Raw genomic sequence first — 288,358 nt, forward strand, 5'->3', positions numbered from 1 at the left:
TCAGTTCAGTTCAGTTGCTTAGTTGTGTCTGACTCTTTGCGACCCCATTAACCACAGCACGCAAGGCGTCCATCACCAACTCTGGGAGTATACTCAAACTCATGTCCATTGAGTCGGTGATGCCATCCAACCATCTCATCCTCTGTCGTCCCCTTCTCCTCCTGCCCTCAATCTTTCAAATGAGTCAGCTGTTAGCATCAGGTGACCAAAGTATTGGAGTTTCAGCTTCAACATCAGTCCTTCCAGTGAACATCCAGGACTGATCTCCTTTAGGGTGGACTGGCTGGATCTCCTTGTAATCCAAGAGACCCTCAAGAATATTCTCCAACACCACAGTTCAAAAACATCAATTTTTTTTAATTTAAATTTATTTATTTTAATTGGAGGCTAATTACTTTATAATATTGTATTGGTCTTGCCATACATCAACATGAATCCACCAAGGGCATACACGTGTTCTTCTGTGCTCCGCTTTCTTTACAGTCCAACTCTCACATCCATACATGACTACTGGAGAAACCATAGCCTTGACTAGACAAACCTTTGTTGACAAAGTAATGTCTCTGCTTTTTAATATGCTGTCTAGGTTGGTCATAACTTTCCTTCCAAGGGGTAAGTGCCTTTTAATTTCATGTCTGCAATCACCGTCTGCAGTGATTTTGGAGACCCCCAAAATAAAGTCAGCTACTGTTTCCACTGTTTCCCCATCGATTTGCCATGAAGTAATGGGACCAGATGCCATGATCTTAGTTTTCTGAATGTTGACCTTTAAGCCAACTTTTCCACTCTCTTTTACTTTCATCAAGAGGCTATTTAGTTCTTTACTTTCTGCCATAAGGGTGGTGTCATCTACATATCTGAGGTTATTGATATTTCTCCCAACAATCTTGATTCCAGCCTGTGTTTCATCCAGCCCAACATTTCTCATGATGTACTCCACATATAAGTTAAATAAGCAGGGTGACAATATACAGCCTTAGTAAAATGAATTCTAAATCAGAGTTACTATATTATAAATGATAAAACCTAGGTTGGTCATTGGAGAAGGCAATGGCACCCCACTCCAGTACTCTTGCCTGGAAAATCCCATGGACAGAGGAGCCTGGTAGGCTCCAGTCCATGGGGTCGCTAAGAGTCGGGCACGACTGAGCGACTCCACTTTTACTTTTCACTTCCATGCATTGGAGAAGGAAATGACAACCCACTCCAGTATTCCTGCCTGGAGAATCCCAGGGACTGGGGAGCCTAGTTGGCTGCCGTCTACGGGGTCGCACAGAGTCAGACACGACTGAAGCGACTTAGCAGCAGCAGCAGCAGGGTGGTCATATGTCATGATTTATGATTGTATAACATCTTATTTTGGGCTTCCCTGGTGGCTCAGATGGTAAAGAATCCGCCTGCAATGCAGGAGACCTCGGTTCAATCCCTGGGTTGGGAAGATTCCTTGGAGGAGGGCATGGCAACCCACTCCAGTATTCTTGCCTAGAGAATCCCCACAGACAGAGGAGACTGTCAGGCTACAGTGCATGGGGTTGCGAACAGTCAGACATGACTGAATGACTAAGCATAGCACAGCAGCACAGCATCTTATTTAAGTTCAATGAGCGAGGTTTATTTCATTAACATGATTTAGTATTATATCCCAAATGACTTAAAGAGATTTGTTCTAACCTGAGTATAATGAAGAATGTCATGCAAAGCAACTAGAAATGCAATGCAAACGTTATTAGCTGAAAACTTAAATTATGTATAAGAAAAAGTTATTGTATTAGTCATGTTAAAAAACACTGAAAAATTTGCATCAAGCCTCAATGATTTGGAAATATGTTTACTATGAGACATTCACCAGTTTAAAAAATTAGCTTCACAATTTGTAAATTACCAAAGAAAAAGAGAAAATTTTCTATCAAGAAAGACCAGATTTAAGAAAATGTATTTTAAGAATTTTCATAATAACTTCCTGTTTACTGAGCAATTATGATGTGCCAGGCATTGTGCTACACGATATATTTTCTTTAATCCTCACATTCATCTTATGAAGTTTGATTTGTTATCCCAAGTTTCAAAGAGATAGAGTCAAAGATTAATAATATAAGCATGTTAAGTATCTTTTATAACAGAATCTGAATTTTCAAAGATTATCAAAATTGAATGGGAATATGAGGTCATTTAATCCAACCTTTCATCCACTGCAGACGTTCTAGTTTCTTACTGCCCTGTGCCTTTAATTCATAAGGTCTATCCTTACACCATAAAACCACCTACCATTACACAAAAATAGGCTGCAAGCAGCCTCTTGTTGCTTAGCTGTATCTGTGCCAGACTACTTGCTCTGAATCACCTCGTATTCTGCTTCCTGTTCTGTTCTTGATTATCCTGACAGGATTAGCTTTCAATTCACTGACCTCCATGTGCACTTCAGATAACATGCCTCAAAAGCTTGTCCTCTGTCTCCACACTTGACCATATTTTAAACTCTCTCTAGGGTCCGCACTCTGTTGGATCTTACCTAACTTCCAGGACATTATATCTCATATTAGGCACTTCAGAGTGGCACCTCCATTTGAAAGTCTTTTCTTATTTCTGGCTAAAATTTGCCTTCCTACAATGCTTGCCTTTTGATTTCAGCAAGTTATGAAATTGCTTTTAACAATACAATGCAACTTTTCTACCAACTTCCACCTTTATTCTTTTCTACATCCGAAGTAAAGTGATGTAAGGGAAACATTAGCATTAAACACTAGGATGACCACCTTGTCCTGGTTTTGTAACTGGAAGTTCCCCTTTTCATGATCCTCCTCGATCCTGGGAAAACTAGGATGATTGATCATCCTATGATATATTTTAAACTCCAGTGTTCCTGTGCTATACAATAGTACAATAGCTTTCAAAAACCACCATTTGATGAGCACACTGTAAGTAAATCAATTCTCTCTCTCACCCACACACAAAATTCTTCAAATGTAGAAAGAGTGAAAAGACACATGTACCCCAATGTTCACTGCAGGACTATTTACAAGAGACAGGACATGGAAGCAACCTAAATGTTGATCAACAGATGAATGGATACTGAAGGTATGGTATGTGTGTGTGTATATATATATATATAGATAGATATAGATATAGATATAACAGAATATTACTCAGCTACAAAAAAAATAAAATAATGTCATTTGCCACAAAATGGATTCAAATAGAGATTGTCATACTGAGTGAAATAAGTCAGATACAGAAAGAAAAATGTTGCTTATATGCACAATCTAAAGAAGGGGTCAAATGAACTTGCTTACAAAACAGAAGTAGAGTCACGGATGTAGAAAACAAACTTACGGTTACCCGGGGTTAAAGTGAAAGTGAAAGTGAAACTGAAGTTGCTCAGTCATGTCCAACTCTTTGTGACCCCATGGACTGTAGCCTACCAGGCTCCTCTGTCCATGGGATTTTCCAGGCAAGAGTATTGGAGTGGGGTGCCATTGCCTTCTCCAACCCGGGGGGTAAATGTCGGGTTAAATTGGGATTGACACACACACACTATTATATATAAAATAGATAACTAATAAGAACCTATTGTATAGCACAGGGAACTCAACTCAATATTCTGCAATGACCTATATTAGAAAAGAATTAAAGAAAAAGAGTGGATGTATGTATAAATGATTCACTTTGCTGTATGCTGGAAATGAACACAACATTGTAAATCAACTATTCTTCAATAACAATTTAAAAGAGTGCAAAAGTCATGACTGTACTTGGCCTAGAATTGTAAATATCACAGTCTAGGCATTATATTGGAGAAGGCAATGGCACCCCACTCCAGTACTCTTGCCTGGAAAATCCCATGGATGGAGGAGCCTGGTAGGCTGCAGTTCATGGGGTCACTAAGAGTCGGACACAACTGAGCGACTTCACTTTCACTTTTCACTTTCATGCATTGGAGAAGGAAATGGCAACCCACTCCAGTGTTCTTGCCTGGAGAATCCCAGGGCCGGGGGAGCCTGGTGGGCTGCTGTCTATGGGGTCACACAGAGTCGGACACAATTGAAGCGATGTAGCAGCAGGCATTATATGCCTTCCCTACTCTCCAGATAAGAGGAATAGGTTGAAATAAGTCAAGAGGACTTCAGATTTATATAATTTATTATTAATAACCAGGGATGGACCCTCTCTAGAAATTTGGTTTGAAAGTGAAAGGATTCTAACTTGTGACTCTGATTTAATCCACAATCTTTTCCTAGTTTCTGTTTCTTTTTTAATCCAGGAAATTAACAGCATAACTAGGCTGAGGTTTTCATAACTAAATTACCTATTCCAGTATTCCAAATGTCATGGTTTAATTGGTTACTCAGGATACTTAAGCATGGGTTGGGGAATGTCACAAAGATATGAAGCATAGTTCAAAGCTATTTAACCCTTGTAGAATAGAGACAATTGAAGGTTAGCCCAAGGATATGTTTGTTTAAAAAAAAAAAAAAAAGGGTGTATTTAAAAAAAACAACAACAAAAGAAAAATTGAATTCGTTGTCAATCTTTGAAAGCCAAGGAGAGATGTTCAGAATAATTTGAGCACAGGAGCTATTCCATGAACATGCACAGCACAATTTAAAAATGCTCAATAAAAGAAAGCAATATTCCTGGCTTTTCATGAAAAATCAAATGTGGTCACACTGGGCTTTCAGTACTATAGGCAGTGGTTTGAAAATGTTATATTGCATCAGAATCCCCTAAGACCACAGACTGTTGTCCCACAACCTGTTCCAGTACCAGATTCACTCAGTGGATCAGGAAGCAGGGTTTGAAATTTTGCATTTCTAACAAGTTTTCTAATCGTCCTAGAGCAAGGATGACACTTGGAGAACTCTTAGAACACCTGGCTGGATTATAGTCTTAGCTGTTGCTCCCTCCACCACCCTCACGTGAGATGGGGTCTTCCAGTTCACCACAGTCTCCATCTGGCTTGCTTCACTCATTTGTATTGTCAGCCCAATCTCATAAACAAGTGAGGTTTTGACTCTTTGATTATCTAAATAAGTGTGAATATTTTTCTTATAAACCCAAACTTAGACAATTAAAAGGGATAGAGGTGACCAAAAGAATAGAGAGGAATGAGAAAAGGAAGCAAGTAAGTTGGACTAAAGCTAAATTTCTGGCAGTTTTCCTTTTGTATTGCATTCCTTCATTAGCTGGATACTTCAGTGGAAAAAGATGCTATGGACCAGTGACTAAACAAGCCTAGCTGGACAATGAGAATCACCTGTTAAAAACTGCCATCCTAAAGCAACTAAATCAGAATCTTAGTAGTAAAACCCAGGCAAGCACCTTGAGTGATTTTGCTATGTATAATATGAAAACCACTACCCTAAACCCAGAGAAGACTCTTGAGAGCCCCTTGGACCACAAAGGGATCCAACCAGTCAATCCTAAAGGAAATCAACCCTGAACATTCATTGGAAGGACTGACACTGAAGCCTCCATACTTTGACCACCTGATGCTAAGAGCTGACTCATTGGAAAAGACCCTGAAGCTGCGAAAGATGGAAAGCCAAAGGAAAAGAGGGTGGCAGAGGATGAGATGGTTACATAGCATCACCAACTCAATGGACACAAATCTGAGCAAATTCAGGGAGGTAGTGGAGGACAGAGGAGCCTAGTGTGCTGTCATCTATGGGGTTGCAAATAGTCAGACCCCACTTAGCAACTGAAAAACAACTAGTGACTGAAAAAGAGCAACACAACCTCTGAACTCCAGGTAAATAACTATGTGCACTGGACAAAACAGCTTTTATCTCAGTCTTTCTGCTCTGGGCTTATCAAAATACTGTTTCCAAATATAAGTCACAAAGCCCTGTAGAGACAATACTCTGAGCACAGGAGATGCTCCATAAACACTCATAGCATGGAGTAAGGGTGCTCAGTAAATGTTTGCTAAAAAAAATTGAATGCTGGAGAACAATCACCAATGTTCTGAAGTTATGCAATCACTCTAAATTGTAAAACAGGTGCAGTTAACTTAAAAGAGATAAGTATGCCACTAGGAAGCTGCACTTAACGAGCTTTGCCTAATGCTTTGAAAATCAAGACATGTCACCAATTAGCTCATATTACATTTCAGCTTTTGCAACTTGGAAAAGGTCCATTACAGCCTTAAGCTTTGTCTACATGCTGCCAAGCATCTGGATAAACAGTGCTAGGCTCAGTTAATCATTTAGGTAATAATAAGCCCTTCCATTTTGATAGTTCTTCAAGGTCTTTAAAGCATTACCACAATTACAGTTTCATTTGAGTGTCACCGCAACTGGGGATCATTTAAAATAGCTTAGTGGTAAAGCTCAGGCTATAGAGTCAAACAGATTTGGACTCAAATCTCCGTTCCTGCATTTACTAGTTACATGGCTTTTGGCAAGCTATTTAACCTGAGACTTAATGTGTTTGACTAAACAAGAGAATAATAATAGTTAACCGTCTCATCAGACTGTTGTGATGATTAAGTGATTATGCAGGTCAAGTACTGAGCATAAAGCCCAGAACACAGTAAAAGCTCATAGCTGTTAGCTACCTTTATTGTAAATATTATTGCTAATATTAATTCAGAAATTGTATTAGGGTTCTCCAGAGAAACAGAACAGATAGACAGATGGGTAGATCTATATTGATATATATAAGAGGATATTTATTATAGGAATTGGCTCACATGGTTGTGGAGGGCAAGAAGTCCCACAATCTGCCATCTGCAAGCAAAGGAAAGCTGGCAGTATAATTCAGTCTGAGTCCAAAGAGTCTGAGAACCAGAAGCTCCGATATCTGAAGGCAGGAAATATGGAAGTCTTAGCTCAAAAACAGTGGGAATTCACTCTCCAGTTGCCTTTTTGTTCTATTTGGGTTCTCGACAGATTGGATAATGCCCATTCACATTAGTGAGGGTGGATCTCTTTACTTGGTCTACTGTTTCAAATGCTAATTTCTTCTAGAAACATCCACACTGCCCATCCCTTAGTGCATTGAGCTGACACATGAAACTATCACAGATACTATTTATCCCACAGTACAATGTTCATGTGCTTAATTGTGTCTTTCACTTTACTGTGTGGGCAAACCATGGAGAGGGGGATTTTATTACATTGTTGTCTGAACCACAAAGGGGCATATATCAGAAGGTCAAGAATTAGTCAAGAAATTGTTGACAACAGTAGTGTGTAAGATGATTCTTAGTACCACAACACAAAGAATGAAGGAAAATGTGTAGGCAACCCTCTCCCCCTTTCTGAGAAGTTTTGACTTTCCTACAGTGACAAATAGTTTTAGCATAATAAGGATGACTGCTAAACACCTACCCTGATAGGAAATAGAATTATTATTCCTATTTACCATAGGAGGAAAGTAAACCTAATAGAATTCAACTTACATAAGATCACACTGATAGAAAATGGTCAAAGTAGGAATCAAAGCCATATCTATAGGCTGCCAAAACCCATGCTCCTTCCACCATATCACATGGCTTTTCTTTGACCTTGGGATGTCATCCACCACACTTCATGTGGAGTCAGCTATGTCAGCTCCTAGTGGGAAGACACTGCCCACTTGTCCTCACCCTTATGAGGGAAGATAAACATGGCCCACTCACTCATAAGCTCATGATATAATAAATAATCAAGAGTTGGCATGCTGTTTCAGATATATTGTGATACATTTGCCTATAGTTGTATGGTTTTATGATCAGCTAGAAAACGTTTCCATTCTTTGGGGATGCACTAGGGAACAGTGTCAGAGTGGGAGGTCCTGAGGAAGAGAGAGTGAGATACTTTTCCCCCAGCTATCTTTCACAGGAACTGGAAGCCATTCTAGGAATCTAATACAGCCCCCCATTTTTGAAGGTGGAAACACTGTTATATTAATAACAGGTGAGGTCTCATTCATTCATTCTTCCTGCTTCCCTCCTAAGTCCTTACCTAAACCTGAAATGGTGTATATGGGTGAACTTCCTCACCTTTAGGTGGCCTAAATTTCAAGCACTGAGTAGGCTTAAAAAGGCAATCTTCTAAGTAGTAGGTTTCTGTATCAAGTGGGCATCTGAAGGAGCTATACAAATGTACCTGAACCAATAAATTACTAAAGCTTTCATTACAGACCAAAATGCTCCCCTCCCCCAAATCAAGACATAAAAGGCTAAATACTAGATTACTTGTTTATAGATCTAATGCCTTATGATCTCAGGTGGAGTTGATATAATAATAGTAATAAAGTGCTCAATAAATGTTATGTGCTTAAATCATCTTGAATTTAAACTCCAAATGCCCCCCCAATTTCTGTCTGTGGAAAGATTGTCTTCCATGAAATCAGACCCTGGTATCAAAAAGGTTGAGGACCACTGCCCTAGTTTGTTTGATTAATACAGGTAAACTTACCTATGTGGACTTATATGACACTTTAGTTCTCTGTCACTAAAACAAACATAGCATTAATTTACCTTTAGGTAAATTTACATTTAGGACAAACTACAGTTAATCATAAAAGACATCTAATGACATTTCAGAACAATTACATCTTGCCATAGAAGACCATATTAAACAATACAAGACTATTAAACAATAGCATGTGCTAGAAATAATTGAAAAAGGAAAGTGTGTGATGCACTGGATATGTTTCATTCCATATTCAGCTGGAAACTTGCAAAGAAGAAATGAATCAACAATTCATCAACTTCTGAAACAACTTTTCCTCTGTTTGCTGGGCAGAGTCATCATTTAAGCTGATCATTTTGTTTTTTTCCTAAAGGGATTTTTCATTGAATGAGATTTGGGGATGTGTTCTTAGAGATAAGTCAAACATCATAAAATAGTTATTATTTTCATATGTGGAATTTGCTTTCAGGTGCACCTGTAATGTGCTGATTGTCTCACCCAGGAATGCCCATATGTTATTATATGTTTTCCCTCTCCTTACCCCTTAATATTCCCTGGAGTTCCTGGCTATGGGAATCAGTCAAGGAACTTCTCAACAGGTTTATCTTTGCTGATCTTCTCCATTGGACATTTCTGAAGACCTCCAACTAGAATCCAGTGTCCCTTCTTGTAATGCCATACAAAACAAGTGAAAGTTTTGGATGTCAGCTCTGGAAAATTCTCTTTCTTTTTAGTATTTCAACTGTCACCTGTTCTTGATGCATGTCAAACATTCAAAGAATTTTCATTTGCTAGTTGACTTTATTTTCCAATACTTGAACTTCTTTTTCATTTTCAAACTTAATGGGATAAATAGCAAATTTAGGAGGCCATTTCAAATGATTTATTCATACACAACTCTTCCAAAAAGTTAAAAATAAAATTCCTACCTATGCCAAAGTAAACACAGAAATAGAGCTTCTTTTCAAATGCAAAGATGGTTTCTTTTAGAAATACACAGGAGCATTCTAAAAACATAAGTTTTATTAATAATTGCCTGGTCTATGATATAAAGATGACATTCAGAATAACCAGGAGGCAATGTAGATATAAACTGAGCTAGAGCGGACCTCATCCCTCTCAGTCCCCTATCCTATCCAACTCACTGGCAAAGCCTGTTGACTTCGTGTCCTAAACTAGGGGTCCCCAACCATCAGGATCTAATACCTGATGATATGCAGTGCAGCTAATGTAATAATAATAGACATAAAGTGCACAATAAATATAACGTGCTTGAATCACCCCCAAACCAACCCCCCACCCAAATCCTGGTTGGTTGAAAAACTGTCTTCCACGAAATCAGCCCTGGTGCCAAAAATGTTGTAGTCTCAATATTCCAGTCTCAATATTCAATTCTCCAGTCTCAATGCTTCTCTGCATTTCCACTGCCATGTGATCTGAGTTACCATCATATCCTGCTTGGTTGCACGTGTGTTCAGTCACAACATCGTGTCCCATCCTTTGTGACCCCATGGACTGCAGCCCGCCAGGCATCCAGGCAAGAACAATGGAGTGGGTTGTCATTTCCTTCTCCAGGGAATCTTCCCGACCCAGGGATCCAACCTATGTCTCCTATGTCTCCTGCATTTTGGCAGGTGAGTTCTTGCCCATTAGTGCCACCTGGGAAGCCCCTTATCTGCTGCTTGCTGCTGCTGCTGCTACTGCTACTAAGTCGCTTCAGCCGTGTCTGACTCTGTGCGACCCCATAGACAGCAGCCCACCAGGCTCCCCCGTCCCTGGGATTCTCCAGGCAAGAACACTGGAGTGGGTCGCCATTTCCTTCTCCAATGCATGAAAGTGAAAAGTGAAAGTGAAGTCGCTCAGCCGTGCCTGACTCTTAGCGACCCCGTGGACTGGAGCCTACCAGGCCCCTCTGTCCATGGGATTTTCCAGGCAAGAGTACTGGAGTGGGGTGCCATTGCCTTTAGGTGGCTACAAAAGCTTTGTGACTGGATTTTTTATTTACTTTTTTCTCCTGTGGTAAACTAAATGATGCCTCTCTCACACCCCTCCCTACCACACACACAGGAAGATGTCTACAAAATAATTCCTGGAACCTGTGTAGGGGTTGCTTTACCTGGTAACAGGGAGTTTGCAGATGTGATTAATTTTAGAATGTTGTCATGGGGAGACTGTCCTGGAATACAGTTGGCTCCAAAATAATCACAAGGGTCACAAGGGATGGCAGAGAGGAGAGAAGAGGCTACATTGCTAGCTTTGAAAATGGAGGAAGGAGCCATGAGGCAAGGAAGGTAGTAGCCTCTGGGAACTGTAAAAGGCACCAGCTTCCAGAGGACTTCTGTCCTAGAACCCTCAGAAGGAATACTTCTGCTTCATTTTATCTCAGAGAACTGATTTTGTATTTTTCACTTGTGGTACTTGCTAAGTCACTTCAGTCATGTCCAACTCTTTGTGATCCTATGGACTGTAGCCTGCCAGGTTCCTCTATCCGTGGGATTCTCCAGGCAAGAATACTGGAGTGGGTTGTCAGGCACTTCTACAGGGGATCTTCCTGGCCCAGGGATCGAACCTGCATCTTCTGTGTCTCCTGCATTGGCAGGTGGTGTCTTTGCCCCTAGCACCACCTGGGAAGCCCCATATCTGAGGTTACTGATGATTCTTCCGGCAATTTTGATGCCAGCTTGTGCTTCATGCATCTCATATGTATTCATCATACATCTCATGATGTACTCTGCATGTAAGTTAAATAAGCAGGGTGACAGTATATAGCGTTGACATGCACCTTTCCCGATTTAGAACCAGTCTGTTGTTCCATGTCCAATTCTAACTGTTGTTTCTTGACCTGCATACAGATTTCTCAAGAGGCAGGTCAGGTGGTCTGGTATTCCCATCTCTTCAAGAATTTTCCACAGTTTGTTGTAATCCACACAATCAAAGGCTTTGGCATAATCAAAAAAGCAGAAGTAGATGTTTTTCTGGAACTCTCTTGCCTTTTCGATGATCCAGCAGATGTTGGCAATTTGATCTCTGGCTCCTCCGCCTTTTCTAAATCCAGGTTGAACATCTGGAAGTTCTCTGTTCATGTACTGTTGAAGCCTGGCTTGGAGAATTTTGAGCATTACTTTGCTAGTGTGTGAGATGAGTGGAATTGTGCAGTAGTTTGAGCTTTCTTTGGCATTGCCTTTCTTTGGGATCAGAATAAAAACTGACATTTTTCAGTCCTATGGCCGCTGCTGAGTTTTCCAAATTTGCTGGCATATTGAGTGCAGCACTTTCACAGCATCATCTTTTAGGACTTGAAATAGCTCAAGTGGAATTCCATGACCTCCACTAACTTTGTTCAAAGTGATGCTTCCTAATGTCCACTTGACTTTGCATTCCAGGAAGTCTGGCTCTAGATGAGTAATCACACCATCGTGGTTATCTGGGTCGTGAAGATCTGTTTTGTATAGTCTCTGTGTATTTTTGCCACCTCTTCTTAATATCATCTGCTTCTGTTAGGTCCATACCATTTCTGTCCTTTATCGAGCTCATCTTTGCATGAAATGTTCCCTTGGTATCTCTAGTTTTCTTGAAGAGATCTCTAGTCTTTCCCATTCTGTTGTTTTCCTCTATTTCTTTGCACTGATTACTGAGAAAGGCTTTCTTATCTCTCCTTGCTATTCTTTGGAACTCTGCATTCAGATGGGTATATCTTTCCTTTATCTTTGGTGGCTCAGAGGATAAAGCGTCTGCCTGCAATGCAGGAGACCCCGGTTTGATCCCTGGGTTGGGAAGCTCCCCTGGAGAAGGAAATGGCAACTCACTCCAGTATTCTTGCCTGGAGAATCTAATGGACAGAGAAGCCTGGCGGGCTACAGTCTACAGGGTCGCAAAGAGTTGGACACGACTGAGTGACTTCACTTCACTTCACTTCACTTCATCTTTCCTTTTCTCCTTTGCCTTTTGTTTCTCTTATTTTCATAGCTATTTGTAAGGCCTCCTCAGACAACCATTTTGCCTTTTTGCATTTCTTTTTCTTGGGGATGGTCATGATTACTGCCTCCTGTACAATGTCAGGAACCTCCGTCCATAGTTCTTCAGGCACTCTATCAGATCTAATCCCTTGAATCTATACTTAATATACTTAAGGCTTGACAGTTAAGTCATAATGGATGTATACAAATCTTTCCTTCACAATACTGCCTTTTTTCAAAAGTCTTACTGTTAATTTGGGGGCTTCCCTAGTAGCCCAGCCAGCATCTGCCTGCAATGCAGGAGACCGTGGTTCAATCCCTGGGTCAGGAAGATCCCCTGGAGAAGAAAATGGCAACCCACTTCCTTATCCTTGCCTGGAGAATTCCATGGACAGAGGAGCCTGGTGGACTACAGTCCATGAGACCGAAAAGAGTCAGAAATGATGGAGCAACTAGCACACAACGTTAATTCAGTATCATACAGTTTCCTAGTGCTTGCATAGCAAGTACTCCAAAGAATAGCAAGGAGAGATATCTTACTTCCAGATATAAGGGAACAGGGAACATAGCTATCAATTTGCAAGGATTACTTTTTAAAATTGCTCTTGTGTGACAAGCTTATGAGTCATGATGTTTGTGCTAGAATTTATTATAGACTCTCATATCATGATCCATCATCATTTTAACTTGGCTTGCTTTCAAGGGTTTTCAATAGCACTAGCAATTTCTTGTTTTTCTTTCTGGCTGCTTAAATATCCTACCCTTTAGAATGTTGATTTGCATTATGGAAAACTTGAACCCCCCCTTCATTAAAGTTGTCCACTGCAATACCAGTTCTGAGCTAGCCATCAATAATAAGGGCCCCAGTTGAATCTGAAAATCAGGCTTTGAAGTTTCTACATTAGCAATCTCTTTGAAATGTTGGATGGTGTTCACATATCACCATTGATTCAACTGTTTTCATAGTTGAATTTGTTGTTTCAGACACCATTCCAATCAAGCCATCTGGCTCTTTTGGCCATTAGGAAGACCAAATCAAATCAACTATTCAATCTCTTGGCAATCGACCCATAAAATGGTCAATATAATCAATCCTGTCAAGCTAGGCTCAACCTAGCAGCATTTTTAGCAGGAGAAAGCTGCTAAAACACTACACTTGCAGGGAATGCAGATTGCCTTGCTCTCCCTGTCAGCTAGTGTGGAATAATGTTTTACTGCTCCTATGGTAAAGGCATCTTTAATAACTACTGATAGCTCAGTACTTATGTTGGTTGAGTTTCAGGTTTTAAAATATTAAAGTTCACAAAATACCTATGCTAATCATAAGTCAGTTAATTTATATGTGTGTCTGTACACACATATATATATATGTACACACACATACAGAGAATCACTGGTTGCCTTTGGCCATCCATAAAACTTAGTGTGGATTCCTTCACGTGACCGGAATCTTAAAAGTTAAATAGCCGAGAAATGAATGAGGAGATAGGAATCACACTGAATTTCCATAAAGGCAGTTATTGAACTACTGAACACAAAAGAAAAACAACAGTTTCTTGAAAATTAATTATTTGGGCATATGTATATGTGAGGCCATCAAGAAATGAAGAACTTTGAGAAAGTATCAGTATTTTTAAAGGTACAAATCAAACATAAATGTTGACTGAGATATTCCTAAGAAATAAATTGAACTGTTTTCTCAAGCTAGAAACCATAATTCTTTGTAATTTTATTTACAAGTTGATTTCAGTAAGCAACATTTATAATATTTCCAAATGAGATTGGCAGACAATAATCATGATGTTTCCATCCTGTGCTTTTATATATTAGGAGCTGTACATGGTCTTAATGTCTGTCACTATTTGTGGGGAGCCAGGCTAGCTATATTATTTCCATATAAATTTGGAGTACCCTATTTTACATCTTAAAATTGGGTCATTGGAGCCAGAAAATTCACACCAAATTGCAGTTTCTGGACACACAGGCAGAGTTGTCAAAATATTCTCATCAGCTGAGTAAATTTTTGCTCAGAGCAAAAACAACAGACTGGAAAACACAAGTACCCTGTAAGCTATCAATTAGCCCACACATGAGAATAACCCCGTATCAAATATTAATAGAAATTATTTCTATGACATAAAACACACACACATGCATAAAGAGCTACACATTTGATGCCATTCAATTGAAATAAACAGGTTTTTGGGGTTTTTTTTTTTTTTTTTTTTTTTTGAGAATGTCTCTTTGGCAGAAATCCTTGTCTCTGATTAGAAAATGGAAGGTATTATGATCATTTACTTTCAGTTACAGGAACAAATTTCACTGTGCCCAATGCCAAAATAGCAACAAAAATCAAAAGTCACATGATAGCCTTTGATAATGGAACCTAGAGAGAAATCTAGGGCTGAAGAAAACAGTAGAAACCTAACATCCTTATCCATCTCAAGGGGTTGAGATATTGGGCTGAAATCAGAAAGTATGGGCACCTTATGGTTTCTCCAGTATGAAGATTGTTTCCAGAAAGGATTTTGGAAGAGGATTTTTAAAGAGAGTTCCACCAGCCTCTTGCAAAGAAGAGTTTACATGAATGAGATCATAGAGAAGATGAATTATAAATTACTTAGGTAAAAAGCAATGAGGTCCTGGATTAGGGTTTGTTATAGTGACAGCTATGTCTGAATGATTTTGTGATAAAGGAAGATTCTACATGATTGAAAAGTATGGTCATGCCCCTCCCTTTACAATTCAGCCAAGTACTTGTGTTCTTTATCTGCTATTTTTAAAAAATCTTATTGGAGTATAGTTGCTTTACAATGTTGTGTTATTTTCTGCTGTACAGCAAAGTGAATCAGTTATATGTATACACATATCCCGTCTTTTTTAGATATCCTTCCCATTTCTGTCCCCACAGAACACTGAGTTCCTGAGCTATACAGTCAGTTCTCATTAGTTATCTATTTTATATACAGTAGTGTTTATATGTCAATCTCCTAATTCAACCCACCCCCTCTTTCCCCCTTGGTATTTATATGTTTGTTCTTTACATAGAGAGACATGCTCTATTAATTATTCTTTTTCTCTCTTGTAACTTTAATCACTTCCTAATTATTGGGTCTTTCTTGTCTGCCTACAATTAACCACAGATCTTTATGGCTTAAAAATATTAATAATAATAAAAACAGAACAAAACAACTTCATTCAACCTTGAATCCTGCTCACCTATCAGATTATCATTCTCCATCCCCCTGCTACTAAACCCTTGAGAAAGTACTCTATAATTTGTCTTCCTCCCTTCAGCTAATTTCAATAATTAAAACTACATTTAATGAGCATCTACCATGTACCAGACTTTATTTTCTTGGGCTCCATAATCACTGAAGATGGTGACTGCAGCCATGAAATTAAAAGACTCTTCCTTTTTGGAAGAAATGCTATGACAAGCCTAGACAGCATATTAAAAAGCACAGACGTTACTTTGCTGACAAAGATCCATCTAGTCAAAGCTATGGATTTTCCTCTAGTCATGTATGGATGTGAGAGTTGGACCATAAAGAAAGCTGAGCACCAAAGAATTGATTTTTTTGAGCTGTGGTGTTGGAGAAGACTTGAGATCCCTTGGACTGCAAAGATATCAAACCAGTCCATCCAAAAGGAAATCAGTCCTGAATAATCATTGGAATGACCGATGCTGAAGTTGAAGCTCCAATACTCTGGCCACCTAATGGGAAGGGCTGACTCATTTGAAAAGACCCTGATGCTGGGAAAGACTGAAGACAGGAGGAGAAATGGATGACAGAGGATGAGATGGTTGGATGGCATCACCAACTCGATGGACATAAACGAGCAAATTCTGCGAGTTGGTGATGGACAGGGAGGCCTGGCATGCTGCAGTCCCTGGGGTCGTAAAGAGTCAGACACAACTGAGTGACTGAACTGAACCATGTACCAAGTGATAATTCTAGAGGCTTAGAACAAGAAGACAAATACTTAATCCTAACTCTCAAGAAGTATGCAGCTAGTAGGGGGAAAAAGATAGAAACAAATACCGGTATTTGAACTCTTGTTACATAAACATAGAAACCAAACATTTTAGGACACATTTTTTGAGTTAAGATAGATATTCTCCTCATCTGACACTTACTACTCATGACTCAACAGTCAGGAACCAAGTATATTCAGATCACATGATGTTCTTTCTTATCTAAACTGCCACAATCCAAACTTGGGAACCAAACAGACTTGGATAATGAGGGACGCAGTTTTATAATATGATATGATACTTCAAATAGTAGATATGTGCAAGAAACATAAATAGAACAACTTCTGCCACAAAACCAACACTAATTTCATGTTTGACAACTCTACGGCTAAAGCTTTTAAAACTTTTATTAAATGTATATATAAAAATAAATAAAATAAAAACAAAAAAAGTTAAAACTTTCGGTGACCCCCTCATTCCTGATACTCTTCTTCACTGGCCTCCAGGACATAATTTGTTTAATAAATTTCTCTTTGCAGCTCCTACTTTCTCAGCACCTTTCAGTAGTGTCACCCCCCTCATACCATAGAGATACCCTATGTCTATGCTGTTCAAAACGTGGTCTGTGTCAAACAACATCAACATCATCTCAGAGTTTACTAGAAATGCAGAATCAGGAATTCCCATAGAGGTCCAGTGGTTAGGATCCCGTGCTTTCACTGTCGAGGGCCCAGGTTCAATCCCTGGCTGGGGAACTAAAATCCCACAAGCCATGTATCACGGCCAAAAAATAAACAAATAAATGCAAAATCTCAGGTCCTTCCAGACTAACTGAATCAGAATCTCTAACTTAATAAGATACCTAGGTGATTCATACACACATTAAATCTCAAAAAATGCAGTAAAGCATTTGGCAAAGCCCAATACCCATTCCTAATAAAAACTTTCAGCAAATTAGGGTTATAATGGAACGTCCTCAACCTGAGGAAACTACAGATTTACAGCTTTCATATTTAAGGATATGAGACTGAATGCCTTCCCCTGAAGATAGGGGAAAAGGCAAGAATATTTATTCTCACCACTCCTATTCAACATTGTTCTGGAGGCAATAGTCACTATAAAAACCAAGAAAAAGAATTAAATGCCCCACAGATTGAAAAGCAAACAAAACTCTGTATCTGTATATGACATGATTCTCTACATAGAAAACCTCAAGGAAACTATGAAAAAGCTGATAGAACTAGTGAGTTTAGGACGATCTCAGGATATAAAGTTAATGTGCAAAAATAAATTGTATTTCCATATATTAACAATGTACAATTGGAAGTTGAAATAAAATGTACCATATATGGTAGCAATAAAAAACATACAATATCCTGATATGTGCAAGATCTATAGGTGGAACAAAAAACATCCTGAAAAATATTATTGAAAAATGTCAAAGAAGATCTAAATAAATGTGATCCACACAGTCAAAGGCTTTGGCATACTCAATAAAGCATAAGTAGATGTTTTTCTGGAATTCTCTTGCTTTTTCTATGATCCAATGGATGTTGGCAATTTGATCTCTGGTCCCTCTGCCTTTATAAATCCAGCTTGAACATCTGGAAGTTCTCAGTTCATGTACTGTTGAAGCGTGGCTTGGAGAATTTTGAACATTACTTTGCTAGCATGTGACATGAGTGCAATTGTGCGGTAGTTTGAATATTCTTTGGCATTGCCTTTCTTTGGGATCAGAATGAAAACTGACCTTTTCCCATCCTGTGGCCACTGCTGAGTTTTCCAAATTTCCTGGCATTCTGAGTGTAGCACTTTCACAGCATTTTGCTTCCTAAGGCCCACTTGACTTCACATTCCAGGATGCCTGGCTCTAGGTGAGTGATCACACCATCATGGTTATCTGGGTCATGAAGATCTCTTTTTTTTAGTTCTTCTGAGTATTTTTGCCACCTCTTCTTAATAATATCTTCTGCTTCTGTTAGCTCCATACCATTTCTGTCCTTTATTGTGCCCATATTTGCATGAAATGTTCCCTTGGTATCTCTAATTTTCTTGAAGAGAGCTCTAGTCATTCCCATTCTATTGTTTTCCTCTATTTCTTTGCATTGATCACTGAGGAAGGCTTTCTTAGCTCTCCTTGCTATTTTTTGGAACTCTGCATTCAAATGGATATATCTTTCTTTTTCTCCTTTGCCTTCGCTTCTCTTCTTTTTGCATGCCTCCTTAGACAACCATTTTGCCCATTTTTACATTTCTTTTTTCTAGGGATGGCCTTGATCACTGCCTCCTATGCAATGTCATGAACCTCCATCCATAGTTCTTCAGGCACTCTATCAGAACTAATCCCTTGAATTTATTTGTCACTTCCACTGTATAATTGTAAGGGATTTGATTTAGGTCATACCTGAATAGTCTAGTGGTTTTCCCTACTTTCTTCAATTTAAGTCTGAATTTGGCAATGAAAGTGAAGTGAAAGTGAAGTCACTCAGTCGTGTCCAACTCTTTGCGACCCCATGAACTGTAGCCCACCAGGCTCCTCCCTCCATAGGATTCTCCAAGCAAAAGTACTGGAGTGGGTTGCCATTTCCTTCTCCAGGGGATCTTCGTGACCCAGGGATCAAACCCAGGTATCATGCATTCCAGGCAGACACTTTAACCTCTGAGCCACCAGGGAAGCCCTGGTGGCAATAAGGCAACTCAATTAATAATGAGCAAAATATTTAAATAGAAAATTCACCCAACATATACAGATGGCAAATCAAGACATGGAAAGAGTTCATATTTAAGCATGGAAAGTACAAATTAAAGCCACATTTAGATATCAGTACACAGTATGTAGAATGCTATATTTTAAAACTGAACTGATATTACCAAGTACCAGCAGGAATGTAAAACAACCAGAATATTCATATCGTGATGGTAGGTAGAGCCACTTTGGAAAACGGTTTCGTAGTTTCTTATGAACTTAAACATAAACGTACCAGACAATACAACCATACAATTACCAAACTAAAATTAAAAATCATATTTATGCAAAAGTGATATACTATGAAGTGGAAACAGCCCAAACTGGTAGATGGAGATACAAACTGTGATGTATTCCTAAAACAGAATATTGGTTGGAAATAAAAAAGGAATGAACTACTGATACACTCAGCAGCATGGATGAATCTCAAATGTGTTACAGTATAAAGGATTTTTACACTGACTCTTTTTATGTACAGTATGACTCATTTTTTATGACAATATAGAAATGGCAAAACTATAAACACCTAACAGATTAGTGGTTGTCAGGGTCTGGAGATAGGGGCAAGGTCTGATTACAAACGAAAAAGGAGGGGTTATGAGGTGACTGAATTGTACACAAAAATAGGTGACTCTCACTGTATGAAATTTACACCTTTAAAGACAAGAGAGTCTTCTCTTGTGTTGTTGGAAGAAGGTGTTTGCTATGACCAGTGCGTTCTCTTGGCAAAACTCTATTAGCCGTTGCCTTGCTTCATTCTGCACTCCAAGGCCAAATTTGCCTGTTACTCCAGGTGTTTCTTGACTTCCTCCTTTTGCATTCCAGTCCCCTATGCAGATGACACCACCCATATGGCAGAAAGTGAAGAGGAACTAAAAAGCCTCTTAATGAAAGTAAAAGAGGAAAGTGAAAAAGTTGGCTTAAGGCTCAACATTCAGAAAATGAAGATCATAGCATCTGGTCCCATCACTTCATGGCAAATAGATGGGGAAACAGTGGAAACAGTGTTAGACATTATTTTTGGGGGCTCCAAAATCACTGCAGATAGTGACTGCAGCCATGAAATTAAAAGATGCTCACTCCTTGGAAGGAAAGTTATACCAACCTAGACAGCATATTAAAAAGCAGAGACATTACTTTGCCAACAAAGGTCCGTCTAGTCAAGGCTATGGTTTTTCCAGTGGTCATGTATGGATGTGAGAGTTGGACTGTGAAGAAAGCTGAGCACCGAAGAATTGATGCTTTTGAACTGTGGTGTTGGAGAAGACTCTTGAGAGTCCCTTGGACTGCAAGGAGATCCAACCAGGCCTGGGTGTTCATTGGAAGGACTGATGCTGAAGCTGAAACTCCAATACTTTGGCCACCTCATGCGAATAGTTGACTCATTGGAAAAGACACTGATGCTGGGAGGGATTGGAAGCAGAAGGAGAAGGGGATGACAGACGATGAGATGGCTGGATGGCATCACCAACTCGATGGACATGAGTTTGGGTAAACTTCGGGAGATGGTGATGTACAGGGAGGCCTGACATGCTGCAGTTCATGGGGTCACAAAGAGTGGGACACGACTGAGTGACTGAACTGAACTGAACTGAAAGACAAGAGAAAATATGTAATTCAGATATCCTTGTCTCTGTGAAACCTTTTCTCATTTTCAGTGTCAATTAAATTTGTCCTTTTCATGCAACTTCATCATAGCATGTATCACCTTTGTATTGATATTAGTTATGTAGACATTCTTATTCTACATGTGACTATGGGCTCCTTCATGAGCACAGCTGATCTTTCTACAGAGTAGGTGCTGTAGAAATATTGTAAGTGAAGAACAGAAGACTTCACATGTTTGTAAGCCTGATTCAGTGAGATAATGATGCCATCACAAAGACAAGAAACAGAGAAAGGAAGGCAAGAGTTAGGTAGACAGAGCAGGAAATGGCATGATGGACACAACCCACTGCATTTTCCTCACCGCATGACATGCCACAAACCTTCAGACTAAGTGAAAATTAGAGCCTATGGAATCAATACTGGGATTACCACATATAGAGAAGAACTAAGAGAGCAGGCAAGGCTGAGACAAGTAGCATAAGCAACTAAAATCAGCAATAAAGAATATATCAGAACCAAGAAGACAATGACCAAATTCAAAATCCAAAAGCCACAAAACGGGGTTTTGGCCAAGGAAGACAATAAAGCAGTATCCTTGAATAGCTTGATGCAAAGAGAGTAATCTAGAGTCTAAAGCACAAAACTTAATGAGAACAGCAACTACATTTGCATAGCATTTTCTATTTTTCAGACTGCTTTTCCAGTCATTATCTTGTTTGGACCTTGTAGGTTTTTAATTAGCAAAATTATTTACATATTATACATATTTATCATCCTTTCCCACCACCAAATAAAGCAATAACATTTCCACAGACATTTATGATTCATTTCTTATTAGCTCAACACTCAAATTTTCATATAGATAGATAGATTGATCAGGGGTCCCCAACCCCCAGGTCACTGACCGGTAGTGATCTGTGGCCTGTTAGGAACTGGGCCATACACAAGGTGAGGGGCAGGTGAAACCAAAATCACCCCCCACACACCGTGGAAAAATGGTCTCCCAGAAAACCAGTCCCTGGTGCCAAAAAGTTTGGGAATGTTGATAGAGATTGTATACTATATGCTATATATTATATACTATTACATATTATAAACTTTATTGATATACATTAGTGTCAGATGTACCACATAATGAATCCATATTTGTATATATTGCAAAATGACCACCACACTAAGACAAGTTAATATCCATCACTACCGTGTGTGCTTAGGCACTCAGTCCTGTCTGTCTCTTTGTGACCCCAGGGACTATAGCCAGCCAGGCTCCTCTGTCCATGGGGATTCTCCAGGCAAGTACACCAGAGTGGGTTGTCATGCTCTCCTCCAGGGGATCTTCCCAACCCAGGGATGAAACCAAGGTCTCCCGCATTGCAAACAGATTCTTTACCATCTGAGCCACCAGGGAAGCCCAAATTTACTGGATACTGTGTGTGCTTAGATGTCTACAATAGTTATAATTTTTGTTTTCTTGTTACAAGAACATTTATTTAAAATTGAAGTTTAGTTGCTATACAATATTATATGTTAGTTGTACAACACAGTGAATCACAACTTTTAAAATATATATTCCATTTATAGTTATTATAAAATATTGGCTCTACTCCTCGTGTTGTACAATATATCGTTGTAGCTTATTTTTTTTCCCAAATACCTTGTAACTTGTACACTTCCACTGCTATGTTGCTTCTCCCTTCTCTCCTCTCCCCACTACTAAACACTAGTTTGTTCTCTGTATTTGTCAGTGTTTCCTTTTTGTTATATTCACTAGTTTGTTGTTTTACTTAAATCCCCAATATAAGTGATATCATGCAGTATTTTCTTTTTCTGAATTATTTCAGTTAGCATAATGCCCTCCAAGTTGATCCATATTGCTGCGAATGGGAAAATTTTTATGAGCACAGTTAAGATCTAGTCTCTTAGTAACTTTCAAGTATACAATACAGTGAACTAAGTATCTCTTACAGTGTCTCTTAACTAAGAGCCTCTTGATGAAGGTAAAAGAGGAGAGTGCAAAAGCTAGCTTAAAACCCAACATTCAAAAAACTAAGATCGTGACAGCTGATCCCATAACTTCATGGCAAATACATGGGGGAAAAGTGGAAATAGTGACAGACTTAATTTTCTTGGGTTCCAAAATCACTGCAGATGGTGACTGCAGCCATGAAATTAAAAGATGATTGCTCCTTGGAAGAAAAGCTATGACAAATCTAAACAGTGTATTAAAAAGCAGAGACATCACTTTGTAGACAAAGGTACATCTAGTCAAAGCTATGGTCTTGCAAGTAGTCATATATGGATGTGAGAGTTAGACCTTAAAGAAGGCTGAGCACCAAAGAATGGATGTTTTCAAACTGTGGTGCTGGAGAAGACTTCAGAGAGTCCCTTGGACAGCAATGAGATCAAGCCAGTCAATCCTAAAGGAAATCAGTCCTGAATATTCATCAGAAGGACTGATGCTGAAGCTGAAACTCCAACACTTTGACTGCCTGATGTGAAGAGCAGACTCATTGGAAAAGACCCTGATGCTGGGAAAGATTGAAGGCAGGAGGAGAAGGGGATGACAGAGGACGAGATGGTTGGATGGCATCACTGATTTAATGGACATGAGTTTGAGCAAACTCCAGGAAATGGTAAAGGACAGGTAAGCTTGGTGAGCTGCAGTCCATAGGATTGCAGAGAGTCAGACATGACTGAGCGACTGAACTACAACAATCCTTACTATAGTAATCATCTGTGCATCACATCCCCAGGACTTAATTAGTTTATAACTGGAAGTTTGTGCCTTTTGACCATCTTCATCCATTTTGTCCATCCCTCAACCACAGAGAATTTCTATCTCCTAAATCATGATGCTAGATCTTTCCTCTTATCTGCTTTCCTCTAATAGGACCTAATGAAATTTTCTGGAGATATAGCAGTTCTTCTATTGCCACCCCAAGTCCATAATCCAACTAATTAAAAAAGACATCTCCAAATATGAAGAGCTAAGGTATCACTTTGTTCTATTATCTTGTCTTGAGCAGATAGGGTATCTCTTCTGAAATTCTGCATTAATTTTAAACTGTTATTTATTATATAGAACAACACATTATAGTTTTATCCTGATACTTTTAATTCCTGTAACCACTTAAAGATATTTAATTTTTTTCTCTTCAATGAGTTTATCAGTTTTCATTTCACAAGTAGTGTCTTTTGATTTATTATTACCCTTTGTTTCTCACTTGCCCTAAATCCTGTCTTTAGTGTTCATTCTGCAACAGTCCTCTTAGTTTTTCCTTTTGAGCAGAGAAAAAGCTTCTCATTAATCATTTATGCTATTCTCTTTCAGTGCTATGATGATAGTCAATGACATGCTACAACATGAATGAACCTTGAAAACCTTATAATAAGAAAGTGAGAGAAGCCAATAACAAAAGACCTCATACTATATGATTCCATTTATATGAAATATCCAGACTGGGCAAGTTCAAAGAGATAAAAAAAATAGATGAGTAATTGCCTACACCTGAGAATGGGAAAATGAGGATTGTCGCTAATGGAGTTTCTTTGGGGGGAACTATTTATGAGAGTGGTGATAGAACTCTAAATTTACTACAAAAAATCATTGAATTTTATATTTAAAATGGATGAAGTCTGGTATGTAAATTACATCCCAAGGAAGCTTTTTTTTTTTTTTTTTTTTAAAGACAGCCAAGGACTTCCCTGGTGGTCAGGTCGGTAGGCCTTCACTCTCCCAATGCAGGGGCCCAGGTTCAATCCCTGGTCAGAGAACTAGATCCCACATGCCTCAACTAAAGAGATCCCATTGCTGCAACTAAGACAAGGTGAGACCGAATAAATAAAAAAGGCAGCCAATGACAACTGTGGTATAAAAACAACCTGCAAAGAGTCACATCATATCAGAGTATCCTTCTGTGACACAAATCTGACTTCTTCCTAACCCTTCCCTATCCGTCTAAAAGGCCTCCATCATTAAATCTGCTCAGGATATCAGTGGGAAATATATATTACTAAAATATAAGAAAATTGGCACCACAAAAGGAATAGTCTTGCCCCATATTCTAATCATTTCAAATCTTCCATGACTGCCCAGGTACTGACCACCAATCTGCCTAACTCTCCACATACTGTCAACACTGTTTTCTTTGCTACTTCTCCAGTTTTTCTTGCAATAAGCTGCAAATTTTCAGTAATGTTTCCTCTTATGTGAATAACCTACTGTGATACCAACATTGGCGGGAAGATGGGACCCACCCTGTCACTTGCCAGCTGTAACATTTAGTTTGTAAGTGGAAAAAAGTTTAACATGTTTAACATGTTTCAAATGGGACCTAATCAAATGTACAAGCTTCTGCACAGCAAAGGAAACCATAAACAAAATGAAAAGACAATCTACAGCCTAGAAGAAAATATTTGTAAATGATGTGACCAACAAGGGATTAATTTCCAAAATATACAAACAGCTCATACAACTCAAAAACAAAAGAACAAGCAACCCAATCAAAAAATCAGTATAAGACCTAAATAGATATTTCTCCAAAGAAGACATAAAAATGGCCAACAGGCATATGAAAATATGTTTAATATTGCTAATTATTAGACAACTGCCAATCAAATTACAATGATGTATCACCTCACATGGGTCAGAATGGCCATCATTAAAAAGTATACCAATAACAAATGCTGGAGAGGGTATGCAGAAAAGGGAACCCTCTTTTTCTGTTGGTGTAAATGTAAGCTGTTGCAGCCACTATGGAAAACAGTATGGAGGTTACTTACAAAAGTAGAATTGGTATATGATCCAGAAATCCCACAGTCCAGTTCAGTTCAGTTCAGTTCTCTCACACAGTCGTGTCCAACCCTTTGCAACCCCATGGACTGCAGCACACCAGGAGTCCCTGTCCATCACCAACTCCCAGAGTTTACTCAAACCCATGTCCATCGAGTCAGTGATGCCATCCAACCATCTCATCCTCTGTTGTCCCCTTCTCTTCCTGCCTTCAATCTTTCCCAGCATCAGGGTCTGTTCCAATGAGTTAGCTCTTTGCATCAGGTGGCCAAAGTATTGGAGTTTCAGCTTCAACATCAATCATTCCAATGAATATTCAGGACTGATTTCCTTTAGGATGGACTGGTTGGATCTCCTTGCAGTCCAAGGGACACTCAAGAGTCTTCTCCAACACTACAGTTCAAAAACATCAACTCTTTGGCGCTCAGCTTTCTTTATAGTCCAGCTCTCACATCCATACATGACCACTGGAAAAATCATAGCCTTGACTAGATAGACCTTTGTTAGCAAAGTTATATCTCTGCTTTTTAATATGCTGTCTAGGTTGGCCATAGCTTTTCTTCCAAGAAGCATGCGTCTTTGTATTTCATGGCTGCACTCACCATCTACAGTGATTTTGGAGCCCAATAAAATAAAGTCTGACACTGTTTCCACTGTTTCTCCATCTATTTGCCATTAAGTGATGGGACCAGATGCCATGATCTTCTTTTTCTGAATGTTGAACTTTAAGCCAACTTTTTCACTCTCCTCTTTCACTTTCATCAAGAGGCTCTTTAGTTCTTCTTCACTTGCTGCCATAAGGGTTGTGTCATCTACATATCTGAGGTTATTGATGTTTCTCCCGGCAATCTTGATTCCAGCATGTGATTCATCCAGCCCAGCATTTCTCATGACATACTCTGCATATAAGTTAAAAAGCACAGTGACATACAGCCTTGATGTACTCCTTTTCCTATTTAGAACCAGAAATCCCACACCTGGCCATATATCCAGAGGAAACTCTAATTCAAAAAGATACATGCGCCTCTATGTTCAGAGCATACTGTCAACAATAGCCAAGACACGGAAGCAATGAAAAAGTGCATCGACAAATAAATGGATAAAGATGGGGTATATACATGCAATGGGATATTACAGAGCCATTAAAAAGGATAAAACAATGCCTTTTTCAGCAATATGGATGGACCTAGATATGATCATACTATGTAAAGTCAGAAAGAGAAAGGCAAATGCTATATGATATCACTTATACGTGGAATCTAAATGATGACACAAATGAACTTATTTACAAAACAGAGAACAGACTCACAAAGAACAGATCTGTGGTTGCCAAAAGGTAGGGAAGGAGTAGGAGTTTGGAGTTAGCAGATGCAAACTATTATATATAGAATGGATAAACAACAAGGTCTTACTGTATAGCACAGAAATATCCTGTAATAAATCACAGGATTTCAATTACAGGATATTCAATATCCTGTAATAAACCACAATGGAAAAGAATATAAAAAAGAATGTGTTTGTGTGTGTGTGTGTGTGTGTGTGTGTGTGTGTGTGTATAAACTGAATTACTGTGCTGTTCAACAAAAATTTACACAATACTGTAAATCAGCTTTACTTCAATTTTAAAAAGTTTTACATGTTTCAGATCATAAATGTGATGCTATGTACTGTAAAACATTGAGGGGGGAAAAAGAAAAAAAAACCGTACACACATAGAAAAAGAATATCCATTGTCCAGTTATAATTAGCTGACATTTTATAATTATATCCTCCTAGACAGATAGGTATGGAGGAGGCAATGGCAACCCACTCCAGTACTCTTGCCTGGCAAATCCCATGGACAGAGGAGCCTGGTAGGCTGCAGTCCATGGGGTCCTGAAGAGTCGGACAGGACTGAGCGACTTCACTTTCACTTTTCACTTTCATGCATTGGAGAAAGAAATGGCAACCCACTCCAGTGTTCTTGCCTGGAGAATCCCAGGGACGGGAGAGCCTGGTGGGCTGCCATCTCTGGGGTCGCACAGAGTCTGACATGATTGAAGCAACTTAGCAGCAGCAGACAGATAGGTAAAGATGAAATGTTTACTATACATAAAGTTCTATAACCTGAATCTCTTTTCATATAAGTGAATACAGTCATATAAAATTTATTTATTAGAATTATTTAAATTGGTTTTCAAGTTTGCTAAATATGAACAACAGTGAAATGAGCATCCTTATACATAGATATCTGCCTGTTTTCCTAATAAATTTCTAGAAGTAGAATTGCTGAATGAAGGGCTAGCCATTTTTCAACTGAGGTTGAGTTTCACAAATTTCCTCCTAAAAATGTATTACCAATTTATGTTGCTCTCAGCAGTGGACTAGAATACCCATTTCCTTTAAAATCTCTCCAACACTATCAATTTTTCCATCACCATGAATCTCAAAGAGTTTAAGAAGGTATAAAAAATTGTTTACATTGCATTTATCTAATTACAATTGAAGCTGATTTTGTATTGTCATTTAAAATTTGTATTTCTACTTTTGTATAATTTTATACTGAGGTGTTCAATTTTTGGAGATGATTTCTAAATGATTTGGTTCGATATGTATGCTACGGAGCTAGAGGCCACTGTGGCATTGGTGGACCTATTTGTGGCTGGTTACTTATGTGGAACACTTTCTGGCCAGGAGTCTTTGCCTCTAGTATTTGTCATTCTGCCATTTAGTTACCTCTCTGATTTTCTGTAGATATTACCATAATTCTGCTTTTTCCACACTTATGTAAGTTGCTAAACCTAACTCTCTAAAGTTTGAAAGCCATACTCTTGTGATTTCTGAAACTACATGCAATATAATATAATGGGAGGTAGTACAAAGTCATCATTAATAATATGCACACTGAAATTAGATCTGGAATAGAAACCCAGTTGTGCAACTTACTTGTCCAAAAAAGCTGATTTTGCTAAATATCCATATTTATAAAATTGAATGAGTGATAATAATCCCCTGAGAGTGTTATTTTGGCAGTTGAATGGGATGGTAGATGTTATACACTGTACAGTGACTGCCAAAAAATATTTGCTACTGAGGACTTATTTAGTATTACTATTATGAAAGAGATGGACAGAAGAAAATAACTAGATTCTTTGGAATTGGAACTTTTTTTTGCACATACATTAGCAATGAGTAACTAGGCAGAAATCCATCTGAATTCTAACATGTACAGAAGTGTCAAATGAACCTAGAAAGCACCACACAAAATGAAGCTAAACACAAACCAAATATATGTAATGTTACCTAAGTCTACCTTTTATTCCAAGTGTCAAATGGCTTCACAATGCTATTAACCAAATCCAAAGTCTAAAACACTGATCATTAATCATATCAAGCTGAATCATATCAAGCAATTAATCAACGGTGGGTGCTGGGAGCTGTCAGAGTAAAGTACTAACTCTACTAAGAAACAGCCTGGCACACAGAACCGTCAAGCTCACAGCCTTCTGTTTCCTCCAAAGGGCTGTTGAAGCCTAGGGCCCTAGACGTGAGCCATCCATCCCAAACTTTCTACCAGGTTGCTGGAATTTAGGAGAAACTCTTTACCCAAGATGTGGACAAAGAAGCAGGAAGACAGATGCCTTGAATAAACACAGCTTCAGAGTTTCCATCTCTCAATTCAAGGACCTATTATTTTCAGATCTCATTTTCAGTTTTATCTTCCTCATAGCCCTCTTGGCATTTGCAGAATAAACAGAATAAAAACAGGCAGGCAATTTGCCAGTCTTCATTCTCCAAGATGGACAGAGTGCCAAGAGGCGCATTCAGGGAAATGGAGGGGGAACCCTCCCCCCAAGTCAGCTTCTGGCATGCCTTTAGCACTACCAATACTGCAATTACCTCAACATTACAGCATTCATCCTGGGATGCCTAGTATTGCTCAGCTGCAAGCAGTCTCTCCAGGATGAGAGCAAATGTTGGATGAGGATCGTGTATTTTGGCAAATATTTATGTTGCAGAGGTAACATAGAAGCTTCCATAGCAACCCAGCTGGTTATGAGAAATAATGAAACAGTCTAGCCTTATGGAAAGCTCCAGGTTGTCACTATGCATAGAAGCCAAAAGTCATACACATGGTGTGGTTCAATCTGGGATTACAAACCACGTCTCTTGACTTTTTCTACTATACCACCCACTATTTCATGCGATGGCAACCCCTAAGTGTTTTATGGACTTCCCACATGGCACTGGTGGTAAAGAACCTGCCTGCCAATGCAGAAGACAGAAGAGATATGGGTTTGACCCCCGGGTCGGGAGATGCCCTGAAGGAAGGCATGACAACTCACTTCAGTATTCTTGCTGGGAGAATCCCATGGAGACAGGAGCCTGGCAGGCTACAGTACCTAGGGTCGCAAACAGTTGGACATGACTGAAGTGACTGAGCATGCCCACAGGCACGAAGTGTTTTATATTAAAGATGTGTACTCTGAAAAGGGCATGGATATTGCTGTTGTTAGCTACTTCCTTCTAAGCCTGCAGAGAGCATGAGAATATCTATTTACCACTTCTGGTCAAGGATGGTGTCCTCCCATAGCAAGAAGGGTGGGGTTAAAATTTGCTCAGCTTTCTAAATATGCCCTTCTAAATCTCAGCTCTTTTAGACTGTGGGTAGGAGGCACTAGGTGAGAACTGAATTCCTCGTAGGTTGTAAAACTTTGGATGCATTCATCCGGTTATTTAAGTTTTAAACACTAAGTGAACTAAAAACATAAGCTAGGGTGAGGGAAGTTCCAAGGTCAAGAAGAACACTGACATGGCAGGTACAAGTTTTCACCAGTCTTCAGTTCAGTTCAGTTCAGTTACTCAGTCATGTCAGACTCTTTGCGACCCCATGAATCGCAGCACGCCAGGCCTCCCTGTCCATCACCAACTCCCGGAGTTTACCCAAACTCATGTCCATCAAGTCGGTGATGCCATCCAGCCCTCCCATCCTCTGTCATCCCCTTCTCCTCCTGCCCAATCTCTCCCAGCTTCAGGGTCTTTTCCAATGAGTCAACTCTTTGCATGTGGTGGCCAAAGTATTGGAGTTTCAGCTTCAGCATCAGTCCTTCCAATGAACACCCAGGACTGATCTTTAGGATGGACTGGTTGGATCTCCTTGCAGTCCAAGGGACTCTCAAGAGTCTTCTCCAACACCACAGTTCAAAAGCATCAATTCTTCTGCACTCGGCTTTCTTCACAGTCCAACTTTCACATCCATACATGACCACCAGAAAAACCATAGCCTTGACTAGATGGACCTTTGTTGGCAAAGTAACGTCTCTGCTTTTGAATATGCTACCTAGGTTGGTCATAACTTTCCTTCCAAAGAGTAAACATCTTTTAATTTCATGGCTGCAGTCACCATCTGTGGTGATTTTGGAGCCCCAATAAATAAAGTCTAACACTGTTTCCCCCTCTATTTCCCATGAAGTGATGGGACCAGATGCCATGATCTTCATTTTCTGAATGTTGAGCTTTAAGCCAACTTTTTCACTCTCCTCTTTCACTTTCATCAATTTATCTCACTGTATTTCATACTGATAATGGGGTTTTCAAGGCAAGAATATGGAAGTGGTTTGCCATTCCTTTCTCCAGTGGACCATGTTTTGTTAGAATTCCCCACCATGACCCATCTTCTTGGGTGGCCCTACAAGGCAAAGAGGAACTAACGAACCTCTAAATGAAGGTGAAAGAGGAGAGTGAAAAAGCTGGCTTAAAACTCAACATTCAAAGACTAAGATCATGGCATCTGGTCCCACCACTTCATGGCAAATAGATGAGGAAACAACTGAAACAGTGTCAGACTTTATTTTTTGGGCTCCAAAATCACTGCAGATGCTGACTGCAGCCATGAAATTAAAAGATGCTTGCACTTTGGAAGAAAAGCTATGACCAAGCTAGATAGCATATTCAAAAGCAGAGACGCTACTTTGCCAACAAAGGTCTGTCTAGTCAAAACTATGGTTTTTCCAAGTAGTCATGTATGGATGTAAGAGTTGGACTATAAAGAAAGCCAAGTGCAGAAGAATTGATGCTTTTGAACTGTGGTGTTGGAGAAGACTCTTGAGAGTCCCTTGGGCTGCAAGGAGATCCAACCAGTCCATCCTAAAGGATATCAGTCCTGAATATTTATTGGAAGGACTGATGCTGAAAATGAAGCTCTAATACTTTGGCCACCTAATGCGAAGAGCTGACTCATTGGAAAATACCCTGAAGCTGGGAAAGATTGAAGGTGGGAGGAGAAAGGGATGACAGAGGATGAGATGGTTGGATGGCATCACCGAATTGATGGACATAAGTTTGAGAAAATTCCAGGAGATGGTGAAGGGCAGGGAAACCTGGCAAGCTGCAGTCCATGAGGTTGCAAAGAGTCGGACGTGACTGAGTGATTGAACAACAACAGTCTGACTGTGTTAATTATCCATTGCTGTGTAACAAATATTCCCAAATTGGCCAACTTAAAACACAAGGCATTTATTGTCTCACATCATTAGCAAAGATTAGCAATCTAAGAGTGGCTTAGTAAACTGGGTGACTTCAGAAAATAAAAATGTATTCTGGAAACCAGAAGACTGAAATCAAGATTTAAGCAGGGTCCCACTCCCTTCAAGGACTCTGGAAGAGAATGCTTCCTTGCCTTTCCAGCTCTGGTGGCTGCAGGAGTTGGTGGTTTGTGGCCACATCACTCTAATTTCTGCCCTACCCCCACGTGGCCCTCTGTGTGTGTGTGTGTATAATCTCTCTATGCCTTTCTTTTATAAGGACAGTTGTGACAGCATTTAGAGCTAACTGGATAATCCAGAGTACTCTCCTCCTGTCGAGAGCTTTAATTACATCTGCAATAAAACTTTACCATAGAAGGTAACATTCACAGGTTCCAAGGGTTAGGATGGGGACATATCTTGGGAGCCATCAAGAGCCTATCACACGACCTCCTAAGATTGCCAAAAGGATTAACTAAGTTAAATCAGATAAAATGTTTGGATTATGCCTAGAATATAGAACATATTTTTTAAAGGAAAAAAGTGGTAGAGAATCAATGGGGGATGGAAAGAACTGTGAGTAATACCCTGCCCCAGATATTTTCAGGGGATCTTTGAACCTTCTCAAATTATATATAAACCATGTGCATGTGTCTTGGTGTGTTTTGTTGGGAGGAGAGTTTCTAATGCTTCCATTCATTCTCAAATTGAGTTGTAACCATCAAGAAAAAAACAGCAAACACCCCTTCCAATTCTCATCCTGTCACTCTTGAACTAAGCCAGAATCAGCACAGGTTTTTTCTCTCCAGTTGTTTCACAATGCACATGTTTCAACTGAACCTGAATCACAAAATTATGAAATTTAATGAGACCATAGATGTCATCTATACAAGATCTCTGCTGGCTCCTGCCTTTCACAACTGGAGTCATTATTTCCCCTCCTCACCCACACACAGAGCCCATGTCTAATTGTTAGGAAGGGTCTTTACCTTAGGAAGGAAAATGTTAAGGTATATCAGACCAAATTTTATTGTACATCAAACCATCCTGGCTTTATATTCACCCATAATGTTCTATTTTTATGTATTTACCAGTTTTATTGAAGTATGATTTATATAACATTTATATAACCCATCAGCCATCACCTTTTATCTCAGTTCTATTAACTAGATTTCTGCCTGTTACTTGCTCCCTGATTATTTTTACTTTTTCCTTTTACTTGCTCCATGGACTCTGCTTTGTTCTCTGCACCTGAGTCCCAGTCTTATAATGTTGTTGGAACCAAAGTCTCTTGAGGTTTCCCTAATCTCCCTCCAATGGACTGGAGTCCTATTCCTTTTCCTTTTCCAGTGTTATCAAGGAAAGCGCCAATTTTTAGACCCCTACTATATTTTAGTCACTACTTAGTGGTGCTTTATATACGTTCCCTTACTTAATTCTCACAGCCTTTTGAATACATACTATGTCATTTTTCATATGGGGAAACAGGCTTAAAGAAGTGAAATAATTGGACAAATGAATTTACCTACAAAACAGAAACAGACTAACAGACATAGAGAGCAGACTTGTGGTTACCAAGGGTGGGGTAGGGATTGGGAGGAGGGAAGATTTGGGAGTGTAAGGTTAACACAGGATAGATCAACAACAAGTTCCTACTGTATAGCACAGGAATTTTGCTATCTTGTGACAAACCATAATGGAAAATAATATGAAAAAGAATATATGAATGTATGTATGTATAACTGAATCAGTTTGCTGTACAGCAGAAATTAACACATTGTAACCCACTCCAGTATTCTTCCTGGAAAAATCCCACAGACAGAGGAACCTGGCAGGCTATAGTCCATGGAGTCACAAAGAGTTGGACATGACTGAAGTGACTGAGCACTCACACACAAACAAATCAACTAGATTTCAATGAAGTATAAAAAAAGAAAGAAAAAGTGAAATAATTCACCCAAGACCATCTAGCTACTACATGACAGAGTTTTTAGGGGAAGCACACTGATTGAAACCTTCCACCCTGGCCAGGAACCATAGTAATTATTTGCATAAGTTATTTTATGACAGGAAGTCCCGTTAAGGAACTAATAAGCCTCCACCAACCGGAAGAGTTCAGGAAAGGTCAAAAGGAGACACCACATGTCCGACCACCTCCCAGAATCCTTCTCTCTGACATCCATTTGGCTGAACTAGGTGTGCACCACCAGGAAGGACTCTGAGTCAGAATGATTGGCTAAAGACAACCCGGAAACTAATCCCATCACCCTAAAACTAGAGACTGCCAGCCATGTGGCAGAGAAGTTCTCCTGGGTTCCCTTACCCTCCTGTTCTCTGTCCGGGCTCCCTTTCCCAATAAAATCTCTTGCTTTGTCAGCACATGTGTCTCCTTGGGCAATTCATTTTCAAGTGTTAGACAAGAGCCCAGTTTTGGGCCCTGGAAGGGGTTCCCTTTCCTACAACAGAGTCACAAATGTAACACAGAGATAACTGTTGCAAAGTCTGTTTTTCTCACTGCTCTTCATTCTCCAGATCAAATATCTACTTAGATCTTAATATTATCTGATCTTTTATTCCATTTTCCACCTGGAGAATGTTTCTATCTTTAATTCCTGTTTCCACATTTTATTCCATTTTCTGGATACAAGCTACTCTGTTTTCTATCTAGAAAGCTCATATTCTTTTTTTTTTTCTTTTTTCACCATCATCTCTTTCAATCCTTCCCCTCCACCCATGCCAGTTTCTTGAGTCAGTCAAAACATTGTTAGTTCTTCTTCCTCTCTGTCCCTCAGGTCCATTCCTGGCTGTTCATTGTCACTGTCACACTCTTGTTTAGACTCTGCCATCCCTCAATTACTGTTACCTTTCTCACTGATCTATCTTCAGTCTTGCTTCCCTTCACTCCCATTCATTCTCCAACCAGCATCATAGATTCATCATGCTATCCCCCTATTTAAAACCTTCAGTGGTTTCCCACTGCATGCAGAATCCAGTCCAAACTCTAACACATGAAAAGTTCCTCTATGATCTGGTCCCTGCCTGCCTCACCAGACCCATCTTCTGCCACCATGTACTTCATCATTGCCCTAGCTAAGTTTTAACCACTCCCAACTACTGGTTAACCTTAGGCCACAATCTGTCATAACTGTAGGACTTTGTGCAAGTTGTCTCTCATTGTGATGCTCTGCCTTTCTTATTCACATCCTGAAATTCTTATCATCTTCAAAAATCCAGTTCAAAAGCTAATAGTCAATGTGAACCCTTCAACTTCCCTAAGAACAATATTTCCCCTTTGGGGGCCTCCCATTGTGCCTTTTTGTATGCCTCCATCACACTACTTACTGCACCATAACTAATGTCATGTCTCTCTTCCTCACTAGATTACAAATTTATTATTGGCAAACACTCCCTTATTGACTTTCTGTCCCCAGTATTTGGCACAGTGATAAGCAAACATTAGGTGCTCAATAGGTGCCTATTGAATGGAGGAATAAGTTAGCTTTACCAGTGGTAAGCAAAATAATGCAGTCCCCAAGATGTCCATTTCCTAATCCCTAGAATCTGTGAATGTTATTTTACATGGCAAAAGGGGGGATTTGGTTTGTAGATAAAATGAAGTCTATTAATCAGCTGACTTTAAAAAATATTATCATCCTGGTGGGCCCAATGTAACCATAAAGGTCCTTATAGGTGGAAGGAAGAGGCAGATGCAATCAGAGGGAGATGACTAAGAAAGAGGACCAAAGAGAAGGCAGCATGAAAACTCAGCCAAGTGTTGATGGCTTTAAAGGAAGACATGAGCCAAGGAAAGTGGGTGGCCTCTAGAAGCTGGAAAAAAAGCAAGGAAATAGATTCTCCCCTAGAGCCTCCAAAAGTGAATACAACCCTGTATATACCTTGATTTATATACAGTGAAACCTGTGTCAGAATTCTGACCTATGGAAGTATAAGATAATCAATGTATATAAAAAAATACATAAAACACATAATTTTGTGTTACTTTAAGCCATACATTTGTGGTGATTGGTCATAGGAGCCATTAAAAATTCATACAATGCCCAAAGTAAATGTTGTTATCATACGGGAGTACTAACATTGTGATTGTTCTCTTAACTTCAGGTCTAAGCTTTCATGTCCACTAGGATCACCTGAATATCCCCAAAATGCAGATTCCAGGACTCCCAACCTCCGACAATCTGATTGAATTGGCCTGCTGGGTTTAAATTGAATTGAAACCTTCATTCTGACAGATCTACAGGTAATTATCATGCACGGATTATGGGGACTACTTTTTTGAGAAACACAAATATAGTGAATGTTCATAGGTTTTGGAGTTTAAAGGGACCTTGATGCAACCTATGTACTAGTTGTACACACGACCCCCACCCCTCTCATATACCACACTGCTTTTGTTAGGGGAAGCACACTGATTGAAACTGCCCACCCTGGCCAGGCACCATAGTAACCATTTGCATGAGTTGTTTTACAACAGGAGGTCCTGGTAAGGAACAGGGAACTAATAAGGCTCCACCAACCAGAAGAGTTCGGGAAAGATCAAAAGGAGACACCACCTGTCTGAACACCTCCTAGAATCCTTCTCTCTGGCATCCATCTTGGCTGATCAAGGTGTGCACTACCAGGAAGGACTCTGTCAGAATGATTAGCTAAGGACAACCCGGAAACTAATCCCATCACCATAAAACCCGAGACTGCAAGCCATGTGACAGAGCAGTTCTCCTGGGTTCCCTTACCCTACTGCTCTCCACCCGGGTGCCCTTTCCCAATAAAATCTCTTGCTCTGTCAGGACATGTGTCTCCTCAGACAATTCATTTCCAACTGTTAGGCAAGAGCCCAGTTTTGGGCCCTGGAATGGGTCCCCTTTCCTGCAACAAATGGTGACTCTGGTGGGGCTCTTCTTTGCTGAGACTGACATCCTGACCACTTGGGGTACTCAGGGGCCAGCTTGCCTGCCAATGGACCAGACCCAGTGGCTGTAACTGGGACCCTTTTGTCCCTGGTCTCCTTCTGATGTGGACAACTGGCCAGAGTGCCCCAACCGGTAAAGAACAAGAGACTTTATTGACCTCTCTGCCCTTACCTCTCTCTTTCCTCTCCTTAACCATTCCTATCCTTCCCTATTTTTCTAGTCCCCTGTCCTGGATGCAGGAATCTGGTCGAAGGGCCTCAGCCTGAGCTGAGGATTGGAGACTGATCACCTCCTCTTGGCAGAGAACTTGAATTCTAATTCTGGTCTGGTCTGATTTCTGGTAGGGCCGAGTTCCAGTCCTCTCTTCTCTGGAGGCCCAGGGTCAAGTCCCATAACACCTGGGTATCTGCAGGTAGCAGGAGACGTCTGTAAGGCCACCCCTTTTGCCTCCCTCTCCCGCCTCCTCCCCCTTCTTCTTTCAACCTGACTTCCTTTCCTCCCTTTGAAATCTTTGAAGACCTGAGATATTTTCCTTTACTCTGTTAGTACTTAGATCTGCAGTTCTGTGTCTCTATAGGAGGTTTTCTGAGAGATTGTATTCTTGTATTTAAGGGAGTGTCTGATGAGAACTGCCAGGTTTATATGTGTGTATTTTAACTCTGTGTTCTGTGTTGTGATTTTTGATGGCCATTTTGCTTTGTTTGGCCACATTTTGGTTTAGACCTGCCGCCATTTTGTTAGAACTTGATTTTCTTTCCCTGTGCCTTCAGACCAGGGCTCTCAGGAACACTTATCTAGACCATCTCTAACTCCTGAGACTGAGGGAAATGGGGGGAAAGCCTTTAAAAATTTTATTTATTTCAACTGTTTTTTAATAAACTAGTAAATTTTATATTGTAATATCTAATTCATGACTAAACTTAGAAAATGAAGCTAGATCTTGCACTGTGTCTGTCTAAATATGTCTTGGTATGTCTTTGTCTCTGGGTAATATTTTTGAGGTTAATTTGTAAATGAGCTCTATTTAATTGGCTTAAAGAAAGGTAAGTGCTTACTAAACAAATAATTCTAAATTAAACAACTGGAAAATATTCAGTATTAAATACTTGATATTAATGTTTGTTGACCTATCTAATATAGACATGTCTTAGAGTAATTAACATTAAGTAGAATATTTTCATTGTACCTAGGTTTAATATAAGTTAAATATTATATCTGTTACAAGTTTGTCAACAAGAAAATTACCTCAAGTGAAGAAACTTCTAAAAAACTGTAAATGAGATATGAGCTTTTACATAAGCTCTATTAATTATTCTTTAGAAATATCTGTCTAAAATAGTCTCTCCAGATTGGCGTAACTTGAATTTCTAAGGGTTGTGCTAAGTCTGCTAAGTGTTGGAAGTCTATTGAATAGTTAGATCATTTCCAAATAAAATAAGATTTTGAAACATTTACTACTAAACACTAATTTCCTTTTACAGACAAACTAAAGAGATTTGGGACTATAAATGAATAATGTTTGGTGCCATCCTAAAATGTTGTAAGAAAGCAAGGGTTTTAGAAATTATCACTGGTATTTATACTCACCTATCTATAAAATGCTAATATAAAAGTTAGTTCTTGGTTGTTAAAGAAAAGTAGGAAGTGTGTTTTCAGTAAAAAAAAAAAAAGTATAAAAAAATACTAAAAAGAGTTATGCATGATCAACATTTTCTAAAATTGGATTACAATTAGTTAGATAAATGGATTTTGTTAGGAATGACACAGCCATAAGAAAACTAGTTAGAGCCAACTAGGTCCAAGATGGCAGAGCTGACTTTCACTAGACCTTGAGCCTTGGTATTTATGCCCATTGTGACATATCAACAAGCTAAATGATACACCCATCAACATTGACTAAATCTGACCAAATGTTCTAAATGCTTTTAATTGATCTTTTAGATAAAACTTCTTAAATCGAATTCTTTTGAAGTTCCTTTGACCTCTAGCTAACTTTGAGGTGCTTCAGAAGGCCCCTGAAAGATCCCAAAGAGAGATATTAAACTGTGTTTACTTGGTTGGTTAAATTACATGAAAAAGATTATCAAATGAGTAATAAATCCACTCATGTTATAATGTATGATAAAATTACTAATACAGATATCCTAGAAATTATATGGAGTTTTTAACATTTTGATATGTCCTGGTATTCTAATGAAAAACCTGATGACCTCACAAAAGTTAACAAAGGACTGAATGAACCAGCAAATATGCTTATAACTTTTATGGTTTCTATCTGAAAAATTACAGGTTTGAATTTTGTGTTTTCCGGGAGTAGGGAAAACCTTCCTCTCAAACTAATTATGAAAATAATTTGGTAAAATTATATGTTATAAACAAAACAATTATACTTTCTATCAGACTCCCCCAGAAATTTGAAACTCTTAGGTTTCCAGTAAGTTTATCAAATGAGCTAAGAAGGTTATCTCACTAACAGGTACAAAAATCTCAAGGAATTTTTGAGACCTTAAAAAGGGAAGAATTCACCTAGATTTGTTAGGCAAAATCTGTGATAAGCCTTTGGTGTGAGTTTCCCAGCCCTGTTTTATTTTAAAAGTTCAGTCTGAGATTCTATAAATGTTTCAGCAAAATAAAAAGTCTATGATTGATCAATTATGGTTATATAAATCACTAGACTAAAATTAGTGAGAACAGACCTATTTTGCAAACAAGATAGCCTTAATTTGGTTATATTTGATAAAAATGAGGGTAATTTTAGGGAGAAAAAGATGTTTCAAAAAATGTTAAGTCCCAGTTTGTTAATGGAGGTCTACCAATGGAGGTAGTAAGACTCATTTCTTGGATAGTTTTTTGCCGTTATGTGATATTAATGTAAAATTTAATTGAATTCTTAAACATCCTAAGTTTGTTTCTGAAGCTTATCTCAGTAATCTATTTTTGGATAAAGATCAGATGCCTCATGACCTGCAACCAGGACTGGAAAAAGACATAATTTAAGGGACTGTCTCCAACCTGGCTGGAAGGACTTTTTTATCAGGAGAAACTACACTATACCAGGATGAGAAGACAACAACATCAGAGGTAGATAGTTGATCAAGATGCTGGGCCTGATTCATATGATCATTTATAATGTTTTCTTGACTTCTTAGACCTTTGCATATAAATCAAATGCTTTTCTATCATAGGCCTGATCCTATGCTAGTTTTAGAAATCAATCCAATTGTTGGGCTTGTGGCCAATTACCTGTGTCTAGTTCTGGGTTACCTTGGTAAATTTCTCTACTACAACACTGTAATTGGTTGGCCCTGAGAAAATTTACTTTAAAAAAAAATTAGTCATATTCAGGTCACTGTGATATCATTAGATGGAATCCCCTCACCAGGCCAATTAATAATGCCTGCTCTTACTCTGGCCATAAATTTGAGCTTTTTTCTATTACTCAAGCTCAATCAGAGCAACAAGAAAAGTTTCAACAAAGGAGGAAAAAATCTCCCACAATTATGGGATGGATTTATATAGATAACACCAGGCTACGGTAATTTAGGTTTAAAGTGTCCTCTGTGTTGGAAACAATTAAATCATACTAAGGATATTGTCACCCTGCTTATTTAACTTATATGCAGAGTACATCATGAGAAACGCTGGGCTGGAAGACGCACAAGCTGGAATCAAGATTGCTGGGAGAAATATCAATCACCTCAGATATGCAGATGACACCACCCTTATGGCAGAAAGTGAAGAGGAACTAAAAAGCCTCTTGATGAAAGTGAAAGAGGAGAGTTAAAAAGTTGGCTTAAAGCCCAACATTCAGAAAACTAAGATCATGGTATCTGGACCCATCACTTCATGGCAAATAGATGGGGAAAAAGTGGAAACAGTGTCAGACTTTATTTTGGGGGGCTGATGGTGACTGCAGCCATGAAATTAAAAGACGCTTACTCCTTGGAAGGAAAGTTATCAACAACCTAGATAGCACATTGAAAAGCAGAGACATTACTTTGCCAACAAAGGTCCGTCTAGTCAAGGCTATGGTTTTTCCAGTCGTCATGTATGGATGTGAAAGTTGGACTGTGAAGAAAGCTGAGTGCCAAAGAATTGATGCTTTTGAACTGTGGTGCTGGAGAAGACTCTTGAGAGTCCCTTGGACTGCAAGGAGATCCAACCAGTCCATCCTAAAGGAGATCAGTCCTGGGTGTTCTTTGGAAGGACTGATGCTAAAGCTGAAACTCCAATACGTTGGCCACCTCATGCGAAGAGTTGACTCATTGGAAAAGACTCTGATGCTGGGAGGGATTGGGGGCAGGAGGAGAAGGGGACAGCAGAGGATGAGATGGCTGGATGGCATCACCGACTTGATGGACATGAGTTTGGGTGAACTCCGGGAGTTGGTGATGGACAGGGAGGCCTGGCGTGCTGCAATTCATGGGGCTGCAAAGAGTCGGACACGACTGAACTGAACTGAACTGAAGGATAATCAGTCTAGTAACACTAGAAAACTGGGCTATGTGCCTTATAGATGGTGGTGCCAATATATAATTTCCCTGGAAGATAAAGATTCTACAGAGTAGACTAAGTCAGATGACTTGAGATATACTGGGCTACATCTAATGGAAGCTCTTAAGTCTTACTTGTGACTTTACTAATACTGCTGGCTATGTTATTTGTATTTCACCTGTTTTACAAAACTGCTGTTTCTTACACTGCCAAATGTGTGTCTGAGGCCTCTAATAGAATAATATATAGCTCTATATGAGATCAATGATGGAAACAGTGTAACTCTAGATATGGGAAGAAGCAACAAGAGGGAATATTTTCCTGGACCAAGAGGCTAGTAAGACAGGTGGTCCAGAGAATTTTGGATACTGTTTTATGGCCTAGTCCAGTAACAGCACATTGAGTGACCTGTCAACAAAATCTTTGCCAAACCTGAGAATGGACATTCTCAACACCATGGGATAAAATGGTCATGAAATGCCCCCCTCAAAAGCATGGTCAAGTTTATGAGCAAAAAGGGGCTCTGCCAACTGAAGACTGACACTTTTCATCTACATCTACAAAGATTAAATCATGGCCACTGCAACTGCTGACTTTCAACGCCCCAGAAAGGAGTTCACAGTGAAAATCAGGAATGAGGCACTCTGTGCTCTGGGGAAAACTGAGAGAACAGGCCTTCAGATAGTTAGATCTTTTCCGGAGAAGATTTTATGAGTTTCAATTCTTGCATCTTCTCATACCTAGAGAAACACTGACATCATTAATGGTGACATCTGCTTTGGCTATTGAGGAAAATTTTACAATTAAAAGTCAAAATAAAGTAGCTATGGTTCAGACATCCTGGGAAATAACTGGTGATACTATGGGTGTAATTTCAGATTAGACGTTGTATTGCTAAACACTTGACTTTTCTGAGTCATGTCAGGTTTAGATGCCATCATTCTCAAAACAATGTCTGCTGGAAGCTAATAACTATAACCTTACTTTTTATAAAACTAGGCAACTGGCTACCTGGCTACAAGTCTCCCCGAAGTGCCAGATCCAGACTGGGTTTCAGGCCTATTCTAAAAAAAAAGAAAGATTTATTTTGTCTATTAAAATTCCAGTTATCCCTCCTCCAGCTACTTCTAATTGGGTCTGTTACAACAAAATGGCAGACCAAGTGAAAGTGAAGTTGCTCAGTCGTGTCTGATTCTTTGCGACCCCACGGACTGACTGTAGCTTACCAGGCTCCTCCATCCATGGGATTTTCCAGGCAAGAATACTGGAGTGGGTTGCCATTTCCTTCTCCAGGGGATCTTCCCAACCCAGGGATTGAACCCAGATCTCCCACATTGTAGGCAGACGCTTTACCGTCTGAGCAGCCAGGGAAGTCCAAGAAGACCAAGGGATTGAAATTTTAATCATACAAGGCTCAGATCTAGGACTTGGAACTCAGGAATACTTCCAATTCGTGTCTGTTCTCCAAGCTGAGGCAGTCCTATGCCCCATTTTGACAGGAAATTATCACAGTCATAGTTGCCCTGTTCCCTAAATTAAAACTGAGCAGGACTCTGTGGGGCTCTGGAGTACAGATCTGTTATGTGTTCTCCATTTCTTATCTGTAGGATATAGGCTTCATTCAGCCTTCTTGACCTTCCCTGAGTTCCAAAGGGTGGGTTCAAACAATTGCTAATCAGGGAAGGGAGGGGATATAGAAACAGAGGAGAAACAATCAAATGGTGGTACAGCCTTAAGACAGGGCCCTGGTTCCTACTCAAAAAAATATGCATAACAATGTCTTTGAGTTCTACAGAACTGGAGCCCCCACCCAGGTGGAGGATGGTAACTTCAGACTAAACACAAGATTCCTGGAGCACAGCTCTGTTGCTTCACCACCAACCAATCAAAAAAAAAAAAAAAACAACTCACAAACCCTGCAGCCCTCACTCCAAATATTGCCTCCTGTTTCTGGGGACCAATGATGACTATCCTATTAGGTCTCTTGTTTGGCCCCTGTCTATTTCATCTCTGAGAGGAGCCAACAGTTTCAAACTAAATTGCTGTTATTACAAGGGTAAATGCTGGTTTCAGGCAAAAAAATACCTTGACTTAAATCAGATAGAGAGAGACTTCTGCTCTGCTAGGCAGGCCTACAATGATGCACAGCAGGAAGAAGTTACAGAAGAAAGAGACCTCTGCCCCAATTCCAAAGAAGTATCTTGAGTACGATGTCTCTCAGGGGGGAGTTGTTAGGGGAAGCACACTGATTGAAACCACCCACCCTGGCCAGGTACCATAGTAACCATTTGCATGAGTTATTCTGTTGTAGGAAAGGGGACCCCTTCCAGGGCCCGAAACTGGGCTCTTGTATAACATTTGGAAAGGAATTGTCCAAGGAGACACATGTGCTGACAAAGCAAGAGATTTTACTGGAAAAAGGCACCCGGGTGGAGAGCCTTATTAGTTCCCTGTTCCGTACCAGGACCTCCTGTTGTAAAACGACTCATGCAACTGGTGACTGTGGTGCCTGGCCAGGGTGGGCAGTTTCAGTGCTTCCCCTAACAGTTTTACCACAGGAGGTCCTGGTAAGGAACAGGGAACTAATAAGCCTCCACCAACCAGAAGAGTTTGGGAAAGGTCAAAAGGAGACACCACCTGTCCGACCACCTCCCAGAATCCTTCTCTCTGGCATCCATCTTGGCTGAACAAGGCGTGCACCACCAGGAAGGACTCTGAGTCAGAATGATTGGCTAAAGACAACCCAGAAACTAATCCCATCACCATAAAACCCGAGACTGCCAGCCATGTGACAGAGCAGTTCTCCTGGGTTCCCTTACCCTACTGCTCTCCGCCCAGGTGCCTTTTCCCAATAAAATCTCTTGCTTTGTCAGCACATGTGTCTCCTCAGACAATTCATTTCCAAGTGTTAGACAAGAGCCCATTTCGGGCTGTGGAAGGGGTACCCTTCCTGCAATGCTGTCTCTCTGCCTATAGCTTCCCTCATCCTTACTACTATCAACCTCATTCTTAATAATCCAAATCCCAAATCTACATGCTCAGACAGGTTCTTCTGTCCCTGACTATGAAAACTCTGTGACTGTTGTAACCTTCACTTTATCCTCTCCACCATTCCCCTCCTCTCATGCTTACTGTGCATATACAACTGACCAGTGACCATTCATTTTAATCTCATTTTTCTCCCAGTATCCTAAAGGTTAAGTCTTTTCCTAAATGTGGTTGCTGTGTGTATGGTTGGCATTCCTTGTTCTGACCAATCAAACGTCCAGTTTAAATGCTGAATATTGGTTTCACAAGCTTGTCTGTGTGTGTGTTCAGTCACTCAGTCACGTCCGACTCTTTGCGACCCCATGGACTATAGTCCACCAGGCTCCTCTGCCCATGGAATTTTCCAGGCAAGAATACTGGAGTGGGTTGCCATTCCCTTCTCTAGGAAATCTTTTGACCCAGGGTGGGAACCCAAGTCTCTTGCATCTCCTGCACTAGTGGAATCTCTGAAGCCCTTCACAAGCTTACTATTCATGAATGAATGTGTTTCCATGGCAGTTGTGCGTCAAACCTTTGACTAGGTTTCCTATCAACATATCCTGCTGGCCTTTAGGAATGTAACAGAATCAAAGAGGTAATTAAAAACAAAGGTTCCTACTTAGAATCTCAGAAAGTCTGATTCACAGTAAGCCTGAGGTAGGGTTTAAGAATTTACATTTGAAATAAGCAGCCAAGGTGATGGTGATGAAGGTGGTCCATAGACCTGCCTTTGAGAAACACTGCTCTGGGGAGAATGAATTAACTTTCATGAGACTAACATTTTAGTCCTTATATTAATTTAGTGATGGAGATACTGCAGCCTTTGTGTGCATCCTGAAATTTTTTTGCTCAACACACTTCCCTTCCTGAGCGCTGATTTAAATTTACTCATTATACAAGGAACTCATATTATTTCATTGTGAAGCCTGTCTGTCTCTAGACTTTAAATACCATTATAAGATCTCCGTTGTTAAATGTCACAAAGACACTTTTTCTTGGAATACAAGGTTTAATGAAGGGTAAAATATCACTTTTAGAAATACATGATGCTTCTGAGGCTATTGAGTGAATAAACCCAGGATGAAATTCTAGTACAGATAGGTCTAAAAGATATTTTCTAATGTAAAACATAGGCAAACCACCGAGCCTACCTTCTATTAGCGTTGCCTCTACGGAGAAGAGTGGTATAATAGGATTACAGTATAACTAGGGCAATACTGTGTGTTTATAAAATTCCATTTAGCAGATTTTAGCATAAGCAGTGTCTCCTGATTTACTCAGTCTGAACATTTGCCATTTTCAACACTTTGTATCTTGACTGATTGCCCATTCTGCCTCTTCCTCCATTGTTATGGAGCCATCTAACAGAGGGAAATAGCATTAGCCTGCAAAACAAATTACTCCTTGAAAAGGTCAAAGGAACACAATTTTCATTCTTTTTCAAAAGAAGAGATGGAAATTTTAAATTGCAGAGCCCTCAATCCCACCTCTACAAAGAACAAATGCTGCTCTAAAAGTTGGTCTTTGACGCCCATCAAAGCCCATTAAAACACATCAGACTGTGCTTATTCAGTCAAATCCTTTCAGTATATAAATTACTCTCAGGGGCTTTCTGAGGTGCAGTAACTCTTTAGGCCCTGGGAGGTGAGTAAGTGCATCACAGTCACAATTTACTAATCGACCCTGTGGCCTAAATGCATTAATGCACCCAGGGGACAGGCTGGCTCAATAGTCTAGTCATCTATTCCTAAAGGCCTAAAAGAAAAAGGATGTCATTATGGTGACACCATCCTTTCACTACGAATCTTAAGCCTGCCATATTACATTGAAAATGTTCTAATTCTCAAAATGAAACTTATTAGGGCTAAGATACACATGCTTTTTCCAGCTCATGCTCTCACCTCCATTAGTATAAAAGGAAGTCTCCAACGATGAAACCATAATCAATTCAAACCTTCTCAACAGTTAATAATTCATCCTAAGGAAATATATTAGGGAAATAATTAGGATGATTTAAAAATTAAAATATTGGGTTGGCTAATAAGTTCATTCGGATTTTTCCATATGCTGAAATGGGAAAACTGAATGAAGTTTATGGCCAATCAAATAATAGTGGAATAGAAGGGTAAATTTTAGGGTGGTCCTGAATCTTACAAGACCTTAGAAATCTGCTACAGTGTAAAGCCTTTCTGCAGTGACCCAGAGAAAGTTAAAGTTATTGGGGACATAGGGATTGGAGACAAGAAGAGATACACAGGTAAAAATCTGCCCCAGATCTTTATAAAAAAGCATGGCCATCTTAATTCACATATACCACTGAACTGACTTTAACTTATTGCAAAATATCTACAGCAAAGCAAAAGCTGGGAAGCAAAGGAACACTCAAGTACAGTACTTATGACTAACCTAATGCAACTCCTAGTTCTTAAAATGTTGGCTTATCTTTTTCCCACCTACAGGCTGTCTCAAGCCCTTTTCAAACTTTATGGTCCCATGATACCATTTTTTTTTCTCAGCTACTATTTTGAGTACAGGCATTAATTTTACATTTATTTATTTAGACTCCTACGTTGTTCTTAAAAGAAGTTAAAGCAGGACAGGTATTAATTACCTATTTTAAATCTTTCTAAGTTACCTTGAGCATAAAGGACTTGAAGAGAATAGTGTTCTCTTAACCCTCTGAGCTTTTCCCTTCTTCTCTAGGGCTCCATACTACTAAGACTTGCCTTTAAATTCTTTCTTCAGCAGCCCTGAACCATAGAGTATATAAGACTGTTCTTCTATAATACTTTTTTCTTCCTTTCCCCTCAGTTTTCACTGTGTTTTTTAATCACTCAGACATCATCCAGTATTTAAAGGTATTATTCACAAAGAATTTCAAACAATGTCCCTAAAAATACTTGAAGACTATTCATGTTGATGATTTTCACATAACCTTATCTTTTCACTTTTATGTACAGGCACAATTGTGTACATTTCCTCTATGGTGAGGAAACAAACTGGCAAACATAAAATGAAATTTATTACAGTCAATCACAAGTAAGATCAAATATACCTTATAAGCTACAACATGGTCAACACCTTTGTATCCTTTACACACGGTGTTAATAGTTAAAAGAATCCAGGAGATTATTAACAGCATACATTTGAATGTTATTTTGCAATTCATAAGCCCTTTCACACCTGGGGGCCAAATTGAAGCAATGAAGGATTAAAGCTCAGAAAAGAAAATTGATTTGTCAAAGATCACAAAGCTGGTAAGTATCAGAATATCTAATTTTCACCTGGCATTTAATAATCTGTGAATAAACAGATTAGATGAGTATAGACTAGAGTCCATGAGAACATCATAACCAAGAGCCTAGCATGGTGCCATTGTAAGTTTTTAATGACTACTAACTGAATCAGCCCCAACTCATTTTGAGGATACTCAGTATAACAAAAAGCAGTTCGTGAAGCTTAAATTCCTTGCCAGAAATATAGCCCCAACTCTTGAGTACAGTAGACTGAGAGAGTTCTTTTGGCATACAGTTGCCATGGCTCATGTTGGGAAGGAAAACATTTTCTTCTACCCTTCTAAGTGCTTCTTGTCAGTCTAAGAATTAAATTGGCATGAGACATAATAACAGGAGAAAATCACAAAAAGTTTAACAACATGTATACTTACTTGGGAGAGACCCAGGAGAAATGAGAAACTCCCCAAAATGGCTAAACCATTTCTGGCTAAAGACCAAAGAAGATGTTAAAGGTTGGAGTTTTGGACTTGAAAGGTGAGGAAAACGACTGACATGGAGATGGAAAAGCAAATGTTTCCTAAACAAATGTTTGACGGGCCAGGCAGAGACAATGGGACACAGAGAGGAATTTGAACACACTAAATTTGCCAGGCTCCTCCCTCTCCATGGCACCTAGTTCATACTATAGTTATCAATGGTCATGCCTTTTCGTGGAACAGGTCCTCCATCTGCATTCTTTTAGGCAGTTTGGGGTAAGGTCAAAGGTTCATCCTGAGTCTTTTGGGCCTTGATTGTTTCCAGCTCAAAATAATCCAAATACCGAGAAGATATTTTGGGGTGGTAAGTTTTGCTCCCGAGCACTCATAGGCCCTGTCTAGCATGACAATTGGGCTTCTCTGGTGGTTCAGAGTTGGACACAACTAAGCGACTTAGCTTGCATGCACAGTTGGTTCCAATTAGTAACTGGTTCTAAGGTCACAGGCAACCATATATGGCTTGGACACAGGGAAGGCCAAACACTTGTGGCTTATTTGAAACTCTGCCCACTAGGGAAAACCCAAATTGGATGATGATTATCTAACTAGATTATGTATAATTTCTGGCAGATATAAACTTAGGGACACACAGAGCTCAGGTTGTAGACCAAAGAGTTGTATCAAGCCTCAAACCACACTAACATATGTGCTTAGCCGCTCAGTCAAGTCTGACTCTTTGTGACTGAATGGACTGCAGCCCACCAGGCTCCTCAGTCCATGGGATTTCCCAGGCAAGAATACTAGAGTAGGTTCCCATGCCCTCCTCCATGGAATCTTCCCAACCTAGCGATTGAACCTGTGTTTCTTACATTGCAGGTGGAGTCTTTACCTGCTGAGACATCACAGAAGCCACAAAGTGACTATACCTTCCAACAAAGAGCATCTGGCCACAGACCCTTAATAATGAAAGTAAAATGAGTATATTCTCTTGTGTTCACTCTTAAAGAGTCAAAATAAAATACTCAGGTTCTTATTTCTCCTTATATTACACTGAAAAAGTGATTTGAATCAAATGACTCATATCACTCTGAAAACTGTGTCTGTTGGCATGGATGGGTATAAGCACTGTCAGGGAGAGAACCCTCATCCTGGTTTTTTTTTGGTGTTCAGTAATGGGGAGGGCTGTGAATGAAACTCACAAATGATAGATTAGTAAGCAGATAAAAAGATTTAATTACTGATGTATGCTTGTTAAACTCCCAAAGAAATGTGACTCAACAGGCAGTAAAAATGGGGTCAGATATAACATATGTAAAGGGGTATGAGGAAGGGGAGATAGGGAGAACTTCTGGGAAAACAAAAGACTTTCAGGAAAAATAAATGGACCCTTAGGAGAATAGATGGGAATATGATAGTTTTACAATGATGTCTGTTCAGGTGATTCCTTATCCAGGTGCTGATGTGTGTTGACTGCTCTTTAGTGACTAGGAGTCAATGATTTTGGTGGTGCAACTCACAGGGAGGGTGATTTCTGACAACTGAATTCTTTGTGGAGGCTTAGCTTTCAGGAAGATAAAGGGAGTCTAGAAAAAGCCTCCTCCTGCAGCTGCTGATTCTCAAATGTCTTCAGCTCAAAATGATGCTTTTTCCACCAGGGCATATTCTAGACCCCTTCGGTGCAGAAGCATTGGCCTAATGGCACTGCACACTCCCTTATTAATTAAGGCGATTTTTGAAATGTTTTCTTCTCCAATAAACCTTTCTGGCAATCATTTCTTCAATTGGATTCATTAATAGTAATTAGTAGCTGGTCAAATATATTTGATGAGAAAATAACATCTTTACTGTCTTGGACACATGAATGTCTACTTACCATGTCATTAAAAGTATCCTAATATACACTGCTCAGTCATGTCAGACTCCTTGCCACCCCATGGACCCTAGCCCGCCAGGTTCCTCTGCCGATTGAATTTTCCAGGAAATAATACTAGAGGGAGGTGACATTTCCTCCTCCATGGGATCTCCCTGACCCAGGGATTGAACTCCAAGGACTTCCCTTGTAGCTCAGTTGGTAAAGAATCTGCCTACAATGCAGGAGACCCAGGTTCAATTCCTGGGTTGGGAAGATCCCCTGAAGAAGGAAATGGCAACCCACTCCAGTATTCTTGCCTGGAGAATCCCATGGACTGTAGCCTGACAGGCTCCTCTGTCCATGGGATCGCAAGAGTCAGACACGACTTAGTGACTAAACCACCACCTCCTACCTGCTGCTAAATCGCTTCAGTTGTGTCCGACTCTGTGCCACCCCATGGACTGCAGCCCACCAGGCTTCTCCATCCATGGAATTCTCCAGGCAAGAACACTGGAGTGGGTTGCCATTTCCTTCTCCAATGCATGAAAGTGGAAAGTGAAAGTGAAGTTGCTCAGTTGTGTCTGACTCTTAGCGACCTGATGTACTGCAGCCTACCAGGCTCCTCCATCCATGGGATTTTCCAGGCAACAGTACTGGAGTGGGGTGCCATTGCCTTCTCCCACCTCCTACCTAGGAAGCCCCATATTACACAGAGTTCCTCCAAATACCCAAAAGTCTAGCACCATATTACACAGAGTTCCTCCAAATACCCAAAAGTCTAGCATCACAAGTTTCAATGGGATAATCTATCACTGGGTGATAGATTGTAACGCGAATGTGCTTTTTGAAAGGAGGGTAAAAGATCAAGGAGGATAAAAGGCTATTTGTTTGACCAATGGCCTGTGTAGGATTTAAATGGAAACATTCAAATGCACATGCATTGCAGGGATAAGGGAAAGATGTTTATGGAGGAAATATGAGAATTCCTAACGGTTCTTTCTACCATGGCTTTATTTTGTGTGTGTGTGTGTGTGTGTGTGTGTGTGTTTGCTTAATTTTTTTTTAATTTTATTTTATTTTTAAACTTTACATAATTGTATTAGTTAAGATAGATATAGATATAGATTTCTGAATTCACAATGAAAGTAAAATAGCAATATAGAGTTCAGTTTTCAAATAACTGCTTGATAAAAAAACTAATCAGAGTGTGCCTGTGGTAACAGGAAAAAAAAACAATTACTAAGTTTCTTTGTGGTAGCAGAACAACGACCATTCCCAAGAGATCCATGTCCAAATAACTAGACCTTGTGTGTGTTACCTGATACAGCAAAAGGGACATGGAAGATGTGATTAATTTAAGGATCTGGAGATGGGGAGATTATCCTGAATTTTCAGAGTGAGTCCAAGGTCAGCACAGGACTACCTGTGAGAGAGTCAGAGAAAGGGGTGTGACCACAGCAGAGGTCTGTGATATGATTGCTAGAAAAGTGCTATGAGCCAAGGAATGCTGGAAGCCTCTAGAAGCTGGAAAAAGCAAGGCATAAATTCTCCCCTACTCCACCAGTAGGAAAGCAGCCCTACCTACACTTTGATTTTAGCCCAGTGAGACACATGGCTCTCCTACACATGGCTCTTCTACAAATGTAAAATAATAAATTTGCATTGTCTTAAGCTAATCAGCATGTGGCAGTTTGTTACAGCAGCAATAGGAAACTAATATAGTATTATTTATCATTTTATTTATACTTTCATTTCCTTAAATCACAGCAACTGAGTTTAGTCCCTGGAAATACATAAAAGAATGGGATATTCTGATATTCTTACAATGAAAAATACCAGTTTTATTCATTAATGTTCTCTGTAAGACTTCAGTCAAATGATAATTAATTAAAGAAAAAAAAAAACACAGCTTATTCATTTGATGTGTAACAAAGAACAAAAGTGTAATCCAATAATTGTTGTTCTTCCCTGCTGCACCCAAAGGTATAAATTTGTTAAGACCAGAGTAAGAAATGAACTTGCAAGAATTCCAATCTGAACCACAGAAAAAACATCCAAAAGTCCGCCAGAGGATGAGGCACTGCCCATAGGTGATAATATGGGAGGAAGCTATAGGAAGACAAGGATGTAGACCCTGATATTTCACAATAAGATCTGCTTCTGCATCTGAGCTGGTGATGACCATCTAGGCCAGCGTAAAAAGGAAGAGCCTCATTTACCTCAGTCCCTGATTAGAATGACTGGATTCCATCAAAGCCTGCCACTCAGTAGTTTTGCCCTGCTCCTTGCCCTGATCATAATCTAATTTCTGATACAAGGATCTGCAAATACAAAAGGTCCTTCCACAGCGTACTTTCACTAAATTCAGTGGGTACCCACAAACAGTTTAAACATAGCGTGTTCCCACCATGTATTTATTGATTTAGAATGTGTGTCCCTTTACAACCCAGTCTATACCCCAAGCCATTGATTCCTAATTTCCACTCTTCATTGATTTAGTAAAACTATTTTTCCATAGTCTGGACAATCAGAAATAGTTTGGGTTAAATATTAAATACCCTGGAATTTTACAGAAATATTAAGATGGCTTGTAAGTGCTGCCAAAGCTCATAGCAGCTGCACCTAGCAAGTGGAAATGCTAGAATTCAAATCAGGTCTGCTTGATTCCAAAGCTCACCTCTAAAACACTATCATATATCGTCTTTCACTGAGAATGAACCAAGCAACTTCTAAGTCTACCATCAACAGAGAATCATCCAATTCCTGTACCCACATGCTGTGGCCAGGATATCCCCACCATAGCTATCTCCCAATAAACCATAGAACTTGACCCTCAATAAACCTAACCTTGACCCTCTACTCACTTCCTATATCATCTTAGTTAATATGATAAACTTTCACATGCTGAATAGTTAATGTGACCAGATTTCATTTTATCAGAGTTGATATTCATAAACCAAAGAGATGATGAAAGTGAGAATTTCAGGACCTAAGCAAGTATACATTTTAGTGATGCCCTTCCATTTCCCAAAAGGAATCTGAAAATGATGCTGCCTACATATAGGAAAAGTTGTGTTCATAAAATACTTGAATCAATATCCTAGAAATGAAAGAGAGCTTTTTGAGCACTGTCTGCTGCATACTAAAAACTAAAGATTGATGGCTGTTTGTTTCATAAAAACTCACTGGCCCCAAAGAAGGCTAAGTGCCTAAGCCAATGCACACTTATAATGCTAAAGAGGAATGATAATTCTCATCCTTGTTCTGCTGAGATAACATGTGCAGTCAGTCAGTTCATTTGCTCAGTTGTGTCCGACTCTTTGCAACCACATGGACTGCAGCACGCCAGGCTCCTCTGTCCATCACTAACTCCCAGAGCTTACTCAAACTCACGTCCATCTAACCATCTCATCCTCTATCGTCCCCTTCTCCCCCTGCCTTCAGTCTTTCTCAGCATCAGGGTCTTTTCCAATGAGTCAGCTCTTCGCATCAGGTGGACAAAGTATCGGAGTTTTGAATAATATGTTCAGTTCAGTTCAGTCGCTCAGTTGTGTCCAACTCTTTGCAACCCCATGGACTGCAGCATGCCAGGCCTCCCTGTCCATCACCAACTTCCGGAGTTCACTGAGACTCACGTCCATCGAGTCAGTGATGCCATCCAGCCATCTCATCCTCTGTCGTCCCCTTCTCCTCCTGCCCCCAATCCCTCCCAGCATCAGAGTCTTTTCCAATGAGTCAACTCTTTGCATGAGGTGGCCAAAGTACCAGAGTTTCAGCTTTAGCATAATTTCTTTCAATGAACATTCAGGACTGATCTCCTTTAGAATGGACTAGTTGGATCTCCTTACAGTCCAAGGGACTCTCAAGACTATTATCCAACACCACAGTTCAAAAGCATCAATTCTTCAGTGCTCAGCTTTCTTCACAGTCTAATTCTCACATCCATACATGACTACTGGAAAAACCATAACCTTCACTAAACGGAACTTTGTTGGCAAAGTAATGTCTCTGCTTTCTAATATGCTGTCTAGTTTGATCATAACTTTTCTTCCAAGGAGTAAGCGTCTTTTTATTTCATGGCTGTAGTCACCATCTGCAGTGATTTTGGAGCCCCCCAAAATAATATGTTAGTGGCCAATAAAAACTGGGAGAACTATAGGGTACTGAAGGTTGATGGGCCCCAAGAAAATTATGTGCTTGCAGAATCTGATTTTTCTATAACAATATTTATTCTCTTTTAGAATAAAAGCTGAAAAGAAACCATAGCCATATTCATTAGAAAGGCAAATTTGTAATAAAATGAGGATACAGGTACCATAGGGGGGTGGCATTCACCTGCTTTACTATCTTTTCTGCATGTTATATTTTCCTCCTGGCACAACAGTTTTGCAATGAAAGCAGTTGATTGGAAACACCCTCTTCCAACAACATGAGACAACCCTACATATGGACATCACCAGATGGTCCATACAGAAATCCAACTGATAATCTTCTTGCAGTCAAAGATGGAGAAGCTCTATGCATTCAGCAAAAACAAGACCGGGAGCTGACTGGGACCCAGATCATGAACTCCTTATTACAAAATTCAGAGTTAAAGAAAGCAGGGAAAACCACTAGACCATTCAGGTATGACCTAAATCAAATCCCTTATAATCAAAAAGTGGAAGTGACAAATAGATTCAAGGAATTAGATATGACAAAGAGAGTGCCTGAAGAACAATGACCAAGGTTCATGACATTGCACAGGAGGCAGTGATCAAGACCATCCCCAAGAAAAAGAAATGCAAAAAGGCAAAATGGTTGTCTGAGGAGGCCGTACAAATAGCGATGAAAAGAAGACAAGCGAAAGGCAATGGAGAAAAGGAAAGTTATACCCATTTGAATGCAGAGTTCCAAAAAAATAGCAAGGAGAGATAAAAAACTCTTCCTCAGTGATCAATGAAAGAAATAGAGGAAAACAATAGAATGGGAAAGACTAGAGATCTCTTCAAGAAAATTAGAGATACCAAGTGAACATTTCAGCAAAGATGGGCACAATAAAGGACAGAAATGGTATGGACTTAGAAGCAGAAGAGAATAAAAAGAGGTGGTAAGAATGCACAGAAGAACTGTACAAAAAAGATTTTCATGACCTAGATAACCATGATGGTGTGATCACTCACCTAGAGCCAGACATACTGGAATGTGAAGTCAGGTGGGCCTTAGGAAGCATAACTAAGAACAAAGCTAGTGGAGGTGATGGAATTCCAGTTGAGCTATTTCAAATCCTGAAAGATGCTGCTGTGAATGTACTGCACTCAATATGCCAGCAAATGTGGAAAACTCAGCAGTGGCCACAGGACTGGTAAAGGTCAGTTTTCATTCCAATCCCAAAGAAAGGCAATGCCAAAGAATGCTCAAACTACTGCACAACTGCACTCATCTCACACGCTAACAAAGTAATGCTCACAATTCTCCAAGTGAGGTTTCAAGAGTATGTGAACCAAGAAATTCCAGATGGTCAAGCTGGATTTAGAAAAGGTAGAAGAACCAGAGATCAAATTGTCAACATCCATTGGATCATCAGAAAAACAAGAGAGTTCCAGAAAAACATCTGTGTCTGCTTTATTGACTACACCAAAGCCTTTGACTATGTGGGTCACAACAAACTGTGGAAAATTCTTGAAGAGATGGGAATACCAGACCACCTGACCTGCCGCCTGAGAAATCTGTATGCAGGTCAAGAAGCAACAGTTAGAACAGGACATGGAACAACAGACTGGCTCCAAATTGGGAAAGAAGTATGTCAAGGCTGTATATTGCCACCCTGCTTATTTAACTTATGCAGAGTACATCATGCGAAATGCCAGGCTGGATGAAGCACAAGCTAAAATCAAGATTACCGGGAGAAATATCAATAACCTCAGATATGCAGATAACACCACCCTTATGGAAGAAAGCGAAGAGGAACTGAAGAGCCTCTTGATGAAAGTGAAAGAGGAAAGTGAAAAAGCTGGCTTAAAAGTCAACATTCAAAAAACTAAGATCTTGGCATCCTGTCACATCACTTCATGGCAAATAAATGGGGAAACAATGGAAACAGTGACAGAGTTTATTTTCTTGGGCTCCAAAATCACTGCAGATGGTGACTGCAGCCATGAAATTAAAAGATGCTTGCTCCTAGACAGCATATTAAAAAGTAACCTAGACAGCATATTAAAAAGCAGAGACATTACATTGCCAACAAAAGCCCGTATAGTCAAAGCTATGGTTTTTCCAGTAGTCATGGATGGATGTGCGAGTTGGACTATAAAGAAAACTGAGCGCTGAAGAATTGATGCTTTTGAACTGTGGTGTTGGAAAAGACTCTTGAGAGTTCCTTGGACTGAAAGGAGATCTAATCAGTCCATCCTAAAGGAAATTAGTCCTGAATATTCATTGGAAGGACTGATATTGAAGTTGAAGCTCCAATTTTTGGATACCTGATGCAAAGTACTGACTCATTTGAAAGATCCTGATGCTGGGAAAATTTGAAGACAGGAGCAGAAGGGGATAACTAAGGATGACATGGTCAGATGGTATCACCAACCTGATGGACATGAGTTTGAGCAGGCTCTGAGAGTTGGTGATGGACAGGGAAGCCTGGCGTGCTACAGTCCATGGGGTCACAAAGAGTCAGACACGACTGAGTGACTGAACTGAAGAAATGGATGACATGAAAAAAAATGTTCAACATAGCAAATAAATAGAGAAATGCAAATCAAAACTAAAATGAGGTTATTACCTCACTTGTGTAGAATGGCCATCAGCAAAATGTCTAGAAATAATAAATGTCAGAGAAGGTGTGGAGAAAAGAGAACCCTCTTACACTGTTGATGGGAATGTATATTCGTACATTGGTACTATGGAGAACAGTATGGAGGTTCCCTAAAAATCTAAAAATAGAGCTGCCATATAACCCAGCAATGCCACTCCTGGGCATATATGCAGATAAAACCATAATTTGAAAAGATATATGCACCCTAATGCTCATAGCAGCACTATTTGCAACAGCCAAGAAATGGAGGCAACCTAAATGTCCATTAATAGAGAAATGGATTAAAAAACTACTCAGTAATAAAAAGAATGAAATAATAACACATCATGAACATGGATGGACCTAGAGATTATCATACTGTGAAATAAGCCAGAGAAATACACTTATAAGTGATACCACTTATATGTGGAATCTAAAAATAAAAGATACAAAATAACTTCTTCACAAAACAAAAATATCCCACAGACATAGAAAATAAACATAATATACCAGAGAGGAAAGGGAAGGGAGGGATTAATTAAGAGGTTGGGATTAGCAGATGCACACTACCTTATATAAAATAGATATCCAACAAGGACCTCTTGTATAGCACAGGGAACTATAATCAATATTTTGCAATAACCAACAAGGGAAAATAATCTGAAAAAGAATATATAATAATATATGTATGTAACTATATTACTGTAAATCTAAAACTAACACAACATTATAAATCAGCTATACTACAACTACTACTAAGTCGCTTCAGTCGTGTCTGACTCTGTGCGACCCCATAGATGGCAGCCCACCAGGCTCCCCCATCCCTGCAATTCTCCAGGCAAGAGCACTGGAGTGGGTTGCCATTTCCTTCTCTAATACATGAAAGTGAAAAGTGAAAGGGAAGTCGCTCAGCCGTGTCTGACTCTTAGTGACCCCATGGACTGCACCTTACCAGGCTCTTCCGTCCATGGGATTTTCCAGGCAAGAGTACTGGAGTGGGGTTCCATTGCCTTCAATTAGGAAAAAAAATAAATAGATAAGAACTGAGGGCTTGGGAGTCAAGCCTAGATTCACATACCAGTTCTGCTATGTAAAATCCGTGAGTCTTTGGAAAACATGACTTCTCTCAACCTCAAAAGTTTTGCTATGAAAATTAAATAATACAACAGACTAACTGGCATATGACAATTCTCAAGAAATTTTTGTTGTTTCAATAAAAAAAAAAAAACACAAATCTTCCAGAATTAGAAATTATGCAGCGATTTTAGAAACCAATCCAAACTGAAGAGCTTCTCTTTCACTTCAAATATAGAGAAATAAATGATAAAATATATCAAAACTTTATTGTTTATATTTTTTATGCATAAAATATATCAAAGTTTTATGTATTATATACTTCTGCTTATGACAGAGGACTGGTCCTCCTGCTGCTAAAAACTCCAGAAAACTGGACAAAAAATGTGAAACACCTATTTTCATACATGGGACAATAAACAGTACAGATTTGAATCTTTGAGAAGGAAAAATAAGGTGGGTTCAAGAAACATGTATATAGGTCCCATGATGTCTTTAGCTGGCCAAGAATTTGTTTATACATAGGGTGACACTCTGTGAGGCCAGGGAAAAAAATCAACCAGAGGGAGATGTAAGCTGAACAATTCCAAGCTCACACATGATTAGAAAACATTCTAGCTCTCATCAGCTAGCAGGGGTCAGTCAACACTTTCATTAAAGAGCTAGATGGTAAATATTTTAGGCTTTGTGGGTCACATATGATGTCTGTAACATAATCTTTTGTGTTTTTTTTTTTAACTATGCCTTGGCAAATTTAAATATAAGTCTTAGCTCCCAAACTATTCAAAAACAGTCCATAAGCTGGACTTGACCCACAGGTTATAGTTTGCTGAGCTCTGAGCTAAATTGTAGAGACCTCTTTGAGCACCAGGAGGATTCAATAGAGACCCAAGAAGCCCACACCTTGGTAACAGTACTAAACTTGATATAGAAAAAGGAATAGTCTGTCGACTCATGCTAGCAAAGCTTAAACACAAACTTTAAATGAATCAAGAACACGAAAATGATTATACCATATGAAGAAAAGAGAGTATTAGTAACATCTTAGATATATTAGCAGAGTAGTTTCTCAACATTAATGATAATTTTATGTCAATAAATTCAATCAAATGAAATGGACAAATTCCATGAATGATACCAATTATGAAAAGTGACACAAAAATAAATAGAAAATCTGAATAACTTCATAACTACTAAAGAAATTCAATTCATAATTGAAAACCTCCACGTAAACTTCAAGTCCCAACCACTTGTCTAGTAGGATCTATGAAATATTTAAAAAACAAATAATACCAACCTTATACAAATACTTTCAGAGTATAGAAGAAGGAACACCTTCCAACCCATTCTATGAGAACCATATTATCCTTGTATCAGAATTAGATTAAATATTACAAAAAGGTAATCTATTTACCAATACCCATTATAAACATAGAAGAGTCTTTAATAAAATATCAGAAAATCGAATCCATCAATATATAAAAAGGATAACATATCATGACTAAGTGAGTCTTATCTCAAGATTGAAAGGCTAGTTCAATGTTTGTAAATGGATCAATAAAAATCACTATATGAACAAACTAAAGAAGAAAAACCACATGATCATGTTAATAGATGCAGAAATTCAACACCCATTCATGATGAAAATTCTCATTAAAAGAACATCTACACAAAACCTACAGCTAACATCACACTTAATATTGAAAGATTGAATGCTTTCCCCCAAGGTCAGAATATAAGGCTGTCTATCCTTATACTTCAGTTCAACATTGTATCTCATGGCCTAGGAAGGCAATAAGACCAAAATAAAAAAAAAGAAAAGAAAATGTAATATATTTTGGAAAGTATCAGTTATTCTTCCAACAGCATGAATGAGCTTTGTCTGTTTTGTACAATTAATTTTTGTGTATTGAGCTTAAAGTCTGTGATGTCACTAAACTCCATTATTAGTTCTAGTACTTTTGGTAGATTCTTTAGAGTTTTCTAAAAGACTGTTTTAATTTTTACATTCCAATATTATTGCTTACTTTATAAAAGATACAAAAATAAACAAAACTCATCTATGCCATTAACCTTAGCAAACACTCAGTGAATGTTAGTTAATATTTTATTTGACTTATAAGTATTTAAAATTAAATTAAAAATATGAGAGTTACTTAACTTTATAGTATATATACACCTTATGGTAATGAATTCCCAAACTCCTGAAACACAAAGTTCAAGATGACTCTAAAAGTCATCTGTCAGGGCTTTTATAAAGGAGATTTTTCTGGGGGTAAAAAGTTATTTTACCCTTTTTAGGTGATTTCTATGATTAAATTAATTCACACAGAGCTATAAGTGTTGTTCTCTAAGTGATTGTTTTTAATATTTTATTGGGATATAATTTACACTTGGTCAAATGTATTAATCTTAAAGTTCAATCATCTTTGATAAATGCATAAAATGGTATAACTAACACATCTATCAAAATGTAGAATATTGCCATCATCCTCGAAAGTTCCATGATGCTCCATCCCAATTGCTTCTCCCCCAAAAGACAACCATTGATCTGTTATCACCACAGATTAGTTTTTCTTATTTTAGAACTTCATATAAATGAAACTGTATAGTATGCTGTTTTCTGTGCCTGACATCTATTATTCAGCATAATGCTAATATTTTTATTTTTATCTTATGGTTGTAAGAACTCTTAAAATGAGATTTACCCTCTTAAATTGTTATGTGTACAATACAGTACTGTTAACTATAGGGCACAATATTTGTACAGGAGATCTCTAGACCTTATTCATCTTGCTTAACTGAAATCTTATACCTGTTCAATGGCAACTCTCTGTTTTCCCCTCCCCTAATCCTTGGCAACCACCATTCTACTCTCAGTTTCCCAGTTCAACTACTATATACCTCACATAAGTCAAATAATGCAGTATTTGTCCTTCTTTGACCACCATAATGTCCTCCAGATTCATTCATGTTGTTGCATATTACAGAATCTCCTTCTGTTTTAAGGCTAAATAATATTCCATTGTGTGTATACACCCTTTTTTCTTTATCCATTCATCCAGTGGATACTTAGGTTGTTTCTGCCGTGTGGGAATTGTGAATAATGCTGCAATGAACATGGATATGTTAACATCTCTTAGCAATCCTCATTTCAATGTTGGTCACATAGTAGTTTTAATCTTTTGAGGAATTTATATACTGTTTTCCATAGCAATTACAAAATTTTGCTTTCCCACCAACAGTCTGGAGAGGGCGTTTCAGAACTGAATGTACCATAGGCAGTAGGTCCAAGTAATCAAGGAAAGATAGGCCTTTGTAGCCTCTCACATGATAGTCAAGCAATAATCATAGGGTGTTAGCTTTATTTCCTTTCTTCTAGTCATTCAGAACCACTAGATCATCCCACATGCTTCAGATAGAAAGTCAATTCTGGAGCCATTGCTTCATAGGTGACAGAAAGTAGAAATACAATCTAGTTTGGTCTCTAGAGACCTTATAAAAGAGAAAAAACTCCAGATATAAACAGGAGTTTGCAAAGAAACATCAGGATTTTTAGAAATGTGGACAACCTCTAAGAACTAAAAGAAAATCCCCAAAGCAGGGGAGGAAGGGCTAGGTATTGGTGAGTTAAAGGTCAATGTAGTGGGGCAAGAGGGAGAAGAAAGGATCTCAGGAGACAAAAAAGAAATGAGGATTGCATTGCAAAGGGCTACTGTGACGAGCATTTTTCTGTTGTCATGGGGTCGCTGAGGGTCGGACACGACTGAGCGACTTCACTTTCACTTTTCACTTTCATGCATTGGAGAAGGAAAGGGCAACCCACTCCAGTGTTCTTGCCTGGAGAATCCCAGGGACGGGGGAGCCTGGTGGGCTGCCGTCTATGGGGTCACACAGAGTCAGACACGACTGAAGTGACTTAGCAGCAGCAGGATGTTCATGGGAACATTCTGTCCAGACTTAACCTTAGCAAACACATGATAACCATACGCAAGGGTAAGCTAGCAGACATTCTCTTTAGTATCTCTTAAAACCTTGCTTTCCACAACCAACAACACCTCACCCAGTGACTACCAAGTGTGATGTTTGTCTGGCCAGCTGACTACAAACGTGGACCACATCTTTCAGTTCAGTTCAGTTCAGTTCAGTCGCTCAGTTGTGTCCGACTCTTTGAGACCCCATGAATTGCAGCACGCAAGGCCTCCCTGTCCATCACCAACTCCCGGACCACATCTTTAGCAGTGCCCCAAAATAAAAGAAATCCCAGAGAAGGGGACTGAAACTGTGGTGGTATCGAAGCAAAGTTCTTACACATGTACCTATGAGTCGAGGGGAACCAGATCCCTCTAATGAGCCAGGACCTTGGTTAAATTCTTCTACCCTTCAATCCCCTCTCCCATGAAAACAACAGAGAACCATCTGGTCAACCAACCAAAGTCAATGAAAAGCAAGGGTTTTGCTTTTTCTTTTTCAAACTACTGGGATCTAAAGGCATCCTGGTTATATATCATGCCATTCCCAAGGCAAAACTCATATCTATTTTGATTGGAGGTTAAGGACTATATAAATATGAAACATGGATATAAGTTCCCTATCTTTTTAGGACTGTTATTTTACAATAGTGGGAGGCAATATGGTATAAGGCAAGAATATAAGCTTTACAGCAGACCCAGGTACTACTCCTAGCTCCAGTATCTATTATATATACTTGTCATTGGACAATACAAGTCCAATGACAAGTCCAAGGCTCTGTGGGCCTTGGTTTCCTCATCTGTAACTGAAGCTAATACTATTTTCCTTGCAGGGTATAGTAAAAGTTTGAGACAATAATCTGACACTTGGTACTAAAACCAGTTATTACAATGCTGGGCACATAGAAGACATTTAGTAATTGGAATTATTAATAAAAAATCTTTCTGCCAAAGTGCCACCATTAAAAATTCAGTACTTTGGGTTAATGAGCTACTCACTTAAACAGAGTCATTCCTAGCCAAAGTTGTAAAATATGTAATTTTCTTTTAGTACCTACATTTAGACTACCCTTTTATGCCCTTCTGTCTTTAAATTGGTATTTGGTTAGAGAGAGAGAGAAAGAGAGATCAGAGAATGTGTGGGAGAAAATGGAACATGAAAAATTCCCATTTCTAGTTTAGATTTGTGACTTTGGAAGCCAGGTGATAGATGTGACATATTTAAGAACTTATTTTTCCAGAAAATGGAGCCAGACCAGGCATACAATATAAATTTCCCTGATGTTGTGAATGAGTTAGTGCATTATCATTTAAGGACTACTCTTCAAATATGACTAAAAATATATATGTATGTGTCTTTCCCCCAACTTCATGTATTCCTGATTACCTTAATCATTCATTACTTTCTCAAAAATTACAATGTAAAAATGAGAAATGGCTTTTAGTTAAGAAAATTTGCAAAAGAGAACATAATAATGCAGAACAGCTGCAGCCATGAATTTTATGAAGGCTTTGTTGAAAATAACATTAAATGGTAAAATCACTTCACAGATTAATGCTGCAGCAGTTTAGGCTATGCAGAAAATTCATCATTCTTGCCTATCTATGATGAGAACAACATGGAACGACTTACATTGATTTTTGACTAGATAGAAAAAAGACCTCATCTTCCTCATCATCATCATCCCCTTTTCAAGGACCTAGTATTTGAAGGGTGACATGGAAGAAGCTGTGGGGGAAAAAAAGACAAAGGTACAAACATTCAGAAGACTCAAATTAGGAAACAGGCTGTAGAAACAAATATGAAAGAACCAAATCAGGATCAGGGTTGACTGGTAAACATCCTGGGCTCCAGATCCCTTCTCTATACCTTCAACCTACTTACACAGTAAACACAAATTTAAGGCTTTTCAGACCAAATTTTGCAAAATGATGGCCATAAGCCAAATAAGGCCTAGGAACAGATTTGTTACACTGAACATATTATTATTTACTTTTCAAATTGGTTGTTCCTGTTTTTATATTTTTAGGTTTCTCTTTATGATTCAGACTTTCTGCTCCTCTTGCAATATCAAAAGATCTGGCAACACTAGATCCCTTTTCCACATTACAACAATTAGCTGTTGCTAAATAGTAGAAGCCCTCTTTAGACAGGACACAGGACTTCTATTGTTTCACAGGCCTCCCCATGTCTTTGGGTTCCCCACAACCAGCTTGCTTTACTCCCTCAGTTTCTGTAGGCACTTGAGTTTGTGACCCATGGTCTAGCCACACTCTCAGACTCAGCATGAAATCTCACTCCAGTCTAATTGTGATGTAAATTTCAATGACATTTCTCTTGCCACTTTCCTGATCTCAATAACCCTCCATCACTGGCAACTCCTGACTTTTGACTTTCTGCTCCTACTCCCATTCCAACAATACTTCTTATTGAAAACTATATTCCCAAAGAATTAACTCTCACACCTTATTTAAAATCTCTTAATGTCTGTACCTTTACCCATGGCCCCTGAATTTAGTGTAATCAACAGCAATGAAAGGAGATGTGGTTGGCTGCTTAAATGGAAAAACTATATATGTATAATGCATGTATAATCTGACACAGCAAGTTTATAAGCCTCTGAACCAAGCAAAGATTTCAGCAAAACTACTACCTCCATTCAAAATACATAAAGATAGACAGCAATGAAACCCCCATTGAAGTAATTGATTTGGGCAAGGACCCTGAAGGAAAATGAAAACTATTAGGTGATAGATAGGTTGATGGGTAACTCCAAATCTACATAGTTTCAAACGATCACCCACATGGATTACTCCTAGATTAAAAGGGGGTAAAGGTTAACTTTTCACCAGAGCAAGCTGGCAGTCATCCTATTAACCCAGGCATCCCATTAACCCAGGGATCCTTTCACTAATACAGAGTCAACCACACATTATACAATTTTCAGTGTGATACAATCTGCAACACACAACCTCATCAATGAAACAATCTGATGGAAAATCTTTGCCCTCAGTCCAATAAGGTTTAGTTCTAAATTCCAGTTTTCAGAACTATAAGGATTAGAGGAATAAGCTCCAAGAAAATGCGCATGCACGCGCGCACACACACACACACACACACAGGTAAATTCAAACGATAAAGAACAATATCTCCAATTTCTTCAATTATCAAAATTACATAAAGAAGAGGGAGAAAATATACATATCTGAAGAGAAAGAGATTGATTTAATTTTCATTAAAAACATGGGCAGGAAATTCATCAAAGAAATTTTCAGTATAAAGCAAACAATGGTTTGATCATTCACAGAAAGAGAAATGGTTGGCATAACACCTGGGTACAGCAAAACCTTTGAGTACAGATATAGGTGACCACTAGCCCAGAATGGCTGAACTTCTACCCATCTTATTCCACTTTGTTCTACTTGAACCATGGAACCCATTAGATATTAAGCCTAAGTCTTTCAGGCTTTTGGATCCTATCCTTTCCTTCACAAAATTCTTGATTGTCAGGTATTAGCTAATCATTTCCCGCCTAGTTTTGCTTTAGCTCCTTGTTGTGTGTCCTGACAGTGCCCTGCTCTTTTATCATTGGACATAATGTACTACATTGCTTATCTGTCTCTTTCTCTGGCGGGAGAGATTCTACAGAACAAGGCTAGTTATTTCCCAAGTGTCCCGTCCAGTGTCTGGCACAGTACAGGCATTCAGTAAATATGGCATACCTGTGACTAGAAATTGAATTATTTCTGGGTCCTCTCCTGAGATTGGGAGCCTACTCCTTAATGCCTTCTAATAACCAAGGCCTGGTTATCTAAAAAGATAAGATTTCATTCCCCAGCAGCCTGTAAGTTTGTCTGAACATCGCCTCCCAGTGGAATGTTATCACTCTGCTCTGTTCATCTGTCAATGCAGCCCAGTAACTTAATTTTCTAAAATGTCAAACTCAATGTCAGTATTCTTTCTGGTTCTATCAAAATGCTGAGATTTGCTGTGGGAATTTTTAAATACCTGAGATACGATAGGTTGAATGGCATTTTAGTGACACCTTAGCCCTCAAAGTCCATTATCTGAATGGTAGTTAAGCTTAGTGTGAAAGACTTATCCAATTGAGTTGTTTCTATTGAATGTGATACAGGGATTCATTTATTCTCATTGTCACTCTCCCCTAATTGTCAGCACTTTCCTCCTGCAAAATCCCAAAGAGGCTATCAAATGGAAGTCAAGTTTAAATTTTGAGTGTCTTACTATTTCTGGTCCTGTCGACATCTCTTTCACATGATGGAAAAGTCTGCAAGTATTTAGCCCCTCAAATAGAAGGCAGAAGGCAGCACCTCCACATAAATCCAAAGCAGAATACATTTAATAATAAGGCTGCCTTGGTAGGGTTGAATACAGAAATATTGCTAGACTTAAGGACCAGTTATCTTCACATCTACCATTCACCAGCCTGCGTTACAGCATCAGGATATTGCTAACATTTTTGCAAGCACCATCAGCATGTTTCATGCAGTGAATAAATGAGATCCCATAAAGATCCACACATCTCCTGAAATCTCTAGGAAGCAATCTAGGACTCATACCAGAGGCTAATAAAAGGTAATAAGCAGTTTTATAAAGTTTAAAAAACAAGAATATTTGGACCAGTTTGTCCAGAATAGGCAAAAAAAAAAAAAAAAAACTTAAAAGAGTCTAATACAGCCTCAGACTTACACAGAGAAAGTACATTCTATTTGCCTCACTGCTGACTTTCGTTAATTGTCAATGGGGCTTGCTGCCAAAGTTGTAGTCAGCCCCTTCCAGCCTTTTTGATTATCTGCCATTCTCAGCTTCAAATGCAGCACCCAACACAAATAGTTGATGCTGTGATCTGCCAAACCAGTCCTTTCTTTGACTCTTTATTAACATACCCCAATATCATATTCATTTAAGGTCCTCAAAGAGTACTTACCATGCTACCTCTCTCCAATTTTCTTCATAGCAATTGTCACTACATCTCTATTTCCCATTAGAATGTAATCTCTATGGCTACAGAGTTCACCACTCTATAGTCCCAGTTACTGCAACAATACCAGGTATATAGTGTTCAATAAATATTTGTTGACCAAATGAATCATCATAGTAGCCCATAATTATGGAAATTTACCTTGCCATGCACTGCTAAGCACTTTCAATATTTTACAGCTAATTAATCTTCATAAATATTATTATGAAGGAGGTGCTACAGTTATTCCTGTTTATAGATGAAGAAACTTAGGATCAGAAGACTGAATTTTTCTACAGATCAGATCAGATCAGATCAGTCACTCAGTCGTATCCGACTCTTTGTGACCCCATGAATCACAGCATGCCAGGCCTCCCTGTCCATCACAAACACCCGGAGTTCACTGAGACTCATGTCCATCGAGTCAGTGATGCCATCCATCCATCTCATCCTCTGTCGTCCCCTTCTCCTCCTGCCCCCAATCCCTCCCAGCATCAGGGTCTTTTCCAATGAGTCAACTCTTCGCATGAGGTGGCCAAACTACTGAAGTTTCAGCTTTAGCATCATTCCTTCCAAAGAAATCCCAGGGCTGATCTCCTTCAGAATGGACTGGTTGGATCTCCTTGCAGTCCAAGGGACTCTCAAGAGTCTTCTCCAACACCACAGTTTAAAAGCATCAATTCTTCGGCGCTCAGCCTTCTTCACAGTCCAACTCTCACATCCATACATGACCGCAGGAAAAACCATAGCCTTGACTAGACGAACCTTTGTTGGCAAAGTAATGTCTCTGCTTTTGAACATGCTATCTAGGTTGGTCATAACTTTCCTTCCAAGGAGTAAGCATCTTTTAATTTCATGGCTGCAGTCACCATCTGTAGTGATTTTGGAGCCCAGAAAAATAAAGTCTGACACTGTTTCCACTGTTTCCCCATCTATTTCCCATGAAGTGATGGGACCAGATGCCATGATCTTCATTTTCTGAATGTTGAGCTTCAAGCCAACTTGTTCACTCTCCTCTTTCACTTTCATCAAGAGGCTTTTTAGTTCCTCTTCACTTTCTGCCATAAGGGTGGTATCATCTGCATATCTGAGGTTATTGATATTTCTCCCAGCAATCTTGATCCCAGCTTGTGTTTCTTCCAGTCCAGCCTTTCTCATGATGTACTCTGCATATAAGTTAAATAAGCAGGGTGACAATATACAGCCTTGACGTACTCCTTTTCCTATTTGGAACCAGTGTGTCGTTCCATATGCAGTTCTACCTGTTGCTTCCTGACCTGCATGCACATTTCTCAAGAGGCAGATCAGGTGGTCTGGTATTCCCATCTCTTTCAGAATTTTCCACAGTTTATTGTGATCCACACAGTCAAAGGCTTTGGCATAGTCAATAAAGCAGAAATAGATGTTTTTCTGGAACTCTCTTGCTTTTTCCATGATCCAGCGGATATTGGCAATTTGATCTCTGGTTCCTCTGCCTTTTCTAAAACCAGCTTGAACATCAGGAAGTTCACGGTTCATGTATTGCTGAAGCCTGGCTTGGAGAATTTTGAGCATTACTTTACTAGTGTGTGAGATGAGTGCAATTGTGTGGTAGTCTGAGCATTCTTTGGCATTGCCTTTCTTTGGGATTGGAATGAAAACTGACCTTTTCCAGTCCTGTGGCCACTGCTGAGTTTTCCAAATTTGCTGGCATATTGAGTGCAGCACTTTCACAACATCATCTTTCAGGATTTGGAATAGCTCAACTGGAATTCCATCACCTCCACTAGCTTTGTTCATAGTGATGCTTTCTAAGGCCCACTTGACTTCACATTCCAGGATGTCTGGCTCTAGCTCAGTGATCACACCATTGTGATTATCTGGGTCATGAAGATCTTTTTTGTACAGTTCTTCTGTGTGTTCTTGCCATCTCTTCTTAATATCTTCTGCTTCTGTTAGGTCCATACCATTTCTGTCCTTTATCGAGCTCATCTTTGCATGAAATGTTCCTTTGGTATCTCTGATTTTCTTGAAGAGATCCCTAGTCTTTCCCGTTCTGTTGTTTTCCTCTATTTCTTTGCATTGATCGCTGAAGAAGGCTTCCTTATCTCTTCTTGCTATTCTTTGGGACTCTGCATTCAGACGTTTATATCTTTCCTTTTCTCCTTTGCTTTTCACTTCTCTTCTTTTCACAGCTATTTGTAAGGCCTCCCCAGACAGCCATTTTGCTTCTATGCATTTCTTTTCTATGGGAATGATCTTGATCCCTGTCTCTTGTACAATGTCACGAACCTCCATCCACAGTTCATCAGGCACTCTATCTATCAGATCTAGGCCCTTAAATCTATTTCTCACTTCCACTCTATAATCATAAGGGATTTGATTTAGGTCATACCTGAATGGTCTAGTGGTTTTCCCTACTTTCTTCAATTTAAGTCTGAATTTGGCAATAAGGAGTTCATGGTCTGAGCCACAGTCAGCTCCTGGTCTTGTTTTTGCTGACTGTATAGAGCTTCTCCATCTTTGGCTGCAAAGAATATAATCAATCTGATTTTGGTGTTGACCATCTGGTGATGTCCATGTGTAGAGTCTTCTCTTGTGTTGTTGGAAGAGGGTGTTTGTTATGACCAGTGCATTTTCTTGGCATAACTCTATCAGTCTTTGCCCTGCTTCATTCCCTATTCCAAAGCCAAATTTGCTGTTACTCCAGGTGTTTCTTGACTTCCTACTTTTACATTCCATTCCCCTATAATGAAAAGGACATCTTTTTTGGGTGTTAGTTCTAAAAGGTCTTGTAGATCTTCATAGAACCATTCAATTTCAGTTTCTTCAGCATTACTGGTTGGGGCACAGACTTGGGTTACTGTGATATTGAATGGTTTGCCTTGGAAACGAACTGAGATCATTCTGTCGTTTTTGAGATTGCATCCAAGTACTGCATTTCAGACTCTTTTGTTGACCATGATGGCCACTCCATTTCTTCTGAGGGATTCCTGCCTGCAGTAGTAGATATAATGGTCATCTGAGTTAAATTCACCCATTCCAGTCCATTTCAGTTTGCTGATTCCTAGAATGTCGACATTCACTCTTGCCATCTCTTGTTTGACCACTTCCAATTTGCCTTGATTCATGGACCTGACATTCCAGGTTTTCTTAGGACATGTGATTATTATTACTATATCAGTATTCCATAAGGAACAGTAAAGGAGTAAGGTGTATTTAAGAATTTAACAAGTCCTGGGTGCCTATGGAGACTAAGATCTAACATTTACGGAAAATTTTCTATGGGCCAAATCATATTATACTTTACATCTCTTTAAATCTCACAACAACCCTATGTGGTTGGTGCTGTTATAATTCCAATTTTGTAGATTAGGAAACCGAGACATAGCAACTTCCCTAGGTCTCACAGTAAGCAAGTGACAGAGCTTAAATTCAAACTTGGTTAGTCTGGTTCCTGAGACAAATCCTTTGAAGATGGCTATGAGTCGAGAGACTACAGTGGGGTAGACAGAAAGAAGAAAGGAAATAATATTTTATAAAATGCTAGGGATTTTTCCATTGATTTTTAAAATATTAGAGACTGAAACATATTTTACATAATCCTCCAAGAAAGAGACTATGTTCCATGGTTGGCCAAAAAGTTCATTTGGGTTTTTCCATTAAATGTTACGGAAAAACCCAAATGAACTTTCTGCCCAACCCAGTATTATCTTCAGTTTATGGATGAGACAAGGGCTTAGAGAATTTTCTACCCCATGGTCACACAGCTCATTTACAATTCTATCCCATTTCCCCTAGTCCTACACTGCCTGGTGGATAGGTTGGCTTAGGGAGAGAAACAGGATAGAAGTGTGTAGAGAAACAGAGTAACCAGCTTAGGGAAAGTCTAACCTGAGAAGAGCAGACTACAGGAATCAGACCGAGAAAAAAAAAAAAAAAAAACAAGAAAAGACCAAGATTTATTTCCACAATTATAGAGAAGGATTTTGAGGTATTAGTCAAAATCAGTTTCTAACTGGGTCTCCTACCAACTTTTGAAGTCACTTCAGTTCTCCAAGCCTCAGTTTCCCAACCTATAAAATGGGTATTCTAATACCACCTTCCTCAGAAGGTCATTGGGGGAGATCACCTGATATGCAATATGTGCTCATTAAATGCCAGGGACTATCGGCAGTGGAAAACCAGTGGACAGACAAATGCTTAGTTCCATTACATTCACTCACTACTCACTTCTGGCCTGATGTCTGCTTTTCACGTAGTATTCGCACCAGAGATCAGAAACATAATTCTTAAGAATCCTTTATCCCTAACTGCTGAAATCTGGAACATTGTGAATTTAAGTAGTGACTGGATTATCATATCATTATCTAACATGTTTTTGAGTAAGGGCTGACCCTTTCAAGCTTGTCTATAAATTTATTGGGCATGTGTAAGATGGCCTAAGGTTGCAAATAACAACCAGCATTCAGGCCCCAGCATCTGTGGGATTCACACTGGCCCTTTTCTACTCTGAATAAAGGCTCCCTAAAAGACAGCTTCCCACTAGGCCCAGTTGACCCATGAACCATATCTGTTCTTTTCCAAAATACCCATAAATTAGTCTCCTATTTACTTTGTCTTTTCTAGGCAATTTTCCAGTATCATTTGCCAGTTCTGTGTTTCCAATCTTATTTCTGTCCCACCCTTGGTGCATCTGTCCACAGATTACTAGACCACAGGCTTTCTAGCCTCTAAAAATGGTGAATTTGTCCTTAGCTTCTTGAAGAAGTGAAAGCTGTATGCTAGGAAGTGTCTTGAATTATCTCCCTTTCCCACAAGATGGGATTCTCAATCCCCATTTTAGAGAAGAAAACTAAGGCTAAAAGAGGGTAAAGTAACTCTCTCAAAACTACATAACCATTTAATGGTTGCTATGGTCTGAATATTTGTCTTCCCCCAACTTCATATTTTAACACCTAACACCCACTGTGATGGTCTTTGGAGGTGGGACATTTGGGAGGTGATTAGGTCCTGAGGGTGGAGCCCTCATGAATAGGATTAGTGTTCTTATAAGCGAGCTCACATGCCCATTTATCCATGTGAGGACAAGATGAGAAGACAGGAGTCTACTGACTCAGGCAATAACCAGACAGTAAACTAGCCAGCCCCTTGATCTTGATTCCCCAATCTCTAGAACTGTGAAAAATGAATTTCTCTTGTTTATAAGCTATCCAGTCTATGGCATTTTTGTTGTTGTTGTTTAGTTGCCCAGTCGTGTCCAACTCTGTGACCCCATGGACTGCAGCATGCCAGGCCTCCCTGTCCTTCACCATCTCCCAAAGTTTGCACAAGTTCATGCCATCCAACCATCTCATCCTCTGCTGTCCCCTTCTGCTTCTGCCCCTGATCTTTCCCAATATCAGGGACTTTCCCAATGAGTCGTCTGTGAGCATCACATGACCAAAATACTGGAGCTTCAGCTTCAGCATCAGTCCTTCCAGTGAATACTCAGGGTTCATCTCCCTTAAGATTGACTGGTTTTACAGTGAGGTACCATCTCACGCTGGTCAGAATGGCTGCCATCCAAAAGTCTACAAGCAATAAATGCTGGAGAGGGTGTGGAGAAAAGGGAACCCTCTTACACTGTTGGTGGGAATGCAAACTAGTACAGCCACTATGGAGAACAGTGTGGAGATTCCTTAAAAAACTGGAAATAGAACTGCCATATGACCCAGCAATCCCACTGCTGGGCATACACACTGAGGAAACCAGAATTGAAAGAGACACATGTACCCCAGAGTTCATTGCAGCACTGTTTACAATAGCTAGGACATGGAAGCAAGCTAGATGTCCATTGGCTGATGAATGGATAAGAAAGCTGTGGTACATATACACAATGGAATATTACTCAGCTATAAAAAAGAATGCATTTGAGGCAGTTCTAATGAGGTGGATGAAACTGGAGCTTATTATACAGAGTGAAGTAAGCCAGAAAGAAAAACACCAATACAGTATATTAACATATATAAATATATGTAATTTAATTTAGAAAGATGATAACGATGACCCCATGTGCAAGACAGCAAAAGAGACATAGAAATAAAGAACAGACTTTTGGACTCCGTGGGAGAAGGTGAGGATGGGATGATTTGAGAAAATAGCATTGAAACATATATGTATTACCATATGTGAAACAGATAGTCCAAGTTTGATGCATGAAACAGGGCACTCAAAGCTGGTGCACTGGGATGACCCAGAGGGATGGGATGGGGAGGGAGGTGGGGGGGTGGTTTGGGAAGGGGGAGGACACACATACACCTATGGCTGATTTATGTCAATGTATGGCAAAAAACCACCACAATACTGTAAAATAATTAGCCTGCAATTAAAATAAATTAATTAATTTTTTAAAAAAAGATTGGTTTGATCTCCTTGCTATCCAAGGGACTTTCATGAGTTTTCTCCAGCACCATAATTTGAAGGCATCAATTTTTTGGCATTTTTCTTAGAACAGCCCTAAAGGACTAAGACAGATGGCAAAGCTGAAATCTTGTGGAAACCATCAGACTCCATGATCCAAGTCTTATCTAAAGTCCTTTTTATCACTTTGATAAAAGGTGATAGCTTTTAGGATAGCCTGTATATTGGCTTAAACGATTAATTTCTGCTTGTATGGATGTGAGGCATAGTGCATGCACCTGAGGTCATAGTGAAAACACTTTTTTGCTGGAGAAATGACAGTGATAATACTTATCTGTGATAGGATAGAATGCACTTCATCACCCTTTGCCTCTATCAAGCAAATACTACTCCTTCTTAGGAAAATATATTAGTACTTTCCCTTCTTCCTTTATCTAATGAACTTCTACCCTAAAGTGGCAGGCAATATAATGCCTCCTCGACAAAGATATCCTAACCCCCAGAATCTATGAATGCCACCTTACATAACACTGTTCAGATGTGAGTCCCCTCTTGAGATGAGACAATTCTCCAGGATTTTCCAATACAGTCCAGTGGAACCATATGGGTCATTATAAGGAAGACAAAATAGTTAGAACCAGACTGAGAGATTTGAAGATGCTCTGCAGCTGCTGATTTCTAAGATGGAGGAAGAGGGGACTTCCATGGCTGTCAAGTGGCTCTGTGCTCCCAATGCAGGAGGGCCCAGGTTTGATCCCAGGTCAGGGAACTAGATCCCATGTGATGCAACTAAGAGTTTGCATGCCATAACTAAAGATTCCATGTGCTACAATGAAGATTAAATATCCCACATGCTGCAACTACGACCTGCTGCAGCCAAATAAATACTAAAAAAAAAGAATAGATGGAAGAGGACCATGGGCCTAAGAATACAAGTAGTTCTAGAAGCTGGGAAAAGCAAGGGAATGATCATCTCCTAGAGGTTCCAAAAGGACTGCAGTCAAGTCAACATGTTGATTTTAGACCAGTGAGACATATATCGGCCTTCTGACCTTCATAAGTGTAGGATAATAAATTTGTGTTATTTTGAGGCACTATGATTGCACAATATTGTGCATTTGTTACAACAGCAATAGGAAGCTAACATGCTAACTTTTAGGGCTTAGTTCACCTATCACCTCCTCCTAATAGGCTTCTCTATCTCCCAAGGCAGATGTAGGGATCAGTGTTTCCATTGCCTAGAGTATGTCTCTATTTCCATGACATCACAAAGAAACTGAATTCCAGTCCATTTTCATCCTCTCCTCTATTGTAGGTGTCTATTACTGCATGAAGTGAAGAAGAGAAGTTCAGGTCATTTCCACACTTCTGCTACAAATGACCTCTGGGAAATAACCTGCAATCTATGGGAGACCAACACTGACCTTTCAGCAACTGAATATATTTTTCCCTGCCTTTTTGGAGGTTCTGTGGTGTAGGCAGCTTGCCTACCTAGTCAAGAAACAGTCACCAACCTGACCCAAATCATATTTCCAGCCTCATCTTTTCACTTCCTATTCCAGACTGCTTCAATCAGGATCAGGCAGGGAAAGAGAACCCACACCAGCCAGCTCCATGGAGAGAATTTAATACAGAAAACAAGAGACAACTGTCTGAGAAGAGCAGAGACAGCAATGGGGGAAAGAAGAAGCAACCTACAGCTTAGAAACTGCAAGAAGCTGCTCCCACCCTTAGGGCTTACCAACAAAGGCAGGATGTAATATTACTAGGCCTGGGAACCACGAGCCAGGAACACCAGGGAGTTGCTGGAACCTTGGAGGAAGAGCCACTCAACAGAAGTTAGGACACTGGAGCTTCCAAATAAGACCTGGAGCCATAGCGAAGGCACTGCCAACAGAAAGAAACCCAAATAAAAGCAGAGGAAAAGAGTAGATACCATGGCTTCTCCCATTCTCCTGCATGTCAATCTCTGACTAGGGTCTAATGCAACGAGAAGCCATTTGATGAGGAGACACAGGAAATCTAATTTGTCCTGGTCAAAATCGTCACAGAGCAAGGACAAAGGATGACTCTAAAAGCAAAACATGGCTTCTTATTGTTTCCCAGATGTACTATCATATGTTTTTCTTATTCCACTCATTTGAATTGCCTCCCCCTTCTCTTATCTCAAATATTATCTCCTCTGTGAAGCCTTATTTAACTCTCACAGACTTCTGAACTCTAATATCTCTGCAGAACACGCTACTCATTTGGTAATGAACCTAACCCATATTGAGAAGTGGCATTGTTAGCCATCCTAGCTTATGAGTACTGCATGACTACTAAGCTCTCTGTAAGCTCTTTGTGGGGCAGGATATCTAAACATCCACATCTCCCATGGACATCCAGCACATGGCAGGTTTTTGATAGGCTGCCCAAAGCCTAATTTGAACAGCAGAATGGTAATCCTTAGAAGTTTGAGATTGCCTGTGACTTTCAGGGATAATAGTCAAATATTTAGCAACCAGTATTAGCGTAGACATCACTTTGCTGACAAACGTTCGGGTAATCAAAGTTATGGGTTTTCCAGGAGTCATATACAAATGTGTGAGTTGGACTATAAAGGAGGTTGAGCACTGAAGAATTGATACTTTCAAATTGTAGTAATGGAGAAGACTCTTTAGAGTCCCTTGGACAGCAAGGAGATCAAACCAGTCCATCCTAAAGGAACTCAACCCTGAATATTCATTGGAAGGACTGATGCTGAAGCTGCAACTCCAACACTTTGGCCACCTGATGCGAAGAGCTGACTCATTTGAAAAGACCCTGATGCTGGGAAAGATTGAGGGCAGGAGAAGAAGGGGACAACAGAGGATGAGATGGTTGGATGGCATCATCAACTCAATGGACATGAGTCTGAGCAAAGTCCGGGAGACAGTGAAGGACAGCGAAGTCTGGCGTGTTGCAGTTCATGAGGTCAAAAAGAGTCAGACACAACTTAGCAACTGAACAACAACAACATGGCATGGGCACTATGCAGTAAGAATGCACACCACCCTCAAAGAACACAACAGACCCCAGTTATAAACATCTATACACCTGTACTGGGGCACACCTGCTGAACATCTGGCTGGAAGCAGAATCTATAGCCAAGAGAAAAGCCCAAAATAGATCATAAAATAGCATGTTCAGTAAAAGCATGTAGTAAGACATAATATGTATATATACACACACATTATATTGTGTGTATTGAATTATAGTCTAGTCTTTGTTTTATACATCTAATACATTATATATTAATATAAATTCTTCATGATCATCTATATTTTCATATATACATATGTATATGCATGAAAATCAGAGTGTAATGCAATGGTTACCTCTGGGTACCCATTAAGGGTGAGCATTATTTTTCTCTTGTTTTGCATATTTACATCATCTAATTTTTCTACAACACGCAAGTATCACTTATGGGATAAAAAAGATTATAAACTAAATGAACTTCTTATAACGTTTCATTAATCTCTAGCAGGTGGCTGATGAATGAAAGGAAGAAAGAGGGATGAGGGTTATAATACATGCTCTAATAATACATTTTAAAATACCCAATCACGTGGAGAGGTTTTACACTCTATGCACGTTCTCTAGCCTTTAGAGAATCTGAAAAATTAAATTTCATCCAAAAGCATTATCCTTTTGGAAAGCAAACAAGTCAAGATAACATAGGCTTATCTTAAGGCATGGCTTACAATTTGCTTGGAGATCAGTATTTCATACAATGTTGAGATTGATTCAGAAAATCATCACTCTTTCTCTCCATGAAACCTGCCTGCCACCCCCAATGACACTCCCAATGTAGTCTTTGGAATCCACTCACTGTCAAAGCTGTAAACAGCCTGTGATTTGATCCTCAGGTCAACTATGATTGTCAACTCCTCCATGATCAGGCCAAGCTGAGAGTTCATGGCCAGTATTTGGATTCACAGCAGGGAAACACAGAGGCCAGGCAGACAGACCTATCAGAGATGTGGTAACACAACCTATTTCTGGCCTGACCCCTCAAGTAAGGAGAGCTGCCAGTTGTGGGTGTTGCAAACTAAACCTCAGTGTTTCCAACATAACATTGTTCAGTTCAGTTCAGTCACTCAGTTGTGTCCAACTCTTTTCAACCCCATGAATCACAGCACACCAGGCCTCCCTGTCCATCACCAACTCCCAAAGTTCACTCAAACTCATGTCCATCAAGTCAGTGATGCCATCCAGCCATCTCATCCTTGTTGGTGATCTCCAAATAATTCTGATTGATTTTCTTTACTGAGATTCTTTATTGCTATTTTTGTTCTGTAATTACTTCTCAAAATCTCCTGTCATGGTGACGCCTCCAGTTCTCTCATTCTCATCTCAGGCTATTACCAAGATAGCAACAAACCCCGTGTTTTTCCAATTTTGGTGGCTTTCCATTAACTTTCACTTTGACTTAGACCTCAAAACTAGGTCAGCTCAAATCTGACCAATTTCTTCTTTTCCAACAATTAACATCACCTATTAATAAGCCTTGTATTTTTAAAAAAGGTTTAGCAAAATGTCAAACACATCCCTCCTCTATAAAGATAAGAGCTATATTTAGCTAGCTCTAATTAAAAATAGCTAAAATGCTAATTGGTATGGGAGGAGGGGGAAATCTGTTCAATTCATATCTCCTTTCAAATTTTTGACATTTGAGTTTCTTTAGAGCTGTTTATGGTTTGAATTAACACTGTTCCATTTAATTTGAAATACAGCAAGCATCTAAATCGTGTTATTGATTTTTTTAAAACACTTCCAGTTCCCCAGTTGCACATGCATTAAATTCTGGGCCTGTAAAAGGGGTTTTGTGACTCTCATCCTTAGTTAAAAATATCCAAACCAGAGAATTGCTCCTAGGTGAATTCTCTCCTGAGAGTCAGGCTGAATGCTCCCTATAGAAAGGGATATGAGGCTATCAATGAGTTTGATACACAGTCATTGCCATTTAACAAAAACTAGAAAGCAAAAACTCAAAATCTGAACCAATCTGAGACCTGAGGCCCCTTTGCAGCATATAAAGAACAGAACAGAGATCTGCATGTTCACAAGCCAATGTCACAGCATCTATTTGTCCTGTGTTCCTTTTGAACATTTCCCCATGATTAAAAAACACAAAAACAAAAACCACTCTCCATGAAAGAGAACTCACTCAATATTAAAGAGGTGAAGGGAATAAGTTGTTGTGTCTGGCCCTCCTTGGGATGGGTGTTGAGACTCCAGGAAGTAAAATTCCTAGGGAGAACTGATACTTCTAATTCTTGAAGCAAAGGTATCCCTGGTGTGGGGGTGATAGGAGGTGAGCCACTGAACTTCACCTGATACAATAACCTTATCACCCAACTCCATAAAAGACAGAAAGCAGCAGGAGCCAGTGGCTGGATTCAAGACTTTCCAGCCTGCAAACATAAATGCTACTCAGTGTGTATGCCTATGCATGCATGTGTATGTGTGTGAGAGAGAGAGTATACATTAATGTGAGGTGTGTATGTGTTTGTGCTTGTGAAGCCCTGTGGCCCAGGCTGTGTGGATGTGTAGGTCAAAGGGAGTTTTCAAAGCCAAGAATAGAAATATATTCTATATATCATTCTCTTTGGCCTTTTTCTGTCATAAGAACATCTTCTCTATTTTTTGTGTATTAGCCGCATTCTTGACATTACACCTTGTATAGGGAGAGATACCAAAAGGCACACTAAAGCAGAACAGGAAATGTCAAGCAGCTATCATAAGGTGATACAGATTGACTTTTTTGTCAGAAAAGCCACATTTTTTTCACCTGCTATGCTTTGGTAACCTCTCCCTACATACAGTATAATGTCAAGAATGCAACTAAAAACACTCAAAAAGTAGAGAAGGTGTTCTTATGACAGATAATGGCCAAGCAGCCAAGAACCTGCAACAAGAAGGTAGGAAAATGGGCCTTCCAGAACCTCCTTCTATGTTAGCTGTCCCTCAAAGACTAACTGGCATCTGTAACTTAGAATGACTTTCCCTTCCATTTCTTACTTAATATTTCCCCCCTAATTGCACATTAGTAAACTGAGAGGATCTTAAAGACAGGAATTTGAGGGGCAGTTGGGGGGTCAACAGCTGAAAGGGATAAAGAGAAATAAACCTCCAGTTATAAGATAAATAAACCATGGGTATATATTGTATAGCATAAGGAATATGGTCAATAATATTGTAATAATTTTGCATGGAGAGGATGGTTACTAGACTTATCATGCTAATCATTTCATAATGTACGGAAATGTCAAATCATTGTGCAGTATACCTAAACTAACATAATATTGTAGGTCAACTATATTTCAATAAAAGACTGAAATTGTCGTATTGATCTCTCTGTTCCCAATACTAACATAGTAGCTGACATGAAAGTTGGACTCTATATTTACTGAACTACATCAAATTTTTCAATCTCAGAGGCAGGTTTAGGTTTCCCTTGCTCTTCCAAAGCAAGATTGTCCCTTTAATTCAGTTATATATACTCAAACTTATTCATGGTAGAACTCAGTACAGAAGTCCTTAGCAGATTATAAGATTATCTTTCCAAAAACCACCTTGCCAAACACCCTAACAATGTCATTTCTCTCCTTAAAAGTTAAAAATACATATAACTAAATAATGCATAAAACAGTTAAATTCATATCATGCATGAATTGACTGTATTAATATTTTCTGGATGGCTGTTATGTGCTTGGCATTGTGTCTGTTCTGAGGAAATATAAAGATAAATGAGACACAGTCTCTCTGTCATTTGGGAATTTATCCTGTAAGACAGATAAAGCAGAACCAAATTAGCCTGGTACAGGTTGTGTGTGATAAGTGCCAGAGGAGTGTTTGTTAAAAGGTACCCATTCAGAGGAAGATGGCACATCTCTTCCCTTTGGTTTAGTCACCAAAAGCTTCCCAAAGAAGGGGACATCCAAGCTGGACCTTATATGACGTGTGGGATTTGCATAGGAAAAGAAGAACTTTGACATTCCAAGTAGAAGACACAAGGTGATAACAGTCACAAAATTCAGAATTTCTAACAATCCCATCTAGGGCTTCATCATATATGTTTTCTAAAGAGGAAAAAACGTCTTGTGAATATCACATGGACAGTCTGTCACCTTCTGGATTACCACACCAAATGCTATGCTTTCCAAGTCAGACAGAGAGGAAGTAGGTTCCCTTCTAGGGTGGTATAAATCTAGTGAGCCAAATACAAGTTGGGTTGTTCTTGGATCCACATGAGCCTTTCCTTTTGAATAACATGTCATTGTCTATTTAATAGACAGCTGCATTTTAAAGAGAATGGGATGCAATGAGAGGGAGCAAAAGTGAATTTTCAGCAGTTCCTTAACAATGATATATTTCTACCAAGATTCAAAGTTCACCAAAAAAAACAGAAAGAAAGAAAATTCCAAGAGAAACCTATCCATAGAAAGTTTTCTCATTGTGAACAGAATTTTGTCTACAGGATGCCAAGCATCTAAAACAAACAAAACCTTTCAGCAAGAATGCTGCCTATGTGGTATTTAACTTGCAGAACAATCCAGAGATACCTGGATATTGGGACAAAATTCTGTTTTGCCAGCATAAAACAGAAATCAGCATTGTGTAGGCACAGCCTCACTCTACTTACTGGGAAACCAAATCACTGAGCAGGCTCCCCATCAAAACACCAGGCACTTTGGCTCCAGTCGCTGATGCCTCACTGATCTTGAAGAGGAAATAAGTGCTACAGTACTAAGAGATTGGATTTTTATGATAGCGATTCACCTAATTTGCCCTCAATTTGGTACTAGTCATCCTGCTACGACAATTTAAAGGCACCATTCCCTCTTAACCGATCCATTTAAAGAGGATTCATATCTTGTCTGGAAATTGGATAGCAAGTGCACAATGGTCCTAACTTTCCATTAGACTCCTTTACATAGTGTAGTTAAGGCTAAAAATATTTAAAGTGGATTAAGAATAGAACAAAGAAATGAAGTGCAACTGTGACTGTGACAGGGTATGAATATTAATGACGATTTTTTCCTCATTCCTTTTCTCATATTGTACCATCCTCTCTGCCTTTTGTTTCAAGATTTTACTTATACTGCAGAGCTGAATACCAGCGCTTGCTGCTCTGTGATATGATATATACATAGAGATACAATTAATCTGTAGTCTAGTACCTGTCTGACAGATAAGGTGGTAAAACCATGATATTATGACTCCCCACTGCCTAAGGGATAAAGTCTGATCTCAGTCTGACACATAAGGCCCTCCATAGGCTGGCCCGATCAGCTGTTTCAAAATTGTCTCTCACTATCCCTTTACCCCTTTACAAAATTGTATCTAACTACCCCTTTAGGGCTTCCCTGGTGGCTCAATGGTAAAGAATCAGCCTGCACTGCAGAAGCCACAGGAGATGCACGTTCAATCCCTAGGTTGGGAAGATCCCCTAGAGGAGGGCAAGGAAACCACTCTAGTATTCTTGTCTAGAGAATCCCCAAGGACAGAGGAGCCTGTGGGCTACAGTCCATAGGGTGACCAAGAGTCGACACGACTGAGCAACTTAGCATGCTGATGCTAGTTGTGAAGAACCTGCTTGCCAATGCAGGGGATTTAAGAGACAAAGGTTCGATCCGTGGGTCAGGAAGTTCCCCTCGAGGAGGAAAGGGCAACCCACTCTAGTACTCTTGCCTGGAGAATCCCCAAAGACAAAGGAGCCTAGTAGGCTATAGTCCATGGGGTCGCAAAGAGTCAGAAATGACTGAAGCAACTTAGCATGTAGCACACACCCCTTTAAATGGGCTTCCCTAGTGGCTCAGCACTAAAGAATCCACCTGCAATGCAGCAGCCACAGGAGACATGGGTTTGATCCCTGGGTTGGGAAGATCCCCTGGAAGAGGGCATGGCAACCCCCTCCCATATTCTTCCCTGGAGAATGTCATGGAGAGAGGAGCCTGGTAGACCGCAGTCCATAGGGTAGCATAGAGTCAGTCGGACTGAAGCGACTTAGCACGAATGCACCCCTTTACACAAATCTTCTGTTAGAGCCAATGCAGTCTCTTCACTGGCCCCTGAAGTCTTCCTGTGCATATTTACTTATACTGGGTTCATTATTTTAATTCTCATATTTTCCAACTTCTACCCATTCCTCAACTCTCAGCACAAAATTTCCTTTAAATGTTTAATTTAAAACTTTGTTATTGAATTAGAATTTTTACAATGTTGCATGTATGTGTGTGTGTGTGTGTGTGTGTGTATATATATATATATATATTCATATTCTTTTCCATTACAGGTTATTATAAGATATTGAATACAGTTCCCAGTGCTATACAGTAGGTCCTTGTTGCATATCTATTTTTTATACAATAGTGTGTATCTGATAATCCCAAACTCCTAATTTAATCCTCCCACCACCACCACCCCCTTCCCCTTTGGTAAACTTAAGTTTATTTGCTATATCTGTGAGGCCATTTCTATTTTGTAAATAAGTTCATCTGTATTATGTTTTTAGATAACACATATAAATGATATATATTTTCTTTCTCTGGCTTACTTCAATTAGTATAATGATCTCAGGTCCATCCATGTTGCTGCAAATGGCATTAATTCATTATTTTTATAGCTGAGTAATATTCCATTGTGTATATACTATATCTTTTTATCCATTCATCTTTCAATGGACATTTTGGTTTCACCACAAATTTTTCATCTACAGAGCTTCTACCAGCCACTCCAAGCCACAACAATGCCTCCTTCTCCAAACTATACCTGCTTTATGACATACAGTCTTATTTAAGTAACATGTATATCTCCAACTATAAACTCCTTCTGGATAAGGAAGATGTGTTTATTTTGCAGCCTCTTGCAGCTTTTAATAATGTAGCACAGAGCTGGATTAAATAAATCATTAATAATATAAATTAATGAATAGATGAATGGATATAATGAACAGGTCTATGTGGCACTCTATGCTTTCTGCTGTTTCATTTCTATTGAATACCTCTAATACTTTTGTGCTCTAAAACATAAACTTTATTTAAAAATACACCAACATATAGACTTACAGCAAAGCTTAAAACATTCCAGATGCCTGGATCTCAGTCCTGTGATTCCTATGGAATAAATCCAGTGGGTTTCAGAGGATTTTGTGCTCATCAATGCTTGGGAGAACATGAAAAACAGTCTTTCTTTCAATAATAATAAAGGTCTGAGGCTGGAAATTGTTCAGTCAGAAAGCCTCTATGGTACTTCAGGTGCTGAAGAAAAATAAAGCAATGAGGAAGTAAGATACTTGCTTCAAGAAAGGTTCAGTAAAAGCATATAAACTCAGAAAGAGGGAACTTCCCCAGTGTTCCAGTGGCTAGGACTCCATGCTCCCAATGCTGGGGCCCAGGTTCGATCCATGGTCAGGGAATAGATTCCTCATACCATGACTAAGTAAAACTTCACATACCGCAACTAAAGATCTCGCATACAAAAACTAAAAAAAAAAAAAGATCTCATGTGCTGCAACTAAGACCTGGTGCAGCCAAATAAATGCTTTATTTAAAAAAATAAACTCACCAAGAACCATAAGCTCTCAGAGGATGTATCTCTCAAATATGCCACTGACACATAGTCTACATGCCGCATAATATTTATTACCCAGCTTTGCTCCCCAGAAAAAAAATAGAAATTTCATCAAAACTTTAAATGTCAACAAGGTGAAAAATTATTCACATTTATGATAAAGAATCACTTCTCTTTCCTTAAAAAACAATCTTAGAACTCACCTTCCCCAGTTGATCTGTTCCAGGTCCCCTCCTTATCTCTCACCCACCCAGCTCAGAGGAAGAAATGTCCCTTCTCTTACTCAAGGGGACACTTCCATGTGAGTTTTCAGGATGCTCACTCTCCTGTCTCTTGGCCTAATTCTGTTTCCAATCAAATAGTTGGGGCCTTTGCTATTTGGCCCTGAGCTGTTACTAAGCTTCAGATACGTCACTTGTGTTTATATGTGTAATTTTCCTATTTCTATCATATTTCAAATATGACTTTTTGGACTCTCTAACTATTAGAAGATCTTTAAGGCCAAGGACTCCTGGTACAACCAAGAGAAGACTAAGGACCTAGCAATCAGTATCCAGCACTCGCATAAACATACAGAGCTCAAGCACTGTTACTGCCTAAAGTAATCTCAACGATTGGCAATCTGCTATACAGCACAGAGAACTCTACTCAGTGCTCTAGTGTGACCTAAATGGGAAGGAAATCCAAAAAAGAATGGACATATGTATACATATAGCTGACTCATATTGCTGTATAGTAGAAACTAATACAACATCATAAAGCAACTACACTCTAATAAAAGTTAATTTAAAAATTTTTAAAATGAAAGTAGTCTCAGTGGATGTTCCTTGAAAACACGCAACTGGCATATATTCTACATGTAGCATAGCATCTATAACCCATGTACACTGTAGGAACTTCATAGAATTGGAGAATGATTTTCAGCTCTGCTACTTACTAGCTGAGTGACCCTGGATAAGTTTTTTATTAGCCTCTCTGTTTCCTACCCAGGAAACAGAAATAATAAGACAGTTCTTTTTTGGATTTTAGAAGATGTGTGTTAAATGCTTGAGGCACAATGAAACTCACTAAATGCTAATACCTTCTCTCTTTCCCTAGTCCCATGCTGGGAAGAACAGAGTTTCCCAGCTTTGCTTCCTTCTTCCCTCCATGGGAGGAGGGGAGGACATAGGGAGTAAGGACAAGGGACAGGGACCTGGACCATTCTTCTCAAACATCAATGGTCAATTCTTGTCTCTCTTTTCTGCATATCTTTTTGCTTTCTATGGAACTGCTTAACTCCATCCATCTTCTTGTTATATCTTCTCCCAGTTTCTAAGAGACACAGGTAATAACCTATAGCTGAAAAAATTCATTGGCCAACTGGTTTACGACCTGGAGGGATGACAAACCAAAGCTATCTTTACACACTTCTGAAGTTCAGTGGGAAAGACAGCTTTCCTGGAAACCACATTTGAAACATGGAATGGTTTTTCCCACAGAAGCACAGCTTTATATGATCATTAACATCTATACTATTATTAATACAGCACAATCCTTCATATTATGGGTTATATAGGCTTTTATAGGCTAACCTGGGAACCTAATTACCATGGAGACCATTGTTTGCTGTGGGAAAAATGCATTCCACATTCCAAACAGCTGACTCACAAACAAAATTTTGTAACACAAGCCACAGGAGTTACAAACTTTCTGTGTTTGTTTGTTTGTTTTTTTAACCACTCCAATATCAAGCATAGAGAGAGGGACTCCAAACTACTGACTATTTACAGAAACTGGATAACTTCAAAAAATCACTTACAGTTCCCTCACTTCCCATCAAGATGGAGGAACAGAAGGACTTGCACACATCTTCTCCTGCAAGAACACCAAAATCGCAATTAGCTGCTAAACAACCATCGAAAGAGAATGTTGGATTCCACCAGAAAACAATACCCCATGTCCAAGAGCAAAGGAGAAGTGCAACAAGATGATAGGAGGGGTGCAATCGTGGTGAAAATCAAATCTCAGACCTGCAGAGAGGCTTGGAGAGTGCAACAAACCCTTGTGTGCACCAGGACTGAGGGAAAGGAACAGTGACCCCCACAAGACACTGAGCCAGACCTGCCTTTGAGTGTTTCCTACAGAGGCACGGGTAAGCAGTGACCTGCCATGAGGACAGGGACTCTGGCTTCAGCAGACGTGAGAGGCGTGGCATATGGCATAAGTCCTCTTGGAGGAGGTTGCCATTAGCTCCATCATAGAGCCCCCGAGCAGACAAACCACAAACTGGAGAACAATTAAAACCAAAGAAGTTCTCCCACTGTTGCAAAAATTTTAGGGCCCACATCAGATTTCCCAAGCTGGGGATCCGGCAAAAGGACTGAGAACCCCCAGGGAAGCAGACTCTTGGAGGGTGCAACAAAACCTCATGTGCACCAGGACCCAGAAGAAAAGAGCAGTGACCCCACAAGAGACTGAACCAGACATGCTTGTGAGTGTCTGGAAGTCTCCAGCAGAGGTATGTATTGACACTGGCCTGAAGCGGGTCAGGGACACTGAATACAACAGTCCTGGGAGCCACAGTGTGCAGGCATAAGTCCTTTTAAAGGAGGTCATTACTGCCATTTCCCCTACCACCGATTGTCCTGAGGCCAAACTACAGGGAGGGAACACAGCCTCACCCATCAGCAGAAAACCGGATTAAAGATTTACTGAGCAGGGACTCTTGAGAGTCCCTTGGATTGCAAGGAGATCAAACCAGTTCATCCTAAAGGAAATCAGTCCTGAATATTCAGTAGAAGGACTGATGCTGAAGCTGAAAGTCCAGTACTTTGGCCACCTGGTGCGAAAAACTGACTCAATGGAAAAGACCCTGATGCTGGGAAAGATTGAAGGCAGGAGGAGAAGGGAATGACAGAGGATGCAATGGTTGGATGGCATCACTGACTCAATGGACATGAGTTTGAGCAAGCTCCGAGAGTTGGTGATGGACAGGGAAACCTGGCATGCTGCAGTCCATGGGTCGCAAAGAGTCAGAAATGACTGAGTGACTGAATTGAACTGAGCATGGCCCTGCCCATCTGAGCAAGACAGAGTTTTACCCACAGCCAGTCCCTACCACTAGGCAGTTTCCACAAGCCTCTTATCTATCAGCAGGCAGACAAAATAAAAATCACAATGACAGAAAACTAACCGAACTGATAACATGGATCACAATCTTGTATAACTCAATGAAACTTTTTTTAATTTATTTAATTGGAGGCTAATTACTTTACAATATTGTATTGGTTTTGCCATACATCAACATGAATCTGCCACGGGTGTACACATGTTCCCCATCCTGAACCCCTCCTCCCACCTCCCTCCCCGTATCACCCCTTGCCAGTCCAGGTTTGATGCAGGATACAGGATGCTTGGGGACGGTGCACTGGTATGACTCAATGAAACTTTTGAACCATCCTAAACCAGTCCATCCTAAAGGAGATCAGTCCTGGGTGTTCATTGGATGGACTGATGTTGAAGCTGAAACTCCAATACTTTGGCCACCTGATGTGAAGAGCTGACTCACTGGAAAAGACCCTGATGCTGGGAAAGATTGAGGCCAGGAGGAGAAGGGGATGACAGAGGATGAGATGGTTGGATGGCATCATCAACTCGATGGACATGGGTTTCGGTGGACTCTGGGAGTTGGTGACGGACAGGGAGGCCTGGCGTGCTGCCGTTCATGGGGTCGCAAAGAGTCAGACATGACTGAGCGACTGAACTGAACTGAACTGAACTGATGTCGGACCAACCAAGATGGATGGGTCATGGTGGAGAGTTCTGACAAAATGTGATCCACTGGAGAAGGGAATGGCAAAACCCTTCAGTATTCTTGCCTTGAGAAATCTGTGAACAGTATGAAAAGCCAAAAAGATATGACAATGAAAGATGAACTCCCAGGGTCATTAGGTGCCCAGTATGCTACTGGATAAGAACAGAGAAACAGCTCCAGAAGGAATAAAAAGGCTGAGCCAAAGCAGAAACAATGCCCAGTTGTGGATGTGTCTGGTGGTAAAAGTAAAGTCCATTCCGTAAAGAACAATATTGCATAGGAACCTGGAATGTTAGGTCCATGAGTAAAGATATATTTGATGTGGTCAAACAGGATATGGCAAGACTGAACATCAATATTTTAGAGATCAGTGAACTAAAATAGACCAGAATAGGTGAATTTAATTCAGATGACCATTAAATCTACTTCTGTGGACAAGAAATCCTTAGAAGAAATGGAGTAGCCCTCATAGTTAACAAAAGATTCCAAAATGCAGTACTTGGGTGCAATCTCAAAAATGAGAGAATGATCTCTGTTTCCAAGGCAAAGCATTCATTATCACAGTAATTCAACTCTATGCCCCAACCACTAATGCTGAAGAAGCTGAAGTTGAACAGTTCTTTGATGACCTACAAGACCTTCTAGAACTAACACCAAAAAAAGATGACCTTTTCATCATAGGGGACTGGAATGCAAAAGGAGGAAGTCAAGAGATACCTGGAATAACAGGCAAATTTGGCCTTGGAGTATAAAATGAAGCAGGGCAAAGAGTTTCGCCAAGACAATGTACCGTTCATAGCAAACACCCTCTTCCAACAACACAAGAGTCGATTGTACACGTGGACATCACCAGATTGTCAACACCAAAATCAGACTGATTATATTCTTTGCAGTTGAAGATAGAGAAATCTATACAGTTGGCAAAAAAAAAAAAAAAGACTGGGAGCTGACTGTGGCTCAGATTATGAACTCCTTATTGCCAAAATCAGACTTAAATTGAAAAAAGTAGGGAAAACCACTAGATCATTAAAGTATGACCTAAATCAAATCCCTTACGATAATACACTGAAAGTGACCAATAGATTCAAGGGATTAGGTCTGATGGACAGAATGCCTGAAGTACTCTGGGCAGAGGTTTGTGACACTGTACAGGAGGCAGTGATCAAAAACATCCCCAAGAAAAACAAACGCAAAAAGGCAAAATGGCTGTCCAAGGAGGCCTTACAAATAGCTGAGAAAAGACAAGAAGTGAAAGGCAAAGGAGTTTTCTCCTTAATACCCATCTGAATGCAGAGTTCCAAAGAATAGCAAGGAGAGTTAAGAAAGACTTCCTCAGTAACCAATGCAAAGAAATAGAGGAAAACAATAGATGGGAAAGACTAGGGATCTCTTCAAGAAAATTAGAGATACCAAGGGAACATTTCATGCGAAGATGGGCACAATAAAGGAAAGAAACAGCATGAACCTAACAGAAGCAGAAGATATCAAGAAGAGGTAGCAAGAATACACAAAAGAACTATTCAAAAAAGATCTTAATGACCCAGATAACCATGATAGTGTGATCAATCAACTAGAGTCAGACATCTTGGAGTGTGAAGTCAAAGTGGGCCTTAGGAACCATCACTAGGGACAAAGCTAGTGAAGGAGAAGGAATTCCAGTTGAGCTATTTCAAATCCTAAAAGATGATGCTGTGAAAGTGCTGCATTCAATATGCTAGCAAATTTGGAAAACTCAGCAGTGGCCACAGGACTGGAAAAGGTCCGTTTTCATTCCAGTCCCAAAAAAGGCAGTGCCAAAGAATGCTCAAACTAGCGCACAATTGCACTCATCTCACATGCTAGTAAATGCTCAAAATTCTCCAAGCCAGGCTTCAACAGTACGTGAACCGAGAACTTGCAGATGTTCAAGCTAGATTTAGAAAAGGCAGAGGAACCAGAGATCATATTGCCAACATCCACTGGATCATCAAAAAAGCAAGAGAGTTCCAGAAAAACATTTACTTTTGCTTCATTGACTATGCTAAAGCTTTTGACTGTGTGGATCACAGCAAATTGTGGAAAATTCTTCAAGAGATGGGAATACCAGACCACCTGATCTGTCTCCTGTGAAACCTGTATGCCTGTATGTAGATAAAGAAGCAACTGTTAGAACCAGACATAGAACAATGGACTTGTTCAAAATTGGGAAAGGAGTATGTCAAGGTTGTATATTGTCACTCTGCTTATTTAATTTATATGCAGAGTACATCATGCGAAATGCTGGGCTGGATAAAGCACAAGCTGGAATCAGGACTGCTGGGAGAAATATCAATAACCTCAGATATGCAGATGACACTACCCTTATGGTAAAAAGTGAAGAGGAACTAAAGCGCCTCTTGACGAAGATGAAAGAGGAAAGTGAAAAAGCTAGCTTAAAACTCAAGATTCAAAAAACTAAGATTATGGCACCCGGTCCCATCACTTCATGACAAATAGATGGAGAAAAATGGAAACAGTGACTGCAGATGGTGACTGCAGACATGAAATTAAAAGATGCTTGCTCCTTGGAAGAAAAGCTATGAGAAATCTAGACAGAGTATTAAAAAGGAATGACATTAGTTTGCTGACAAAGGTCCATATAGTCAAAACTATGATTTTTCCAGTAGTCATGTATGGATGTGAGAGTTGGACCTTAAAGAAGGCTGAGCATTGAACAACTGATGCTTCTGCACTGTGGTGTTAGACAGGACTCTTGAGAGTCTCTTGGACTGCAAGGAGATCCAACCAGTCCATCCTAAAGGAAATCAATACTGAACATTCATTAGAAGGACTGATGCTGAAGCTGAAGCTCCAATACTTCAGCCATCTGATGCAAAAAGCTGACTCATTGGAAAAGACCCTTATGCTTGGAAAGACTGAAGGCAGGAGGAGAAGGGCACGACAGAGGACACGATGGCTGGATGGCATTACTGACTCAACGGACATGAGTTTGAGCAACCTCTAGGAAACAGTGAAGGACAGAATAGCCTGGTGTGCTGCAGTCCATGGGATCACAAAGAGTTGGGCACAACTGAGTGACTGAACAACAACAACACAGGTCCCTCTACACATTTGTCTTACAGCAAGTCTTCGAGCTATACTTTCTGCCTAGAGTACTCCACCTCTTTCACTTCAACTGACTTTCTCTTCCAAGTTTACCTCGGTCTTCAATTGCTTCTCAAAACTCTGACCATGTCTCCTCAACCCCCATGGGGCTGTATACTCTTCCCTATCCCCAGGAGCCCCATATTCAGGTGCTCCATGAACACCTATGACAATGCATTGTCCCTGCCCAGCTACCTGTTTGCTTGTTTCTCTCTTCCATTTGAGGATGGGGACTTTTATCTTTGTGACCCCAATGTGTATGTAGGACAGTACCTGACCCGCAGTAGGTAGTCACAGAGAATTTGCTAGATAATTAAATAGTCAGAAACTACACATGCAATAGAGAACAGACAGGTAGTTGTTATTACAGATCAGAGGGGTAGGGCCCCTGAGAAGAGTCCATGCCTGGGCTGAGAAGCAAGTGAGCACATGTGGTAACATGGCATAGATGCTACATTTGTCACAGATTCTGAATGACAGATTATATATTATCAGAATGGCTAGGGACCTATGAGATTAATCTTAGCCTCATCTCATTTTCCAAAGGCAGACATGGAGCCCCAAACAAGAGCTAAGACATTTCATTCACCCAGACTATACATCCAAGAACTCATCTAACAGCTCCCGTTTTAATAGCCAGACAGGGTAACATAACCATTGCACTCAAGGGGAACCCCCAAATTGTTCCTCTGAACATGCTACCTATCTTCTAGGGTCAGTGATACTTGGACATCAGGGCCAACTCAAGTTATAATATCTAAAGAAAAATAAAATCTCTCAAATATGGAAAGAGTATTCATAAACCATCCAGCTGAAACTGTTCCCATGCAACAATAAAAATATCCTGACTTTACTCCCAACAACCACTCCCTATACTAATACTTGCATGCATGCTACATTAAATTTCCCAGGATTTCTGGCAGAGGTATTCTATATTTACATTGATAATATTCTATAAATATTCTATGCCTCTGTTGATAATATTTAATGTGCAGTTTTTAAAGCATGAATGTGGTTTCAATAAATGGCACCAGACTAGACTGTTTGAATAAAAAAACAGTTGGAACATGTATTGGTATACAGAGACACTGGTAGAAATTTCCAACAGCAAAAATGATCCCTCCTACTGGTCATTTTTTCCCCCATCAAAACAGTGTTTGAAAGTTTTCAATGGGGCTTTTCTAGTTAAAATTGTCAGTGAGTACTTGCAAAAGTCATTCAACACAGGCATCAGTTTCCTTTTCCATCTCTGTGTTTTTACATGTTTCATGAATAGTACATGATAGAGTAAATATATCTATGGACTAGGAGTCAGGAGAATCACTTCAAAATGCTGAGCAGCTGGGTTATCCTGGGAAAATCACTTCCCCTCTATGAACATCAGTTTCCCCATCTGTACAATGAGCAGATGATGAAAAGAGATCAGTGTTCCCTCACAAGCAGGCTTTAATATTTTTATATGTATTCTGGGTACAATTCCATTTGTCAAAAAAATGTTAGTGCCTGAAAAATGTTCACAAATTACTAAACTAGAACTCTCCATTTTTGTTTTCTCTTTGACATCCATGACTCTTTAAAAATAATAATTTTATTTATTTTTGCCTGTGCTGTGTGTTTGTTGCCGCCCATGTGTCCTTTTTCTCATAGCAGCAAGTTGTGGTTACTCTCCAATTGCTATGCATGGGCTTCTCATTGCAGTGGCATCTCGTGTTGTGGTACCTGTGCTCAGTAGTTGTGGCTCCCGAGCTCTATGGAGCCCAGGTTCAGTAGTTGTGGCACATGGGCTCAACTGCTCCTCAGCATGTGGGAATCTTCCCAGACCAGGGATTGAACCCACGCTTTCAGTGTGGGCAGGTAGATTCTTTACCACTGAGCCACCAGAGAAGTCCAACTATCCATGACTTTTAATTGACTAAGTTAGTACTAGGATATGGAGAAGGCAGTGGCACTCCAGCACTCTTGCCTGGAAAATCCCATGGACGGAGGAGCCTGGTGGGCCGCAGCCCATGGGGTTGGTAAGAGTCGGACAAGACTCAGCCACTTCACTTTCACTTTTCACTTTCATGCATTGGAGAAGGAAATGGAAACCCACTCCAGTGTTCTCGCCTGGAGAATCCCAGGGATGGGGGAGCCTGGTGGGCTTCCGTCTATGGGGTCACACAGAGTTGGACATGACTGAAGCGATTTAGCAGCAGCAGCAGGAGATAAGGGATGCAACAGGTTCAAACTGGAGACTATTCCCCAAGATCGCCTGTGCAACTAGAAATTACTTTCTGAAAGTGAAACAAAGTAATGGATACAGCAGGCCACCTACAAAAGTTCTTTCCTTTCCAAGAGATGGTGTGCAAATGTGCTGCTGATGAGTTTCCAATGTCATCTCAGTTTCCATCCAGACTAAACTATGATTAATGTAAGCTAGGCTGTGACAAGCATGTCATAACAGCGGGGGTGGGAGAGTGTTTGCATGGATTTAGGGAGAGCCAAAGTGTGAGAAAACGTCAATGTGCTCTGTCCAGGAGAATCAGTTCTCTGATTCTAAAAACAAATACCAGTTCTCTGGAGAGGACTATTTCTGTAGTGGAGAAGGACAGTCTGTCACAGCACCATAGCTGGAGGGAAATGTCTCCTGAGAACATCAGATGCCTTTGTTCTAACTCTATATTCACAAAGTCATATTCTGACATACCATTTCATCTCTAGAGTTAACTTGCCAACCAGGAGGGTGTGCCCTGTGCAAAGAATTGACACCTGATATACTGCTGGATATAATTCTTATCATAAACTAAGAAAAAGCATATCTGAAAAATGACAGTTGTCTAATTTTGGATTAGTGTGGGGAAATTGTTAACAATGACTGTATATTCTGAAAAACCAAGACACAAACTCAGGATCTGGAGTAGCCTCACCAGGATGGGCATTTATCCATGAAGCCTAGCCTGAAGTGGTCAGTTTCTCACTAGCATTATTCTATTTCTAGACAGAAACTTCAATATAGCAGATTTCCTACTTCTCAGGGCCTAGCACTAATGACACAAAGGATATTTTTCAATCCAGACTCATTAACCTCATAGTATTTTTGCTCTGTTTTAGGGCCATGGTTTCAGTCAACCTGGCCTGCCAGGGAGTTCAAAGTTTATGAAGCTTTAATAAGTAACTATTATGTAAAAGGCAACAGCTACAGGGGAAACTAGATGGAAAAAATAAACAAAAACAAAAATGGTACCTAGATTACTGAAAACCTACAAAGAAACACTACTGGAGATAAAACAGATTTGTGACTTTTATTTCAAACTCCCAAGAATAGCATATGTGAGATTGCATGATATAACTAACCCCTGTCAACCTCTCTGACTTCAATTCCATCCATCCATCTCCTGAAGACATCCCCTACCCTCTAGTCATATAATGTATTGGCAAGTCACTGTATATGTCCATGCTTTTACATCTGTAATTTCTTCTACCTAGAGTATCCAGCTCAATTGGAACTTTCTGATTCATCTTGAAGGGGAATACAATATACCTCTGCAAAATAAACGTCTTTGGCTTAAGGATTACTAGTTTTAAGAAACAGCTGCTGCTGCTGCTGAGTCACTTCAGTCGTGTCCGACTCTGTGCGACCCCATAGATGGCAGCCCACCAGGATGCCCCGTCCCTGGGATTCTCCAGGCAAGAACACTGGAGTGGGTTGCCATTTCCTTCTCCAATGCATGAAAGTGAAAAGTGAAAGTGAAATCGCTCAGTCATGTCCAACCCTCAGCGACCCCATGGACTGCAGCCTTCCAGGCTCCTCCATCCATGGGATTTTCCAGGCAACAGTACTGGAGTGGGGTGCCATTGCCTTCTCCGTAAGAAACAGCAGGCATTATTATATAAAAACAGATTTAAAAGGACCAGTTGTATAGTGCAGGGAACTATAACAACTTGTATAACCTATAATGGAAAAGAATGTGGAAAAAATATATATATACACACACACATATATGTATGTGTATATGCACAATGGAAGCAATTTGCCATATACCTGAAACTAACAGGATATTGTAAATCCAGTATACTTCCATTTAAAAAAAAAAGAAAAGAAAAAAATAGTAGACAGAAAAAGTTCTGAAAACTTAGTAGGAGGTGCTAGTTTGTAAGAGACATTTATATTTATAAAGGAAAAATCTCCACTTGTCAAGGTGTCTTCCTCTTCTTAGGGCTTTCCTGGTGACTCAGTGGTAAAGAATCCCCCTGCCAAGTAGGAAATGTAAGGGACATGGGTTCAATCCCTGGATCAGGAAGATACCCTGGAGAAGGAAATGGTAACCCATTCCAGTATCCTTGCCTGGAGAATCCCATCGACAGAGTCTGGTGGACTACTGTCCATGGAGTCACAAAAAGTAGGACACGACTTAGTGACCAAACAACAACTCCCTCTCCTTAGCAGGAAAAGGATGAATAAATCTAGCAACTCTAATCTATGGAGAGCATATATGCTAAGTCACTTCAGTCATGTCTAACTCTGAACAATTCTATGGACTGTAGCCCACCAGGCTCCCCTGTCCATGGGATTCTAGAGCCAAGTGGAGTGGATTGCCATGCCCTCCTCCAGGGAATCTTCCTGACTCAGGGATGAGTCTCTTTTGTCTCCTGCATTGGCAGGCAGGATTCTTCACCACAAGCACCTCCTTAAATTGCATTATAACGGTCAAACTCTCCTTTGCTAAGCTTTTCCTGTTAACTTCAGTAAATAACATCTTTGTCATTAGCAGGATATGGTATTTAAGATGGCGCTTGGTATTTCTCCCATTAATCTGTCATATATTACAGGGTAGTTCTCAGCCAAGAACCTAGAAGGGTAGAGGGAAAATGATTTTTCCTTCCTACAAGCTCATGCATAATCTTATTCCTTAAGCCTCCAATGGGAAAGAGTGACCTCCCATGTATCTCCATAGAACCCTATTTAGTATGCTTATCTAAGCTCTTATGTTCAGTTCAGTTCAGTTCAGTCACTCAGTCGTGTCCGACTCTTTGCGACCCCATGAATTGCAGCATGCCAGGCTTCCCTGTCCATCACCAACTCCTGGAGTTTACCCAGACTCACATCCATTGAGTCAGTGATGCCATCCAGCCATCTCATCCTCTGTCGTCCCCTTCTCCTCCTGTCCCCAATCCCTCCCAGCATCAGAGTCTTTTCCAATGAGTCAACTCTTTGCAAGAGGTGGCCAAAGTACTGGAGTTTCAGCTTTAGCATCATTCCTTCCAAAGAAATCCCAGGGCTGATCTCCTTCAGACTGGTTGGATCTCCTTGCAGTCCAAGGGACTCTCAAGAGTCTTCTCCAACACCACAGTTCAAAAGCATCAATTCTTCGGTGCTCAGCCTTCTTCACAGTCCAACTCTCACATCCATACATGACCACTGGAAAAACCATAGCCTTGACTAGACGGACCTTTGTTGACAAAGTAACATCTCTGCTTTTGAATATGCTATCTAGGTTGGTCATAACTTTCCTTCCAAGGAGTAAGCGTCTTTTAATTTCATGGCTGCAGTCACCATCTGCAGTGATTTTGGAGCCCAAAAAAATAAAGTCTGACACTGTTTCCACTGTTTCCCCATCTATTTGCCATGAAGTGATGGGACCAGATGCCATGATTTTCGTTTTCTGAATGTTGAGCTTTAAGCCAACTTTTTCACTCTCCACTTTCACTTTCATCAAGAGGCTTTTGAGTTCCTCTTCACTTTCTGCCATAAGGGTGGTGTCATCTGCATATCTGAGGTTATTGATATTTCTCCCAGCAATCTTGATTCCAGCTTTTGCTTCTTCCAGCCCAGTGTTTCTCATGATGTACTCTGCATAGAAGTTAAATAAGCAGGGTGACAATATACAGCCTTGACGTACCCCTTTTCCTATTTGGAACCAGTGTGTCGTTCCATGTCCAGTTCTAACTGTTGCTTCCTGACCTGCATACAGATTTCTCAAGAGGCAGGTCAGGTGGTCTGGTATTCCCATCTCTTTCAGAATTTTCCACAGTTTATTGTGATCCACACAGTCAAAGGCTTTGGCATAGTCAATAAAACAGAAATAGATGTTTTTCTGGAACTCTCTTGCTTTTTCCATGATCCAGCAGATGTTGGCAATTTGATCTCTGGTTCCTCTCATGTTACTGCATTGTAATTACTGATTTCCTTCTCTATATCCTCTCTTACACTATCAGTTCCTTGGGGGATGTTGTGGCACATTATTCATTTCTGTATCTCCAGTTTCCTAATAAACAATCACCATTTATTAATAAATGTTCACTAAATAAATGACCAAGTGCCTGTCTAGGAAAGAGTACAGAACAACAGTGAGAGGATCCAGTCATTGGGAGCCATGGACTTGAGTTATAAACAGTTTGCTTTATATAGTCCCACACTGAACTTTCCAATGTGGTTTCTCCATGTCTCAAGCCCTCTTTCCAGCAGCTTTGCCGTACTAAAGCCAAACACTGGAGATTTTCATTGTTGGTCAATTTTGTTAATGAAATTCAAAATAAATCATTCTACTGAGAGCAGATTGAGCTCAATAACCAGAGGCTGAGTTAAAATAAGAGAAAATCAACACCAAAATGGTCTAGGAAAAGGTCATAATGTCTTTCCATTCCTCCAAGAGTTCTTTGTGAATTGGATCCCACATTCATCTTTTCATCTGGGTATTTAAAATAATGTCATACTAAGTAATAAATGCCAGATGAGCTGAAAAATATCTGGTTAAGAGGACAGCATTTCTTCCACAGCCAAAAAAAAAGGCTATTCAAACCTTACCACATAAATGTGGCTTTCAAATCCTTAGAGACCTGAAGCATCATCTCACTTTCTGGGGAGGATGGAGAGTATCTCTCTCCTTGTTCCTCCTCCAACTTTTAACAAATATGCCTCCTCCGCTCAGTGATATTCCACTTCAGCGTGTCCTTACAAAAAGAGGCAGTAAGAATGAAGACATAGGGGGAAATCTATCAGTAATAGCTACATAGTTATTGCTTCAAATGGACATTTTTAAGCTAACTTGTATCATCTGTCCTATGACAAAGTTGAAAAGTTCCTCCTTTTCCTGAACATGGTTGCTCTTCCCTCCAACTCATTTTTCTCTCTTCTCTCTCCCCCTTTATTTTCTATTCCCTTCCTGTTAATTAAATCTGGAGCTATCACTTTACAATGCCCTTACATATTCTCTGATTTGGCTTCAGGTAGAATTACTGAATTGATTTTTGGTGTCATATTAGTTTGTTTACTACACTGATATCAGTTTTCAGGTACAAAATTCCATGGCATTATAGATACATGCTGGTTGTTACACTTCAAAGTCTGAGATATATGTTTTGCCTATGATGTAGATTATTCATTATTTTCTGGATTTTTTTCCAATAAAATAAGCTTTTTTTTTTTTTTTTTTTTACAATATTGTATTGGTTTTGCCATACATCAACATGAATCTGCCACGGGTGTACACGTGTTCCCCATCCTGAACCCCCCTCCCACCTCCCTCCCCATCCCATCCCTCTGGGTCATCCCAGTGTACCAGCCCTGAGCACCCTGTATCCTGCATCGAGTCTGGACTGGCAATTTGTTTCTTATATGATATTATACATGTTTCATGCCATTCTCCCAAATCATCCTACCCTCTCCCTCTCCCACAGAGTCCAAAAGACTGTTCTATACATCTGTGTCTCTTTTGCTGTCTCACATACAGGGTTGTTGTTACCATCTTTCTAAATTCCATATATATGCGTTAGTATACTGTATTGGTGTTTTTTTTTTTTTGGCCTTACTTCACTCTGTATAATAGGCTCCAGTTTCATCCACCTCATTAGAACTGATTCAAGTGTATTCTTTTTAATGGCTGAGTAATATTCCATTGTGTATATGTACCACTGCTTTCTTATCCATTCATCTGCTGATGGACATCTAGGTTGCTTCCATGTCCCGGCTATTATAAACAGTGCTGCGATGAACATTGGGGTACACGCGTCTCTTTCAATTCTGGTTTCCTCGGTGTGTATGCCCAGCAGTGAGATTGCTGGGTTGTATGGCAGTTCTATTTCCAGTTTCTTAAGGAATCTCCACACTGTTCTCCATAGTGGCTGTACTAGTTTGCGTTCCCACCAACAGTGTAAGAGGGTTCCCTTTTCTCCGCACCCTCTCCAGCATTTATTGCTTGTAGACTTTTGGATCGCAGCCATTCTGACTGGCGTGAAATGGTACCTCATTGTGGTTTTGATTTGCATTTCTCTGATAATGAGTGATGTTGAGCATCTTTTCGTGTGTTTGTTAGCCATCTGTATGTCTTCTTTGGAGAAATGTCTATTTAGCTCTTTGGCCCATTTTTTGATTGGGTCATTTATTTTTCTGGAATTGAGCTGCAGGAGTTGCTTCACAAGCAACTGACAAACAACTAATCTCAAAAATATTTGCTGGATTTTTAAGGAGAATAACTTAAAATGATTGATGGATGAATACACTGGGTCCTCTCATAGCCCTAGTGGGATTTTCTAAACAAAGCAGTAAGAGCATTCTAATATTAGAAAGTGTGTCTAAATTATAGAGCAAAAGAATATAGACTGTTCAATTAGGTACTGGAGGAGAATTAGGAGACCGAGGGTCAAATAAGCCATTTAACTCCGTCCATAATGAACTCAAGCCTCCCTTAGAATTGTTTGGCTGAGTTTATGTGTTCCTGGAGAAGGCAATGGCACCCCACTCCAGTACTCTTGCCTGGAAAATCCATGGACAGAGGAGCCTGATAGGCTGCAGTCCATGGGGTTGCTAAAAGTCAGACATGACTGAGTGACTTCACTTTCACTTTTTACTTTCATGCATTGGAGAAGGAAATGGCAACCCACTCCAGTGTTCTTGCCTGGAGAATCCCAGGGACAGGGAAGCCTGGTGGGCTGCCATCTATGGGGTTGCACAGAGTCAGACATGACTGAAGTGACTTAGCAGCAGTAGCAGCAGCATGTGTTCCAGGAAAGGGGACCACTTCCAGGGCTGAAAGTGGGCTCTTGTCTAATATAGAAATGAATTATCCAAGGAGACCCATTTTGCTGACAAAGCAAGAGATTTTATTGGGAAGGGGCACCCCGTTGGAGAGCAGTTGAGTAAGGGGAAACCAGGAGGACTGCTCTGCCATGTGGCTCACAGTCTCAGGTTTTATGGTGATGGGATTAGTTTCCAGGTTGTCTTTGGCCAATCACTCTGACTCAGAGTCCTTCCTGGAGGCAGACGCATTGCTCAACTGAGATGGATGCCAGCGAGAAGGATTATGGGAGGTGGTTGGACACACAGTGTCACCTTTTGACCTTTCCCAAACTCTTCTGGTTGGTGGTGGCTTATTAGTTCCATGTTCTTTACTAGGACCTCCTGTCATAAAACAACCTATGCAAATGGGTACTATAGTGCCGGGCCAGGGTGGGCAGCTTCAGTCAGTGTGCTTACCCTAACATATGCACCAGGAACATCTCTGTAAGAAGAGCATTTACTTCACTTGGTTATCACAGATTTGTCTCCTTAATGACAAGTCCCTTTACCTTTTCATTCATCTAAGCAACCTTGTGCCTGTACGGGAACAGAATTTTCCACCCCAAAATATGTTGTTACTGAATCAAACTTGGGTCTGCTCACTCACAGGCAATAAAGTAAATCTACTAACATGGGTTGTGGTGAAATAAAGTGCAGGAATTATTGCAAGGCATCAAGCAAGGAGTCCAGGGCAACTAGTGCTTAAAACACAGTAACTCTCTTATGGGTTTCAGGAAAGCATTTTTAAAGGTCAAGTGAGGGGTAGGGCACAGGGTAAATTATCACTTCTTGCACAATTCTTCAATTGGTTGATGGTGAGGTAACAGAGCAGTGTCACAGGGATGAATATTATCATTCCTTAGGCACCAGAAGGTCTGGGTTCTATGTGCTCATGATCATTAAGTACTTAACTTATTCCATTTGATGGGGATGTTAACATCTGTAAAACAACTCCAGAAACACTCCTCAGATATTGTTATCTAGGTATTTCAGGGTGTGTGAAAGTCGCTCTGCTGCTGCTGCTGCTAAGTCACTTCAGTTGTGTCCGACTCTATGTGACCCCATAGACAGCAGCCCACCAGGCTCTGCCTTCCCTGGGATTCTCCAGGCAAGAACACTGAAGTGGGTTGCCATTTCCTTCTTCAATGCATGAAAGTGAAAAGTGAAAGTGAAGTCGCTCAGTCATGCCCGACTCTTAGCGATCCCATGGACTGCAGCCTACCAGGCTCCTCCGTCCATGGGATTTTCCAGGCAAGACTACTGGAGTGGGGTACCATTACCTTCTCCAGAAAGTCGCTCAGTCATATCCAATTCTTTGTGACTCCATGGACTGTAGCCTGCCAGGCTCCTCTGTCAGTGGAATTCTCCAGGCCAAAATACTAGAGTGGGTAGCCATTCCCTTCTCCAAGGGATCTTCCAAACCCAGGGATAGGACCCAGGTTTCCCCTACTGCAGGAAGATTCTTTATGTTCTGAGCCACCAGGTTATTTCAGACAGGAGCTAAAATAAAGGATATTGGGGGATGCAGTGGCCATATTCGAACACACAAAGCCCCCTGGGGTCCTGCTTGGGTACAATGTCTCTGGCAAATTAACTATTTTAAGCTAACTATTTTCTGAGATACAGCAGACAAGGGAAAAACTCTAAAAATCAAGTGTCACCCTTTTTAAAAGAACATTTACATTTGTAAGGGATATTTCCTTTCTAAGGGATGTTTCCCTGGTGGTAAGAAACAAGAAGGAAGACCAAATCTCTAGAAACTCTTATAAACTGAGAAGGCAACTACTTAAAACTGCAGTAACAACCTTACCCTTATTTACTGTGCGGTTTCTTGTCCCCCCACATAACTGACTTTCCTCACCCTCAATATCCTCTTTTGTCTTTACCTGAAGATGGTATTTAAGGTGAGGACTTCAGTCATTTTGGAGAGTTACTCACTTTTCCCTGGTCTCTCCCATATACAGATTTTATTTTAAATTAATTTCATCCGTTAATCTGTTTTATTTCAATTTAATTCTTAGACCAGCCAGAAGAACCTAGAAAAGTAGAGAAAAATTTCTTCTTCCCTGAAATCTGAAATGCCCCTATTGTAACTTCCCAAGTTAGACATGAAAACATGTACTCCAATTCTTTTGGAAAAAACATTTATCATTGTTAATTAATAAACTGGTTTTTAAACATTTCTCTGTACTTTGGGGGAGGGGAATATAAATTTCACTTTCCAGGGCAAAGTTAACTGGGGATGACCGCCAGCTAGTCAACCCCCAGAACTAAAACCAGATAGAAATAGGGACCAAAACTTTCAATATCCCCATTATTTATGTCATAATGTACAAGCTTCCTGGGCTTCCCAGGTGGCACTAGTAGTAAAGAACCTGCCTGCCAACGCAGGAGATATGAGACAGGGTTCAATCCTTGGGTAGGAAAGATCCCCTCAAGGAGGGCTGACAATCTACTCTAGTATTCTTGCCTAGAGAATTCCATAGACAGAGGAGCCTGGCAGGCTATGATCCATAACGTCACAAAGAGTCAGAAGCTACTGAAGTGACTTAGCATGCATGCATGTACAAGTTCCTTAGCACAGCATTCTATATCCTTCACAATCTAGCTTCAGCCCTTCTGAAGTTTTAACTTCTGCATCTGCCATCCATTCCACTACACTTCAGCAAGTCTACCTTCTACGCATTTGACCATGTCCCACTCCCATCACACCCTCTACTCCTATTGTGCCTAGTGAACCCAAGTTCAGTTCAGTTCAGTCGCTCAGTGTGTTCATGGACTGCAGCACGCCAGGCCACTCTATCACCAACTTCCGGGGTTCACTCACACTCGTGTCCATTGAGTCAGTGATGGCATCCAACCAACTCATCCTCTGTCAATCCCTTCCCCTCCCACCTTCAATCTTTCCCAGCATTAGGGTATTTTCAAATCGGTCATTTCTTTGCATCAGGTGGCCAAAGTACTAGAGCCAAGGCCCAGTGCAAATATCTACTGTTCCATAATGTTTACTCCTAGCTCCTTGGGCAGGACTGGTCTTTCTTGAGCATTACCTTGCTATCATGAGTGCAATTGTACTGTAGTTTGAATATTCCTTGGCATTGCCTTTCTTTGGGATTGGAATGAAAACTGACCTTTTCCAGTTCTGTGGCCACTATTGAGTTTTCCAAATTTCCTGACTTACTGAGTGCAGTATCATCTTTTAGGAATTTAAATAGTTCAGCTGGAATTCCATCACCTCCATTAGGTTTGTACCTAGTAATGCTTCCAAAAGCCCACTTGACTTCACAATCTAGGATGTCTGGCTCTAGGTTACCCAGGTCATTCAGACCTTTTTTGTACAGTTCTTATGTGTATTCTTGCCACCTCTTCTTAATATCTTCTGCTTCTGTTAGGTCCTTATTATTTATGTCCTTTATTGTGCTCAGCTTTGAATGAAATATTCCCTTAATATCTCCAATTTTCTTGAAGTGATCTCTACTATTTCCTATTCTATTGTTATCCTCTATTGCTTTGCATTGTTCACTTAAAGAAGGCGTTCTTGTCTCTCATTGCTATTCTCTACAACTCTGCATTCAGTGGGGTATACGTTCCCTTTCTTACTTTGCCTTGGCTTTTCTTCTTCCCTAAGCTATTTTTAAAGCATCCTCAGACAACCACTTTGCCTTCTTGCATTTCTTTTTCATTGGGATGGCTTTGGTCACAGCCTCCTGTACAATGTTATGATCTTTCATCCATAATTATTCAGGCAATCTCTCTACCAGATCTAATGCATTATGAATTATGTGATGAATCTATTCATCATGTCAACTGTATAATCATAAGGGATTTCATTTGGGCCATATCTAAATGGCCTAGTAGTTTTCCCTACTTTTTTCAATTTAAGCCTGAATTTTAAAAAATTATTTAAAAAAAGTGATCATAGTAATATATTGATCAGACTTTAAAAGAATGGTCCAATCATGCATAAGTAGAGCCCTACTACTAACCATAAGAGAAAACATGGAAAATCAAAGTAATTCAACAGATTTTATTGTGTACCTACTATGTGCAAGGAAATTTTTGAGTAGTGGTGATTCAACAGAGAAGACAATTTCCCCATGTTTATGTAGTATATATTTCAGTGGGAAGAGAAAGACAATAACAAATTTTAAAAAAAATTAACAGCATCTGACTGGAGGTAGCAAGTGAAAGTGAAAATAAAATTCACTCAGTTGTGTCCACCTCTTTGCAATCCCATGTACGATACTGCTGCTGCTGCTAAGTCACTTCAGTCGTGTCCGACTCTGTGCGACCCCATAGACGGCAGCCCATCAAGCTCCTCCATCCCTGGGATTCTCCAGGCAAGAACACTGGAGTGGGTTGCCATTTCCTTCTCCAATGCATAAGAGTGAAAAGTGAAAGTGAAGTCGCTCAGTCGTGTCTGACTCTTCGCGATCCCATGGACTGCAGCCTACCAGGCTCCTCTGTCCATGGGATTTTCCAGGCAAGAGTACTGGAGTGGGGTGCCATTGCCTTCTCCGCATGGACGATACAGTCCATGGAATTCTCCAGGCCAAAATACTGGAGTGGGTAGCCTTTCCTTTCTCCAGGGGATCTTCCCAACCCAGGGATCGAGCCCAGTTCTCTTGCATTGCAGGCAGGTTCCTTACCAGCTGAGCCACAAGGGAAGGCTGACTGAAGGTAGTAAGTGCCATGAAAAATAGTAAGACAGGATAATTATTATGATAATTTCAATAATGCAAGGAGAAAACTTATCATTATGTGACAGTTTCAAACCTAAATATTTTTTTTTTAGATCTATTCCCTAAGACTTTGGATTATGCAGGCTACTTAATATGGAATTACAAATTGATGTTCTTAGCATTATCAACAGTTGATGGTTAGCCACACAACCACTGAGGCTAATGCCATTATCAAGCCCTATAAAAAATGGAAAGACATCAAGAAAGGAAAGGATGGAAGGAAGCAGAAAGGGAATACAGTGTTCTAAATGTGCATTTTTCCAAATATTAACTTGTCCTTAAAGTCCCTGTTATGGGGCTACTATATAAGCAAATCACCTTATAATAAAATCCACTGAGCACTCGAGTACCTAAATCCAGATGGACCTAGCTTACACTGGCTTCTATAGAAGAGATAAATATTATAGCAGGATTCCAGTTGTTTTAGTCTTCTCTGCTTCCAAGCCTCCTCACTACAGGTGTCTTCCATTTCCTCCCTTATCACAAACCATCTCCCCTCAGGCAGTAGCAATTATATTTGTTTGAAATTCTCACTTCTTAAGAACTAAGGCAGATTTGCTTTAAAGCAGATGCCAAAGTGCTAAAACATTGTTATTCTGTGGTATTTTGGAAAATGAAATAGTGCAGTTTTATCTTTTAATAAAGAAATTTGCACTGTTATTACAGGCTTAGCAATAGCCCTCAAATCTTCACAAAGACATTCAGCAAACAAAGGATGTGTATATATGTTTTGAGGAGGCCAGAGTCAAACTTCCAGGTTGATTGTTTCTAAATAAATATTCTGATATTAAAACCAGACTTTCATATCTTAAGAAAAAAAGACATTTACTGCAGGAAAGCGACAATTTGGTTACCCAAGGATATTTTTCTTTTTAAAAATCACTGTGCATTTTCAAATAACAGAGAAACACTCATTTTTAAAATTACTTAAGAATATGGTTAGTAACGTTTGCACCACCTATTTACTTATGTTCTTGCAAAGTTTTATTTCTCCAAAATGAGAAATAGGGTCCTATCTCTATGTCCACTCTCTTTAAAGTGGAAAAAAATGGGATGACCTCCATCACACTTTTTGAAATTCATATCCTCATTTGCACTTCAGTGACTTGGGGCTAACCCCTCAGGGATGGAATCAGCATGAAATTATTAAAACGGTAAGTATTTTGCAATTATTCATTTGTTCAAGCATTTCTTCTACCTTCCTGTATTCATTTAGAAACAAATTTAACACAACTACTGCATATTCACTTCAGAAAAATTACACACACAGCATAAGCACAATAATAGCAAACGTAAAACATATGCAACTATAGCACCCAATAATAAACACTACAGTTGGCTCTCAGTATCTGGGGTTCCAGAGTACATGGGGTACAAAGGCCAACTGTACTATGCCATTTTACACCAGGAATTTGAGCATCCGTGGGGTGGGGGGTGAGGAGCCTGGAACAAATCCCCAGTGGATACCCAAAGAATGACTGTACGGTTGACCCTTGAACAACACAGATTTGAACTGTGCAGATCCATTTATACATGTATTTTTTGCAATAAATACACACATAATCCAGGGTTGGTTGAATCTATGGATGCTGAATCACTGGTACGAAGGGCCAACTATGGGATTTTAGCATCCAAGGATTTTGTTATCCACAGCAAGTCCTGGAACCAATACTCTCACAGTTCAGTTCAGTCGCTCAGTTGTGTCCAACTCCTTGTGACCCTATGAACCGCAGCACACCAGACCTCCCTGTCCATCACCAACTCTTGTAGTCCACCCAAACCCATGTCCATTTAGTCAGTGATGCCATCCAACCATCTGTCGTCCCCTTCTCCTCCTGCCCTCAATCTTTCCCAGCATCAGGGTCTTTTTCAATGAGTCAGCTCTTCGTGTCAGGGGGCCAAAGTACTGGAGTTTCAGCTTCAACATCAGTCCTTCCAATGAATACCCAGGACTGAGCTCCTTTAGGATGGACTGGTTGGATCTCCTTGCAGTCCAAGGGACTCTCAAGAGTCTTGTCCAACACCACAGTTCAAAAGCATCAATTCTTCATCACTCAGCTTTCTTTATAGTCCAACTCTCACATCCATACATGACTACTGGAAAAACCATAGCCTTGACTAGACAGACCTTTGTTGACAAAGTAATGTCTCTGCTTTTCAATATGCTGTCTAGGTTGGTCATAACTTTCCTTCCAAGGAGTAAGAATGTTGAGCTTTAAGCCAACTTTTTCACTCTCCTCTCACTTTCATCAAGAGGCTCTTTAGTTCTTCACTTTCTGCCATAAGGGTGGTGTCATCTGCATATCTGAGGTTATTGATATTTCTCCCAGCAATCTTGATAATACTACTATATTAAGATTTTGGTTTATGGTCATTCAACATGTATATATACATGTGCTTGCATGCTAAGTCGCTGCAATCATGTCCAACTCTTTGCAACCCTATGGACTGTAGCCCATCAGGCTCATCTGTCCATGGGATTCTCCAGGCAAGTATAATGGAGTGGGTTGCCATGCCTTCCTCCAGGGGATCTGCCTGAACCAGGGATCTCCTGCATTAGCAGGTGGGTTTTTTTTACCTCTAGCGCCACCTGTGAAACCTATAAACATACACACAGATATAGATGTGTATAAATCTATAAATCATATAAATCTATGTGTATATAGATGTGTATAAAAGATGTACAATAAAAGTGGAATTGGAAATTATTTTCCTCGCTTAAGTCTATAGAGAACATCTATCTATCTTAATAAATGCGGTTCTACACCTTTGTTTTTAATAGCGGCAAATGTATTTCATTGTATACATCTTACATAGTTTACATAACTACTTTACATAATTTGTATAACTACTTTCATTTTATTACATATTTAAGTTGTTTAAAGTCTTTTCCCATAATATTCAACCCAGCTATGAACATCCTTGCAGCTAAATTATAGCAATTAGCTATATTCAAAAAAAAAATGCTACAAGTGAAGGCTAAAAGGGCACGAAAATGCTTAAGACTTTCAAACATATTGTCTACTGCATGTCAGGCACTGTGTTAAGCTCTGAAAATCACGAAACCAAACAAAACACCAACATTGCCTCCAAAGAACTTACAATCTAGTGGAGAATTCAGACGTGTACACAAGGGATAAAGACACAAGGCATGCTGCCATAAGAGCTGTAACAGAAGAAAAATACAGTGATGTGAGAGAGCTGTACTGCATAAGAACTTTTCCTCAGTTTAGCTCCTCAGTATTGGCAGGGGAGCAATTTCAGAACCTGTACCAAACTCCACAGACACTCAAGTCAAATCAGCCCCCGGTATCTACTGTTCCCTATCCAAAGATTCAACCAATTGAGGATTGTGTGTACTGAAAAAAATATGCATATAACACGCCCCCCCCCCCCCCCAGTCCAAACCCATGCTCATTGTAAAACAAATGTTGGACATTATTTTTGCTTTTCACCTTCTTTCCTAGAAGCAAAAATCCTCTTTAGATTCCTTTCAGTTAGAGAAAACAAAGGCAGGTCTTTCATAAAAATGAAGTGGCATAAACCAAACTTTCAGAAAGTGGGAGAAACCTTCATTTTCATAAGAAAGAACTGAAAAGTACACAGACTTGAAAAGCAAATGCACTCTACCAAATTAGATACAACACAAATGAAGGGCTAGAGAGACCAGGAAACCTAGCTGCATTCCTGACAGGGAAAACCAATGAATTTTCAACTGGCCTGGTCTGCTCCCGAGGAGAGGGTAAGTGACAGAGTCCCTAAAAGAAAGCTTCACTGTTCCTAAACTCTGATCTATACATACCCTAATCACCATTTATCAATTCAACACAGAGAGGAACCAAAGGATTTAGGGCCACAACAAGGTCCTACTATCAGGGAACTATATCAATATCCTATCATAAAACATAATGAAAAATATATATATACACAACTGAATCACTTTGCTGTACAGCAGACACTAACACTAACATTATTTTCAGTTTTATAATAATTATAATAAATTTAAAAATAAAAAGTATCTAAAGCCAAATATAATAGTGTCTCTAAAGATTACAACATTCTTTCTTCCACCCTACCTTAGGTTTATGTAAGAGCAGTCACAACTACCAAACAGTACTACATGCCAGGATTTTTCCCATATTACCTCATTTAATTCTCCACATTCCCTGTAACATCATTCCAACATTTAGTTCAGTCGCTCAGTCATGTCCGACTCATTGTGACCCCACGGACAGGAGCACACCAGGCTTCCTTGTCAATTCAAAAACTAAACTCAGAGACGTTAAGACACTTTGTTGCACAGGGTAGGACTGCAAGGTTTTCCCATGTTTTAGGAACAGAACCAATTTGATGTTCTAGTTTACTAAATTTCTGGAACAATTTCTCATTTCAGGAAGCAGCCTAAAGATCATCTGAGAAAGCATACCTCTATCAATTGCCTTAATTATTCATCATAAAGAACATGAGAGCAAATTAGACTTTTCCTCTTTGGGATTGAAATTTTTGGTAACACTTGAATACAAAAATCAGATGACTCTTCCATATAGAATATACAAATGCATATTCTAAGTCCACTAGTGTTTCCAGAAAGGTATTTTGTTCAGCTCTCTGGGTTAGAGTGTTTACACACACACGGTGAAATAAAGAACTGAAAATTATTAATATCAACCCAGTCAAAATTATTCTTTCTTGCCTCAGTTTTTGCAGAGTTCATATAAACTGCTTCAGGGCCTGAATAACCCAGATGTTATCTCAATTTTCATAGTGCACGGAGATACAGACAATGATAGATCATTAACTGCACGCCTAAAAGGCCACCAGGTTAATGGTACATTAATGCTTCTTGCCCTTTGTCTGCACTGAAAACAGTATATATGCTCTATAACTTTTATGCAGTTTTAAATAAAACTAGGTCACCTTTACAGCCATTTTTTTGTCTTCCTGATTAGTAACATCTTTTTGTTCTGCTTCCTTTTTAAAAATTTGTCAGTGATTCATTTTATTTACAATAAAATCCTCTTACATAAGACTTTTTTTTTTCCTCCAGCTGAACTGCACTGTGAGTGAAAAGTCATTAGACACAGATTTTCCATTTCTGTTTCAAGAGGGAGTAAACACTTCAAGTCTCCCATTTTCCTTTACTGAAACATGAGTGTATAGGGCCATTATGAGTATGTGGGTACCATTCTACATTTTGCACTTCTAACATTCAGAAAGCTTTTAATACCTATTGCTGCCTTGCAGAGTCTTACATATTTACATTTTAAAAATTCAGATGGAAGGAACCACCCCCTTGGCTATTATATCCTGTGAATCAGCACCAACCTGTGCAAATGGCAAGGTTGTTTGCGAAATGAAAGAATTAAATTGACCTGACATCTTGGGCAAATGGCACTGGATATCCAATTAGCTGGGATAGAGGAGCTTGATGATCTCAACCACTGAGTAACTCCTATATAAAATAATGGCCTGTATAGTATTGTTACCTTAATTTTTCAATAGGGTTGGAGAGAAGGAAAAGAAATTAAGAAGTTTTGGTTACAGATGGAGCACAGGCAATTTATGTTTTGCACACTGGTATGAGACCAGAGTATAAATGTAGAAGAGTTGGTAACATTAAATGAATTAGAAACACTGAGCAAGAAAAAGGTAAAATGAAGATTTTAAACAGCCACCCAGAGGTACCCAGGGTATCTTTAATACATTTATTCATTTATGTGAGGGGGAAAAGAATCCCTGTAGACCAATGGTTTACACAAGATAGGATATTTCAGTCTCTATTCCTCCTGATAACACAGATTAAATGAATTGATTCTTTTGACAAATCAAACATAACATTCAGTGAACAGAGAAAGAGAAATGATCAAAAAAGGATAAAAACCCAAAGGAACTTCCAGATACCTAGAGGCAGAAAAGAAAAAACTTGAGGTGTTAAAAGCAGAGCAAAGAGGTTGCATGAGCAACAGAGGCAGTGATATCCACAAGAGGAAGGAGAATAAAGGCAGAGTAAACAGAAAGCAGGGTAGATATGCCACCAAACTCAAGGCCCATCCCCTCCTATACAGCCTTACAAAGCTAAAGAATTTAGCAAGCGACATGGCAGTACATAAAGACAAACAGAGGAGGAAGCACAAACAAGAAGCCAAGAGATCTTTTGTGGCTTCTTGTACATCATAGATGGAGCTCAAGGACATTATGCTATGTGCAAACAGAAAAAGACAAATACCATATGATCTCTTCTATGTGGAATGTAAACAACAACAAAAACACTCTGAATTCAGCCAGCTAGAGAACATACTGGTGGTTGCCTGAGGGGAGGCGATGTGATGGGCAAAATGGGTGAATGGAGTCAACAGGTACAAACTTCCAGTTACAAAATGGGTAAGTCCTAGGGATGGGATGTATAGCAGGGTGACTACAGTCATAATACTGTATGGCATATTTGAAAGTTGCTAACCGAGTAGATTGTAAAAGTTCTCATCACAAGAGAAAAAAAAAAAAAAACATCATTCTTAAGTATTAACTACATCCAAGATGGTGTGGAAAATAGGGTGGGGGATATTGGGATGAATGCAAAGAATCCCTGTCCTTTACTCTGGTGGGAAAGTTGTTTCTGAAATTCTTGTTCTCATTTTAGAGGAAATTAATTCACTCTTTCATCTTTAGAATGATGTTAGCTGTGTAGATGCTCTTTATCAGGTTGAGGAAGTTCTTTTCTATACCTAATTTGCTTATAGTTTGTTAGGAATGGATGTTCTGGTGGTGGTTTAGTTGCTAAGTTGTGTCCGACTCTGCAACCCCATGGACTGTAGCCCACCAGGCTCCTCTGTCCATGGGATTCTCCAGGCAAGAATACTGGAGTGGGTTGCCATTTCCTTATCCAGGGGATCTTCCTTATCCAGGAATTGAACCGGGTATCCTGCATTGCAGGCAGATTCTTTACTAACTGAGCCATCAGGGAAACACATTCTGTCAAATGTTTTTTTATGCATACATTGATATGCTCATATGTTTTTTTCTTTTTTAATCTGCTGATGTGTAAAATTGCATTGATTGATTCTCAAATACTAAAGCAACCCTGAATTCCCGGTATAAGTGCCATCTGGTCATGATACGCTACTGTTTTTACATAAAATAGTCACTAGGTATCCACAAGGGATTGATTCCAGGACTCCCAGGGATACCAAAATCCAGAGATGCTCAAGTTCCTTGTAGTCAGTTCTCTGTATATGAAGGTTCCACATTGGCAGAGTTAACCAACTGCAAGTCGAAAACTATTATAAGATTTGATTTGCTTAACATTTTGCTTAGAAATTTTGCATCTACGATCATGAAAGATATAGATTCATAGTATTCTTTGTTGGGGAGGGGGGATAATGTCTTGTCTACTTTTGAAATAATAACAATGCTGACTTCAGATAGAAATTTGGAAAGTATTAACTCTCCTTTAATTTTCTGGAAGAGTTTGTATACACTTGATATTATCTCTTGTACAAATATCCTACAAAATCCATGGTGGAGCCATCTGAATCTGGAAAATTTTATAAGAACAAATTCAATTTTTTAAAACTAGATACATGGCTACTTGGGTGGTCAATTTTGTCTCATATGAGTTTAGTAATTTGTATTTTTTACAATTTGTCCATTTCATCTAAGTCATGAGTTTTACTGGCATAAAGTTGTTATGTTAACATTATCTTACAAATTAAAACTTTTTAAAAATTTTTCATCCCATTCAAAATTCTAATTTCTTTTTCATTTATTCTTTCACCCATGGGTTATTCAGAAGAGTGTAATTTTATTTCCAAATAGTCAGAATTTTCCAGAGATTATTGTGTTATTGAATTCCACTTTGATTCCACTGCGGTAAGTTTAAATATCTTCCACATGACATGAATCCTATTAAATTTTTTGAAAATAATTTTATAGCCCAGAATATGTTCCACCTTGATGTTCTATATGCACTTGAATGTAAATTCTGCTGTTGTTAGGTAGAATATTCTATAAATGTCAATTAGGTTAAGTTCATTGATAATATTGTTCAAGTTGACTAAGTGCTATTGATTTTATATTTAACTTGCTCTATTAATTACTGAGTGAGGGGTATTGAAATCTCCAACCATAATTATGGATTTGTCTGTTTATCTTTGCAGTTCTATCAGTTTTTGTTTACATAATTTGAAGCTCTATTATTAGGTACATCAAAATTTAGGATTTCTATGTCTTCTTGAAGAATTGACCCCATTGTCATTATGAAATGATCTTCCATATTCCTGGTAACGATCTTTGCTTTGAAATCTACTTTGTCTGAAATTAATAGGTGGTGCTAGTGGAAAAGAGCCCACCTGCCAATGCAGGACACATAAGAGATGTGGGTTCAATCCCTGGGTCAGGAAGATCCCTTGGAGGAGGACATGGCAACCCAATCCAGTATTCATGCCTGGTGAATCCATTCCTTCTGAATGGACAGAGGAGCCTGGAGGTCTACAGTCCATAGGGTTGCAAAGAGTCAGACAAGAATAAAACAACTTAGCATAAACTCAGCTAGTGATAATCATCTTATAGGCAAAATGCTTTTTGCCAGCGAGGTATTTTTTTTATGTCATTTATATATAAAACCCGATTTGTGTCTTTATCAAGTATATTTCTTATAGGCAGTTCATACTTGTGTCTTGCATTTCCCAATCAGACAATATTTGTCTTTTAATTGGAGTGCTTAAAACATCTCTATTTCATGTGATAATGTGGTATCACTAGGTGTAAATATACTATCTTGCTATTCATTCTCTATTGTCAATCTATTCTTTGTCCTCTAGTGGATTCCTTGAATATTTTTAATGATTCATTTAACCATTTTGGGGGGCTCAGTAGATATAACTCTTTGTTATTTTAATGATTGATTTAGGGTTTGTAGCACCTTTAAAGATGGCACAATATACTGTCAAGTAATAGCACTTTGTATATAAGAACATTACCCTCCATTCCTTTGTATTGATTCTTCATTTTTCATTCCTTTGTATTGATACAGATTTCCATCTGATATCACTTTCTTTCTGCTTTAAGTAATTTCTTGAATATTACTTATAGTAATAGTATGTGTGGATAATTTCTTTGAGCTTCTGTATATCTGAAAAAGTCATTATTTTACCTTAACTTTTGAAAGGTATTTCACTGGATATAGAGGTGTAAGTTGTATTTTTTTCTTTTTTTTTTCCTATTAGTACTTTTAAAGATATTTTTCTCCTATCTTCTTGCTTTCACAGTTTCTGGTGAAAAATCTGCCATCCTCATTTTTGTCTCTTTGTACATATTGTGACTTTCTCTGCTTTCTGATTCTCTCTATATCATTGATTTTAAGCAATTTGATTCTGATATGCATTGGTTTTGCTTCCTTCACATTCATTGTGGCTGAGATTCATTGAACTTCCTAGACCTGGGGGCTCACAGCTTTCATCAGATTTGAAACATTTTTGGCTATTATTTCTTCAAAGGTTTTTTCAGTGTCCCCTTTTCTCTGCTCATTCAGAAACTCAAATTATGTCCATATTGGGCTGCTTGACATGATAAGATAACTTACTGATACTCTGTTCTTTTTTTATTTTATTCTCTTCTCTCACGGTGTTTCATTTTGGATACTTGGTTTTGCTGTGTCTTCGCACTTACCAGCAGATTGTTCTGAAAAGTTGGATATCTGCCAGTAATCTCCTCCAGTGTATTTTTAATCAGACATGGTAGTTCTCATCTCCAGAAATTCAATTTAGCTTGATGTTTTCATCTTCTGTCTGTAAGTTTTTTAATGTATGGAATACAGTCATAATTGTTTTAATTTATTTGCTACTAATATGGATATCTGTGTCAATTTTGGTTCAGTTTTGATTGATCGATTTAATCATTTTGAATTGAATTTTCCAATGTCTTTGTATAGCTGGTAATTTTTTATTGGATGCCAGGTATTGTGATTTTTTTTCCTTGTTGGTGCTTGATATTTCTGTATGTCTATAAATCGTCTTGAGCTTTGCTCTGGGGTGAAGTTACCTGAAAACCATTTGATCCTTTTGGGTCTTCCTGTTAAGATTTGTTAGGTGGGGTTAGAACAGTGTTCAGTTTAGAAATAATTATTTCCACTGCTCCACTGAAATACTCATTTTTACTTTACCCAGTGCCTTATAAATCTTGGGGTTTTTCCATCCTAGTCAGTAGGAACAGGTGCTATTCCTAGCTCGGTGTGACTGCCAAGCGGTAATAACTTTAGTTCTTTCAGCAGTTTCCTTTCCCCAGCCTTAGGTAATTTCTTCATACACAAGTACTGATCTAAATTCATCTGAATACTAAAAAAGGACCCTCTATGCCATCTCTAGAGCTCTCTTTTTTTAAATTTTTACTTATTTTAGCTACTTATTTGGCTGTACTGGGTCTTAGCGGCGGCATAGGGGTCTACTTCCCTGATCAGGGTGGGAGCGGAGTCTAAGCCACTGGACCACCGGGGAAGTCGCTAGAATTCTCTTTATGTCTAGCTCTTTCTTTTCTAGTACACTGTCTTGTAAACTTTAGCTGCCTTACTCTCCTTGGACTCCAAGGGAGTTATATCTCTTCAACACAGAGAGTCCACTGGGCCCTGTAATGTGACCTGGAAGCTCTCTCCAGGCAGGAATGTAGGGTGATCATAGGGTTTGGAGATTACTGCCTTTGTTATCTGACATCCAGTGTCTAGCAAACCACAATTTCATTTATTTTGCCCATTGTTTTGCTCCTTGAAGTAGGAGGATGGCACCTGTTTCTCCATCATGTCCAGAAGCAGAAGTGCTTACCCCCTTTAAAAAAATTTAAGAACACATTCCTGGAGATATGGTACTTACTGAGAAGAGTAACAATTACTTAGTCATGATTTAAAACTTAAGACGCTGATGCTGCCCACATAAGGTGCCAGAAGAAGCCTGTGAAACAATGGAAGGAGGTAGCCATTGCTGCTTGCTATGGCGATCATTTATAGGAGCTGACAAAATTGCCCTGTTTCTGTGCTTCTGTGTGTAGGTCATTTAACTATGATACTGTTCACTATTTGGAAGATCCTTTTGTTCTGGGTCTGAAATAGACCTAGTCCAGATGGAGAGGCCTCATCAAGGATAACCATCACACCCTGCATGTGTATAGGTTTAGACAGCATTTATATATTATTAAAGAACATTCATACTCATTTACATCCCATTTAATCTTGATGTGTCTATAAGGAATTGGAAGATTAGGTATCTTCAGACTCATTCACAGAGAGGTTAAACGATCTGCCTGGTCACATCATTAGCTGGACTGAGAATAATAACTAGCACTCAAGTCACACAACTCTCTGTCCAGGACTCTGTCCCCATATGCTATGGCTTATGAATGGCCTGGAAAGATAAGATTGGTATATCTGGGCTATGTCCGCCAATGAAACAGGGAGGTAGACAAAGCAGACACCAGGAGAGCCACGGTGGCAGCCATACTATAGAAGGGTAAGGCAGCCATCCCCTGATAATGTATTTTAATACAATGCAAAACTTCAGGCCCCAGCTGGAGGTGAAAGCTTGTTTTCCTCCCTCTTAGCCATCATGCATTATTCATGTGAAGTGACCTCACTGACATGTCACAGGCAGATTATGATGACAGAAGCTCCTTTAGTGCTGGCATATAGAAGGCCTGTTTTCCTGTGGCTCAAACTTGGTCTACTTCCCCTGCTTTATATGCTGCAACCGGGACTGTCACTAGTCCACAGTAATGAGCTAAAATGAATGTTTAATCACTGCAGTTAACCCTCACAGTTATCCCTCCTTTTCAGCAAAGCCCTTATGTACTCAGCCTCATCTTCTATCTTCACAAAAAGATCCATTTAACTCCTTGATCCCAAAGGTCTCATTCCTCACTGCCCTCCCCATGAGGCTCTGCCAGCTGACCCATTGAGGATCTGGAGATGTCCACTGGCTGTCTGACTGACAGTTTCTGCATCGATGCCCCTACCTGGCTGACCTGAGTTGAGTACTCCTGGAAAAGAACCAATAGAAAGTCTGATGGGATTAATTTAGAACTGATCCTTGTCATTAAAAAAAAAAATTCCTTTCTGTCCCACTTCTCTATTTCTCTTACTTCAAAGAGGATTATGCAATAAAAAGGTCTAAACATCTTTATAACATCCCAAAAATGCCCAGCTGCCAAAGAAATCTAAATATGGGGAAAAAAAAAAAAACTTAAGAGGAAGTAAGAAATGATTGACAGACACAGGTTCTAAAATGAGACTATCATTAAAGAAAAAAAACATAGTGGGGGATTGTCCTGAGAAGAATTTAATATTAATAACCATCCAAGGTTACCAAGTGTATGGAATAAAAGATGTTCGAAAAAGCAACTTCACAGAACCCTATGCCAGTTACTAGTTCTTTGAAGAATGATCTCTGAATGCTTTCAGTGGAGTGCCAAGTCTGAAAATATGTACAAATGACTCACCCATAGATTTGTTTTTTTAATATGCCCTGACCTAGAAAATACTGTAAAGCAAGACGGTATCATTTGCTTTTTGCAAAGACAAGGAGAAAAGGATTTTTAAATAACTGCATACTACCTAAAACTTTCTGCAGCAATAAGTTTGTTGTATAATGAGCACAGCAGGTAGGCAACTTTTACTCAAGGGATTCTCTTGCAGGTTTCTAAGACATGAGAATAAAAAACTAGGTTACAACGATGAGGTTTCACAGCTCATCTCTCATGCTCGTTCTTCACCTTGACTTCCATGCCTATAACTGCATAACTCTATTGTTGGGCTCTTTCTTCTATCTGAACTGACATCCAGGCAAAAGCAGGAGTATGTGGGGACTTCCCTGGTGGTCCAGTGTTTAAGAATCCATCTTCCAATGCAGGACACACAGGTTCAATTCCTAGTCGGGGAACTAAGATGCCACATGCCTGGGGAAACTAAACCCTCAGGCTGCAACTACTGAACTCAGGTGCTCTAGAGCCCATACTCTGCAACTAGAGAAGCCTCCATGTGCCGCAACTAGAGAAAAGTCCACGCACCACAATGATCCGGCACAGCTGCTCCTCTGCCCACCCCCAAAAAGATGTATGTTAGAATCACATGTGGAATCTTTAAGAACTAAGGTTGCAGGGTGCTGCCTCACCTCTAGTATTCAACATACTGAGAAAGGGTCTCAGATATGTTTTCTACAGCAATATATGAGTGTGCATGTAGTTCTTAGCATCACTGTTAAGAACTTTTAGATTAAGGGATAGTTGAAGAAATTAGGTCATTAATTTTATAATAGCTTCCTATGGCTGCCTAAAAGATGATGCTGTGAAAGTGCTGCACTCAATATGCCAGCAAATTTGGAAAACTCAGCAGTGGCCACAGGACTAGAAAAGGTCAGTTTTCATTCCAATCCCAAAGAAAGGCAATGCCAAAGAATGCTCAGACTACCGCACAATTGTACTCATCTCACACGCTAGTAAAGTAATGCTCAAAATTCTCCAAGCCAGGCTTCAGCAATATGTGAACCGTGAACTTCCAGATGTTCAAGCTGGTTTTAGAAAAGGGAGGAACCAAAGACCAAATTGCCAATATCCGCTGGATCATCAAAAAAGCAAGAGAGTTCCAGAAAAACCTCTATTTCTGCTTTATTGACTATGCCAAAGTCTTTGACTGTGTGGATCACAATAAACTGTGGAAAATTCTGAAAGAGATGGGAATCCCAGACCACCTGACCTACCTCTTGAGAAATTTGTATGCAGGTCAGGAAGCAACAGTTAGAACTGGATATGGAACAATAGACTGGTTCCAAATAGGAAAAGGAGCACGTCAAGGCTGTATATTGTCACCCTGGTTATTTAACTTCTATGCAGAGTACATCATGAGAAACGCTGGGCTGGAAGAAGCACAAGCTGGAATCAAGATTGCCGGGAGAAATATCAATAACCTCAGATATGCAGATGACACCACCCTTATGGCAGAAAGTGAAGAGGAACTAAAAAGCCTCTTGATGAAAGTGAAAGAGGAGAGTGAAAAAGTTGGCTTAAAGCTCAACATTCAGAAAATGAAGATCATGGCATCTGGTCCCATCACTTCATGGGAAATAGATGGGGAAACAGTGGAAACAGTGTCAGACTTTATTTTGGGGGGCCCCAAAATCACTGCAGATGGTGACTGCAGCCATGAAATTAAAAGACGCTTATTCCTTGGAAGAAAAGTTGTGACCAACCTAGATAGCATATTCAAAAGCAGAGACATTACTTTGCCAACAAAGGTTCGTCTAGTCAAGGCTATGGTTTTTCCTGTGGTCATGTATGGCTATGAGAGTTGGACTGTGAAGAAAGCTGAGTGCTGAAGAATTGATGCTTTTGAAATGTGGTGTTGGAGAAGACTCTTGAGAGTCCCTTGGACTGCAAGTAGATCCAACCAGTCTATTCTGAAGGAGATCAGCCCTGGGATTTCTTTGGAAGGAAGGATGCTAAAGCTGAAACTCCAGTAGTTTGGCCACCTCATGCGAAGAGTCGACTCATTGGAAAAGACTCTGATGCTGGGAGGGACTGGGGACAGGAGAAGGGGACGACAGAGGATGAGATGGCTGGATGGCATCACTGACTCGATGGACATGAGTTTGAGTAAACTCTGGGATGGACAGGGAGGACTGGTGTGCTGCAGTCCATGGCATCGAAATGAATCAGACACGACTGAGTGACCGAACTGAATGGTTGGTCAAGTCTTTCTCGTGATGCCGTCTCTGATTCTGCCTCTCCTGTTTACCTCTCCCCCCATTTAATGACCCTTGTAAGTGCACTGAGTCCACTTAGCTATTCAAAATAATCTCTTCAAGGTCATCTGATTATCAGCCTTAAGTCCACATGCAACCTTAATCCAGCTATTACCATATAACATAAAATACTTAAAGTCTTGAGAAATTACATCATGACAAAACTTAAGGATACTATTATTCTCTCGATCTATTTCAAAAACTTCACTTTGTAGATAAGGCAAAAGAGACACAAATAAGCATAAAAAGGGATCCAGTTAATGGTATTAACACCCTGAAACTTATCCTTCTCTTCTTTTCAGCCTGAAATCTCAAATCCAGATTCTGTTAATCTGGTACCCATGAATCTAAACCAATGAACACTGTCCCCCTCCTTAATTCAGAGCAACTTTGGCATTCTCACACAACACCTCCACCAGCTATTCCACAGGCACCTGCAGATGTTCCAGTTAGGCTGCCCTTTCCAGCAGTCAATTAAAGGGAACTAGAATGTAATAGGTGGTTTACAGTAAGCCACTCCCAAAGTTTCAGTGGGATTTAAAGTAAATCCCATTTGCCCTCTGCCTAAAGATGCATGCTATGCTTTCTGAGAATATGGACTCTGGCAGAGGTCATCAACATCCCACAGGAAGAACTCCACTCTTACACCTGTATCTCAAACTTTCAGCATGAATACAAATTGGAACTCTAGAATTCACACAATTTCAACTTCGATACCATTAAAATTGTATCCATCTCCTTGATTTCTCACTTCAGTTTTCTTAGTCATTCTTTTTAGCTTAGCCTTCCTTTGAGCTGCCATGTCTCCTGCAGGCCAGTATACTGCCTTGTCCAAATCAATGCTCACTGGATACTTGTTAAGTGAAACAATGAATGGTCAAATGGGTGACTGGATGGGCTATTGAAATGGCCTTATATTCCATTCCTTTCAGCGCCAGTCTCCCTTGAAACATATCCTTCACACTTCTGCCAGAGCAATCCTGTTAAACCAAATATCTAGGTGAGTCCTTTCCCGGCTTCCAGTAGTCTACAGAACAAAGTCCACATTTCTCAGCTTGGCATTCAAAGCCATCCAAAGAGAGCCCCTAACACACTCTCTAGCTTTGTCTGCTCCTGCACTAGCTCTCCTCAAATGCTCTCACCCCAAGATCTCCATTCCACAGCCACAGACAGCTCTTGTCCTCCAGTTCCTGATGGCAACCTGCTCCTCCTGTCTTGCTGCTTCATGCTCACGTTTTGTACAACTTGGAACGCATATCTGTCCCTTCCACCCTCCATGACCTAAGCTTCAAACACTGGACCTATTTCCTCCAGGATCTCCTCCCAAAGAACTCTGCCAAACTCTAGTCCATCCTGCAGGTCTTACTCATTTTGTATTCTCCACAGGACACTGCACTCAAAATACAGACTAACAGAAATTCACTAAATGTTGAGTTTATAATATTTACAATGTTGATGGCTCCTGAATCCTAAAAAGGTTTTTTCTTTGCCTTACATTGCACTGAGAGAAAATAATATTTAGTATCTGTTAGAGAGGATTTTTCTCCCCCAAAGAAGAAATCTTTCCAGTCAACTATGAGTTAACCAGAAAAACCAATTAACCAGAAGATCCATTCCTTGCTCTCAATTATACACACCAATGGAGGGGAGCAGTGAGGCAGATGATCTAAAACAGTACATAATCAAAAACTCTGCCCATTGGCTTGCAGGCTCTCCTCATACATCCTCCCCCTTTCTCTGTCCACTGCACTACACACCCTGGCCTCTGGCAGACTCATTATCCTGATCCTGCTTGGCTCAAGCTACACAAAAATGAGGCTGAATTCTCTGCACACACATTCATTTACCTTACTTGTACTGGCTACCTCCTATCTGCCAGCTGCTCAGTGACGCCCTGGATGGAAGAAGAGGGATAGAGGCAAACCGTACAGAGTCCCTGCCTAGAAATAATTCTTAATTTTTAAATAAAAGGAGTTTGTAATCTAGCTGATACTGAATCTTTTTCAGTCTCAATACACCAAGGGATCTGACCATCCTCATCAATTGCAATGTCATACAAAACCACAGAGACAGGAAATAGCATGATGTACTAAGGGAAACCTGGGTTCAATCCTTGAGTTGGGAAGATCCCCTGGAGAAGGGAAAGGCTACTCACTCCAGTATTCTGACCTGGAGAATTCCACGGACAGTATAGTCCATGGTGTCGCAAAGAGTCAGACACGACTGAGTGACTTTCACTTTCACTAAGGGAAAGTCAAGAGCACAAAGTCTAACTTGCTCTGTAATATGGATACTGTACTGAGGGGATGTTGAATGTGAAATGCCCTGGGGTGAGAGTTCAGCAATAGAAAAAACAAGACTGAAAGGCTGGCTGAGGCCAGCTTTGTTAAGAGCCAAATAAGTCAACCGAACACATTTGGACTTGATCCTAGAGGCAATAGTGAACTGGCCAAGGAAATGACAGAACAACGGCAGCGTTGACTTCAGAGTCATGGGAAGGATCTAGCAGCCACAGGTTAATCCCTTGAACCAGAAAATAAACAATGTCCAGAGAGAAAAACTAAAGCTGAGCACTTCAAGGTACAAACTCCTATTTAGGATAACTTTTTCAGAACAAATATGTCTAAGGATTTAGACATGACATCTTTACTAACTGCACAGCAAATAAGAGCCTAACACAGTGCCTTTCATAGGATAGGCATTCAGTAAGTGAACACTGAATCCAATAGAATGAGAGATGAGGCTTGGTAAGAAAGAAAATATATCAAACTGTCACACCTATGAAAGGGCCACTGAGGGACTTTATCACCCTTGTGCTTACCAGAAGTAAGATGAAATCTTATACTCAGGAATTTGAAAGAAAATGATGTTCAAAATCCTCTGCTTAAACTTCGAAGTGGTTCCCTGCCTGAATCAGGATTAAACCCAACTCAACTATCTAGGGGTAAAAAGCTTTCCATGATTTGGTCCGCATCCTACTTTCCCTGCGTACTCTCCTAATATTCTCTAACACAAAGCCTCTACTATAGCTATATGGTCCCTCAAACACCCACTAAAGAGGTATTGATCCTTGGGACTTCCCTGGTGGTTCAGTGGTTAAGTCTCTGAACTCCCAGTGCAGGCAGCCCAGGTTTGATTCCTGGTCAGGGAACAAAACTACCACAGGACACAACCAAGAGTTTACATGCCACCATAAAAGATCCTGCATGCCACAACTAAGACCTGAGCAGCAAAATAAAGAAATAAACAAGAACAAAAAAAGTAAATCCTAGTTCAACTATAGACATGCAGTATAAGTTGGGTAGTCTTGATGTTTTTCCTCCCAGGAGTGTTGTGTGGTTTCCTATGAGAACTAAAGTGGTCTTTTAAAATAAAATAAAATTAAAAAAAAAAAAAAAAGTGAAAGTGAAGTCGCTCAGTCGTGTCAGACCCTAAGCGACCCCATGGACTGCAGCCCACCAGGCTTCTCAAAAAAAATAATAATAATAAATAAATAAATAAATAAAGTGGTCTTTTAAAATGCAAACTGAGAATCACAGTGTCTAGTGTGGTAGCCTTCAGAACTAAGACAACACTTGGATCCATTCTTATATAAACAACTTGGCTTCTCCAGTCCTAATGAATGGTGAATGTTTCAGTGCCAGAGACGGAGCTTGCATTCCTCTTTAAATACCACAGGACAGAATTTAAAATGTGGGCTGCCCTTGGTACACCTGCTACAGCCTGCATACACGATCAAACTCAATTGTACTGATTATGTGCATGCTTGCTTATCCCTTGGAAGACAACCATGAAGAAGGATGCTGGGTTGGAAATAAGTTTGCAGTTATTTTAATGATTTGGAAGGTCTCCATTAATTTGAAATATTCCAAGTAATGGTTTGAGGTTATATTTATGGTCTTTCAACATACCCATGACAACAAGTCAACTATTCACTCTCTAAGTTAATTTTAAGATGGCTAATAACACTTTTTCAATTGAGCACCTACTATGTGCCAAATGCTTTTATCTTACATAGGTCTTTTTCTGAGCATATAATGATCTGTTATGTGTTAGCAACTGAAATTTTAATTATCTGCTTATATTCGTTCAGTGAATCAATTTTTCCTTCTATTTAAAAAGGAGTAACATTTTATCAAATCATAGAATTGAGCTGGAAGAACAATCATATCTATCTACTTCTATCTCTATTGCTATCACACTAGTAGTCCTATAACCTTTCATGTAAAATATTGTAACAGTCTCCCTTGGGTTCTCTTCAGCTTCCACTCTTGCCCCCTCCAATCTATTGTATACCAAAGAGCAAGAGTCCTTGTCTTCAAATGTAACTTAATTTCCTTTTGAAAGCCATCCAGTGTCTTCATATGTTTGTTGTTCAGTTGCTAAATCTTGCCTGATTCCTTTTAACCCCATGAACTGCTGCACACCAGGCTTCTCTGTCCATCACTATCTCCCTGAGTTTGCTCAAACTCATATCCATTGAGTCAGTGATGCCATCCAACCATCTCATCCTCTGTCGCCCCCTTCTCCTCCTTCTTTCAATCTGACCCAGCAACAGGGTCTTCAGCATCAATCCTTCCAATGGATATTCAGGGTTGATTTCCTTTAGAATTGACTGGTTTGATCTCCTTGCTATTCAAGGACATCAATTTGCCAACAAAGGTCTTCCCACTACATTTTTATATATTTCAAAGTTGCTGAGAGTAGACCTTCAGTGTTCTTATCACACACACACAAAAAACATAGAGGTCTAAATTAACCCTAGTGTGGTACTCATTTTGCAATATATACAAGTATGAAATCATCACATTGTACACATTAAAATTACACAATGTTATACGTTAATCATATCTATATAAAGCTGGGGTCGCAAAGAGTTGGACACAACTGAGCGATTGAACTGAACTGAAAGCTGAAATAAACCAAAACCTAACTCCCAAACTCCTTACAATGCCTATGAAGCTCTGCATGAATGTCTATAAAGCCTAGGATTTCTGTGCTCAAATGTTAGAGAGTCAGGGCTCAGTTGGTTGCAGAGCAGACTAGGACCTGGAATGCAGAGGCAGCTCACAGTCAGGTAGCAGTGCCAGTTTTAGACACTCAGTCATGTCTCTAACTCTTCATGACTCCATGTACTGTAGCCCGCCAGGCTTCCCTCTCTGTGGAATTCTCCAAGCAAGGACACTGGAGTGGGTAGCCATTCCCTTCTCCAGGGGATCTTCCCAACCTAGGGATCAAACCCAGGTGCATCACAGGCAGATTCTTTACTGTTTACGCCACCCCAGAAGCCCCACAGTAAGGTAGTTGATCTGCAAAAGTCCCAGTAAGAGATCTTGGAAAGGGCTGTCACAAGCAAATGTCTGCATTGATCATTGCTAAAAGGATGTATGATCTCTAGAGACACAGGAATCAATGAAAAATATTTGAAATACAAGATCAGCTTGTATTTGGGATTTTCAGACATACTCCATATAGTTAAATGCCTCTACTTGCGCACGGGATCCCATTTTTACCTATTCAAGAATGTACCCTCTTTTTCAACTTCAGTTTCTCCTCACTGGATTATCTTTATCTGCATATAAACATGACCTGATATTTCCCACTTAAAATCTTTAAGCTTTCACCCTCTTATACATGTGTTCACTTGCCCTGATCCGTTTCTCAACAGCATTTCTTCAAAGAGTTGTATATCTTTCTGTCTCAGCTCCTTCACTTCCCATTCTCTCAACCCACTCCATTCAGGCTTCTCTCCACATTGCACCACTAACACCTCTATGATCAAAGTTATCAATGATGTTCTTGCAGTGAAAAACAATGGCCACTTTTGTTCTCTTCTTATGTGATTTCTCAGCAGCATTTGGCACAGTTGACCACTCCCTTCTCTTTAAAACACTTTTTGTACATTCTTTTCTTGATACTATGGCCTTGAACATTCTCCTACTGGTTGCTTCTACTCAGTCTCTAATACTAAATCCTCCTCTGCCAGACCTCTTTTTTTTCTTCTTAGTCGTTTTCTTTTATTAAAGTTTTTTGGGTTTTTTTTTTTTTTTTCCTAATGTTGACCATTTTAATGTCTTTACTGAATTTGTTACAATATTGTTTCTGTTTTATGTTTCTTTGGCCACGAGGAACATGAGAACTTAGCTCCCAACCAGGGATCAGATATGCACCCCCTGCATTGGAAGGTGAAGTCTCAACCACTGGACCACCAGAGAAGTCAGCTAGACCTCTCTTAATGATACAAAGTCCCAGGGGTGAGACAGAGGAACCATTCTCTAATTGATCTGCATTCCTTCTAGGTAATCTTACCAATGGATTTAAATGTAACAAAGATACCTGACTACAGCATTGGCAAATGAGACAGGCTTCTCACTCTTAAAAAGTCAAAAAAAAAACAAAAAACAAAAACCAGCAACAACAACCTCTTCCTTTCTCTCTCAATACTCTTCCACATTTCAGAAAGCAGTTTTACCAAATTTATACAATGGCCAATCCAAAATCTAGGGCTCATCCTTGATCCATTCTTTCCTTCATCACCTCCTAGCATCCAGCCCATGAACAAGTCCTGTTGATTTGACTTCTCTGACCTCATTCATATGACTCTACTATAGTTCAATCCATTCTGCCTCATTCAACACAACCCTCTTTCCATCTTCATAAACATCAACTTGTGATTGTCTTAGAACCTTTGCACCACTTGTTCTCTTTTTAAGGAATGTTCTTCCTTCTGATTTTCTCATTCCTGTCTCTTTCGTATCATTCAGTTCTAAGCCTAAAAGTCAGCTCCTGAGAAAAATAGAGTAAACACCAACCAATCAAAAATAGGCTTCCTCCACTCTCCCACTGCTGTTTTTATTTTGTTGCATATCATTTACTAGTATCTGATATTCTTTTATATATATATAAAAATAATTCACACACACACACATATATATATGCACACACACTTATATACATACACACAATGTGAAGAACTGACTCATTAGAAAAGACCCTGATGCTGGGAGGGATTGGAGGCAGGAGGAGAAGGGGATGACAGAGGATGAGATGGTTGGATAGCATCACTGACTCAATGGACATGAGTTTGAGCAAGCTCCGGGAGTTAGTGATGGACAGGGAAGCCTGGCATGCTGCATTCCATCGGGTTGCAAAGAGTGGGACATAATTGAGGGACTGAACTTAACTGATACATATGGATATATATATATATCTTATACATTATTTAGTAATCTATACATATGTATAAGAAAAATATCTATCTATCTATATATATATATATATATGTTCGGAGAAGGCAATGGCACCCCACTCCAGTACTCTTGCCTGGAAAATCCCATGGACAGAGGAGCCTGGTAGGCTGCAGTCCATGGGGTCGCTAAGAGTCAGACACGACTGAGCGACTTCACTTTCACTTTTCACTTTCATGCATTGGAGAAGGAAATGGCAACCCACTCCAGTGTTCTTGCCTGGAGAATCCCAGGGATGGCGGAGCCTAGTGGGCTGCCGTCTATGGGGTCACACAGAGTCGGACACAACTGAAGTGACTTAGCATAGCATAACATAGCATATATATATGTTAATGATAATATATATATATATGTGTGTGTATATATATATATATATATATATATATATATATATATATTCCTAGTGCTTTTAATAGTGCCTAGCCTGTAATAGCACTCAAAAATTGTTGAATGTATAAACATATAAAATTTGTAGGCCAAGGAATCTTTATAGAAGCAAGGTTTGATGGAACAAAATAGGGAAGAATCAATTGAAAACACGGTGCAAAAGTTGGGACAAATAGAAGAAAGGGGCCTAAATCAATGCACCATCTCAACACAGTGTTAGGAATTATAGAAAAGGACTGTAAGAACTTTCTTTCTTTAGAATGTCCACTCTGCATTTCTCCATGATTAAGAGCACAAGCTTTAAAGTGAAGTGGGCCTGTGGACTTGTCTTTGAGGTCAACAAGCATGGAAGTATGTGTGGGCAGAAAAGACTGTCTCATTTCCTAGCCAGTCTTTGAGAGACAGAAGACTCCCGAGAGATCACTGGTGGTGAGAGCTACCAAGAGACAAAGAAAACAGATAATCTGCCTGTGTGCTGAGACATTCAAAAAAAAAAGACAAAACCAGAAGGATTCAAAGGTCTCAAGATGTGAGCTGTGGCCTTGGGAGGAATTCTGACATGAAGCTAGAAGAATGGGACAGCTGGTTGAGGTAAACAGAAGGTCAGCAGGAGGAATATCCAGAAATAGGAAGCCACTGATTAGTCTGGCAGATAGACAGGACACAGCCCTAGCTATCCAGGAACTTCTTGTCTGGTAACAATTAGCAGAAAGGAAACCCAGTGGGCTCAAGCCTGGGGCAGAACTCCAATCTCAAGGAGGGCTAGAGAAAGAACAGGGCTGGACTCTAGGCCTGAGAGATTCAAGGCCAGGTGTCTACCACGGAAACCCGGTTCTAAGGGCTGAGGTCCAAGAACAGTTCTCTGTCACAAGAACAAAAGAGAATCTAAATTGTTCAGCTGAGAGACAAGGTCAAATCCTGAGCAAATATATAGCGCCTTTGACAACAAGCTAGTGCCCTAAGGCACCTCAAAATCCCACTATCTCAGACAGGACTGGCCCCTGAGTTGAAAGCTAGGCTGAATTTGCAGGTGATTAAAAATGCCCTCAGTTGTGAGGACCAAAGAGCTCTGGGGACAGAGCCCAGCAGGCCATTCCTGAATGTGATGCAAGACAACTCTGTGGCCAAGGCTTTCTTGGATGATTTAAACAGCCCAACAGGAATGTGAGTTTCATTAGTAGTGGAAGGCGCCTAATTATCTTGGTGAGAGGCCACCAGGAATCAGACCTTAATTACTCCCAACCACCTGCTCTTCCAGAAGTCCAGCCAAAACTGGAGCTTCTCCTTGGATTCTCTTGATTGCCCCGCTGCTTCTGGGAAGCCAAGAGCCAATAGCAGACATCAACAGAAGATGAACTGCCTCCAGAGTAGGTAGGACATACGTCTCTAAAGGTTTAGAGGTATGAACTCTGAAATGCTGCTTTCTTAGCCATGCTTCTAAGTAAGCATTTGTGATAATAAATGACAGGCTTTCTCCACACATTAACATTTGTGGGGTACGGAAATATGTACAGCCAAGAAATAAGAATTTAACAGAGTTTTGTGTTCTTTCAGCTTGGAGGTGGCATGTAGAAGCTTGCTAAGCCAATTTCATTCCCCCTACCTTCTATCAGTAAGTGCATTCATTCTTAGAGAAAGGAGGGATCATGACTATTTAGCATTAGAGATGTTTGATAAAGATAATGAAGTTTAGCCAAGCAATAGAAACCTTAGATGCTGAATACGTTGTAGTCAACCTGCCACTTTGCTTCATAAGTAGACATTGAAGGCTTCACATGACTATTATGTAAAGGTGGCCCCTAATTCAAAGGGCCTTGTTCTGCCAGGTTGCTCAGATTATGGAAATACAAAAATTCTTACTAGCTGCTCCATGCTTTCCTGCATTAAAGGTAATAAAAAGGCCTAAAGAAGTGTCTAAATACCTCCAAAGGGAAAACACATTCTGCCCATCCGGTTCGAGTTTGATATAAGTTATCTACATTTGGATTGGTCAGAAATCTCACAAGTAGTTGGAATTCAATGTCTCCAATAACCTGATTATGCCTTATATCATATGCTACCTTCAAACGTCAGCTCAAGCCTGACTTTCTCTGGGAAGCCTTCCCTGATCACATCTAGGTAGACTGAGGCCAGCCTTCCTGAACTGTAATGGCACACCATGCTCAATAAGAGCAATTATCACCCACAAATGGATTCCTTTGCTAATCTCTATGTTATCTAACTAGATCCTGAGCTGTTTAAGGGCAAGGGGCCATTTTTACTCATCTATGAATCACCAGAATCTATCATGGTATGTGGCACATAGAGGTGACCCATAAATGTTACTTGAATGCTGAATGAAATGTTACAGAACCACAAGTTTAACCTAATTTGTTTGGCTCAAACATCTCCCAGCCATTCATCTTTGCACATATGGCATTGAAGTGGTGCTGCTCTAAATTAATAAAGTTCTTTATTGATCTCCTGTTCTGTGCCTCATAGTGTAGTGGAGCATAAAAGACATGGAATCAGTCATCCAAGGATTAACAGTCTTACTGGGGAGAGAATAGGGACAATTCTGAAACAGCCTGTTGGCATTTGTTCTTAAATTGGGTTCAAAGATGGATGAGAGGATAGAGGTTCAAGTAGCAATGAGGAGGGAGGACTGGAGTACAGCCTTGAAAAAGTACTTTGGCAACAATAAACAATGGATAACAGGCTGAAGGCAAAGTACAAGCCAAGGAAGGCCAAAAAATGGGAACTGATGTAGCATGTGGTGTTAGCCAATGGGGATATGATGTTGACAGGGTGTAGAAGGGCAGTGAAAGTTTCAGAGTAATGCAGGGAAATGGATAAAGGACACGGAAAGATGATGACACAGAGGAAATCAAAAAACAGCATGGTTGCCAGAGGAAAAACTGAGGGTAGTGATCCAAGAGGAATATATTCTGTATGTCAACAAACTCTGATAGATTCCACAAAAGAATGACTTTTCTTTCTCTTCGCAGGGCTCTGCATGAGAAGTATTCACCAATGCCCTTTCATCAGTTAGGCTTCTTTTGCAAGGCATAACAGTAAAGTCAGGCCCAAGGTACAGAGGGATTGAAATGTTTCAGTGCTCTAGCGGAGAAAGAGGAGGAAGTCACTATCACTAGCTCTCAAAAAACTCCCTGTGCCAAGATCAGAACACTTGAAATCACAGGATACCAGGGACACTTATCTAGTTTACCACTCTATTACCAGAACATAGCCAGTGACAAACACAAACTAATCAGTCCATGAGGTCACTGACTGAAAGAAACAGCATCATAGAATTTGGCATGGTCGATCGTGCCAAATAAATCTTAGCCATACTTATGTATTAAAATAGCCAGTGTACTGATTTATTATACCTATAGTCAAACAAATGCTATATATAGTCAGTAAAGGCAGGATGACATAGTCTCTGATAGAGCTCACTCACTGGAAAAGACCCTGATGCTGGGAAAGACTGAGGGCAGGAGGAGAAGAGGGCAACAGAGGATGAGATGGTTAGTTGGAATCATCAACTCAATGGACATGAGTTTGAGCAAACTCTGGGAGATGGTGAAGGACAGGGAAGCCTGGTGAGCTGCAGTCCATGGGGTCACAAAGAGTTGCACACCTGACTTAGCCACTGAACAAGATGCTGCTTGATCACACAGTAGTTGTAATTTTTTAAAGAATCTTCCATACAGTTTTCCATAATTGCAATATCAGTTTACAATCACATGAACAGGGTGCCATGATTCCCTTTTCTCCTCACCCTTGCCAACACTTATTACCTCTCCTCTTTTTAGTAATAGCCATTCGCTTCCAAGGTGGCGCTAGTGGTAAAGAATCCGCCTGCCAATGCAGGAGACACAAGAGACATGGGTTTGATCCCTGCGTTGGGAAGATCTACTGGATGTAGGAAATGGCCACCCAATCCAGTATTCTTGCCTGGAATATTCCATGGACAGGAGAGCCTGATGGGGTACAGTCCATGGGTTTGCAAAGGGTCGGACAAGACTGAGCACACAGGCACACACATACACTCACACTTATACTAGAGGTATACATAATATTAATCTTTTGTTTGTTTTTCTCCTGTTAAGCTGTCTTTTTATTACAAGGGGTGCTCAGGCAAGAACTAAATCTGAACAGTTGCCTGTGGGGCCCTCCCGGTTACAAATCCTTTCCTCTGCCCTGCTTTCTGCTTGTAGGAAGTAGGATTCATTCAGCATCAGAGTCCTTTCCTGAGTTCTTAAGAGCAGATTCAAACAGTTGCTCATCAGGGAAGGGAGGAATGCAAAAAAGAAAGATGAGTAGTCAGGAAACAATAGTGCACCAGAGGGTAAGGTCCTGGTTTCTCAAGGGCCACTGATGTATGTTCAAGGCCATGTGTAAAACAGATAACTAGTGGAGACCTACTGTACAACAGAGACAGCTCAACTCCAAGCAGAGAGGGGATGGTCCAAGAGAGAGGGGATACATGTATACATAAAGCTGATTCACTACATTGCACAGCAGAAACTAACACAACATTGTAAAGCAACTATACCCCAATTTTTAAATATATGTATCTTTAGGTTCTTCTACAGGAAGTAAGGATCCCAACCAGGTGGAAAATGGTAACTTCAGGCTGCTGCTGCTAAGTCACTTCAGTCGTGTCCAACTCTGTGAGACCCCATAGACGGCAGCCCACCAGGCTCCCCCGTCCCTGGGATTCTCCAGGCAAGAACACTGGAGTGGGTTTCCATTTCCTTCTCCAATGCATGAAAGTGAAAAGCGAAAGTGAAGCTGCTCAGTCGTGTCCGACTCTTAGTGACCCCATGGACTGCAGCCTACCAGGCTCCCCCGTCCATGGGATTTTCCAGGCAAGAATACTGGAGTGGGGTGCCATTGCCTTCTCCAACTTCAGGCTAATCACAAGATTTCTGGGACACTGCTGTGTTACCCCATTAGAAGAAAGCCACCCACCCTACAGTCCTCACCTCAAATTTTGCCTATAAAAAACTCCTCCCAGAAAACCATCAGAGATTCTGGGTTTCCTTGAACACAGTCCACTCTATCACCTTCCTTGGCCCTGCAATAAACCTTTCTCAGCACCAGGATTCCCAGTATTTGTGTTTGTTTGGCTTCAGTGTGCCTTGGGTACATGCACTTGTGTTTGGTAACAGAACCAAGGAGGGTAGAGGAACATGTATTTCTCCTCTTATGCTATTCAGATATGACAAATGCTATAGAACTTGTACATTATATTCTGTAAAAGAATTTCACTATTCCTGGTGCCACAATTCTGTGAACATGCCAGAAAGTAACAGCAGAATAGTCAATAGCTCTCTTTCAGTTATCAAAGGGCTCAAACAAAACCCAATAGAAAAATCTGAAAAACCCCTCTTTATCTTGATGAGTATGTAAATATTCATGATAACCTTTGATGATGGAACTATATTTGAATAAAAAAAACACTACATATTTTAATCAAGTCAGCCATCCCTTGCAACAGCAGTAATCTTCCCTTTCAGAGGTTCCTGAGTGGATGATGGGATGTTTTCTGATGTATCAGTGATTGGCTATTTACTTGTATGGTTAAAATTCATCTCTTCCTTTCATCACTTTGAAGGGACACTGATTTCAATAAAAACCTCTAAATGAGAACAAGAAATGTAAATCCACAAAGCCAAACTGAATAGAGGAAGGCAAAGAAAGTTCAAGGAGAAGTCAAGAGAGGAAATGGGACAGAGATTTTAACTGCAATGATTGTCTGCCAGCTCAATGTGCAGAGAACGAGCCTAATCTAAGGGCTCCTAACCACTCCATTGAAGGGTGAGAGAAGGGCAGGGAAATATTTTCTGCAAGCTGGTCTAGTAATGGGCCCAGAGCCACACAAGATCATCACCCCCCCTGTGCCACAACCACCTCTACTCCTACCACCCTTCCCAAAACACAAACTCTGCTATGGGAGGAAGCAGAGGAGAAATGAGCTTTTTTTAAATAAAGTCTTTCCATAGGGACAAGGAAGAGTCTTTTGATCCAGGCAGAATCCTTTGTCCCTTGCTTGATGTTTTTTCCTGACTTTTCCATGTGGATGGCAGAAAACTTAAGAATATGTAGTCCCTTTAAGCCCCATTTCAATCTCTAATACTTTTGTTTTCCATTTTAAGATTCTTTACCTTAACTCTTTAAGGTAAAACCAGCAACTCTTTACCTCAATTTTTAAAATAAAAATGGATGTCCTGAGTTTTGCATTCCTTTCTATTTTGAAGAAAACAAAAGGCATGTTTCTCTTATCACCCTCTCAAGAATCTATTTTCTCTTATGACATCTTCCTAAAGTCATTTGCACTTTGCAATCATGTTGTGTATGATTTTTTTTTAGCCTGAGAGATAGTTGGTCTATTTCGCTCTGGATTACTTTTATAAAGTAATGTGATCCAATAAGCAATTATTTTAATGATCCTATTACAGGGAGATCCCATATTTTACTAAAATTAATATCAGCATATGCCTGAAAACTCTTAATGACTTTGGAAAGATCTGTTGCAACCTGAAATCTGTACAAACACTATAAAATACCCTGGGTAAACTTAAATTGAGAGGATCAAACTCTGAATAATTTATGTGTATTCTTAACCATCATCCTTTCTCAATATTACAGCCTTGAATTAATAGTGTGTCATTTTCCCCAAGGACCCAAAGGAATCCACAGGCAAAAGACATTCATCTTCTTACTACCCCTGTGGGTAAGGAAGGCACAAGAATGATTATCCCCATTTTACAGGAAATGAGGGAATAGGATGTAAATTATATGCTAAAAATAAAGTTGGAGGCAGAGATCTAAGGCTTAGTCAAAGCAAAATAGACAAAATGTTCAAGAGACAAATAACCCAAACATATCTGTGACTCTGAAGTTAATTTGGAGACACTATGAGTCAGTAACCTATCAGATTTTATATGTACCATCCAGGCTAATATCAGAAAATGTCAATGGTTTTAACACAGAATTCTGCATAGACCCATGTACAAAGTATAAAATAAGCAAGTGATTCTTCAGCCAAAGTGTTAGGGAAAAAACTGGCTAAAACCACCCACTGTTTTTGTGGCTAGGCATCACAATAGCCATTTGCAGGAGTTATCTTACAATAGGAGGTTTTGGTAAGGAATGCAGAACTAACAAACTATCACAACCAGAAGAATTCAGGACAGGTCAAAAGGAGAGAGGAGAGTCCAGTCCATATGTCCTACTGACCTCCCAGAATCTTCCTCACTGGAATTCATCTTGGCTGAGCAATTCATGCACCACCAGGAAGGACCATGAGTCAGAATGATTGGCCAGAGACAACCCAGAAACTAATTCTATAACCAGAAAACCCAAGACTGTGAGCCACGTGGCACAGCAGTTCTCCTGGGTTCCCTTACCCTGCTGCTCTCCACCAGGGTGCCCCTTCACAATAAAGTCTCTTGCTTCATCAGCATGTGTGTCTCCTCGTACAATTCAGTGCCACGTATTAGACAAGACTGGAGAAGGAAATGGCGACCCACTCCGGTACTCTTGCCTGGAAAATCCCATGGACAGAGAATCCTGGTGCAGGCTATAGTCCACGGGGTCACAAAGAGTCGGACACAACTGAGCGACTTCACTTTCACTTTCATTAGACAAGAGCCCACGCTTAGGTCCTGGAATGGGTATTCCTTCCTGCAACAAAAGTTGAAGCATTAGTGCTTGAGAAGATTAGCTTCAAAGGATAGTGTTCCTATAGACATAAGGGATATGACAGCAACTATTCAGGCTATCTAAAAAGCAGCAAGTGGACAAAGGATTTGTCTGAAAAAAGGGCAACAAAGATTCTATCTAGAAGTGAGAAGTAATAGGGCCCTGAAGGCAACATCTCTGGAGCGTTGTTTTTAATCATGCCAGTAATTAGCCAAGGACAAAGAGTCCAAAGATAACAGTCTGATGATGGAACAATTAATTACATTAAGCAATCATACTACAGAGCTGGGTATAATGTAAAGAAGTCAAACATTACTATTCTGAACCATTTTCCTTTTAATGAGAACTTTTGAAAAAGATACCCTCAGAGAGCACAGCATAGTATTAGGCCGGGAGTAGGCCCCCCAGACTGGAAAATCCCATGGACAGAGGAGCCTGGAGGGCTGCAGTCCATGGGGTCACTGAGGATAGGACACGACTGAGCGACTTCAGTTTCGCTTTTCACTTTCATGCATTTTAGAAGGAAATGGCAACCCACTCCAGTGTTCTTGCCTGGAAAATCCCAGGGATGGGGGAGCCTGGTGGGCTGCCATCTATGGGGTCTCACAGAGTCGGACATGACTGAAGTGACTTAGCAGCAGCAGCAGCAGGCCCCCCAGAACATTCCTATTGAGTTGACCACCTGAATTTACTGAAAGGTTATCTATCGAGTAGGAATCATGGTAACAAACAGATCTGGAAGGAGAGAGAAGCATTAGTTAAGTCAGCCACTTTACCAAAGTTTTCCCTCACTCCTTTCAGGTCATGATGATCTTCATTTGCTGTGCGGGTGGGTGGTGCTATAAGGATAATGTCAAAACTGAGCAGGATTCTGTGGGGCTCCTGGGAACAGAAGACTTCCTGTCCCCCATTTCTTGGGAATAAACCTCATCCTCCATGACTTTCCCTTAGTTCCTAAGGGCAGGTACAAACGGTGCTAATGCAGGGAAGGGAGGAAAGGCAGAGACAAAGGAGGAGCAGCCAAGAAACCAAGGTACAGCCTTGGAGCAGGGTCCTGGTTCTTCCTTAAGAAATATACACAACAATATCTTTAAATTCTTTAAGAAGTCAACCTTCTTCATAGCAGAGGAAGACCATCTGAGGCTAAAGGAACTAGAGAGGCTCATCAAAAGATTATCAGAGACCATATTAAAACAGTGCAGGGTCACATCCTAATTTTATCAGCAATCCCACCCTTGAACTACTGCTATAAAATTCCTCCCCCAGTGCTTCTGGGGTGGGGACAAACACTTTTTGAGGGCAGGAGCATGTTGTGGCTCCCTTTGCCTGGCAAAGCAATAAAGCTATTTATGCTTTCCTACTTCACTCAAAACTCGGCCTCTGAGATTTGATTCGGCACCAGTGCACAGAGGCCGTGTTCTCAGCATCAATGTCGGCATATATAGTTACAATCAAAAACAAGCAGTATATGCAATTTGTCTTTGAAATTTATCAGCTTATTTATCTTGGGAAAACTGCTACAATTTTCAGGGCCCGCATGTTCTCATTTATAAAGATAGGTATAGTTATTGTATCTACACAAAGGATGCTGTAAGGATGAAATGGGATGAAGCATATCATCACTTAATAAATATTTGCTATTATCATTATGTCAGGCGAGTGTATGCTCCTCGGTTCTGTCTTGTCACAACAAAGATTTGGAATGACGGACATTAAAGCCCTCGGCGTGTCACAGCTCTCGGGTCTTGGACAGACCGTGTTATAGCTCTTAGACAAATCAGTGTTACAGCTCTAATTTATTTAGAAAATAGCAAGAGAATCCATCCTCAAGGCGTGAGGGCATGCCGACCCAAAGAGGCGAAGAGAAGAGAGTAGGGCAGTGCGCCAGCACGCAGGAGACAGAGAGACAGCGCGCACTTTGGCTCCTCTTTTTATATGTGTTTTTTTCCCTCCCCCTGGGCCTGCCCTATGTAAATTGGGCTAGCCAGGAGTGCTGTTTGTTCTACCTGAGGTCCTCGGACCTTCCTTTGTTCTATTTTCACGGGCTTTCCCTTCCTTGTCGTTTAGCCACCGCCATTTTGGACTCCTGTTTCCTATTCTAACTACCTAACAATTATAACACAATTTTCCCTGGTCTTATGATTCCTTATGATTCTTAGTGGAGGGATGCATTTTTAGTACATGCCTACCTAAGGGTTACCTCAGTTAGAAAGTCTTGTCTCAGTCTGAACTACCAAAAAAAACAGAAGTTAAACCATGCCTGACTTAGGACAGGACTTACCTCTGTGTTTCAACAGCTGCGTCTTGATCTGAATTCCTGACTGCCTTCACCTCAGAGGTGCAATTCTTCTCTACCCCATACCCATATGCCTGGATTCCAGACTTGTAGATTTTTTTCTGACCACATATAACCCTCAACTCTTCCTTGCCATGGTTTCATGATTTCCAAGTTTTGGAAATTCTAGCTATCACTAACATAGGAAAGTTTCTGATAGCCCAATCCAAAAACAAATTATTATTTCAAGTTGCCAATCCACTTATTCCTATTATAATCCTGAGTCTAGGCAACCTTGTCTCTCTGAGTTATGATACTGAATGGAATGTTCTGTTCTCCTTAAAAGAGGAGTTGGTAGCAGCAATGGGGATCATCACTACTAAAATTCTGACGGTGCCAGTCTAGTCCAGTAATGGCATCAAATGAGCAAATAACATATGTGGCTGCACTAAGCCATCTTTGTGCAACTCCACAGCTGTCCATATTCAATAACCCACTTGATACCTGTAAGAAAGCTTGGAAATACTTCTACCGCCAAAACAGACCTTAAAGCTAAATAAAGATCATGCTAGATAGAAGATTTTCAGCATTGGAAATTATAGTCTCAGGTGTGGAAACCAACACTAAATGCAAGCCCACACTAAAACTCAATGTCCTGATAACCAGTTTATATATCATGAATAATAGATAAATATGGGGGTTGGGGGGGGAGCGGTACCAGGAAGTATCATGATGCTGTGGCAGTTTATGAGAAGAAAATCAGGCCAGAGTTTACAACCCGAGAGAAAAATGAATCTTTCAAAAGTCTGCACCTGATGCTTTTCCACAAGATGACTAGGAAATGGAACTCAAAATGACCTCTCATCTTAGGGATATTATCTCCTGATCTTCCTAGGTTTCTGCCGAATCAGTTTCTGGAGAACATGAGTTTTCTAAACACTTAAATGAGCAAAGATAGAAATGCATAATAGACCCTTCAGAGCAGAGACAGGAAGAGTCTTCACATGAAAAGCTTCTATGGCATGTGTAAATTAAAACGGCAAAAAAAAGACATGATAGAGAGGAAGAAACCACTCCCTGCACAGGGACTGTAAGGAAGATTCATGCATAAATACACAGTTTTGAACCATGTCTGCATTTTTTTCTTTGATGTGAATTTCTCCCTGAATGGATAATCTTTAAAAAGAATCACTGATGAGTTTACATATTAAAAATATACTTTGATATTTCAGACACAATCCATATTTTATACATATTGTTTTCCTTCACCAAGTTGATGTTTCAAATGCTAGTCAAGGAAAGAGTTCAATGAGGAAACCCAAGCAGGGAACAGAAAGCTACTCTCCTCTATGCTGTGATGAAGAACACATCTCTGATCATTTTAGTGTGTGTTTTGAGGGGTATCAGAAAAGAAATGGCAACAACCCTACTCAGGATATCTCCAGTATTTGCCCTCACCTAAATATTTCATAATGCAAGGTTCATGACCCATACTGCTCCTCCTCTAGTAGTCATAACTATAATTGTTTGTTCATTGTATATCTCCCCTACTAAACTCCATGAAGATGGAGATCATGTCTGTTAAGCCAAGTAATATTTATCTATGAACTGCATTGGCTTCAGGCACTATTAAAAATCAAATACTCCCACCAATATTTGGTATTTACACATTGACAAAACTGAGACAACCTACAGTACTATTATTCTCACTGAAGTAAGATCACATATCTACTGACAGGCAGTTAGGAAGAAAAAGGGTTGCGTGGAGGCAAGATAGGACTTATTAATACTACACAAGTGAGTCAGGAAGCTGATACCATGATGGGGAGATAGAAGGACCTGAAAGAAAAATCACCATTTTGGTGAGCTAACTATGGCCAGGCATAGAACTTACTTCAGGTGCTTCAAATTCTGCCTCCCTAAGAGTCTGTGTTACCTCAGTGACTGGCCTAGTCTTCATGTAAGAGTTCTCCTGCTACTCTGTCACCAGATATTGCACTTGCTATCTTATGTGCCACACTCTGGAAGCTTTACAACCACAGTTAGCTCAAAAATCACATCTGTGTGAAAATTAGTCATCTTATATTCCCTTCTATCTAGACTGGGTATTTGTTCCATGTTTTTTCTCTTAACTCTCTCCCCATGGGTGAACTTTCTCCCAATGAGTTGATTTATACTTATCAGAAATGCATTAAAAATCACAGCATCACAGAGAAGAAAACTAGAATGTAATGATGCTGCTTTCCATTAACCTGTAACTAGGGGCTGTTTTAGTAAATGCCTATATACACTGTCTGTGTGACTATGAATTCATTTGCCAGTTGTGTGTCTGTATATGTGTGTGTATGGGTGTGTGTGTGTTCTCCTACCAATGCTGAAAATATGACAGAGAGTCTCATATATGTGGGTGTTTGCAGGGAACGTGGAGGAGTGGAAGGAACATAGCAGAATTCCCAGGAGGGCCTTCTCAAACTGCATGCTCCCTGGGAGATTCTATCATTTTCTTCACACCAACCCCCAACCCCCCTGAGTTTAAAATAACTGCAGGGTAATAAGTAATGTTACTGATGGATGTCAATTTCATAGTATGGAGGCAGAAAACAAATTGAGAGCCACTAAATTGAGCTCAAGAGTAACAACCAAATGCTTCCCAATCCTGTCCCACTAGTTTTACACATCCATTTCATTAGGAATCTCACTGGAAATAGCATTATCAAGTCTATTTAAAACTATTTTTCCCAGGAAAAAAACAATTAGCTGAAACTCACATTTTCTATAAATTATATATAGGTTAACTGTTCCTGACTCTTTCCTAAATTGAGTCCACTCTCTTCTGCCCCAAAGTGAAGCCCCCATCACTTCCTGAATTAGTCTTCTAACTGGTCTCATTGACTTTAGTCTCATCCCTCTCCAAAGAGGATTACTTTTATAAACTATAAGCCTAATCAGTTACTTCCTCTTCACAATTCTTGTAATATTTCTGCCCCCACCACCCACTTTTTCACTTGGCAAGCTCCTGTTCATCCTTTCAACACTTGTTCATATGTCCCATCCTCTGTGACAATCTACCTGACTTCCCCAGGTAGTTTCCCTTCCCTCTTCTCCATTAATTCCACATCTTATGCATACTTCTATTGCTTCACAACTACACTGTAATATTTGATTTGCATATCTTACTGTCTCCTCTATGACTCTTTGAATTCCTTGAGGCCACAGTTCATGTGTCTCTTTCTATCTTGAGCTCCAAGCACAAAGGCAGACATATAGGAACTCAAGGGAAATATTGGGTGAACTAAACAAAGCATGAAAGAAAATACACTTAATATTTCAAATCACAAGACAGCCACCATTTAATTTAATGGAATCACAGACCTTCAAAAGTTCAGAATAACTACTATCACTGAGACAAGTCTCCGCATCCTTTCAGTGCTTCCTTTGCAGTAGCTCTTAAAACCTTTCCAAGCCCTGAGCAGTTCCCCTAAATGACTTCTATCCCAGTACACTTGACTAATAATGCAACAGACTTCTACAGATCTTCCAAATTTTGTAATTTCCTCCCTTCAATCAGCTACTCTTCCATATTATCAAATCTGATTTCTTGAAACCCTACAATTCCCCTTTAAATGCAGTGGTTCCTCATTCTCTACATGATAAAGTAAAACTTCTTAGCCAGGTATTAAAGCTCCAGCCAATACTTCCTAACTCATATCTCCTAGATAGGAACCTTCCATTCAAAGCCCGGCTCAAAAGGGAGGAAAAGTTAATGGAGTAGATGGTACAAGTATTGACTATACATACAGTAAAAACATCTATATGACAAAAAAAGTATCTGACTCATATTAAAAAAAAAAACAGACTGAAAAATGCATATTAACACATACAACAGAAAAGAGGAGAATTTTCTTGGTACACAAAGAGCTCATAAAAACGAATAACTTGATAGAATAACTCTTTGCAACCCCATGGACTGTACCTGCCTGGTTCCTCTGTCCATGGGATTCTCCAAGCAAGAATACTGGAGCAGATAGCCCTTCCCTTCTCCAGGGTAACTTACTGAACAAGGAATTGAATCTGGTCTCCTGCACTGCAGATTCTTTACCATCTGAGCCACCAGGGAAGTCCAGCCTGTCTAATATATGAAAAATAATATTGTTTTAACTTGTCTTTATCTAGGAATGAGGTAGCATATGGGCTTCCCCAGTGGCTCAGATGGTAAAGAATGTGCCTGCAATGTGGGAGACCCAGGTTCAATTCCTTGTTCCAGAAGATCCCCTGGAGAAGAGAAGGGCTACCCACTCCAGTATTCTTGCCTGGAGAATCCAATGGACAGAGGAACCTGGCAGGCTACAATCGAGGGGGTTGTAGAAAGGAGGACAGGACTGAGCGAATAACACAATACATCAGATTAGCAAAAAGTAAAAATTAGAATACCATGTGTTGGGAAGTAAGTGGATAAAAGGTAACTTGCATAAACTGTTGGTGGGAATATAAATGGTTATAATCAATGTGCAAGTAAATTTGACACTACCAAAATTAAAATCACATGTACTTCTGGACTTCATAATTACATTTCAAGGGATTCTTTTCTACAAAAAACCCCCACATAAATGCACAAAAATAAATGTACAAGCATGTTTTAGCAGCACTTCTTGTAATAATAAGAAACTCTCCCAAAATCTAAATTTCCATCAATATCAATGAAGGAATAGTTCAATAAATTATCATACAGAAATACAGTGTAATTATAAAGAGCTGTAAAAAATTATTTATTCACTTATTTACATAAAATATATCTAAAATTTTTTAAATAAACTTACAAAATATTATGCATAGTAAACCTGTAAAAACTGTACATTCAAATACATATTAAATATGTAAGGATACATGGCTATCCTACTCATTTTTAACAATGTATTGTTATCTTATAACTAAAAAAGTTAACCTTGTTCATTTTTCAAGGTCTCCCTTCTCAAAAAGATCTTGGAGCTCAATCTCAGACTACTGTTGTGACTACCCTATGACTGAGTCTCCCTAGAGTTTTAACTCTTGAGTTGTCTGCATTGAGCTTCCAGAAATTTATCAATTATTTGCTATCCTGACAGTGGTTACCATGGTGGTTTCTGCCTGTGAGTTTCTATTTTAATCAATTGCAACTCTACAATTTCCAGTGCACCCGTTTGCCTTATAACCTCCTGTTCCCTCTCTTATGAAGAGATTAATATAGGAGTTTGGGATCCAAAAGTGACTGACAATTCCAAGTCCTAAATTAACTCTACCCTGAAAGGTTTCCTGCCTCCTCATTTATTCTAGGCACATAGCCCAGTCATTGTGTGAATCCCTCCAGTAAGCCTGAAGTCTTCTTGCTTTTACTGTTTCCATTAGATTAATTACCCAGAGTCATATCATCTTAATCAGTGCATCCTGAATTCTTCAGTTCAGTTCAGTTGCTCAGTCGTGTCCAACTCTTTGCAACCCCATGGACTGCAGCAAAGCCAAGCTTCCCTGTCTATCACCAACTCCTGGAGCCTGCTCAAACTCAAAAGTATCGAGAAGGTGATGCCATCCAACAATCTCATAATCATCCCCTTCGCCTCCCACCTTCAACCTTTCCCAGCATCAGGGTCTTTTCAAATGAGTGAGTTTTTTGCATTAGGTGGCCAGTGTATTGAAGCTGCTGCTTCAGCAACAGCCCTTGCAATGAATATACAGGACTGATTTCCTTTAGATGGACTGGTTGGATCTCCTTTCAGTTCAAGGGACCCTCAAGAGTCTTGTCCAACATCACATTTCAAAAGCATCAATTCTTCAGCGCTCAGCTTTCTTTATAGTCCAACTCTCACATACATCCATGACTACTGGAAAAACCATAGCTTTGGCTAGTCAGACCTTTGTTGGAAAAGTAATGTCTCTGCTTTTTAATATGCTGTCTAGGTTGGTCATAGCTTCAACTTGTTGAAGCCTGGCATGGAGAATTTTGAGCATTATTTTGCTAGCCTGTGAGATGAGTGCAATTGTGCAGTAGTTTGAACATTCTTTCGCACTGCCTTTCTTTGGGATTGGAATGAAAACTGACCTTTTCCAGTCCTGTGGTGACTGCTGAGTTTTCCAAATTTGCTGTCATATTAAGTGTAGAACTTTAGCAGCAGCATCTTTTAGAATTTGAAATAGCTCAACTGGAATTCCATCACCTCCACTAGCTTTGTTCATAGCGATACTTCCTAAGGCCCACTTGACTTTGCATTCCAGGATATCTGGCTCTAGGAGGCTAATCACACCATCGTGGTTATCTGAGTATGGAGATCTTTTTTGTATAGTTCTTCTGTGTATTCTTGCCATCTCATCTTAATATCTTCTGCTTCTGTTAGGTCCATACTATTTATGTTCTTTATTGTGTCCACATTTGCATGAAATATTCCCTTGGTATCTCAAATTTTCTTGAAGCGAACTCTAGTCTTTCCCATTCTATTGCTTTCCTCTATTTCTTTGCATTGATCACTAAGGAAGGCTTTCTTATCTCTCTGAGTTATTCTCTGGAACTCTGCATTCAAACGGGTATATCATTCTACTCATGTTATACTTTTCTCTTATTTCCACAGCCCCAGGACTTTGAACAGCCCTGTTCCTTCTACTCACCTCTTGGTCTTCATTTCCCATTATTGATTTCAGTTCAGTTCAGTACAGTCACTCAGTCGTGTCTGACTTCTTGTGACCCCATAAATCACAGCATGCCAGGCCTCCCTGTCCATCACCAACTCCTGGAGTTCACTCAAACTCATGCCCACCGAGTCAGTGATGCCATCCAGCCATCTCATCCTCTGTCATCCCCTTCTCCTCCTGCCCCCAATCCCTCCCAGCATCAGGGTCTTTTCCAATGAGTCAACTCTTCGCATGAGGTGGCCAAAGTACTGGAGTTTCAGCTTTAGCATCAGTCCTTCCAAAGAAAACCCAGGACTGATCTCCTTTAGAATGGACTGGTTGGATCTCCTTGAAGTCCAAGGGACTCTCAAGAGTCTTCTCCAACACCACAGTTTGAAAGCATCAATTCTTTGGCGCTCAGCTTTCTTCACAGTCCAACTCTCACATCCATACATGACCACAGGAAAAACCATAGCCTTGACTAGACGGACGTTTGTTGACAAAGTAATATCTCTGCTTTTCAATATACTATCTAGGTTGGTCATAACTTTCCTTGAAAGGACTGTCTTTTCATTTCATGGCTGCAATCACCATCTGCAGTGATTTTGGAGCCCCCCAAAATATGAAGTCTGACACTGTTTCCACTGTTTCCCCATCTATTTTCCATGAAGTGATGGGACCAGATGCCATGATCTTCATTTTCTGAATGTTGAGCTTTAAGCCAACTTTTTCACTCTCCTCTTTCACTTTCATCAAGAGGCTTTTTAGTTCCTCTTCACTTTCTGCCATAAGGGTGGTGTCATCTGCATATCTGAGGTTATTGATATTTCTCCCAGCAATCTTGATTCCAGCTTGTGCTTCTTCCAGACCAGCGTTTCTCATGATGTACTCTGCATAGAAATTAAATAAGCAGGGTGACAATATACAGCCTTGATGTACTCCTTTTCCTATTTGGAACCAGTCTGTTGTTCCATGTTCAGTTCTAACTGTTGCTTCCTGACCTGCATGCACATTTCTCAAGAGGCAGATCAGGTGTTCTGGTATTCCCATCTCTTTCAGAATTTTTCACAGTTTATTATGATCCACACAGTCAAAGGATTTGGCATAGTCAATAAAGAAGAAATAGATGTTTTTCTGGAACTCTCTTGCTTGTTCCATGATCCAGCAGATGTTGACAATTTGATCTCTAGCTCCTCTGCCTTTTCTAAAACCAGCTTGAACATCTGCAAGTTCACGGTTCACGTATTGCTGAAGCCTGGCTTGGAGAATTTTGAGCATTACTTTACTAGCATGTGAGATGAGAGCAATTGTGCAGTAATTTGAGCATTCTTTGGCATTGCCTTTCTTTGGGATTGGAATGAAAACTGACCTTTTCCAGTCCTGTGGCCACTGCTGAGTTTTCCAAATTTGCTGACATATTGAGTGCAGCACTTTCACAGCATCATCTTTCAGGATTTCAAATAGCTCAACTGGAATTCCATCACCTCCACTAGCTTTGTTCGTAGTGATGCTTTCTAAGGCCCACTTGACTTCACATTCCAGGATGTCTGGCTCTAGGTGAGTGATCACACTATCATCGTTATCTGGGTCATGAAGATCTTTTTTGTACTGTTCTTCTATGTATTCTTGCCACCTCTTCTTAATATCTTCTGCTTCTGTTAGGTCCATAACATTTCTGTCCTTTATCAAGCCCATCTTTGCATGAAATGTTCCCTTGGTATCTCTAGTTTTCTTGAAAAGATCTCTAGTCTTTCCCATTCTGTTGTTTTCCTCTATTTATTTGCATTGATCACTGAGGAAGGCTTTCTTATCTCCTCCTTGCTATTCTTTGGAACTCTGCATTCAGATGCTTATATCTTTCCTTTTCTCCTTTGCTTTTTGCTTCTCTTCTTTTCACAGCTATTTGTAAGGCCTCCTCAGACAGCCATTTTGCTTTTTAGCATTTCTTTTCCATGGGGATGATCTTGATCCCTGTCTCCTGTACAATGTCACAAATCTCCATCCATAGTTTATCAGGCACTGTGTCTATCAGATCTAGTCCTATACAGTCAGCAAAAAGAGGACTAGGAGCTGACTTTGGCTCAGATCATGAACTCCTTATTGCCAAATTCAGACTTAAATTGAAGAAAGTGGGGAAAACCACTAGACCATTCAGGTATGACCTAAATCAAATCCCTTTTGATTATTTGATTTAGTGTTCTGCATTTCTGAACCACAATCTCCAAACAGATAAACTTCCTGAACAATAAGACCATTTGTAATGTTTACAATTCAATAATATTAGCAACTATAGTAATATATGCCAGGTTCTCTGCAAGGTGTTTAACCTGCGTTATCACAGTAACTTCTCACAACAATTCTATCACCTAACTACTGTTATAATTTGTATTTCATAGCTGATGAAATTTAGGCACAGAGACTTCAGTAAGTAACTTGCCCAATGCCACATAGCTGTGAAGTGACAGAGTCAAGGCTTGTATCCAAGTCTGTTGACCTGAAAACCCATGTTCTTAAACACTATTCATTCTTTTTTTCAGTAAATTACTCAGATCCTCATTTTAGCTATCTTATATGTAGCTTTCATGACTGAAATTTCAGAGACTGACTTTGTTTTTGGACTAGAATGGGCTTCCCTGGTGGCTCAGCTGGTAAAGAATCCACCTGCAATGTGGGAGACCTGGACCTGATCCCTGGTTTGGGAAGATCCCCTGGAGAAGGGAAAGGCTACCCACTCCAGTATTCTGGCCTGGAGAATTCCATGGACTGTATAGTCCATGGGGTCACAAAGAATCTGAGACGACTGAGTGACTTTCATTTAGTGGATGAGAATATAATTTTTAAATCCCTTAAAATATTTTGAAGACAATGTATAACACAATAATTCTATTCTTAGGTATAAAGCAAAGAAAAAAATGAGTTTATAGGCCCACAAAAAGACTTTTACATGCATGTCATAGAAGACAAATGCACAGTAGTGAAAAACAACAGATCACACAAATGTCAATCAACATGTGAGTTGATAGAGAAGTGTTTTATCCAATGAAATGCTACTCAGCAAAAAAAAAAAGAAAAGTACCTATTCATGAAGTAATGTGGATGTACCTCAGGAACATTATGGTGAGTCAAAGAAGCCAGACACAAACAGCTATTAATACACAGTGTATGGTTCTGTTTATAGAAAGTTCTGGTAAAGACAAAAATGACCAATAGTAACACAAAGCAAATGAGTGGTCGTCTCCATCTCAGGTCAAGGACATTGCCTAGAAAGGGGGACTTTAGGTGATAATAACAGTGTTAGCTATCCTGATCTGGATGGTAGTTACAGGACAGTATATATTTGATCATATTCACTAAGCTATAAACTTAAAATTATAACTCAAAATAATGTTAAAATCCACGGACAACAGGAGTATAAGCACCCTGACCCTATGCACATAAGACTAGGGAGTCAACTATGTTAAGCACAAACAGGTTTAAAACTACATCTTTAAAATATGTAAACATATTCTCATGTCTGCACATATATATCTTCTATATATCTACCTAGTCTGCAGCCACTGAAATCATGAGAGTGGTTTCCCTAGGATAAAGCAGTGATTCTCTCTTTTTTTTTTTTTAAGTATTTTTACTATTCTTATTTCTTAGCCAAGCAGCACATGGGATCTTAGTTCCCTGACCAGGGATCAAATCCATGCCCACTACAATGGAAGCCAGAATCTCAACCACTGGACCACCATGTAACTGAGGGCTATTTGAATCCATGGGGGACCTTAAGCAATCTGTGGATATATTTTCTATCATCACAACTGAGGAATTGCTACTAGCATCTAGTGGGTAGAAGTAGGGATGCTTCTAAGTAACCTACAATGCAAACAAGAAGCCCCCTACAGTAAGGAATTATCTGGCCTAAATTGTCGATGGTGCTGAGGTTCAAGACTCAGGGCCACAGTATTGCTACAGCAACAGGAATTTATATCTAAGTATAACAGGAGGGAAAGGGGCAGGGCACAACTTTTGAAAGAACAACATAGCACAAGGACACAACATAAACCAATTAGAAGCAAATCAGACCAAGATGACAGACAAGACTAGACCTTGATCCTCAATCAGCAAGTGAAATGACACATCCAGAGGTGCAATGACAGTTCCAGTTCAGTTCAGTCGCTCAGTCAAGTGCAACACTTTGCAATCCCATGGACTGCGGCACGCCAGGCCTCCCTGTCCATCACCAACTCCCAGCGCTTACTCAAACTCATGTCCATCGAGTCAGGGATGCCATCCAACCATCTTATCTTCTGTCGTCCCATCTCCTCCCACCTTCAATCTTTCCCAGCATCAGGGTCTTTTCCAATGAGTCAGTTCTTCACATCAGGTGGCCAAAGTATTGGAGGTTCAGGTTCAGTATCAATCCTTCCAATGAATAGTCACAACTAATTTCCTTTAGGATGGACTGGTTGGATCTCCCTGCAGTCCATGGGACTCTCGAGGGTCTTCTCCAACACCACAGTTCAAAAGCAGCAAGGCATTGTCAAAAGATCAAGTAGTGGGTCGTGGCCCAAATCCTGGAAATCTCCGTCTCTTCCCAAAAATAGTTGGAATAATCCTCCCACTCATTAGCATATGAAATTATTGAGCCTATAAAAACTAACCTTGCCACATTTCCAGGCAGCACTTGCCCTCTCTGATGGCCCATACTCTGTCTATGGAATGTGCTTCTCTCTGAATCTGAATAAATTCACTTCTTACCTACCACTTTGTCTCTCACTGAAATCTTTCTGCAATAAGACATAAAGAACCTGAGCTTCATTAGGTCCTGAAACCAGGTATATTGGGTTTTGGCTGGGCTTCAGTCACAGTCATATGGGTTCAAGTCCCAAGCAAGGCTGTGGCTGGTTTTCAGCCCCAAGCAGGGTTTTAGCTTGGTTCAAGTCCCACCTACATGGGTTTGAGTCCCAAACTGGGGTTTGGCTGGGTTCGAGTCCCAGCACATGGGTTCAAGTCCCAATCTGAGGTAAATGATTTCATAAGGATGAAATTAAGGAGCAAAGTACATGAACAAATAAACCAGTGGTCTGTTAAACTCAACTATTTCAGCTAGTTCTCTCTTTGGTAAACAGTGAACTGTATTTGAAAGAATGGGCAGAGGATAACTAAATTATGACCAGGGCGGAAAGTACGGGTGATATTGAAGTACATTCCAATCCTGGAGCCTGGGATGGAGGTGGATATCATACAGGGCATGCACAAGGCAGCTCAAGGGCACCAAGAGGTAGGGTTGCGACACCCAAAAGGACAAAGACTTCAAAAGCCAAAGTTCAGCCCACTTAACCATTTTGCCTCAGGCTATCCATGCAAAGTGAACACAATGGCTCTTCTTCATCTCAATTTGATTCAAGTAAAATAAGTCAGAGATAGGGGACTTATCTTTTGCCATAAGCTGGGAATTTTCTTCTCTTTTAAAAATAAATATCTGATTGCAAGAAGTCAAGCTGCAGAGAGGGAAGTCACATTAATCGAAGACAAAAGAAGACGTTGCCCTAGCAACCAAAAGTACTTACCAGATTTCATCAAACTCATTGTACACTATTTCATGTTCTTTTATTCGATCACTTTTTTTTTAAAACATAGAAAGGCTTGAAACAGACTGATAAATAATTGCCCAAATAGGCCTAACGCTCCGTAATATCCCATCATGAAATTTATTTCAGCACCACCAAGGACATAATTCTGAATTGTAAATGCAAAACAGCATAATAGCCTCCTTCTCCACTTCCTTCCATTAAAAAGGTCTACAGTGTAAAGCAACAAAGGAGCTCTCATACAGTACAAAAGAGATTTCTCTCACCAACCAGAGTTACACACTCTACTAAGCATGTAAAAAGCATTTCTCAAATCATTCCTTTTGAAAAGTAGCAAGACTATCTGAAGAACCAAGCATGTCACTAGCTAATCCCCTCAGCTGTTACAGATGGGGTACACCCAAGGAGGATGGAAATATATTAATGATTTTTAAAAGGAAGTGATTTTTCATCTCATTCAAATGTTTCTACTTTTGTTACAGTGTCAGGGGTTGAAAAACAAATAGACAAACTCAACACAGTACAGTAAAAAAAAAAGTACACAGGTGTGGAAGAAAACAGGATAGTTCTGGTTCACTAGCTGTATGATCCCAAGGACGGGGGGTTCTGGTGGGCTGCCGTCTATGGGGTCGCACAGAGTCAGACACGACTGAAGCGACTTAGCAGCAGCAGCAGCAGCAGCTGTATGATCATAGGCAAGTCACTGCAACCCTCTGGGTCTCAGTTACTTCAAGTGATAAAGTGAAGTGAAAGTCTCTCAGTCGTGTCTGACCTTTTGCGATTCCATGGACCATACTGTCCATGGAATTCTCTAGGCCAGAATGCTGCAGTGGGCAGCCCTTCCCTTCTTCAGGGCATCTCCCCAACTCCGGGATGAAACCATATGGATTCTTTAAGAGCTGAGCCACAAGGGAAGCCCATACTTCAAGTGATGAAATGAAAGAAAGTGTAAGTCAGTCAGTTGTGTCTGACTCTTTGTGACCCCATGAACTATAAAATCCATGGAATTCTCCAGGCCAGAATACTGGAGTGGGTAGCCTTTCCCTTCTCCAAGGGAACTTTCCAACCCAGGGATCGAACCCAGCTCTCCCACATTGCAGGCGGTTTCTTTACCACCTGAGCCATGAGGGAAGTCCTTACTTCAAGTGACAGGGTAAACCAAATCATTCCTAGTTGCTCGTTGTTTAGACTCTAAGTCATGTACGAATCTTTTGCCATGCCATGAACTGTAACCCACTAGACTCCTCTGTCCATGAGATTCCCCAGGCAAGAATACTAGATGGGGTTACCAATTCCTCTGCCAGGGTATCTTCCCAACCCAGGGATCAAACTCCTGTCTCCTGCATTGGTAGACAGATTCCTTACCACTGAGCCACCTTGGAAGCCCACATAATTCCTAGGTTCTCTCTCAGATGTATCACTCAAGTTTGAATATAAGATAGCACAATGGAAAAAGGACTAAACTTTCTAATTTCACACTATCATTTTTATCCTTTTTGGATTCAGAAAAAAAGTGTCATGTACACTGCTTAATCTGCTGAGCCCTTATCTAATTTCATTTTCTAACTTCATTCATTCTTAATACCCAGTACTGCTGAGCAGTCCTTGACTTTCAAAGAAGAGTTGTTCATAACACTGATTATCCAATAATCCCCCTTCCATAATATCCACAGTCCATTTCCCAGGTATGGATGAATCATTCCAAAATACTAGCTTATGAGGAATTTGATAAAGACAGACTACAGGTGGTTAGAAACTGCAGGAACACCTGCACTTACCAGACACCATTGAGAATTTAACAGGAGAAGCTTCTTGTGCTTATATACAAAGGAGAAATTAATCCACAGCAAAAAACAAAAAACATTCTAAATGGAGAATGTCTTTTGGAATTAACAGAGCAAGAGAAAGCCACCGTTCTTTTCTAGATGGGAAATAATTGAGTTAGCTGTATAACCTAATACGTCAGATTTAATTTCATTTTTATATAATAAACTTACATTCTCGACAAAAAGATGTTTAAATTACAATTTTTAAAGTATAACAGAAGTCACATTTATGTTTGCTTTTAGAAGACCAGATTCACACTATATAAGCACTTAAGTAAAATAAACAAGTTAAATTACTTATATTTGGGGAAATGACACTTTTTATCAAACTGCATTAAGAAAAATACAGGGTCCCAAACAACCATAGCTAATATACAGAATTGACAGTGGTCAAATTCTATTGGAATTCCTATATATAGCCTTCAATTTCCTTCAGGGTTTCTATCAATGTAACGCACTACAAACAAAGGTAAGGATTTATTCTTACATCTAGAATAAACAGTGATCATGCAAAATCAGCTTCTCCAGACATTTTATTCATCTATATATTTTAGATAGAAACAAATGAAAAGATACAATACTACCACGATAATGGAAATTGTAAAAATCTTATTAATAAAACTTAATTAATATGAGTAAGCAGTCATGGAATACACCAAAAAGCCAAGGAGAATTAAAAACAAATTTCTATTGATATTTCCCACAGAAAGTACTCCACCTCATTGTTTCTCAATAAAACTTGAATTACCAGATGGCAGAACGATTACCTAATTAACAGTTTTAATTATGACTAAAGACCAAAGAATATGACAGAGGTGTACTACAGGCTGTTTTAGTCTGTTTCTCTCTTACAAACATTCAATCCATTCTAGTTATAGGATAAAGGATGAATTAATTCTTGAGGAAAAGCTTAAATTTCATAATGTTAAAAATCACAGTAGCTTTAACTCATAATGACAATCAGAACTTGAACTAAAGTCTCTTTGGAAGGTTTATTTCAGATGATAAATAGCCCAAACAAGTTGGCCTGTATCTTTTCATTGAGAAGAAATCCAATTATTTAACCACACACTGAGTGCTTATTATGTGCTAACCTCTTTTCCAAGTCAGAAGAAAAGAAAAAATGAAGAAGAATATGGATAAGATTTAGTCCCCTTCTTCAGAGTTCTTATAGTTCAGAAAGTCAATGTGATTTGATGATGAGTTTTCAATGGAAGGTGTAAATGACTTTGCCGGTAGCAAATAGACGATACAGAGACATCTTGCCAAGGAGATTTTGAAATATGCCTTGAAGTATGAGTAGAAGACAAGAAATCAATAGGTCGTGTGTGTCAGGAAAGCAAAAGAGTTGTGCAGAACACATGAAAGCATGTGAGATCATGTCATGAACAGAGGATGATAGAATTAGTACTTTGATAGAGTTTGAGGGGACTGTCCTATGTAAGAACAATGAGGGACAAGACTAGAGGGATGGGAAGCAGTTCTCTCCAGAAGGTCCTTCTATGCCATCATAAGGTGTCAAGACTCTGTACTGAAATCTCTGGGAAGGCATTACATGATTTTAAACACACACTGACATGATTGGAATCTCAAGTAGCATTTGAGAAAAATAGCTCTAGCAGCCCGGAGAAGGCAATGGCACCCCACTCCAGTACTCTTGCCTGGAGAATCCCATGGACAGAGGAGCCTGGTGGGCTACAGTCCATGGGCTCGCTAAGAGTCGGGCACGACTGAACAACTTCACTTTCACTTTTCACTTTCATGCACTGGAGAAGGAAATGGCAACCCACTCCAGTATTCTTACCTGGAGAATCCCAGGAATGGAGGAGCCTGTTGGGCTACCTTCTACGGGGTCGCAGAGAGTCGGACACGACTGATGCGACTTAGCAGCAGCAGCAGCAGCAGCAGCTCTAGCAGCCATGGGAGAGATAGGCTGGAGGGCATTAGGTTTGGAATTAAAGAACTACTACAATAATCCAGAAATAAAGTGACAGCATTAAAAGCTATAACTGTATATTATCATGAATTCCCACCTTTCTCAGAAGCCTAGGGATAGGAATGAGAAATGTAGTCATACTACACTAGAGGTAAAGTTACCCGGATAGGTAAGGTGAACAAAGGGGTGATAAACTAAAGAATAATAGCAGAACATGGTTGAAGTGATGAACAATCAGGTCCAGACTGGTTATGAAATGAAGTAAAGCAACATGAGGATTGAGTGATAGGGAATGAAGGATAAAACAGGCAGGATTTTGGTCCCCATGATCCCGATCTCTTGGTACCACTCCCATGATCTTACGTGGCAAAAGGGGGTTCTCTGGATGTAACCAGTCTAATCAAATATGCCCATTAAAACCAAACAGCTTTGTTAGGCTGGTGGCAGAAAGAGAGATCAGCAAGATTGGAGCATAAGGAGGACTTGTTACAAGTTTTGAAGATTGGAGGGGGTCACAAGCTAAGGAACACAGTCGGATATAGGAGTTGAGAATGGCCTCTTCCTGATAGGAAACAAGGAAACAAGACCTTAGTCTGACAACCATAAAGAATTAAATTCTACCATCCACAGTCTAAAATGCACCTGAAAGTAGATTCTTTTCCAGAGTCTTCAAATAGGATACTAGCTCAGCCAGCACCTAATTTTAGCATTCTGAGACCTAGAACACAGAACTCAGTTCAGTCTTGTGACCTGTAGAACTAAATGGGTGTTGTTTTAAATAGCTAAATTTGTGGCATTTCATTGAAGAGCAACAGAAAATTAATACATGAGATGAGACAGGACAGTGTGATAGGTATAAGCACTTGTATTGGGATGGAAACAGAGAATGATAAAAATAGGAGGTTCTAGGCATTGACTATGCCAAAGCCTTTGACTGTGTGGATCACAATAAACTGTGGAAAATTCTGAAAGAGATGGGAATACCAGAGCACCTGACCTGCATCTTCAGAAACTTATATGCAGATCAGGAAGCAACAGTTAGAACTGGACATGGAACAACAGACTGGTTCCAAATAGGAAAAGGAGTACGTCAAGGCTGTATATTATCACCCTGTTTATTTAACTTATATGCAGAGTACATCATGAGAAATGCTGGGCTGGAAGAAGCACAAGCTGGAATCAAGATTGCCAGGAAAAATATCAATAACCTCAGATATGCAGATGACACCACCCTTATGGCAGAAAGTGAAGAGGAACTAAATAGCCTCTTGATGAAAGTGAAAGAGGAGAGTGAAAAAGTTGGCTTAAAGCTCAACATTCAGAAAACGAAGATCATGGCATCTGGTCCCATCATTTCATGGCAAATAGATGGGGAAGAGTGGAAACAGTGGCTGACTTTATTTTTCTGGGCTCCAAAATCACTGTGAATGGTGATTGCAGCCATGAAATTAGAAGATGCTTGCTCCTTGGAAGGAAAGTTATAACCAACCTAGACAGCATAATAAAAAGCAGAGACATTACTTTGCCAACAAAGGTATATCTAGTCAAGGATAGGGTTTTTCCAGTAGCCATGTATGGATGTGAGAGTTGGACTATAAAGAAGGCAGAGCAACAAAGAATTGATGCTTTTGAACTGTGGTGTTGGAGAAGACTCTTGTGAGTCCCTTGGACTGCGAGGAGATCCAACCAGTCCATCCTAGAGGAGATCAGTCCTGGTTGTTCATTGGAGGGCCTGATGTTGAAGCTGAAACTCCAATACTTTGGCCACCTGAAGCGGAGAGCTGACTCATTTGAAAAGACCCTGATGCTAGGAAAGATTGAGGACAGGAGCAGAAGGGGATGACAGAGGATGAGATGGTTGGATGGCATCACTGACACAATGGACATGGGTTTGGGTGGACTCTGGGAGTTGGTGATGGACAGGGAGGCCTGGCATGCTGCAGTTCACGGGGTCGCAAAGAGTTGGACAGGACTGAGCGACTGAACTGAAATGAGGTGACTGAAATGAAGGGTGGATAAATAATGCTGAAAGAGTGGGCTACCATATACAGTTGTGCATGCTGTGCACTGTACAACTCCATGTGAAACCAATAGCAAAATATATACATATATATATATATATATATATATATATATATATATATCAGTAACCCCAGATATGCAGATGACACCACACTTAGAGCAGAGAGTGAAGAAGAACTAAAGAACCTCTTGATGAAAGTGAAAGAGGAGAGTGAAAAAAGTTGGCTTAAAACTCAACATCAGAAAACTAAGACCATGGCATCTAGTCCCATCACTTCATGGCAAATAGATGGGAAAACACTGGAAACAGCAGCTGACTTTATTTTGTGGGGCTCCAAAATCACTGCAGATGGTGACTGCAGCCGTAAAATTAAAAGATGCTTGCTCCTTGGAAGAAAAGCTATGACCAACCAAGACAGCATATTAAAAAGCAGAGACATTACTTTGCCAACAATGGTCCATCTAGTCAAAGCTATGGTTTTCTCAGTAGTCATGGATGGATGTTAGAGTTGGACTATAAAGAAAGCTGAGCACCAAAGAATAGATGCTTTTGAACTGTGGTGTTGGAGAAGACACTTGAGAGTCCCTTGGACAGCAAGCAGATCCAACCAGTCCATCCTAAAGGAAATCAGTCCTGACTATTCATTGGAAGGATGGATGATGAAGCTGAAACTCCAATACTTTGGCCACCTGATGTGAAGAACTGACTCATTTGAAAAGACCCTGATGCTGGGAAAGATTGAGGGCAGGAGGAGAAGGGGATGACAGAGGATGACACTGTTGGATGGCATCACTGACTTGATGGACATGGGTTTGGGTGGACTCCAGGATTTGGTGATGGACAGGGAGGCCTGGTGTTCTGCGGTTCATGGGGTCACAAAGAGTCGGACACAACTGAGCAACTGAACCGAACTGATTCTGCGTGAGGACTGTCTCTGGAAAAAAACCTTCTGGCTAATACCGTAATCTTAAGATGTAAATTATGAGAGTGGGTCTAGTAAGGTCTTTACAAACCCCAGACATTCTTTTGATTCACTGTAATACCTAATTAAAAGTATATAAATCCATTGCTAACACTAGTGAGGGGCATTCTTTCTGCCCCCTTCTGATGTCTATGTCAGAAGCTTTCTCTATCTCCTTTATACTTTTATAAAACTTTATTACACAAAAGCTCTGAGTGATCAAGCCTCGGATTGAATTATCCTCCGGACGCCAAGAATCCCAGCATCTTTCATGGTTCAGCAACAAGCTTTCACTCCCATGTGCAATGAAAGTAAATGCCAGCCCAAGGCAAATGACTCAATAATAATATAATTCTCATTTATTGAATAAGACCAAAAAACCAATATATGCAAACTTTCTAATTCTTACAACAACCTACAATTGCATGATAATTACATGGTAATGACTAATTACCTTTATTTTACATATGAGCAGATGGAAGCTTAGAATTCAATGACTTGCTTAAGGTCACACAAATTAGTGAATAATAAGGGTAGAATTTAAAACTGGGTCTTTCTGTCTCTACTCTGCTAAGCTTCCTTCCAAACAGACAAAATGTGGTTATCATGAAGCATCTAGTTGCTTCATGATAACCAAAGTCCAATTATCTACAAGCCTAGTGCCACCATGCATGGGCATGGCACCCCAGTGTACCCAGTGAGCCCTACCCTCCACCTTCATCTGTGTCTGACGCTTAGGACCCTCGTCCCTAGGGGTAATTTCTCTATACATGTTACCTCCTCTTCCCAAGGAAATAGGACAGTGACTTGGTTCAAATGCACGCCTCCTTAGAAACTACACAAAACTCAAGAGGTCTAGTAGGCAGAGACATGCTCTCATTTGCACATCACAGATGGTTATGTCTACTCATAGCTTTGGATACTTTGGCTCTGATACAGAACAGGGCATGCTGGTGCCAAAACTATCTGTAATATTGGGGCTAGAGACTTATAAAAACATACACTCTCCCACACCTTCCACACGTGCACACACACTCACGCCCATCTCATGTCAGGAAACAGCACTGGCCTCCTATAGTGCCAAGCGCTAAGCAAGCATGCTTCTCACAGAAATAGTTTGAATTTGGGAACTGGCCAAGATATCAACGTTCTAGACTACACATACCTAGCATTTTAATGCCAATTGCAGCATTGGAAAGAAATATTGGCAGCAAGTTTGGTATTCTGATTTTTCTCATTTCTTCCTTCTTGTATATAAGACCTGGAATTTTCCCATGTGAAGTTGCCTCCATGAAACTCAGGCAGAAACAGTTTAATGGGATTCAGTAAAATACAGTAAATGCTTGTATCCTGACTACTAACATCAAGTTGGAAAAAATAAACCTATATGAAATATGAATGTTTCACATTTCTACCTGTCTCATGAAATTCTTATAGAATACAAACAGTCATAAACTTTGGCTACTGGTAAAATCATATTTTGGACCTTTGTTCTATTTCTCGAGTTGATTAATTTCATGAAGTCTTTTTCAAAATCCTGATCATGATAATTCTCCACAAAGTGCTTTGTTGTTATATGTAATTTGCATTGTTAATAATTAAATATTCATGTGGAATGCCAAAAAAGAAACATTTGGGGTGATATTTTCCTGGATTACTATTCAGATAATTCCAAACCACAAAACTCTTCACTACCAATTTCTGAATATGCTGAATCCAACGGAATATATGGGACCAAACTTTGGCTAATTGCCACAATCCACCCACTCACTTTTAGTTGAAAGGGTCTCCCCATTTTCTTTTACTTAAGCAAGAAACCACAAAAGAGTTTCTTGACCAGGTGGTCACACATGTGGATCAGAGAGTATTCTGTTGCTGCCAAACACCCAGACAGACTGTGTGTGCATTTGTTTCATGACTTCTTAAGCATCGATTGATAAAGTCCTTCTCCTCAACCCAATGTGCACCAACAACAAAGTCTGATGAGGACAGACCATCACCCAGTCTGGCATATACTAGTGACTATGGCAGATGGTGACTGCAGCTATGAAATTAAAAGACGCTTCCTCCTTGGAAGGAAAGTTATGACCAAACTAGATAGCATATTCAAAAGCAGAGACATTAGTTTGCCAACAAAGGTCCATCTAGTTAAGGCTATGGTTCTTCCAGTGGTCATGTATGGATGTGAGAGTTGGACTGTGAAGAAAGCTGAGCACTGAAGAATTGATGCTTTTGAACTGTGGTATTGGAGAAGACTCTTGAGAGTCCCTTGGACTGCAAGGAGATCCAACCAGTCCATTCTAAAGGAGACCAGTCCTGGGTGTTCTTTGGAAGGACTGATGCTAAAGCTGAAACTCCAGTACTTTGGCTACCTCATGTGAAGAGTTGACTCATTGGAAAAGACTCTGATGCTGGGAGGGATTGGGGGCAGGAGGAGAAGGGGACGACAGAGGATGAGATGGCTGGATGGCATCACCGACTCGATGGACATGAGTTTGAGTGAACTCCGGGAGTTGGTGATGGACAGGGAGGCCTGGCGTGCTGCGATTCATGGGGTCGCAAAGAGTCAGACACGACTGAGCGACTGAACTGAACTGATGACTACATGTAAACCACAATTATTTCTTTGTTTCGAGTTGAAGGAAAAGAGTATTCGGGAATAAGCTGCTCTTGGTCCTATAAAACCATATTTCCATACTAGTTAATGAACCAATTTATAGGTCAACAAAAATGACTTCTCCTTGGCAAAAGGAATATATGGCATCCAACAAAGAGGTTGATTCAAGAATGACCCACTCCCCAACACAACCAGATTTAGATAGCATATAAGGAACAGAATCAGGAACTGGGAGGAAAAAAAGATAATTGAGATCTTCTCCCTCTTCTCATCACTCATACACACACACACACACACACACACACACACACACAGAGTAACTTGTCTCACTTAACATTTGCACACACTCACAATCACTTAGATTGACTCACAAATATCCACACCAACATATACACAAACGCCAGATTCTAACAACTGCATACTTCTCACACCTGCTCACACTCAACCACAAGAAAGGGGAGATACCATATGCGAAAACACTGTATGTTCTTATACTGGCTCAAACTCACTCATATGCTACATAGCACTCCCACACATATTCATCAGTTAGTCAGTTCACTCAGTCATGTCCAACTCTGTGATCCCATGGACTGCAACACGCCAGGCCTCCCTGCCCATTGCCAACTCCCAGAGCTTGCTCAAACTCATGTCCATCGAGTCAGTGATGCCATCCAACCATCTTATCCCTGGTTGTCCCCTTCTCCTCCTGCCATCAATATTTCCCAGCATCAGGGTCTTTTCCAATGACTCAGTTCTTCACAGCAAGTGGCCAAAGTATTGGAGTTTCAGCTTCAGCATCAGTCCTTCCAATCAATATTCAGGACTGATTTCCTTTACGATGGACAGGTTTGATCTCATTGTTGCCCAAGGGACTCCAAGAGTCTTCTCCAACACCACAGTTCAAAAGCATCAATTCTTTGGTGCTCAGCTTTCTTTATAGTCCAACTCTCACATTCATACATGACTACTGGAAAAAACAGTTTTGACTAGATGGACCTTTGTCAGTAAAGTAATGTCTGTGCTTTTTAATATGCTGCCTCAATGTGTCATATCTTTTCTTCCAAGGAGCAAGCATCTTTTTATTTCATGGCTGCAGTCACCATCTGCAGTGATTTTGGAGCCTAAGAAAATAAAGTCTATCTCTGGTCCATTGTTTTCCCATCTATTTGCCATGAAGTGATGGGACCAGATTCCATAATCTTAGTTTTTTGAATGTTGAGTTTTAAGCCAACTTTTTCACTCTCTTCTTTCACTTTCATCAAGAGGGTCTTTAGTTCCTATACATTAATAGAGCACATTTTATATTTTCTATTAAGTTCAGTGTGATTTTTTGGTAACTGCTTTGTCCTCTTTGAATTGATTCTTTCATTCCATCTCTAGAATCTTCCTTGGATGCTTGCACTTACAAGAGACACTTACAAGAGGCGCTGACCTCTTCATCCAACTTTCTGGGGCCAAATTTATAAGGAACAGGGTGACAGTTAAGGCTTCAGGTGGGTGGAAAAGAGAAAAGAGAAGAAAAATTGACCTCCTTCTCCTCCATCCTCTTTTCCAGATAAAAATTCACCATAGACTCAGGTCAGTGAATTGCATTTACTTATTATCATTTTTGAGTAAAGTCCATTTTTCAAATGTGTCTGAGCTCTCAGACATTGTGCCCACCAAACAGGTGCTGATAACAGTTGGCAGGGATGAAGGAACAAACTGATCACCTTAATAGAAAAGCTCTTGCATGATGATTTTGCAACATGTTTTCAGAGTCTTTAAATTCGATCATAATCATCTGAGAATAAGAAGAGCTAATTTGGAGCCAGGAGCTACAAATGCCTATGCATGTATGATCTTATTTCATGATCACACTAATTATTTGATATAGTGGCTCTAAGACTCCTTATCTTAATATGATGAAACCAAGTTTCAAATAAGTAATGTAGAAGAAGGCAGCTATGGCTTCTTTGTTAATTCTCTTCCTTCTCTACCCAACCTTTCTTGGTCCCATTGACCCCCAAAAGAATGGCTATTTTGATTGGTCCATATCCATGAAAGAATGTGAGGGACATTTTTTGTACATAGGGTACCTATCACTCCTTAGAAATGGAAAGCTAGCCAAGATTACCTCAAAAGCCAGTCTCAGTGATCTCTTCTGCCTTCCTTACATGCAACATCATCTCATATTCCTTTATCACGGCTGACCAGAGGCCATGAGATACCCAGAATTAGATTTGAGTTTACTCAGAGGTAGACGCCTTCTGTAAGCTCTACCGTAAGCTCCAATACATCTTTCCTTGGTATGATTTATGGATTATTTGAGATTTCCCTGCCTGTAATGCAGGAGACCTGAGTTTGATCCCTGGGTCGGGAGATTGCCTGAAGAAGGGAATGGCAACCCACTCCAGTATTCTGGCCTGGAGAATTCCATGAACAGGGGATCCTGGTGGGTTATAATCTATGGAGTAACAGAAGAGTCAGATACAACTGAGTGAATTAGACTTTTACTTCTCCAATGATACACCACTGAAAATAATTGCATACCTTGTTTGTCACAGAGGAGGATGACCAACTGTGGTGTTTGAGATGACTCTTGAGAGCCCCTTGGACTGCAAGGAGATCCAACCAGTCAATACTAAAGGAAATCAGTCCTGAATATTCACTGGAAGGACTGATGCTGAAGCTGAAACTTCAATACTTTGGCCACCTGATACGAAGAACTGAGTCATTGGAAAAGACCCCGATGCTGGGAGAGATTGAAGGCAGGAGGAAAAGGGAGCAACAGAGTTTGAGATGGTTGGATGGCATCACCGATGCCATAGACATGACTTTGAGTAAGCTCTGGGAGTTGGTGATGGACAGGGAAGCCTGGCGTGCTACATTTCATGGGGTCGCAAAGAGTCAGACATGACTGAGCAACTGAACTGAGGATGACCAGATCAAAACCACTTTTTGGCATTCCTGCTTCCCCAACATTAATACAAGGAAAATATATCCCTGAGTCCTTCTTGCTCACTGAGCTCCAGACACCCTCGTCTTCTCTCTGATCTCAAACATTCTTCCACTACAATATGCACTCCAAGAAAATAGGATATTATCTATCTTATTTGCTATTGTATCCCGAACATTGAGAATCATACATGAGGCCTAGTAGGCCATCAACTACCAAAGTCATGAATCAAATTAAGTGAATTATCATGTAACTCACTACAGTCACATAGCTACAAAAGGCCAGTGTTACGATTTAAACTCTGGTTGTTTTTTTATTTTCCCCCCTGACTCCAAAGCCTTCAGAAAAGTTATAATCACAGAACTAATGTGTATTCTATATGAATCATTAGCCACGCCTTCCAAAAGACCTCAGATATGAAGACAAGAACCTGAAACTGAAGAGATATTACAAAAGAGAAACAAGTGAACTATTCACCCTTCAATGCAACACATATTTATTAAGACAAGAGCCTAGGATAAAGAAAATCTTGACATACAGCTCATTTTTTCTTCATGGTGTCTGTCATTAGAAATGCATTTCAAATTAATCCAGGGAATTTAAACAAAAAATGATTAGGCTTAGGCTATACCCTTTCTGACTCCCAAACACTGTGGTTTAATGGGCCTGGATTGGGTATTTGTGTTTGTTTAAAAGCTGCCCAGCAGATTTGAATTCATTGCCAGGCTGGCAAGTAGAATGATTCAGTAGAATGGTCCAGTAGAATGCCATGTGGTAACCTACCATTTTAGAAGAACAAATGAAATGATACTGGAATCAAGAAGACAAAAGAGTTTCACAAAGGAAGTGACATTTGAACTGGTTATTGAAAAAGAGATCAGTGTTAGGTGGAGAGGAGGAGAAAAGTAAAATGGAGAGAGAAAGATCAGCTCTAGTAATTAGTTCAGACAGAACAAGAGGGATAATATTTACAAGCTTCCTTAGAATCCTAAAGATTAGACCTCAGAGGTCACCTTGAGAAGCATTTATCACACCTAGGAATTGCTGAGGGGCCGTGTTCAAAGCAGATTCGGATTCAGTAGGTCTGGAGTGGAGCCCAAGATTCTCCATTTCTAACGTACTCTCAGGGGATGCAGAGGCTGACAGTCCACACACCACATTTGAGTAGGCACATTTCAAGGGTTCATGGGAGAACACGGACTTGCCAAGGTGATTACTAAAGTAGAGGCAGACTAGCAGACAACTACTGCCCAAAGGCTCATCAAAGACTTTATCAACCCACCCAGACACCAAGATTCAAGCTCTAACGTGGGGATGGCTAAGTCCAAACCAATACTTATAGTTGTCTATATGTGTTTGTCAGACTATCCAACAGTGAGCACTTTTCTTAGTTACTGGTCCTTGAAAAAAAGCTAACCTTATACCTCAAATATATAGGCCTTGGCTGGCTCGCAGGAACCTTTTCCTCCCTTAATTTATTCTTAAAAAGGGCAAGAAAGACAGAAAATAAAAAGCTACTGCTTTGACACTTGATGACAGCGACCTTTCTTGCACTTCAAAATTATTCCAATTTGAAGGAGTCCAACCCAAAGTAGAAATTCAGAAATGCTCGTTTCCTCATCACAGAGCCTACCTGCAAAACCATCTTAATCTGCTGTGACATTACAGAGATATCAAAGCCATAAAAAGGGGCAACTTTCAGGGCAACTAATGAATATTCCCATTTAAGAAGATAAAGTACAAGCAAAAGTCATCCCATTCCACTTATACCTGCAAAAAATGTATATATACTTAAGTACCATTTTCTTCAAAAAAGTGCAGTTTGTGAACTATCAAATCAAAGTAGACATCCAAGTTTAACCTGGATTGTTGCATTTAATCCTCCCAGCAACCCTAACGTAACTGTATAGTATTAAATCTGTTTTAGAGGTGAGGACTGAAAGAAAGAGAGCTGGGATTGGAATCCAGATGGTCTGACACAAAGCCTTGTATTCTTTCCATTTTACTGAACTGCTTTCCATAAGAACCCATAATGTAATCTCTCTGTTACCAGTCCATACCTGTCAATTTATAGGACATAAGACACTTTTGTCAGGGACTTCACTGGTAGTCCAGTGGTTAAGGCTCCATGCTTCTACCACAGGAGATGCAGGTTTGATCCCTGGTCAGGGAATTAAGATCCACCATGCCACTCAACCGAGCCCTCCTTCAAAGACTTTTCTGTCAAAGTATCACTGACACTTCTGCCTTGAATCAGCAAGTGTTTGTTTCTTCATTTCACCTACTTGATTCTGAGATCCTGGTCCTTGAAGAAATCAGCATAAGATAATGATTCTCAAGATATGGTCCATGGAACAGCCACATCAACATTACCTGGGAACTTGTTAGAAATGCCAATTATGGGGACCCAAGCACAAGCTAGAATCAAGATTGCTGGAAGAAATATAAATAACCTCAGATGTGCAGATGACACCACCCTTATGGCAGAAAGTGAAGAAGAACTAAAGAGCCTCTTGATGAAAGTGAAAGAAGAGAGTGAAAAAGTGGGCTCAACATTCAGAAAACTAAGATCATGGCACCTGGTCCCATCACTTCATGGTAAATAGATGGGGAAACAGTGGAAACAGTGGCTGACTTTATTTTTGTGGGCTCCAAAATCACTGCAGATGATGATTGCAGCCATGAAATTAAAAGATGCTTACTCCTTGGAAGGAAAAGTATGACCAACCTAGACAGCATATTAAAAAGCAGAGACGTTACTTTGTCAACAAAGGTCCATCTAGTCAAGGCTATGGTTTTTCCAGTAGTCATGTATGGATGTGAGAGTTGGACTGTGAAGAAAGCTGAGCGCTGAAGAATTGATGCTTTGGAACTGTGGTGTTGGAGAATACTCTTGAGAGTCCCTTGGACTGCAAGGAGATCCAACCAGTCCATCCTAAAGGAGATCAGTCCTGGGTGTTCACTGGAAAGACTGATGTTGAAGCTGAAACTCCAATACTTGGGCCACCTGATGTGAAGAGCCGACTCATTGGAAAAGACCCTGATGCTGGGAAAGATTGAGAGTGGAAGGAGAAGGGGACGACAGAGGATGAGATGGCTGCATGGCATCACTGATTTGATGGACGTGAGTCTGAGTGAACTCCGGGAGTTGGTGATGGACAGGGAAGCCTGGCGTGCTGTGATTCATGGGGTCGCAAAGAGTTGGACACGACTAAGCAACTGAACTGAATTGAACCCCAGACCTAGTGCATGGGAACTCCTGGGGAGGGACCCACAGGGCTGTTCTTTAAGAGATCTCCATATGATTCTGATGCCCATGAAAGTTTGAGAAACACAGCTCCCTACACTGTCAACAGTTCAAAATCTAGCTGTAAACAAATCACCCTGGCAGGGAGTGCTAGAGGAAAAGGGGTTGATTCCAGGGTTTCTCTTGATTAAAATCAAATAATGAACAAAATTACAGATGTATTTTCTCAAAAATAGATCAGCCTTTATCAGAGACAGCCTCCACTCAATGCAGTTGCTATTTGTCTCACAAAAATCTCATAAAATAGTCTAATCCTCCCCACTGTCAGACCCCCCAGAATCCCTAAAGGGTCATGTATCAACTTTCTTTCCATTTAAGTGTATAGAATAACTTAATGCTTCATGTAATTTATTTAACCAAATACAGACTTTTCATTCTCTTCACAGTGCCCTACCCAACCTGTTAAAGCAGGGAACAAAAGATTCACTGTGGTTTCTGGCATCACATTTCAACTACATGGCTTACTTTTCAAGGACCAACAGCCCTCCTTTTCTAACCTTTTATTTCTGTCCTTAACCCAGACTCTCCATTAAAACCATGAATGAGATTGGTCTCACCACTAACCATTGTTAGTCACTGGCATTGCCACTTCTGTGCCCTTGTTGACTCTGCTTTCACCTTGGGGGATACCCTATTTTCTCCATCCACCTACCTAAAATCAAATCTGTTTTTCAAGGCCCATCTCAAACCCAATTGCCCCTCTCCCCTCATCAGGCAAATATGACCATGTAGTAAAACTCTGGTTTTGGAGTCAGAAAGACTGAAGTCTCAGTTCTAAGTCTAATGTTTACCATTTTTGTGATCACTGGAAAGTTTGTGAACTTCAATGAGCCTCAGTCTCCTCTTCCCTGAAATGGGCACAGGAAGAAACAACTTTACAAGGTCGCTGTGTGGTTTCAGGGAGAAAGCATCCCTGACTCAAGGAACTGAATCATCCAAAAACTCTCAGCCCATATCGACCACTAGTGCCACCTGGGAAGCCTATTGTGTAACAAAGAGGCCGCAAAGCCGAAAGTACATATAACTACACTTCTAACGTTCTTCCTCTGATAAAAAACGTGAGGGGTAGGGGTCATAATTGGAGTTGAAGATGGAGTTCAGGAACCTGAAAGTGAAAGAATCTGACACCAAGTCAGGAACTAAGATCTCTGACAAGTGGGATTTCAGAACTTTAGAGCAGCAAAGCCCTCTAAAGGAAAAGAGAGGGAGGGAAGCATCAGATGAGATCATTTGTTATTAATAATAAATTACCAGAGTCTGTGAGCAATTTTAGTTAGACTATAAAGTAGAGAGGATTCAAAAATTGTCTCTGTAATCACAAGAATGGCACTCACTTTCATTCTCATGTGCATTTTTGAGCGGGAAAGAAAAGGCAGGGCTTGAGCTTGCTCTTACCCTGGTTCCATACACGATGGTTGCCTGTCGAAATGGAAGCAGTGCTGACCCAGACAGCACGATGTGACATCCCCAGCTAAGAGCAGAGCTTCCCACAAGAGGTCAGGCTAAGATGCCATGGCGCCACCTGCTCCTGGCACACTATCTCCTCCTCCGCTGACCCAGGCGACACAGAAGAAAGCAGGAGAAGACACGACCTTGGCAAGACGCTGAGCTGGTTCTACCTGAAGCCCCCTTCGAAGAGGATTTGGGTTGTGCTTTAGCATAAAGGCTGTAGATTCTATGGTGAGAGGTGAGCAAGACATACCTGGGATGCTGTCATTTTTCCTGAGGGCTGATGCTCTGAGCAGACTCTCAGAAGTCAGCCTTTCCCTCTGACCAAAGCAGAGATGGAGTGGAGTTCCACCTTGGAGTCTAACTCCCCAAGTGAGTTATGAGGCTCACCGGGGTACTGACATAGATGGCAGCAGCCCCCCTTAGAATGAGGGAGCGGGCCAGATATCGAGGTATTTGCAAAATAGGGCCAAGGACCTGAGACCATCAAAGTAGACCCACAAGAATGTGGCAGAATGATTGAGGACAATGTATTTCTAACTAGTTGTGTGGTCTTGCTCCATTACGGGCTCTGAACTTCCCATAGCAGGAGATTCTGCCTCCTGCTATGGGTCCTGATGCACATTGTTGCAAAATTGATACCCTTGTGCTTCATGCCATTGGGAGTATGGAGAGTAATTAATAATATGCAGTAAAAACATCATCTACCAGTTGAAAACCTTGGCTTTGAACCAGATTCTTCTTTGATTCCCTTTAACGATGTTTTCCTTTTCAGTACTCTATGACCATTAACATTTCCCTATTTTGAGCCCTCTGACCCCTCACCTGAACTTTTGCAAGTGCCTACTAGAGGTATCTTCCTATCTCCAATCTCACTACTATTAAGATAAATTATCTCCCTAGAATATTTTTAAGGTATAAGACACCTATTACATGGTACCTTGATTTTTGTTTACATGTTTTCTTAAATATTTTCAAGTGAGCTGTAATGATAAGGCCATTTGGAAACCAGCAAAGAGTCGAACAAAATTATATTGTTCTTTTGAAAACTTGCAAGTGAAGCAGTGTTGAATGGGTCAAGTTAGAAGCTTTTCAGATATCATGATTTTAATTTTAGTAACTTTCACATAGATCCATTATATATGTACAGGGGGCTCCCAAGTATGCTTTATCTAAAACTCAGAGTCAACTTATAACTAGTTGTCAAGATCAGATTTTTACTTTTCTTGTCAAGACTCCATGTCAATTATTTTAAAATTTTCCTTCAAAATTAACCCATCCTCAAAGGATAATCCAAGGTCTGCAACATTTAGATATTGGCAGGATACCTCCCCTATGTCAACTCTAATTCTGCATTTGCATATAGTTATAGTATATCAATTTCCAGCAAATACATAACATTATAAAAGAGAAGGGCACATCTGTATTAAAAAAGTAAGAGGTAAAAGACCTGATTTCCAAGAAGAAAGAGATTGAAGAATTTAATGAGAAAAGCAAGATTCAATTCCTTGTCTACTCCATATTATTCTGTGTTCCTCTAATTATTTCCTGCCTTTTTTTTAATATAAAAGGCAAAAGGAAGTCTGCAAATGGCACTTAAGGCAGCAGACATGCCCTTGTTCTACTACTCACTGTGTAACCTTGAATGGACAGCAAACTCTAGACACCTGAGTTTCACCATCTGCAAAATGGGGGAACTGGATTGGATTTAAACTGTGTCTAATATTTAAATTTTAGGATTTCATGTATTACAAAACTGTCAGGTTTCACATCTATATACACACTTGAAGTGAACGCATTCTTTATGCCATCTTTCAAAAAGAAAAAGGAAAGCCCCTTACAAAAAACTGAAGCACATTGGATAGGAGAGCATGAATAGGCCTAGGCCAACAACACCACCCTAACATCCAGCTATTTTAGCTTTACATGTAGAAAAATTGTGAAGGGGAATTCCTTAATAGTCTAGGGGTTAAGATTTTTGTGTTGTCATGGCCAAGGGCCCAGGTATAATCCCTGGTTGGAGAATTAAGATCCCACAAACCACACATGGTTTGGCTCTCCTATCTCCCCCCAAAATTGTGAAGGTAAATAATAAGTTCACTTTTGAGTTGAAATCTGGTGCATCACATCTCCCCTCTTACTCTTCTAGAAAAATAACAAGGCAAATACTTCACCATATAACTGCCCTTTGAATACAGAAGGACAGCTATATCATCTCTCAATCAGCCTTCCTTTCTCCACACCAAGTATTTGCCTTTAAGTCCACCATTCAGTAAGTGGCATGGTTTTCAGGCTCCTTAACCAACCACATAACCCTCCTGAGGACACACTACGATCTGGTCATCACTCCTTTAAAATGAGCCTAACAGAAAACCAAATGCAAAATCTACTAGACAAGCACATAACTTTGTTCATATCTTGAACTTTTAAAAGACTCTGATAAAAGCTATAGATGTTCTTTGGAGAAAGAAGTTCCTACAGGTGTACATAGATTCACAATCTGCAAATGAGCTGTTGTTTCTCAAGGCCTGACATTCATCCGTGGACTTCATGCTAAGAACCCCTACCCTGAATATATCTAGAGCCCGACAGGGCTATCATTTCTGATGATCTTTAGACTATGCTCAACTTGAATATACAGTGCCATTTTCATCCTCTAAAAGGAAGCCAAGGGATAGAAATAATTTTGAGGTGGGAGTGCTAATAAAATCACTCTAAATGTTTTCAAGTACAGTATTTTTAATGAGAGACTTGTGGGAATTCAGCTACAAAATAATCTAACCTACCTATCTATATAACTAAATTGAGTTGAGACATGTTAGCAAACATTGTGACTACCCTCCAAGTGCCACTTCATACTAATGCACCTACTGGTGCCAGGTAATATCTCAGAAGATACATGTTCAACAGCAGGATAATGATTCATTCTTAGCATGCGGAGCTGTCAAGCAGGAAAGATACAGTCATGAAATCCAACACACTTCCACCCAAAGAGGTGTTTTCTGGTGTTCTAATTTCCATTGAATAGAGCACATTACCCCCTGTTGAACATTAAAGTTCAATGAGACATAATCACAAACTAAATAGCAATCTGCTTGACATCATTTCTTTTCCTGGATACAATAATATTTGTACTAGGGCTATTCATCGGGCACAGAGAAATTGCAGGCTACAGATGCATTGTTGTTGATCACCTATTACTAGAACCTTTGTCAAAAAAAAAATTAGAAGATCAAGACTTGGGAGGAAATTTTTCAATTCTATACGAATAGCTTGCTTTTGGAACCTGCCCCATATCTCAGTGTGCTGTTACTTTTGAAAGCAAAAAGATCCAATTATTGTCCCATAATAGTCATCACAGGTACCTGGCCTCTTGTTGACCTACTTTAATTGATCTCTAAGTGTTTCAGATTCAATTATTGACCCTAATTCATCACGCCTACCTATACCCATTGTTTTGCCATGCGATTTATATTTCCTCCTCCTACAGGAAGTGCATATTGGGCTTGACCATGTAATTTGCTTTGTCCAATGGATTAAGGGTCAAAGAGAGTTTAAGTTTCAAACCTAACCCTTAAGAGGGACCTCATGTTTATCATGCTTCTTCTTGTTCTCCTACACCTCCACAAAACCCAGGATAAAGTATCCCTGGTTAATGAGCTAGTCCAAGACACACAGAGAAGACTCAGACCCAATCTGCAGCTAAGAGTCACCCAGCTGAGCCCAGCCTAGGTTGCCTGAACTCAAACCAACCCATAGACATGTGAGCAAAATTATTGGTACTATTGCATGCCACAAATATTAAGTTATTGTTAGGCAAGCACCAACAGCTGATTCTATACTCAACATTAAAAAGGTACAACATATTAAAATTGACTTTACAATTTTCCTTTTGTCCCGTGAGATATTTACATTACACATCTATATACATACTTTTGATGGCTAGAGACTGTGTTAGATGTAGGGCATGCCATGGTAAACAAACAATGCTCATGGTTGCTTATTGTCTATTGGTTTGAACTTCACAATACCTCTAACAACTCTGGATGTAATGGGCAATCCGGTGTGGTATAACAAAATCAGGGAGAAGAATCATTTGATTTCTTTGATAAGCAAGTGATGAGATCTATCATCTCTAAGAGCCATTAATAATTATATCCTGACTGTGAAAAAAATGAAATGTTTCAACATTGGTATGCTTTGCAGATAACTAAAGTTTGCATCTCAAGCTCAGAAAGTTGAACAATATTGGCAAGAAAGAGTACTACTCACAGAACATAATTTAACTTTTCCTCCATGACTGAAGTCCATCATTATCGATTACAATTATTGTGCTGTTCTGTAATATGGCTCTTGGTTTCTCCATGCTTCTCTTTCTTCTCCTTACAAGAAGCCTGTCAACTGTATCTTCTTCTGCTGTCATCCAACCTGCCTCTAACAGTCCTCTTTCCCTACCTATCTTCCCCAAACTGCTGCAGGTCAACCAGTAACCATACTTATGAAGAAGTGTATATTAAGAAGACTCAGTGTACTACTGTGACCCTCACATGTTAAGTGCATGGTTCTTATGCATGGGATTCATACAGCAAGTCCTGACCTTCACAATTCTTTCTTGCCAACCTCGTGATTCAAGGCTGACTATTCTAGAAAAGAGAGGCTACCAGATGCAAGTCTGACCTTGCAGAGGAGTTAATGTACCTTACATTTTATTGTACTTTAAATATCTTGAAAGTGGTTTTTTCCCTACTTAATAATCACATTACAGTTCAAAGAGCCAGATGAAAAGAACTAAATGGATTCCTACTCCAGTGTGCAAATATAGAGCTTGCATTACTCTCCAAACTCTTAGTAAGATTACAGAAAGTCAACAGTTGGAGGCCCTAAAACCTCAAGCACCATGCAGCTATAAGCAGTTTGTGTAAAAAATAAGTGCCGGGAATGAAGTATGATGATAGGTTAGGCCAGCTCAGAAATGAAATATAATATGGGAAGAGTAACACTCTGGAGTAGAAAGACAGGCTGGCTTAAATCTCTGCAGGCACTTAGATTTCAAATTTGTGCATCAGTTGTATAAAAGTTTATTTCAGCAAAATTGGACCACATGATCCTAATACTTTGACTTTTAAAAAGAAATAGATGTCTTTCTATTTATTTCTCAGCATCAAATTATCATTGGTTCAGAAAGCTCAATTAATCTGAAATAAAGGATTCCTTCATCTCTAAGTGCAAAGAGCCAATGTTCCCATCAGTTTTTCTGGTCACATCTAACACAGCGTCTGGGACCTAACAGGCACCCAGTAAATGCTTGATGAATCAATGAATTTGTAAATTCATCAGATTTGTAAATCATTTGCCTCATTTCTTCCAGTTACAGCTATTTAGGAATAAAAAAAAAAAAGAACTAGATTAAATAAACCACTACCCTATCATTTACTGACCTCTTTGTATTACTCACGAATTCCATTATTAATTGCCTTCTGTGTAGGCACTGTCCAACAATAGCATGGAGCAAAGAAGGCAGACATGGAAGAGAAAGCAAGTGGGGAAGGCAGCAATTACCCTGAAGTAGAACTAATTGTTCCAAATCCATTGCCTTAGGCTTCAGTTCACATAATCACTGTTTCTGTGCTCCCTCTGACTGTACACCACGTGTGAGTACCACTGATGGAATGCAATAAGTACCAAATTCCTCTTGCTTCTCTCCATAGACAGTCTATGCACATAGCCGGTAAATGGGTTCAAATGTCATGACAGAAGCACGTTCCAGCTGTGGCCTCCATTGGCCATATGTGGGATCATGTAGAAACAGTTCTGAGAGAAGGTCTCAGCTATGGGTGGGGAAAAGGGTCTCAGCTATCTGTAATCATCATCTCTGACTTTGTTTATGTATTTATGACATGAAATCATGAAGTAGTTTGGACTGTTTGTTGATACTCCCCACCTTGTACCTACAGAGCTCTGAGCAACTTAGTTACAACAGGTAGATATTTGCATGTACCGTGCATATTTAAATTCAGCAATCCTAAAGTCAGAGTTCTCTAACAGCTGTCTAAACATCAGTCAGCCTAAATTCAGTTATTCCCTAAGATCTCAAAACTGTCTATTTCCTATTTTGAGGATAATTATTATTAGTTAAAGGGATAATTTCATGAATTCCTTCAGAATGTTTTTCTTCATTTTTACCTTGAGGGGAGAAAAAGGTATAGCGGGGCAAAGGTAAAAACTTGGTCCCCAAACTCATCTTTACCAACAAAGGAAAAAGTGTTAAGAGTTGAATGTGTATCCTTTCAGTCATTTTCAATAAACATACTAATCCCCAGATAGACATGCATGTGTATGTGCACACATTTGCAGAGATACTCACCCTATATAATCATTCATATTCTATTTTCTCACTTTCTATGATCCTGGAACAGACGTAGCTTTGTAATCCTATTTTCCATTCAGTTTCTTCCAACATTTTTTGGGGGCCCATGCCACACAGCATTCAGAATCTTAGTTCTCCAGTTTCCCGATCAGGGATCAAACCTGTGCCCTCAGAATTGGTAACATGGAGTCTTAACCACTGTACCAACAGGAAGCCCCTTCTTCCAATATTTTAAAGATAAATCTTCATACAGATGTAAATCATAGTGGCCAACACAGAAATCAGTGATCATTCCTGTTGGGGAACAAATGTGTGTAATGTGTATATGTCTCAACTCTCAGACTCACACAGGACAGAGGTGAAAGAGTTCAATCAATCACCTATGAGCTTCTTATTGATAAGGCTTGAGGGGGCTCTTACAAAACTAAAACTGCATCACCAAAGAGATGAGTTAAAATATTAATAGTATTGTTGGTGTCATTGACGTTTAGTTGCTCAGCTGCGTCCAACTCTTTGAGACCCCGTTGACTGTAGCGTGCCAGGCTCCTCTCTCCATGGAATTTTCCAAGCAAAGATTACTGGAGTGGGTTGCCATTTCTTCCTCCAGGGAATCTTCCCAGCCCAGGGATCAAACCCATGTCTCCATGTCTACCTAAGATTACAGGCGAATTTGTTACTGCTGATTAGGAACAATAAAATCAGAAACACTGATTTCTTCACTCAAAAAATATATGCATGCCTATTACATACTAGGCATTGTGCTAAAAATGATTGATAAAAGGATAAGACAAAGTCTAATTACTAAATCTAATTTATAAAATGTATTAAAGTAAAGCTTTCATTTAATCACCAGTCCCTTTATCACTAACAGAAGAGTAATATCTATAGGCAAAGTTTCAGTTCCAAATTTCATGTAAAACTGAGGGACAGGCTACAAATACCTGACCAGTACTCTTCAAAAATGTCATAGTCATGAATAAAACCAAAAATCTAAGAAATTATCACACATCAAAGGAGACTAAGGAGCATGATAACTCAATATGATTCAGTCTTCTGGACTACATCCTGGAAGGGAAAGAGGACATTACTGGAAAAACTAGAAGGGATTCAAGAAAAGTCTGGAATTTAGATAATAGTATTGAACCAATGTTTTAACAAATGTCTATTGGAGAAGCTGAGTGGAGGATATAGAGAAAATCTCAGTATCATTCTTACAATTTTCTGTAGCATTAGAGTTATACCAAATAAAAGCTCAGAGAACTAACATCCCCCATGCTATGTGGCAGAGTCAAAAAATAATATCATTGAAAACCAGGTCAATATCAGTAAAGATGAGGAAAAGAAATAGAAGAGCAATTTAGTATTTACATACTCCTCTGTGCCAGACACTATGCTACATAATTTCTATGTACAGTCACAATAAAATCTCCAAAACAACCCCAAACATACATCCTGTTATTATCTCTCTTTCACTGTGGAGGAAAGTGTAGATCAGAGAAGTGAAGGATCTTGTCCAAGAACACAGAGGTAGGAAGTAGCAGAGACAAGGCTGGAAGTCTGACATCAAGACAAAACCACAGTAAGTTCTACCACCGCACTAAAGAACTTGGTGTCCATTCACGAGGCTCCAAGCTATTTGACTGAAATAAAAGCTATCTTTAGGAAAGCTTTTGTATTTACTAAGTCTCATTTCTAATGTCCAAGAACGTATTGCAGCAGCTAAAGGCTGGTTTTGGTTTTGTTTTCTTTTGTACTGCTGTTTCTCTTAACTGGCAGCTACCTCTGTCATATTTCATTTGTCTATTCAATCTATACAGCTCTTATTCCACTGAATGGAACCCATCCTCCAGTTTCATCAGAACGATCCATGCTCCTTGTCATGCTTTGCACTTGAACTGCTGGAGTAGTAGCACTTGGAGCTCATTTCTATAGGACCTGAGGTAGGTTTTACCAAGTTTATTGCATTCTATCTATGCATGAGTATCTCAAGGACTCATTTCTCTCACTGGCAATCTATTCTAAGGATAGGTTTTAGACTTCATAGTTATCTTACGAATCTCCCCTGTGGTCACTGGGTCAGTGGCTTCATTGGAGATACCAATTCGGCACAGTTCGCCACCTGAGCCCCACAGAACAGTTGTAACCCATCTGCCTCAATGATTTCAAGAGGAAAGGATGATCTTCTGGGCAAAAGACCTTAAGGAAATCTTATCCTTGGAACTGTAAATGCCAGTCTCCAAGGTCTTTCACTGTTTCACTTTTGAAATTGTTTCCTTTCTCCACCAGCTGCAGGCAACAGAATAAAATGCCACCTTACGATGTAGAAATTGCAACTCAGAATCTAACTACTGCGTTTCCAAATTAAAGTAGCTGATTTCTAATAATAAAGGCCCCTTTCAGCATTTCATAGCTGCTAAGTGACTGTATCCTTTCCTCACTCAATAAAGAAAGTCTGTAAGTATACAGAGAGGCAAGGGAACAGCTCTGATCCAACTAAGGAAAGGAACACCTTTCCAGATGCTGGAGATTTTTATGAGAAAGGAAGTATAATAAGGTACTCAGCCAGTTGACACTTTCCTCTTTCAAGCATTTGGCAGGTTAATTTCACCACTAAGTTTCAAAGATATATTTGAAGTCAAATGCTTGACTCACTGTGTAAGCTAGAACAAGTCTTTTCTTTCTGGACGCCAGTTTCCAGGATCTATAAAGTGAGAGAGTTGGATTAAAGGTCTCTAAGGGCCCGGCCACTCTGACTTTATAATAGTTCAACAATTGTGTACACAGATCTAAAGTGCAGTTCAAATGAAGGCCAACACCCGAACAATCGTGCCGATCTTGTTCTGCTAGCCTAATGAATGTGCGAAAACACTAATGAGCATGCAAAAATAGTCTGAAGGAAAATAATTTGCCACACCAATAATTCAGTTGGAATAGTTTATTCCCTGTTGTTTGAATTCCTTCCCTGTTTCCCATTTCCATACCCTCGTCTTTGATATGACACAATCTAGGTAGTTCTCCTCCCTTCCCCTGAAAGTGTTAGTTGCTCAGTCATGCTGGACTCTATGCAACCCCAGGGACTTCAACCCACCAGGATTCTCTGTCCATGGGATTTCCCAGGCAAGAATACTGGAGTAGGTTGCCATTTCCTTCTCCAACCCTTCCCCTACCCAAATCCAATACCTCCTTCAAAGCATAACCCCCTATTTGGCTAATATTGGAGTTTTTACTGATTCTTCCCAACCAGTGATCTCTTCTGCCTTTGAACTCTAACAGTGAGCACTCTGTGAAAAAACTGGTAATTCTTTTGTTTAATTGTCTGTTTGAAATGTGTTCTATGTTTTGGTTCTCTCTTTTAAAAAGGCCTTTCTGATCGTAACCCAAAGCATCTCTAAGAAATACAAGCATTCTAATTAACTATGAAGTCCCTTCACATTTGTTAAGAAAGAAGGACACAAAGGTTTGTCTTATTCTACCACTTTAAAAAAAATGTTAAAAATAGTTTTAACTCCAAAGAAACCCCAGCTCCTGACTACAGAAAGTTCAAAACCAGGGCTTGGGAGTGATCTTAAGTAAAGGGACCCAGATGCTTCCTGGCCTGTTTTTTTTCATTATTACTATTAATAGTATTGGTGTGAGTTTATTAGTACCATTAGAAACTGTTGTCGTTATTAAAGACAAATAACTAGATTTTCCACTGCAGAAATTAGGGTTTCAGAAAAGGCTTTGTGTGCATACTTAGTCTCATCTGAGTCTCTTGCAACCCCATGGACTGTAGCCTACCAGGCTCCTATGTTCTTGGGATTTTCCAGGCAATAATACTGGAGTGGGGTGCCATTTCCCGACCTAGGGAGGGAACCCACGTCTCCTCCATTTCCTGCGTTGTCAGGCATGTTCTTTACCACTGAACCACCTGGGAAGCCCAGAAAAGGCTTTAGGTAAGGGCATAGACCATTTTACCTGTGAGGGAAATCTAGCAATATAAGGAAATGTTTTCTCTCATCAACTCAGGAAAAAACAGCAAACAAGCTTTTGCTGGAGTAAGATAAAGTTAAAGTGAAGTGAAGTCGCTCAGTCGTGCCCAACTCTTAGCGACCCCATGGACCGCAGCCTACCAGGCTCCTCCATCCATGGGATTCTCCAGGCAAGAGTACTGGAGTGGGGTGCCATTGCCTTCTTCAAGATAAAGAATAAATACAAACTAAATGTTCAGTAATCCACTGCAAGGGTTTAGATCTTTTCCACACAGTGATTTAGAAAAGCACATCAATTTTGTTAACTGTGTTAACTACTCTTAAAGGTACAATCAAGTAGCTCAGATCAAATATGCAACCAATATTTATTGAACAATATCATGGGTGAGACATTGACTTGCCCAGTGAGCCTGTGCTTCAACCTGGGGAGCGTCTGTTGGAAAGAAGGGTAAGAAGAAGAAAGGGAGGGATTTCCAGGACAAACACTTAGGAATCCTTGACTTCCTCTCATTCATCACATAATATTTTTCTTTCTTCTTTTTTTTAAACACAGCTTTGTCTCCTTTTCCTAAGGTTCTCCCTGGCTACCTTTCTATGCCCTCTATGCTGTCCTACACACAACTGTCAGCAGGATCGCTATACACCCTATGATTCAGCCACACCAAATTATTTGTGTCAGAATCACATATCTCTGGACATTCTCAGGCTGTTCCCTCTGTACATGATTACCCTTTAAGACTCAGACAAAAATCACCTCCTCAGTAAAATGTGTCCTGACACTTGAGGACAAAAACAATCCCTCCTCTGAGATCGCACAGCGCCCAGCAGATAACTGCATTAGCACTTAGCAAAGTGTGTGGGAATTATTTGTTTACATTCCGTCTCCCTCTTCAGACAACAGTGTGAGAGAGGATTCAGTTGCAGGAAACAGAAACCACACTAACATTTTAACCAGAAAGTGATATAACACAAGGGGTTGCATACATATAAGATCATTGGACATGATGGAAGAGCAGGCCCTGTCTGGCTGAGCCTCCATGAATGAATTCCAGACACACACACCTGGCTGACCCGAGCCTCTCAGAGAAAGTGCCAGTCAGGAAAAAGGAGAATGAAGAGGCCACCACTGAGAGACAGAACACACGTCTCCACTTCTAATCCAGAAGGGAGGCATAGCCAATGTCATAATGAAGACTCCCAAACAGCTACTGACTAAAGCCCAGAAGCCTGCCTCAGAACTGACCATTCTCTTCACTGTGGGGCCTGAGAAAAGCAACAAATAACAGTAGAATGACCACTGCCTCACTTCTGCCTCTAAATGTCATGTGAGCTAGAGAGAACCCTAGCTACAGGATGCTCTGCAAGATATAGATTTTTAACTTTCAAAACTTGGAAATACAGAAAAGCACACCATGAGGAAGTTGGAGTGGATAGTGAGTAACATCTACCATGAGTACCATGTTTACTACCGAAAATAGCACTACCTAAGTGAATGCGGCTATGCAATACCCAATTATGAAGGTTGTTGGGATTTTTTTAAGCTGCCCCTCTTTCCTGCTTTTTCTTTTTTTCTGATTGCAAAACTTACTCATCTTTTAAGAATGTTCACCTTAGCATTATTGATAAAGGGGGGAATCTGGAATAACCTAAATATAAAACAAGAGGAGATTCATTAAATGAATTATGACAGAATGTTACAGTCAGTAAGACAATGATGTAGAACTCTCTGAACAGGAAAGATACCCATGATCTATGTGGAACAGAAGATTACAATCTAACTCATACCATAAACAATTGCAGGTAAGTTAAAGATACAAATGTGAGAAGTAACACTCGAAAAATTTCCAAAATAAGGCAATAAATAAGCACAAACCATACTGGAAACTGCTAAATCTGACTCCATTAAAAGATAAAAATTTATATAAAATGATGTAACCAAAACACCATCAATGCCCATCATCACAGGATTAGTATAAAGATTACACAAATAAATAACAATGATGAACAAAGCTGGAGGTATGACACTCCCTCACTACAGTACACAGCTTTAGTATTCAAAACAATACGGCATTTGCACAAACACACACACATAGATCAATGGAACAGAGAACTCAGAAATAAACCCACACACCTATGGTCAGTTAATCTATGATAAAGGAAGAAAGAATATACAATGGAGAAAACTCAGTCTCTTCAATAAATGGTACTAGAAAAACTGGACAGCTAATCAGCTGAACTTATCCCTCACATCATGCACAAAAATGCACAGCATGAAGCTGATTAAAGGCTTAAATATAAGATAGGAAACCATGGAAGAAAATATGGGCAATATGCTCTTTGACATCAGCTAAGCAATATTTGGGGGGATCTATCTCCTTGGGCAAGAGTAACAAAAGCAAAGCAAACAAATAGTACTACATCAAACTAAAAAGCTTTTGCACAGCAAAATAAACCATCAACAAAATGAAAAGGCAACCTACTGTATGGGTGAAAGTATTTCCAAATGATATATCTGATGAGGGGGGTAATATCCTCAAAATTTATAAAGAATTTATACAACTAAATATTTAAAAAATCAGATTTTAAAATGATTAGACATTTAGGGGACCTGGTTAGACATTTTTCCAAAGATGATACATAGATAATCAACAGGCACAAGAAAAGATGCACGTCACTCATCAGGGATATGCAAATCAAAACCATAATGAGCTATTACCTTGCACATGATAGAAAGCCAAGTATCAAAAAGATGAGAAATGACAAGTATTGGTGAGGATGAGGAAAAAAGGGAACTCTTGTGTTCTGTTGGTTGGAATATAAATTGGTGCAGCTGCTAAAGAAAACAGTATTGAAGTTTCTCAAAAAACAGAACAATGATTCAACAGTCCCACTTCTGGATATTTATGAAAAGAAAATAAAGATATTAATTCAAGAAAATATGTGTACCTCAATGTTCTTTGCACCCTTATTTACAATGGATAAGAATATGAAACCAAAGTAAGTGGCAATCAATAGATACAGAAAATGTGGGAAAATATATTTATATATACACACTACATTTCATACTTATATTCACAATGGCATATCATTTAACTATAAAAAGAATGATATCTTAACCATCTGCAACATGGATAGACCTAGGGGTTATTATGCTAAGTGAATTAAGTCAGAGAAACACAAATAACATATGATTTCAATTATGTGTAGAATCTAAAAAAACAGATGAACAAACATAGCAAAGCAAAAACAGACTCATAGATACAGAGAATGAACAGGTGGTTGCCAGAGGGGAGGAGACATGGGAAGAGGTACGAAATAGGGAAAGGGGATTAAGAAGTACAAACTTACAAAGATAAATAAGTCAGGGGGATATAATGTACAGTATAGGAAATATAGTCAGTAATACTGTAATAACTTTTTATGGTGACACATGATAATTAGATTTACACTGATCACTTCACAATGCCTAAAAGTATCAACTCATTATATGGTTGACCTGAAACTAATATTTTATTTAGTCACTCAGTCGTGTCCAACTCTTTTGCCACCCTATGGACTGTAGTGACTGAGCATGAGAGTGGACTGTAGCCTGCCAGGCTCCTCTGTCCATGGAATTTTCCAGGCAAGAATACTGGAGTGGGTTGCCATTCCCTCCTCCAGGTGATCTTCCTGACCCAGGGACTGAATCCACATCTCTTCCATCTCCTGCATCGGCAGGCAGATTCTTTACTGCTGAGCCACCTGGGAACTATCTTGCTTTTACCTGCTGCAGATATAAGCAGCCAATAGAAGGAAGATTTCTATTGAAGAAAGTGTTACTGTGTTCCAAAAAATATATATTGAACCCAATAATATTCTAATGTTGAAGATGATCTTCCTAGAATAATTGTGAAGAAACTTCTGCTTATTTCTCCAACCATATGTGTTTCCCTACTTATTTAAAGAATATTTACTTCTCTTGAGCATAAATATTTGATGTTTTTCTGGGGAACAACTTTTGATTAGAGTTTTTGTCATAGGAAATACACAAATGTGTATACATACAAGCAAAAATTTGTTTATAGTTTCAGCAGAGGAATTTTCCTGTGGTCCAGTGGACTAATGTAAAACTAATTGCCAACTGTTGGTAAAAATTTGCAGCCACATGGAAACACAGACACTAGGGAAAGACCATCATTTTCACAATCACAGTGCAGAGTGCTTTTGCTCTATCTCTAAAGTTGCCTTTTTCATACTGTTCATGGGGTTTTCATTGCAAGGAGATAAAAACACCTTCTCAAGTGAACAATGCAAAGAAATAGAAAAAAACAATAGAATGGGAAAGACTAGAGATCTCTTTAAGAAAATTAGAGATATCAAAGGAACATTTCATGCAAAGAAGGGACAGAAATGGTAAGGACCTAACAGAAGCAAAAGATATTAAGAAGAGGTGGCAACAATACACAGAACTATTAAAAAAAAAAAAGTCTTAATGACCCAGATAACCACGATGGTGTGGTCACTCACCTAGAGCCAGATATACTGGAATGTGAGTAAGTGGTCCTTAGGAAGCATTACTACAAACAAAGCATAATGGACATGATGGAATTATAGCTGAGCTATTTAAAATCCTAAAAGATGATGCTGTGAAAGTGCTGCACTCAATATGGCAGCAAATTTGGAAAACTCAGCAGTGGCCACAGGACTGGAAAAGGTCAGTTTTCATTCCAATACCAAGGAAAAGCAATGCCAAAGAATGTTCAAACTACTGGACAGGTGCACTCATTTCACATGCTAGCAAGGTAATGTTCAAAAGGCTTCAAGCTAGGCTTCAACAGTATCTGAACTGAGAACGTCCAGATGCACAAGCTTGTTTTAGAAAAGGCAGAGGAAACAGAGATCAAATTGCCAACATTCGTTAGATCACAGAAAAGGCAAGGGAATTTCAGAAAAATATCTACTTCTGCTATGACAAACCTAGAAAAGCTATGACAAACCTAGACAGCATATTAGAAAGCAGAGACATTTTACTGACAAAGGTCCGTATCATCCAAGCTATGGCTTTTCCAGTACTCGTGTACGGATGTGAGAGTTTGACCATAAATAAGGCTGAGCACTGATCAGTTAGTTCTGTTCTTGCCAGCATTCCATAATTATTAAAATACCCACTTGAATAAGCAAAAATTAAGTGGAATTCACAAATTATCTTTCAGAATGAATCCACTGGAGCTGGTCTCAATAAATTAGCAAAGGTCCTTTGGGCTTTTATGATGCTCTAGTATAACAAGTCACTGTCTAAAAGATATTTTTGTGCCCTTGGTTCCATAGGTTGAAAGCTAACAGTTGTCATTGTGTGGCCGTGGTACATACCATGAGCTGGAGGTCTCCATATGGGACATTGAGCATGCTTTGCAAACCTCTCAACTACTTGCACAGAAAGGTGACATTATGAAATATGGTTTTATGGTGTAATCACCCAGAAACTCATCAATGCCCACAGGCACCTAGAGAATTTATTGCTGTGGAATTCATAATCTTCCACCTTAAAATAGTCATTTGTTGAATCCAAATTCAGTAGTTCTGTCATTCATTCCCTGGATGCTATTTTAAAAGGCTATGGATGCCTCTCTGTGAAACAATGTGGCAAATATAAATTAAAAGCTTTCAAATTGCTCCTTTATCACTCAGTTGTTATTGTTTTTCATAACACATACCCTTGGGTTATTTAAACCATTGCACTGTCTTAAGCAAGGTACAAACAAACTTTGCTTTTTTAGATTGTAATATAAAAAGTAATCAAAACATCAAGACAGTTGGAGATCTTATTTTCAATGGATGAAACTCCAGTTCCCATGGACTGCTAAATGAGACACTAGTCATCACTTAGCCTTTGTTATACCAACCTCCCCATTAGCCCTCCCTCACCATCCAACTGCTTTTGATCTATCACCTTGTCAGAATACTGATATTTCTCTCTTGTTGGCATCCTGGATAATAGGAAAAGCAAGGGAAAACCCTACCAATTTCTCCAGTGAATCTATAAGAGAAAGAATTGTGTCTTCTTCATCCTTGCAATTCCTATTGATGCCTAGAACAGTGCCTGTGGCACACATGAGGAAACAAGAAAGCCTTGTTGAATTGAAATGCAAATACCCAGGAATGAAATTTCCAATTAAATCTTGTGACTTATGGATCATGATGAATGTTGAGTTAAGGAGCAAGACTGACAAGGTATACGTGAGCGAATGAGCTAGATCACACCAATTAATGATTTAAAATAATACCCTATTTCTTTAGAATTGACGTTTATGCCACCCCAAAATTCATATGTTGATATCTAATCCAATGGTGTTAGTAGGAAAGGCCTTTCATAGGTGATTAGGCCATGAGGGTGGAGCCCTTGTATATGAGATTAGTGCCCTTATAATGGAGGGGCCAGAGAGAGCCCTCTCCCCTTCCACAATGTGAGGACACAGCAAGAATACAGCTGCCTATGAACCAAGAAGCCAGCACTCACTGACACTGACTCTGCTATTGCCTTGATGTGAGACTTCTCAGCCTCCAGAACTATGAGAAATACACTTCTGTTGTTTAAGCCATATAGTCTATGGCACTTTTGTTATAGCAGCCCAAATGGTCATCTACCATGTAAACTATGTGCTTCCCATTCAAAATAACATGCTGGGTTATTTCTAGATCTCAATTCAAAGGAATGTGAAACCTTCATTGAGAAAATATACCTCTCTCCTAAATCACCAATGGCAAAAAAGAGCACATTCTCAGGAGTGCATATTAGCTTGTCATAGTTACTGGTCTTGTCAACTTTAATACAGAATGCAGCTTACCTGTAAATATAAACTCTAATTCACAGCCCCAACCTTCCTGAATTGTCACTGTTAGCATGGAAAGCACCCTGGGCCCCTCTGTCACCTCGGTTTAGTTGCCAACTGCAATCAACATTAGTAAATTCCCAGGAGAGGAATAACCAAAGCATTGGGTAGCATAAAAATCTTGGGGGCTTTGTCCACTCCTCTATCTATAGTGATTATTACTTACTTGCTTACAATAGGAAAAAAAATACCTGTTGAATGTCCTCATGCTAGTCACTCAGTTGTGTCTGACTGTGACCCCTTGGACTAGAGCCCATGAAGCTCCTCTGTCCATGGAATTTCCCAGGCAAGAATACTGGAGTGGGTTGCCATTCCCTTCTCCAGGGGGTCTTCCCTACTAAGGGATTGAACATGTGTCTCCTGAATTGCAGGCAGATTCTTTACCATCTGAGCCACCAGGGAAGTTCCCGAATGTCCTTCAATTCAGTTTAGGCACTCAGTTGTGTCTGACTCTTTGTGACCCCATGAATCACAGCACGCCAGGCCTCCCTGTCCATCACTGACTCCCGAAGTTCACTCAACCTCACGTCCATTGAGTCGGTGATGCCATCCAGCCATCTCATCCTCTGTAGTCCCCTTCTCCTCCTGCCCTCAATCCCTCCCAGCATCAGAGTCTTTTCCAATGAGTCAACTCTTCTCATGAGGTGGCCAAAGTACTGGAGTTTCAGCTTTAGCATCATTCCTTCCAAAGAACACACAGGACTGATTTCCTTTAGAATGGACTGGTTGGATCTCCTTGCAGTCCAAGGGACTCTCAAGAGTCTTCTCCAACACCACAGTTCAAAAGCATCAATTCTTCAGCGCTCCACTTTCCTCACAGTCCAACTCTCACATCTATACATGACTACTACCCCTCCTCTAATTCTTGTTCCAGAGCGGAAGAGGCCAGCAGAATCCAAAATTCTTTTGGGGGCATTGTTTGACCTTGGGTCAACTGTTTTAGTCATTAGCAGTGACAACCATACTTACTGTGCAGTCTGATATGCAATAGAAATGGAAAAGGGGCTTATGACAAAATTGCCCAAGGACCCAAAGAAATAATAGGAACACTAGACTATGGCAGTATCACAAATCTTCCAGTTAATTCTTCAATTTGTTTTCATAGCAAGTGAAAAATTATACCAATACAAATGTTTTGATGTCTTCATAGACACCATAAGCCATGGGGGCAGCAGTAAAAATGCTTTACACCTGCACCATACACACGCTAAATGCAATTTCTTTGCTACAGCTCAGTGCAAGTAATGAGATTTTTCATTAGGCAGAACATATGCTTTTATTAAAGTAGCTCATTTAAAGGGGAATTGATGCACTACCAAATATTTAGAATATGTCCTTGGAATGTTAATAGTGCCAATTAGGCTTACAAATAAGTGTGAGTCCAATGGCAGAGAACTAGCAAACTGCTGGCATTGTTTATCATGGCAAAGATGAACACAATCTAATCAAAACCAAAGGTGGTGTGAATGTTAAAGTTAGGGGCGGATCATCCCTAGAAGCTGAAGAATCCCCTGGATGACAACGTCCCACTCTTTGGGCTTTAGTTGTTATCACAGTGGTGCTATTTGTATAATCTCTCAGATCTCTGAGACTTCAGATCCTAGGTCAGGGGTCCCAAACCTCGGGGATCTAATGCCTGATGATCTAAGGTAGTAATCTATGTATGAGCTGTATGAGTAATCTATGTATGAGCTGATGTAGCAATAATAGAAAAAAAGTGCATGATAAACATAATGCATTTGAATTATCCCAAAACCACTCCCCCCACCACCAGTCCAAGAAAAAATTGTCTTCCCTGAAAACCAGTCCCTGGTGCCAAAAAGGTTGGGGAGTGCCATCCTAGGTGATGTTGTTCATCACTGTTAGGAGAGATGCCTTAGGTTCACAGAGTGCTTAACAGTTTTCCAAAGCTCATGCATATCCAGTGAATTATTTCCTTTGAATCTTGAGACAGGGCAACAGAGAAGGTGGGCAATTCTTCTCATTTATAAAAGCCACTCAGTCCGAGGTCAGAGGGCTAGTAAAGCAATTGGAATTTGAGACTATTGCAGGTAAAACAAATGTAAGGCTAGTTCAGAAAAAAATGAACATATAACAGGAAAGATCTGAATCATTATAAAAGCAATACATGCATACTGTGAAGGCATCCAAACAAATTATAAGTGTTTAAACTAGAAATCAAAAGCAGGCCCCCATTCTCCCTCCAAATCTCTTTCTTATGGGTAACTATTTTGAACAATTTGGTGCCTATTTGAAGTCTTTTTTCCTACACGTGTAAAAAATATATGTGTGTGTGGCTATATGTAGCTGTATATAGAGGTATGTATAGAAAAATGAGATATAAATGAAAAATTGATATTTTTATCTTAATATGCAATGGACATCTATCTATGTCCCTTCCTATAGACCTGCCTAGTCCTTATTTACAGCTTCATCCCACAGAACAGTGGTACCATAAACTACTTCCCTGTTGCTTCACATAAAGTTTTTGGGTTTTGCTCTCATGAACAGTGCTGCAAAATATACCCTTGTTCACATATGTTGGCACATTTGCATATTCTCATAGGATAGTTTCACAGAATAGGAACTGCTAGGTCAAAGCATGTATGTATGTATTTTAGATTTTAATAGTGTCTCAATGCCTTTCAAAGAGGTTGTACCAATTTACAATGTATGAAAGGGCCTGAGGGTTATTTTGAAGAAATAACTGACAGGATGTGAGGACTGGCTGGATTAGGAAGGGAAAGCAGAGTCAAAGATAACTTCAAACTCTTCGGTCTGAGTGATTTAAAGCATGATGTCACCTTTGACAGACACAAAGAAGATTGAAGGGAGCATGGTTTAAGGGGGAAAACAAAAAAAGAAAGTAAAGATAAAAGAACAAAAGGCCAAAGATTGAGTCTCTAGGCTCCCTATGGTAAGAAGGCAGAAAGAAAAGCCATCAAAGGGAACAGAGGCTGTGCCATCAGAAATGTAGGGGGACAAATCTACAAGGAAAGAGTTCTGAGAAGAGGCTAATCCTTGTGACAGGGTAGCCAGATGAGAAATAAAAGATAGCTTTGGATCTCGCGATCAGAAAATCACCAGCAACCTTTGAGAATATAGTTGAAGATGGGGCAACTGGGAGAGATAGGAAGTGATTAGAAAAAAAAGAAAAGCAAACCCAAAGATCAGTCATTCCTGAAAGTTGGTAATAAGAAGAAAAGTGGATGCTGAATAATACGTCCTCCTGCCTGTCTCAGAAACATCATTAGGGATTCCTATATTTGGGGCCTGCCACTCTTGCAGGCGACAAGGGGTCACTGATAACATACTGACAGTCCCAGTGGAGTATGCGCTGAAGCTTTCATTAGCTTACAGGGAGACCTCGACACTGCAGGAAGGAAAGAGGGAAACCACAAGAAAGGGAGCAAATATGAGAGAAGAGTGAAACAGTAAAGACAGCCTGGCTCCTTCAAATGTTTGCACCATTCAGTCTGCCAACAAAATTAAATAAAGGATGTTACTAAACACAATGTATTGCTACACATGCATTACAATGAATGCACAACTCTATATTGCCTGGGAAAGTTGGCTTTTATATCTTTAGGTGAAAAGACACATTATAAAGATGCATGCTTGTATAAACTTGTGCATGTAAAGTTGCATTCATTTCCATATCTAATATTAGCCTGAAAAATGTTCAACAGGTGTTAACAGTGATTGTCCCTGGGTGGTAGGATTACAGGTGACTTGAATTTTCTTCCTTTTTCTCTTCTATATTATTTGCATTGTAAATATTTAATTCTCATTTACTTCATGAATAAAGGTATTTTTAAGTGACTTCAGGGACTCCCTGGTGGCCCAGATAGTAAAGACCCAGGTTCAATCCCTGGATCGGGAAGACCCCCTGGGGAAGGGAATACCCACTTCGGTATTCTTGCCTGGAGAATTCCATGGACAGAGGAGCCTGGCAGGCTACAGTCCATGGGGTCGCAAAGAGTTTAACACGACTGAATGACTAACACTTCCACTTTCTTTCTGGGCCTCAGGCTTTGGGAAAGAGCCAGCCCCACTGGACTGGACAAACACAGATGGTGGAGGAGAAGAGATGTGGGTATGACCCAACAGGACATTTTTCCAGAAAGATCATCAGGACAAATAAGGCACAGCTAGAAGCAAGATAACAGAACATTTTGACAAGGACAATTTATGAGGTAGAGATCAAGGATAGGATACAGTGAAACATAGTAACAGGATGGAATGAGACAGGATGTTCTCTTAACATGGGATGGAGGTCAGGCAGAAATTGAGGTACACTGTAATCAGTTGCTTAAAAAAAATCATTAAGATGTAATAGTTTGCTCTTATGTCAAAATATTATGTTCCTAATCCAAGAGACCCAACCCATGTCCTAAACTCAGATGTCATGGCTACTTTATATTAATTCTACTGGCAGATTTTCACAAAGTCACTAAACCGGAACCCCAGGCTCACATTTCAATAATTCAGTGATACCAGGCACTCTAAGAAATCCCTGATATGTGCATGTTTCCCAAAATAGTATTCATTTCTCAGTCTTGTGTGATGAAATGAACAGTACCTTATGAAAATGGATTCACTAGCTATAGAAGTAACTCTTTGCAGGTATGGAATGCCTGTAAAGGGACTGTCTGGACGGAGAGACAAACAAAATCACCTTTGTCCCCCTACATTCCAGATAAAACTTGTTGAAAAGTGTTGAAAGATCTTGGCAGACCCTTTTGTCCACATTTGAAAAGGGGACATGGGGGAAACAAGCCACTTGATAATTTGTTGAAGACATGAGGGGTTAAAAGGATCACTCCTTTCCATTAAAAAGGTTCCACTTAAGTATACAGATTTTCTTAAGATGTTCCTTCACAAAGAAGCATTTTTATCCTGCTTTCATCAATATTTAAAAGGTAGCAGTCCTGGAGACAGAATCTCAGCCAGCTGTCAGCACCTGATGCCTACAGTAGATTCGCGAGTATGTCAAAAACTGTTAATCATGTGGGCCTTTGATTAACCCACTTTAATTATCTCCACGGTCTACATGGCAAACCCAAGTGGATTTTCATTATGAAGGAAGAATCATCATATAATTGCCAGTGATGCCAAATTAATGAGGATAACTCAAGTCTTACTTAGAAAGCAAAAGCTGTAACAGGTGTTAAGTCAAAGTAATTTCCCAACTTCAGGACTGATCTTCCTTTGGCTTTTGATAAAGCAGAACCAGAGTCCTGAAAATGTGAAGAAAAATATTTCCCACTGAATTGGATGCAGATCACATAATTGCTCCTGAAGTATATGTATCTCTGCTGAAAGGATATATACAAACACCTCCAAGCAAAGTGATGACTTTCAGTTTTGAAGTGCTCTGCCTTAGAAATGATTACTTATTCAACCAAAGGGGTGAGGGAGCAACTCATGAGAAACTGAGAATTTTTCTTGGGCCTCATTAACACTGAAAAAAAGCAAAAGTCCACACATTTCCATCACATATGCCTCTTTTGGAGTTACCCTCCTTCATACATACCTTCTTCCACTCAGCTTGCCTGGAGCTACAGCATAAAGGAAACTGCATCCAAATATATACTCATTTCATCCAAGCAGTGATCACTCATCTTGGTTATACATAGAGTTACAGAAGTCAGAAATTTATGGATCATCCTTGACACTTTCCTCTCCTTCATTCCCAATATTTAATCTAATTAAGTGGTGTTAATTTTACTGTATAAGTATCTTTTGAATTCATGTCCACTTATTCCAGTTCCACTAGCAATATCCTAGTCAAAGGTTTAACATGTTTTATCCAAACTTAAATAAGCAACTGCCTATATGACATCTCGTGGATCTTTTAAAGGCAACATCTCTGAAAACTTAACTAATGGTAACAGTACCCAGCTGCACTCTTTCCTGGTCCGCTTGCAGTTTTCCCTCTTGGGAAATGGAACCAGTGACCAGGCAGTTACATAAGATACAAAGAAAATCAGATGGTATCCTTTAATCTCTCGTCTCCTCCCACGTTCCACTAAAATTAAATTTACCTTCTCAATACACTTAAATCCTTCCACTTTGCTCCAGTTCCACCACCATCATTGCATCTAAATACTCTAAAAGGCTTAAACTTGTCTACTCACATCACTTCCTAATCTCCAAATAATTTTTATAAGCAACAAAGAAATCTTTTGAATCATGCCATCCCCACCCTCTTGTTTCAGCCTTCACCGGTTACCTTTGGCTCTTAGGAAAAAAAATAAATTCCTCCACAAAATCTATAAGGCCACACATGTTCTGGCTCCCCAGCTTCTCCAAGTTCATCGTGTACATTCTCCTGCTCACTCTCCTTGCACTCAGGCCTAACCAGCTTTTTTATTAACCATAGTATCTTCTGCCGCAAGAATTTCATAAATGATTTCCATTGAGAAAAACCCTCATGACATTAACTTTGGAGACACCAACTCATCTTTCTGATTCCAATTCAATCATCAGTTTCACTAGGACCATCACATCATACGACTCCTGGGGGAGTTATTCATGGCACCATGAGAATGGCACCTCCTACAACCGGCAGGCACATCAGCCTCATAGAAGTCTTGACTTCATCTCTTCCTCATTTACTCAGGGAAAGCTTCCTTGACATCCATAATGAGGCTGTAAAATCATGTAGCTTTACTACTTAACACAGTTGCAGTTTTGAAATTCAGTGAATACTTGACTAGGCTTTTCTCTTCTACCCTAGACTATACAACCCATAAGAGTGAGGGTTTTAAGTCTTGGTCATCATTCTATGCTCAGCATTTGCATGCCTAGCATACAGAAAGACACTCAAAATATTTGTGTTGACTGAAGATGTGAAGAGAGGTATAAGAGAAGCAAAAAAGAGTTGCCCTTACACATTAAAATTTTTGTCATGTCTTGTTGATTTTATTTTAACCATCTCCATCTGTGTACCCGGTTGGTATAACATTTGGTCTCTACACAGTTGGCCATTTCTCCACAGGCTCCTTAGTACAGGCAGGAGGTAAGCTGTAGGTTTCCAGGTCTCTCTCTCTGCAGTACATTACTTGGATGGGTGGAGTTCTCTGGGGTCTCTTAGTTCTGCTCTAGCTTATTGTCCTCTTATTTTGATTCACTCTCGTCATCAGTTCGTGGTAACAGAACAATATTTTTAGTCTTGTTTTGATTGCACACACATGCAAGGGCATTTCTACCCACTTGGCTGTCTTCTTCACATTGGTACTGTCTCTGTACTTGAACAGACAGGGGGCCACCCTCTCCTTCCTCTCTTCAGTGGTCTTGGATGGTTGTTCTGCACTTAGGATCAGTTTTTCCCCACCAGGGGCTGGTTGTTTTGTGTTTATGGTTGGTTATTCCATATCTTGGAGAAGGAAATGACAACCCACTCCAGTATTCTTGCCTGGAGAATCCCAGGGATGGAGGAGCCTGGTGGGCTGCCATCTATGGGGTCGCACAGAGTTGGACACAACTGAAGCAACTTAGCAGCAGCAGCAGCATTCCATATCTGTGCTAAGCTCCTATGGTGTGCTGGTAACCTCAGCCAAGTTGAAGCCTCCAAGTAGTCTGTCCCAGGGCTCCTGGACTCTCTGTATATCTACTTCCCTGAGGACAAGGAAGAGCCCCGCCCATACCCTTTGTTTGGTCATCAAGGTACTGCTCCAGCCAAGGGTAGCCCTAGGGTAGTTTAGACATCACAAAGTACCTCCCCTGACATCCTTCACTTCCAGGTCAGCATCAGTTTGATCACTGGCACCAGTTTCTGGTTCTTGTTTCTTCATATGAAACTAGATCAGCAGATTATTATAAAAGGATATATAACTCAGGAACAGCCAGATTGGAGAAAGGTATGGGACAAGGTATGTGGGAATGAGTGTGGAGCTCGCAGGCCCTCTCAAAGAGTGCTGCTGTCTTCAAATTTCCATGTGTTCACCAACCCAGAAGCTCAACCTTTCTCTTTCCTTTAGAATTATATCTACTACTGTCAAAATGAAACCCTTAGAAGGAATGGAGTAGCCCTTATAGTCAAGAAAAGAGTCTGAAATGCCGGACTTGGGTGCAATCTCAAAAATGACAATGATTTCAGTTTGTTTCCAAGGCACACCATTCAACATCACAGTAATCCAAGTCTATACCCCAACCACAAATTCTAAAGAAGCAGAAGTCTAATGGTTCTATGAAGATCTACAAGACAGTCTAGAACCAACACCAAAAAAAAAAAAAGGGTGGGGTGTGTCCTTATCATCAGAGGGGATTGGAACGCAAAAGCAGGAAGTTAAGAGATACCTGGAGTAACAGGCAAGTTTGGCCTTGGAGTACAAAAAGAAGCAGGCCAAAGGCTAACAGTTTTGCCAAGAGAATGCACTGGTCATAGCAAACACCCTTTTCCAACAACACAAGACACATGGACACCACTAGGTGCTCAATACCGACATCAAATTGATTATATTCTCTTCTGAAGCTCCAATACTTCGACACCTGATACAAAGAGCTGAATCATTGGAAAAGACACTGATGCTGGGAAAGATTGAAGGCAGGAGGAGAAGGGGACGACAGAGGATGAGATGGTTGGATGGCATCAATGACTCAATGAACATGAGTTTGAGCAAACTCCAGGAGATAGTGGAGGACAGGGAAGCCTGGTGTGCTGCACTTCAAGGGGTTGCAAAGAGTCAGATATGATTTAGTGACTGAAAAGCAATATTCTTTACAGCTGAAGATGGAGAAGCTCTATACAGTCAGCATAAACAAGGCCTAGAGCTTACTGTTACTCAGATGATCAGCTCCTCATTGCAAAATTCAGACTTAAATAAAGTAGGGTAAACCACTAGCCTATTCAGGTATGACCTGAATCCAATCCTTTATGCTTATACAATGGAAGTGAAAAATAGATTCAAGGAATTATATCTGATAGACAAAGTGTCTGAAGAACTATGGATGGAGGTTAATAACAGTGTACTGGAAGGGGTGATCAAAACCATCCCAAAGAAAAAGAAGGCAAAATGGTTGTCTGAGGAGGCCTTATAATTAGGTGAGAAAAGAAGAGAAGCTAATGGCAAGGGAGAAAGGGAAAGATATACACAACTGAATGCAGAGTTCCAGAAAATAGCAAGGAGATAAGAAAATCTTAAGTGAGCAGTACAAAAATAGAGGAAAACAATAGAATGGAAAATACTAGAGATTTCTTCAAGAAAATTAGAGATACCAAGAGAACATTTCATGCAAAGTGAAAGTGAGGTTGTTCAGTCATATCCAACTCTGTGTGGCCCTATGGACTGTAGCCCAACAGGCTCCTCTGTCCATGGGATTCTCCAGGCAAATATACTGGAGGCGGTTGCCATTTCCTTCTCCAGGGGATCTTCCCAACCCAGGGATCGAACCCAGGTCTCTCGCATTGCAGGCAGACGCTTTAACCTCTGAGCCACCAGGGATGGGCACAATAAAGGACAGAAATTGTATGGATCTAACAGAAGCAGAAGATATTAAGAAGAGGTGGCAAGAATACACAGAACTATACAAAAAGGGTCTTAATGACCTGGATAACCTAGAGCCAGACATGCTGGAGTGTAAAGTCAAGTGTGCCTTACGAAGCACCACTACAAACAAAGCTAGTAGAGGTGATGGAGTGCCAGCTATTTCACATCCTAAAAGATGATGCTGTGAAAGTGCTGCACTCAATATGCCAGCAAATCTGGAAACTCAGCAGTGGCCACAGGACTGGAAAAGATCAGTTTTCATTCAAATCCCAAAGAAAGGCAATGCCAAAGAATGTCAAAACTACTGCACAGTTACATTCATTTCACATGCTGGCAAGTTAATACTCAAAATCCTTCAAGCTAGGCTTCAATAGTATGTGAATCAAGAACTTCCCAACGTACAAGCTGGATTTAGAAAAGGCAGAAGAACCAGACATCAAATTGCCAACATCCCCTGGACCATAGAAAAAGCAAGGTAATTCCAGAAAAACATCTACTTCTGCTTCATTGACTACACTAAAACCTTTGACTGTGTGGATCACAACAAACTGTGGAAAATTCTTATAAAGAGATGGATATACTTGACCACCTTACCTGCGTCCTGAGAAACCTGTATGCAGGTCAAGAAGCAACAGTTAGAACCAGACAGGGAACAGTGGGACTAGTTCCAAATTGGGAAAGGAGTGTCTCAAGACTGTATATTGTCACTCTACTTATTTAACTTATATGCAGAGTACATCATGAGAAACGCTGGGCTGGAAGAAGCACAAGCTGGAATCAAGATTGCCAGGAGAAATATATATAAACTACCTCTAATCACTAGCTTCTAATGGATTCATATATTTCACCATGGCATGTTCAATTTAACAAATCTATGGTGACTCCTTGTTCACTTTCCACAGGCTTTCCTTCAGTTGACATCCTTGAAGCTTTAGGAGGTTGCCTTCCAATGGAAGTATAAGTGAGTCAGGTATGGTAAGGAATCAACATGTCCCAACTAAAAAGCAGTGAGCATATGGTAAGCACACAATAAATGAAGTAATTATTATTGTCATTATTCTTACATACTGTCACAAATTCAATGGATATGAAAATCATTGAAATATACCATATCAACAAATATAAGAGTTTTTATCAAAATTCAATAATCACTCATCGTAAACTCTCTCAACAAACTAGAAATAGAAGAGAAATTTCTTCAATCTGATAAATGGCATTTGTGGTGGTGGTGGTGGTGGTTTAGTCACTGAGTCGTGTCTGACTCTTTGGTGAGCACATAGACTGTAGCCTGTCAGGCTCCTCTGTCAATGGGATTTCCCAGGCAAGAATACTGGAGTGGGTTACCATTTCCTTTTCCAGGGAAATCTTCCAGACTCAGGAATTGAACTCAGGTCTTAACCACTGAGACACCTGGGAAGTCCCAAATACATTTACCAAAAATTAATAATAATAATAATAATAACAAAATAACAAAAACACAACACTATACATAGCCTTATACGTAATGGTGAAAATTTGCCTGTTATTCTCCTAAGGACCCTCCAAGGATATCTAATTCTTACCACTCCAATTATACATCATCATAATGGAGATCCTGATCAGTGGGAAAAGTAAAAGAGAAGCAAAATACATTTAGATTGAAAAGTAACCTCAGCCATTAAAAAGAATAAATTTGAATCAGTTCTAATGACGTGGATGAAACTGGAGCCTATTATACAGAGTGAAGTAAGCCAGAAAGAAAAACACCAATACAGTATACTAATGCATATATATGGAATTTAGAAAGATGGTAACAATAACCCTGTATACAAGACAGCAAAAGAGACACTGATGTATAGAACAGTCTTTTGGACTCTGTGGGAGAGGGAGAGGGTGGGATGATTTGGGAGAATGGCATTGAAATATGTATAATATCATATATGAAATGAGTCGCCAGTCCAGGTTCGATGCACGATACTGGATGCTTGGGGCTGGTGCAATGGGACAACCCAGAGGGATGGTATGGGGAGGGAGGAGGGAGGAGGGTTCAGGATGGGGAACACATGTATACCTGTGGTGGATTCATTTCGATATATGGCAAAACCAATACAATATTGCAAAGTTAAAAAATAAAATAAAATTTAAAAACAATTAAAAAAAAAAGAATTGACATATACACACTATATACATACAAAATAGAAAACAAGTAAGGATCTACTGCCTAGCACAGGAAAGTCTTCTCAATACTCTTTAATGACCTGTATGGGCAAAGGATATAAAAAAGAGTAAATATATTCTATATAACAGATTCACTAATGCATAGCAAAAACTAACACAGCATGTCAATCAACTATGAGCCAATAAAAATTTTTTTAATTTAAAAAAAAAGAAAAGTAAGAAATAATATTGCCCCTATTCATTAATGTCATGATTTTCTATTTAGAAAAGTCCAAGGAATCCACAAAAATAGCTCCTAGAATTAATGAGTTTAGATTTCACAAGATAACCTGGTCAACGTACAAAATTTATATTTGTAAGAAAGTAAAAATTAGACAATTAAAAGATTAAAATACCACATAATAACATAATAGAAAACATGAAATACTTAGGTATAAATCTAACAAAACATATGCAGTGTATACAGGCATGCTGCTAAGTCGCTTCAGTCGTGTCCGACTCTGTGCGACCCCATAGACGGCAGCCCACCAGGCTCCCCCGTCCCTGGGATTCTCCAGGCAAGAACACTGGAGTGGGTTGCCATTTCCTCCTCCAACGCATGAAAGTGAAAAGTGAAAGTGAAGTCGTTCAGTCGTGCTGGACTCTTAGCGACCCCATGGACTGCAGCCTACCAGGCTCCTCCGTCCATGGGTTTTTCCAGGCAAGAGTACTGGAGTGGGGTGCCACTGCCTTCTCTGATACACAGGCATATCATAGACCAATCAAGAAGACCTAATAAACAAACATATGAAATGTGTCCAATATTGGTAAAATGTCAATTCTCCCCAAATAAGTCTATATTACAATTCCAATCAAAATGTCATTAGGCTTTTATAAAACAGAAGTCAAAAAATTGATTCTAAGATTCATATATAAATGAAAGACTTGAGAAACCAAAATAGTCTTAAAGAAGAACAAAGTTGGAAGACTCATGTCATACTATGTGATTTGATGGCTTACTATCAAGATATAGAAATTACTATAATGTTGTATATTGGTGAAAAGATAGACACATGGATGAACAGAACAGAGTTTAAAAGTAGACCCATAAATATATGGTCAGTTGATCTCTACAAACGCACCAAAGCAATCCAAGAGACAAAGGAGAGTCTTTTCAAAAAATAGTGTTGGAACAATTGAACACTCATGTGGGGGGAAAAAAGAACTTTGATCCATATCACATACTATATTAAAAATTTACTTGAAATAGATCATAGACCTACATATAAAATGTACAACTATGAAACTACTAGCAGAAAACATAGGAGGAAATCTCTGCATGTTCAAAGATTATTTAATAGGATCCCCAAAGCACAGAACATTAAAAAATTGATCAATTAGATTTCATCAAAATTGAAAACTTCTCAGGGATTCCTTGGTGGCTCAGTGATAAAGAATCTGCCTACCAGCACAGGAAACGGGAATTTGATCCCTGGTCCGGGAAGATCCCACTTGCCATTGAGCAGCTACACTCAACTACTGAGCCTGTACACTAGAGCTGGGGAGCCACAACTACTGAGCCCATGCACAATTACTGAAGCTCATGAGCCACAACTACTGAGGCCACGTGCCCTAGAGTCAGAGCTCAGCAACAAGAGAAGTCACTGCAATGAGAAGTCCCTCACCACAACTAGAGAAAGCCTGCAGCAAGGATGACCCAGCACAGCAAAAAATAAATAAATGAATGAATAAAGTAAATTATTAGAAAAATTTTAAAACATTTCCTCAAAAGGCATTATTAACAAAAGGAATTGATGCTTTTGAACTATGGTGTTGGAGAAGACTCTTGAGAGTCCCTTGGGCTGCAAGGAGATCAAATCAGTCAATCCTAAAGGAAATCAGTCCTGAATATTCATTGGAAGGACTGATGCTGAAGCTGAAGCTCCAATACTTTGGCCACCTCATGCAAAGAACTGACTCATTTGAAAAGACCCTGATGCTGGGAAAGATTGAAGGTGGGAGGAGAAGGGGACAACAGAGGATGAGATGGTTGGACGGCATCACTGACTCTATGGACATGAGTTTGATGGACAATGATATGCTACTATACAATGCTAGAATTACTAAAATTTCAAAAATTGACAATATCAAGTGCTGGTGAGGATGCACAGCAACTGGAATTGTTTTTTGATGGTATAACTACTTTGGGAAACAATTTAGCAGTTTCTTACATAATTAAATACACAGTTACCATATGACTAAGCAATTCCACTCCTAGATATATGACTTAGAGAAATGAAAAGTTATGTCAACACAACAATCTATACAAGGATGTTCATAGTAGCTTTACAAATAATCACTTTGAACCAGACACAGTCGAAATACTCATCACTTCTAAAATGGATAAATAATCTGTGTTGTATCCATATGGTGGAATCTTAGCAAAGAGAATGAAATTATTCACACATGCAGAAACATGAATGAATTTCAACAACATTACGCTGAAGACACCAAACTTGAAAAATTATAGTTGATGTGATTCCATTTATATGACATTGTGGGAAAGGCACAACTCTAGCTACAGAAAACAGATCAGTACTTCCCAGAGGCAGGAGTTTGCAGGGGATCGATTACAAACAGGCATGCATGAGGAAACCTTCTACATCTTGATTATGGTGGTTACCTGACTGTGTATGCCAAAACTCATAGAACTGTACATTAACAAGAATGAATTTTTCTGGATATAAAATATACCTTAATAAACCTGACTGCTAACAAAAAGACAGTTCTGAGACCATCCATTTTAAGAGTTCTGTCACCCTTAATATCAGTGTTGTTTAAGACATTCTTCATGAAACAAGTACTCCAATTTATTTTCTTCTTGGAACCAACCAGAACTAGGTGATTAGCTGAGATCCTCTGGGTATGTATGACGGTTCTGTCTCTTCAGTGTTGCCCCAAGAAACAGCTGAAATAATTCAGGGCAATGTCCAGGGCCAAAGCCGGTCACTTGAATTGATTATTTTTCAATATAGAAATCTCTTTTATTCTTTCCAAAAAGAAATCTAACTTCACTATATGAGAAGGCAAATTTTACTCTGTTTCATGTCACAGACTAAATGACTATAACTCTGAGATGAAGCAAAAAATAGTGCAAGAGCACAGAATTTGGCATTATACAGGCCAAGGTTTGAATCTAGGTTTCTGTTTCTTAGATATGTGGATTTGGATACAATATTTAATAGTTTACAGTCTTTAGTTGGCCTTCTACAAACTGATGATAGCACCTATCTTACAAGAAGGCTATTGTGAGATTATTGATGAGGAAATAAAGGTCCACTGGAAGTGACTCGCCCAAGATCACAAAACAAATGAGTGGTAAAGTCAGCAGGTAATAATCTGTTCCCTTAGGCTTCAAGTCCCTCTTATTAATGTCTGCTCCACTGGGTAAAAGTTGTTCAACTCTGCCAAATGAATGGAAGTACAAGTGGTGACCAGGTGAAAATAGGCTAAGTAGTGAGGTGTACCTATTCGTTACTTCTCACTTAGATGATGGATTTAAAATCTTTTTATTGTTGTTTTAGCATGTTTTTACAAGACGTGGTTTATTTCAAGTCCACTTTTCAGTACTTTTTTCTCTTTTATTTTGTAAATGAAAGACAAGTTCAATATAGCAAAATGCAGAGATCTTAAGTATATATCTGAAATTTGTAAAAATATATACATCCATGTATTTGTTAACCAAATGAAGATATGGAACATGTTCATCACAAGAGAAGGTTCCCTTGTGCTTATTTGCAGTCAATCCACATCTTTTACCCCACCATAAGCAATCACTATCTTGATTTCTATCAAAATAGATTTTTTTCATTGTTTCCAGAATTCATCAATGAAATCATGCAGTATGTACTCTTTTGCAGCTGCTTCTGCTTGACATAATATTGAGATTCTTCAAGCTGCAATTGTATCAGTAGTTTATTTCTTTTATTTTCTCTATAATCTACTTTTGTGTTAATTTTACAATGACTAAAGTGACTTCTCACACATATTACGACCACTTGTTTATACATTCTGCAGAAAAAAAAAGTTTTGTTTTCAGTTTGGGTTTATCATTAAAAAAAGGCTGCTGTGGAAATTTTTGTGCATGTGTGCATTTTGTGTGTGTGTACATGCTAAGTCGCTTCTGTTGTGTCCTACTCTTTGTGACATTATGGACTGCAGCCCTCCAGGCTCCTCTGTCCATGGGATTCTCCAGGCAACAATACTGGAGTGCACTGTCATGCCCTTATCCAGGGAATCTTCCCAACCCAGGAATCGAATCCACAGTCTCTTATGTCTCCCACATTGGCAGACGGGTTCTTTACCACCAGCACCACCTGACATATACACTTGTTGATCTTGGGGGTACACCTAGGAGTGGAATTGCTGATTCATAAAGTAGGTCATGCTCAACATTCTTAGACACTGCCAGACAGTTTTCAAAAGTGGTGCACCTTTTTACACTCCCAACAAAAATATATAAGGACTTCAATTGCTCCACATTTTTGCCCCAACTTGATATTGATTAGGGATATTCTGGTTGATATGTATGTACTGAGATCTCATTGTGGTTTTGATCTGCATTTGCCTCAAGGCTAATGATGTTGGGCACCTTTTTTCATATGCTAAATAACCCATTCATTTTGGTTTTTCTGTGAATATCTGTTCAAACTTTTGCTCATCTAAAAAAATTGGGTTTGTCTTGTCATTAATTTCTAAGAGTTCTTTGACAAATACACCTATTGTAAATATTTTCATCCCTGCCTAGCTTGCTATTTCATTTCATTAATGATAAATTTTGATGAGGAGTTTTGAAGCTTTAATGAAATTAAATCTATCTTTTCAAAAAAATAGCGATTGTGAGATTAGAAGTGATGTATGGAAGGTATAAGAACAATATTTTTTCTAGCTTAATTAAGATATAATTGACAAAGAATATTGTGTAAGTTAAAGGTGTAAAATGTATTGACTTGATGACCATCATAGCCTTAGATAATAGTTCCTTCACCTCACATAACTACTGTTTCTTATTCTAGTGTAAGAACATTTAAGATCTACTTAGACACTTTCAAGAATACAGTGTTTTTAACAATAATCACCATGCTGTACATTAGATACCTGTAACTATTCACAATTGAAAGTTTTCACTGTTTGACCAACATCTCCCCATTATTTCCATTCACTTGCAACAACCATTCTACTCTGAAACAACCATTTCTATGAGTTTGGTTTTTTCAGATTTCATGGTAAGTGAGATCACATAGTATTTCTCTTTTCTTATCTGACTTATTTCACTCAGCCTAATGCCATCAGGGTCCATCCATGTTACTGCAAATAACAGGGTTTCCCTATTTCTTATGACTGAATGCTTCATTGTATATGTGTGTGTTTATCACCTTTTCATTATCCGATTATCCACTGACAGATGCATGGGTTGTTTCCATATTTTGTAGTTGTTGTTTAGTCACTAAGTCATGTACAACTCTTTTTGACCCCATGGACTGTAGCCCACCAGGCTGTTCAGTTTATGGGATTTCCAAGGTAAGAAAACTTGAGGGGGTTGTCATTTCCTTCTCCAGGGGATCTTCCTGACCCAGGGATAGAACCCACAACTCCCCTGTACCAGCTGGTGGATTCTTTACCACAGAGCGACCAGGGAAGACCCTTCCATATCTTAGCTACTGTAAGTAAGACCACAAGGAACATGGAAATGCAGCTATTTCTTCCAGATCCTATTTTTATTTGCTTTGATTATATACCAAAGGAGAATTGCTTGGTTCCAAAGAATAGCAAGAAGAGATAAGAAAGCCTTTTTCAGCGATCAATGCAAAGAAATAGAGGAAAACAACAGAATGGGAAAGACTAGGGATCTCTTCAAGAAAATCAGAGATACCAAGGGAACATTTCATGCAAAGATGGGCTCGATAAAGGACAGAAATGGTATGGACCTAACAGAAGCAGAAGATATTAAGAAGAGATGGCAAGAATACACAGAACTGTACAAAAAAGATCTTCACGACCCAGATAATCACGATGGTGTGATCACTGACCTAGAGCCAGACATCCTGGAATGTGAAGTCAAGTGGGCCTTAGAAAGCATCACTACGAACAAAGCTAGTGGAGGTGATGGAATTCCAGTTGAGCTATTTCACATCCTAAAAGATGATGCTGTGAAAGTGCTGCACTCAATATGCCAGCAAATTTGGAAAACTCAGCAGTGGCCACAGGACTGGAAAAGGTCAGTTTTCATTCCAATCCCAAAGAAAGGCAATGCCAAAGAAGACTCAAACTACCGCACAATTGCACTCATCTCACACACTAGTCAAGTAATGCTCATAATTCTCCAAGCCAGGCTTCAGCAATACGTGAACCGTGAACTTCCTGATGTTCAAGCTGCTTTTAGAAAAAGCAGAGGAGCCAGAAATAAAATTGCCAACATCCGGTGGATCATGGAAAAAGCAAGAGAGTTCCAGAAAAGCATCTATTTTTGCTTTATTGACTATGCCAAAGCCTTTGACTGTGTAGATCACAATAAACTGTGGAAAATTCTGAAAGAGATGAGAATACCAGAGCACCTGACCTGCCTCCTGAGAAACCTGTATGCAGGTCAAGAAGCAACAGTTAGAACTGGACATGGAACAACAGACTGGTTCCAAATAGGAAAAGGAGTACATCAGGCTGTATATTGTCACCCTGCTTATTTAACTTATATGCAGAGTACATCATGAGAAATGCTGGGCTGGAGGAAGCACAAGCTAGAATCAAGATTGCCGGGAGAAATAGCAATAACTTCAGATATGCAGATGACACCACCCTTATGGCAGAAAGTGAAGAAGAACTAAAGAGTCTCTTGATGAAAGTGAAAGAGGAGAGTGAAAAAGTTGGCTTAAAGCTCAACATTCAGAAAATGAAGAACAGGGCATCTGGTCCCATCACTTCATGGCAAATAGATGGGGAAACAGTGGCTGACTTTATGTTTTTGGCATCTAAAATCACTGCAGATGGTGATTGCAGCCATGAAATTAAAAGACGACTCCTTGGAAGGAAAGTTATGACCAACCTAGACTGCATATTAAAAAGCAGAGACGTTACTTTGTTAACAAAGGTCCATCTAGTGAAGGCTATGATTTTTCCAATAGTCATGTGAGATGTGAGAATTGGACTATAAAGAAAGCTGAGCACAGAGGAATTGATGCTTTTGAACTGTGGTTTTGGAGAAGACTCTGGAGAGTCCCTTGGCCTGCAAGGAGATCCAACCAGTCCATCCTAAATGAAATTAGTCCTGGGTGTTCATTGGAAGGAATTGATGTTGAAGCTGAAACACCAGAATTTTGACCACCTGATGCTGCTTATTTAACTTCTGTGCAGAGTACATCATGAGAAACGCTGGGCTGGAAGAAGCACAAGCTGGAATCAAGATTGCCGGGAGAAATATCAATAACCTCAGATATGCAGATGACATCACCCTTATGGCAGAAATTGAGGAGAAACTAAAAAGCCTCTTGATGAAAGTTAAAGAGGAGAGTGAAAAAGTTGGCTTAAAGCTCAACATTCAGAAAACGAAGATCATGGCATCTGGTCCCATCACTTCATGGGAAATAGATGGGGAAACAGTGTCAGACTTTATTTTTTGGGGCTCCAAAATCACTGCAGATGGTGACTGCAGCCATGAAATTAAAAGACATGAAAGTTATGACCAATATAGATAGCATATTGAAAAGCAGAGACATTACTTTGCCAACAAAGGTCCATCCAGACAAGGCTAGGGTTTTTCCAGTGGTCATGTATGGATGTGAGAATTGGACTATAAAGAAAGCTGAGCACCGAAGAATTGATGCTTTTGAACTGTGGGCTTGGAGAAGACTCTTGAGAGTCCCTTAGACTGCAAGGAGATCCAACCAGTCCTTTCTGAAGGAGATCAGCCCTGGGTGTTCTTTGGAAGGAATGATGCTAAAGCTGAAACTCCAGTACTTTGGCCACCTCATGCAAAGAGTTGACTCATTGCAAAAGACTCTGATCCTGGGAGGGATTGGGGACAGGAGGAAAAGGGGATGAAGGAGGATGAGATGGCTGGATGGCATCACCGAATCAATGGACATGAGTGTGAGTGAACTCCTGGAGATGGTGATGGACAGGGAGGCCTGGCATGCTGCGATTCATGGGGTCACAAAGAGTCAGACACGACTGAGTGACTGAACTGAACTGATGCGAAGAGCTGACTCATTTGAAAAGACCCTGATGCGGGCAAAGACTGAAGGAGGGAGGAGAACGGAAGACAGAGGATGAGATGGTTGGATGACATCACCGACTCAATGGATATGAGTCTGTGTAAATCCGGGAGTTGGTGATAGACAGGGAGGCCTGCCATGCTGTGGTTCATGGGGTCGCAAAGAGTCGGACACGACTGAGTAACTGAACTGAAACAGGGAGAATAAATCAGCAAGATGACAGACTAGGAACCTACATGCCTTCTTTGGGCCACAAAAACATTAAGTAACCTCTAGTGATTGCCATCTCTGGGGTTGCACAGAGTTGGACACGACTGAAGTGACTTAGCAGCAGCAGCAGCAGTGATTGGCTAAAGGGCTTCCCTGGTAGCTCAGCTGGTAAAGAATCTGCCTGCAATGGGGGAAACTTGGGTTCGATTCCTGAGTCAGGAAGAGCCCCTGGAGAAGGAAATTGCAACCTACTCCATTATTCTTGCCTGGAGAACCCCCACGGACAGAGGAGGCTGGCAGGCTACAGTACGTCGGGTCACAAAGAGTCGTACACAACTGAGCAACTAAGCAGAGCACAGCACAGAGATTGGCTAAAACAGTTTTATAGGAACTCTGGAAATCAAATAAAAGATCTATAGCAAGCAAGTAAATGCAAAATCAAAAAAGCCACATTCAAAACGGTAGGAAATTTCAAGGAATTTTTACTCATACTTGCTACACACCTCCCTGTTCGGGAGTAGTACAATGTGGGGTAAATGGTAGCCTGATCCTGAATTCTCTTCCTTGGACTAAAGAACAGATTGTATGTTCTGAGAGCTTCCTGAGGGAATGGTGTCTGTGTCCCCTAATTTAGATGACCGACAACCAAAAGTGGCACAGGTTGGACCAAAGTAGAAAAAGCTGCTGGAAACAGTATGCACGGCTGTGATAGCTGCAGAGAGACTTCAGAGTCACAGATGTCTAGGGCAAGAGATTATGGACAGAAAAATAGAACAGCTAAATTCCTGAGTAAAAAGCAGGGTGGCAATTCATGGGCAAATTAAGACATTTAAAAGCAGCTGTGCAGAAGAGAGAATTATAAAAAGCACAAACAGAGGCCCAGGGAGGACAAATGCTCAGAACAGATTTGAGAAGACCTTAAGGCTTCATCTGTGCTGATGCAAGGCTCAGACATGTCTTAATAATTAATGAAGGTCTTCCCCTGAACAGAGCCAATGCGTAAAGACTGTGAGACATGGTTGTTTCTACAAATGTCTGATTTTCAACAAAAGATCACGAGTAGTACAAAGAAATGGAAAAACATGTCTCATTCAAAGGAAAAAATGTACAAAAATCATCCTTGAAAAAACAAAGGCATTGGACTTACTAGAAAAAGACTTTAAAGAATTGTCTTAAGCATGCTCAAAAAGCTAAAGGAAATTAGGAAAACAAGATCTGAAGAAAATCAGAGTATCAACAAAGAGCGAGATATTTAAGAAGTATCAAACATAAATGATGAAACTGAAAGGTACAAGAACCAAATTGGAAAATTCAAAAGAGGAATTCAACAGCAGACTCAAAGAATCAGGAAACCTTTATCCAAGTCATTTAAAGTTGTCAAGGATGACAAGAAAGAAAAAAAAAAGTATGAATAAAAGTTAACAAAGCCTAAGGGACTAGGGAAGGGAGTCCCATTCAATAGCGAGATATATATATATATATATATATATATATATATATATATATATATAAAATGACAGAGAGGTTAGTTGCGGAAATATTAGCCAAAATTTTCTGAAATTAAAGGAAAAATTTGGATATAAAAACACAAGCAGCTCACCAAACTCCAAGTAAGATAAACCCCTCATATCTACTATAAGACACATTATAATCAAACTGTCAAAAGTCAAAGTCTTGAGAGCAATAAGAAAAAAGTGAGTCATCACATACAAAGGAACCTCAATAAGATTATAAACAGATTTCTCAGCAGAATTCTTATAGGCCAGAGGCAGTAGGATGGGGTGTGTGTATATGTGTGTGTGTGTGTAATGTATGTGTGTGTAAGTGTGTGTGTATACATGAATATGTGTGTATATACATACATACACACATACATGTGTGTCTATATATGTGTGTGTTAGTCACTCAGTCATGTCCAACTCTTGGTGATCCTATGGATCAAAGCCCACCGGGCTCCTTTGTCCATGGAATTTTCCAGGCAAGAGTACTGGAGTGGGTTACCATTTCCTTCTCTAGGGGATCTTCCCAACCTAGGGATTGAACTGGGGTCTCTTGCATTGCAGGCAGATTCTTTACCATCTGAGCCACCAGAGAAGCCTCTGTGTCTACATATATGTAGTGCTAAAAGAGAAATACTATCAACTGATGACTGTAAATCTAACAAAACTGTCCCTCAAAAGTGAGGAAGAAATAACGACATTCCCAAATCTGCAAAACCTGACGTTCATTACCATTAGGCCAATCTTTTAAGAAATGCTAAACACAGGCCTTCAAATTGAAATGAAAGGACTTAGATATAAACTTAAAGCCATATGAAAATATGAAGTTCTCCAGTAAATGTGAATATACAAAGGAATGGCTTAAAAAAAATTTCAAAGGGCTTCCCTGGTGGCTCAATGGTAAAGAATCCTCCTGCTAATGCAGGGGACATGAGTTCAATCCCTGGCACAGAAGATCCCACATGTCATGCAGCAACCAAGTCCCTGAACCACAACTACTAGGCCTGTGTTCTACAGCCCAGGAGCTGCCACTGAAGCCCAGGCGCCCTAGAGCCTGTGCTCTGCAACAAGAGAGGTGACACAATGAGAAGCTCGTGCACTCCAACTACAGAGTAACACCAAACCACAACTGGAGAAAAGCCCAGGCAGCAACAAAGACCCAGCACAGCCAAAAATAAATAAATAAAAATAAACATTAAAAAAATGTTTTTGATTCAAGAAGAATTAACAATGATCCTTGCTCAAACACTCTCCAAAATCTAAAGAACAGGAAATACATCCTACCTTATTGTGAAGACAGTGTCATTCTGATACTAAAACCAGAAAATGGTACCACAAGAAAACTACAGACCAATATTCCTAGTGAATATACATGCAAATAATCTTCATCAAAATACTAGCAAAGCAAATTCAGCAGCATATTAAAAGGATTATAAGATGACTAACCAGACTTTATTCCTGGAATGCAGTCATGATTCAACATACAAAAAAATCAATATAATATATCATATCAAGCAAAAGGACAAAATTAAATACAGAAAAAGAGTACTTCATAAAATTTCATGTGCTGCCATTATAAAATTACCCCCAAAACCAAAAGAAATAATACAGATCTTCCTAAACTTATAATGCAGTTACACCCCAATAAAGGAATTGTAAGTTGAAAATATCATAAATCAAAATACAATTAAAACACCTAACCTACCAAACATCCTATCTTATCCTAGTCTACCTTAAACATACTCAGAACATTTACATTAGCTTACAGTTTAGCAAAATCATCTAACACAAAGCCTATGGTATAATTAAGTATTGGATAGCTCATGCAACTTATTGAATACTGTACTGAAAATGAAAAACAGAATGGTTCTATTGTTACAGAATAGGCACAGTTTATCCATTCTTTACCATCATGACTGCATGACTCACTGAGTTCTGTGCCCAGGATTATGAGATTATGTAATATCACAAGAGTTGTGTACATATTGCTATTCCAGAAAAGATTAAAATTTAAAACAGTAAATACATTTTCTATTGAATGCACATTGTTTTCACCCCATTGTAAAGTCAAAAATTCTTAAATTGTACCATTTCAAGTTGGGAACCATCTGTAGAAGGAAAATACTTCAACCATCTATAGAAGGAAAATACTTCAACATAATAATACTTCAAATATGAAAAACCCATACTAACATCATGGTGGTAAAAGACTGAAAACTTTCCTCCAAGGATCAGAAATAAGACAAGGATGCCCAAAATCTATTGAATAGTGGGAAGTAGTGGGAAGTCCTAGTCACAGCAATGAGGCAAGTAAAACAAATAAAAAGCACCCAAATTGGAAAGGAAGAAGTAACATTATCTCTTTGTAGATGACATGAACTTATATGTAGAAAACCCTAAAGATTCCACCAAAAAACTATTAGAATAAATGAATACCCTGAAGTTTTGTGAAGGACACAAAATCAAAGTACAAAAATTAGCTACATGCCTATACACTAACAATGTACTACCAGAAAGAGAAACAACTTGATTTACAACTAAATAAATAAAATAATATACTTAGGAATAAATTTAAACAATAAGATGAAAGATTTAGAAACTTAAAATTATAAGACACTGATGTAAGAAATTGAAGAAGATACAAATAAATGGAAAGATATCCCGAGTTCATGGTTTAGAAGAATATTGTTAAAATGACCATATACCAAAAGCAATCTTTATATTAAATGCAATCAAAATTCCAATAGTATTTTCAAACAAAGAAAAAAGATCCTAAAATTTGTATGGAATCACAAAAGACACCAAATAGCCAAACTAATCTTGAGAAAGAACAAAGCTGAAGGCAATCACACTTCCTGATCTCAAACTATATTACAAAGCTATAGTATTCAAAGGTCTTCCCTTGGGCTCAGAGGGTAAAGCATCTGTCTACAATGCAGTAGACCTGGGTTCGATCCCTGGGTTGGGAAGATCCCCTAGAGAAGGAAATGGCAATCCACTCCAGGACTATTGCCTGGAGAATCCCATGGACAGAGGAGCCTAGAAGGACATGACTGAGCGACTTCACTTTCACTTTCTATAGTACTCAAAACACTATGGTGCAGGGGTGGCAGCCGAGAGGAGCAACCCCACGTCCAAGGAGCGGTGGATGTGTGGGCTCAAGAGGGCCTAGAGGAGCTACTCCACATTCAAGGTCAGGAGGGGTGGCGGTGGGGAGATACCCCTTGTCCAAGGTAAGGAGCAGCGGCTGCACTTTGCTGGAGCAGCCATGAAGAGATACCCCACGTCCAAGGTAAAGGAAACCCAAGTAAGACGGTAGGTGTTGCAAGAGGGCATCAGAGGGCAGACACACTGAAACCTTACTCACAGAAAACTAGTCAATCTAATCACACTACGACCACAGCCTTGTCTATCTCAATGAAACTAAGCCATGCCCTGTGGGGCCACCCAAGACGGGCGGGTCATGATGGAGAAGTCTGACAGAATGTGGTCCACTGGAGAAGGGAATGGCAAACCACTTCAGTATTCTTGCCTTGAAAACCCCATGAACAGTATGAAAAGGCAAAATGATACGATACTGAAACAGGAACTCCCCGGGTTGGTAGGTGCCCAATATGCTACTGGAGATCAGTGGAGAAATAACTCCAGAAAGAATGAAGGGATGGAGCCAAAGCAAAAACAATACCCAGCTGTGGATGTGACTAGTGATAGAAGCAAGGTCTGATGCTGTAAAGAGCAATATTGCATAGGAACCTTGAATGTCAGGTCCATGAATCAAGGCAAATTGGAAGTGGTCAAACAGGAAATGGCAAGAGTGAATGTCAACATTCTAGGAATCAGCAAACTAAAATGGACTGGAATGGGTGAATTTAACTCAGATGACCATTATATCTACTACTGTGGGCAGGAATCCCTTAGAAGAAATGGAGTAGCCCTCATGGTCAACAAAAGAGTCTGAAATGCAGAACTTGGATGCAAACTCAAAACGACAGAATGATCTCTGTTCGTTTCCAAGGCAAACCATTAAATATCACAGTAATCCAAGTCTATGCTCCAACCAGCAACACTGAAGAAGCGGAAGTTGAACAGTTCTATGAAGAACTGCAAGACCTTTTAGAACTAACACCCCAAAAAGATGTCCTTTTAATTATAGGGGACTGGAATGCAAAAGTAGGAAGTCAGGAAACACCTGGAGTAACAGGCAAATTTGGCCTTGGAGTACGAAATGAAGCAGGGCAAAGGCTAATAGAGTTTTGCCAAGAGAACACACTGGTCATAGCAAACACCCTCTTCCAACAACACAAGAGAAGACTCTACACATGGACATCACCAGATGGTCAACACCAAAATCAGACTGATTATATTCTTTGCAGCCAAAGATGGAGAAGCTCTATACAGTCAGCAAAAACACCAGGAGCTGACTGTGGCTCAGATCATGAGCTCCTTATTGCCAAATTCAGACTTAAGTTGAAGAAAGTAGGGAAAACCACTAGACCATTGAGGTATTACCTGAATCAAATCCCTTATGATTATACAGTGGAAATGAGAAATAGATTTAAAGGACTAGATCTGATAGAGTGCCTGATGAACTATGGAATGAGGTTCATGACATTGTACAGGAGACAGGGATCAAGACCATTCCCATGGAAAAGAAATGCAGAAAAGCAAACTGGCTGTCTGAGGAGGCCTTACAAATAGCTGTGAAAAGAAGAGAAGCGAAAAGCAAAGGAGAAAAGGAAAGATATAAGCATCTGAATGCAGAGTTCCAAAGAATAGCAAGAAGAGATAAGAAAGCCTTCTTCAGCGATCAGTGCAAAGAAATAGAGGAAAACAACAGAATGGAAAGACTAGAGATCTTTTCAAGAAAATTAGAGATACCAAGGGAACATTTCATGCAAAGACAGGCTTGATAAAGGACAGAAATGGTATGGACCTAACAGAAGGAGTAGATATTAAGAAGAGGTGGCAAGAATATACAAAAGAACTGTATAAAAAAGAGCTTCACAGCCAAGATAATCACGGTGATATGATCACTCACCTAGAGCCAGACATCCTGAAATGTGAGGTCAAGTGGGCCTTAGAAAGCATCACTACGAACAAAGCTAGTGGAGGTGATAGAGTTCCAGTTGAGCTATTTCAAATCCTGAAAGATGATGCTACGAAAGTGCTGCACTCAATATGCCAGCAAATTTGGAAAACTCAGCAGTGGCCACAGGACTGGAAAAGGTCAGTTTTCATTCTAATCCCAAAGAAAGGCAATGCCAAAGAAGGCTCAAACTACCGCACAATTGCACTCATCTCACAGGCTAGTCAAGCAATGCTCAAAATTCTCCAAGCCAGGCTTCAGCAATATGTGAACCGTGAACTTCCAGATGTTCAAGCTGGTTTTAGAAAAGGCAGAGGAACCAGAGATCAAATTGCCAACATCCACTGGATCATGGAAAAAGCAAGAGAGTTCCAGAAAAGCATCTATTTCTGCTTTATTGACTATGCCAAAGCCTTTAACTGTGTGGATCACAATAAAGTGTGGAAAATTCTGAAAGAGATGGGAATACCACCTGATCTGCCTCTTGAGAAACCTGTATGCAGGTCAGGAAGCAACAGGTAGAACTGGACATGGAACAACAGACTGGTTCCAAATAGGAAAAGAAGTATGTCAAGGCTGTATACTGTCACCCTGTTTATTTAACTTATATGTAGAGTACATCATGAGAAACGCTGGGCTGGAAGAAGCACAAGCTGGAATCAAGATTGCTGGGAGAAATATCAATAACCTCAGATATGCAGATGACATCACCCTTATGGCAGAAAGTGAAGAGGAATTAAAAAGCCTCTTGATGAAAGTGAAAGAGGAGAGTGAAAAAGTTGGCTTAAAGCTCAACATTCAGAAAACGAAGATCATGGCATCTGGTCCCATCACTTCATGGGAAATAGATGGGGAAACAGTGAAAACAGTGTCAGACTTTACTTTTTGGGGTGCCAAAATCACTGCAGATGGTGACTGCAGCCATGAAATTAAAAGACACGAAAGTTATGACCAATATAGTTAGCATATTGAAAAGCAGAGACATTACTTTGCCAACAAAGGTCCATCCAGACAAGGCTAGGGTTTTTCCAGTGGTCATGTATGGATGTGAGAGTTGGACTATAAAGAAAGCTGAGCACCAAAGAATTTATGCTTTTGAACTGTGGGCTTGGAGAAGACTCTTGAGAGTCCCTTGGACTGCAAGGAGATCCAACCAGTCCATTCTGAAGGAGATCAGCCCTGGGATTTCTTTGGAAGGAATGATTCTGAAGCTGAAACTCCAGTACTTTGGCCGCCTCATGCGAAGAGTTGACTCATTGCAAAAGACTCTGATGCTGGGAGGGATTAGGGGCAGGAGGAGAAAGGGACGAAGGAGGATGAGATGGCTGGATGGCATCACCGCCTCGATGGACGTGAGTGTGAGTGAACTCCTGGAGTTGGTGAGGGACAGGGAGGCCTGGCGTGCTGCGATTCATGGGGTCGCAAAGAGTCGGACACGACTGAGCGACTGAACTGACTGAAATGAACTGATGGTGCACAGACATATAGTCCAATGGCACAGAATAAAGGGACCAGAAATAAGCCATGCATTTGTGGTTTCTTTCTGAAATATAGTTACTATGCTGAGGAACTGGTAGATTGCAAAAGTATCTTCTGATTTTTCTTTCTTCAGTTGCTAAGTTGTGTCCAACTCTTTGTGACCCCATGAACTGCAGCATTGCTAGGCTTCCCTATCGTTAACTATCTCCTGGAGTTTGCTGAAATTCATATCCAGTGAATCAGGGATGCCATCCAACCATCTCATCCTATTACACCCTTCTCCTCCTGCCCTCAATGTTTCCCAGCATCAGGGTCTTTTCCAATGAGTCAGGGTTGATTTCCTTTAGGATTTACTGGTTTGATCTCCTTGCTGTCCAAGGGACTCTCGAGATTCTTCTAAATGGTTTGTTTCTGATATATGATCATTATACTAAGGAACTGATAGATTACAAAAGTGTCTTCTGTTTGTAAGGACCCAATCAAGGACTTGGAGAATTTCAGGTCTGAGTGACTTCACCTTTATATTATAAAGGCCGAGTCAGAAACTAAAAGAGTATGAAACATGAAAATATTCTTGTCTACTGTGTAAATGTAATAATTACAAAGAAGACAATGTGACTTACATTCAGGTAATAAATATGAATGATGTCCAGAGATTTCTCTGGACCCAAAGTATGTTCTCAAAATGGCTAACCTCCAATCCCAGGAGCTGGCCACCAACACTCAGGCACTTTATATTCTAGGATCTTTCTCCCCACAACACCCCCAATACTAACACCTCCAGCAACAAAATACTATTATGTCAATTTTTCCCGAGTTTCATAATTTGTGTTTTAAAGCTGGGCTTCCCGCTCCATATAAAACTGAAAGCCTACAGACAACCACCACCAGTGTAGACAGTTAAGCCCTGAGGATGCATACAAACTCAAACGAATAAGATGAGGCTCTTTGTTTATTTATGAAGGACATGAGCATCCACTCCAAAGCCTCTTAATAAACAGACCTCACTTTTAAAACCTCCCCACACATAACAATGTATACTCGTTTTCTCAATAGTATTTTAGCAAACAGATGATGTCATTTCCAGAGAAGCAGTGACATTTGAACAGAGGAGTTTTATTTAATTTTTTAAAATAATTTAATGTTCTTGGCCCTCTAGCACCTAAAGAGACAGAAGGCTAATGGCAAATACTTATACCATCAAGAGGTTTCCTAATGAATTGATGCTATTTCTACCAACCCCTCAGCTTTTATTTCTTGGCACCACATCTGAAAAAGACCAAAAGATTATGGCCTCAGAAAGGAAATTATACAGCCTCACATTTTTCAAGTGAGTTGCATGAGGGTTTCTCCCATGCCCTTTAGATTCTTCTCCAAGATAAAGGGTCTCATTATTTAGAGCCATATGTTTGTGAGTCATGTCAATGTCAACGGCTCTTGTTTCTTTCATCTCTTCATATATCCTACAAGAGACACCCAAAACCAAATGGTTCCCATGAAGGGCTATTCCCCAGGCAAAATCATAAAAGTAGGAAAACTTTGTCTACTCCTTTTTCTCTCTCCCTTAATTAAGGTCCCTTTTTTCTCACCTTAAAAACCCAGAAGAACCTACTTCATATTGACTGAATTTCAGTTCCCCAGGTATGCTCTGAAAAAGTTCAAATCATAGCATTCTCCTCTACTCTGCCTCCTAAAAAAGTTCTGGTCCCAAATGTATCTTCTGAAAAACATCCCAAGGGCAAAATACGCTGTGGGGGTTTCAGAGATCTACTACTTGGTAGGGAATGCAATGCTGAAACACACCTGCCTCCCTGCATGGTGACTATAACAGTAAAACAACATCTGTGAGTTTATTCCACTAGCCTGGCCAGTAGCAGCCCTGCGACGACTGAATTTAAAGGGGTTCACAATGCCAGGAATTTTAATGAGGTGAAACACCAAATTATCTTCGAAGCAGGGTATTAATGTGAAAATTGTAGTAATAGAAATAGAAAACAACACAGTCTAGTGGTCAAGAGCACAAACTCGGGAGCCAAGAGGACTAGGTTCAACAACCAACTCTGCCACTTACCATGTGATATAAGTTATCCTAACTCTTTGAATGCATATCTCCTCATCTATCAAATAAAGGTAATACCTTTGTACTTCACAGCTTCCCTGGTAGCTCAGTGGTACAGAATCCAACTGCCAATGCAAGAGTCGATCCCTGGGTTGGGAAGACCCCCCTGGAGAAGGAAATGGCAACCCACTCCAGTGTTCTTGCCTGGGAAATTCCATGGACAAGGGAGCCTGATGGGCTACAAATCCATGGAGTCACAAAGAGTCGGACACAATTTAGTGACTATACAACAATATCTACTTTACAGGGCTATTGTGAGAATTGAGAAAATAAATGGCAAAAAAGACAATAAAGGCGAATCACATGAGTTTGTGGTGGTTATATCTAGGTCAAGACACTTAAATTCTTTGTGTCCATTTCTTTATTTATAAATGGGAATAAACAATATTTGTGCAGCCAATCATGATTAGCATTAATCACCAATGAGGAAATCAGTGTGAAAAGGCTTTATAAAGGCAAACCTTATAAACTAAAGGATCATTATCAATAACGTAAATTTATAATCTGAAAAAATGCCAGCTATCTAAATAAAGGTCAGGGCCTTATTCCCAACTTCCTAGATTAGGTGTAACCTATCCTCATTAAGTTTCTTGCTATTCCCACTCAGTCTCCCCACTGTCAGTCAGTGCATCATTAGGACTGCAGTTTACTCTAATTTTGGTTTAGGCACAGCCTCTTTATGAATTTTACTACCTATACCTCTTGATTTGGGCATCTGGATTTGTCACAATGCTCACCTATTTTAAGTCAACAAAACTTATAGCATCTGATTCTGTTTCTACCTAAGTTTTCAAACTTCGTCTCCTTTCTTACCTTCCCTCCTGGTTCCTCTTTTCCTAAAATGCTATTCAGTGGTCTCTACTGGAGAGCCTTGGGCTTCCCTTTTGAATCCACTGTATGAAGACTAACATGTGATCTGCACATGAGACCTGTGGAACAACATTAAACCCACCAAGATTTGCATTGTAGAAGTCCCAGAAGTAGAAGAAAGAGAGAAGGGACCTGAGAAAATATTGGAAGAGATAATAGCTGAAAACATCCCTATCATGGGAAAGGAAACAGTCAACAAGGTCCAGGAAGCACAGAGAGTCCTAGGCATAATAAACCCAAGGAGGAACACACCAAGACACATAGCAATAAAACTGACAAAAATTAAAGATAAAATATTAAAAGCAACAAAGGAAAGACGACAGAAAACATTCAAGGGAACTCCCATCAGGTTACCAGCTGATTTCTCAACAGAAACTCTACAAGCCAGAAGGGAATGGCACAATACATTTAAAATGATGAAAGGGAAGAACGTACAACTAAGAATACTCTACCCAGCAAAACTCTCGTTCAGATTTGATGAAGAAATCAAAAGCTTTCCAGACAAGCAAAATTAAAGAGAATTCAGCAACATCAAACCAGCTTTACAACAAATGCTAAAGGAACTTCTCTAGGCAGGAAACACAAGAAAAAGAAAAGATCTACAAAAAATATACCCAAGACAATTAAGAAAATGGTAATAGGATCATACATATCAATAATTACCTTAACTGTAAATGGATTAAATGCACCAACCAAAAGACATAGACTGGCTGTACAGATGAAAACATGTGCATGTATGAACTTCCACTTACCACATCACTCTGCTTGAGCCCACAAATTGTAATTATCTTATATTATTAGGTTAATTATGTTTCCATTGTGGCTTGCAATTGTAATCTTTCATTTTTTGTCTGGTTATTGATTGTGAAAACTAACAAACATCTTTTACTATTATGATTATGTAACTACCCCTCAATACCATCGTATCATGATTGGTCAACAGAAAAAGAATAGAATTCTACATCAATAGAATTCTATATCGACAAAACTACCATTTAATAGAAAAACCTGTAATCACTTTTTAAAATCCAGATGCATATCAGAATTATCTTGGTATTTTCTGAAAAATACAAATGCCCAGGTATTGCTTTTTTCCTCCAAAGCTCTGAATATGTTTCTAATGAGGAGCCATGTTTAAAAAGAACAGAACTATAGGATGATCTTTTATCTATTTTGTTTCACCTTTTATATTTCATATTCAGTGCTCCCATTTCATTTAGTTTATGTTTTCCAATTTCTCTATCTCTTTTTTCTTTGATGTTCTTTCTCAAGCCTTTATCAAGCATAGTAGAAAAGCTTTTGTATACATATGTATAAAGAGCATTTATAATATATACATTTAGAAAACTTATGAATTTTTGCCTAACTAAAAAATTTATGACATTTTGATTCCACTTGTTTGACTTAGTATGAATAGAATGCTAGACTTCCAATTAAAAACTAAACATGCAACAAGCAACAAAGGTTTACTGTATAACACAGGGAACTATGATCAATCTTATAATAACCTATAATGTAACATGATCTAAAAATAATATATGTGTATATATATATATATAACTAAATCTTTCTGCTGTGCACTTGAAACATTGTAAGTCAACTGTACTTCAATAAAGTATGCTGCTGCTGCTGCTGCTAAGTCGCTTCAGTTGTGTCGACTCTGTGCGACCTCATAGATGGCAGCCCACCAGGCTCCCCCGTCCCTGGGATTCTCCAGGCAAGAACACTGGAGTGGGTTGCCATTTCCGTCTCCAATGCATGAAAGTGAAAAGTAAAAGTGAAGTCACTCAGTTGTGTCTGACTCTTCGAGACCCCATGGACTGCAGCCTACCAGGCTCCTCCGCCCATGGGATTTTCCAGGCAAGAATACTGGAGTGGGTTGCCATTGCCTTCTCCACAATAAAGTATATATATTAATAAAAAATATATAGTGGTCCATTTCAGGCTGTAGAAGTTTAAGTTGGATGGTATTAACATAACTCTGGTAACTAATGGATAATCAATTACATGTTTGTAAAAGAAATTAATTACCTACTGAGTTTTTAAGGTCATATCTAGAAAAGAATCCCAAAAGGGCAATTTCTGGTTATGCCTTATAAATCACAATACTGCTTTGAATTATTTCAATAACAAACAAGAGATATTGGTATGCTCTGGCTTTACTAATAAACCAAAACTGGATTTAGGAGTTAAAAATAACAATGATGATGATCGACAGACTGATAGAGGATTCTTTTTTTTTTTTTCCCAGAAAATACAGCCCTATTTTCCTAGAGGGAACTGTAAGTCATGAAAACCCTAACAATTCCTCAGCTAAGCATATCATTTTGTAAACTGTGTACATCTATTTGTAAAAGATTTTGAGAGCCCCCCAAGAGTTGCCATAGAAAGTTCCAAGTTTTCATTATTTTTTAAAGTTTAGTGAAAAAAGGAAACAGACACATCTCATTTGAGTTGTTACCTGTCAGATTAACACTCAAGATCCGTTCGTGTCCTTGGGCAGCATGAAAATACGTTGTGATTATTTTGCATAACACCTGGGCAGTGGCAGGGGAAGATGAGTCCAGTGCAGGCTTCACACCAGAGACAAGAAATTGCCTTCTAACTCCTTTTATGTTCATTTCTCTGTGATTTTTACCCGAGTCCTTACCCTTCGTTCCCTGGTGTCTCAGATGGTAAAAAAAAAAAAAAAACTGCCTGCAATGCGGGACACCTGGGTTTGATCCCTGGGTTGAGAAGATCCCCTGGAAGAAGGCATAGCAACCCACTCCAGTATTCTTGCCTGGAGAATCCCCATGGACAGAGGAGCCTGGCAGGCTACAGCCTGGCATGGGACCCATGGGGTCGCAAAGAGTCAGGCACAACTGAGTGACTAAGCACACACTACCCTTCATTCATCTTTTCCTTTGTTTTTATTCTACTTCTTGCACTGAGCACTGAACTGATGTGGTTTAACAGAAATACTGAGCTCTGAACTTCTCCTACAGCAAACCCAATAGAAATTGAAACGGCTAATAGTGTCTGTTTCAACTATGGTTACATTCTTTTTCTTTTAAAAGATAATCTGTGCATTTTCTTCCATAAATCTGGGTTTATAATGACATCACTGGTTAGATGATTTTACGATTAAAAAAAAATATCTCTAGGAAAAGTTTTAACAAAAGCCAGGACAACACAGACAAAACCGATTTTAAAAAAGAAGAGAGAGTATATATAATGATTAGTACCTAGTTTCCAATTAGCAAAGTCAATTTTAAAATTATAATACACCTTCAAACCTGTGTAAACAGATAGTAAAATTATTAATACATAATTACCTAATAGTGCTTCTGAGAATGACAGCATTTTAGAGTTTTGAGTGACTCCAACCCTCTTATGTTTCAAATAAGAAAAATAAGACACAGAAATACTTGCCCAAGTCATACAGTTGGTTAGTGACTGAGCAGGATTGAAGAACAGTTCTAATAACTGACTCAAGTTTGCATTGATTTTAGTCATTCAAGCTGACCTAGACTAAAACTTGTAGTTTCATAAACATATGCTCATAGGAATAAACACGTTTTAAATCTATACTTGAACTTAAACTCTTTCTTTCAACATGTCTAAAAAGAGTCAGAAATGGTACATTAGTTAAAAATCTATGCTATGATAAAGCGACATAATCATGGGAATAAGTATTCATGATGTATTTGCTTAAGACTGTTTAAATGACACAGTGAGAGGATAAAAGACGCTAAATAGGAAATTTTTATAATCTGATATGATTAGGTTGGGAGCTGGACCTTGAGAAAATGCATTTCAGTTGGATTTTTCTGATGACCTAAATTATCACACTGTTCCAGTAAGAGATTTTCATATACAAAAAGGGTATGGTGGAGAGGAAGTTATCTAAAATCTCCACCAGGAAAGACAAAATGATAACTGTTTCCATAACTAACTAAAATTGCCATTCTTAAACGGCCATCACCTTCCAATTCCTAAGAATAGCACCAGAGATACTAAATTCTAAAAGTTTTCCGTAAATTGAAAATGCTTTAGGAGAAAGAACTGAGTATCTTATTTTATTACTATCCCCACACATGGCAATTTATGAAAATTTATTTAGCTGACCAGCAAATTATGAATTCACCAGTGATAAATAAAACAAGATTGCTTTGTCAACCAACTATGGAATCTTCCATTTTAGATTGTATTAGTGGTCAGTGTAACTGAATTTCTGCAGAATAAAATTGAGCTACACATCATAAAGACAGCTCTCAAATACTTCCTGAAAATAGCTTAACAACTCTGTGATTAAACCAACATAGAATTGAATGAATAACACACACAGATCTGCAAATTATGCAAATACATACCTTAGTTTCACTTGGAATAATGCTTTCTCCTAATGAGTTAGTATTAAGAGTGGTTCTGAACAGTCGACAGAGCAATGCCCAAACACAGCTTTGAAATGTACCAAGATGCCTTCTAACTGCCATATAGTTTTTCCTTTCTGACAAGCAACACCCACCCCAATAATTAATTAATACATTAATTCAGACCGAGTGGAAAGGATTGAACAATATGCATTAAGTAGAGGCTTTCAAAAGCTGTTAAGGGTAATTTTTTTTCCAAAATGCAACAAATGTTTAAAAGATATAAAAATGTAAAAGAGTCCAAATGTATTTGCAATGTAAAAGCAAAATGCCTGGAACCATAAATTTTTTTTAACCTCAAATGTGAAAATATGCTGAGAGGTAATCAGATCCTTTCTTCTATAAGTTCTCATCATGGGGAAGAGGCAGATAATACAGTGGAACATCTCCAGGCTTAATAGTTATTTTAGATGAGCCATTATTCCTCTAAAGGGGATGCACTTGCCACAGCTCTAAAGTTCCCAAGTTTCAGGCAAAACATAGTCTCTTCTAAGCAAGCTATCAGATGTGCTAAGGAAGCATGGAGGCTTAGACTTGATCTTGAAAATGCAACAAGGTGCAGATTCTGGAGGGAGACAGCCTCAGCTTTAAATCCTTGAATCTACCACTGTATTAGAAAAGATGGCATAGGTAATGCTGTGGTAACCAATTAACCCTCAAATCTTAATGGCTTCATGCACAATAGGCTTATTTCTCACAGAAGGGACAAATCCCATATGGGTCACTGGGGAGGTTCTACTCCACACAGTCACTCAGATATCCAGATTAACAGAGGCCCCACCATTCTGTAGCTGTATCCTTCCAGGTCACCAAAGACAGGAGAAAAGAGAGCTTAAGAGTTGTACACTTGTCCTCAACTGCTTCACTACAGAAATGACAGGCAGCACTTGTAGCCACAGCTCATGCACCACAATGAACAGCACAGTCCTGCCTAAATGCAAAAGGCCTGGATAATGTGGGTGAGCCCATGAATCTGATGAGCAGCTAATATCTTGTCCTTGGCCAAGACACTTGACCTTTCTACATGTTAGTTTCCCTTTATATAAAATAAAATATATTCCTGGGTCAGGAAGATGCCCCAGAGAAGGAAATGGCAACCCACTCCAGCATTCTTGCCTGGAGAATCCCATGGACAGAGGAGCCTGGAAGGCTACAGCCCATGGGGTCACAAGAGTTGGACACGACTTAGCAACTAAACTACTACTACTACTATTATGATAGTAAGTACCTTGGAGAGCTCAGTGGTAAAGATTCTGCCTGTCAATGCAGGAGCCACAGGAAAGGTGGGTTCCATCCCTGGGGGAGGAAGAGCCCCTGGAGGAGGAAATGGCAACCCACTCCAGTATTCTTACTTGGGAAATCCCATGGACAGAGGAGCCTGGTGGGCTACTGTCCTTGGGGTCGCAAAGAGTCAGACACAACTGAGCATACACACCTCAGAGAGATGATCTAAGGAATGCAATGAGTTCGCACGCAAAAAGCATGCAGTACTGAGCCCAGTGCATAACTCTCATTTCCCTGTCCTCTAGCACAGCGAATTAGTAACCGTGCTGGGTATAAGACACTCTGAAAACAGAGTTTTAAGTGGCAAGAGGATGTCCTACTTACTCTCAGGAACTGGCTAGATTTTTATATGTGCTGAAGTCAGCAAGACCATACTCAGAAGATCTTGGAGACTAAGCAAGCCACAGTAAGATGGGCAAATGGAATTTTTAGTATAACTGATTTTCAGTTAGAAAGTATGATGACAGACTGAAGAAAAATAACAGCTTAGGAGTCAGATAAACCTGGATTTGAATCCTGGCTCTCTTGTCTATAGCTGTGGAATCTTTGCCAAATCCATGATAAGGTCTTTCCAAGAAACTTGCCTGTATTTCATTTGAAGGGTGCTAAATCAGCATGGGTAGGTAGTTACTGTTTGCCTAGGATACACATACAAAGGGCCTAAGAAGAGGCACGTAGGTAGGGTTTTAGCTGGTGTCAAGTGTTTGTTCCTGGGGGCTAGAACTGGAAATGTGGTACCCTACCCAAGGTATCTGGAATTGGAAATACCAGTCAGGAATCAATCCAAAATATTTTAGGTGAGTAGAGCCAAACACTGAGAATGTAAATGCCAAATCTGAGGTCAGAGGTAGGAATGGTTTTGGAATGAAGTGAAGACTTTACAGTTAGAAGCAGAAAGACTGAAGGGAGGACAAGTTTGCAAATGAAAGAAAATTTCATTCAGCACAATTCCTAAGTATGATCATTCTCCTCATCTATAGAAACTGGGGAAAATAATAACTACCTAGCAGGGTGCTCAGGAAGAATCTGGACAAAAGAATCAATATAAAATATATCTATAGAATCATCAGCTTATTAGAGAAAATAAACGGTCATTCCCTTGTTCTCAAAGGTAACTCAAGCTTATTTGCAGATACACAATTCTATAAAAAGCTACCGACAGCTCCCACTCCCAGATGCAAAATTCTGGGAGCCTATAGAATGGCAAAGCCTTCTGGGCCCTAGCAACGGCCAAAACATTGAGCAGAAAACAATACTATGAGGCTCTCCAACAGCAACCAGGTTTTTCCCTTCTCCTTCAACTCTGGGGAAAGCCTATGTATTCTGTAACTCTCTTCCTAGATCTCATCTGCTTCTTTCATTTTTTTACCTTTCTCCTTCAGTGAGGTGATGTCTCCCAGTGATGCTAATGGTAAATCACTTCTGAGATAGCCAGGTATGGTCCTCCAAGTAAACAGAAGAAAAAGGTTCCATTAAAAGTGAAAAAATATTCTGTTCCAAATAATGCAGCTAATCTCCTAAGGAATTATTAACGTGAGGTGGCATTAGCTTCCCTGGTGGCTCAGACGGTAAAGAATTTGCCTGCAGTGCAAGAGACTTGAGTTCAATCCCTGGGTCAGGAAGATCCTCTGGAAGAGAGCGTGGCAACCCACTCCAGTATTCTTGCCTAGAGAATCCCATGCACAGAGGAGTCTGGCGGGCTACAGTCCATGCAGTCACACAGAGTCGGACAAGATTGAAGCGACTAAGCAGCAGCAGCAGTGTAGAGAGAATAAGAGAATGTATTTAAAAGAGTAGACTCATACATCAGCCTCACCTTTGTCTTAGAATTTTCAAGTTCATATACATGGAAGAACCTCCATTTCACACACATCTTGGAAGTTTAGAGTTATAAGTACCCACTGCTGCTGCTAAGTCGCTTCAGTCGTGTCCAACTCTGTGTGACCCCATAGACGGCAGCCCACCAGGCTTCCCTGTCCCTGGAATTCTCCAGGCATGAATACTGGAGTGGGTTGCCATTTCCTTCTCCAATGCATGAAAGTGAAAAGTGAAAGTGAAGTTGCCCAGTCATGTCCGACTCTTAGCGACCCCATGGACTGCAGCCTACCAGGCTCCTCCGTCCATGGGATTTCCCAGGCAAGAGTACTGGAATGGGGTGCCATCACCTTCTCTGATAAGTACCCACAGAGATCAGTTAACCCAACACTCTATTATAAAGATAAGGAGGAACTTCGCTGGTAAGTCCAGTGGCTAAGACTTCAATGCAGGGGCCCCAGGTTTGATCCTGGGTCAGGGAATTAGATCCCACAAGTAAAGGTCCTGAATGCCACAACTAAGAGCCAGTACAACCAAATAAATAAGTAAATACTTTTTAAAAATTGAAGATAAGGAAAGCAAACCAAAGAAACCAAAGACACTCTGGAAAAGGGCTTGTAGTGTTAATGGTAAGACGTACTTTCCACTACACCTCCTTGCCGCACTCCTCCACAACTACTCTGAGATACAAGAGATGACTTTTAGAGCTGCAGTAGTTTTGTGAGCTTCCTTTCCAAGCTGGGTAAGAGGCTTTACTACAACTTTGTTGATTTTTTTCATTTCAGAATGATTAAGGTTGAAATTTATTACAGGCAGGCAACAGCAGCCAGTCAGAACAATCATTGATTCTTTTCAGGATCTCATTGAATTTCTCTGGCTCCTGTTGGAATTGTATTTAAGTATTCAAGAGAGAAAAAGCAAATGAAACATCTCAATGTATTAAGAAACTGGGTTCACATCAACTGTGATTTTTAAAAAGGAACCTTTCCCTGTAGGATCATTTTTTTCTGCAGTGAATGAGTATACTATAAATTCAGAAAATACATCTAAATAGGTCTATTGGGAAGAAAAATGCAGACATGCATGTGTGTGTGTGTCTGTGATTACATTATTTTATTAATTGATTTGAGGGTAAAAAGCATATTTTGATTTTCCAGTTAAGTATGTGAGCACATAATTATTTCCACCTTACCATAGAGGATCTAAGTGCCTAAGAGAAACACCTTCATAGTTATTTCTATGTTCCATAATAATAGAGGAATAAAAGACCCAAATGGCACCTAAGACTACCATGGTTAAACTGAAATGAGATCCTCTTTAAAGCAGTCAGTTAATGCCCCAAATTTCCAAGTGCTAGGAGTAACTTCCCAAACTGTTTACATTTATATTACATAATGTAAATTATATTTACATTACCTCATTTGCATAAATGATTCTATTCACAAAATACTAATGAGAAGTTGAATTAGACTTTTTCAAATTGAGAAATTTGCAGCAAGACTTATAGAATAAATGAGCACAGCATTTTACATACATTTACTAAGGAAAATATGAATTTTTTGACCAGGGTGGTCAAGAAGGTTCAATGAAAATCCTAAATATAAAGCACACAGTGGAATCACTAGCTCTTAATAGGAAATAAATGATCATTTCCTCATCTTCAAGTGTAGTTCAAACCAGTCCTAATCTTGAACATTGCAAAGAATAAGTTTCTAAATGATCACTCAATAATTTAGCAAAGGGATTCATTCAAGATAAATTTGTACCTCTATATGACTGTAACCAGTACTCAGGAATTCACCTCCATTCCTAATTCAATGCTTTCCAATAACACAGGTGGAAACAGAGCTGTACCTTCACCTCCCCTATCAGGGCTCCACTTTTCTACCCAGGTGCCAATTCTAAACCCTTGTTCCACTGGCTTTTCATCTGGCTATTATTTCCCCATGATAAAAACTAGTAATGAATTCTGCTATTTCTTGCCTGGTGGCATTTGCATTTCATAGAAGACTGGATTACCAGAAAGCCATCTGAGGGCCAAATACATCCTTTTTAAGAGTAGAAACAATATAATTTGTGAGAAATTTTCTGAAACTTCTCTCATCTCCATCCAAAATCAGGACCAGGAGTAGAACCCTAGATGGGCCAGGGAATGGAAGGGATGAACAGTCTACTCTGAAATTCTTGTGTGAGTCAGTGACCACTCACCACACAAGGCTAGCTCTAACATTGTGTTTGAGGGGTTTGATGTCATAGTGAGTTGTATTAGTTTTTTAATTTCCTTCCTTAGCACCTCTTCAAATCCAGCCAGGAAAACTAAACTGGCAAGTGAATTAATACAATGTGATATAGGCAGAAATCAAACCACAGTCCTTCCAAGTAGGATTGAGAGTATCAGGAGTGGCTAAAGAGTCCTGGTTCATACTCAAAATTCAGGGGGAAGAAAAGGAGAAAACATGACTTAAATGACAACCATGAGAACTCATATAATACTATTATTATTATATCATGTATAAAAGAGCTTTGATCTGTCCTATTCCATTGATATTATCAATTATCTCTCAGTCTCACCTACCTACTTGCCAGGAGAGGTCATCTCTTTAACTGAATTGCTTGATATTGTTTATGGAGGCTTTCTTTGAAAACAGTTAAAAATTCTACTTCAAAGCAGGATCGGGGGAAAGAGACCTTGTTGAAGGAAGCCATGGCTCTTTGGTTCTGATTTCATGAAACGTTATATGAACTGAGTAAATCTGCAAGCCTTGTGTTTCAAGGATCTTCAGCATCTCTTCTCTCTTTGCTTGCTTTTTAAATGATTTTACATATCTCCGAGCAACACCCTGGAAATAGCATAGTACCCTTGCATCATGTTTCAGTATAAGAAGTCCTCCATCTTTCCTCAAAGAATCAAATCTTATAAACAGGAAGATACTTTAAGTAGGCAAGGGTGAGTTCTTCAACAGCTTTAGTGCTTTACAAAGGGGTCTCAAAAGTCATTGCTGCTCAGGCAGCCCACCTCAAATTTAATCAGAGCTTCTTCCTGTATATCTATTTTATACATTGAGGTTCTGAGGAAGTTGGTGTTGCCAAAAGGTTGCATAGCTAAAATCAATTTCTTGAAAAACATATCCCCCATCCATATTATGTGCTCAATTTATATGAGTTGATAAAAATATATATATCTTGGAATACACAATGGAATGCTGCTGCTGCTGCTGCTAAGTGGCTTCAGTCGTGTCTGACTCTGTGTGACCCCAGAGACAACAGCCCACCAGGCTCCCCCATCCCTGGGATTCTCCAGGCAAGAACACTGGAGTGGGTTGCCATTTCCTTCTCCAATGCATGGAAGTGAAAAGTGAAAGTGAAGTCGCTCAGTTGTGTCTGACTCTTCGAGACCCCATGGACTGCAGCCTACCAGGCTCCTCCGTCCATGGGATTTGCCAGGCAGGAGTACTGGAGTGGGGTGTCATTGCCTTCTCCAACAATGGAATGCTACTCAGCCATAAAAAGGAATGATATTGGGTCATTTGTAGAGATTTGGATGGATCTAGCATCTGTCATACAGAGTGAAGTCATACAGAGAACAACAGATATCATATATTAACACATGTATGTCAGATTTAGAAAAATGGTACAGATGAACCTATTTGCAGGCAGGAATAGAGATGCAGATGTAGGGAATGGACTTGTGGACATGGGGTTGGGGGGGACCTGCACGATGAATTGAGAGATTGGAATTGATGTATGTGTACTGTCACATGTAAAACAGTTAGCTAGTGGGAACCTACCGTATAGCACAAGGAGCTCAGCTCGGTGCTCTGTGTTGACCTAGAGGGGTGGGAGGCATGTCCAAGAGGGAGGAGATATATGTATACATATGGCTGATTCACTTCATTGTACAACAGAAACTAATACAACATTGTAAAGCCATCATACTCCAATTACTATAAACATTTTGATGATGCTTTCCATTTTCTTTGCTGCTCTACCATACACTAAAGCATGGCATGAAAGTTGGTATCTCTTATCCCCCACATTAAGCTTTCATTCCCAGGCCACTGGTTAACTTTGGCAGGCCCCCATCAACAACCTACAGAAACAGTATACACTTTAAGAGAATCTCTAGGTCCTACAATTAAAAATTTCAAAGTTCGGATAATTGTTGGCATGAGAATTGCAGGGAATTTGTGAAAAGCGATAGGTGAATTCCTATTTTTGCCACATTTAGTCCCATGTCAGGGTAGAGACGGGCAACACGGCCTTTGCTTGGCCTAGTCTGCCTGTTTCAGCCAGGTCTGTGTGAGGCTGTGGTGTCTGACAGATGCAAAAGAAGGAGAGTTTTACCAGCTCTGGAAAACCACCAACGCCTAGGATCTTGGTAGTGGCGGTGGCTTAGTTGCTAAATTGTGTCTGACTCTTGTGACCCCAGGGACTATGGCCCACCAGGCTCCTCTGTCCCTGGGATTCTCCAGGCAAGAATACTGGAGTGGGTTGCCATTTCCTTCTCCAGGAGATCTTCCTGATCCAGGGATCCAACTAGGGTCTCCTGCATTGCAGGCAGTCTCTTTACCAACTGAGCCACCAGGGAAGCCCCAACTAATATCTTGGGGTACTGTAAATACTTGGAATGAAGGGAACACTGAAGACACCGCTATAAGCAGATAAATATTGTACAAAAGCTTCATAAGAAATTTGAATTGGAGGGTGTATCAGTTTGCATGGGCCACCATAACAAAATACCACAGACTGGGTGGCTTAAACAACAGAAATTTATTTTCTAACAGTTCTGGAGGCCAAAAGTGCATGATTCACAAGTCCACAAATTCAATTTTTGGTGAGGGCTCTCTTCTTGGCTTGAAGATAGATGCATTGTCACTATGTCCTCACCTTTCCTCTATTCACACGTATAACATTCTCTCATGTTTGCTCCATTTAAAAGGACACCAGTCCCACAGGATTAGGGCTATGACTTAATTATCTCATAAAGTCTCCATACACAAATACCATCATGTTGGGAATTAGGACTTCAAAATATAAATTTGAGGGAAACACAATTCTCTGTCCGTAACAGAGAACAATGCTTCTTAAGGATGCCCTTTGGCCTCAAATTTTATATTTTCTGTTGTCTACTTTTAACCATGTGATTGGACATGTCACATTTATTGGAATTAGCCAAGTATACCATTTGCTGGCAAAGTCACCCTCCCCACCACTAAAACATCACTTAGCTAAACTGATCTGTGGACAATGAATCTGGAAGCAAGACTCAAAATGTAAGCAGAATTGTAAAATGAAAAAAAGAAAACCCCTCACACAAAACCTCTCTTTCAGAGTCTATTATGATGGTGATCATTTTCTCCTTCATCCTCGTCTAAATGCCGAGTATCAGAATTATTTGGTTCAAGAAGGGGAGAAAGGAGTGAAATAGAAAACAAAAAAAGCAAAAAACCCAAAATGAATCCTTTCTTCATAAAACCACTGGTGAAATGAATTCAGACAACAATGAAGGAAGACATGGGTTGCCATTCTCTCTCCTCAGGATTCTACTATTAAAAGATTTCCATGAACTTCCCTGGTGGCTCAATGGTTAAGAATCCACCTGCCAATGCAGGGGACATGTGTTCAATCCCTGGTCTGGGAAGATTCCACATGCTGTGGAGCAATTAAAGTCCAAGCACCACGACTACTGAGCCCACGCTCTAGAGTCCATGAGCTACAACTACTGAAGCCCACACACCGAGAACCTGTGCTCCACAACAAGAGAAGCCACCACAATGAGAAGGCCATATACCCTAATCAAGAGTAGCCCCTGCTCACCGCAATTAGAGAAAGCCCACGAGCAGCAACAAAGACCCACCACAGCCAAAAATGAATAAAAGAACCAAGAAAGGATTGCCACATATTAATTCCTCAAATTAGTCAGTTGTCACTTTAAGAAAGTAGAGTCTGGTCTTAGAAATACAAAAATGAAGCATAGTAGTAACAAATGCTCATGCAAGGTGAGAAGGAAGGTCTACTAGAGCCTCCCCAACCCAGGGAGGGGTTTTGAATCTGGACCAGCCAGGGGAGGAAAGGCCCAGTTAGCAGACCAAAAGAGAGCAGCCAAAAGGTTGCTATAGGAACTCAGTAGCAGGATAGACATGAATCAAGCTATCATCACCATTTTGCCTAGGAACATTCTGGGTGCTTAATGAAGACTATGAGTAGAGCAACTCAATTTCAAGGCAAAATGGTCACCAGGGTCAGGTCAGGTAGCAAAAGTCATCAACTCCAAAAGTGAATACCTAGTAGGTGCTCAATACAGGTGTGCTAAATTGAACTGAAACTTGGGCTCACCCTGCCTGCATCCTTGATTTAGATACTTGAAGGCATTTATCTTTATTTCCTGTTGGTCGGTTATCTCTTATAACAGTGTATCTATTAATTAGCTTGTCCACATGCCTCACATATCTCAAAAATAAGGACAAATACAGATAAAACCTATTCCCAAAATCAGGAGCAATTTTGTTTAATGGCAGCATGCTGTTAACCTTGGCACAGCTTCCTTCACTTTGCCTTTGAGGGGTGATGAAGAAAAACAATAAAACCTTGCCTTTCTGTAACACCTTGACATCACCAAGGGTTTTTCATTACTCCTCACGGCTTATTTGTTAAAAACACAATTTCAGAACACAGAGGGGTACCAAAATCAGGGAGCCTTTATTCCACCACCCCTTGTCTGAGAGAGGTAGGCACATGGGAAAAAAAAGAAAGAAAGAAAGAACCTGTCATTCACAGCTTCAAGCAGATGGAATTCTTCTGGGACTCGAGGTGACCCAGAACAAAACTAACCCACGAAAGACTCTCTTTATGATCCCTCTTGTTCCTCTATTATAAGCCAACAGACAAAGCCCCGCATACCAATTCCCCAGCTGGTCCTGGTGCCAAAGTAATTTCAACACCAAAACCCACTCAGCCCCGGAGAATAAGAAACAGCACATGTACTGGAGGCTGTTTGATTAAAGCTCACAGGCTGCATCTTACAGAGCTTCTGCCCTTTAGAAAGCTCAAAGTCCCTTAGCCAAGTGTGCCTTTGATTACCTGCCCTCTGAAAAGCCTGAGATCGCCTTTTCTGCTTCATCAAAGGCTAGAAAAAAGGCAGGGAGGAATTTGGACCCCAGTTGTATTAACACACCACCTTAAACATTTGAAGAGAACTTGAGAAGTGACCTTTGCATATTTTAGTGAAATGCACATACAACCTGCTTGCTGAGACATTTATAAACATCTATGTATTAAAATACAGGATAAAGCTATTCCCTATGTAAGTGATGTGCCACTGGCAGTATGAATAACAAAGCAGAACTTCAGAATGACAGGGCTGCCTGATTTTAATAATTAATAGTCTCTGTGTTTTAGAGCTTATGACAATTCACTGAAAAGTTGAATGGAATCTCCAGAGAGTTCCTATGTACCCTCTTAACACCCCTGACCACACACACACACAATTACCTATTATTAACATTTTACATTAGCAAGCTACATTTGTTACAACTGATGAGCCAATATTAATACATCATTATTAACTAAAATCCATTGATTGCATTAGAGTTCACTCTCTGTGTTTTACATTCTATAGGTTTTGACAAATGTATAAGGACATGTAGTCACCATTATAGTGTCATACAGAAAGTTTCCCTGCTCTAAACATACACTATGCCCCACTTATTAATCCCTCCCTTTCCTCAATCCCTGGCAAGCACTTATCTTTTTATTGTCTCCATCAGTTCAGTTCAGTCGCTCAGTCGTGTCTGACTCTTGGTGACCCCATGAATCGCAGCACGCCAGGCCTCCCTGTCCATCACCAACTCCCGGAGTTCACTGAGACTCACGTCCATCGAGTCAGTGATGCCATCCAGCCAACTCATCCTCTGCCGTCCCCTTCTCCTCCTGCCCCCAATCTCTCCCAGCATCAGGGTATTTTCCAATGAGTCAACTCTTTGCATGAGGTGGCCAAAGTACTGGAGTTTCAGCTTTAGCATCAGTCCTTCCAAAGAAAACCCAGGACTGATATCCTTTAGGATGGACTGGTTGGATCTCCTTGCAGTCCAAGGGACTCTCAAGAGTCTTCTCCAACACCACAGTTAGAAAGCATCAATTCTTCGGCATTCAGCTTTCTTCACAGTCCAACTCTCGCATCCATACATGACCACTGGAAAAACCATAGCCTTGACTAGACGGACCTTTGTTGGCAAAGTAATATTTCTGCTTTTGAATATGCTATCTAGGTTGGTCATAATTTTCCTTCCAAGGAGTAAACGTCTTTTAATTTCATGGCTGCAGTCACCATCTGCAGGGATTTTGGAGCCCCAAAAAATAATCTGACACTGTTTTCACTGTTTCCCCATCTATTTCCCATGAAGTGATGGGACCAGATGCCATGATTTTCATTTTCTGAATGTTGAGCTTTAAGCCAACTTTTTCACTCTCCTCTTCCACTTTCATCAAGAGGCTTTTTAGTTCCTCTTCACTTTCTGCCATAAAGGAGGTGTCATCTGCATATCTGAGGTTAGTTTTGCCTTTTTTCAGAATGTCATATAGTTGGAATTATACTATATGTAGACTTTTCAGATTGGCTTCTTTCACTTAGCAATATGCAATCAAGTTCCCCTGTGTCTTTTTATAGCATAGAATTTCATTTTTTAGCACTGAATAATATTGTTTTATGGATGTGCCACAATTTATCCATTAACCTACTGAAGGACATTTTGGTTGCTTCCAAGTTGCAGCAACTATGAATAAAGTTGCCACAAACATCTACATGCAGGTTTTCATGTGGATACAAACATTCAATTCATTTGGGTAAATATTGAAGAGTGTGACTAATGGATCTTAAGGCAGGAGTATGCATAGTTTCATTAAGAAATTGCCAAACTGTCAAAGTGACTGTACCATTTTGCATTCCCACCAGCAATGAATCAGAGTTCCTCTTGCTCCACATTCTCACTAGCATCTGTTGTCATCAAGTGTTTTAGGATTTTAGACACTGAAATAGTATGGAGTAGTATGTCAGTATTATTTGAACTTACAATCCTCTGATGACATATAATGTTGGGCATTTTTTCATATGCTTATTTGTCATGTGTATATCTTCTTTGGTGAGGTGTCTTGGCAGATGTTTTGCCCACTTTTTAACTGTGTTGTTTTCTCATTATTAAATTTTAAGATATTTGTGTATTTTCGATATCGTTTTTTTTAAACAGATATGTGCTTAGTAAAGGTTTTCTCTCAATCTGTTTGTGCCTTTTCTTATCATCTGTTTGTGCCTTTTCTTATCATTCTCTTGTGCCTTTAACAGTGCAGAAGTTCTTAATTTAACGAAGTCCAACTTTCCAATTTTTTCTTCAATGTACAGTGCTTTTTGTATATGTATGTAAAAAATCATTGGACACAAGGTCACCTAGATTTTCTCCTATCTTATCCTCAAGGAGTTTTATATTTCTGCATTTTCTATTTAAGTTGACCATTCATTTCGATTTACTTTCTTTGGAACTTGTAAGGCCCAAGTTTAGTGATTGATTGTTTTGGCATATAGATGTCCTTCTTTCATCTTAGTGAATTACCTAAGCCTCCCAGGATGATAAAAGAATGGCAAGTAGGGACACCTGTGTCTTGCGCCTGATCACAGCAGGAAGCATCTAGTCTCTTGCCATTTAAGTATGATGTTAGCTGCAGGTTTTTTGTAGATGTTCTTTCCTAAGTTAAGGAAATTTTCCTCTATTTCTAATTTGCTGAGTTTTTAATCATGAATGGATACTGGATTTCGTCAAATGCTTTTTCTACATCTATTGATATGATTACACAATTTTTCCTTTTTAGCCTATTGATATGATGGATTACATTAACTGTCAGCAACAATTTTCAAACCTAATGTCCCATAATAATGTATGTTGATAAAATCTTAGTATATCTTTAGGATAGAATATTAGGCATCCATTAATTAGGTTCTCAAAAATGCTCAAAATAAGAGAAAAATGTTACTTATAATAAACATTGGAAGAGTGATACACCATACCCTGGGTGTGTATATAATACACACACATACAATGCTCTATATTTTTAAACTCACACAGATATGTATCACCAACAAAAACCACAGAAATTTGAACAAGGCACTTAATAGACTTTAAAAAGGATACTTGTTTACTGTATAAAAATTGAAACTAGAAAGCAGAGTGTCACTTTGTCTAATCTCAGATGGGAATGTGTGTTGGGTGACTCCTATATTTCGCCACTCTGTAAATCTCTATGAATAATCATGAAAGCACTGTGAGTGTTCATTTTAGGATCATGAATTTCCATAATTAGGGGAGATCTTCAAATATGGAATCTATAAGAATCACTTCATATAAATATAGATACAGGTATACATATTTAAGGACAGTTAAAAATTACATAAAATGGGAAAGGTAATATACATAATACTGCAAGGAAATATATTTATAGTAATGTTTATTGCAAGTGATCTAAATTTGTATTCTTTGTACATTTCAGTTTTTCAAATTTTCTTTTTTACATCATAAGAGGTTTATCATGAAATCAACTACAATAGTAATAAAATTTCTAAACCTAAAGTTTATTGAAAAATAGTTAATTATGGCACTTCCATGCTATAAAATACTATTCATTCTTTAAAGATTACATTTAAGAAAAGTTTGATAATGTAGCATATCCTATATGAAAAAGCATATGCTGAATGAAAAAGATATAAAATAAATAAATACACACACACACACACACACACACACACGGTTCTAAACTCTATCAAGAAATGGCTATCAGGATATAGGTGAAAAAGTTAGCAATATTTCTCTCTAGGGGTGGAATTATGAGCAACTGTTACCCTTTTTTTCCCTCCAAATGTCTACATTTTCTAAACCTTTCAAATGAGTACCACATCCCTCTCTCAAAATAGAAAAAGAATTATTCACTGTCTCTAGTAAGTAAGCAAAATCTCATAGATCTAGGCCCTTTTTCAGAAATATAAGATAACCTCATAAATTTTAAATTCCTTTCCAAGGAAGCTATCTAGATTTGGGTACATTTTAGTTATAATATTCTGTTTTCCCACTAACAGGAATGCTTTTAAAATAAATCAAAAACCATTAAAAAAGAAAATCATACTGGGAAATGTTACTAAATTGAACTAATCCAGGCAAGCATTTCAAAGTAACAACATAAATTGAAAGACGAGATTATCAATCTCTTTAACTTCATGGAAGCCAGCAGGATAAAGAGAAGAAAACCATATGTGAGCAGAGGTCGTAATCAGAGTGAGAGAAGCTGATGGCAAACATTTACTTCCTTAAGCTCCAGGGCTGCTGCATATTAACATCATAAGATTCCTTACAAATAAATATTGGTTTTGAAAGTGTGTATACATTTTATTCAAACACACTATTTGGGTCTGATGAAAAGCCTGTCTGTAAGGCTATTAAATCACAAAACACATCAAAGACAACACAGCTTCTAAGCAGATGTGCAAGCTTTTGTTACAGCAAAATGTCTTTAAGCTAGGAGCATACTACCTTTTACGCTGGATTTTGTTCCCTAAGACTTTCTTGATTATGGCTAGAAACTTTCTTCTAAGTCCCCACACAGACTCAAACACGGAAAAAAGAATATGAGTTGACTCAGAACTTCCTGAGCTTCTAAAATCTGACAGCGAAAAACAAATAACATAGCATGATCCATGAAGCATTTCTTCTCTAGCTAGGTGGACATATGCCATGAAAGTCTCTCAAAACAAATTTTAAGGTGTAAAAAAATTGAAAATCGATTTATCAAGTGAAATAACATCAACATGTTTCCCCAGCTTGTACTGTTGGCATCTGTCACACAATCTGACAATATACCTGTAGAGTAGCTCTCAAGTGTTCTCTCACTTTCAGCGTTATCTCTTGTTTATAAGAAGTACGATTATAAAGTTATATGACTATTTTAATCTAACACTCTATATAGCATTTTCCTCATAATGAATGCCTCTGCCCTCAAAGGAATCGTGTTAGGATACAACATCCTTTATTTGCTCAAAACCTGCTTCTAATCCTTTTTAGAGACTACATTCTGACACATGAGAAAGCCCATTGAAACATTTTATAGTCCCCTCTTTATTTTCAGACTCCAGTAGGATGGCAAGACACTGCTTCAAAAGCTTCCTCCAGTTTCTCTGGCAAAATTACCATCCACCATCCCAGAGGATAATGACTGGCCACTATTAAGAATATTTAAATTAGGCAACATACTTAAAGGGGTGGGATGGGGGGCAGGGTGGGAGGGAGGCTCAAGAGGGAGAGGGTATGTATATACACAGAACTGATTCATTATGTTGTATAGCAGAAACTAACACAACATTGTAAAGCACCTACATTCCAATAAAAAATAAAATAAAATAAAATATGCAAACATAAAATTGATCATCTACATCAGTATTTTTCAATATAGGAGAGTTTCCTAAAGTTTAAAGAGTCATTTACTAAATGGCACATGTGGTATAAAACTAACATATTTATGTGTAGGTTTCTTTTTAAGTTTTATTCATGTGTTTATTGAAGCACCTACCATGTATCAAACACTGTTTATTGATAAATGATAAAACAATATCTATGTCATTATGAAGTTTAGGTCTGTTGGAGGAAATAAACAATAAACAAAACATATACACAGATGTTATGATGTCATATAAAGATAGCACAGGAAAGAAAAATAAAGCAAGAAAGGAAATAGGAGTTATCAAGAGAGGGTAGTATTTGAGATCCAATAGTGCATGGCACACAGACATCTCAGTGAGGCCAAAGAGCAAGTCAAGTGAGTGTAGAATGTTTAGAACATTCCTTACAGAGGGAAGAACATGCTGAAATCTCTGAAGCAAAATCATTCTTGGGTTGTTTGAGGAAGAGCAAAGAGGCCAGTGTGGCGAAAATGGAGGAAACAAGAGGAATAGTGATAAGAGATGAGCCGATAGAGAGGGCAGGAGCCAAGGGGGCCTTATCTGCCATGAAAAAGGAGGCTGGATTTACTCAAAGTTAGATGGCAAGTCAGTGGACATGTTTGAGTTAAAGAATGACAAGACCTGATGGATGTTACCTGGAGAACAGATTATAGACCAGTTAGGAGGTTATTGATATGCCCCCAGGCAATGGGTGGTGATGATTTGGGCAAGGGTGGCAAGGTTGAAGGCAGTGAAGATTAACTGGATTTGATGGGGTTTTTTTTGAAAGTGAAAGTCACTCAGTCATGTCTGACTCTTTGCAACCCCACGGACTTGTCCATTGAATTCTCCAGGCTAGAATCCTGGAATGGGTAGCCTTTCCCTTCTCCAGGGGATCTTCCCAACCCAGGGGTTGAACCCAGGTCTCCCACAGGTGGATTCTTTACCAGCTGAGCCACAAGGGAAGCCCAGGAACACAGGAGTGGGTAGCCTATCCCTTCTCCAGGGGATCTTCCCGACCCAGGAATCGAACTGGGGTCTCCCTCATTGCAGGCGGATTCTTTACCAACTGAGCTATCAAGAACCCTTTTTGAAAGCAGTAATAATAGAATTATGTATATGTATATCAATATACACAATGTTAATAATAGGTATCTTTGAATTTGAGTGATAAGTGATCTTCAGTTTCTTTTTGTACCTTTCTGTGCTACTTGATGACTTTTTTCCACTGGCTTAAAAGATATTTGAGGATGATGCAGGATGTATAATCAAAATTCGGTGGCTGAAAGTCAATTAACAAAAACACAGGACTGAATATTTGCAGTCATGGGTAGTTGAAATAGCTGCTGATAGAATCATATGGGGATACCCTGGTGATGGGGTGTGGACTTTGGGCAGTAAGAGAGGCCAGACCAGAGAAAGCCCAGATCTTGAGACTATGCCAACTTCCTGAGCTATGGCAGACCCCTGGGGAAGAACTCAACAGTAACTGTAGAAAAGAATCCTGCTAAGAGGGTAAAACATCTGGGAGCCTGGACACAGACAACAAGCAGAGGTTAAGGTCTGAACCATGGGGAGTATCCAGTGGTAGGCAAGATCTCCTAGAGTGGTTCAGCCTTAGATGAACACAGCAGAAGGCAGAGGTCCAAGCAGACAGGTGGTAGTATAGGATGATATGGTAGAAACACAAATAATCAGTCTTCACCAAACCCATGGGAAGCCAGATAATGCCCTGTCCCTAGCCAAGCCACACATTCCTTGAAGAGCAATGGTTCCTGAGTAGGAGAAAATCTATTATATTATAGGAGAAAATTATATAAATTATAGGAGAAAATGTAATTTCCTTCATTGACAATTATGACCTACCCTAATGGTTCCATAGGATTCACTGACCCTTAAAGGCACAAGGAGTTCTGTCTCACGAGCAAGTGGAAATGAGTTTCTCAGAGAGATAAAGAAGGGCATTCATTTCAGGTCTTTATAGGCTCACCAAAAATCTTTCCTTGGTGCATCATAAAGCAACTCAAGCCTACCCTGAAATCTTGATCCTAATTTCCTTTATAACAAAGGCCTTATTCATCTCTGGATCCTCAGTATGTTCAATGTCTAGTTCATGGTAGGTGTTCCATAAATATTTTTTGAAAGAAGGAATAAATGAAGGAATAAACCAGGTTATCACCAAAGTTCTGCTTGGTGATTTTCTGAGGACATTGTATTTATATTATACTCTTATCATGCACTTGTATATAAATTGTATTTTCATTTGCATGGCTTCATCAACCCAAATTTCTTGTTTAAATTCTAACGTAGAAAGTAGCCTAGAGAAATGCCAACTAATTCAACCAAATTGTTTTCTAAGTTCTTCCTACAATTTTCTGCACATTGATACTAACCAGCTTGAGTTAATCCCATGCCCAGCAGTATAACAGGGCCCACCTGAGTCATCAGATATGTGTGCTGCTAGAAACATACAACTGGTTTACCCTCTGATCCATACAGTGTAGCATTTCCTACCTGAAACAAGTGAGTGAGTGTAGTGGGAACTAATGGACCATTTGCTCAATGCTGGCATTATCAGAAGGTGCAGGGACTGGACAGGACATCAGAGATCTAGGTCAACTCCAGCTCTATCTCTACAAAGCACCCTGAGCTCACACAAATCCCTTCCCATTCTCTGTGCTATCATTTACCAAGCTATAACATGCATAGGTAGAACCAGGAGCCCATTGAAGTCACTTCACACTTTAAGGATAAGGTCCATGAGGGCAGGGACTGAGAGCTTGGCAACTCATGTGCACTCAAAACATTTTGGATGAAGGAACAAAGCATCAAAACACAATGAACTACAGGCAATGTGTCTCTCCACCAAACAGAAAGGGCCTTCTTGAATGAAATACAAGGGGAAGAGTCATTATATGTCAAACACTGAAATGCAAACCCTTGTAGCTGAAGAGAAATTTCTATGGGGACTCAAGTGCTGTCTAGCAAAATTCAGTGACACATCCACTACACATGAAAAATAGCTTCCTGACCAAAAGGTGTAATGAATTAAGGAGCGGAATCTTCCCTCAAGCATACGGATGAGCTGCTGCCGCATGATTAGGATGACTAGACCTTGTGTAAAATCAGGCACTTCCTTGGTAACATTCAGTTAACACTTTCAGACCTGGGGGCAACATATAGTTCACAAGAGTAATATTTTCTTTAAGCCTATTAAATGTTCCCTCAGGTACTTCTATTCCTATGGAATAATTCAATCAGTCTTCAGTATTTTAAGACTTTTTTATAGTCTTTGGAGTTTTCTATCATCTTACCCATTTATGTCAACTTCCTTTCCCTCCCTGCAAACAACTTACAAGCTACAACAATAAGCATTTGGATGAATCATCATTATCATCAGAATTACTATCACAGCTCCAATTTATACAGTACCTATCATGTGCCATATTTGATTTGGAGCATTTCAGATACAACATTTTATTTCCATTTTCCAGATGAGTAAATGAAGCTCAGAAAAGTTAACTAGTTTGTCCAAGGTAGTCACAGCTCACAAGAGGCAGGTGTGGGACATAAATTGCTGCCATTTTGATTGCAAAGTCCGAGCTGTTAACCATTATGTTAACTGTTCAACAACACATCGGTGTAGGGCTGTTTTTCTTTCCATAAGTATTCACTGAGTATGAAGTGCTCAGCACTGTGCCACGTGTGAGTGGAAATCAAACCGTGAACAAGAAAGAGCCAGTACCTGCTGGCTGTGTTTACGCTCTAACAGAGAAGACAATGAAACAAGCAAGAACGGTGTGATGGCTGCCATGATGGTGAGTGCAGAGGTTGTGAGAGATCACAGAGAAAACATCTTTTAGAAGGAAACATGGGACTTCCCTGGTGGTCCAGTGGCTAAGACCACACTCCCAATGCAGGGGGCCCTAGGTTCAATTCCCAGTCGAGGAACTAGATCCCACATGACAAAACTAAGAGTTTGCATGCCACAACTAAAGATCAAAAATCCCACAGGGTACAACTCAGACCAGGCATGGCCAAATAAATAAATAAATGAGTGTTTAAAAAAATGAAATGCAACACCAAAACTCACTCTTTGGTAGATTAAGCCTACCTCAATTTTGTATATGCATCTGTTTCTGCAGAGACTGAGTTAATGAATTAAACTAGTCACACACACACACACACACACACACACACACACACTGGTGAATTTCCTTAAGCTATCATTGTCATTGGATAATGAATGTTTGCCTGCTTCTCAGGATGATGCTGGACCATACCCTCTTGCTAGATGGTTCTACAACATCCTGTATGAAATGGAGGCTTTGGTCACTATTTCTTCTCTTTGAAAAACCTAGCAACTTTAGCTATTTAACACTAGTGAAACATAAATATGAATGCACTTATTCTCAAATTATCAAACCAAATTTCATAAACAATCAATAGGAATCATAAAAAAAGACAAGGGTAGTATAGATAGATGATTGTCTTTGATAATATCTGAAGACACCACTTTAATGGTCAAGTCCATTTCCAACTCCATTTAGAGGTCTGAAATGTCCACTTCCATTCACATACGTGGAGTTATTTAGCTACATGGCCCTTGGACCTGAAGGGGCAAAACCTATCTTGGAATCTTAATAAAAATTATAACGGTTATAATAATTTCTACAGTTCTTAAACACCATGTATGTCAGGCATTGTGCAGTGTGTTTCATAAACATTATCTTCTTTAGTCCTCACACTTAAGAGTTATCATCCCATTTTTCAGATGATAAAATTGAAGCTTAGAGAGATGAGATACCTCACCTAGGAATCCGGATCTGAGCCCAAGAAGTCAGAATATGGAGCGCAGGGTCTTAACCAAATGAAGACATGTTCAAGCACTAAGCACATAGCCTGCACTTGGTAATTAGCTGAGGATCAAAACCATCAGAGCAGGTAGCATTTTGTACACAAAGAAGACTAGACAGGTAACTGAAAACCAGCTCTAAGATTCATGAAAGTGCAAACATCAAGCTATTTCTCCCTCCTTTCTCTTTTGGCCCATTCCCCTATAATCCTCACCATACCCCTCGTGGCCCCAAGTCAGCTATTTGTGCTGTTTTTCCAAGACCCTCTTTCTCACTGATGCCTCACTTTCCAAGGCTGTCACTATGATCCAACCCCACCAGCAGTTATTTAAATAAGGCTGCAAATCCTTAACAAAATACAAAATTCCTCTCAAGAAGAAAATAGAAAATCAGAGAGCAAGTGAAAGGAAATACTGGTACAACTATCTCCTTCCCACCAAATCTTCCTAACAGACTTAGATTTTTTTTCAGTTTACTTTTTTAATTGAAGGATAGTTGATTTACAATGTTATATCAGTTTCTGCCATACAGCAAAGTGATTTTTATACATATATAATGCATACCTTTTCTTTTGCATATCTTTTAAAATTTAATTATATTTATTTCTTTGTTGGCTATGCTGGGTCTTCATTGCTGAGGGTAGGCTTTCTCTAGTTGAGGCGAGCAGGGACTACTCCCTAGTTGCGGTGCTCAGGCTTCTCATGGTGGTAGCTTCTCTTATTACAGAGCACAGGGCTCTAGGGCACCTAGGCTTAGTAGTTGTGGTGAACAGGCTTATCTGCCCCATGGCATGTGGGATCTCTCTGGACCAGGGATCAAACCCATGTCCTCTGCATTGTCAGGCATATTCTTAACCACTGGACCACCAGGGAAGTCCTCATATTCTTTTCCATGAGGGTTTACAACAGGATAGTGAATGTAGTTCCCTGTGCTATATAGTAGGATCTTATTGTTTATTCATTTGATGTATAATAGTTTGCAACAGAATAAAATTCTCTACCCTAAGGATGCTATGTGGACGGCTTATGAGGAATCGAATACATAGGTGTGTATTCAAGACGATCTGTATTTATTTGTTGGGGTAGCAGGGGGAATATATAGCTTTTATCAGATCCAAAAAGGAATCTATGAGATAAAGAGAAAAGTATCTTTATGAAGGAACTTTTGAATCTTTTCTAGAAATCTGAAGAATTCTTGTCATGTGCATAGCATCACCCCACTATCTCTTCTGCTTAGGTCACAACCAACACTCTGGTCCAACTCGATAGGCACTCCCCTTCACCCCACACGCCACAGACAGCTCTTTTTCTGACTCTTGTCTTGCCCACTTCCCCGCCAGAATTCCCTGATAATTCTCGGGGAGAAGCCCTGGCTGCGGTAATCAAAAGGACAGAGGCAAAGGACTGAATTCACAATCCTCCAGCCCCACGTGGCAGGCCAGCTGCAGTCTGGGCAGGCCTATTACAGTACAAGCTGTGTTCTCTGGCACTTCCCCAACAGGAAAGAACTGGAAACCAGCATTTCTCCAATGCCTTAGGACAGCTCTCCAATCTAGTAAGTGAAATGGATGCCGTTGACACCCAAAGTGACACAACACTTTGAAAGAGGCCTGATCAAAACGCACAGCTAAAAATTGTCTCTAAGCTGAGCAGCATCAACCCAACAGGCAGAGCAAAACCCATCCCCTGTCGATTTTGTACAGATGCAAACAAAACAAAAACAAAAGAGAATTCAGAAGTAGGGGCAAAACCTTGAAAAGTACTTCTTTTCAGTGATTATGACAACAGTGTAGAAATACAATAACATGTAATAGAGAATGTTAAGTGAAAAAAACTACATAGAATCATTATGATCAGACACATAAAAATGTGTGTACATGTGGAAAAGAGTAAGAAAGGATATAAGAGGAGAAAATATTACTTTTTGCTAGGTGTCAGTTTTGTTTTTATTGAATATATTTGATCAACAGTTTGTATATTTAAGACAATACATGTTAACTCCTACATTTCTGTGCTGTCATACGGTGGCCACTATAGCAATTACTCAGCACCACTGTCACATTATGTAATTATCCTTTCTTTTTAGAAGTTGGAATAATTAAGTTCTAGTCTCTTAGCAAGTTTGTTGACCATACAATTATACTGTTTTTCATAATCACTACACTGTTTTTCATAATCACTACACTTAGCTCTCTAAGACTTCTTTAATACTAGTTTCAAGTTCATACCCTTAAACAACATCTGTCTTATGTTCCCAGGCCCTGATAACCATCATGTTATGCTGTTTTTATGAGTTTGGCTTTTCTCAGTTCCACACATAAAACTGTTCTTAACTTTAAGGTCCTGCGATTCAGGATGAATTTTTCCTTTTTCAAATGTATATGTCATTAAAGCAGTGTATTTACTATTTAAAGGCAGGGCGGGGGAGGGGAATGGGGATAGGATACTATCCCGTCCTACAAGGCAAGTGGTAAAAGTGCAGTTTATGGAAAAGTATGGGCAAAGTTGCTTCTAAATCATTAAACTGACCATAGCTACAAACTATCAAAATGGCAACACTTAAAATATTGAAACCATGGAAGTAAAAAAGAAAAAGTTCACAAAGTTCTTGGGAAATGCAATCCGATTAAAAATATTTATGGGATTCAAACTATATGCTTAGCTCTGGAAAATGACAGAGAAATAGATATAAGTGTCAACATTTGTCAGCTCCCCGCCTGCCTGCTCCAAGATCCATCCTGGTGTGCCTCCCTGGCTACTGCCACCCTCCAGACTTCTTTCCAGTGCCACGCTGGTTTTGCCTTCCCATCTCTGCCTCTGGAAAACTGCTGCAACCAGAGCATCAACTGCAATTTGCAACATGGCAATTCTTTGGCAAATTCAAGTGGCAACAAGTGGGATGCTTTAAAACTTAGTGACAACCACATCCCCCACTCATTCTAGTAGCCTACCAGCTCAGTGCCAGGCACAGTGGCAATAGAATCTGTTGTTTAGCAGGTGTAGGGTACCAAAATTCAAAGCTTTCACCCACTTTATTTCCCACTAGGCTCTATGTATGCAATTCAGGTGCTGACCAGGAATATGCCTGGATTTATTATGGTCAAAATTCTGCATAGGCAAGAAAAATGAACCCCAAACTACAATATAATCATGGTTTTCCACATGGGCTATATAACAATTTGGGCTTCCAAGGTGGCGCAGTGCTAAAGAATCTGCCTGGAAATGCAGGACACGCAAGAGATGTGAGTTTGATCCCTGAGTCGGGAAGATCCCCTGGAGTAGGAAATGGCAACCCATTCTAGTATTCTTGCCTGGAGAACTGCATGGATGGAGGAGCCTGGCAGGGTGCAGTCCATAAGATGGCAGAGTCAGACACAACTGAGCACAATATAACAAGTTAACTATTGTACTTTATTATTATAAAAAACTCCAGGGGATATACCAGCTGATACCTTTCAAGCAACACTTAAAGAAATATACATGTTTCATATAGACCTTGATGGATATGACCCTAACATTCAGTTCAGTTCAGTTGCTTAGTCATGTCCGACTCTTTGCGACCCCATGGACTGCAGCATGCCAGGCTTACCTGTCCATCACCCACTCCCAGAGCTTGTTCAAACTCATGTCCATCAAGTCGGTGATGCCATCCAACCATCTCATCCTCTGTCGCCCCCTTCTCCTCCCGCCTTCAATCTTTCCCAGCATCAGGGTATTTTCCAATGAGTCAGTTCTTCGCATCAGCTGGCCAAAGTATTGGAGTTTCAGCTTCAGCATCAGTCCTTCCAATGAATACTCAGGACTGATTTCCTTTAGGATGAACTGGTTGGATCTCCTTGCTGTCCAAGGGACTCTCAAGAGTCTTCTCCAACACCACAGTTCAAAAGCAGCAATTCTTCAGTGCTCAGCTTTCTTTAGGGTCCAACTCTCACATCCATACATGACCACTGGAAAAACCATAGGTTTGACTAGACAGACCTTTGTTGGCAAAGTAATGTCTCTGCTTTTTAATATGCTGCCTATATTGGTCATAGATTTTCTTCCACCCTGACGTTAGTAAAACAATTATTCTATTCTTGAATCTAAGTCATTTGAAATTCACTTTGTATCTTGGACCTTCAGCTACCTCACCTGAAAAACACAGAGATGTTGCCACCTGACCCAAAGGAAGTACGGGGAACCAGATGATGGGTGCTCTTCCACCTTGAAGCATAAGACAGAGCATCACAAGGTTTGAAGACAGTTCTCTCACCTGGATGACTGAGGTAATCTTCCAGTGGCATTTCCTGACATCCACACCCATCAGGTTTCCTTCTAAACTGCTCTCTGAATTTAATTTTCTAAAGCAAACCTGTTTCTGTCTCTCTCCTGGTTAAAACCCCTGACGGGTAGCTACAGCCAGCTACATTTGGATAAAATTAAATCCATATCCCTAAGCATGGCAAACCTATCCATCAGGCATGACTTTTAACAGTCTTCATTCTCAGGTCTGTAAAAATGTAAAACTGTGGTTCTACAACACAGCCAACTCGCTATTTTGAGGCCATATTCCATCAGAAAGCAGAAAACTCAATTTAGCCTATTTCAGGCAAGGTTAGTTACTTATGGATTTTTCTCAGCCATTTGAGGTTTAAACACAATGCAGGATTTTCCATCTCTCTGTGCTCCTTCAGTTTGTTCTAAGATTGATCTTGCTCCAAGGGGCTCACATGTCTTCATGACATGGGACCCATAAGGAGGTGAGCTCTGTGGTCTATAGCCCTCGTGTATCAAATGCTGGCCTCTGTGGGTTATTCAAGCCTATTCTGGTTCTTGACTCACATCCCCCTCTATGCTAGCAACTGCTGACCTCAACAAAATCCCATCTGGCCTCAGGGCATGTGACTCATACCTCTTTCCACCCTGGTGTCCCCTCATGACTGACAGACCTCTCCAAAGATGCCCACATGCAAATTCCTCCCCAGGAATATGCTTCCTCACACAGCCAAAAGGACTTTGCAGATGGAAAGTGAAAAAGTGAAAGTGACTCAGTTGTGTCCGACTCTTTGCAACCCCATAGACTACAGTCCATGTAGTCCATGGGATTCTTCAGGCCAGAATACTGGAGTGGGTAGCCTTTCCCTTTTCCAGGGGATCTTCCAAAGCCAGGGATTGAACCCAGGTCTCCCGCATTGCAGGCAGATTCTTTTACCAACTGAGCCACCAGGGAAATACTTGCAGATGGAAGCAGAAGGTTAAAGATCTTGAGATAAGTGGTTTATCCTGAATTTCCAAGGAGGTCTCAATCAAAACACAGGCACCCTTAAAAGTGTAGAAGCTATCCCCAGAGGTGATCAAAGAGAAACAGGAAGAAGGTTCCAGAAACAGGATGCTGGCAACCTTGAAGATCAGCAAAAAGGGCCATGAACTGAGGAAGCAGAGCAGCTTCTAGAATCTGGAAAAGGCAAGGAAAGCAGTCCTATTTCAGAGCCTCCTAAAAGGAACACAGTTCTGCTAACACCTAGATTTTGGCCCAGTGAACTCAGAGCTGCAAGATCCTGAACTGGAGTGGCTTTAAGCCACCCGAGTTTGTGGTCATTTACAACAGAAGCCATAGAAAGAATTACTTACTGTTCCCATGTTACTGACTTGCTCTGGGGCTTCAGAGAGATCATCTTCACCCTGATCCAGCCCTCAGAGTACTGGGGTCTGGCAGACAAGTTCACTCAAGGTCAGGGTTCCAAGGTGATCCACCTCATTCCCACAAATTCATCTCAATACCTTTCCTCTTGCTGTTGCCTCTGTCTAGACCCCCAGAACCTCAGCCCTACATAGTCACCTAGCTTTCCCCCAGTTACCCTTCAAGGATGCCACTCTGTCTCTGATGTCCCTTCCTTACTCTACTCCAGGCAGAATCAACTGTTCCTCCCTCTCATTTCCATTGTCCTTCATACATGCTTTTCTTACTGAAATTATAAATTGACAAATCTTCAGGGACAAGTACTATCTCTCACCCATGTCTTTTTAACCAAGCATCTAGTGGCATGTTTGATTCATATACACAGTCAACCACCTTGTCTAAGTGAGCCTGAGCCTACTGTATTTTCACAGTCACTGTGTATTTCTTTCATAGCATTTATGACTTATAATTTTGGATTTATTTCTCTATATACTGTCTGTCTTTCCCACTAAACTAAGTTTGATAAGGACATGGCAGCCGTGTTTACCATGATATGTGGAGCATCTGCCACAGTGTGGGCTCTCAAGAAGTATTTAGGGAAGAAATAAATAACCAAGTGTGAATTTATTTCAGTTAATTCACATCTGGGAGGATGGGATCCACTGGCAAGGTTAACCAAAAGCATAGCAGTTGGGAAGTGCAGACAGAGCTTCAGTAAAGGGGCCCACAGGTCCTGTTGGCTGCCCTCTCTTGAACCCACAGGACCTAATCCCACTGTTGCTAATAGGAACATCCAGGCCTCCGCTCACTGAAGCAGCTGATCACTCCCGAGAGAGTGAATAAATGGAGTCCTGGCAGATAGCTCTGAAAGGTTGCCAATCTCCAATACAACTTGTCAGTGTGTATTGGAGGCATTTACTTGAGAATAATTAGTAGCCCTTCTGTGCCTCAAAAGTGACCAAATCTATAGCATCTCTATTGAGATCAATGATTTTATTTTCAGAAACTCATCAGAGGACGTTTCTCCATCTCAGGGGTACAATCGGGATGGTGAGCAATACATGTCGGGTGATCACTAATGAAGTAAGAGGACGGTCTGGTAACTAATGGGTTGCCACAGAAAAAGTGTTCACATCTACTAATGAGGAAATTCTAGTCAGAAATGTGCTGCCTTTGAAGCTGTTTCATAATACAAACACACCTAAGGGGAGAAAGTGTTTTAGGCAGATAACTATTCTGAGTTTGTTTTCCTCACCAAAGGCCAGCCAAAAAAGAAGGCAAGATGCAGAGCAACATAGTGTGATTGAAGGAACATCATTAGCACACATCTTCAAAGACCTCTCTCCCACTGTCAGTACCAGCTGCAAGCTCACCATTTCACCATTATTCCTCTGGCTAACAGTGTGTACCACCGTCTCCCATTAAAATTCAAAAATGGGGGAAAGGAAGCACTAATCCCTAACTGTGAATAAGGCGCTATGATCCCAGAGTTGAAACAGGCTTTACATGGAAGAAGAGTTAGGGACATGGCAGGGATGGGGAACAGCCAAAGAAGGGAGGTAAGTGTGTATGTGTGCCTGGGACAGGAACAGTGGGGGTGGGGCATCACTGCAGGTTAATTCGTTTCATCTCAACCAGCCTTAAAAACAGCCAGGCTTGAACACTTCCTCTCATGTATATGTGTGTCACACCATCAATGTCTTCTCCAGGAGAAAGGCAAATCTCTTCCTGACATGTGTCTCCCATGCCTGACAGGGCTTAGGCCAAGGTCAGTTGTAAAGCCGATCATGTTTTCTTTGGCTTCCCCAGCAGCATTTCCTATACAGTGCTATTTGTCCTCTCCTTCCTTGAATTCTTAAAGGATTTAAAGTTCTAAAGTCAGTCATTTACTTGGTTTTATATCTGATTACGGAATTAAATAATTTGATGCCTATGAAAGAAATGTGAGGCTTCAGGGAATGGGTGAGAGGGGGATTTGGGATGGCAAGAAGGATTTAAATAGAGGGAAAGCTTGCCCTAAATCCCTGATACTAGGCAATCACCTTAATCTAGTGTGGACTTCCCTGGTGGCTCAGATGCTAAAGTGTCTGCCTACAATACAGGAGACCCAGGTTCAATCCCTGGGTCGGGAAAATCTCCTGGAGAAGGAAATGGCACCCCATTCCAGTATTCTTGCCTGGAAAATTCCATGGACGGAAGAGCCCGATAGGCTACAGTCCGTGGGATCACAGAGTGGGACACGACTGAGCAACTTCACTTTTCACTTAATCTAGTGTGCAATCTTAGTATCACTATTGATGGGACAATATCCTAATTAATGTGATGCAACTCAGAGTACCTAACATTGTCTGTGGTATAATCTTATCAAAAATGTCTTATTTTAATCTAAGCAAGCCTTTATATCCAATTTTTAGTGTAAGAAATAAAGGAGATAGAGAAATCAGCCAAAGAGCACCTCAAGGAAGTCTAGAAAACAACTGGCCTGCTCTCTGAGAAATTTTTGTAACGGAAACAGGAACCGTTCTAGATCAAAAGACACTGATTGTAACAATCAGATGCAACACATGGCCCTAGATTGAATCTTGGTTTGGCCACAGGTGGTAAAGAGCATTTAGGGAACTTCTAAAGATATCTGAATATGCACTGAGTATTAAATAATATTAAAGACATATTAAAATTGAACTGTGCTGGTGTTATTTTACTCTGAAGGAAAAAATATTTTTTAGAGATGCATACAAAAATATTTATGGTGTCATAGTTTCTGTAATATACTTCATCATAAAACAAAATCATGAAATTATACCAAACTAATTATTCTACCTGTACTCAAAGACAATACAAAAAGGTCAATTTAATCAGATATTTCCAATATAGACGAGGGATAATGATTTCCGCTTTGCTATGCAAACAATCGGAGAAGGCAATGGCACCCCACTCCAGTACTCTTGCCTGGAAAATCCCATGGACGGAGGAGCCTGGTAGGCTGCAGTCCATGGGGTCGCTAAGGGTTGGACACAACTGAGCGACTTCACTTTCACTTTTCACTTTCATGCATTGGAGAAGGAAATGGCAACCCACTCTAGTGTTCTTGCCTGGAGAATCCCAGGGACGGGGGAGCCTGGTGGGCTGCCGTCTATGGGGCCACACAGAGTGGGACACGACTGAAGTGACTTAGCAGATGCAAACAATCCTTAGCACAAGCAGAAAATACACTGAGGCTCAGCAGAAAAGAATCCAATCTGTCTACAATTCAGGAGACTGGAGTTCCATCCCGGGGTAGGGAAGGTCCCCTGGAGAAGGAAATGGCAACCCGTTCCAGTATTCTTCCCTGCAATCCCATAGACGGAGAAACCTGGTGGGCCACAGTTCATGGGGTTGCAAAGACTCAGACACGACTCAGTGACTAAACAGCATCAATAAAATATACTGAAGGAAGGGTAGAATAATGGTTTTGAATCAGTTTTCAAGAGATGTTCTACCATTTTATTTCTCTTCAGATATTCTATATTGTGAAAATGAGGACATTCTGCTTATCTAACAGTAGTTTAACTAGACCAGCAGTGTGTTCAGTTATACTGACAATCAACAGAACTAAAAGGGTAGAATCTTAAAACTCAGGGTCCATGAGCAACTATTTAAAGGAGGTTTCTTCTGAAAACAAAAAGCAAAAAGATGGTCAATGCTACTAAGGCACAAAGGGCCAATCAGAAATAAACTTATAATAAGACCCAATAGAGGCTAAATGGTATATGTTAAGATTATAGGCTCCAGAGCTATCAGCATGTGTTTGAATCCCAGTTCTACCACCTCTGAACCTATAAAAGTATGTAAGTGTATTTGGTCCTTTGGGTCATTGCCTAGATTAAATGAGATAATGAGTATCAAGTGTTAATAGTGCAGTGCCTGGTACATTGTCAGTGCTCAATAGAGGAAAGCCATTTTTTTTTCTTATCTCTAAGTCAAAGGCTTTGGTCACTGGTTCACTGAAGTGTTTGGAGGAGACCATGATGTCCATAAAATTGAATGCACAAGTTTGTGGATTCTCATTTTCTGGAAACAAAGTACTAAGTTGTTATCAAGTTATAGAGGTCTACAACTGCCTCAAGATGTAAAACTTGCTGCCCAAGAAGCATTTTCTTAATTCAAGATACAGTATGTGACAATTGGTTATGGAGACTGCTACAAATTTTATGTATCCTGTCCAAATTTAGGCACCTTATCCAGCAACACTGGCTTTTCCTGAGCATCTGCAGCCAAGAGAAAACAAAGAGACCAATGAAAAGCCACAGAGAGGCCTGTTCTTAGGAGCAGGGCCAGCATGACTGTACACAAAGGGCAGTGACATCTTTTTTCCTGTCTAATCCTTGTTGTCTCTGAAGAGGGTGGACCCGATTAATGCCTTGTTATAGCATTCTTAAAGGTCAGCTTATGTGATGGAGGTAGTATGGTCTAGCAACAGCATTAGATACCCACCTTTGGTCAGGAAGACAGCATATTACTTCACTGGAATTAATGCATTACCAAGAGCATGGGCTTCCTGAACATTTTACTAAAATTTTTGAGTCTCTTGGCAATGTTTTTCAAGTACCACAATTTTAATCTGGCCCTGCGTCTATAGTGCTGCTGCTAAAATCTCCTCCAGGCAAATCCCTGCAGAGGCAGAAAATTTGTCAGAAGGAAGACATGTCTATAATCAACGATTAATCCTATTGACCCTGATTAACACTTCCATACGCCAGCCTATCCGCTCCAAATGCTATGTCATGATTCCACATGTCCCTACACATCCCTCACAAGATTACAGGCTATTTCAAAATCTCCTTTCAGAGGAACTTTAAGAATCTGACACATAGGTCACATCCATCTTAAAAATATTACATTTCTCACCTCAGCCAGAGCTTTTTCATCTATGATGTGATTCTACTTTCTATTTGCAATGGCCCAGTTTCATATAATTTCATGTGGACACACACATAGAAATTTGGTGGTCAGATGATGTGTCCACATGGGAACTGAGCAAAACATCAAAAGCAATCCATCCCTGGGTGCACACAGGGCGTGACTTTTAACAAGTCACCTGTACCCTGGACAAGTACTTCTTGTGTACCTACAAAGTTTCAATAGAAAGAAAGGGGCTTCCCTCATAGCTCAGTTGGTACAGAATCCACCTGCAATGCAGGAGACCCCAGTTTGATTCTTGGGTCGGGAAGATCTGCTGGAGAAGGGATAGGCTACTCACTCCAGTATACTTGGTCTTCCCTTGTGGCTCAGCTGGTAAAGAATCCACCAGCAAGTGGGAGACCTGGGTTCAATCCCTGGGTTGGGAAGATCCCCTGGAGAAGGGAAAGGCTACCCACTCCGGTATTCTGGCCTGGAGAATTGCACAGACTGTATAGTCCATGTGGTTGCAAAGAGTCAGACATGACTGAGCAACTTTCACCAAGTTTCAATAGCTGTAGTAAGTTCAGGGAATGCATACTAGAGATGCCTTTCCTACCCTCAAGAAGCTTAGAGTCTACAGATGAGATAGACATATAAACAGAGAATTTCAATACAGTATAATAAAGAAGAGTTACAATAATTTTTATAGGATACTATGGAAATAGTCAGGAAAGGATTCTCAAAAGAGAGGCTATCTAAACTACAACTACATGGGGCTTACCAGGTGGCACTAATGATAAAGAACCCACCTGCCAATGCAGGAGACATACGAGACAAGGGTTCAGTCCCTGGGTTGGGAAGATCCCCTGGAGGAGGGCATGGCACCCCATTCCAGGATTCTTGTCTGGAGAATCCCATGGATAGAGGAGCCTGGTGGGCTACAGTCCAAAGGGTTGCACAGAGTCAGACACAACTGAACTGACTTAGCATGCATGCACAGGTACATGTGTGTATGATTTAATGTTGCAAATGAAAAGAGCATGTGTAAAGGCTCAGAGGTAAGAGAGACAGCAGGACACATTCATGGAAAAGCAAGTTCCATGGCTTCCCTGTGGAGGATAAGAGGGAAAATGCAAGTGCTGTGGTTAAAGATAGCCGTCAGACCTTGAAGGGCCTTGGAAGCCATACTATCCAGAAGGCATGAGGAGCCACTGAAGAGTTGTAAGCCCTGTATCAAACTAAAATGCTTCTGCACAGTGAAGGAAACCATCATCAAAATGAAAAGGCAACCTACCAAATCAAAGAAGATATTTGTAAATCACATACAATCATTCCTCAGTATTCAAAGAAGATTGATTTTAGGCCCCCATTGGATACCAAAATCCACAGGCTCAAGTCTCTTATAGAAAATGGTGTAGTATTGGCATAAAATCCATGCTGCTGCTGCTGCTGCTGAGTCGCTTCAGTCGTGTCTGACTCTATGCGACCCCATAGACAGCAGCCCACCAGGCTCCCCCATCCCTGGGATTCTCCAGGCAAGAACACTGGAGTGGGTCGCCATTTCCTTCTCCAATGCATGAAAGTGAAAAGTGAATGTGAAGTTGCTCAGTCATGTCCGACTCTTAGCGACCCCATGGACTGCAGCCTACCAGGCTCCTCCGTCCATGGGATTTTCCAGGCAAGAGTACTGGAGTGGGGTTCCATTGCCTTCTCCATGCACATCATCCTAAATACTTTAAATTATCTCTAGATTACTTATAATTCTTTATACTATGTAAATAGTTGTAAATACAATGTATTAATATATGCTATGTAGGTATTTCAAGTCTTGCTTCTGGGAATTTTCTGGAATTTTTTATAGTTTGTATCCATAGTTGACCGAATCCACAGATGCATAACCCATGGATATTTAAGGACTGAATGTATACAATAAAGGATTGATATGCAAAATATATGAAGAATTCATATAACTCAATAACAAAACACCAAATTAAAAATTGGGGACAGGCTCTGAATAGACATTTTTCCGAAGAAGACAAGCAGATGACCAAGAGGCTTATGAAAGATGTCCAACATCACCAACTCTTAGGGAAACTCAAATCCAAACCACAGTGAGATGTCACCTTTTGCTGTAAGGTAAGAGAAATAACAAATGCTGGAGAGGATATGGAGAAAAAGGAACTCTCTTACACTGTTGGTAGGAATGTAAACTGGTATTGCCACTATAAAAAATAGCATGGAGATTCCTCCAAAATGTAAGAACAGAGCTACAATAGGACCCAGCTATTTCACTTCTGAGTATTTACCTGAAGAAAACAAAAGTACCAATTTGAAAACATATACACTCCTATGTTCATTGTAGCATTATTTCCAATTGCCAAGACATGGAATCAACCATAGTATCCACTGATGGATGAATAAAGAAGATGGGGTATACACACACACACACACACACACACACACACACACAATGGGATATTAGTTGGCCACAAGAAAGAATGAAAGCCTGCCATTTGTGACAACACTGATGGACTTTGAAGGTATTGTGCTAAGTGAAGTAACTCAGATAAAGAAAGAAAAAAATCTATGTGATTTCACTCATGTGGAGTCTTAAAGAAACAAAAATGAAAAAACAAAATAAAATGTACGATGTCTTCTTTATCCATTCACCAATTGATATATGGACAGCTTCCTTGTGGATCAGCTGAAGTGTACATATATCCCCTCCCTCTTGAACCTCCCTTCCACCACCACAACCAACCCACCCCTCTAGGTCATCACAGAGCACTGACCTGAGCTCCCTGTATGTATGTGTGTGTGTGTGTGTGTGTGTGTGTGTGTGTGTGTATATATGTAACTTCCCACAAGCTATCTATTTTACACATGATCGTATATATAGGTCAAAGCTACTTGCTCAGTTCATCCCACCTTCTCCTTCCCCTTCTGTGTCGACAAGTCCTGTCTCTATATCTGCGTCTCTTTTATTGCCTTGCAAATAGGTTCATCAGTACCATTTTCCTAGATTCCATATATGTGTCAATATATGATATTTATTTTTCTAACTTACTTCACGCTGTATGACAGACTCTTGGTTCATCCACATCAACACTGTCAAATAGATATACTCCAACTTTGAAAAAATAAATCAATAAAAATTAATTAATTACAGTAAATGAACCCAGATACAGAGAAAAGATTACTGGTTACCAGAGGGGAAAGGGACTGGGGAGTGGGGGAAATGGTGAGGGGGTCAGTCTATATGGGGATGGGTGGTAACTACACTTGTGGGTGGTGATCACTTTGTAGTGTATACAGACGTCAAATTATAACATTGTACATCTGAAACTTTTGTGATAGAGAGTTAATTTTAAAAATAGTTGTACGTCATAGCAACATGATAAGAACTGAGTTTCAGGAAGATCACACTGGGAACAGTGTAGAAAAGGAAACCAGTTTGAAGGCCATTGCAGTGATCTAGCTGAGAGGGGATGGTGGTCCAAACCAAACTCTCTGATGTTGTAGTGGATGCTCTGCTAAGTCATCCAGAACCGCCTTCTGGAGCAAGGCACGCATTTCCCCAGTTGCCAAGAGTGTTGGCTGCTGATAGCTCACAGGTGAATCCCTCTCCAGAAACTGCCCTCAGCCAAAGGATGCTGTGGCTCAATGTTATGGCTCCTTTCCATCCAACCACCAGGCAACGCAGGTGTTCAAAGCCCCATCCCCAACCCTTCCCTTGCCTCAACTGGAAATCACTGTGTAGGAACATCTTAGCATGTGAGTAACTTCCTGTAACCACATTAAAGTTCAGCAAATCCTTCTGCTCAATCCTCCTTCAGTCACTTCTCTGGAGTTTTTTTCCTGAGAGTGTTCTCCGAGAAATTTCCTGCACACAAACCTCTGTTCAGTCAGTCTCCAAGGGATCAGATTTAAGACAGAACGAACCTCAATAGTTCTCATCAAGAAAATGAGAGGGTGGATCAGCTCCTTGCTAAAAACACATCCTTTGCTTTCCGGCTCCATGGACTTTGGAATTCTTTGACAATTCTTGCAGCTGTTTGAAAACACCAGGAAATGGATATGACAGACACTTTCATTTTAGCAACCCCAGCAGGACTCATCACAGAAATTAGAAATGTTTCACAAACAGACCACCCACCAATCTTACACCCAGTTGGGGTTGACACTGTCTACTTTTACTGATATAAAATTCTTTATGGTGTCCATGCCAAAATAGGCTTATTAAAAAAAAAAAAAAAAAAAAAAAAAAAAAAACCTCTTCTCCCTGTGGAGCAGCAAGAAACAGTGCTGTTTATCTTTTGCTGATATCAGAACTAAAAGCAGTTAAGTCCAGCACTTTTGGAAATGTACTGCAAAACTGAATGTATGATTAATATATCAAGTTGGATATCACCCCCATGACTCTCTCCTCCCCTTTTCAAAAAAGTTCCTCAGCAAAATAAAATTGAGCTGAAGAACGCTTTGGTGAGCTATTACAGCTACACCTCCCTATGATCAAAGGCAATCCATTCCTAAACGCTAAATCATGCGATTCTGACCATCTCAGCACAGCGGTTTCATGTGGACTTTCCATGATTTATGGGGGCCATTTTCCTGTAAAGAACTTTTTGAAAGCATGTATTTACAAAGTGTAGTTCCAATCATAGAATCTGAGAGCTATAAAGAACCTTCTAACATGGAGACCTGGAGTTCTTAACCTGGGTCTGTGGTTGGGCTTTGGAGGTGGTCTATGAGACCCTCAAAGTGTTAGTTGCTCAATCATGTTCGACTCTTTGTGACCCCACGGACTGTAGCCTGCCAGGCTCCTCTGTCCATGGGATTCTCCAGGCAAGAATACTGGAATGAGTAGCCATTCCCTTCTCTAGGGAATCTTCCTGACTCAGGGATCAAATCTAGGTGTCCTGCACTACAGGCAGATTTTTTACTGTCTAAGCCACCAAGGAAGCCCATGAAACCCTCAAGTTGTACACAAAGTTTGTGGCAAGATACCAGAGCTGTTATTAGCCTATAGACTCTATAAGCTTATAAACTGATGGACAGAAGGTTCACAGTCCCTGAAAAATTAAGAACCATTGTCTATATCAATTGTCTTGCTTCATACTTAATGAAACTGAGGTTCAGATAAATTAGATCAATTAGCCAAGGTCCACCGGTTTATTAGTAGTTCAACTGGCACTAGAACCTAAGTTTGCTTCCTTTTAGTCCCATGAGCTTTCCACTACTCCAGGCGTCTCAAACCAAGGCATTGTCCCTCCGAAATGTTTCTACCGCCAAGAAAACACTTCCTCAGAGGAAACCAAAACCTTCGGTCAGGTTCAGTAATTTTTCCAATACCTCTTATTTATCTAGCATTTTAGAGTTTGCAAAATACTTTCACACATATGATTACATTTGATCTGAGCCTTGAAACCCTTTCATGATACAACACTAGGAACTAAAACCATAGGCTCTGGAACTGGTCTCCCTGAGTTGGAATCCTACTGCTACTATTACTATCTGAGTCACCCTGAGCAAGTTATATCCTAGTTTTTTGTGCCTCATTGCCTCATCTGTAAAATGAGGATGCATTTAATTTACCTAGTTCATACAATACCATTATCCCTATTTAATAACTACCAATGAGGGGACTGAGGAATGATATTATAGGACATTCTCAAAGGTGCCCTGTAATTGGTCAATCTAGGACTCAAAACCCAGTGCCTTAAACTCCAAGTCAAAAATATTTCAAGGTAGAATATGAAGATCTCTGACTATAAATATAACAACCATGAAGCAATCAACCTACCAATGATTAAAACAGCTGTTCATTTATTTCTGTCTATTGATAATCTACACAGCATCACTGGGTACCCAACTATGAAATTCTAAATCTGTTCTGAGAATCCCCTCTATTTCCTGTTTTTAAATGCATAGAAAATCAAAATCAAGTCACATCAGAGTATGTTATGTCTAAACATCTTTTTAAGCCACATGAGACATGTCCCTTGAAAATTTTTGAATTAAGATGACATACTGGGCATAGTCTATTATTTAGAGAAAATTATTTTTAATGAAATGCAACACAATATTAAATACCCTGGCCAGTAAGAAGGCATGTGACCTTAGAAATGCTTTTCATAAGGTCAGACTCACCCAGATTGTATCCCCAAATAATCATGAAGGCCTGTGTTCATGGTGTGTTAAAAAATGAGCGAGGCCTCAGACAACAGCCAGCCAAGAGCTTGAGCACACACCTCTGGGCTAAAAAAACCAAGGGGGCCTCATTCACCTTCCTTTAAAGTGTGCAGTGGCTATTTCAGCGGCACTAATGAGGAGCTCCTAAATGCACTTGAGCTGAAGATGCCTTTAAATGAGTTTTTCAATTACCATAAAACACATTATACACTTTTCTACCCAAGTCCCTTTATGTGTTGCTGGCTGAGTGGACTGGATTGTGTGAAAAGCGTCCCTTTTTTGGCATCCCTCATAGCAGTAGGCATGCTCTTTGGTGATGGATAAGTAGGCAAGTTTGAACGTGTGCTCATTCTCTTCATCTTTCCCTGTATAATTGTTTTTTTACCCCCTACCCTTGGGCCCCATCTAAAATGACAAGAGGGTAGCATTATGAATGTGAGAAGACATTTTAACCTTAATTTTCGGCCCCTGAAACCATCATTTTCTTCACTGTCATGGAAACCTGTGATATCTATTAGCTGCTTTCAGTCATGGCTTTGTGCTTTCCTATAACAGAGCATTCCCAGTGAAGTTATTTTTAGCAGACAAGAGTCTAGTCCCAACTCTTTTATTAAAGTTCAGAGCAACATAGGCCAATGTCATAAAGCTGATAACGAGGCTATGCTTGTACTGCTGATACCTGGACAACAGGATGCTGAAGGTGGGGCCAGATTCTGAACCTAAGGTTGTACTAAGACCAAAGACACAGAAAACAGACTTAGGGTTACCAAAGAGGGTGGGGAGTGGAATTAGGAGGTTGGTATTGACATATACACTACTATATATAGATAACCAACAAGGAGCTACTGTATAGCACAATGAACTCTAGTCAATGTTCTGTAATAACCTATATGGGAAAAGAATCTGAAAAAGAATGGATATATGTATAACTGAGTCACTTTGCTGTACACCTGAAACTAACACAACATTGTAACTAAAATATACTCCAATAAATTTTTTTAAAATAGTAGGTTTTTCCCACATCCACCCTCAGAATCAAGCCACATACTACACTAAGTCATGGTTTACAGAAAAATTCATGTTTCAAAACTTCACATGTAGTCTTACTTTTAAGATTATAAATGATTTGGAGGTGATGGAATCCTAGGCCATAGTTGAATGCTGCATATGACTGTCCCTTCCCCATCTATGTCTTCCTCCCTTATCCCCTTAAATGGCTTTGCCGAAATCCTGCTGTATCTCCCCTCAACTCCACATCCTCAGACATAGGCTGGACAGTCATAATTCTTCAAAGAATTGCACTATAAGTCTGGTTTAAGCCATGCCCATCACAGCTTTTGATAAAACATTACAGCGGTGCCTCTACAATCACAGGCAAAGTTGTTGTCATTGCCATCTCATGGAAGATTCATTTGCATAAAATAGACCATTGCTAGTTTTGTAGGAGGTGGTCTCCTTTGAAAGACAGGTTAGAAAGAAACTGAGGCAAGAAAGCTAAGAATAGCCCATTTTCAGGTGTTGTCACATTTAAGTTCAATTGTCATCTCAACTCAGGTTCTTATTTTCTTGGTATAAAGTATAATTTCCTCAAATATGCAAACCTGCCTAGGGAAAGATTGGATTGGTGCGAACTATAGGTTGATTGGTCACATGCCAGCCAATTAGCATTTCAAACAGGTATCAGAGAAGCTGAGGAAGATGTATTTTTCTTTTACATTTACTCATGTCAATTGAATTGCTTCAGAGACTATAGGAAGCTAATTTCCCCAGCCAAGGTAGAGAGAAGGGATGAGAATGAATTTGACTGGAATTGGGGATATGTTTTTCATTGTAAACTGCCATTTTCCTCATGCAGAAGTTGTGACTTCTACAACAATCAATACTGGAAAGATTTCTAAAATGTTTTCCTCTTCCCTTATTGACACATAGCAGCCATGCCCTTGCCTCACAAAGATAAAAGATACTTAGAAAGTTGTATGGAGGCACAAATGGCTCAGGGGGATGACCTCATGTAAGAGGATACTGGGGGGACTTCCCTGGTGGTCCGTTTGCTAAGAATCCATGCTCCCAATGCAGGGGGCCTGGGATCAATTCCTGATCAGGGAACTAGATCCCACACGCTGCAACTATGATTTCACATGCCACAACCGAGACCTGGTGCAGCCAAATAAATAAATGCTTTTATTTTTTTTTAAAGAGGATACTAGGAATGCCAACATGTTCATTATGTTGGTGAAAAAGTATTAAAAGAGAAGAAAAATGTTAGGCAGTACAGATGACTTGCTGACTGCTTCCTCCCTATCCTGAACTTTGAACTGGCTCACAGGCCTTTGAATGGCCTTGGACCATTTGCAGCAACGTGGGTGGACCTAGAGAGTATCATACTAAGTAAAGTAAGTCAGACAAAGACAAATATCATATCACTTATACATGGAATCTAAAAAATGATATAAATGAACTTATCTATAAAACATACAGACATATTTATAAAACCTATTTATAAAAACACACATAGAAAATAAACTTATGGTTACAAGAGAATAAATATATGAATGCTGCTGCTGCTAAGTCGCTTCAGTCGTGTCTGACTCTGTGCGACCCCATGGACTGCAGCCTACCAGGCTTCTCCGTCCATGGAATTCTCCAGGCAAGAACACTGGAGTGGGTTGCCATTTCCTTCTCCAATGCATGAAAGTGGAAAGAGAAAGTGAAGTCACTCAGTCGTGTCTGACTCTTAGCGACCCCATGGACTGCAGCCTACTAGGCTCCTCCATCCATGGGATTTTCCGGGCAACAGTACTGGAGTGGGGTGCCATTACCTTCTCCCAAATATATGAATAACTATAACTAAATCACTTTGGTATACACCTGAAACTAACATAACATCATAAGTCAACTATACTCCAATATAAATAATAAAAATTAAAAGTAATAAATAGCATGGAAAACAGCCTCAGCCTCACTCAGATATCTCACATACTTGGATGCAACTTCCACTTTAGGGAAAAAAAAAACATTGATCTTGCTGAGAATTTCTGAACTAGACTTCAAAGTAAAGATGTGAGAGTTGGACCACAAAGAAGGCTGAGCTCAGAAGAAATGGTGCTTTCAAACTGTGGTGTTAGAGAAGACTCTTGAGAATCCCTTGGACTGCAAAGAGATCAGACCAGTCAATCTTAAAGGAAATCAACCCTGAATACTCATTGGAAGGACTGATGCTGAAGCTCCAACACTTAGGCCACCTGATGCGAGGAGCTGACTCATTGGAAAAGACCCTGATGCTAGGAAAGATTGAAGGCAGGAGAAGGGGATGACAGAGGATGAGATGGTGGGATAGAATCACCAACTCAATGGATATGAATTAGAGCAAACTCTGGGAGATAGTGAAGGACAGGGAAGCCTGGCATGCTGTAGTCCAAGGGGTTTCAAAGAGTCAGACACGACTGAGTGACTGAACAATGACAACAAAGACTTCAAAATACCTCCAAGCCTCGTGAACACCCACTTGTTCTGGCATCCCTAAACCCTAGGACACACCAGGCCCTTCCAGCACCCCTGGACCTCCCAAACCCAGACTTGGAACCTCTGGTACCATCTTTTCAGACAACAGAAAAGAAAATCTTTCAGAAAAGAAAGATTGTGCCTGAGACCCTCAATGTCATCATCTGACCACTGTTATTGCTTAAACCAAAAATAGGTGTTAGAAATCAAAAGGAGGTATCTAGATATTGTGTTGTGTATAAGTAACCAGCAGAACGTGTGTCATGTACTCAGGCCTCCCAGTTACTCACATCTGAAGGCAGGCAAACAAGAGACATGCACTCTGATAGGCATCAGTGGTCACCTGGTGGCAGCTCCCTAGAGTTCAATCCTGTTGCCTGGAAGCAATAAACTGAACTCTCAGTGTTTAAGTTTGCCACGTCTGACCCTTTAAAGTGACGCTAAACAGTCATAAGCTGTCATCACTGGAATATTCTCAAAGTACAAGAAGATACAGGAGAGGATACAGAGATAGGAGTACAGTCTGGGCCCCCTCTAGCTCTCCATTCTGGAATGCAGCTTGACAAAATCAAGTCCAGGGACTCCCTGATAGTCCAGTAGCTAAGACTCTGCACTCCCAATGCGGGGGGCCCAAGTTTGATCCCTGGTCAGGGAACTAGAGTCCACATGCCACAATTACTATAAAAAAGATGACTCATGCAACAAAGATCCAAGATCTGACATGCCACAACTAAGACACAGCGCAGCCTAAATAACTAATAACAAATGTTTTTTAAAAAAGAAAAAGATCGTTCAAAAAGAAAAAAGTCTAACGTTTACTCACAAAGAAGCCCCTTTGTTTCCTTGAATAATGTGAAACTTGTCCCTGTGGTTGGCTGCCAATCCCAACCTCTTTCCCAAGTCTATAGATAAGAAGGGGGGAGAAAGAATTCTGAAGTATGATGGTATGAGGAGCAGATCATTCCACAGGGTAGCTGAGAAGCAGGGACATCAATAGCCCAAAGGCTGTAGCTCAGAATTGGAAATAAGAAAACTTTAATAGAAATAGGAGCCACGACACCAACTTGTCCTGCAGCCCCTGGCAAATCAGTAATATTTTCCCTGTGCCTGAGTTTACTAGCACTGCTTCTCCCCCAGCAGGCTCTCTCACTTGCTACACATCTCATTCAGAATGTCTTATTTGAGAAGCTTTCACCTTGGTCACTGGTGATGCCTGAAATGCTATCGCTCCAGAATACGTACAGATCGAGGTGCATCACTGCCTTCTTCCCACCGCTGGGTCTCATGCAGCTCCATGCCTCAGTGCATGAATATTAAAGAAATGACAGTCTTTCCAGCAGCTCTGCTTAATAGACTATTCCCTCGCATCTCTGTCTTATTAGGTTAAGAAACAAGCTTTCCCAATGTTTCATGGAATCTACAATGAAGAAAGGGCTAAAGGTATACAAACTTGCAGAGAAGGCAAACATAAGGAAAACTGTTCAAAATCATATTCTAAATTTTACCTATCAACTTGGCTGTTTTGAAGATACCAATCTTACTCAAGGAATAAAACAAAAACCCAGAAAATCAAGCTTTGTGTTAGTAAAAAGTGATACCAATGCTACCTGCTGGGGAAAAAAAAAATAGTTCCTCATTTTCCCCTCTACCTTCTAACTCCTAGCCACATACAGGAACTGCTCTAGAACAAAACTGTAGCTGAATGTTTTCCAATCTGATCCAGTGTCTTTTCCAAGTCTTACTCCAAAAGGTCCATGGACCAATGCAATGCCATCACATGTTTTTAAGCCCATACCCCATTCCCTTCTAAGATTAATTCTCCAGTCATGCAAATCACCTGAAGCACTTGCTAAAAATAAAGATTCCCAAGTCTGCCCCCTGGAGATTCTAATTTTGGATGTTTAACAGACATCCCAAGAAATTCTTTGGTCAGGCAAGATGGGTAACCCTATCCTCAGGTCTTCTAATTACTTACTACTCAAAATATATACAGCAATGGCATCAACTAAACTTGCTAGCAATACAGATCCTCAAGTCTTGTCTAGCCCCAGAACCTTTTAAGAAAACCTCTAGGTGATCATTAATATACACTAAATATTTGAGAAGCACTGTTTTCAATAGTCAAGTCATGTGGTAACCTAAATTGCCCCTACTAATACTACTGTGAATTAGTTTCATTAATAATTCCAATTCATTTATTCATTCAGCTAATATTTGGTTATCTACTAGGTGTGTGAGGGCCTCCCTGATAGCTCAGCTGGTAAAGAATCTGCCTGCAGTGCAGGAGACCCTGGTTTGATTCCTGGGTCGGAAAGATCCACTGGAGAATGGATAGGGTACCCACTCCAGGATTCTTGGGCTTCCCTGGTGGCTTAGCTGGTAAAGAATCAGCCTACAATGCGGGAGACCTGGGTTCAATCCCTGGGTTGGGAAAATATCCTGGAGAAGGGAACAGCTACCCACTCCAGTATTCTGACCTGGAGAATTCCATGGACTGTATAGCCCATGGGGTCGCAGAGTCAGACATGACTGAGTGATTTTCACTTCACTTCACTAAGTGTGTGAGCTCCATGCTGGGTACCAGTATTTGTATTTCATAGAGAAGGCCTTAAGCTAAAGGAATCCATCCTTAACAGGCAAGTATCAGGTACTAGGACAGGCGCATGAACAGGATATTTTGAGAGCATGAGCAGGATATTTTGAGGGTAGGAAATGGCAACTCACTTCAGCATCCTTGCCTGGAAAATCCCATGGATGGAGAAGCCTGGCGGGCTGCACCCCATGGGGTCGCAAAGAGTCGGGCATGACTGAGCAACTAACACTACTACACTAGTAAGGTAGAGCAAGTGAAGTTGTTCAGTTACATCCAACTCTTTGCAACCCCATGGACTGTAGCCTACCAGGCTCCTCCGTCCATGGAATTTTCCAGGCAAGAGTACTGGAGTGGGTTGAAACCATATCCAAATCATACCATGTACTTGGCCACCTATTCTATCTATGCATAAAGCTGGTTTGGACTATGTAATCCAATCTCTGATCACAGTAAATTCTACCCCTAATGACCCAACTGTCTCACTAATCCACCCCTCAAATAAGTCAAGGGTGTGGTCTTGAGCACAGGTGTGTCTAGCATTGATGAAGAGCCTTCCATCCACTCAAACATGCTCCCTTGGAGAAAAGAACAATCCTAGGTCAATGACTGCAGCCTGAACATTGGCAGGAACAGAAAATGAGATGCAAAAAGGCAGGGACCACTCCAGATACATTAGGGGCATTTGTCCCTCAGAAGAGCGTGGAGCTTGAAACTAGGTAACAACAGTGATACAATTTTGGTCCAAATGTATCTAGAAACAACTCAGCCCTGGGCTACTGTCTATTTTGAGACCAGTGCAGCTCACAGTTGCAAGAGTGTTTCACTGCTTTCTTAGATCACAAGGGACTCAGGCTCTCCCCCAAAGCCAATCCACTGACATTTCTCTTGGGTAGTAGGGCATATGAAGACAAATATGTAACGGGTCCTGCTGATGAAATCATTCCCAGCTAAAGACTACAGGCAACAAAGAGTCTAATCTAAACACACTATTGGATAATCAAGTCAAATATTGGACTTCTGCTTCATGATTTCAAGTTAACAGGAAAAACAAAGAATTGAGTCATCCTGGATTGAAATATTTGTAGCCAATCTAATATCTCAAAGCTGAGAAAACCAAGTGATCCTGTGAGGCTCCATGAATAAATTATGAGATCTTGGTAGGGGTGTTCGTCAGATTTATACCAAAGTATCCAAAATATAGGACTTCCTGGTGCCTCAGAAGGTAACGCATCTGTCTACAATGAATGAAAAATTTCTAGGACAAGAAGACAAAACCTCCAACTTAAGTTAAAGATTTTTAGAAGCAACCCTGGTGGCTCAGAAGGTAAAGAATTTGCCTGCAATGCAGGAGATGCAGGTTCAATCCCTGAGTCAGGAAGATCCCCTGGAGAAGCAAATGACAATCCACTAAAGTATTCTGGCCTGGAGAATTCCATGGACAGAGGAGCCTGCTGGGCTACAGTCCATGGGATCGCAAAGAGTCAGACATGACTGAGCGACCAACACTTGCTTTAAGCTTTCATGATATACGTTTGCTTTGTCATAGGCAAAAATCAATTTTTTTAATGTTTAAGGATGCAGTCCTTTCCATCTGGTTTCACAGTCTTTTCAGTCCACATGGAACAGAAAAATAAAGACTTAATGGCTACCATATTGCTTCATACTCTTCCACCTTTCACTGTCATTACATCCATGGTTTGGGAAGTTTCATTCTTAAAGGCAGTGTCTAAGAAATAAATATTGGTGTCCTTATGATGTTTGCCATCTCATTGTAGGTTTGGGTTTGCAGTACTGACAGCCTGGAAGCTTTCCCTTTTTCCCAAGATAGGAGGAGAACGCATCAGATGTGCTGCATCAATTGGACAGGATGGCTAGGTTATCCTGCATCAGTTGGAGCAGCCTCCTGCTCCAAGCAGAAAAGGATTAGATCAGGATCTGGTCCTGCTTGAAGAATGGCCAAAGCAGCAACTTGGGACAGTACAGCTGCATGCCAACCTCTAGCCCTGGCCACTCCCTGGGAGTCCAGTTGTTCTGTGCTATGGCCTAAAAAGTGTAAAAGGCTACCTGATTCAGGTAGGTCCGGTCCATATCTCAAAGACTCCTAATCTCTCTGGCAATATGTCTGCCTCTGCACTCCCTACTATTCCCCTGGCATTGACTTTTGTTCTCTCTGACTTCTGCATCCTAAGTATTCCATCATTCAGGACCATGAACTCAGATCAATCCTGGGCTCCATTACACCATATCTTCTGCCTTCTAAATGCTAGGAATGAGCCCTATGCTGTTGATGGTATTGATGAACTTCCCACAATTCAGAGGGTCAAATACATAACAAGTTCTGATTAAATCATTCCCAGCTAAAGAAAACAGGTAACAAAGATTTTAATCTAGACACACTATTATACCTAACAACTAAGGGGAATATCAGTGCACATTTGTCTGCATTATACATGGAGAGACATTTAAGATATTTAAGCTTTATTACAAATATAACTATTGAAAAACAATAAAAATAATTTTAATACAACATAAGAAATGTGATACATAATCTATACTAAGATTTTAATGCAGGTTGAAATGAGGTAAGCCTGATGAACCAATAGCCATTGTGTTTAGTTTAATTCTAGACATTCACCTCACACTAAGTAAAAAATTAAAAAATAAATAACTCTATAACTTACCCTGAATATTTCTTGAGTCATAAATTTGTAGGAAGATTATAGATGTATTCAATATATGGTTCCAGCACTTTCAAGCTTTGGAACAGTTTATCATGAAAGCTCTTTCAAATGGCTTTCATTCAATTGTTGATACTCCCCCCTCCCCCCACAACTAGCAGGTCAGACCTAGTTGCTAGTTTACAACCTTTCTAAAATCATCCTATTTTCCTTTCTAAGTTTCTAGCCTGTAAAAATTCTCGTTATTTGTTAGGAGGAAGAAAAGAGATATGAGGAGAAAAGAAGATTATGGTCATACTCCGCACATGTTCACAGAATGCTTCCCGTGACTTTTAGTTGGCATTAGCACATGGTTGGTTTCTTTTTTTTTTTAATTTTATTTATTTTTAAACTTTACATAACTGTATTAGTTTTGCCAAATATCAAAATGAATCTGCCACAGGTATACATGTGTTCCCCATCCTGAACCCTCCTTAGAAACTGATGTAACAGCCTCTTCTAAACGCACTTAATTTTTTTTTTTAAGGGGCCATGTTCTTTTTCCTCTGAGCAAATTTTAAAATATTTTAAAACAGTATACTGTGGCTTTTCAATAGCAGGAAATCTATAAGTGGCTTTTCTACAACTACATTTACAGATATTTACAATGAGATGTACTTTCAAAGATGTGTTTGTGTGTGCATATACATGTAAACACAAAAGCATACACATGTGGAAGAAATCATAACCCAAACCATTCTTTTTGATTATTTGATTAGACTTAAGACGAAACTTACAGATAAAAAGAGAAATGTTATAACATGCTTATTCCCATGGGGTTATAAATAGAACTGGAATAAAATCATTCCTAGTGAGTAAATTCAAGGGTCTTTAGCTCTACACAGTACCTGAATCTATTGGCTGACTAACTTCTCCTGAAACAATCCTTTCTTCCTTGAAATCTCTGTCCTATGTTTTTGTGATACTACAATGTCTTCAGTATCCTATTTCTTGGACAATTTAATATTTACTTTTGTAGATTGTGCTTTCTTTTTCTACCCCAATCAAGGCTAAATCTTACACCCATTCTACTATTCTTACTTTATACTCTCTACCTCAGCAACATGATTTCAATCATCACCATATTGTCAACAATTCCTGAGCTATTCATCCAACCCTGACCTTTCTCCACAGCTTTAGTCCCACATACCCAGCCAAAACTCTCAATAAGCAAGGCCTTCTACCATCTCCAATAAAATGTAGCTGAAATCAAACTCATATATTTTCTCAAAAATTAGCATCTTTACTAGCCTTCCTCCCTATCAGTGGTACCATCATTCTCCCAGGCTCAAAACATTGGTACATTATTTTTTACTGCATTCTCTTCTTCTTCAGTCAGGAGTTATAACTCATGAAGCATTCAACAAATATTTACTGAGTGCCACACATTTGAAGCCACTAGGCTATCCATTAGATAAGTTGTTGGGTTGTTTCCATTTTTTCCTCATTTATAAATGATGTGAAAATCTTCAGTTTCCAATAATATGTGCTGTGCTCAGTTGCTCAGTCATGTCCACCTATTTATGACCCCATGGACTGCAGCCCACCAGACCCCTCTGCCCATGGGATTCTCCAGGCAAGAATACTGGAGTGGGTTGCCCTGGAGATGTCCATCTCCAGGGGATCTTCCTGACCCATAGATGGAACCCTCATCTCCTGCACTGGTAGGTGGATTCTTTATCAATGAGACAAATGGGAGCCCTCCCAATAATGTAATGGACCACCAAAACCTTCTTTCTGTAAAATACCTAGAAATGCAGAATTTTATTTAAAACTCAGACTTTTAAATGCTTAGTTGAACTCTCATAAAAGTAAAAGAAATCACAAGAAATCAAAAAGTGAAGAGGAACCTGAAAACCAGGGCAATGAGCATATGACCTAATATTATTTAAGAGAACAGTCTTGAGATATCTGTGGGTCTCTAACTAGAATCTTGAATTTTAATGGTCACATAGGTAGAGAAGACATGGTCATGGCTCATACAAAGCTAGGAGCTAGAAGTAAGACCTCAGGATGAACCTGAATCCATTAAAAGACTAAGCTTTCATTAAAGGGATAGACAAGATAAAAATGTGCATAGAAGCACAGAATGACTGAAAGCAATAGTTTGTGAAAAAATACAAGCTTATATTAAAGTATAAATAGATGGAACTTCCCTAGCTTGATAAAGGATGTCTATCAAAAACCAACAGTAAACACCACATTTTTTAAATTTTATTTTATTTTTATTTTTATTTTTTATTTTTTTTTTCATTTCATACATGATATTTTACATGTTTCAATGCCATTCTCCCAAATCTTCCCACCCTCTCCCTCTCCCACAGAGTCCATAAGACTGTTCTATACATCAGTGTCTCTTTTGCTGTCTCGTACACAGGGTTATTGTTACCATCTTTCTAAATTCCATATATATGCGTTAGTATACTGTATTGGTGTTTTTCTTTCTGGCTTACTTCACTCTGTATAATAGGCTCCAGTTTCATCCACCCCATTAGAACTGATTCAAATGTATTCTTTTAAAAAAAAAGATTAAATAGCTCCACCAAACATCGAAATGAATCCACCACATTTAATATAACATAAGAAACATTCTTTCTAAAGTTAGAAATAAGACATGGATGTCCTCTCTGCTTCTGTTCAGTATTTTGCAGGAGAATCCCGGTAATGCAATATGACAAGAAAATTTAAAAATCTAAAAGTTGGAAAAGCAGTAGAAACTATATTTGCATGATAGGACTTTCTACATCAAGAGAAGCTACAGACAAACTATTATAATAAATGAGCATTCCATAAAACTGATATGGGAAGGCAAAGTAGAAAAGTAAAAATAACCTTTAAAAAGCAAGCAGAAGAATGTTGGGAAGCCTCACAGATAATACTCACTCTAAATCTACAGAAACCAAGACAACATCATATTACAGAAAGACACACATATTAATGGAAAAGTTTTGAAAGTGCACAAACAGTTCTATGCTGGGACAACTGAATATTCACACACAAAATTATAAAGTTGGACCTCTACCTCCTATCATACTGAAAAAATTAATTCAAAATGGTCAAGTATAAAAGAAAATAAGAGTAAACAAATCTTCATGAGCTTGGGATGGGCATTTTTTTTTAAGATGTGCCAGATACTGCACAAATGATAAAAGAAAAGAACAGACAAACTGAATTTCATCAATATTTTATTTTATTATTTTTTTTAGCCACACCACATAACATGTGGAATCTCAGTTCCCAGACCAGAGATTGAACCCATGTCACCCTGCAGGGGAAGTGCAGAGTCTTCACCACTGGACTGCCAAGAAAGTCCCTCATCAAAATTTTTAAAATTTTGTTTTTCAAAGGATGCCTTTGAGGAAGTGATGTCTCAACAGACTGAGAACACTTGCAAGCCATATCCATATCTGGATGCAAATGACTTGCATCCAGAATATATAAAGAACTCTTATAATACAAATTACCCAATTAAAAATGGATAAAGGGTTTGAATAGATATATGAAAGACCAAGAAGCCCTTGGAAAGATGTTCACCGTGATTAGTCATTAGGGAAATGCAAATCAAAACTTCAATGAGATGTCACTTCATAAGCAGCAAAATGGCATCAATAAAAAGCCAGACAGTAAGAAGTACTGGCAAAGATGTGGAAAGATTGGAATCCTCTTACACTGCTGGTGGGAATGTAAAATGGTATAGCCACTTTGGAATACAGTTTGGAAATTCCTCAAAAAGTGAAAACAGACTTACCAGCCATTCTAATCTTAGGTATATATACAAAAGAAATGAAAATATACACACACACATATATATATACACACCTGTGTATGAATGTTCATAACAGCATTATTTATAATAGCCAAACCACAGAAACAAACCTAATGTCCATCAACTGATGAATCATGTGAGACATGTACATAAAGCAGAATACTAATCTATATACTAAAAAGAATGAAGTTATGAAACATGCTACTACATGGATGATCCTTAACAACATTACACTACATAAAAAAAAAAATCAATACCAGAAGACTACAAGTTGGATAATTACAATTATGAGAGATATCTCAAACAAATTCATAAAGAGAGTAGGTAGATTAGTAATTGCCTAGGACTGGGACAAGGGGGCACCAATGAAGGTGATGTACTGCCAGTGGGCAATGGGCTTCCTTTGGGGGTAATGGTAATTCCAAAATTATATTGTGGTGATGGTTTCAAACCTCTATAAATATAGCAAAAAATACTGAAGCAAAAATCACTTAAAATGTATATTCTGTGTTATATAAGTTACATCTCTTTAATAAAAAAATAATTAAAAAATAATGCCATACATAGTTGACTGTTTGTGGACAACAACACAGAGGCAATTAAATAGGTAACAGTCTTGCCAGCAAATGATGTTCGAAATTTGTACATCCATTTCCCAAAAAAGGAACTTAAAGCCATACCTTGTACTCTATACCAAAATTAACTCAAAATTAATCATGGACCTAAATGTAAAACAAAGCCATAAAAGTTGTAGAATAAAACATAGAAAAAAGCTTCAATATCTGGTGTTGAGCAAAGAGCCCAAGGACATGACATCAAGAGGATAATCCATAGAAGAAAAAATTGCTAAACTGAACTCCAACAAATTTACAATTTTTCCTCTGTGTAAAACAATGATCAAAGAATAATAAGAAAAGCTGCAGACTAGAATAAAATATTTGCAAACCACATATCTGACAAGGATTTGTATCCAGAACACCAAAAGAACTCTCAAAACTCAATAAGAAAATAACTTCATTTTTATAAAATAGGGACAATATTTTAACAGACACTTTATGAAAGCAGATATACAAATGGCAAATAACTATATAAAAAGATGCTTGTCACCACTGGTCATTAAGGAAATGCAAATTTAAAACACATGACATATTTCTAGATATCTATTAGAAGGACCAAAGAACAAAACAAAGAAAAATAAGAACTAGGATAATACCAAATGCTAACAAGGACATGGAGCAACTGGAATTATTACATATTATACATAACTGATGCAAATGGAGCTTCCCTGGTGCCTCAGACAGTAAAGAATCTGCCTGCAGCGCAGAAGACCCAGGTTTGATCCCTGGGTCGGGAAGATCCCCTGGAGAAGGAAATGGCAACCCACTCCAGTGTTCTTGCCTGAAAAATCCCATGGACAGGGAGCCTGGCAGGCTACAGTCCATGGGGTCTCAAAGTGTGTGACACGACTGGACAACTAACACTTTCCACTTTTCGATGCAAATAGTGGAATGCAAAGTATAGCTACTTTAGTAAACAGTTTAATAATTTCTTATGACGTTAAACACATTTATCCTGAGTCATAGATATTTATCCAAGAGAAGGGACAACAATTCCTGAAAATACTGTATGTGAATATTTACAGCAACTTTCTTCATCATCACCAAAACCTGGAAACAATTCAAATGCTTTTCATCTGGTGAATGAATTAATTATAGTCCATCTGTACAATGGAATCCTACTCAGCAATAAAAAGTAATGAACTATTAATACATGCAACAACATATATAAATCTCAGATATATATTGCTAAGTGAAAGAACTCAGATTTTCAAAGGATAAATACAGTGCAATTCCAGGTATATGATATTTTGTGAATGGCGATACTACAGAGACAACTGCGGTGTTGGAGAAGACTCTTGAGAATCCCTTGGATGCAAGGAGATCCACCCAGTCCATTCTGAAGGAGATCAGCCCTGGGATTTCTTTGGAAGGACTGATGCTAAAGCTGAAACTCCAATACTTTGGCCACCTCATGCAAAGAGTTGACTCATTGGAAAAGACTCTGATGCTGGGAGGGATTGGGGGCAGGAGGAGAAGGGGACCACAGAGGATGAGATGGCTGGATGGCATCACCGACTTGATGGACGTGAGTCTGAGTGAACTCCAGGAGTTGGTGATGGACAGGGAGGCCTGGCGTGCTGCGATTCATGGGGTCGCAAAGAGTCGGACATGACTGAGCAACTAAACTGAACTGAACAGAGACAAGAGTGATTTCCAGAGAATGGACATGAAGAAGTGTTAAAGAAAGGGGCAACATGATAAAATTTGGGGGCATAATAAAACTGATCTGGATGCAGTGGTTGTTCCACAACTATATTCATTTCTATCACTTCACAGAACTCTATACCAAACAAAAGTGAATTGGGGAATTCCCTGGTGATTACCTGGTTAGAACTCTGTGCCTCCATAGCAGGGGTCACAGGTTCAATCTAGTCCATCCTGCATGCCCACAAGGCAAAAAAAAAAAAAAAAGCCAATTATTTTTACATAAATTTTTAAATAGGATTCACTAAGATTGCAAGGTAAGAGTTACAAAGATACAAAAGACAAAAATATCAATCACTTTCTCAAACATTACCAAGCAAAAATCATAAATTTTAAAGATTATTTGCAATAGTAATAAAAAAACTATAAGGTACCTAGACATAAAATGGGCTTCCCTGGTGGCTCAGACTAAGTAAAGAATCCATCTGCAAGGCAGGAGACCTGGGTTCAATCCCTGGATTGGGAAGATCCCCTGGAGGAGGGCATGGCACCTCATTCCAGTATTCTTGCCTGGAGAATCCCCATGGACAGAGCAGCCTGGTGAGCTACAGTCCACTGAGTCACAAAGAGTCGGACACGACTGAGCAACTAAGCACAGCACAGCACACACATAAAATATACATCATGCCTTTCTGGAGGAAATTATAAAATTTAATAGACAGTATATAATGCTTTCATAAAACATGACCTTAAATTCAATGCAAGCCTGATCAAAATTCAAAAATGAGTTTTCATGAACCTTTCTAAGCTGATTCTAATATTTATATTATGGCAAATAAAATTTTAAAGGAAAACAACTGGAGAGACTTACCCTAACAAATACAAAACTTGTTTTAAAAGCTTTAGTAATTAAAACACTGCAGTATTGGCACAGTGGCAGACCAAGGGATCAATGAAGTACAAAACAAAATCCACTTGATGCATAAGAGAAGTACCACTACAAATAAATGGAATATAGTGGACTACTCAGTAACTGGTTTGGGGAGAATTGGTTCACTATATGGAAAACAATTTTTTTCAATAAGATCCCCTCCTGACAACATTCACTAAAATTAACTCTCAGTAGATTAAAATATTCAAGGTTAAAAGAAAAACTAAAAACTTGGCAAGGAATATTCTGTAGAACATTTTTATGATCACAGGTAAAGAAGGCTTTACCTTTAAACAGGACACAAAGCACAAATCATAAAGGAAATGACTGTAAATGTAACGTCCTTTAGAAAAGTTCGGTACCATATGAATCAACATATACAAACTGAAAAGACAAGTTACAGAATGGTGAAATTACTTTGCAACTTGTATTCTATATCCTAAGAAGCACTGAGCACCAGAACTTTACAATAGGGTAGCCACTAACCCTGGTAGCTCAATGGGTAAAGTATCTGCCTGCAGTGCAGGAGACCCGGGTTCGGTCCCTGTATTGGGAAGGTCCCCTTGGAGAAGTAAATGGCAACCCATTCCAGTATTCTTGCCTGGAGAATCCCATGGACAGAGGAGTCTGGTGGGCTACAGTCCATGGCGGGCCATGAGAATTGGACACAATTTAGCGACTAAACTATCACCACCAGCCACTAACCACATGTAACTATTGCACATTTGAAATGTGGCTGGTCCTAGTTGTTGTAAGTGTGAAATACTTAATAGATGCAAAAAAAATAATTTTAATTATCTCATTTACAATGTGTCTAAGGACTAAATGTTTTAAATGATAATATTTGGGATGTATTGGAGTAAATGTTGAAATTAATTTCACCTGCTTCTTTTTACTTTCTTTAATGTGGCTACTAGATAATTTTAAATTACATGATGGGGGGCATGTTATATTTCTATTGACAACATGGATCTAAAACAATGCAAAATGTATATGAACTCAAATGGTCAACAAAACATCTGAAAAGATATTTAACTTCCTAATGAACAGAGAAACATAAATGCAAACAACAATTGAATAGGCATCAGATTGCCAGTTTAAAAATCAGACCTTACTGAGTTTTTGTGAGGATGTATAACAACCGGTAATCTGACACATAGGCGTGTGTATGTATCGGGTTGGGGGGAGTAAAACTTAGTGTAACCACTTTGAAAAATGATATGGTAAAATCTCATAAAGTTGAAGATGAGAATTCCCTACCATCCAGCAATATCGCCGATGTATTGAATATATATACGATAGAAACTCACATATGAGTGCAAGAAGACAATGTTCACTTCAACATTGTTTAGAATTCTGAAAAATGAAACACCACCCATCAAGAAAAGAACAGTTAAATATACTGAGGCATAGTCAGACAATGGAATATTATTCTTTAGGGACTAAAGCAGTCATTCTCAAAATATGGTCCCTGAAATGTGTCAGCGATGTGAATTCCTGGTCCCAATCCAAACACACTGCAGCTGAAACTTTGGGAAACCAAGGGCAACTAACTTGTGGTTTAAAGAAGGATATGTACAGTATGATGACATTCATCTCAAGTTTAAAAACTGGCAAATAACATTATACTGCTCATGAAAGCATTATGGCCATAAAATATAAAAATGTGCATGGAGATGGCTGGTGCTGAATTCATGGCAACACAGAATAGGGAAAGAGGGAAATGAGATATGGGAAAGGAGGACTTAAAACTAGAAAGCTCACACATTTGTGATTTTTCATTTATTTAAAGAATATTTAAGATGCTAAGCTTCCCTGGGGGCTCAAATAGTAAAGAATCTACCTGCAGTGCAAAAGACCCAGGTTTGACCCCTGGGTTGGGAAGATCCCCTGGAGAAGGGAAATGCAACCCACTCCAGTATTCTTGCCTGAAAACTCCCATGGACAGAGGAGCGTGGTGGGCCACAGTCCATGGGGTCACAAAGAGTCAAACAAGACTGAGGGACTTTCACTTTCTTTCACTTTAAGAAGATAGGATAAACATCTCTGAACACATCTTGACTTCATTGTCTGATTCCTTAAAATAAAATTGGAGAAGTGGAAATGAACTACTTATTTTACTTATAACTGTCACCACCCTAGTCCTCATCCCCTAGGATGGGGAGTATTGCAATTGCTCATTCCTGATAACTCTACTCCAATACATAGCAAAGTGATTCATCACACACTGAAATCTCCAGCTTCCAAAAATGCTACTTTGTACACATTGCCTCCCTATTTGGACAATTTCAATGGTACTTCAAAGTCACCACCTGATACTCAAGTTCCTACAAAATAACATCCCTATGTACTTCCTCAACTATACAGCTCCAGCTGCACATACTGTCCTATATAAAAATCTCTCCTTTGGTTTTAAAGTCACAACACACTGTGGAAAATTCTTCAAGAGGTGGGAATACCAGAACACCTGACCTGCCTCCTGATAAATCTGTATGCAGGTCAGGAAGCAACAGTTAGAACTGGACATGGAACAACAGACTGGTTCCAAATAGGAAAAGGAGTATATTATCACCCTGCTTATTTAACTTCTATGCAGAGTACATCATGAGAAACACTGGGCTGGAAGAAACACAAGCTGGAATCAAAATTGCCAGGAGAAATATCAATAACCTCAGATATGCAGATGACACCACCCTTATGGCAGAAAGTGAAGAGGAACTAAAAAGCCTCTTGATGAAGGTGAAAGAGGAGAGTGAAAAAGTTGGCTTAAAGCTCAAATTCAGAAAACAAAGATCATGGCATCTGGTCCCATCACTTCATGGGAAATAGATGGGGAAACAGTGGAAATAGTGTCAGACTTAATTTTTGTGGGCTCCAAAATCCCTGCAGATGGTGACTGCAGCCATGAAATTAAAAGACTTTTACTCCTTGGAAGAAAAGTTATGACCAACACAGATAGCATATTGAAAAGCAGAGACATTACTTTGCTAACAAAGTTCCATCTAGTCAAGGTTATGGTTTTTCCAGTGGTCATGTATGGATGCAAGAGTTGGACTGTGAAGAAAGCTGAGCACTGAAGAATTGATGCTTTTGAACTGTGGTGTTGGAGAAGACTCTTGAGAGTCCCTTGGACTGCAAGGAGATCCAACCAGTCCATTCTAAAGGAGATCAGCCCTGGGATTTCTTTGGAAGGAATGATGCTAAGGCTGAAACTCCAGTACTTTGGCCACCTCATGCAAAGAGTTGACTCATTGGAAAAGACTCTGATGCTGGGAGGGATTGGGGGCAGGAGGAAAAGGGGACAACAGAGGATGAGATGGCTGGATGGCATCACTGACTTGATGGATGTGAGTCTGAGTGAACTCCGGGAGATTGTGATGGGCAGGGAGGCCTGGCATGCAGGGGTCGCAAAGAGTCGGACACGACTGAGCGACTGAACTGAACTGAGTAATGTGTCACTCACATGGTACTCAGCCACGCCATATTGCATCATTTATTTTTATGTGCCTACACCTGCTCATAGATTCAGCTAGACCCCGTTATTATTCTTCTAATTAAAATCTGTCTTGCTCCAGAAAGGATTTAAGGTGGTCCAACTAGATCCTAAACATCCCATGGCTTCAGAGTATGTTTCTCTAGCACCAAGACTAGTACCCCACAAGTGACCTAAATTCCAACCTGCATGAGAATAAGAACCATGACTGTTCTGTTTGTAAATGTATCTAGATCCCAGAGAATTCTGTAGTACTTAATAGGCACCCAATAACCATTTGTTATTAAAGAAATGAATGGGCTTTATAATTGTATTATAATGCTGATTGCTATTTCCAGGTATAAAATACTATTTGAGATCTGGGAGAAGGAATAAGGAAGAAGACATATACATCATAAGTTCCACAGCCCACACCATTAGCTCCCCAAAAATTGTCATATCGGTTGCATACTGTCCTCATTAACATGCTGTGCATGCCTTATTTCAAAGCAAGATTGATTGCTAACATTGACTGAATGCTCGATTTAAGTAGGTGTCATGCTAAGCCCATGTTGCTTGCATGATTTAATTTTCATGGCAGTTCCATGGGGCAGGTATAGGATTCTTGCAAATTAGAGATGAGGAAACTGAGAGGTTATATAACCTGACCTACAAGCCACAGTGAATTACACCAGGAAGCATGACATCAAAGCTTATGCTCTTAACTGCATTCTGACCACATGGAAAAGATAATGATGGCATCAAAGAGGAAATTTTGAATACAGTTACTACCTGGTTCTAAGTCAATCAATTTTCTGAATTTAAATACTTGTTTGCAAATTTCTTAGCATTTATAGAAGGAAAGCAAATATTGACTGCACTGCTGCTGCTGCTGCTGCTGCTAAGTCGCTTCAGTCGTGTCCGACTCTGTGCGACCCCATAGACGGCAGCCCACCAGGCTCCCCCGTCCCTGGGATTCTCCAGGCAAGAACACTGGAGTGGGTTGCCATTTCCTTCTCCAATGCATGAGAGTGAAAAGTGAAAGTGAAGTCGCTCAGTCGTGTCCGACTCCCAGCGACCCCATGGACTGCAGCCTACCAGGCTCCTCCATCCATGGAATTTTCCAGGCAAGAGTACTGGAGTGGGGTGCCATTGCCTTCTCTGACTGCACTACTACTATGCCTCAAATAAGGATCTCAAGCTCCTTGATTTGTTTCCAACCCCAACATCAGCTGTGAAAGTGAAGCATCATCATTATCCCCATTTTGCAGGTGAGAAAATTGAAACCCAGAGAGATGATGCACCTTGTTCAGGGTCACAGAGCTAGCCAAGGGCAGAGCTTGGTTTTAATTCCAAGTCTGGATGCTTTACCCTGTAACGTAGCCAGTCATCTAAGACACATTTAGAGGTAATAAAGACTTCCATATACCATATAACATAAAGTCTCGTAACAGTGACTATTGCAGTATATTATTTAATATCCCAGCAACCTAAGCAAGGTGAGGGCAGTTCTATACCATTTAATACCTAGAGACAGTAACTCATATGTTTAGGCATCTAGTCAATGTTCGCTATAATTCGATTCATTTTCAGTACCATAAAATACCATGTTTAGATGCCTGGGAAAAAGGTGGCACCATGAAGACCACATTTCTATTAACTGCATATTTTCTAGAGACCAAAGTGGTATTTATAGTCTGAGACAGCTGATAGATTTCTTGAAATATTGACTTTTAGTGAAATCTTTGTGGTTCACTGACTTCTCTTAATATACCTATTAAGGTACCCAGAGAACTATAATTACAGCCACTGTATCTTGTTTATGCAATATTCAATTACTAACATGGCATGCCATTTATCTCAATAATTATCTTAATAATTATTCTATTAAATCTAAATGAGTGTCCCTAAATCAATTTATATGCTGAAAATTTCTCCCCCCATTGCACCCTCCTGCTGGTGTCCAGCATCTGTATATGGAAGTAGCTCCCTTGGAGGCTGTAGCAAGCCAGTGTGTAGGAAATCTATGAATAATGAGAGTGGAGAACCAAGTCTGGGAATTTTGCCCTTCCTTATGCTAGATAATTGGGCTTCCCAGGTGGAGCTAGTGGTAAAGAACCCACCTGCCAATGCAGGAGACATAAGAGATGCAGGTTTGAGCCCTTGCTTGGGAAGATCCCCTGGAGGAGGGCATGGCTTCCCACTCCACTATTCTTGCCTGGAGAACCCCATGGACAGAGGAGCCTGGCGGGCTACAGTCCATAGGGTCGCAAAGAGTTGAACACAACTGAAATGACTTAACACAGCACATCCCATGCAAGATGATTGGCAAAATGCTTTGCATATCAAAAATCACTAAATCTATTCAAGTAGTCACCCCTCTCTCAAACCCAATCTCCCAAGAGATATTTAAACAGAACATACTTTGTACTGGCCAGGATAGGAGAGCACTAAAGAAACTGCTGCTGCTGCCACTCATGGAAACATAGGGAGAAAAACAGTTCATCCTTCCCATCTCCTCCCGATTAGCTGACTTGTTCCATCCTGTTTATTCTCATCTTGGTCTCTCTGCCACACTCAGGTTTTCAGTGCACAATGCCATCCAGGCTTGTGGGAAGAAATGGGTTCAAGGGTATTTTAGCTGCTCTTTCTTACTTGGGACTAATGGTGCTTCAGTCCCAAATATCAATGGGGAAAGAAAATTGTAAGACTTCATCCCTACACAAATCAGCTTCTGTCTCATATTCTCTTCAAGCATTCTCAACTCAAAAGAATTCTGACATGATGCACTCTGTTGAACCTAAATGATGATCCATTTACCCCCGATTGCCATGTCATGATCCTACATGACAGGTAGGGGTGATGTGCAGGAATTCAGGCAGTTTACTAAGGCTGGTGAAGACACAAGGCTCCCACACCATCACCCCTTCCTGTGCGTTTCCCCAAGAAACTTGAGGGTGGAGAGAGAAGTTCATATTAGTACACACATTCATCATTTTCCCTTGGTTCAGTTCCTAAAGTAATTCTTTAGAGTCCTCATGGATGGGCCATTCCTGCCACCTCAGAATCTGTGACCTTGAAAGTTAACACTCAAGGGTAACCTGCAGATCCGTGGGGAACTAAGGAACAGAGGGAGTGCCTTGGGGTAAAGGCTCTTACCTTTCTTAATAGGGTCACAACAGCTGGGGCAATATGTGGGAGGACAGCTAGAATGCCTGAAGGAAGAAAAAAGCTGCTGCCTGTCAAGCCCACCCTGAGAGAACAGGTGCGGGCTATCATCACATGCGTGCTACAGGCATACAGGGTGCCTCTTTGGCTATGTGCCTTACAGTCATTAGGGAACTGGAGGAAGATATATATTAAGTACCAGTAATAGTCATTTCTTTAATGCTAGCAGTAATGGCCAGACCATGAAATTGTGCAGCTCTTTCAAGTATCATAAAAAGGATATTAAATTTACAGCCAAGTACAAATTAGAAAAGACTTTAAGGAGACTGGCTCAGAACCCACCCGAGCTGGAAACAATCTTTCACAGCACCTCATAATGTGTACCTATAACCAAGAGATCACTCATATTCCTGAGTCTCAGTCTCCACATCTCTGCTGCTGCTGCTGCTAAGTCGCTTCAGTCGTGTCCGACTCTGTACGACCCCATAGACAGCAGCCCACCAGGCTCCCCCGTCCCTGGGATTCTCCCAGCAAGAATACTGGAGTGGGTTGCCATTTCCTTCTTCAGTGCAGTAAAGTGAAAAGTGAAAGTGAATTCACTCAGTCGGGTTCAACTCTTCATGACCCCATGGACTAGCCTACCAGGCTCCTCTGTCCATAGGATTTCCCAGGCAAGAGTACTGGAGTGGGTTGCCATTGCCTTCTCCACTCCACATCTCTACAAACTATCATTAGACTAGGCCACTGTTGCTCAAACTGTGTTGCATGAAACACCTTTATCAAAACCACTCAGGTGGGAGCTTGTTGAAATTAAGATCCACAAGTCCCTTGCAGGACCTACAGAAGCAAAAACTGAGGTTATGGGCCTGGAATCTGCATTTTAAACCCACCTCTGCTCCGTCTGATGCCACGTGGTTCTGGTATATATCTGCTGAGTTGGAAAGATGTTTCACTTACTGCGTGAGTATGTTCACATTGTCACCTTTTTCTAGACAGCACTCTCCCTCCAACTTTATCTGTAGATGTCCTGCCTGTGTGTCTTAGCTGCCCTCAAGTGTAGCTCCCTCTCTGCAACCCTCCTTTAGCCATGTTTCTGCTTTTTTAATATGGTGTCTAGGATTGTCATAGCTTGCTCCTTGGAAGAAAAGCTATGACAATCCTAGACAGCATACTAAAAAGCAGAGACATCACATTGCTGACAAAGGTCCATATAGTCAAAGCTTTGATTTTTTCCAATAGTCATGAACAGATGTGAGAGTTGGACCATAAATAAGGATGAACACCAAACAATTGATGCTTTTGAACTGTGTGTTGGAAAAGACTCTTGAGAATCTCTTGGACTGCAAAGAGATCAAACCAGTCAATCCTAAAGGAAATCAGTCCTGACTATTCATTGGAAGGACTGATGCTGAAGCTCCAATACTTGGGTCACCTGGTACAAAGAACTAAATCACTGGAAAAGACCCTGATGGTGGGAAAGATTGAGGGCAGAAGGAGAAGGCGATGACAGAGGATGAGATGGTTAGATAGCATCACCAACTCAATGGACGGGAATTTGAGCAAACTGGGAGATAGTGGAGGACAGAGAAGCCTGGCGTGCTGCAGTTCATGGGGTCACATAGAGTCAGATACAACTTGGCGACTGCACAATAACAACCAAATACTACAGACTGGGTTGCTTACCAACAACAGAAATTCATTTTTCACAGTTCTGAAGGATGGAAGTCCAAGATCAGGGTACCAGCACAGTCAGGCAAGGGGACTTTCCTGAGACTTCTTATTGCATCGTCACATGGTGGAAGGGGTGATGGAGCTCTGTGAGGTCTCTTTTATAAAGGAACAAGTCTCATTCATGAAGGCTCCACCCTCATGATCTAAGCACCTCCCAAAGGCCCTATATCTTTTAATACTATCACCTTGGGGGTTAGGATTTCAACACATGAATTTGGGGGAGACTCCAACATTCAGCATAGCACCTACATGGAGTCTCTGATTGGTTAAAACAGTGAATTACAACCCTTTACTAACTATAATTGTGAAGGAATTTTAGCATCTGCTTGAAGATGGAAAAATATGAATCCAAAGGAGATCAAAGGCTGCCAAATAGACAGAAGCACACATGCAGTAAGAAAGGGAGGTAATACCCAATAAGAGCTCTTCTCTCATCTAGTGGCAAATAATAGCTACAAGACTGGAAAATGTCAGTTTTCATTCCAATCCCAAAGAAAGGAAATGCCAAAGAATGCTCAAACTACCACACAATTGCACTCATCTCACATGCTCGCAAAGTAATGCTCAAAATTGTCCAAGCCAGGCTTCAACAGTATGTGAACCGTGAACTTCCAGATGTTCAAGCTGGATTTAGAAAAGGCAGAGGAAGCAGAGATCAAATTGCCAACATCCGTTGGATCATTAAAAAAGCAAGAACGTTCCGGAAAAACATCTACTTCTGCTTTATTGACTACGCCAAAGCCTTTGACTGTATGGATCACAATAAACTGTGGAAAATTCTTCATGAGATGGGAATACCAGACCACCTGACCTGCCTCTTGAGAAACCTGTATGCAGGTCAGGAAGCAACAGTTAGAACTGGACATGGAACAACAGACTGGTTCCAAATTGGGAAAGGAGTATGTCAAGGCTGTATATTGTCACCCTGCTTATTTAACTTATATGCAGAGTACATCATGAGAAATGCTGGGCTGGATGAAGCACAAGCTGGAATCAAGATTGCCGGGATAAATATCAATAACCTCAGATATGAGGATGACACCACCCTTATGGCAGAAAGCAAAGAACTAAAGAACCTCTTGATGAAAGTGAAGGAAGAGAGTGAACAAGTTGGCTTAAAACTCAACATTCAGAAAACTAAGATCATGGCATCTGGTCCCCTCACTTCATGACAAATAGATGATGAAACAGTAGAAACAGTGACAGACTTTATTTTGGGGGGCTCCAAAATCACTGCAAATGGTGACTGTAGCCATGAAATTAACAGATGCTTGCTCCTTAGAAGAAAAGTTATGACCAACCTAGACAGCATATTAAAAAGCAGAGACATTACTTTGCCAAAAAAGGTCTAGTCAAAGCTATGGTTTTTCCAATAGTCATGTATGGATGTGAGAGTAGGACTATAAAGAAAGCTGAGTGCTGAAGAATTGATGCTTTTGATCTGTGGTGTTGGAGAAGACTCTTGAGAGTCCCTTGGACTGCAAGGAGATCCAACCAGTCCATCCTAAAGGAGATCAGTCCTGAATATTCATTGGAATGACTGATGCTGAAGCTGAAACTCCAATACTTTGGCCACCTGGTGCGAAGAACTGATTCATCTGAAAAGACCCTGATGCTGGGAAAGATTGAAGGTGGGAGGAGAAGGGGATGACAGAGGATGAGATGGCTAGATGGCATCACCAACTCAATGGACATGAGTTTGAGTAAACTCTGGGAGTTGGTGATAGACAGGGAGGCCTGGCATGCTGCAGTCCATGGGATCACCGAGTCGGACACAGCTAAGCGGCTGAACTGAACTGAATGGATCTTGTGCTGTCGGAAGGCAGGAGATGAAGATGGAGCCTCATGAGAGATATGAGGCTTGGGTTACACTCAAAATTTTTAAAACTTCAGTAGGTGAAAGACACAAATCAGTTTCTCATAGTACATTTCAAACACGTGCATCAGAAACACATAAGGAGCTTATTAGAAATTCATCTCTCTATGAATCAGGATCTCTCACACCCAGGGGGCAGCACTTGGGGCTGCCACCACCACCAGATCAGCTCCACCCTGAGTCTCAGCACTTGTCTCTTCTAGTTTCTCATTGTGCTAATTTCAAAGGGCTTTTCGAGAACTGAAAGAAGCTCAAGACATGAGAATTCTTGACTAAGTGATGCCTGAGACCCAGGGAGAAATCTCATCTCTCTACTTGGTTAGAGACAGACTTGGGTAAATCCAATCATCAGGAATCACCACATCCTGGTTTATTTTCAGATCCTTTCCTGCTTAACTGTTAATATCTTCACACACACAGAAAGAAATCCAAACAAAGTGTCTCAGTCAAGGACATTCTGCCTTTGTTAATTCTGCAAAAGCAGCAGACAGCTATTGCTTATTTTTCCAGAGACCCTCAACTATTTTCTTAGTAACCTCCCATGTACAATAAAATTGTCAAGCCCAGGCTCCTCTATGGACTTTGCTAATTTATGCCAACAGACTCCCCATCTGTACCCATAGGTTTGCATGCAAACTATCTCCCTAACTCTAGTGTATTATTAGTTACCATGCCAGGTGTCTAATACTTCCAATGCCTCCCAGAGCCTGTTTACCAGAACATAAACACACCCAATCTGTATCGACATGCAAAGTGAGGCAGACAACATATGAAATTATCTGGGTGATGCAAATAGATCTACCTTACTGATGCACACAGGTGGCTGCCTAACATGAAGCATATTTTTAGGTGCCCAGTGCACCTTCTAGAGAGAGATGCTATGCAGGAGGATAGTCCATTAGGATTCTTTCCACTTAAAGATGTAATTCATTCTATGAGCTATTACCATGTAATCCACAGGCAGTTCCACACCATGCAGGGAATTCCATTCCTGGTGATCAGGACAATCCCAAAAACCAGAATCAAGATCCCTTCACCATCTCACTCCATCTAACTATCCATTCAATAAATATTTATTCTACTGTTACCCAAGTCCTGCTCTAGTTGCTGTGATTCAGTAATGAGCCAGATGGTTGCAAGCGGTTGTGTCCTGGGGCTTCTATTCTAGTGGGGGAAATTGACAATAAACATGAAGTCAAAGAACACAATCTCATGTAGCAATAAATGCTACAAAGAAAATAAAACACAGCAACCAGGAGATGGGAAAACTGCATTGGGTCACTGAGAAAGGCCTCCGTGAGCAGGTAACTCATGCACTGAAGCCTGAGTGACAAGAAGAAGCCACCAAATGTCAGATCTGAACATACAGGGAGAGGGAATAGCAAATGCCAAGACTCTGAAGCAGGAAAGAGCGAATCAGGCTGAGAAATAACAAGGAGGCTAATATGGCTATGATGGAGCAGAGAGTGGCTGGACATGAGGTCAGTCAAGGAGGCAAAGCCAGATTGTGTAGGATTCGGTATGCCATGGACAGGAATCTAGAGCAAATTCTAAACGGGAAGAAAAGGAGCCTGTATAGACTGATATCATACCTTGAGAAATATTGGTCTTGACTCTATAACAGATTCTAGGTCTATGCACTTCTCTACAGATGACCCTATTTTGTTTCTTTTAGTGGCTGAAAAATATTCCATTGGGTATATGTACCATATTTTCTTTATCAGAAAAATAAATGTCATATATTAACACACATATATTACAAATAGCTGTGAAAAGAGAAGCAAAAAGCAAAGGAGAAAATGAAAGATATAAGCATCTGAATGCAGAGTTCCAAAGAATAGCAAAGAGAGATAAAGCCTTCCTCAGCGATCAATGCAAATACATAGAGGAAAACAACAGAATGGAAAAGACTAGAGATCTCTTCAAGAAAATTAGAGATACCAAGGGAACATTTCATGCAAAGATGGGCTCGATAAAGGAAAGAAATGGTATGGACCTAACAGAAGCAGAAGATATTAAGAAGAGGTGGCAAGAATATACAGGAGAACTGTACAAAAAAGAGCTTCACCACCAAGATAATCACGACAGTGTGATCACTCACCTAGAGCCAGACATCCTGGAATGTGAAGTCAAGTGGGCCTTAGGAAGCATCACTACGAACAAGGCTAGTGGAGGTGATGGAATTCCAGTTGAGCTATTTCACATCCTAAAAGATGATGCTCTGAAAGTGCTGCACTCAATATGCCAGCAAATTTGGAAAACTCAGCAGTGGCCACAGGACTAGAAAAGGTCAGTTTTCATTCCAATCCCAAAGAAAGGAAATGCCAAAGAAGGCTCAAACTACTGCACAATTGCACTCAACTCACATGCTAGTAAAGTAATGCTCAAAATTCTCCAAGCCAGGCTTCAGCAATATGTGAACCATGAACTTCCAGATGTTCAAGCTGGTTTTAGAAAGGGCAGAGGAACCAGAGATAAAATTGCCAACATCTGCTGGATCATCAAAAGAGCAAGAGAGTTCCAGAAAAACAACTATTTCTGCTTTATTGACTATGCCAAAGCCTTTGACTGTGTGGATCACAATAAACTGTGGAAAATTCTGAAACAGATGGGAATACCAGACCACCTGACCTGCCTCTTGAGAAACCTGTATGCAGGTCAGGAAGCAACAGTTAGAACTGGACACGAACAACAGACTGGTTCCAAATAGGAAAAGGAGTACATCAAGGCTGTATATTGTCACCCTGCTTATTTAACTTCTATGCAGAGTACATCATGAGAAACACTGGGCTGGAAGAAGCACAAGCTGGAATCAAGATTGCAGGGAGAAATATCAATAACCTCAGATATGCAGATGACACCACTCTTATGGCAGAAAGTGAAGAGGAACTAAAAAGCCTCTTGATGAAAGTGAAAGAGAAGAGTGAAAAAGTTGGCTTAAAGCTCAACATTCAGAAAATGAAGATCATGGCATCTGGTCCCATCACTTCATGGGAAATAGATGGGAAACAGTGGAAAGAGTGTCAGACTTTATTTTTGTGGGCTCCAAAATCCCTGCAGATGGTGATTGCAGCCATGAAATTAAAAGACGCTTACTCCTTGGAAGGAAAGTTATGACCAACCTAGATAGCATATTCAAAAGCAGAGACATTACTTTGCCAACAAAAGTCTGTCTAGTCAAGGCTATGGTTTTTCCAGTGGTCATGTATGACTGTGAGAGTTGGACTGTGAAGAAAGCTGAGCACTGAAGAATTGATGCTTTTGAACTGTGGAGTTGGAGAAGACTCTTGAGAGTCCCTTGGACTGCAAGGAGATCCAACCAGTCCATTCTAAAGGAGATCAGTCCTGGGTGTTCTTTGGAAGGACTGATGCTAAAGTTGAAACACCAATACTTTGGCCACCTCATGTGAAGAGTTGACTCACTGGAAAAGACTCATGCTGGGAGGGATTGGGGGCAGGAGGAAAAGGGGACGACAGAGGATGAGATGGCTAGATGGCATCACTGACTCGATGGATGTGAGTTTGAGCAAACTCTGGGAGTTGGTAATGGACAGGGAAGCCTGGCGTGCTGTGATTCATGGGGTCGCAAAGAGTCGGACACGAATGAGCAACTGAACTGAAGTGAACACATATATGTGGAATCTAGAACAATGGTACTGCTGCTAAGTCACTTCAGTCGTGTCCGACTCTGTGTGACCCCATAGACGGCAGCCCACCAGGCTCCCCCGTCCCTAGGATTCCCCAGGCAAGAACACTGGAGTGGGTTGCCATTTCCTTCTCCAATGCATGAAAGTGAAAAGTGAAAGTGAAGTTGCTCAGTCGTGTCCGACTCTTAGCGACCCCATGGACTGCAGCCTACCAGGCTCCTCTGTCCATGGGATTTTCCAGGCAAGAGTACTGAAGTGGGGTGCCATTGCCTTCTCCGGAACAATGGTACAAATGAACCTATTTCCCAGGCAAGAATAGAGACACAGACGTAGAGAACGGACACAGGGTGGGAAGAGTCAGGGGATGAATTGAGAGAGCAGCACTGAAATATATACATGACCATATATAAAACAGATAGCTAGTTGGATGTTGCTGTGTAACACAGGGAGCTCAGCTCAGTGTTCTCTGACCACCTTGAGCAGTGAGATGGGCGTTGGGGTTGGGAGGGAGGTCCAAGAGGGAGGGGATAGATGTATGTATATAGCTGATTCACCTCACTGTACAGCAGAAATTAACACAACATTGTAAAGCAATTACATTACAATTTAAAAAGAAACATTTGCTTTCTTATTGGTAGTAAGAGTTACTCTGTATGGACGCCCTGCCATGGGTTGGGATGCTTTAAAAACATCATGAGTTGAAACCTTCCAACAAAACTGTTAAAGTGTAACTTTTCCCAGAGGAGGCAACAGAAACTTTGAGTTCACAGAAGTTCACACATCGAATAAGGGTTGAAGTCCGGAGGCAAACCCACATTTGTCCAATGCCAAAAGCTATTCACGACTACACCAAAGGAGATATTTTGTATACCAAAAGTCTACCTAAGTAGGAATAGCCAGGTAAGTTCCCATAATGAAAACCTTACTCTAGGCCAGGAATTGAACTCAGTTCTTCCTCACCATTGCCCTGGGAGATGGCTCTTATGATACTGTCATGTCATTCAGCAGATGGGGACACTGTGGCTGAGAAGCTGAGGACCCATGGTAGCAGGTGAGAAATTCGTACCTAGATCCACATCACTCCAAAGCACATGCAGATGGTATTTCCCCACAATGCCAAATATCGCTTGTTTTGTTCTTGCTGCTGCTGCTAAGTCGCTTCAGTCGTGTCTGACTCTGTGCGACCCCATAGATGGCAGCCCACCAGGCTCCCCCGTCCCTGAGATTCTCCAGGCAAGAACACTGGAGTGGGTTGCCATTTCCTTCTCCAATGCATGAAAGTGAAAAGTGAAAGTGAAGTCACTCAGTCATGTCTGACTCTGTGCCACCCCATAGACAGCAGCCCACCAGGCTCCTCTGTCCATGGGATTCTCTAGGCAAGAGTACTGGAGTGGGGTGCCATTGCCTTCTCCTGTTTTGTTCTTAGGATTATCTTAATTCAAATGTCAACCTAGTTTAGAAACATGTCACTAGCCTACTCCTTCATGTACAGTCAAGTAGAACTCTGGAGGCACAACAGATGTCCAATAATCAGAACTGAGATGGGGCAGAAGGCAAGGTAACATTTGTCAGCTAGCTCTCTTCTCTGGCTCTTTGCAGGCAGAGGACACTGCCCAACTGTACAAGGATAGGAAGCTGCAAGATTTTTTTTTTTATGTCTGTGCTTGGGGGACAAAGACTGTTCTGTCTCAGCTCTGAACAAGAAACAGACTACCATGAGGGTCTGTAACATCTGAAACTGTACATGGATACTAAGATACCAGCATCCGATAGGGAAGTGAAAACCTCTGGAATCCACCCCTCCCCACATGCACCTAGAGTGCAGAAAACCCTCTCTATTAGGGACAGGGAAGAGAAGAACAGCTGCTCTGAAGCTGTGGAATAAGTCAGAGGTTTACGGTGGCTAGTACTTAAACACTGGAAAGCACTTGGCAATGAAATATTATTCAACCATAAAAAGGAAGTTCTTAACGCAAGATATAGCATGATGAACCTTGAAAACATTATGCTAAGTGAAATGTCAAACACAAAATGCCACAGATTATATGATCACATTTAAATGAACTATCAAGAATAGGCAATGCCATAGAGACAGAATTATTCCTGGTGGCCTAGGGTTGAAGGTGTTGAGGGGAATAGGGAGTGACTGATAATGAGTGAGGGTTTCTTGGAGGAGAGGGCATGATAGAAATACTCTGAAATTAGTTGTAATGGTGGCACGACATTGTGAATATGGCTCAGTTGGTAAAGAATCCACCTGTAATGCAAGAGACTCTGGTTTGATTCCTGGGTTGGGAAGATTCCCAGGAGAAGGGATAAGCTACCCATTCCAGTACTCTGGCCAGGAGAATTCTATAGACTGTATAGTCCATGGGGTCACAAAGAGTCAGACACAACTGAGTGACATTCACTTCACTAAATTTTATACTTTAAAAGGTGAAATTTAAGAGTTGTTATAAAAATTATACATTTGGACTTCCCTGGTGGTCCAGTGGTTAAGAATCCACCTGCCAATGCAGGGGACATGAGTTCAACCCCTGGTCTGGGAAGATCCCACATCCCATGGGCAACTAAGCCCGTGTGCCACAGCCACAGCTACTGAAGCCACCAAGGTAAGAGGTTCACTCACTGCGAC

The sequence above is a fragment of the Bubalus bubalis genome, chromosome X (assembly GCF_019923935.1).
Source record: "Bubalus bubalis isolate 160015118507 breed Murrah chromosome X, NDDB_SH_1, whole genome shotgun sequence".
Lineage (NCBI taxonomy): Eukaryota > Metazoa > Chordata > Mammalia > Artiodactyla > Bovidae > Bubalus > Bubalus bubalis.